The sequence below is a fragment of the Leguminivora glycinivorella genome, chromosome 19 (assembly GCF_023078275.1).
Source record: "Leguminivora glycinivorella isolate SPB_JAAS2020 chromosome 19, LegGlyc_1.1, whole genome shotgun sequence".
Taxonomy (NCBI): domain Eukaryota; kingdom Metazoa; phylum Arthropoda; class Insecta; order Lepidoptera; family Tortricidae; genus Leguminivora; species Leguminivora glycinivorella.
Genome location: NC_062989.1, coordinates 17297285 through 17585642, shown reverse-complemented (window position 1 = coordinate 17585642; position 288358 = coordinate 17297285). Strand labels below are relative to the sequence as shown.

At 37.1% G+C, this 288358-nt stretch overlaps 5 protein-coding genes, 1 long non-coding RNA gene and 2 other non-coding genes across 10 annotated transcripts; 3 read left to right on the top strand and 5 right to left on the bottom strand.

Annotated features, from left to right (window-relative positions):
• Positions 1–4859: 4859 nt before the first annotated feature.
• LOC125236336 lies at positions 4860–31330 on the bottom strand. Its single transcript, XM_048143096.1, has 3 exons — positions 31166–31330; positions 8008–8156; positions 4860–5792 (listed from the first exon to the last, which is right to left on the bottom strand). The coding sequence occupies exons 1-3, from the start codon at positions 31190–31192 to the stop codon at positions 5366–5368; spliced, it is 603 nt and encodes a 200-aa protein (XP_047999053.1). The 5' UTR covers positions 31193–31330; the 3' UTR covers positions 4860–5365.
• On the top strand, positions 9939–16121 carry LOC125236333. 3 transcript variants are annotated; one of them, XM_048143092.1, is made up of 2 exons: positions 9939–10430; positions 14671–16121. In XM_048143092.1, the coding sequence occupies exon 2, from the start codon at positions 14800–14802 to the stop codon at positions 15811–15813; it is 1014 nt and encodes a 337-aa protein (XP_047999049.1). In that variant the 5' UTR covers positions 9939–10430; positions 14671–14799; the 3' UTR covers positions 15814–16121. The 3 variants fall into 3 exon arrangements, with proteins under 3 accessions (XP_047999049.1, XP_047999047.1, XP_047999048.1); XM_048143090.1 differs by lacking the exon at positions 9939–10430 and adding an exon at positions 12987–13795; XM_048143091.1 differs by lacking the exon at positions 9939–10430 and adding an exon at positions 13802–14070.
• A 20277-nt stretch (positions 31331–51607) lies between the features above and the next one.
• On the top strand, positions 51608–74627 carry LOC125236580 (protein takeout). The gene is made up of 6 exons (XM_048143434.1): positions 51608–51707; positions 67620–67712; positions 69370–69517; positions 70510–70643; positions 71747–71912; positions 74388–74627. The coding sequence occupies exons 1-6, from the start codon at positions 51653–51655 to the stop codon at positions 74524–74526; spliced, it is 735 nt and encodes a 244-aa protein (XP_047999391.1). The 5' UTR covers positions 51608–51652; the 3' UTR covers positions 74527–74627.
• A 7066-nt stretch (positions 74628–81693) lies between these two features.
• On the bottom strand, positions 81694–283262 carry LOC125236602 (GAS2-like protein pickled eggs). Its single transcript, XM_048143465.1, has 5 exons — positions 283133–283262; positions 252153–252353; positions 107623–108186; positions 99802–100477; positions 81694–86249 (listed from the first exon to the last, which is right to left on the bottom strand). The coding sequence occupies exons 2-5, from the start codon at positions 252333–252335 to the stop codon at positions 85357–85359; spliced, it is 2316 nt and encodes a 771-aa protein (XP_047999422.1). The 5' UTR covers positions 252336–252353; positions 283133–283262; the 3' UTR covers positions 81694–85356.
• Positions 87863–87934, bottom strand: Trnat-cgu. Its single transcript has one exon. It is a non-coding gene; the product is annotated as a tRNA-Thr (tRNA).
• On the top strand, positions 100739–101939 carry LOC125236604. Its single transcript, XR_007178219.1, has 2 exons — positions 100739–101175; positions 101653–101939. It is a non-coding gene; the product is annotated as an uncharacterized LOC125236604 (long non-coding RNA).
• On the bottom strand, positions 130309–130380 carry Trnag-ucc. Its single transcript has one exon. It is a non-coding gene; the product is annotated as a tRNA-Gly (tRNA).
• Positions 224718–228157, bottom strand: LOC125236603. Its single transcript, XM_048143466.1, has 2 exons — positions 227605–228157; positions 224718–224783 (listed from the first exon to the last, which is right to left on the bottom strand). Exons 1-2 carry the CDS (start codon positions 227976–227978, stop codon positions 224777–224779), a joined length of 381 nt encoding a protein of 126 aa, XP_047999423.1. The 5' UTR covers positions 227979–228157; the 3' UTR covers positions 224718–224776.
• Positions 283263–288358: the final 5096 nt, after the last annotated feature.

Sequence of the window (288358 nt, the reverse complement as noted above, 5' to 3'; positions counted from 1 at the left end):
TTTATAAGTTTAAATATATATTTTATACTTAATATTGATTGTGACAGATAAATACCTATGACTCATGTCTTTGATTAAATCATCGTCAAACCTAGGAAGGTACTAAGTGTATTTAACGGGATACCCCCATTTGCCAGAATTTCATTTGCCATAATTTTATTTGCCATCCTATTCAACAATCATAATATTGTTTCTCATAACATCTTATGCCATAATCATTGTTTACTATATTAATCTAGTGCCAGAAACTTTGTTTCCCATAAAGTCAGTTTCCATAATGTCATTTGTCAGAATCATCGAAATCCGTAATTACCACATTCCATACCATCATTTGTCATACAAATTAGCGTCCAGAAAAGTCAATTTCCATAATGTGCTTTGGCAGAATCGAAAACTACTATAATAGGTACTAGAAGGACTAGAGAATGAAACTGCTATTAGAAAGTAGGTTAGGTTAGGTTAGAACTGTGACCCCCTGGAAAATGAAACTGCTATCAGAAAGTAGGTTAGGTTAGGTTAGAACTGTGAACCTCTGGAAAAGGAAACTGCTTGAAAAGTAGGTTAGGTTAGGTTAGAACTGTGACCCCCGGAAAATGAAAATACTATCAGACAGTAGGTTAGGTTAGGTTAGAACTGCGACCCCTGGAAAATGAAACTGCTATCAGAAAGTAGGTTAGGTTAGGTTAGAACTGTGACCCCTGGAGAATGAAACTGCTGGAAAAGTAGGTTAGGTTAGGTTAGAACTGTGACCCCTGGAAAATGAAACTGCTATCAGAAAGTAGGTTAGGTTAGGTAATAATATGGGCAACAATTAATATGGCAATAATTGCTTATGGCGTTTGAATATTCTATGAAACCATATTATTGCACTTAATAATATGGCTAACAAATAGTATGGCATTGTATGATTATGGAAGATAATATTCGGATAAACAACGAGTATGTCATATGATTTTTATGGTAAACAAATCATTCGGGCAAATGAAATTCAGGCAAGTTAGATTCGGGCAAATGAATATTATGTTAAATGACTGTCGGGCAAACAATAGACAACCGTATTTAACAAACATAAAAGCATAATGAATTGTATAAGTATTTTGTGCATCATTTAACGTTTAGCGAAACGTATCATGAAGTAATACGTTGAATAATTGACTTTCTACTATTGTTACAAAATGTTACCTTACCCGATCTATAGTACATTACTACAGAGGCCGGGACAAATGGGGTTGCCGGCCGAAGACATATAGACCTGAGGCGGATAGGTCTGAGGCGGGCAACCCCATTTCCCGCCGAGGTATGTATAGTGTTTTTCTCAAACATGGTATGAAATAAATAAAGTCTACTGAAAATAGTAACTTTGGATGGCTGTATCTCCTAAACGGTGCGTCGTAGCGCAAAAATAATCGAATTTTCGTTCCCCTTTGATACCCCGTATACGCTTATAAAAAAAACAAAAAGTTAAAAAAAAATTCAAAAAAAAACGAAAAAATTGTTTTTTGTATGAAAACGCACCCAAAATCAAATATTGTCTAGGGCCCGTACCAGTTGCAGTTGGCACGTCTATAAAGCCCCTTATAGTTTTTTTTTTAATTGGCTAAATACCTGGATGTTATGTCACAATTTTATTATCTGTGTTTGGAAATTAAAAAAGAAGACTTTGCCGGCCTTGGCCTGCAAGGTTTGAATGAAATTCCATTATCTATCAATCGTCCTAGCCGCACCTGCAACGTCATACTTCGCTGCCAATTATAAGGCACATAACATCAATATTTCATACCATGTTTGAGAAAAATATATTTCCGATTACTGAAAGTACATGTACACAATAAGTGGGTCTTATATAATATGTAAACAAATACAATCATATTAAAGAAAGTGTCATAACAGAACATACAACAAATATTTTTAGGCAAATAAGAATCTGTGGCATCAAAAAAGATTTGGATTTGACAAAGACCTGGATTGAGTATTTTTTTGTAGGTGATAGAAATGGTTCGACCAGGGTACCCTAATACATTTACGTAGAATTATTGAAAATTTTGAATTGTTTATTACGAAATCGTGAATATATTTTAATAAAAGTAGTTTAGATTTATAATAAAACAGAATGCATTTAAGAGTTAACACTTCTATTTATAGTTAAGTAAATATTATTATAATTATATTAAGTTATTTTTAGCACTCGTTAAATAGACACAGATTTTATGACGATATTGTTATTAAGTTCTATCGGATACTAAAGTCACAAATAAAACATTTTTAATTTACCCACTTTTCACCAGTAAAATAAACGTTTAAAAAATTGTGATTTTTTTATTTTTTTTTATTTCATGGTATATGTATAACATACAAACGGTCTCGAAAATTACTCGTAAACGTTTATAGAAAATTGTAAATACCTATAGGTAGGTACTAATAGGTACTAAGATTAAAAATATAGGGGGAGTCCGGGAGATATGACCAGGTGGGAGACTTGAACCACAATCAAAATTTTAATTCAAATTTCGCGCCACCGCCGCCGTTGGTAGGTCGCAAGATAGACTAACCAATGGCGCAACATTAGGCGATGCCACTTTGTCCACCATTGGTCTGATTTAGATCTCACTGCAACGAACGTGTTTTTGTGGCAGGCGAGTGAAAAAAATAATAACATTAGATTTACAAATTATTTGGACTATTAAGCAGGTGAGTGGTATTCTTTACTATTGTTGTATTTGTTGGTTATTGTGCTTTTATTAACAATGAACATTTGGAATGTATTTTGTAAGACTTTTAAGAAAACATGACCTAAATAAAGTAAAGGAGGGTGCGGGAGAGTTGAACCGCAAGGTGGTAGGGAGACTTGACCAGTGGTTCAATTCTCCCACACTATGCTCAGGTAAGGGTGTGCTTTGTTTTATGTTGTTTTTATATTTTTTTATAGATGATACTGACGTTTAAATACAAGCATAAGATGGAGTCAAACCGTAAGACAAAAATAAACGTCAGAAGAAAACGAGCAAAGCCCAAACTGGGAAAAGAAAAATTGTTCAGATAAGTGACAGTGATTTCGAAGATGAAAAGGTTATTTCCTATGCTGGTACATCGGATGAAGAAAACCCTAGCCTAGATAATCGTTGGTATTATTCTATATGTGAAACTGAAGCAGTCATGGTTATGAGACTATGTAGTTCCTGCAAATAATATGTTCACAAACTTTGCGTTGGATTAACTGAAACAGATTTGGACAAATTTGTTTGTCACAAATATTAATTATATTTAAGACTATTATTTTGTGTAAAATGAAAATTGGTCTTGCATGTGCCTTTTATTTTTCAACACACCAACTGGTAAAGGCTCTCTTGATTCTTCGAAGCCGGATAGCAAAATTGCATTTTATCCACAAGAGTGCAAGATAATTTCATACAAATTTTTATTTGATGTCATAGGCTGGCTGGTAGATTTTAGCTTTTTAATAATAATTTTTCATTGTAAATATTTTATATATTTAATAAAATGTGATATATTTGATTTCGTTTCATTTTTTGGCTAGTATTTTATTGGTGTCAGTGCGTCGAAAATTATTGCGTTTCATTCGGGGGCAAATTTGTTTAACCTACGTGCCTTGAAGCCCTTGCAACGCTCATGATTCCTTATTTTGAACCACTCGGTACGCTTGCGGTTCAATATTGGAATGTTCGCTTTCTCGGGTATCAATATTGGCACGTGCAGTTAAACAACAATTTTTCCCCCTTGTAAAACAAACAAGTACCAATGTAAAGTTTCTGATCTTTAGAAAATGTTCATGTTGTCAATTTTAAAAGTTTAACAAGTGTTTTGATGGCTATAAATACGTTGTTAGAGGAACTAAGTTGGTTTTCTATTAAAATGTATTAAATATGATTACATTTTTCACTGCTTTTCCCAAATAACATATATATGATCAAGTCTCCCTCACCCCTTGGTCATGTCTCCCATAGGTTGGGGAGACTTGAGCCATATTTCTGTTTTAGAAAAAAAAATTGCAAAATGCACAATTTGTATTTTATCAGCACTTTACTACGATCTAAAGATAGCTATTTAGGCATGCCATCTATACGCAAAACATCGAGTTGCTGACAGTGACAGATAAAATTCTAGGGGCTTAAAAGTAAAAAGAGGTTCAAGTCTCCCGGACTCCCCCTACAACCAAAAATATTCTTAATATTCTATTGCACACGTAGGTATAATTAACTCCGTCAAAAATATTTTATTTAAATAAATATAACCGAATGTCTTTAACATAATTTAAAGCAATTAGATAATTTTCCGGGAACATAACGAATTAATTAGGTCTACTTTACATTCAACGAATCCCAATTTGATGATTTGAATTATATTAGAGATTCCTCAATGGCGGGTAACTAAACATATTTTACATTAATTTACTCGGAAAGGCAAATCGGTCTTTTTCTTTTCTGTTTATTTATGATAATTTAAAACAGTAGGTATTTAGCATATGGCTGTTTCGTGAATCAATGAATTATTGAAACCATTAAGTAAAGATACATTTTGTTAAATTAAATCCAACAACTTTTAGATTTTTTATTATTTTATAATAAAAGGGGACTCATGAGTCAGAAGTCAAACCTATTATTCTGGATTATAAAACATCAGCCTGTTTAGTGTTAGCCAAGTCTTAACAATGATTTTATATCATGCAGAAATATCTTCAGCTATAATACATATTCAAAAAAAAGACAAAAAAACACACCTCCGGCACGACTCAAACCTGCGACCTACTGCATTGCCAGTGCAGCCAATTTTGATACTACAAACAATGACGTAGACTATGATAAATATAGAGAAGGATTTTTGAAGAAAGATATTAAACAAAATAGATATTTAACATTTATTAAATATTAGTGTATGATTAAACATTTGAAAATATGGACACAAGATAAATTTGCTTATAGTTATTTGTGGTGATGATGATGGCACTGGCACTAAATCATTAGGTATATTCATTATTGACTTTTATGAATTAGAAATAAATAAATCAACAAATTTCGGGAACAACAAAAACGGGGATTCAAATATGAAAATAACCTTATACCCATCATAAAAACTGTCACAATAGATAATAAAAATAAAATAAAAATAAACTTTAACAATACAAAAATCATAAATAATAAAACGATGAAGAAAAATTGTACTTGTAACACTAACATTTGGACAGTCACAAATAAAATGTTTGGTAACCTGTAAACACTAGGAAAGTACTTGTGTGCTTACGTTATTATAAGTTTGTAAAATATGACACTTAATATTGATTATTACACTGGTAAAATCTTTAAAAATACTGACTTACAAGCGACTAGAACTTCTAATAATATGTTCTTTCCTAATTTGAACCAGACGACGATTTAAATATCGCCAGCACAGCACCTAAAGCCAACTGGAAAAAGCTTCCTAAAAGCTCTAAATAATACACAAATCCTCCTTCCCTAGGTTTAGTTTCAAAATCATCATCATCATCATCGTCGAATTCAAACGGATCATCAACTTCATTTACCGTGTCATTTTCTTTGTTATCAACTATTTCTAATTTAGCAGGTAGATAACTGGAATATAGTGTGTATTTTTCAGGTTTCTTATCATTTTTCTTCAAAGCTTCTACTGATAGTTCTTCGACGTCGCGATCTTCGAGCCCGTTGCCGAGTGGTTTGAGGTCGGTTTTAGCGACATCTTCCGGCTCGTCGAGTGATTCAATGTTGGTCCACGGCTTCTTGGTCGTTGGTTCAGTTTTGTTTGTACCAATGCCCAGGAACCTGGAAAGATTGGGGTTTTTTGTTAGGTACTAAGTGACAACTCAATTCCTCAAATGCCTTAAAAAGATCACCTAATGGGATATAATTATGTTCTTGGGATTAGTTGTCAAAGCGGACCCCAGGCTACCGCGAGCCGTGGCAAATGCCGGGATAACGCAAGAAGGATGAATGAGTAGGTATAATCCTCTATATAGATCCTCTGTCAGTACTTTAATTTATTATGTCCCAGTACAACAGCAAATATATCCCCCGCATTATGTATTACATAAATCTGGTACAAGTGCTAATATCGAGGAAGATTAACAAGAATGGCTCCAGGCTGTTTGTCGAAGCGTATTAGCCTTGTCTGATTCTCCGAGCATATTTTCACGTTTCGGAGGAAGGGGTGCAAATATTATTACAGAATGAAAGGAGTCGTATAATTTTCTTGGTAAAAATATTATTTTTCGTTTGGCGAAGTTGAGTTAACTATGGCTGGATAATTTTGACACGTTTTTAATAGACTGACTGGATGTTCCCAAGGTTAAGCTAGTATAATGCCTAAAAATGGAGAAGTATTGTTTGCTACTTGTTGAATTGATCATACCAGACCAGACTTTAGTACAACTTGCCTTGTCGCGCGTGACTTCAAGTATGGACTCGCGCAACAAGGCAAGTTGTGCTAGAGGGACAGAAGAGCATAAGGAGATTATGGTTGGTTTCTTAGAGATTTAATATAATATTCTGGTACAAGTATCACAACCAATTTGCCAATTGAAAAGGGGAAGAAGTTAAAAACCTATGCTAGAAGGAACTAGGGAACAAAATCATGAATATAATTTTTGATTGTTTTTTTTTTAAGTAGTTGTGTGTACATATATAAATTATAAACCAAAGACGAAGCTACCAAGCCCACTAGTGGCGACGCGAAATAATTTGATTTGTTCCCTCGACCTATTCCCTGTAGTCTTACCAGTTCAACAATTGGTAATTCTCTTCCCAATAGACTGATTGTAAAACATCGCTTTTTTGCGCGAAACCAGACAAGCCAACTATTTCTACACTGTTTGCCCTTCGGGCCTCTATAGGTATCTAACAAACCTAACCTACCTATCGCCTGGCCCTTACTATCAGTAAGTCTATTGGGAAGAAAATTCCCTTTGGTTCAACTGGTAAAACTACGAGGTACGACAAGAGGGAATAGTCTCTAGACAGAGTGGTAGCAGTTGGACTAAAATGTTAACGAAGTCGTGGCCACTTTCTGTTAAAAGAGACGCCAAGCATTCGGTGGTTGGTTCATTAGGTGGACTGCCGGCCTGTCCGGAAGATTGCAGTTCATTATAAGGGGAGTCTGCTCAGCGGTGATCGATAAAGGACTGGTATGATAAACGGATGATCTGGTAACGTCATAATTATGCACGGGTAGTACAAACAAACTTGGCTATGCGAGTCACATCAGGGGTGGCTCACTCCGCGATTCCATCGCCGCGCTACAAGTACATGCGGGCGGCCGCGAGTTCGCGGCCTAATCAGGGGTGGCTCGCATTCTCACGGAACACTTGTTCGCACTTTCTATTGTTGCTATAGGTCGCGAGTTTTTTTAAATGTTCATACTCGATATCCACTTGTGGAATGGCTAATAACGCTTAGTTAAACAAGCACAATCTTACACAGATCTACTATTGATTATGTCATTTATGTCCCACGGAAACGTTTAATCAGGCTTGTGACGTTGGGATTTAAACAAAAATATATAAATACTGTATATACCTAGAAAGTACCCAAGACTTAAATATAATAGCATAACAGTTTATATGAGTAGCGTCCGACGCTGCGCACATGCGGCTCGTTTCTTTGTAATCATTTTGTAGGTATTTAAAAAGGCGGCATTTCGTGAACTTCAAAGCAGTGGGCCTTCTGTACTTGTACTATTATATATTCTGTGGTCACATGCGATCGCGCCAACGAAACTGAACTGAAACAGTCGCCGTGGTGGAAATCGGCCGGGAGAGTAGATACTTATAATTATAAGGGTCTGGATTCAAGCTGCATCATAAATCTATGTGGCTTTCTCTGGAGAAAACTTCTAGAAGTGGACGTATTTTGGCATTGATGATGATAAGTTAAGTCTGGCACAGAACCGCAACATATAGAACGGAATGGAAATCCATGAAAGAGGCATATGTTCAGCAGTGGACGCAAATATGCTGAGAAGAAGAAGAAGATGATATGTTACCTATAAATCGGGGAGGTGATCCTCTCAGCGATGTTGTTCGCTATCTGACGGTACACATCTCCTCGACCAATGGTGGTGTTAGAAGTGTAGACGCTGATGTTCTCTTCTGGAAACGCTCGACTGCTGCAATGCCAGGAGAGCTGCAGCAGCTGAAACAAATAAGTAAAAGTTAAGCATTATATTAATAGATATTTGAAACGTAGCCTAGCGGTAAGTACGTGCGACTTTCGTTCCGGAGGTCGCGGGTTCGAACCCCGGCTCGCACCAATGAGTTTTTCGGAATTTATGTGCGTAATGTAAGAAAACATCGCGAGGAAACCGGACTAATTCCAATAAGGTCTAGTTTACCCTTCGGGTTGGAAGGCCAGATGGCAGTCGTTTTCGTAAAAACTAGTGCCTACGCCAAATCTTGGGATTAGTTGTCAAAGCGGACCCCAGGCTCCCATAAGCGGTGGCAAATGCCGGGATATCGCAAGGAGGATAGGATGATGACTTTCTTATATTCATATTCATATTTGTTTATTTAATAACAATATTACATTGTGTTACATTAATAGATATTTGAATCTTCTAATAAAGCAAGGGTCTCCAAACATCAGTTCGTCAAGGCTTCCAATCTCCTCCTTGCGTGACGTAAAAAATATATAGTGGCCCTCGCAAAATTTTCTGAAGGCTAAGGAAAAACATTGAAGACCTAAAACCCAGCAATTCCAACCAGCCTACAAGGAAAAATCCAGGCAGAGAAAAATTATGAACCAGAGTTATTTTATGTTAGGTTTATAATAATAGGCTTTTAACTTTATTACTTTTTTCTCAAACATGGTATGAAATATTGATGTTATGTGCCTTATAATTGGCAGCGAAGTATGACGTTGCAGGTGCGGCTAGGACGATTGATAGATAATGGAATTTCGTACAAACCTTGCAGGCCAAGGCCGGCAAAGTCTTCTTTTTTAATTTCCAAACACAGATAATTGTGACATAACATCCAGGTATTTAGCCAATTAAAAAAAAACTATAAGGGGCTTTATAGACGTGCCGACTGCAACTGGTACGGGCCCTAGACAATATTTGATTTTGGGGTGCGTTTTCATACAATTTTAATTTTTTGTTTTTTTATAGGTGTATACGGGGTATTAAAGGGGAACGAAAATTCGATTATTTTTGCGCTACGATGCACCGTTTAGGAGATACAGCCATCCAAAGTTACTATTTTCAGTAGACTTTATTTATTTCATACCATGTTTGAGAAAAGCACTATACATGCCTCGGCCTCGGCCGCCTCAGACCTATCTGGCCTCGCTTCGCTCGACCGTCTATATGTCTTCAGCCGGCAACCCCATTTGTCCCGGCCTCTGTAGTAATGTACTATTAACCTTTTTAGCCTTTTTGCCTCTAACGGCACACATGACCCTTTAGCACAACTTTCCTTGTCGCGTGCGAGTCCATACATCAAGCGCGACTTCAAAGTATGGACTCGCGCGCGACAAGGCAAGTTGTGCTAGAGGGGATGGTAATATTTTGTGTCTTCGAGTAACATCTCGGTAGCTTAGTTGGCAGAACATATTCTAGTAAGTACTAATACAGTGTCACTCGAAAGTTTAAAACTAAAAGTCACCACCGCAAATAGAGGGTTAACCTCGGGTTAACCCACCATTTTTTATGGAATTTGACAGCCCACTAATCTTGAGTAAAGCGGGTGGTGCAATTGGCCCTAAATAGTAAAAGTATTTTTTAACTTTCAATTTATTCCTAAGCTTTGTATTCAGTCCAGTATAACGTAAGTATTATGCATAACCAATAGCTCTCTATTTACAAAAACCTCAGCATAATTTAGCGAGTCTGTTTGTCAAACCCGACTCGGGTAAAGGTGAGGTCACACTGACGAGGGTAGCGTTAACGTCAGATCGGTTAAAATAACGCTCTGTTCGCGAGCACAGCGCCATCTAGCGGACCTCCCAAGAAGAGGACGAGTTCCACAAACGGCCGCGCGGGGGCGCGGCGACAGCCTCTCCCACTTTACCATCCTCTACGACACGGCACACGAGCCGCTCTCGCGATTTTTTGCAATTTTATATAGAATCGCCATATATTCAAATAATTGTAATATTTCATTTAATTAACTAAAAATAAAATCAATTATAAAATCAAAAATAAAGAAGAAGTCATTGAAGAGTACCTGCCTGCTGTTCCTGCGATACCTATTAGTCGCCAACGCCCCAACATTTGGACCTACGAGCCGGAAGCCATCAACCAGCGCCAGGATCAGCACAGCAAGAAACGGTCAGGTCATCCATTCCTCATCTTCTTCCCTTCATTCGGCATTGTGCTAAAACCGTGTCCATTTTGTAACCTTCCAGTTCGACACCGCGTGGCGCGCATGGCCGCCATTACGTGCCAGTAGCGAGTTTCGGGATTAAACTGTAAGTGCTTTACATTCTTTCACACACACACCATGGCTACTCCTAAAACATCAGTTACTCCAATTTCTTTAACTGTAGATTTGAACGATGCGCGAGTCTTAACGCAAAGACGTGGCACACTCAAGGGTAAACTCACGTTGTTCGCTAAATATGTCTCTACGCTTAATAAGGCTACTTTAACGAATATTCAAAAAGTCGAGTTACAATTACGCATAAATAACGCCGCGAGTTATTATCAAGATTTCGATGTCGTTCAAACTAGATTAGAGGACTTAGCAGAGTCGAGTGCTGACCTTCCTAAGCATCTAGAATACCGCGAAGAGTTCGAGACGCAATATTATCAGACAGTGGCCGCAGCGACCGAATTAGCTGACGTCGGCAACAGCCCCGCTGTTGCTAACGGCAGCGCCGCTGCCCCTGCCAGCACAGATACCGTGGGATATAAGGTGAAATTACCTACGATAGCGCTTCCTACCTTCGACGGTTCGTACGAGCATTGGTTAGGTTTTAGGGACACGTATACTTCTCTAATACACGATTCTAAGGACCTAGGTGCCATACAAAAGTTCCATTACCTACGCGCAGCATTAACCGGTACCGCGTTGCAAGTTATCAAGTCCTTAGAGTTCTCCGCAGAGAACTATACGATCGCGTGGGAGCTTCTCGAAAATCGTTTCAATAACCATAGGTTACTCACACACAATTACGTAAAGTCACTATTTAACACACAATCATTAAATAAAGAATCTGCTACACAGATTAGAAAGCTGATTGACTCTGTGCTACGTTCCCTTCGTGCCCTGAAGACCCTAGGCGAGCCTACGGACTCCTGGGACACGCTAGTTATTTATTTAATCGTCACAAAGCTAGACGCGGCTACGGAACGCGAGTGGGAAGAACACAAGGGCTCAGTCAACATTAATCGGCATGATTCTACCTCTCACATTAAACTAACTGATTTGATAACCTTTTTACAAAACCGTGCAGATATGTTGGAGTCTATTGCTGCCAATCATTCTAAAAACACGCACACAAACACGCATGAAAATAAAAAGTCATCAAATCAGTCACAATCACAATCACACGCAACACATAGCTATGCTTCTAGCTCAGCTATTTCACACACAAACAAATCCAGTTCCAAACGCACTTTGCCTCGCATTTGTCAAATGTGCAACGCTAATCATCCGCTTTATTCGTGTAATAGCTTTCTTGATTTAACTGTTCCTGACAGAATTAAATTAATTGAAGATAAGAAACTATGTCACAATTGTCTTCGCGTTGGTCACACAGTTGACAACTGCTTTTATGGCCCGTGTAGGATCTGCCAGAAAAAACATAATAGCTTGATTCATAGCCTGAGTAGTGACAGTGACCGCGCATCAACACCGGCTGGCGATGTAAACAACAAGCCATCGGTGAGCGCTGTCCCCGCCACCTCAACATATCACACACTCACACTTAATTCGCACACACACTCACCGCCATTGAGACCGACGCTGTTATGTACTGCATTGGCAGATGTTGTTGATAGCAACAACAAGTTACATAGGGCTAGGGTATTTCTCGATAATGGCTCAGAGCACAGTTATGTCGCGCAATCCTTTATAGATAAAATAAATACGCCTTTGGTACAGTCCACTTATAATATTTCCGGGTTAGGTAAATTAGTCACGCAAACCACGCAATCGTGCGAACTTAACCTGCAGTCTATCACAGGTGACTACCATACACGCATTAATTGTATGGTACTCCCTACTTTAACGGAACCGCTGCCGTCAGCAGCAATTAGCACGCATTCCATTCGCATTCCAGACAACATTCATCTCTCGGACCCTAATTATTTCAAATCGTCAGATATTGATATATTGTTAGGCGGTGACTATTTCTGGGGTTTGTTAAATAAGGATCGCATCCCTCTCGCAGAAGGGCCTTATTTACAAGATACTAAACTTGGTTGGATCGTCGCGGGTCCACTAAATAATACACGCAATAAAATAAATAAGACTACTTGTCATTTCACGCAAACTTTAGACACGCAATTAAAACAGTTTTGGGAGCTCGAGGAGGTGCCTAAGATAGGAGACGGACTGACAGACAACGAACGCGCCTGCGAACAGCTGTTCGTTTCAACCACGCAACGCGATAAGGATGGTCGTTTTCTGGTACGTTTACCCTTAAAGGAATCAGCTGACGCGCTCGGCGATACCTACGATATCGCTAGGAGTAGGTTTTTATCATTAGAACGCAAATTCGAGCGACTCCCAGAATACAAAAAGATGTACTGTGATAACATGCGTGAGTACATTGAGCTAGGGCACATGTCACTCATACACACATACACTAAGCCTTACTGCTTTCTGATACACCACGCTGTTTTTAAGGACAGTCTCACTACACGATTGAGAGTTGTTTACAACTGCTCAATGCCTACTAGTTCAGGTAAATCCTTGAACGATTTACTGCTAGTCGGCGCAACCATACAAAACGACATTTTTTCTATATTGCTGCGATTTCGTGAACATAAATACGTAGCCTGCGCCGATGTAGAAAAAATGTACAGGCAAGTCCTTATTCAACCTGACCAACGGAACCTTCAACTAATTTTGTGGCGAGAGAACCCTTCCGAGCCGCTAAATATTTACCAGCTTAATACGGTAACTTTCGGTACGTCGTCGGGGGCATTTTTAGCCATCCGCTGTCTCAATCAGCTGGCAAAAGAATGTGCTGACGAAGAGGTCTCTCGCACTATATTAGAGGACTGTTACGTAGATGACCTAATTACGGGAAATAATGATAAACACGCCTTAATTGATATCTGTGAAAAGGTCACCGACGTACTCCAGTCAGGCTGTTTCCCGCTGCGAAAATGGGTGTTTAACTTTGACGTTTCGCAATTTTCCTCTTCTAAAATAACGTCACGCGAATTATGTTTGGGCGATAACTGTCAAAGTAAAACACTCGGTTTAGGATGGACTAACAACACTGACGAGTTTCATTACACGGCAAAGATACAACAGGATAATGCTAATGATCCGATAACAAAACGCAAAATATTATCTGTTATATCACAAATGTATGACCCTCTCGGGCTACTTTCGCCAGCCATAATTATTGCCAAAATACTACTTCAAAAATTGTGGCTTTGCCGTTTAGATTGGGACTCGGAAGTACCTAATGACGTCGCATCAGCTTGGCGTAAATACATACTCACACATACACAACACATACATAATGTCCGTATTCCTCGTTATGTAATGAATGCGTCTGCGCATAGCACACAGCTGCACTTTTTTTGCGATGCAAGTCAAGCGGCCTACGGGACTTGTGCATATGTGCGTACGGTTTCGGGAGATAATAACGAGGTAATTACAGTACATCTGTTGTGTGCGAAGAGTAAGGTCGCGCCCTTAAAATCTGTTAGTATAGCTAAACTTGAATTACTAGGCGCGTTGTTAGCCGCTAGATTATACTCAAAGGTAGTTAAATCGCTTAAAGTGAAGTTTGATTCTGTTTACTTTTGGTGTGATAGTACAATCGTGCTTGGGTGGATTCGTATGTCCCCCACACACTCAAAACATTCGTTCAAAACAGGGTGTCGGAGATAAACGAGTTAACCGGGAGTGCACAGTGGTTACATGTAAGTAGCAAAAATAACGCAGCTGATTTAGTTAGCCGCGGCCTTGAACTGGACGCGCTTATCAATAGCTCGTTCTGGTTTAATGGACCGCCCTTTTTGCGTGAACCAGAATCGAACTGGTTACCTAGCACTTTGTCGCGCACTTCTGAAATAATACCGGCCGATTTACCTGAATTAAAAACACACACAATTAGTATGGCAAGCCAAATTGATACCGATACATTCCAATTCGACAAGTTTTCATCTTTTAACCGCTTACGGCGCGCGGGTGCCTATGTTTTAAGATTTATAAATAACACACGCATTAAAAATAAATTAAATCGTAAAACTGGCCCGCTGACTGTTGACGAATTGAATGCATCGATACAACATCTGGCGCGCCTTTCGCAAATAAAATCTTTTCCTGTTGAGTACGATAAGATGATAAACAATATACCTATTAAACACGCGCGTGGAATAAATAAATTAAATATTTTTCTAGGCGCCGATAAATTGATAAGGGTCGGTGGTCGTATTAGTAACGCATCTCATTTTACATACGACAAAAAACATCCGATTTTGATTTGTTCGAAACATCGTTTCACACAACTTTTGTTTCAGAGTGAACATATACGCTTACTGCATGCTCCGCCTAGTCTCCTGTTGTCTACTGTCAAAGACTGCTGGTGGCCGCTCGGAGGCACTAATTTAGCCAAGCGAGTGGTACGCACCTGTGTGACCTGCATTCGCATGAAGGCACAGACGTTCGCGCCTATTATGGGTAACTTACCTTCGCTACGTTTAGACCCAGGGTTCGCCTTTATGAGTTGCGGAGTAGACTACGCGGGGCCAGTATATGTACTTAACCGTAGGGGCAGGGGTGCTAAACCTCAGAAAGCATACATCTGTCTGATAGTTTGCTTCACGACGCGCGCGGTTTATCTAGACTTAGTTACTAATCTTAGTACTGAAGGATACCTACTCGCACTTAAACGTTTTATTTCGCGCCGCGGTAAGCCCAACGTCATATATTCGGACAATGGCCGCAACTTTGTAGGGGCAATGAAAGAACTTTCATCGTTCCTTCAAGGCCACGCTGATAATATCATTGAGTGTGCCTCTAATGAAAATATTAATTTACATTTTAACCCCCCATATGCTCCCCATATGTCTGGATTGTGTGAAAGAGCTGTACAGTCTTGCAAATACCACTTGAAACGCGTTATAGGTAACGCGAATTTAACGTTCGAGGAATTTAGCACGGTTTTAGCACAGGCGGAGGCCCTGCTAAATTCCCGACCCATGCATCCTCTTTCCACAGATCCTAACGACCTCTCCGCATTAACTCCAGCTCATTTCCTTATTGGCCGACCGCTGACAGCACCCCCCTGCAAGGACCTGACGGCAGAAACGGGCCGGCTCCCACGCTACGAGATGCTGGAGAAAATGCGACAACACTTTTGGCAGCGATGGTCGAAACAATATATTTCTGAGCTGCAGACCAGAACTAAATGGCAGACGCAAGGCCAGGACATTGTTCTAAACGCTTTAGTTCTGGTGAAAGAAGATAATCTACCACCCCTCAAATGGCGTTTGGGCCGGGTGGTAGCTTTGTTCACAGGCAACGACGGAGTGTCTCGCGTCGCTGACGTAAAAACAGCGAACGGGACCATACGAAGGGCTTTCACCAAACTTTGCCCTCTCTTGATGCCGCCAGAGGGCGACACTGCGCCTACCTCATCCGCATCACCACTACCACATTGAAAGCGGGTGCTTTCAAGGCCGGGGGCATGTTCGCGAGCACAGCGCCATCTAGCGGACCTCCCAAGAAGAGGACGAGTTCCACAAACGGCCGCGCGGGGGCGCGGCGACAGCCTCTCCCACTTTACCATCCTCTACGACACGGCACACGAGCCGCTCTCGCGATTTTTTGCAATTTTATATAGAATCGCCATATATTCAAATAATTGTAATATTTCATTTAATTAACTAAAAATAAAATCAATTATAAAATCAAAAATAAAGAAGAAGTCATTGAAGAGTACCTGCCTGCTGTTCCTGCGATACCTATTAGTCGCCAACGCCCCAACACGCTCCATTTTTATAATACACAGAAGGTGGATAACAGAAGTTTGACTTGTAAGTATCACCATAATTATTTTTGATGCAGGTAATGGAAGACTGGAATCCGCTTGGAAATCAATCCCAAGAGCCTGTAATCTTGTCACTAGTTTTTGCGTCGGCTCCAGAAGTGGGTTTTTGAAATTTAGGACAAAATATGTGTAATGAAAGCTAATCTTTAGAAGCCACGATGTATGATTACTATGTAATTTTGTATATTAGGTACTATTTTATGATCTATTTAAAAACTGCAAACGGGACTTAATCGCGTATTGCATTTTGCAATTTTAAATATGTGTAAAAATCGTGAAAGTTTAAATCAGTGTTTATATTATGATCTATTGTTAGTCAAAATTGTCAGCTGTGTCTACCAAGTAAAACAAGCCTTAAAAAGTAATATTTACGAGTCAGCCATGTTCATGTCTTTGCAGCACACGTATTTGAAGATAATAATTATTACCTATCCATAAAAAAACGGGAGTTTTGGATTAACAAATTTCTATAAATAGGCTAGATGCGAACATAGTTTCGGGTTTGACCAAAAACTAGAAAAAAATTCACAGTGAGAATATTTATTGTTTTTTTTTTTAAGGGTAAAAACGTTTGTTGGCGATGAAGATAAGATAGATAGAAGGAAGTTTCCTTAATTTATCACCTTAAAATCTAACTACGTCCAAAACCCTAAAGGCAAGGCTCTGCTCTGCCCTCAGTGGCAGTGAAATTCAAGTTGTGTATCGTAGAATTTCGAAGTTGTATCTATAGTTTTAGTTTTTTTTTTATGATTATAAATAACACGGATATGTTGTTAAAATAAAATATTATAAGTTGATAATTAAACTGCACAGTCGACTTGTTTCTGCAAATTCTCATGACATAAACATTTTTTTCCTTATATACTATGAATATGCTGAATCAGGAATTTTCTAATTTTTCGCCACAATATACAACCGCTTTAAAAACCTAATGTCAAGGCTCTGCTCTGACTCACCTGTGGCAGTGAGCTTCAAGTTGTGTAACCTAGAATTAGTAGTTACATAGGTATTGTCTTTTTTATGATTTTAACATAGAATTATTATTTGAAAGTATTTTTATCCCATGATATAGACTGCACAGCAATTTCTACAATTGTCATTAAAAAAATAAGTTTGTTCCTCAAAATTAAAAAAAATTAAAATATCAGATCAGGCCCCGTAGCCGAATAGCATTTCTGCAACTCGAAACGCCACCGAAACGCCGCAGAAATGTAGTCTGGCTCTGTCGCGCCAATACGCAATAGCTATAGTGATAGATGCCTACAAAAGAGATATTATCGTGAGCGTTTCGTGAGCGTTTGTGCATTCGGCTACGCACACAGAAAACTTTTTTCTTTTATAACCTTACAATCTAAATCCATCTAAATCTCTAAAGTCAAGGCTCTGCTCTGACTCATCTGTGGCAGTGAAATTCGGGCGGGGCTCAAAGAAACATGTTTCAGTACGTGAGCTTTTTGTAAATTGCCCGCAAGTGTCGGCAACTGACAACTTTTACAATGTGCTATCACTGGTTTTTTTTTACTCTTTTTAATCCGCTATAGGGTTCTGCGGGGTGTGAAACGAAAAAGTAAAAACTGCGGGCCGATTTTTGAGTCTCACGCGTTCGAATTCAGAAGATTGTCACTGAAAATAATAGGCAAGTCACCGTTTTCAACCGGTATTTTAGTGACAGTGAGACTCAAAAAGGACCAAAACTCAGCGCATTAAATTCCAAAATGGCTTATAACCAGGTATTTGTTATGAAATTCTACAAAATTTGAATTAATTATTAATTATATTATATTATATATAATATTATAAATGGGAAAGTGTGTGTGTTAATGTGTTTGTTTGTTTGTCCGTCTTTCACGGCAAAACGGAGCGACGAATTGGCGTGATTTTTTAAGTGGAGATAGTTGAAGGGATAGAGAGTGACGTAGGCTACTTTTTGTCTCTTTCTAACGCGAGAAAACCCGTGGGCAAAAGCTAGTAGATAATATATGTTGAACAAAATGGTGTCTACAGAATCATTTAGTCACCCTATTGTTAAAGATAATTAGGTAATAACAAATATTTAAATGTACGGATGTGCTCACGTTATTATATCGCGTTGTTTCAAGTCAAATCGTCTTCTAACAGTTTTTTTAATCACAATAAAGCCTCCGCCACACAAAGCATTTTGATAGCGGAGCGTCAGCGGAGCGCAATGATAGCGGTGCGCCGGCGGAGCGCTCGCAATCCGCGCGCATTCCACTGGCAATCCGCGCTCGTTAGTTCCCACCGGCGGCCGCTGGGCGCAACGCCAGCGTTCGACCGGCGCACCGCTATCGTTGCGCTCCGCTACCGCTCAGCCTACGCTATCAAAACGCGCATGTGCGGCCGAGCTTTAAGATTGACAAAAACTGAATTATTTCAGTAGGTATTTGTATAGATTATTTATTATCAGTTAATAGAATCCTTCCAGGCAAAGGAACAGCCAGATAACACTTTAATTTATTAAATAATTTTTTTTATCACGTTCAACACGAATGTGACCAAAAATGCAAAGACATATCTCCGTATAGACAGATAAAGTGTAAGAAAAAAACGTACCTCGAAACCGTACGTTCTCGGCTAGATGTCGCTTATATGAATATTCGCCAATTTTAACACATGTCAAGTTAAGAATATTGGCCAAGTTGTCAAAACTGAGGGGCAAAAATTTTAATCTTGTGTCGACAGATGGCAGTTTATGCACTGTGACTTCACATCTCACTTTGACAGTAATTCTCTAACTCGATCCTCTTTTGTTACCGATGACTAACACAATTAGTGCCTAATTTAGTATAACAGTCACTGACTTCCCAATGTAAGGTCACCTAGGCCCTACATGCCAGTGATTTTCCTTCTTGATCCTTGACCACTGACATGTATTCGAGTCACGTCTTGATACTTGAGCGAAAAACAAAAACAAAACACTAGAAAAGTCACTATTGTGACGATTTTGAAGATCGGGTATCATTTGAAGATGACATGTATATATAGGACACCATCGCGTGCGCAGACTTTTGGCCGAAGGGTGTGGTATTTCGGCGGTTCCGGGGGAACCTGCCGAATCCTACGCCGAGTCAGACGACGCAACGGAGCCACGCTGTTACGTCGTCGCCCAAATCTAATGTTTAATTTGTTTATTTTTTTGTATGTCTTTTGTATTTTTTTTTGTAAGTCTTGTTTTGTATTTTGTAGTTTCACAGTGCCTTGGTGTAAACTGTAATGCTGTGTTACTTTTTGATTAAATAAATAATAAATAAATGTACATTTTACATACTAATGAGTCCAATGACTCAATTGGGATTCTACAATATGTCAAATATTAGCTCTTAGATGCGACACGAATCGAATATGTCAATCTCAAAAATGACGTTGGATTTGGACACTCAGATCACGATCAGTATATTATTTTAATTACATCTTATTGCAAATATACATAACTCTTGACGATCATAATATTAATTCTTATATATTAACATACGAATGTATAAAGCTATGTAATTTTATGAAAAATAAATAGTGTTTTTGAATAACCAAAAATTTTAAATTAAAAAACACCCGACATAGTAGACCGATTACCATCAAACATGACTAAAAACACTCCAGACTATGTAATTCAGCTTTCAAACAAAAAAAAAACTTTTTTTTTTTGAAAAAAAAAACAACTTAAACTAATTTTGTTAAATTAAAAACTTGCCAAACTTTTACGTTTAACAGCATTAACTAAATCTAAATCGGTCCGTCCGTTCGGGAGCTACTGTGCAAATAAACAGACACGCACACAGACAAACAGACAGACCCGTCAAACTTATAAAACCCCGTAGATTTTGCGTCGGGGATTTAAAAATACGATAGTAAAGGTCTGGGACCAATTTATAAGAAAACTGCACACTGACTGCACGCTAAATGTACCTACTATATTTCATACGAAATGCAGTCGGTTTGCAGTCATATGCCGGACCACGTCGCTAGGCCGTATGCCAATGATTTTCCTTCTTGATCCTTGACGCCAATGCCTACCATCATCATTCGAGTCACGTTTTGATACTTGAGCTGCGCGTCACTGTGCCTATTGTTTGTAGGTATCAAATTATTATGTTTTGAAGGGATATTTATTAGTTACATGTCTCATCCGTCTAGTTTACTAACTTGAAATGGTGGTAGTATCACAACATCATCATCATCCTCCTTGCGTTGTCCCGGCATTCGCCGCGGCTCATGGGAGCCTGGGGTCCGCTTTGACAACTAATTCCAAGATTTATCATAGGCACTAGTTTTACGAAAGCGACTGCCATCTGACCTTCCAAACAGAAGGGTAACTAGGCCTTATTGCAATTAGTCCGGTTTCCTCACGATGTTTTCCTTCAACGAAAAGCGACTGGCAAATATCAAATGACATTTCGCACATAAGTCCCGAAAAACTCATTGGTACGAGCATGCCGTGCAAAGTTGAGAAATGGGCAAAATGTTTAAAAGTTTTAAAACTGAGGTTCACAAGTTTTAAGCCTGTGTCGAGAGACTGTGACTACACATTTTACTTTGACAGTTACTGCGTTTTCACATTATCCGATCCGATATCGGATGTAGGACCGATAACCCATACATTTAAGCCGCCATATTTTTGCCTTTAAAATCCCTACATCCAACATCGGATCGGATAGTGTGAAAACGCACTTACTCTCTATTTATACTCGATCATCTTTGCTATAAGTGTAATTAATTTTATTTTAATTTACGAATTATTTAAATATTTATAGTCCAGGAGCGAAAGATAAAAATAGATACGAAAAATACAATTTTCGACGCGGGAAAGTAATCTTTTAGCAAGAACAAGAGACATATATTATGTTTGAACATAGACCTCCTACAAACTTCGCTTGAAAAACTGAGCTTGATCGACATTGTATTCTTGCTGGACACCAACGGCAGCTTATAGTACTTATAAAAAATGAGCTGCAGCAGTTGCAGTATGAGTGTCAAAAACAGGCCAAGAGCGTGTCGGGCCACGCTCAGTGTATGGTTCCGTAGTTTCCCGTATTTTTTTCAAAAACTGTTCAACCTATCAAGTTCAAAATAATAAGTCTAGAAAGTCTTTTAAAGTTCTACTTTTGTGATTTTTTTCATATTTTTTAAACTTATGGTTGAAAAGTTAGAGCGGGGGATACATTTTTTTTACTCTTGGAGCGATTATTTCCAAAAATATTTACAATATAATAATTTTTTATTTCCTATGCAACAATATATCACACGTTAAGGTTGATATGAAAAAAAAAACTCCCCACTTTACGTGTAGGGGGGTGGGGTGTGTATAAAAAAAATTGGCACTTTTTATTTTACCACTTTGTTGGCGTGATTGTTATACCTACATATTGGTACCAAATTTCAGCTTTCTAGTGCTACGGTCACTGAGATTATCCGCGGACGGACGGACGGACGTAATTTATAATTAATAAGTCAAAGAGAAAGATATAAAGTAAATGAGTTGACCGTGACGTCACTCCTCAGTATTTCATAGTAATTCCATATTAGAAAATCGTTTTGACAGTTCTTAAAAAGAAGCTGATTTGACTAGGAGGAAACTAGCCTATTATATGTCTATGACACAAAGAGCTTCATCTATTATTCGATAACTGTAAAAGGAAACGAGTTTCTCGCTAAAATCTGGATTTGAGCTTAAAATGGCGGACTTATTTATAGGTACAACACGATTTTATTTAACAGTGATTTTATGACACATATATGTTGATGTTTTTTTAATTACTTTTGTAGCGATTGAATATTATCCGAACGGTTATTATTATTAATCATATTTTGTGGTACCGTAAATAAATATACTAAAATTGCTTTATTGACAAAAACATACATACCTACATTCATGCCTGTTTACCATAAAAGGGTAGGCAGAGCACATGAAACTACTCAAATTGCAGTGACAGTCTTGGAAAAATAAGAGGTAGGTATCAGTAGTAGGTACAAATCAAGTTTTAATTAATTTTAATTTAAGTAGGTATTTAAAAAAATAAAAAATGATATGGAGGAGGGTAGATCGCGCGTTGTCTAAGCAATTTTGACATCCACCCGCCGTCTTCAGTTTCCCGTGATCATGATGCATTTAATTTAACTGCGTCGAAATATCGGGGCTTCAATAAAAATAAAAAAGGTAATCACGGTTTATATCCCGGTTATTATAAGTCTTATTAAACTAACCGTTAATCATTTAAAACTCTTAAAAAATTATATTTAAGTACTTGTATTACTTGATTTTCATTTAATATTTGCATTAAAACTTAAGTACATTACTTATCTTAATGCCGTTTTCACTCGATCTACTGTCAACAGAAAAAAATAACATATCCTAGACATTTTTATTTTATGTCAAAAATGTACACTATATCCATTGTATTATCTCTCGACATACTTAACTTAAGCCCTTCACAAATAAATTAATATAAAAAAATATTGACTCAAATGAACTTCGCAGTCATATCAACTTTAAACATTCCAGCATTAAAAAAATAATATAATTGTAAGGAATGCTGCTTATCTGACGCTGCCATTAAAATAAAATAATTATAAGTTCCTTTAGTATGTTTTTTACCCTAATTTTTATCGAAATCGAGACTTGTATTGGAAAGTTTTTAAGAGAAAGGTTTGTCAGTGATACCTTAATGATGTGTGATTACAGTGATTGCAATGCAAGGAGTTTTACTTGAGCTTGCTTATTCTGAAAGTAAATTTGTACTTATGGCCTTTTCTAGTAGTAAATAAACGAAAAGCACGAAAGTTATTTATTTTTGACGAGATAATTATGGGAATAGGTGCTGTAAGGTTCCTCCTCGAGTGTCCTAATATGTGTATAACTTGGTACCTACTCTCGTATTCATTGCGCGATTCGAACATAAACTTAATAGTGTTAATGTTAAAACAAGTAGTCCCCGTGTCTCTTTTATTTGCACGGGAGTGCTTATCTTTTGTTCGTTTTTATAGCCGATAGCTCATAGCTTACTAGCTCGCGCTGGGACCAGTGCCTTTATCAAGAAATATTTGTTATAGCTATCCACAGAACTATATTTAGATAGAATAAACAAGTTCATCTATTTGTATAGGGGCCGAGCGTGTCAAATTTTGTACTGAAGTTGTTTCTTCCCTGTAATTTTAAATATGTCTCAGGCTCTTGATTGTTCATAATTTTTGTGTTGTTGCAATTGAATATCACGTAACGAGGCATTTTTTATGTTTTGATTGACTTCAACTTACAAAAATTGACGCCCGAAAGCTGCAAGCTGCGAGTAAAGACGGACAACTCAGTGGATTTCACTGAGTTCATTTGACACGCTAAGTAGATACGTTTGCTTGATCTATGGTATATATATATGACATCTGTGTAGCTATCATATATAGTAGACACAATATTTGTCGAAAGCAAAAAAGTTAGTTTTACATTGTTTTTATACGATCCATTTCCACTTCAAAATAACAAAAATAATGTACAGTCAGCAGCAGAAGTTCCGCAGCGGGCAAGGTGTTCAAAATGAACTTGACACGATCTTATTTTTAAGACAATAAGAGCATGTTAGGATCTGCTGCTGACTGTACTATAAATAATTTAATATAACGTTAAAAATTATACCTATTCTCGTGAATTTTCTCAGATATATTCCAGTAATACTATTTATTCCGAAAAATATGTTACCTTGAAACAAAATCAGAATGAAGGTCAGGAGAAATTATTTCCTTTTCTGTTCATTCCAGTTTCATTAGAACATTCCTGTGATGTTACTTACTCTTATTTATTTAGGGAGTCTTTACATTGATAAATGTTTAAAGAAAAGTACTATAAATAAAACAGAATTAAGTGATAAATTAGCCTATAACATAAGTTTTTGACGTTTTATAATATAATAATTAAGATCATGAATAAGATACTCGGTTGCTTAAATGTTATGGATTTATCTTTTAGTTCTAGTAAAGTAACCAATTATTAGTAGCGCTGTTCAAGAGTTTATTCTTTTCATACCTATGTGACATGTCTTTTCCATCAAGGAACAATGGTGTTCCGGACCTTTGCCAACCCGTAGAGGCCCTTTTGACACTTTAATGAAATGTAAGGGGTACCACCGAGCGGATGTTGCCCTTGCCCGCATCATGGGACACACGGAGAGGCAGCACCCGCCAGGGTGTCATAATGACGGTACTATTTGACAGTTAATGGAATCTAAAATGAACTGGGCTATTGGATGAAAGTGTTGGACTAAATACTGGGCTATGGGATAAAAAACTGGACGCCTGCCTAATAAAACGGTATCCAAATTTATTTCCGACAGACGGTGACTCGTCACAATATGGGTCCACACAAAAAGCAACATCCAAGATGGCTCAATACCTACCATTATTATTATGCCAGAAGCGAACCCTTAGATTTTTCTTACACATTATGAGATCACCAATGCATAATATGGAATAGTGTATCATCTTTGGACGACTTAATGGTAAACGTGCTTGGGGTGGGGCACGTAAGAGATAGTGTAGTTAATTGAATGAAGAAGTCGAATGTCGGCAGCCTATACCGTGCAGTCCACACGAACAGCCGAAACCGCTGGTCCTAGAGATTCTAAACTTGGCACGTAGGTTCCTTATAAAGTGTAGAGGAGCACTAAGAAGGACTTTTCAAAATTCACCTCCAAAGGGGTGAAATGGGGGTCCAAAGTTTGAATTACTTTAGTACGCGGGAAAGTAAAAGAAATAAACCGACTGACTGATCAACGCACAGCCGAAACCGCAGGTTCTAGAGATTCCAAACTTGGCACGTAGGTTCCTTATAAAGTGTAGAGGAGCACTAAGAAAAGATTTTTCAAAATTCACCTCCTAAGGGGCGAAGAGAAAGCTAGTTAAATTAGATACATAGCTGTTCTATTACCGCAAAGACTCAAAAAATGGCTGCAATGGCACTGAGTGGCTTATGAGTCTTATAACCGCGTTCAGTGGAGACACGCTACTTGTGGTCGCGATCCTCAGCATTGAGGGAACGACTAAGAAGAAGATTATTATTATTTAAAAAAATTTATTTATCTTCTTTATATACTTAAGTTCTAACTAAAGTTTTATACAATAATGAGTATAAAAGTAAAATAAAAATAACACTTACAAAACAATATAAAACATATAAACACATTATAAAAAACCTAACCTAAAATTACTGCCGGTGGTTAGAGCTGCAGAGAGACTCTAAATGTCGGACTATCCGCGCTAAATCACCGCCTTCTGCATCTGGCCCTTGATCCATTCTCTCTTAAGATGGTGGTCGAGACTCTTCGCTATGAGACCGTTCGCTGAAACGACTATCGGAAATGATCGTTGAATCAACATCCCACATGGCGGTTATCTCGTGAGCCAAGTGGTACTTACTGGACTTGTCCTTCTCGGCTTTCACGAGATTCTCATCATGGGGGATGGTGATGTCAACGAGCATGGCCCGGCGTTAGATTATTATTATTTTTACTTCATCAACTGACATATTCAAAACGCCTAAAACTCATAGTACCTATAGACTGCACAACGTTATATGAAACACACGAAAATTAACCTTTTGCAACTCGTGTCGAATCAGAACACTGCTATAGTTCCTTCGACAAGTGGCGATAAATTACAACACGACAAAAGAGAGTGTTTCAAATCAACACGAGTTTCGAATCATATTCACACTCGTAATGTACAAGATTTTACAGTATGTATAACCGTAAAATTCTATCCGAAGCGCTGGGCCTAGCGGCAGAGAGGATCGAGTTTCTAGAGAGTTACTGCCAAAGAAAAATGTGTAGTCACAGTGCATAGACTGCCATCTCTCGACACAGGCTCGAAATGTTTGAACCGTTTTTTTCTTAGACTTTATCTGTCTATACGGAGTTACATATGTCTTTGCCTAGCGGTAAGAGCGTGCGACTTACGATCCGGAGGTCGCTGGTTCGAACCCCGGCTCGTACCAATAAGTTTTTCGAAACTTTTGTGCGAAATGTCATTTGATATTTGGCAGTCGCTTTTTGGTGAAGGAAAACATCGTGAGGAAACCGGACTAATTCCAATAAGGCCTAGTTACCCTTCGGGTTGGAAGGTCAGATGGCAATCGCTTTTGTAAAACTAGTGCCTACGCCAAATCTTGGGATTAGTTGTCAAAGCGGACCCCAGGCTCCCATGAGCCGTGGCAAATGCCGAGATAAACGCAAGGAGGATGATACACCGTGAAATTATAGTGGTTGTCTTCCCGCAATGAAATGATTTTGCCATGGATGTACAATCGATGTGTAATCTTTCTTTTAAAACAGATGGTGCTATTATCGCAAGTGCGAGAAGAGGTTCCTTTCTTGTCAGGTCGAAACTTCAGAAGGCCACCTGTACTGAAAAACGTCGTACGATACACGTGCGAAAAGGATCCATAACTCGTGCCGATTTAAAAAAACTCCCTTCGGTTATGTTTTAATATATCGCCACTCGTTTCGAACTACCTTTTTCTGCACTTGTATCGCAATGTACTATTTAAGTTTCTATTATAATTCGAAAGTACTACCGATAGCAAATCACCCTGCCAAGGGAGAACAACCACTTTCAAGGTGTATAGTAGGGAGGAAAAGTGCCACTTTGCTCCCTCCTAGCAGGAAATTGTACATTTCGATACAAGTGCGAAAAATAGGAAGTCCGAAACGAGTGGTGATAAATTAAAACACGACCGAAGGGAATGTTTTAAATCGACACGAGTTACGAATTTCCTTTTCGCACGTGTATCGAACGACGTTTTTCAGTACAGATGGACCTCCGAAGTTTCGACCTGACATATTATAATGAACCACTTCTCGAACTAGTGCGTAAAAAAGCGACCATCTGTACTGAAAAAGAAGATTATGTCATAAGGGACCATAATAAATAGCCTAACCAAAAAAATTAAATTTTGAAAAAAAGCCACGACCGCGACATAGAAGACCGATTTTCAAAAACACTCCCGACTAACTCAGCTTTCCGACAAAAAAAACTATACTAAATCGGTTCATGCGTTCGGGAGCTACGATGCCACAGACAGACATGCAGACAGACAGACACGTCAAACTTATAACACCCTGTCGTTTTTGCGTCGGGTCGTTTATTTAATCTTGAACGAAGCTACAGGTTCTGTGATTAAATATCGAGCATAGCGGGGGCATTGTAGGGGGTAGGGCATAGCGAATGATATTCCGCTTTGTGTGGTATGGCACAGCACAGCGGATATCATCTCGCTCGAATCTATAGCAGAGCCCAACTGGGGTAGTACCTCCGCCTTACAGAAGACCGCAGCCAAATAGACCCTACTCATAGTGTTGTGTTCCTGCCGGTGAGTAAGGCTGCCAGAGCTCAACGAGGGTGCGGTGTGCTGATGACGGGAGGACTTACGGAACTGACTTATTCCGTCTATTGTCCTTTGAGTCGTCGGTAACCCGAACCCTTCTTGGAACTTGTGCACTCCTTTTTGCTGTGTATTTAACACAGCAAAAGGGAATATACAAGTTTCTAATGGGGTGGCAACGCGCATGTGACACTCTTTGAGTTGCAGGCGTCCATAGGTTACGGTGACCGTTTGCCACCGACGTAGTAAAAAAAAATAGCGAGAGATTTTAGAAAAGACACCCTTAGGGTATTGAAAAATTCAAGTATTAGTTCAACGTAGAAATCATTTTGATATTAAAATACAAGACAGTAGACGCAAGGGAGGACGCTTGTGTGGGACGCCACCTGTGTTGACACGCTCGCGCCGTCCCACCTTCAGGTGACCTCCGTCAAGGCGGGAGCTGCGGCTACAACGGCAGAAAAAAATAAAAGGCGCAAATATGCTGTCCTCGGCGAGGGCTACAATTTGCGCCGTTCGGCGTAGAAACTCTGGGACCGTGGAGGCCCAGCGCAGCGCCTCGTAGACGCCTCTGGTGACCAGAGGGCTGGCAGCTACTTCGGCCAGAGATTAAGTCTGGCTATCCAAAGAGGTAACGCTGCCAGCCTTCTGCCAGCGTATCATGCTGCCGATTTTATCACTTATCCACGTGGATAAAGCATCCGTCACGCTTTAGCAAGTATGTCAGTCTGAGAGTGACAGATGTCTTATCCACGTGGATAAGTGATAAAATTGGCAGCATGATACGCCGGCTGGGCACCATAACATATAGTGACGACTTAGGGAGTATTTTTTATTTGTAAGTTAATTTTAAGTTAGTACATAGTTTAGTTTAGTTAATGTATTTTCTTTATTGTATATATTTCTTACCTTTTAGTATTTTATAATTTTATGTTATTATGTTTGAGGTTGAATATGTGTATATTTAGGTATTTTATGAATAAATCTTTTACTTTTATAGACAGTAGATGATTTCAACAGTCAGTATTATGTAATTGATATCTACACTAACATATTATAGCAATTATCTGTTTGTCTGTCTTTCATCACCTTAAGACCCTAAAGTAGTTAAATTATTTATGCTGTCACGCTTGGAATCGAAGAATTTCTTACACCAATAATTGACAATTTTCACGCATTTTTTCACACGGGAAGAATAAAACAAAGAGGACCATAAAAATATTAAAAAATAAGTCTCACATAATATAATATGATTTTCGTTTACGATTTTGTTCCTTTCATTCGCAAATATTTTAGGCAATTAGGTTTTGGGAAAGAACGGCTATAAAGAAACGAAAAAAAAATTTTTTTAACACAAAACGATAAGGTGCATCGGGACAATTTCGACTTTCAACTAATTGAAATATTATCCACGAGAGTGTCCACTGAAACACATGTCATCTGGGCACATGTCAAGTGTGTTTAGTGGACACATAATTATGGAACCTAGCATTGAACAGTTTTAGATTAGTTGAAATTGTCTCCCAGGCGAAATTGTCCCGATATATCTATAAACTATTTTCATAATAAACTTATGTTTTATTTCTAACATACTATAATCTGAACGCTCCGTGAGTCCGATCAGGGATAGTTTTTAGGGTTCCGTAGTCAACTAGGAACCCTTATAGTTTCGCCATGTCTGTCTGGCCGTCCGTCCGCGGATAATCTCAGTGACCGTTACGCGTTAGCACTAGAAAGCTGAAATTTAGTACCAATATGTCAATTCCGCCAACAAAGTGGTAAAATAAAAAAGTGGGAAAAAATGTTTTGTTAGGGCATGTAAAGTGGGGACTGTTTTTTTTTTCATTCCAACCCCAACGTGAGATATATTGTTGGATAGATATTTAAAAATGAATACGGGTTTACTAAAATCGTTTTTTGATAATATTAATATTTTCGAAAATACCTAATCGCTCCTAAATGAAAAAAAGTGTGTTCCGCACCTCTAACTTTTGAACCATATGTTTAAAAAATATGAAAAAATTCACAAAAGTAGAACGTTATAAATACTTTCTAAGAAAATTGTTTTGAACTTGATAGGTTCAGTAGTTTTTGAGAAAAATACGGAAAACTACGGAACCCTACACTGAGCGTGGTCCGAGACGCTCTTGGCCGGTTTTTTTTAATTTGTCCGTCTATCGGGGCCCTACTGTACTATGCTTATTAATGAGCCTAACAACTTTTCTAATTTAACGAACAATAAAAAAACAATAAAATAATACATTGTTTTTCTCTATTAATAAATTAAAACACTCAAGTCATTCATAGACAAAATAAGAATCATCAATAACAGTGAGTCCAGTGACCTGAATAATCATCTGTCGTGACGCTTTTTTGCGGTCGCAGGTTCAATCCGACAAGTTATGGTTTTATTAATGATTAACAGGTTTTATTGACTAGTTAATTAATATGTTTGATTAGAAACATTTTGGAGATAACTTTCTATGCCGTATTTTTAGTTGAATAACCGTTTTTTTTCTTGTTATATGCCTATCATGCCCTGAATATGAAATAGTACATTACGATACAAGTTCGAAACTAGAGGCGATAAATCGACACGAGTTACGAATTTCCTTTTCGCACGTGTATCGTACGACGTTTTTCAGTACAGATGAGCCCTCTCCTGGCATGAAATGACACACTTCTCGAAGTTTCTGACCTGGCAATAATGAACGACACTTCTTTCGCACGTGTATCACTAGTGCGATAAAAAATGAACCACTTCTCGCACTAGTGCGTAAAAAAAACACCATCTGTACTGAAAAATAAGTAAATTATTGCTCTAGAGCAGAAGAAATATAGTATTAGATAGATCTGATGTCAGTGTCAAAAATGACGTTTCTACAAATAAACGTTGCTATACAAAAGAAACACTTTTCAAACTATCTACCTAGTACCTAGTATTTATAGGTCTATTGTTTTTGTTTGAAAGGTTGACTGGTAGAGATTTTAGGCAGTACGGTTCAAATCTTGGATGTGAACAAGTACATCAGCCGTGTATTCGTCTATTTGTATCTAAACTCAAGTCATTTCCGTCACTAGAAAAAAGTGGCAAATAAAAAAACATGCGGGACTATTCATCGTCCCATAGAAAATTTCGCGCGTTTTTTAGTAACTAACTTGTTTGACCGTCTGTTTGCAAGTGGATTAGTTACCGCCTAAAATCACAAAAAAAAACTAATAAATAATAAAAATACGGTTTTTAATACAATTTCACGACCTGCGTACATAAAATCATCGCCAAAAAATGTAGACAAAATTAAAATTTTGAAAAAACCCCCAACATAGTGGAATTAGTGGACCGATGTTCATGAAACATGGCTAAAAACACATCCGACTAACTCAGCTTTCAACAAAAAAAAACTAAATCTAAATCGGTTCATCCGTTCGGGAGACACAGAGATAGACAGAGACAAACAGACAGACACGTCAAGCTTACAACAACCCGTCGTTTTTGTGTCGGGGTTTAAAAATATTCTACATTCCAAAATCAAAACATTTTCACCCCATATTTTTTTCTTAAAAAATTCTATAATAAATTACATACCAAGACCGTGCTAGCGAGCCACTTCATGTTCCAAAAAACTTCCGGAACCTCTGGAACACTTTGAACTTTTTGCTGCGCCTGATTCTCCACAGACGGTATAGGCGACCGGCGCTTGCGCACATTCGAGCACTTGTGCGTAAGGCTTGTGCTAGCCAAGGAGCTAAAATGCGGACGAACGTAGGGTGACCAAACCCACGGTGTTTTCAGTGAAAAGAAATAGTAAATCCCTCCCTATCCCTCCCTCCTATCCCTCTATGGGATAAGTTCGCCTTTGTACTTCGCATCTCAATGTATGTTATTTTTAATGTGTTTTGTACAATAAAGAGTTACTACTACTACTACTACTACTAAATCCGATGTACTTAGGATATGTTTAGGAAACTCAACGATAGAGGGCTTGAAAACAATTATAGTAGTGCAAGTTGTTCGCTAGATGTCACTGTTACCCCCAAACTGGCTAATGACTTGTTGTCGTAAAATGTATAAGTATTTTTTGATGTCCAAATTTTTCGCTAGATATCGCTGTACCACCTGAAAACTAGCGAACAACATTATATGGTTAATTAATTACATTTTGTCAAACATGCAATGAAATATTGTCTTTACGTTCCTTAAAATGGGCTATTCTTTTTGGGCGCATCAGAGGACTCATTTTTTTTTAGGCCTAGGCAAAAGTATAAAATATTGTCCGTTAGAGCATTTTTTTTTATTTCATTGTAGTTTGAAATAGTTATTTATGTGACTGGTTGACGAATGATTAAATCCTCATTTTCCCGAAATGTACATAATTCATAAAATCCATCTTTTTTGGCAAGCCAGAAATAGTTATTTATATGTGGAATGATTACGTTCCATAAATATGTGGCGTTCCATATTTAAAGGGTCCACATCCTTTATGTGCTATAAGGTACCTTTAGGCATGGAAAGTCACATGAAAAGTTGTCATAGCTTAACCCTTAAATGCATAGTGATGTATATATGCATCATGCATTTTTGACTCTATTGACAGCATGTCAAAGTTAAAATTTGAATAAATCTTTGTCAAGGTCATGCATTTAAGGGTTAATTATAGATGGCGCTGCATTCGAAAATCTCGACTGATAACCTATACCATACTATTCAATATACTCTTTGACCAAACCAGCGGGCGTAGTACACTAGTCGGATAAAGTTTATCACATCGGTGCGTCCCTATCACACTTACAAATAGCGCGAAAATCCAGCCACCTGTTTTTAACCTTTTTAATCCCCGACGCAAAAACACGGGGTCTTATAAGATTGACGTGTCTGTCTGTCTGTCTGTCTGTCTGTCTGTCTATCTGTCTATCTGTCTATCTGTCTATCTGTCAATTTGTCTATCTGTCTGTCTGTCTGTCTGTCTGTCTGCATTTCTGTCTGTCTGTATGTGTGTCTATCTGTGGCATCGTAGCTCCCGAACGGATTAACCGATTTAGATTTTTTTTGTCGCTGAAGCTGAGTTAGTCGGGAGTGTTCTTAGCGATGTTTTATGAAAATCTGTTCTCTATGTCGTGGTCGGGTTATTTTTTTAATTTTTAACCTTTTTAACTATTTGGTAGTGTAATATTTTAATTCACCCTCAACTGGCGAGGTAAGGACCCTTATGAGGGTAGATTTTGCTTACTTTTATTTAAAACATACCTAAAGATACAGACTAGGTACTCGTATAGCCTGTCACCACATGGGTTATTGAAACCCATCCCAAAAAGACTGTCCGTCGTTTTCCTACAATTTAGTCACCCTAGTGACCGTGGCGCGTGCGCACAGTCCGTGATATGTTTTATCAATGGCTACCATTTGGCCGATGAGCCTCGCGATTTGACTCTAAGGTTAAATATAAATTATGTTTTTTCGGGTTCCGTCGGATATTAAACTATATTATTTACCCCGTATTATTATTTATAATTTTGCCTGTGTGGGACGGATTAAGAATTTCACCACCTCCTTTCTTCCCGTTGGTGTCGTAGAAGTCGACTATGGGATTTGGGTTAAATTATGGCCTAGTTGAGAAGCTCGCAAACTGTCACTGCAATGTCAAAAATTATCGTTTTCTTGCAACCCCTTGTTTGCCAAGAGGGATACTGGAACTTGTACTCTACTACTAGTTTCATGTACTCTGCCTACCCTTTTATAGAAAAAAGGCGTGGTTTTACGTATGTCTAGATGGCTGGCAGTCCTCAACTGTGCGTTTCTCCAGAAACTTCCTGCCCCGCACAGCTAAACTGTGGAATGAATTGTCGCCTGCGGTATTTCCGGACCGATACGACCTTCAAATCTTCAAGAAAAGAACGTACACCCATCTTGAAGACCGGCAACAAACCTTCAACACCTCTGGTGTTTCGGGTGTCCATGGGCGGCGGTGATCGCTTACCATCAGGCGACCTGTCTGCTCGTTTGCCTCCTATCCCATAAAAAAAATGTATGTTTTATTTATTAAGCTGCATTATACATTTTTAGCCTTGTTTTTATAAAAGAGTTGTGCCAAATCTCGTATCTAATGAGACAAAATAAATAGATAAATGTCTTTATTTGTATGTAAGAGAAACTATTTCGTGTCACACTTGAGATTTCAAGATGGTTCAAAGGTTCTTCAATCTCCAAATCTTGCATTCAAGCAAAGAGCTTAAAATATAAATATTAAGCGTTCGCTCGGTCACCGGTACATTATTTGTAAAACTTTTAAATGATAATCACTATAAATCGTGGACCGATTTTCAAAATTTTTTTTTTGATCGAACGGGTATAACCCCGAGATGGTCCCATTGGCACCAAGTCGGGGTCTGATGATGGGATCTTGGAGAAATCGAGGGAACTCTTCAAATGTTATAGGCACATGTAATGTTTTTAATGTATTTTTCAAAGGTACACCAGTATTTACGCCTGATGGTAATAATTTTATGTGGCTGAGCTGATGATGGAAGGTCAACTCCTCAATGGTTAGGAGTTAAAGGATAATTCTTTCACTACTGTACATATATTCGGATTGATACATATAATATCAATAGGAACCACTAAAAATCAACAAATAAATTAACTTTTTAACAAAAAATAAAACCGCCTTCAAAAAAAAGCGCGTTACAAAACACGTAGAAACTAAAAAGCAAAAAATAATAAACCTTTGAATTCAGATTTCTTATCGTATTGCAATAATCTAAACATCCAAATTATAAACAAATCAATTATTTTTGGAGTCGGGGCCAGCCTGAGTATGGTTGGGTGGGGCCAAACAGGCAATATAGCAAGGCGACGAACAGGTCTGGCACCGACTACAAAAATAATTGATTTGTTTATAATTTGGATGTTTAGATTATTGCAATACGATAAGAAATCTGAATTCAAAGGTTTATTATTTTTTGCTTTTTAGTTTCCACGTGTTTTGTAACGCGCTTTTTTTTGAAGGCGGTTTTATTTTTACGCCTTACGAATTAACGCTATATACTCACCGGTGACACCCGTATCAAACTAAAGCGCGGTTGCGATTAACGCGGTTGGAAGTAACTCACCGCTTTAAGGTTTATTATTTATTTATATAGAAAAACCGAAAGGTTCTGTTTAACTTGTACTTTTTTTCAACCTGTTTACTGAGAATTTGTTATAGTTACAGAAGTAGTGCAATAACTTGTGATTTAACTGATAGGGTAAATTCTCCAGTGGATGGACGCCCCCAATGAATTAACAAAATCACGGTGTTTGGCAGAAATCAAGAATTCTAGGCATTTGTACAAAAAGTTTTTTTTTATTAGCAAGTTATATTTAAAAAGCTATAGCAATACATAATAGGGTGTTTCATATTTGTATGGGAAAAATAAAATTGTGATATTTTTTCTGACTTCGCTCGGCTTTCGGTTCTAGCTTATCTTAAACGCATATATACCAAATTTCAAGTGATTTGGACGTTGTTTAGAGGTCGCGCTTGATGAACAGTTTGAAAGAAAGTCACTAAAAAGTAATGTTATTCAATTTTATTACTAAATAAAACAATAGAGTAGTTGTAAATTATTTTAAAGTAAAAGTAAACTTATTAAACTTAAAATACAACAGTTGTAACACCCATTCTTGATAAAAGAAAGTCATCATCATCATAATTTAGCTTACAAATGTAAGCCGCAACCTTATCTTCTGTTCGCTTAAGTAGTAACGTATTTTCTGTGATGTTCGACGCCTTTCAGCAAGAACTGTTTTGCTCTTCATCTTTGACTGGAGCGTTAATTTTTATTATTAAATATATTCTCCTCTTTGCGGTATCATAGACTTTGTCAGACTATCGACCAAGTCTCTGGTGTTAGGGCTACAATAATCGCTAACATCCTGGACATTAAATGGTTCGAAAACAAAAATCAAAAAGGTAAGTACAGTCTATATCCCGGTAAATGTACTTAAGTCAAAGAACGATCTTGTTTCCTTCTTTGTCTTTACACTCTTGGCAGAGTGGTAGTCGTCACATCAGGGGTGGTAGCAAGCTTAACAATGCATGGCCACTCCTTACGCATTCGTAGAGTGGGCCACTGAATGCAGCCTTGACTTGGCCGGTCCATCGCATCTGAACCTTGTCCAGGATACTCTTAGCTTTCTTCTGCAGCACCTGATTTCTAGAACATCTATCTTCTTTTCCCTTGAAGTCCGTGTCTCAGCACCGTAAAGAAGTATGGGAAAATTGGGAGATACTAATGCCCTGACAAGTCGCATTTTAGTGGCATTTGTGATGTTTCTTTTGTGGTGGTGGTGATAGCCATGTGCCGCTTGATTTCTTCCACCTATCCTGTTATTAGTGCCCTCAGAGGGCCGAGAGACCACTGCTTCATGCCAAAAATAGGACAAAAAATCAACAACTCTTGTTCCTTAGAAGGAAGTCGAGCGTCCAAAAAATGACCATAAGGAAACTATGCCTAGAAACTAAATGTCACGACTACTACTCATTTTTAAAAAAGAACTTGCTTCAATATAAAAAACTACTCATTAAATCACTTTTAAACCACCTCCTACAAAAAGTTACATAAGTTTTGTTTCTAGACTTTCTAGCCTCTCCTGCGCCCATACTAACTTCTTCAGACAAAAGTTGCCACAGACAGAGCGCGACCTCTAAATATTGTCCGATTTCCTTGATTTTTGGTATATGGGCTCTGTATAGGTGTAGAACAAAGAAGAAAAGCGAAGTCAAAGATAGATCAAAATTTTGGAAAAATGAAACACCCTAATACATCTTATACTTTTAAACAAGCAATTCTTGTATATTTATTTATTTATTTATTTATTTATATATATATTTATTTACACTGACGATCTCGGAAACCGCTCTAACGATTTCGCAGAAATTTGTTATGTGGGGGTTTTTGGGGGTGAAAAATCGGTCTAACTTATCCTTAGGTCCCGGAAAACGCGAATTTTCGAGTTTTCATGCGTTTTTCTTCGCGCGCCATCTCGTGTGCAGTAGTTGTACTGTTAAGACAGAATTCTTTCGGTTGATGTAAGTACTATTTATTGCAAACACTAGATAGCGACACAGGTCAAGGCTAAAACGAATAGAAAAATAAACTATTTGAGTTTTTGTGGCGAAATGCGCGCCATCTCGTGTGGAGTAGTTGTGTTGTTAAGGCTGAATAAATTTTTTGAACTATTAACAACCCGGTTGCCCAGTTTCAATGTGACTGGCGTTTGATGTTCACGTGTTTCTGTGTTTTAAAGTTTATATAGTTAAAGAAGATTCCAGGCGTAGCCGAATGCACTCAACGCTCACGATATATATCTCTTTCGTAGCTATCTATCTCTATTGCTCTTGCGTATTGGCGCGACAGAGCTACTACATTTCTGAGGTGTTTCGGTGGCGTTTGGCGTCGCAGAAATGCCATTCGGTTACGGGGCCATGCGTGCGTATGTCGAATGGCACAAACGCTCACGAAACACTCACGAAACGAAACGCTCGTAGATATCTATCGCTCGTGCGTATTGGTGCGATAGAGCCAGACTACCTTTCGCGGCGTTTCGTTTTCGTTTCGCGTCGCAGAAATGCCATTGGGCTACGGCACCTGGTACAGATGTATGTTTCGTGAGCGTTTCGTGATATTCGGCTAGCCACCCTGGTACAGATGTATGTTTGGCGATATACAGGGTGCCCGGTAATTAATGGACAACCTTTTAACCACCAAGAGGCCACCAGAAAATCTCGAAAACCAGGCGACTTTTACTAAACCTTAATATCGATTTTCTGGACCAGTATAAGGTGCCCTCTTGGTGGTTAAAAGGTTGTCCATTAATTACCGGGCACCCGGTATGAAGTGCTTATATCTTCTATACAAATAAAAGACTATTTGATTAGATTAAGAGTTGAACGTTGTATAAATTTACAATTTGGCGGCTTATTCTGCGATAAAGTACTTATTTATTTTAATTATTTTGAAATAAAAAAATGTTCATGCACTGGAGCATTTACCGTAGTTTCCTTATTCAACGGCAAAAACCGAAATGTCACAACAGAATGTAGTACCCCGGAATACTCTTCATTGCCGTCATCGTATCAATACAACAACAATAAAAAACAAAGTCCCGCGCCACACCTGTGTGTCTGTTTGTTTGTTGCTTAATAAACTGTTATTATGATATAATATTCATAGATTTAATTTTATAGGAATCATTATGTACTATCAGGTGCAAAACTGCATGGCGAATTTATCAATGAATTCATTAATAATTTCTCCATGCACTTTTGCAGCTGATAGTACATTGTATACCATAAAACGATTGTGACATCTGCCATTACTTTGTTAATTCTGTAAAAAAATATTCGTTTAGATAAAAAAAAAACCATATTATCTTATCAATTATCATATCTACCTACACCAAAATTATTTTGCACGTTTCGACATTAAAAATTAAAAAAACAATTATTACATAATTATACTGTATCATAATTATGTAAATTTATAAGTACAATTAGACAATAAATGATTACTTACTTAATAATTGTTTACTAATCTAAGAAAACCTACTGAACGGATTTTCATGAGGTTTTCACTTGTGAATAATAGAAGTATTCTTTAGGCAGGTTAAACTTGTTAAGGTTTTATGTAAATTTGTCGAAGAATAACGATATTCACTTATTAAGTCCGAAATAAATCACCCTAGCGGCAGCTTAAGACGCTACAGGAGCGAAAATGCTAAAATGGAAAGGAGTCCCCGTTTCAATTTAGTGATTTTAGTTAAATATACTCGTGTTATTAACTAGATTTATCGAAAAAAATCAACTCAGTTAAAAGATATTGCAAAAAATCTTTAAAATCGAGGTTCCGCTCTCGACTGTTTCCTCCTCCAAAACTTGATCAATCGGAACGAAATTTGAGAATCTGAATAACAATGATATAATCTGTGTCGGACCGTTTAGTTTTTTTGGCTAATTGTTACCAATTTTGAATTTGCGCCATAATGAAAAAGGCCGTTTTTGGAATTTTTTTATGGGCTCTTGCGTCTTTAAAAATCAAAATTTAAAAAATCAATACGGTCCGACACAGATAAAAATAATAATAATCTGTATTGAAAACGTTATTGCTCTAGCTTCAAAAACCAGGAGGAAATAGTCGTGAGCGTTTGTATTGAGAATTGACCCCTCCTGTATCGTCTTAAATCATAAACGCTGAAACAGGAGTAGGAATTAAAAACTGGCAACATTGTAGTGTCATCCCTTTCTAATAAATATGAGTGAGAAAACGGGACGACCCGTCGTCCGCTACGATGTAGTCATTTTTTAACTTCTATTACACGTGTCGTTGAAGGTTGAATACATATATTTTTATCAAAAATATTAGTTTGGATCAACAATGTCAAAATAAGTTATTTATATATTACTAGTATTACCCTTTAGTACGTTGCTCCTGGAAAGTGATGTATGAAAATTTTGGCATAATTAACCCTTAAAGCTTTCCTGTCACTTTTTTAGTACAGTCACATAATGTGACCTAGAGTTTAAACACTAAGTGCTAGCTAGAAAAGGCTATACGTTCATGAAAGTGGAAGAAAAACACTACGTGTTTGAGCTTATAGCATGACTCGGCAACATTCGGTTTATGCGCAAGCGACAGTTGAAATTTCGAATTTTCGGAATATGCGGCGAAGTGCATTTGTGACGTCATAAAATATGAACTAATTCATTCAGGTGTACTGTTTATGTTGATTTTGTTACTAGACGAGTTAAACTTTAGTTTCGTGTATAAAGTTGATACAATAATTTATTTTTTCATATTCAGAAATTGTGAAATATTTCGTGTCACAATTTTGTGACATTGCCGATATTACTGGTAACCAAGTAACCATCTAGCATGTCCTAAAAAACGGACAGTGCCGACTTATGGGCAATCAAAATAGGGACAGAAAACGGACATTGCCATAAATGGGTTAAATAAGTTTTTTATTAAATTCTTAATTGTTTTTATAATTACTGGGCCTAAATACAAACTATGCTTTAATACTAAATTTACATAACGTGGGTTTTCATTAGCAAATGCAAAATCCGCCTTTAATTAGCAGTATAAACAATTTTCACTCATGAAACCTCTTCAAGCTGATGAAAAAGATATTATGATCCTTTAGGTCTTTAAAATGCTGGATGACTCACCACAAAATTCAGAACAGACTTAAAAAAGTAAAGTTGCTCATGTGTAGAGACAAAGGAAATCATTTATATTCTGGAAAATTTTTCCATACCTAATGTCAAACACCAAGGACCAAGAGTCTGCAGTCATGGAGTATGTTATGGAGATACGCAATAAAATTATATATCAGCTTCTATTTTTGGCTAAGGATAATCAATATGATCCCACTATGTTGCCAGATGCCAATATGATCAAGAAATATGTAATTTTTAATGTGAAAGTTAACTTTTCCTGTGCTCAGAATTCAGTCGTCAATCTAATAAAGAAACAAGAAAGACAAGACTGTGAGACCACAATTAATGGTTTGAATATTTACGTATTTAGTCTTAATACTTACAATAATTGTAATTTATAACTAGCCGTAGCTTAGAAACTTACAGATTTATTAAATATTTTTGAATGTGGGTAGTTTTACACGTTACAATTGGGACAGACGTGAAAACATAATTTCTTGTTCAGACAGATGTTGTACAGAGTTCGAAACGAGATTATTTTTAATTCCGTATACCTACCGATATACATAATATGTCTTAAATGTTAATTACTATATTACTATCGGCATAACAGCGTAAAAATAATTATGTTTTAGTTAACATTTTCATAAAAGGTGTCATTTTGAATCACCAAATAAAAAACGTGTATTTCAGGAAGGGAAGGAATGTATTGACTACCTAGTACCTACCTTACTTTTTCAATAGTTATAATATTGAAACTCATTTGTAAGTAAACTAAACGAGAAGAATTATGCTCTGGTCCGTAGAAATTATAAATTAGATAAGAATATTGGGGTTTAGGCTAAGGGATGAATATGTTTTGATTGTATACCATAATAACATTCATATACTTAATAGTTTTTTGGATTGTCATGTGTCTTTTTTAATCTTCTGTTGATTGTTTAAGTGTTTTTAATTATTTAGTAGTGTGTTATTTTAATAATTCAAGGTTTTTTCACTTTATAATACGTAATTTAATTTTTGTTCTTGGACACCTTATGACGGCGTTGTCCGTTTTTTAGGACTACCTTTGGGGCCATCACTCAGTGAGATTCCTGGCAATGTCCGTTTTAACGGACGTCCTGAAAATCCTACTTTCAAAATACTTTCATTTATTTTTTCTGAAAAATGGTTCGTTTTGACCCATAACTATACCTAAAAACATGCAAAGAGATACATGGTTACATTACTTCATGTCTTGCCGTGTTAAGGGTTAATGGAAGATTTTTTTTAAATTGGGATATGTAGATTATAGGCCGAAATTATTTTTCATCAACCCTCCCCACCCCTCCCCCCTCTGCGTCACCCCTCTACCCCCCTTAAAGAGCCGAAAATGCGATTTTTCTCGATTTCTGACAAAACCGATGAAGATACAGAAAAAGCGTGTAGGAACGAAGTAATCCTTAATAAATTTACTACAAATCTCTCATAAACACTTTAGTGCTAGCACTTATAGTTTTCGCGCAATCCGTCACGAAAGTTGCTCCTTTCTGCAATTTTCTTTAATGAATGATAAGTTTTCTCCTTAAATGCTTACGAAATCGTCGGTTTGATAGTACTAAAATATTATAAACTCAGAATGAATTTCAGGGGAAAAAAATCACTACCATGGGCGGGACTTGAACTCACGGCCTCTAGATTGATAGATAAATGACGCTAGGGGTACCATTGATTCATATAGTAGAAAGCTGAAAGATTCGCTAGAAACTAGGGATGAGCTTTTGGTGGCTCAGTTGGTAGAGCCCTCGAGTTTCTATCCGGAAGCCGTGAGTTCAAGTTCCAACCATGGTAGTGATTTATCCCCTTAATTTTATTATAGTCATGAGTTTACAATATTTTAGTCGTATCAAACAAATTTCGTAAGCATTTTGGGACAACACTTTAATATTCTTTAAAGAAAATTGCAGAAAGGAGCAACTTTCGTGACGGATTGCACGAAAACTATAAGTGCTAGCACTAAAGTGTTTATGAGAGATTTGTAGTAAATTCATTAAGGATTACTTCGTTCCTACACGCTTTTTCTGTATCTTCATCGGTTTTGTCAGAAATCGAGAAAAATCGCATTTTCGGCTCTTTAAGGGGGGTAGAGGGGTGACGCAGAGGGGGGAGGGGTGGGGAGGGTTGATGAAAAATAACTTCATTTTTGATAAAAATATATGTAATAGAGTATAAAAAAAAAAAAAACTTCTACTCTGTTTGGTCAAACTGTACCTATATCTACTCATCATATACCAAAATTAAGCTAGTTTTAAATGAAAACGCTGAAACAGTTTGAGACATACTCGTAGCAAAGAGGAATAAGTAAAGGAAGAGTTGTAACACCATACATCAATAAATATAAGTAAATGCGGGTTATTTGTACCTACAGGCATTGTATAATAAAGAGTACTATCGTACAGTATGGCCACTCCCGCTCCCCGCTGAAAGTGCCGCTCACCCCCTCTCGGTTACCTCACAGTTACCGCCTGTCAAAAACGCGAACAGTCAACCTGTCATATTTCACTCATACAAGCATAGTACACGTCACCTACACGAACTTAGACTGTGTGCTAGGAACGCGCCTCTTTCATATATTTGATCGCCAGTGTCCGAGATGTGCTATAGGCATAGTTAAGTGACATCTAGCGACAATCACGCGTCAATCACGCGTCAACTAGCATAAATTATCAGTACTGCTACTTGTCAATAGATGTCGCGACGAACGAAAAGTCTAATGCTCACCAATTTTTAGTTAATATTACAATAGTATTAATCATTATTCTGTTTTCAATTCCTTCTGCTTTTTAAGTTGTAAACTGTTCTAATATTATTTTTTTGGCAGACGCGGTACTGATAATTCACGCTATTTGTGATTGACGCGTGATTGTCGCTAAACGTAACTTAACTATGCCTATACAAATAACTATGCCTATATACAAATAACCCGCATTTACTGATGTATGGAGTAACAACAACTCTACCCTTACTTATTCCTCTATGCTCGTAGGTAATATATTATGTTCAGAAAGTCTCTCATTCATAAATCTACACAAAAGTTGGCTATGCCATTATAAGTATTTCTCTGTAATTTAAGGACAACTTATTTTTCTTTTTAAATATATTTTACTTCCCGATGTGAAGTCGGGGCGAGTTGCCAGTTTACCTTACTTGAACATTAACAGGTTTCGTTTAATTGACATACGTATACTGCAGTTATAAATATAACTGGTAAAACCTACTTGTATTAATTTATTTCGTCACCGGAGATGTAAACAACACAAAACTACCCGATATAAATTTATATAAATTAATATCGGGTAGTTTTGTGTTGTTTACATCTCCGGTGAAATAAAAAAGGTGATATTTAATTTAATTTAATTTATTGTAGTTATAAATAACATAAACACGTGTAGTTGTAAGTTTACCTATGTTTATAAATAAATTAGGCAACGGAACTTATGGAACTCACATTCCGAAGTTCCAAGGTTCCTGTAAAAGGAATGTTCCCAATGTTGCCATCGAGTTCGATATGAAACAACTTTGCAAAGAAACTTAGCACGTTATATGAAACTGGAAGAAATAAACGATATAATATGACAACATATTAACCGTTAGAATGTAACTATTCATTAGACTTAGTTTACTTACACATCACTTACTTGCAAATTTTATTCGTTTAGATATATTATGTACCTAACCTTGATTATTCATTTTCTTTCTTGGTTTTACACGAGACAATACCTCCAAAAAATCGTCTTTGAAGAAATAAAACCTGTTATTTCTGTACCGACACGTGTTTTTAAAATACCTATGATTCATTTATGTTAACTACACAAGTACATTACAATAAAATTAAGCTTAGGCACTTACCTACATAATTTATTAATTTGTTATCCGATGCTTCAAATAATAGGCTACTTGAAGTCTAGTAGTAGCTAGTCTTTTTTTTTTCAAACCCTCTAATATTTATATTTTCGTCTTAAAGGGAAAAAAAAGTATGATTACAAAAGTAGAACTTTATAAAGTTTCTAGGAAAATTGTTTTGAACTTTATAGGTTCAGTAGTTTTTGAGAAAAATACGGAAAACTACGGAACCCTACACTGAGCGTGGCCCGACACGCTCTTGGCCGGTTTTTAAAGTCTGTCTTATATGATTAAGTACTGTCCAATTAACCGAAATAAAATATTACCATATTTTATTATGACTTCAAAGCAGCAAAATAGTACATTTCGATACAAGTGCGAAAAAGAGGAACTTTGAAACGAGTGGCGGTAAATTAAAACACGACCGAAGGGAGTGTTTTAAATCGACACGAGTTACGAATTCCCTTTTCGCACGTGTATCGAACGACGCTTTTCAGTACTGATGAGCCTTCGAAGTTTCGACCTGGCATATAATGAACCACTTCTCGCACTAGTGCGTAAAAAAAACACCATCTGTACTGAAAAATATTTTTAAAGTATATTTTTACGTAATCAGGCGAAAACAACACAGTCATGTTAATCTATAGATTATCTGTGCATCAGGTCATTCTACTCGAAAACAACATTTTCAGACTTTTTAAGTATGAAGACATAAAGTTCAATGTGTCAGTGATTGTTTTGACATGCAGTAAGGTTCGAATCCGATGACGTCACTAGGTCGCTGACAGCGTTTTCGGTAATAAACATCACTTTTAATACCCAAAATCTATAAATCTTATTTTTTTTTATGTCAAATACTACAGAAGAAAATCATTTTCCCCTCACTAGCTCGGAAACACGTGTTTTGTCCTTTAATACCAGCGGGTAAAAACGCATTTTATCCACTAGTGGGTAAAGTAATTTGACCTTGAATAAAGTCAAATTAACTGCTTTAAAATTGATAAAAGTAGGTGAATCTAGTAATAAAGATGATTTACCACCTGTGGAACTACTGGAAGCAGTGATAAACGCATTTTTAGCGTTGTAGTTTCCTCGCTATAGTAAGGGGAAAAGTTTTGTGTTACACTCGGGTGCAAATGTATTTTACTTCTCGTGTGTTAAAAAACTCGCAAGTTCAGGATTCTATTCTCGAACCACTCGCTTCGCTCGTGGTTCAACTATAGAATCCTTTCACATGCTCGTTTTTCAATTCCACACTCGGCGTTAAAATACAACTTTGCCCCCTTGTAAAACAAATAACTATTATTGTGCCAAGTTCTATATGAGTCTAGTAGCCTATTATCAATTCTTATCATTAAATTACTTATTAATAATCATAATAGCTTTGTACTTTGTATAATTTCTTGTGTTAATATTTTTTTTTTTATGAATACTTTTGCTTATTAAATTGTATCTTGTTTTTTTTAATGCATGTTAAATATAAGATGTAATGTTTTGAAAAGAAGTGGCCCGCCGAGTTTCTTGCCGGTCCCATAGTGGATACCCTCCTCCAACTGAGGGGGGACTGAAATCTTCTCGAGGCTGAGGCGTAGGGTTAGAGCCGGCGTAGTTTTATTTGACGTTCATAAGCGCATTGTAATATGCCTACTTGGAAAATAAATATTTCATTTCATTTCATTTCATTTCATTTCATTTCATTTCATTATTGCCTACCACACACACCTATCACTCAGATAATTCAAAAATGCATTCGATTTTTAACCGTTTCCTCCCACAATAAAATGCAAATTCAAATCAATTTTCCTATAGATAATATATCGGTATAAAAATCGGCTTTGAGAATTTAAGGAAAATTACTGTTTTAAAAAAACCTTATGTAGCAAAAAAATGGCCGTCGGGCTGACATACCTAATATGCAGACATGAAATTTCGATACAAACTGTACATTATCCCAAATTTTCATGCTTATTAAAATTAGGAAGGTATGGCGGCTCTAGCTAGAGATTAGAGAGATTTAACCTGTAAGTTACTAACGTATAAAATGTGACTGAATCCTACCCACGATTTCATAGAGATGTCTTTATTCAATATAAAACATGATTTTACTTACAGTATTCTTCAATATTATGTCACTTGATCTCCGCACCACAAAATATAGCGAACTAAAACGCAATTAACAATGTGTTCAAATGAATAGACACATTAACGACTCTTGAATAACAATTGGTTTGGCGACAGCGACTGCAGCGCCCCTATTAACATAATGAGGAAACGTTAGTAGCAAAGTTGTGTTGCGTTAGTTTTGCTACTCGACACTAGATGGCAGTTTAACTGTGTGGTTATGTTTAACTTAGTTTTACTCGTCGCACATAACTGTGTATGAAATCAGAATATTTTGAATCCGTGTATTTTTTTTAGTTTAAATTGTATAATAATGATTGATATGTAAATAAAATAACAATAACTTCGCTTTGAACTAGAGTGAGCGATTACAGCGCCTCTTTTAGCGAATTGTGAAAACATTTGACAGCAGAATACACTCACAGTGTTTGTACTACTCTCCACTAGATGGCAGTTAAGTAGGAAGCTATAAATTATAAAAATTATTAATTTTGCTACTATGCGATTTCAATTTATACTTTTCAAAACCAGAAATTTTTTTTTAAATACAAATGTATAAAAAAAATGTATGGTTACTCTGGTTACCCCGTACCTGTCAAACTTTGTTTATGCACTTGATTACCATAGCAACGGTTTATTTACGATTCTGTTGAATGACAGTTGTTGTCGATTTTAACATTTTTTTTTTCCAAAATGCCTTTAAAACCTAATAAACCGCAGCTAAAAAGCTCGTGTGAGAAACATACATGCAACAAGCCTTCTAAAGAAAAGGTAAAAATGCCAAAGAAGGTGTTGATATCTAAAAAGTGGCACACTGACTGTTCCCATGACGTGAAAACTAAGTCTGCCGGTAAGATCACCTCTAAACAGGCAAACGAGTCGAATAAAACATCAAATTCCTTACCTGCTGTGCCAAAACAGAGTAAAGTTCTAGATTTCTGCAAAAATTGTGGTGACACTGACGATATTGAAACAGCCGTAGCCGCATTTTCCAATACTTTAACAAATTTTACAAGCAAAACTAGCGGTGTATCTTCTAAAAATAGTAAACATGCTGTCTCCCATCAAAAAAGTCAAAAGGAATTAAAAACGGAGACGCTCAAAAAGTAAAAATGGAAACTAAAGTTGTAAAACAGTATTACATAAATAAAAAGTATGATTCAAAATCAACAATAGATTATACGAAAACGTCTAGCAAAAGTAAAATTAAAAAGAATAATTATAATGAACCTTCAAAATGTGATAAAAATATTGAAACCGAAGAAATTGTACAAGAACATTACTTAAATGAAAAGTTTGCTGATTTATACGATTCTGCGCATGATTTTGACACTATCATTAGAGAGCCAGTATTAGATACTATTACTGAAGTAAATGAAAAATTTTCATCTGATAATAAATCAACATCATCTCTTAAAAAATCAATCCAATCAAATATATTTGCTTTACCTTCAGATGAAGAACTTAGTTTAAAGAAGCTAAAAGAATTCAGACAAAAGAATTATTTTGAATGTCATTCGTCAAAAAACAGACTTGAAAGTAAGGGAAGCGTTATATCCCTTCAGGATCATAAATGTAGTTACAGATTATACTTAAATGACAGACTATTTCCTGTAGCTATGGATAAGGACCACACTGACAATATTCGATGCGTTGACTGTCATTTACCATTAGAAATGGCTAAAGAAGAAGATAAAGTTAACGGCACAATACAAGCTAAAGGTGAAACTAGGTTCAGAAACCCAAGATATGGTCTTACTTCTTCCGATAAAAGAACCTTTGATCATTAAACAGAAGATGAAAGAACCGAATGATGATGATGTAGTGTACTTCGGGTTAGTGAAAATGGATCAGTATGGGAATTCTATGTTTAATCCTACTTTACCGAGTGATTCTTTGGCATTGAGGTATCAGAAGGGATATAGACAATTTGACGATCTTCAAAGCTACAGGTATGATAAGATCGAAGATTCTGATGTAATCTATATTTAGTAATAATGAATAAATACTTTTCTATGTTCGTATCAATGCGTATTATTGTGCAGATTATTATTTTTAAAATCGGGACTTAATCGCGTATGACTACAATTCGAGGGTAAGGGTGAAACCCGATAAATCGAGATAATTTGTCCTTGAAATAACAACATTGTGGAATTTGCACATATTTCGAATTTCAAAAACCAGTTTGCTCCACTTATCGGGTTTCACCAGTAAACCCTCGACCACTCGACATATTCCTGTCTTCTCCTTGATCACGGGGACAACGCTGTCCCTGAAACGTTGGAGGTCAGTTTAATATGTAGTCATACGCGAATAAGTCCCGATTTAAAAAAAATATTATTTGTAAACATCGTGAAAGTTTAAATCATTGTGCAGATAAATACAACCAAAGGCGATGTACAGGCAGACTGCATCTCGACTGTAATTTCTATATGAGCCGCTCGCTGACTGCAAGCCAAATGCAGTTTTCAGACGAATTGCATTCCGGTTGCAGTCCATTTACTATCGGCTCTAAACAAAACAAGTAAGTAAAACATCACGTGGTCAGTTTGTATGGCTAACTATGCTCCATGGTTCCCATTCCATATAAAATGGTGGGTTAACCCTCGGGTTAACTCTGTTTTTCGTTGGTGCAATTGACCCTTAAAGTCTTACCTACCTGTATATAATTATTCATAATATATATGTACATCATTTCATTACCATACCGGTAATAAATTCCTCATTTTATAGTAATGCGTACGTAAACCCAAGATGCAAACATTTATGTAAGAATAATGGAACTTACACAGATATATTTTATTACAAATAATCGCATATTTTTCCAGCATTAATTGAAAATCTAAATTATTATATATAACCACAAAATTTAGAATTTTTGAAAAAACCCTCGACGGCGACATAGTAGACCGATTTTCATGAAACATAGCTAAGAACACTCCCGACTAACTCAGCTTTCAGACAAAAAAAACTAAATCTAAATCGGTTCATCTGTTCGGGAGCTACGATGCCACAGACAGACACACACACAGAGAGACAGACTACCACGTCAAACTTATAACACCCCGTCGTTTTTGCGTGGGGGTTAAAAAAAGACCATCTGTACTGAAAAAGTCCTTATAGAGTTTGTATGGATTTCTTAATAATGATTGATTATTTAGATGGAAAGGTCATTCAGGGCAAACTAATATTATAACTATAAAACTCCCGTGAGACACATACATATTTAAAAATATTTTAAGCGGGTTACTCACGTATTAAGTCGATATAGCGTTCGACATGTTTCGGTTCAATTTCGAGAACCTTTCTCAAGAGTAGCGACACCCCGCCTTTACATGTCGAGAGCGCGACGCATACTGCGGGCGCTTGCTCGGTGCGCGCGGCTGCTGAGGACAGGCTATATCGACTTAATACGTGAGTAACCCGCTTAAAATATTTTTAAACTAATATTATAGTAATAAGTATGTATGTAATTTTATTATAATGGGAAATTTTTCTATGTTTTATAGGCTAAAGAATAATAATTGACATCTTGTGACGCAGGTTAATTATATAAATAAGGATAATTATATCCTCATGTCAAGAATTCTAGAAGCTAGGTAAGAAAGACGAGTTTGCAATGTTATTACCCCCCGGGTAAGTGCGTTTTCACATTCTCCGATCCGATATCGGATGTCGGACCGATATCCCATACATTACAGGCGCCATTTTGATTTTGTACATTGAAATCCTCCCGATATCCGTATCGGATCGGATAATGTGAAAACGGTTACCACACCGTGTTATATTTCATAGGTACCTTATTATTATTTTACTAGAGGTCAAAGTTGTTATTTAACCGCACGTGCGAATATTGATACCCGAGCAAGCAAAAGATTTCAATTCCTATTTAACTGTGAGCGTAGCGAATGGCTGATGTTTCATAATGTGGAATCTTGAACGTTGTGAGGGTTTCAAGGCACGTAGGTTAAACAGACTTTGCCACCGAGTGAAACACAACATTTTCTGCATTAGGTGAAGAGTGGGGGTTTACGGTATTGCTCCTATTACAGGAAACACCCATTAGAGTGCCTTTCCACAAGAGATGTGCTATACGCTACGTGACTATGGATGCGTCTGTGATATCCATAATAATATCTGCTTCTTACTATAATATCAGCTTAGTAGAACACGTTGCCTGTCTGGTGACGGGTTAAGAATTTCACCACCCCCTTTCTTCCCGTGGGTGTCGTAGAAGGCGACTATGGAATATGGGTTAAATTGTGGCGTAGGCGAGAGGCTGGCAACCTGTCACTGCAATGTCACAGTTTCGTTTTCTTTCGACCCTTATTTGCCAAGAGTGGCACTGAAGCTTTAGGCGTTTATTGTGCTCTGCCTACCCCTTTATGGGATACAGGCGTGATTGTATGTATGTATGTATGTAGAACACGTTCCCACTAGCGCTATACTTTGTGGATCAATGATCATGATTGGTGGATATCAAACCTATCCACGTAGCGCATCTCTGGTCACACACACACTCGACGAGCGGCGTGGGAAGTAGGCAGAGGCATAGTGTGGCCGCGCTATGCCGCTCGTTATGCCCACCGCTCCCTATTTTGTCGGTTTTTGGCGCGAGTCAAAGGGCCGACAACAACCTAGTGCGATTAATCGGGCGAGTAGGGCAGCTTTTACCTTACAACCTAAATGGTCGCGCACCGTGCGGTTTCAGAGGAATTTCCTCCCACGAACGCTCCGGCTGTGGAATGAGCTATGTCGAGGTATTCCCGATGAACTACAGTATGGGGTTCTTAAAAAAAAACCGGCCAAGAGCGTGTCGGGCCCTGAGCCTGCTCAGTGTAGGGTTCCGTAGTTTTCCGTATTTTTCTCAAAAACTACTGAACCTATCAAGTTCAAATATGGTTCAAAAGTTAGAGTTAGGGGGGGGGACGCACTTTTTTTTCCTTTAGGAGCGATAATTTCCGAAAATATTAATATTATCAAAAAATGATCTTAGCAAACCCTTATTCATTTTTAAATACCTATCCAACAATATATCACACGTTGGGGTTGGAATGAAAAAAAATATCAGCCCCCACTTTACATGTAGGGGGGGTACCCTAATAAAACATTTTTTTCCATTTTTTATTTTTGCACTTTGTTGGCGTGATTGATATACATATTGGTACCAAATTTCAGCTTTCTAGTGCTAACGGTTACTGAGATTATCCGCGGACGGACGGACGGACGGACGGACGGACAGACAGACAGACATGGCGAAACTATAAGGGTTCCTAGTTGACTACGGAACCCTAAAAAGGAGTGTACAAGTTTCTAATGGGTCGCCAACGCGCACGTGACACCCCTTGAGTTGCAGGCGTCCATAGGTTACGGTGACCGCTTTCCATCAGGCGGGCCGTATACCTGTTTGCCACCGACGTGGTATAAAAAAAAGTGTGGGCAGGGCAACATCGCGGCAGCGCGAGTAACATAGTGTGGCAGAGGTAAAATACGCGGCAGCGCGAGGAGCATTGTTAGTGTCACAGTATAATAAAGAGTACTATCGTACAGTATGGCCACTCCCGTTCCCCGCTGAAAGTACCGCCCACCACATCTCGGTTACCTTACAGTTACCGCCTGTCAAAAACGCGAACAGTCGACTTGTCATATTTCACTTACACAAGCATAGTACGCGTTCACCTACACGAGCTTAGATTGTGTGCTAGGAACGCGCCTCTTTCATATTTGATCGCCAGTGTCCGAGGTGATAGTGTGGCAGAGGTAAGGGTTGAAACACATTCTGTAGTCGCCCCCCTCCTCCCTACTTTTCTCAAGAGCACATAAGGCTGCGCGTGCGCCGCGGCGCGCATTTCGTGCGCGTGAGTGACAGTGCCATGTGGAGAGTGCTGGCTGTTGTATTCGTGGCGGGGGCGGTAGGGAGCGAGCTGCGTAAGTTTTTATATTAACTTAAGTTTTAAATTAAACCTATAGTTTTAACTTAATAACTACAAAATTAATATTTTAAAAAAAATCCCGACCGCGTCATAGTGGACCGATTTTCATGAAACATGGCTAAGAACACTCCCGACTAACTCAGCTTTCACACAGATAAAACTAAATCTAAATCGGTCCATCCGTTCGGGAGCTACGATGCCACAGACAGACACACAGACAAACAGACAGACACGTCAAACTTATAACATCCCAAAAAGCAATTGCAAAATAATGTACGAATTAACTGAAATTACCAATAATTTGGGTAGCAAAAAATTACAAAAGAAAAATACAGGCTGTTTGGCACATGAACCGACAAAATTTTTGGGGGTTTGTGCTGTCATTTCCTTCCGTCCTTGGAACGTTGGTCCTAGGAGCCGCGGTTCTGGAGATACGATTTTTTTTTTCTTCTTAGATCATCCAAAATGTGACATTCAAAGCCCCATAACTTTTTTAGGGTTCCGTAGTCAACTAGGAACCCTTATAGTTTCGCCATGTCTGTCTGTCCGTCCGTCCGTCCGTCCGTCCGTCCGTCCGTCCGTCCGTCCGTCCGTCCGTCCGTCCGTCCGTCCGTCCGTCCGTCCGTCCGTCCGTCCGTCCGCGGATAATCTCAGTAACCGTTAGCACTAGTAAAGCTGAAATTTGGTACCAATATCTATATCAATCACGCCAACAAAGTGCAAAATAAAAAATGGAAAAAAATGTTTTATTAGGGTACCCCCCTACATGTAAAGTGGGGGCTGATTTTTTTTTCATTCCAACCCCAACGTGTGATATATTGTTGGATAGGTATTCAAAAATGAATAAGGGTTTGCTAAGATCGTTTTTTGATAATATTAATATTTTCGAAATAATCGCTCCTAAAGGAAAAAAAGTGCGTCCCCCCTCTAACTTTTGAACCATATGTTTAAAAATATGAAAAAAATCACAAAAGTAGAACTTTATAAGGACTTTCTAGGAAAATTGTTTTGAACTTGATAGGTTCAGTAGTTTTTGAGAAAAATACGAAAAACTACGGAACCCTACACTGAGCGTGGCCCGACACGCTCTTGGCCGGTTTTTTGTAGTCTGTTAAATGCACAATTTTACAAAGTACAGCATAAAACGAACACGTGGGCCTTTTTATTATTTACAAATAAACTGAATTTAAATTTAACTTAATTATAATTGAGAATTTTTGTACGAGTAAGGAAAAAAAAATACAAAATCGTATCTCCAAAAATCCCCAAAAACTGTTGTCGGTTAATGCTCCAATCAAGCCTAGGCATATATTTGAAAATAAAGTCGAACATATTGAAAAAAAAAGTGACTTCCGGTTTTAAAATATGAAAGTCGCTGGGAAGTGAGTTGCAATAATGATTTTTTCATCTCACTCGCACACTAAATAAGCTATTGCATTCAGGCGGAGCGTGAGTTATAGAAAAATCGTTCTCCCAAGGGAGTTAAGAAATTTCTAGTACTGTATTGAAATTTTTTTTTTACCTTTTGGCATATTTTTAACCGACTTCAAAAAAGGAGGAGGTTCTCAATTCGACTGAATGTTTTTTTTTTTTTTGTATGTATGTTACTCGATATCTCCGAGAATTGTGGACCAATTTTCAAAATTTTTTTTTTGATCGTACGGGTATAACCCCGAGATGGTCCCATTGGCACCAAGTCGGGGTCTGATGATGGGATCCTGGAGAAATCGAGGGAACTCTTCAAATATTATAGACACATGTAATGTTTTTAGTGTATTTTTCAAAGGTACACCAGTATTTACGCCTGATGGTAATAATTTTATGTGGCTGAGCTGATGATGGAAGGTCAACTCCTCAATGGTTAGGAGTTAAAGGATAATTCTTTCACTAGTGTGCATATATTCGGACTGATACATATAATATCAATAGGAACCACTAAAAATCAACAAATAAATAAACTTTTTAACAAAAAATAAAACCGCCTTCAAAAATAAGCGCGTTACAAAACACGGAGAAACTAAAAAGCAAAAAATAATAAACCTTTGAATTCAGATTTCTTATCGTATGCAATCTAAACATCCAAATTATAAACAAATCAATTATTTTTGGAGTCGGTACCAGCCTGCGTATGGTTGGGTGGGGCAAACAGGCAATAGCAAGGCGACGAACAGGTCTGGTACCGACTACAAAAATAATTGATTTGTTTATAATTTGGATGTTTAGATTATTGCAATACGATAAGAAATCTGAATTCAAAGGTTTATTATTTTTTGCTTTTTAGTTTCTCCGTGTTTTTTTATAATGCAAGTGTGATGAAAAACATTGTGTAACTCGGGGAGTCTTTAAATCGCGACGGCTTACTTACTCTCGTTAGTAATATTCAACTTCCTCCCATTGTTGCACAATGTAGGTACCTACTATTGTTTATTTATTTACAAAGTAATACAGATTACAATTATGTTTATTTACTAAGTAATATGTAAATACGATGTGTGACAAAACAACAGAAAACAGCTTTACACTTAGTCAGCAAAAATCATGAACGTTGATTTCATGTCCATTGTTTTGTTTCATACCTAGCTGATACCTACTAATATTATTTACTAATCCATAATAATATTATAAATAGAAAAGTGTGTGTGTCTGTTTGTTTGTCCGTCTTTCACGGCAAAACGGAGCGACGAATTGACGGGATTTTTGAAGTTGAAAGGATGGAGAGTGACATAGGCTACTTTTTGTCTCTTTCTAACGCGAGCGAAACTGCGGGCAGAAGCTAGTTAAATCATATCTCTTCTGAGAGCATAGTCTCCGTTTAATTTGCGCCAACGCACTTCTTCAACGTCTTACAACCACTCTCAACTTGTCATTATAGGCGACTAGCTTTTTCCCGCGGCTTCGCTCGCGTTAGAAAGAGACAAAAAGTAGTCTATGTCACTTTCCATGAATCTGAAATTCTCAAATATCGTTATGATTGATTAAGTTTTGAAGGAGGAAACAGTCGAGAGCGGAATCCCGATTTGAAAGTTTTTTTCGCAATATCTTTTAACCCTTAAATGCATGAATTTTTCTTTTAACGAGATATTAATATATGTGATAGACAATGGTTTTCTGACTCTGGGAAAAATAATAAAAAAAAAATTTAAGATCGATTTTTATACTAAATCAGTGTTAGAAGTTAAATAGGCCAAATCTTATTTATATAAATATATCGTATATTTAAAAAAATACTACTATTAAAAAGGTACACTATTTGTGAAACCTTTATGATAAAATGTTTAAACATAAACTAATTACTAACTCCGAAAAAATCAGCCTCAATCACATACTAAAAATCGCCATTGTTCTGTTTTTTCACACTTTTCCGCCATTTCATCTTAATCCTTAAATAATAAATAGTAAATCATTATATTATTTAATTTATTTAATTTTATATTAAATAATAATAAATAATGAATGATAATTAAGCAATAAATGTGATTTTGGATAGCTACATATCGAGCCACGGGCCGTCAAATACATGATGCATATATACATCACCATGCATTTAAGGGTTAACTGAGTTGTTTTTAATGGACAATATTTTTTTCGATAAATCTAGTTAATAACACTAGTATATTAAACTAGAAATCCCAAATTGAAAGGAGGGTTTTTTTATACTACGTCGGTGGCAAACAAGCATACGGCCCGCCTGATGTAAAGCGGTCATCGTAACCTATGGACGCCTGCAACTCAAACAGTGTCACATGCGCGTTGCCACCCCATTAGAAACTTGTACATTCCCTTTTGCTGTGTTAAGTCTTCGTCCCATTTTCACTCCTGCAGTGTTGTTCAAGAGGTTAATAACCTAACCACAAAATTAAAATTTTGAAAAAACCCCCGACCACGACATAGTAGACCAATTTTCATGAAACATGGCTAAGAACACTCCCGACTGACTCAGCTTTCAGACAAAAAAAACTAAATCTAAATCGGTTCATCCGTTCGGGAGCTACAATGCCACAGACAGACACACACACAGACAGACAGACAAACAGACAGACAGACAGACAGACAGACGGACAGACAGACAGACAGTTTTAGCGTCGGGGGTTAAAAATACAGCATGTATATTTATACCATTATGAATGCTAATATGTAGATACATTCTAACACTAATTATTCATAGATACTAAGATTATCGACAAACAACCTTGACGAAGATGATTTAAACACGTACACTGTAAGGGAATCATTATCTACATAGTATATCAGAAATCAGCACGTACTATCAATTTAAAATGCAATATCGCAAATTACTTTACTCAGCAATTATGTAGAATCTCAATAACAAACATACACACTTTCTTAACGTATTCATGACAACCTAACAAGCTTAAAATTTTGAAAATACCCCGACATAGTGGGCCGATTTTCATGAAACACGGTTAAGAACACACCCGACTAATACAGCTTTCAAACAAAAAAAAACGAAATCTAAATCGGTTCATCCATTCGGGAGCTACGACACACACACAGACAGACAAACAGACAGACACGTGAAACTTATAACACCCGGGCGTCGTTTTTGCGCCGGGGGTTAAAAATAGGTACAAATTAGCGTATAAAATAAACTAAATTAAATCTTAAAACCTAAATAACTCCAAAATTATACAACTTACATTTAGGTACGAGTATATAGTAGTACATTACGATACAAGTGCGTAAAAAAGTAAGTTCGAAACGAGTGGCGATAAATTAAAACACGACCGAAGGGAGTGTTTTAAATCGACATGAGTTACGAATTTCCTTTTCGCACGTGTATCGTACGACGTTTTTCAGTACAGATGAGCCTCCGAAGTTCCGACGGCATATAATGAACCACTTCTCGCACTAGTGTGTAAAAAAACACCATCTGTACTGAAAAATACATAATTATTAGGATCTTGAAACAATATTTCCGATTCTGATTTCCAAATGCCTTCATCTCAAAATCCTTCTCAATAATGACAACCATTTATTCCATTCAAAAACATCCTTGGCATACTAATGTACCTTTTGTTGTTTGATTGGCATTCCTGTAGCCTTTCGGAAGTTAGTATTGACCACCGATGGGTTCAAGGTCTTGTGACCACAGTAATAATGTAAGATTTATCTTGTTAGTTCTAGAAAAGAACCGAGGATGTTACTAGTTCCATAGAGGAATAAGTAAGGGAAGAGTCCATACACACTCCATACATCAGTAAATGCGAGTTATTTGTATAGGCATAGTTAAGTGACATCTATCGACAATCACGCGTCAACTAGCGTAAATTATCAGTACTGCTACTTGTCAATAGATGTCGCGACGAACGAAGAGCTCACCAATTTTTAGCAAATATTACAATAGTATTTTAAAAGCTAGTTAGTTTTGTAGTACAGTGAAGTGATACAGTTCATTGATGAAATATAATGTATATGTCACATTTATTAGTAAACAATGACAGCTTGTAACCAAATATACGCGCAAAGTTACTATAAATTACAAGTAATTTGTAGGTAATAGTTATTTGTTATAAAAGAGTGCAAAGTTGTATTTTAACGCCAAGTGTGGAATTGAAAAACGAGCAAACGAAAGGATCCTATACTTGAACCACGAGCGAAGCGAGTGGTTTGAGAATAGAATCCTGAGCTTGCGAGTTTTTCAACACACGAGAATTAAAATACATTTGCACTCGTGTGTAACACAAAACTTTTCCCCTCACTATAGCGAGGAAAGTACAACGCAAAAAACGCGTTTGTCACTACTTCCAGTAGTTCCACAGGTGGTAAAACATCTTCATCACTAGATTAACCCTCTTTTATTAATTTTAAAGCAGAAAATTTGCCTCTACTCAAGGTCAAATTACTTTATCCACTAGTGGATAAAATGCGTTTTTACCCGCTCGTAGTAAAGGACAAAACACGTGTTTCCGGGCCAGGGGGCCGATTTTTGAATCTCACGGCGTTCGAATTCAGAAAATTGTCACTGAAAATAGTATTCACCGTTTTCAATCGGTATTTTAGTGACAGTGAGACTCAAAAATCGGCCCCCAGTAAGGGGAAAAAGATATGAATTCAAAGTTCCTATAAATTACAAGTAATTTGTAGGTAAACAATATTACACAAGAGCTTGTGTTGGGTGAGGTTAGGCACATTACGTGGGTCTTAAATAACTTCCTAGTTACGCCCTGCGGCTCTGCTCGTCGATGTTTACATAATTTGCTTTCCTGGGGTCGTGAGTTCGATAACTAGCTAATAAATACTACCTATAGGTTTACGATGAAATATTGAGTTAAATTTATTAACAAAACTAGCGACCCGCCCCGGCTTCGCACGGGTACTATACCTACATGTAAACCTTCCTCTACAATCACTCTATCTATTTAAAAAAACCGCATCAAAATCCGTTGCGTAGTTTTAAAGATTTAAGCATACATAGGGACATAGGGACAGAAAAAGTGACTTTGTTTTATACTATGTAGTGATGTAGTGATAGTGATATGTATTGTGACCGAAGCGCCACCAGAAGCGCTGGTGGCCTAGTGGTAAGAGCGTGCGACTTTCGATCCGGAGGTCGCGGGTTCGAACCCCGGCTCGTACCAATGAGTTTTTTGGAACTTATGTGCAAAACGTCATTTGATATTTGCCAGTCGCTTTTCGGTGAAGGAAAACATCGTGAGGAAACCGGACTAATTCTAATAAGGCCTAGTTGCCCTTCGGGTTGGAAGGTCAGATGGCAGCCGCTTTCGTAAAACTACAGCCTACGCCAAATCTTGGGATTAGTTGTCAAAGCGGACCCCAGGCTCCCATGAGCCGTGGCAAATGCCGGGATAACGCAAGGAGGAAGGTGATGATGATGATGATGATATTGTGACCGACGTCCTGCGGTTTTTGAAAACTTTATGTGCGCCATCGCGCTGTCCCTGTCACACTGTGCTATATAACACTAGCTTTTTCCCGCGGCTTCGCTCGCATTAGAAAGAGACAAAATGTAGCCTATGTCACTCCATCTCTTCAATTATCTCCACTTAAAAAATCACGTCAATGCGTCGCTCCGTTTTGCCGTGAAAGACGGACAAACAAACAGACACACACTTTCCCATTTATAATATTAGTATGGATTTAAAACTGCCCAGTGTGGAAACACCATCAGATCACTGCGATATAAAACCGATCTCCGATCTATAAGTGACACAACAAAAAAAAAATTGAAAAAAGAAAACCCCGACATAGTACCTAGACCGATTTCTACTAAACATAGTTAAGAACACAATTCAGTTTTCCAACAAAAAAAAATCTAAATAAGTTCATCCCTTCGGGAGATATGAGACACACACAGACGAAAAGACAAACACGTTAAACTTATAACACCACATCGTTTTTAATCCCCGACGCAAAAACGACGGGGTGTAATAAGTTTGTCGTGTCTGTCTGTCTGTTTGTCTGTCTGTGTGTCTGTGGCATCGTATCTCCCGAAGGGATGAACCGATTTAGATTTAGTTTTTTTGTTTGAAAGCTGAATTAGTCGGGAGTGTTTTTAGCCATTTTTCACGGAAATCGGTCTAACATGTCGGTTTTTTTTTTCAAAATTTCAATTCTGTGGTTAGGTTATTGCGTCTGGGGTTAAAAATACATTAGTCTCAAACATACAGTTCTCCTAATTTTACATCAGGTGATAAACTAACCTAACCACAAAATTAAAATTTTGAAAAAACCCCCGACCACGACCTAGTGGACCGATTTTCATGAAACATGGCTAATAACACTCCCGAATAACTCAGCTTTCAGACAAAAAAAACTAAATCAAAATCGGTTCATCCAGTCTCGAGAGCTCACTCCATCGTAGGCCACGTCTTTGCTACGAAGAGTGCCACAGACAGACACACAAAAAAAAAATCCGACAGACAGACAGAGAAACAGACAGACAGACAGACAGACAGACAGACAGACAGACAGACAGACATACAGTACACAGACAGACACGTCAAACTTATAACACCCCTTCGTTTTTGCGTCGGGGGTTAAAAAATAGGGAAATGCCTTAAAATTGCAAGCAACGTCAATCTACGTCTACGTCAATCAGCATCAATGAGCCAGCCTTACGTTTCATTATCAAAAGAAGACATAACGTTCATTTCACGCAATCAACGTAATCGAAACAAAGAGGTACGTAACTCTTAGCGCACGTTACAGACGCAAGAGTACGTAACTCTGAAGTAAGGATGGAGCCAGAGCGTCAGCGGAACGAGAAGTGCAGTGATATGCGTTAGGCACTGGTCCCACCGCGAGCTAGTAAGCTATGAGCTATCGGCTATAAAAACGAACAAAAGATAGTCGCTCCCGTGCAAATAAAAGAGACACGGCGATATTGATAGTTACTCGCCCAGCGGTGAGCTATCAAAATCGCCGTGTCTCTTTTATTTGCACAGGAGTGCTTATCTTTTGTTCGTTTTTATAGCCAATAGCTCATAGCTTACTAGCTCGCGATGGGACCAGTGCCTTATGCTGCGGCGACTCCTTTAGTTTTCATAAATAGCGAGAGATGGCACTACGAATGATTGCCGAATGTTTATATTTTATGATGCAGCTTTGGAACATCTACGAGAGGGCCAGATGCGGTTGTGGGCCACATTGACATTATAGCTAATACTTGTGTCAAGTGTGATATTGGTTATAAATGAAATGAAATGAAAATGAAATGAAATGAAATTGTTTATTTCGAGTAACTAATGACTCATACAATTTGTTAGTAAACTTACGTTTAAAATGTTAGTACTTTAATAATAATTACAATGTAATAATGTATGTATACCAAAACACGTTAAATTCATGAAGTTCTCACACCCTAAGTGCGTTTTCACATTATCCGATCCGATATCGGATGTCGGAACGATATCCCATACATTACAGGCGCCATCTTGGATTATTTCTATTGAAATCCTTCCGACATCCGATATCGGATCGGATAATGTGAAAACGGTCTAAGCCGTATGAGGTCAACAACCTTGTCCCCTTGACCGAAATATATAAAGTAAATGTAAAGAACTTGATACAAAGAACTCCTAACACAACATAAATTAGTACATAACGATACAAGTGCTTAAAAAAGGAAGTTCGAAACGAGTGGCGACAAATTAAAACACGACCGAAGGGAGTGTTTTAAATCGACACGAGTTACGAATTTTCTTTTCGCACGTGTATCGTACGACGTTTTTCAGTACAGATAGCCCTTCGAAGTTTCGACCTGACATATAATGAACGACTTCTCGCACTAGTGCGTAAAAAAATACAACTGTTTGTATTATGTTCCATCCGCTCTCGATTCCACTCCCGCTCGCTCACTGGCGACAGCCTTACCCGGCGCCGGCGCACGTAACGTCGAAAGCGGTTGCGCAAGCGATAAGCGAGAAATGTGGCGAGCTCGGTCAAGTTCGGCGGAAGTGGAACGCTTACTCGCTTAGCCGACTTATAAAAAAGGGGGTACGCGTATCTATAGGTCACATTGGAGACACAGTAAGATTTAAAGAAGAAGAAAAACATAATATACTCGTAATTATGTTTTTTTTTTCCAAATTCACACTTATGTGTATGTTAGAAACAATTGGTTGGGATGGGAAATCGAAATATTTATTAAGGTAATCTTAAATGTAATTTAGTAAGTTTTAAGAAAGCTGTGTGCCCTAGCAAGGCGCATTTAAAAAAAATCAGTAACTTTATGACTAAAGTTACTGATTTTTTTGACAGTAAATACTGTAAGTACTTAAATTATGCTGGCGCCTCTTTGTAAATATTCAAAATATTAGTATTGCGAGTAAGAAGTCAATGACTTTCTAGGGTGAGCCACTATTTTATACAGGGTGTAAACCTAATACGGGCGAACCTCTTAACGGTGGTGAGTATAGGACATAAAAAATGGAATTAGATAACATTTACTTAAAATTGAAATATTTTTTTATCCATACAAATTAATTCGGCCCGGAACGTAATGCAAACACACTCGCGTTAAACGCTCGTTGACAGTTGTCATTGATTGTCATCGCAACCACGTTTACAGTACGTTGCTGCTGGGAAAATTTTCAAAAATTAATTATCGGCTGAAAATGAAGAGTAACTCAAAAACACCTCTTAATTGATGATAACAATATTGAATTATATGCCTGGTTTCATTTATCGCCCTTATTAGGTTTACGCGCTGTATTTTAAAAGAACTAAAAGCGATCAAGTCCAAACACTGTACAAAGTCAACTGATTGACTGGTGCTACCCTCATTTTGTAGGCTTTTATAGGTTAAATATTTTGAAGACAATTAGTGGGATATGCTCATAAGATTATGCCTATTAATTTGTGACAATCACAAACTAAATTTTGCTGTGTTGAATTTGAAACTTTGTAGTTCAAAATTCGAATTCATTTTGTTATTTTCAAAGGAACTCAGGACTTACGAGGTTATATAGTCTATCTACTAGCTTATTCCAATTACAAATTAGAGCCATGGCGTTGCTTCATACCAATTCACAGTCCGCTCAGATCTTGAGCTAAAGTTGAGCCATCACCTCCCAAGGCCTAGAACAAACCTTGTCACAAATTCCCCCCGTTTTATAATTATATGGGTTCAGTTGCAACACCGCGGTCACTCAACCCGAACGGTGTTGTAAACCTTATTTAAATAAGCTGGAGATAATGTTGTATGTTTAAAGTAGTTCTAAAATATGGGAATGTCGAAATGGTACCTACAGTCACCGGCATAAATATGTGATGATTTCTATACCTTGTCACATTAACGTCTTGTTTGAAATGTCATACGAAATTGTCAAATGTTTAAAAGCGACAAGGTACAGAAATCATCACTTATGTACGCCGGTGACTGTGTTTTTAGAATGTTTCCAAGATGTTTAAAATTAGACTTGCTATCCTTGAGTGTTGAGGTTGTTTTTATTATGCGAATTCCAATACGATTTATTAACAAATTTCCACTTGACCTTAGGTGGGAACGAAAGTTAATTCCTAATGTGTGGGAACTAGTCTTTCAACCTTCTAACGCTCCGTTTAGGTGCATTTTTTTGTGCTTATTTAAAAATGTATTTTGATCTAGTCTCACTGAGAGTTCCAAATTCAAAAACAAAACAAATGCTACTAGGATTATTTAAAGAATATGCCTCCTTTTTAACCCCCGACGCAAAAACGACGGGGTGTTATAAGTTTGACGTGTCTGTTTGTCTCTCTGTCTGTCTTTCTGTCTGTGTGTTTTTGTCTGTGGCATCGTAGCTCCCGAACGGATGAACTGATTTAGATTTAGTTTTTTTTTGTTTGAAAACTGAGTTAGTCGGGAGTGTTCTTAGCCATGTTTCATGAAAATCAGTCCACTACGAGTATGTCGCGGTCGGGGTTTTTTTTTTATTTTTTTTTTTTGGTGGTTAGGTTAATACGAATATATTAATTTTGGATCCGAGTTTTAGGATAAAGTCAAGTTGGTACAAAATGTATGCTCCTTTAAATGACAGGGTCAGGGGACCGATTTTTGAATCTCGAACGCATGAATTCGCCGTTCGAAAGTCTGTGGAAAACGACGTAATGCTACGACTTTCGAACGGTGAATTCATGCGTTCGAGATTCATTTCATTTCATTTCATTTCATTTCATTTCATTTCATTTCATTTCATTTCATTTCATTTCATTTCATTTCATTTCATTTCATTTCATTTCATTTCATTTCATTTCATTTCATTTCATTTCATTTCATTTCATTTCATTACATTTCATTTCATTTCATTTCATTTCATTTCATTTCATTTCATTTCATTTCATTTCATTTCATTTCATTTCATTTCATTTCATTTCATTTCATTTCATTTCATTTCATTTCATTTCATTTCATTTCATTTCATTTCATTTCATTTCATTTCATTTCATTTCATTTCATTTCATTTCATTTCATTTCATTTCATTTCATTTCATTTCATTTCATTTCATTTCATTTCATTTCATTTCATTTCATTTCATTTCATTCCATTCCATTCCATTCCATTCCATTCCATTCCATTCCATTTCATTTCATTTCATTTCATTTCATTTCATTTCATTTCATTTCATTTCATTTCATTTCATTTCATTTATTCATTGTAAAGTCATGTACATACATTAAAATGCAGGTGTAATGCAGTAGGTAGGTCAGTTCATGACGCCCTGTGAGGGCATACAACAAGCTTATCTTAACTAATCTAGGCTAAAAAATAAAAAATATACAATGTTTTCTCTAAGTCTAGTACAATAAATTGGTCAGTTATAATAAATTTCATTTTATAAAAGTTATAGTAAGGCGGCGGAATTGAAAAAAGTCGTCTAGTTTTGAAGTTGACGTGACTGGAAAGTATACTGCTGACAAGTGGTATCGTTGTGATCGGTAGACTTTACTGAGTACGAAATAATGACTTGTCGCATTCTCAGACTGTGGGGGGGGTTAACTATGACGTCACAAAAACCGCGGTCCCGGGTTTAAGTTTTTTGCCAATTTGTCTAGAACCCCTTATTCAAATTTGAAAAATGAGGTGTCGATTGAAAGCGTATGACATGCTTATTAAGATTTCTTATATGTGAAAAATATATTTTTGTTAGTTATTTTTTTATTAACAATAATGCAAAAAAATACTTTTTTTTGACTCTCTTTTTTGACCTTTGTGACTAAAAAAGGCAATGAAAACGGCCACTTAACTAAAAAATATGTTATATAAATCATTTAGCTACATTATTAAGCTATCCGTTACTTTTTAAATTTCTTCAATCGGATAATAAATAATCAAACTACAAGCATATTAACCGCATTCGAGGCACACCGTTTGACACGCGTTCACATTCGGCGTCAAACAAATACACCTCGAGCAAATATTCGTTTCAAGCAAATACAGCTCTAGTCATATTCATAGTAGCCTATCAATATTGGTATCATTTCAAAGTACATTTAAAGTCCTTTAAGAAACAATATCTACCATTTTCTTAAAATCAATAATCGCCAGTCTACGGTGGTTACAAAGAAAAAAAGCGGGAATGCGATTTGAGTGGTTCCCTAGGTTTGATACCCTAGACGAGTTTAAAAGGGGAGGTAAAGGTGACATATGGGTTGTTCTCTGGCCTGAAAACTACACAGAGGGCCAGGGGAGGAAAAACTAGGGTTTGAGTTTAGTTTTAAGTTATTATTTCTTTTATTTGTTGATTTTATTTCGTTTAATTTTTTTGTAATTTTATCAAGAATACACGTTGGTTTCTTTTGCTGAAAATTCCCTTTTTTATGAGAAATGTGATGAATTCCATGGCATTTTCGGATAAACATAATAGGTAACTTCATTTTAGTAATTTAATGTGTATAACGACCGAAGTCAAATCGTTTTGATTTTACGATTACTTTTTAATACTGGGTCAAAAAACCGCACCTCTTAGTCGTTTGAGTTCAAGCGGTATTACCCTTAATACTATATAAGTAAAAGTATGACTATATGGCCTTATTTGAAAGTTAATTTTAGTCTCTATCAGAAAATGCCATAAAATTTGTCACATTTTTCATAAAAAAGGGAATTTTCAGCAAAAGAAACCCACGTGTATTCTGGGTAAAATTACAAAATAATTAAAAACAATAAAATCAACAAATAAAGGAAAAAATAACTTAAAACTAAACTAAAACCCTAGTTTTTCCTCCTCTAACCATCCGTGTAGCTTTCAGATGAGAGAACGAGCCCTATGTCACCTTTGCCTCCCCTTTTAAACTCGTCTAGGGTTGAACCACCTAAGGAAGCACTCAAATCGCATCCCCACTTTTTTCTTTGTAACTACCGTAGATTGGCCATTATTGATTTTAAGCAAATGGTAGACATTGTTCCTTAAAGAACTTTAATTGTACTTTTCAATGATACTAATATTGATAGGTTACGATGAATAAGATTAGAGGTATATCTGCTTGAAACGAATTTTGCGCTAGGTGTAATTTGTTTGACGCCGAATGTATGGGAACGCGTGTCAAGCGGTACTTGCCGCCTACGGGTATGTGCTTGTCGTTTGCTTGTTTATTATCCGATCGAAGAAATTTAAAAAGTAACAGATAGCTTAATAATGTGGCTATATGATTTATTTAACATATTTTTTATCTAAGAGTCCTTTTTATTGCCTTTTTTGTGTGACAAAAGTAAAAAAAGATAGCCAAAAAAAAAATATTTTTGCATTATTATTAATAAAAAATTAACTACAAAACTATACTTTTAATGTGATACCAAATCTTAAAGGGCACTGTATTAGCTTTCAAATGACACCTCATTTGACAAAATCTGATAAGGGGTTCTTAGTCAAATTTAAACCCGGGACCGCGATCTTTGTGACGTCATAGTTAACCCCCCCACAGTCTGAGAATGCGACAAGTCATTTTTTCGTACTCAGTAAAGTCTACCGATCACAACGATACCACTTGTCAGCAGTATACTCTCCAGTCACATCAACTTTTTCCGAGACCCTCTGGCCGCTCTACTAGTTAGAAAATAAATCATGTTTTCATCATGTATATTTTTTCTTTTTTTTTTGATGTACTTTAACACTTAGAGACTATACATCTCTAAAATCTCTTATTAATCGTAGTAGCTTTGTACTTTGTATAATTTATTGAAATTAATTTCCATAGAGTAGGTACCTAGTCTGTTAATTTAATATTTCTTTTTATTGATGAATACTTTTGCTGATTAAATTGTATCTCGTTTTTTAATGCATGTTAATTATAAGATGAAATATTTTGAAAAGAAGTGGCCCGCCGAGTTTCTTGCCGGTCCCATAGTAGATCTGGATACCCCCCTCCAACTGAGGGGGGACTGAAATCTTCTCGAGGCTGAGGCGTAGGGTTAGAGCCGGCGTAGCTTTATTTGACGTTCATAAGCGCATTGTAATATGCCTACTTGGGAAATAAATATTTCATTTCATTTCATTTCATTTCATAGTCAGAAATCGGTCCCCAGGTTTAGATTGGCTACGAATCTTGTCCGCGTACCATGAAGGTTGAAGTGCTCATAAAGCGAGATGGCGCGAAATAAACGCGGCACTTTATGGGCCTGGCACGTTGGCTACGTGACGCTACTCTTTCTATGGACGGGTCATGGATTATTAGTGTTATCAACCTCCAATGAAATGTGCGTGGAAACGAAATATCAGAGTCGATCATTTCAGTCGTCAATACATATCTCTTTCTTTAGGAAATTTTGAAAACTTAAAGATGGACGACTTGAACATTTTACGAGGCACAACAGTGAATTGAATAACATATTAAAATTTTGAAAAACCCCCGACCGCGACATAGTGTACCGATTTTCATGAAAATCGGTCTATAAGTTTGACGTCTCTGTCTGTCTGCCTGTCTGTGTGTGTGTCAATGTTTTAATTTTGTGGTTAGGTTGACTGTACAATGTTTTAATTTTGTGGTTAGGTTGACTGTACCGTCTACTCTAGCAATTCTGCAATATCCTAATAACACAATTTTGATTTTAACTTTACTAAAAATTACTTCATTTTTGTCTGTCTGTCTGTCTGTGTGTGTGTCTGTCTGTGGCATCGTAGCTCCCGAACGGATGAACCGATTTAGATTTAGTTTTTTTTGTCTGAAAGCTGAGTTAGTCGGGAGTGTTCTTAGCCATGTTTCATGAAAATCGGTCTACTATGTCGCGGTCGGGGGTTTTTTCAAAATTTTAATTTTTTATTGAACTCGTAAAATTAAATCGTTAACTTTTTTTTTCTTATGAATGGGCTTACTCTTGACCACAGACTAGCCAAAGGCAAAGACGTGGCCCTAGTGAGTATTATATTCTTTGGACGTGGCCTACGATGGAGTGAACTCGCTCAGATTTCTTGGACATTCGAGTTTAACGTAAATATATTTTATTATTTCCAGCGGAGAACTTCGTGCGATGCCGACAGAAGGACCCGAAGCTGAATGATTGCCTGAAGTCGGCTGTCCCTGATGCCCTCAGGAAAATGAGAAAAGGTGACCCATTTTGTGACGAGTGTAACACGAGTTTCATCATGCACCATCATCCTCCTTGCGTTAACCCGGCATTTTCCACGGCTCATGGGAGCCTGGGGTCCGCTTTGACAACTAATCCCAAGATTTGGCGTACGCACTAGTTTTTACGAAAGCGACTGCCATTTAACCTTCCAATCCGAAGGGTAAACTAGACCTTGTTGGAATCAATCCGGTTTCCTCGCGATGTTTTCCTTCACCGAAAAGCGACTGGCAAAAAATATCCAATGAATTTCGCATATAAATTCCGAAATACTCATTGGTGCGAGCCGGGGTTCGAACCCGCGACCTCCGGAAAGAAAGTCGAACGTGCATGAGTTTCATCATCCATCAGAGTCCATATTTGAAGTCGCTCTGCACTCGAGAATGCAACTCATGCCAGCAAGATGGTCGGATTTGGGCCATTTTTTTTTTCAAACTTGTCCACCTCACTTTTTTTTAGGGTTTGAAAATTTTGATGTGGCTTCCACTCAGAATCGCGAGCTCTTTCAGTCCTAATACAGTGTCCCAAGGTTTTTTCATACATTTTGTATGGCGGTAAACGAAATTGAAGGTTTGGAAAATGTATGGAAATCTTGGTACATTTTTTTCCTATCAGGATCTTCAATCATCAGACTTCACGATTCTGAGTATGGATCGCGTAAAAAATACCCATGTTACAAAAAAAGTGAGGTGACAACTTTGAAAAAAAAAAATGATCCATTTACCCATAGGTTATTACCAAAGATCGTTATCAGGGTGCACTTTTCGTGGCAAGTGGTACGGTTGGCAAAAAAAAAACAAATACATTTAAATATTCACTTTGTTCTTAACTACAAAATAAATACTTACCTTCTTAGGATTACACCTATATTTTTAAAACAATATACGCCAAATGACATTAATTATGTATGCCATAAAAATACATTACGCGAAGTGTAATTATATTATTTAAATCCAAATAATCAAATGCACTCTAGATACGACAAATTATCTAGAATTGTTATTCAAGTAGTTCAAGTCAAAAGTAGTGCACGAAGTAAGACGAGCACGGAGAAGTGTAATAAAGTGCACGAATAATCCCAGTATCTTCATTCACAGTATGGATATGACACAATACCTAGATTTTATAACAACCTTCTTGTAACTTCTGTTAACGTAGAAAGGTCATTTAGTTATTTAAAATGGATTTTTTCTAATCAACGTGAACGACTGACAGCCCAATATGTTGAACAAATTTTAGTTATTTATTCAATGTAATTTGGCTAAGTAATTATAAATATGTAAATATTTCATAATTAGTTAAGTATATGTAGTGTTTTAAATACTTGTGTATTTGTTTTTTTGTCAACCATACTCTGCCACCAATACAGCACGCTGATAACGATCTTTAGTTATTACAAAACTATTTATTTTATAGGAATACTCTTTCATAAACTCATCACTGCTCGATTTTTGACTGCCTAATCTGCCTATGTACTAATTTACCCTTTTAGGGCCACTTGCACCAACGAAAATGGTGGGCTAACCCGAGGGTTAACCCACCATTTTATATGGAATTTGACAGTTGACAGCCCACTAACCCTGAGTTAAATGGTTGGTGCAAGTGGGCCTTATATAAAAGGAAAAGTTACAATTTCAGGCATCCCCGATCTCGGCGTGCCGTCAATCGAGCCTCTATACGTATCGGCCATCAACATACAATCTGGAGTCGGCCCAGTGGTCCTAGCTCAAAACTACAGGAAGATACAGCTACATGGACTGGCGGAGACTATATTGACTACTTACAAGTACGTAAACTAAATATTAATTCTTCTATACCTTACACTACTGTGAGCGTCAGAATGGCGGGTGTACATCAAGCAATCCTGGTGTGGTATACGTCAGGAGTTAGTGCTAGCAATGTGCCAAATGTGCGCCAAAATTCGAGCAATGTGCTCTTTAAACTCCAGAGATATTTAAGAAATTAATGATACCCGCCATTCTGACGTCAGGTTGGCGGGTGCACTTCCAGTTCTAGCTAATGGCTGCCTACTCAAGGGTGAAAGTACTGCCTAAATCATAAGTTATTTTTGCAAAAATTTCATTTTTGGCACAAGCTTTTATCGCCGACTGTACCTTTCTTTCAACAATCATCTACTGCTCTCCGAGACGTTTCTAAAAAGCCCTTACTCGATGGGGATACGACGTTTCATGACGGAGTTCCTATGACCACCTTTCTGCTCCATCATCAAATCAGCTCCATGACACCATAATATGGCATTGTCACGTGATTTACATATGTGTGCAAAATTTCAGCTCAATATGAAACCGGGAAGTGGGTCAAATTTAGCTTCTACGTTTTGACGCACACTAACATATTAACAAGGCAAGTTGAATAAATGCTTGTAAAAAGGGGTTAAGTAAACACTGTTCCCCATGGATAAAAAATACTCAAACCAAGAGTATTTTTAGTAGACCGGTCTAATCTAGTCGATACTGATCCTACCTTTGAAGCAGATGGGCCATAAACAAATATCAATGTTCATGACATAAATCAATTTAATGCCCGTGCCAGGATTTGAGCCCGGAACGGTACCCCGAAACTATGAACTGGGGGCCGATTTTTGAGTCTCAATGTCACTAAAATACCGGTTGTAAACGGTGACTTGCCTATTATTTTCAGTGACAATTTTCTGAATTCGAACGCGTGAGACTCAAAACTCGGCCCGCTGATCGTTGTCTTATTCATTGATCACTTTTATCAGTACGCTTCAAAATACTTACTCGTTTTTGTTCACAGAGCTGACCTGAAACACTACCGTCTGGTGACCAACTCCTTAACTCCAAAGATGGAGTTCATAGCCGACTACGTTATGAAAGGAAGGATCTTAGTTCTACCTATCCAAGGGAAAGGTGTCGCTAATGTTACTATGGGTAAGTCATCAAAATACTACTTAATATGCTGGTGCGGGAATACAACATGAGTTTATCTTCCATCAGTTCGTTCACTCCTCGATTTTTTGGGTTCCGTAGTCAACTAGGAACCCTTATAGTTTCGCCATGTCTGTCTGTCTGTCCGTCCGTCCGTCCGCGGATAATCTCAGTGACCGTTAGCACTAGAAAGCTGAAATTTGGTACCAATATGTGTATCAATCACGCCGATAAAGAAGTAAAATAAAAAGTAAAAAAAAATGTTTTATTAGGGTACCCCCTCCCCCTACATGTAAAGTGGGGACTGTTTTTTTTTTTCATTCCAACCTCAACGTGTGATATATTGTTGGATAGGTATTTAAAAATTAATAAGGGTTTACTAAAATCATTTTTTGATAATATTAATATTTTCGGAAAAAATAGCTCCTAAAGGAAAAGAAAGTGTGTCCCCCCCCTCTAACTTTTGAACCATAAGTTTAAAAAATAAAAAAAAAATCACAAAAGTAGAACTTTATAAAGACTTTCTAGGAAAATTGTTTTGAACTTGATAGGTTCAGTAGTTTTTGAGAAAAATACGGAAAACTACGGAACCCTACACTGAGCGTGGCCCGACACGCTCTTGGCCGGTTTTGTATATTTGTATCACAACACTACGTCCATTTGCTCGACCTTGAGCGGTATCGCGCCATGCAGCTATCACCGATGCCAAGCTCCGATAGGTCCTCCACTCCATCTCCATATTTTCCATCCTTAAATCCTAACGATATTGATTTCGGATGAGGATGACCAACAGGACGGCGTCCATTTGGTCGACCTAAGTGGGCCCTTTTGACTGCTAATCTTTACTCATCCTTTCGAAATATCCTCGCTTACGGAGAAAACTATCCTAGTTTGCTAGGCCGATCAGGGGCGTTAGTTACCATGACGTACTAAAGACGTTCAGTTTAGGTTGAGAGAAAGGGACACAGCTATAGCAGTTACATAGCTCCGTCCCTCTCTCTCAACCTAAACTGAACGGCTTTAGCACATCATGGTAACCCCCAGTACGGTTCCCAAGTATCCTCATTCTATTACAATGATCTAATTTGTATTTTATACCATTTCAGTGAACCTAGTAGTGAAGCACGACTTAATAGGCGAGCCAGTAGAACGAGACGGAGAGACCTACATGCACATCAAGGACTATAAGGTCCGCTTCTTCCCGAAGAGGGTCTTCCTGCATTTTACCAACCTCTTTAATGGGGACAAACGGCTGGGCGATCAGATGAACTTGTAAGTATACATGTATACAATAATAATAAATCCGTTTATTGCAGACAACATATAATAGTCCAATTAAAATAATTAGGTACTATATATATATAATCCGTGGGTGTCGTAGAAGGCGACTATGGGATATGGGTTAAATTGTGGCGTAGGCGAGAGGCTGGCAACCTGTCACTGCAATGTCACAGTTTCGTTTTCGTTTTCTTTCAACCCCTTATTTGCCAAGAGTGGCACTGAAGCTTTAGTAATTTCATGTGTTCTGCCTACCCCTTATGGGATACAGGCGTGATTGTATGTATGTATGTATATATAATCAGCACATCAAGGACTATAAGGTCCGCTTCTTCCCGAAGAGGGTCTTCCTGCATTTTACCAACCTCTTTAATGGGGACAAACGGCTGGGCGATCAGATGAACTTGTAAGTACATGTATATATAAGGTCCTAATTTATTAGATGCAGATATTTTTACAGCTGATAGTACTCGGTCTCTGGAGTATATTAAACCGTGAAACATTATAGCTTTTATGATGTTTTTTTGGAGAAAACGGAAAAACAAATTTGCTACGTAAAACACCCTGTTTATGTGATTATTAAATGAAAACTCATTGAACAGATTCTAGTACCTCTTTTTACGTACCACTTAACTGTAACTGGCCACTTCAATGACATGTGCAGTTTTCCCGCCGAACCTTTACGACATTTACAACAAACAATTGTTGACATGACAGACAGTGTTATTGTGACATGTGATAATGCACATGATGATTTTTTTTAGACGAAATTATAATTAATTTTTTTGTTAGGAAAATGAAATCAAAAAAGTTACATGAAAAGATTTCTTAATTTATATTTAAAGTTAATTATTTTAATGTAAAGTATCATGTGTTAAAATATCTGCAACTAATAAATTAGGACCTTATATATCATGGACCTGAATAAGGTACAGCGGGGCAAATCTCGACTGGAAGACAATAAAGGCTAATTTCCTACTAGTCAAATGTCAGAAGTCTACTGTCAGAACGATTTGCGAATATGAAATTACTATGAAATACTGAGGAGTGACGTCACGGTCAATTCATTTACTTTATACCTTTTTCTTTGACTTATTAAATATAAATTATGTTAAAACATAACTACTGTCTATATTTTACTTCTAATTAGGTGGTGCTTTATTTCGTGCACTGCATAAAATATTTTATTTTAAGTATAGGAAGTTACTGATCCGTTTTTTCCATTATTACATTATTAAGTTGAGTTGCACATGTATCGACTAAACACGCGTGCCAAATATAACCGATGGACACTCTATTTAATAATGCAAACTTTGTAAAACATGGAAAAACATGGATCAGCAATGCCGAAAGATTTTAAGTGTACCTAATCCGCACACACACACACACACACACACACACACACACACACACACACACACACACACACACACACACACACACACACACACACACACGCACGCACGCACGCACGCACGCACGCACGCACGCACGCACGCACGCACGCACACACGCATGCACGCACGTACGCACACACACGCACAATAGATGGGGAAGATACGGGGTTCTGTCCTATGCATCCCGAAACTGAACGACCGACCCGTAGGAAAAGGGGCCCATCTGAAAACCAGCGCTGGATATATGTACCTATATATCTGGCAACAAGCTGAGACGGGTACCCATTGCCTAAGCCTACCAAATGTTTATCTGTAAATATAGTTTAAGATGTAGTTAATGTTAATTTTAGGTTTTTTTTTTTTTTTATTATTCTTATTTCTACTGCTACATTGTTTAAGTTTTTTTTATCCATTTTGTTTCTAATTTTTTCTTATGTATTTGTGTTGGTAGTTATGGCAATAAAAATATTTTTATTTTTATTTATTTTTATTTTATTTGCATGAAACTGTTTTTCGTGACAACTCGGGAATAACTGCATTTTTGACTGTAGTTTACATCACTATGTGAATTCTAGTCTCGTCATACTAATGGACTTATATGTATTAGAAAAAAAAAGAAAAAATTTACTAAAAAACCTCTTACTCAAGAACATAATAAATGACAAAAACTCCGAAGCTTTTTTTTAACCCCCGACGCAAAAACGACGGGGTGTTATAGTTGGACGCGTCTGTCTGTCTGTATGTTTGTATGTCCGTCTGTGTGTGTCTGTCTGTGGCATCGTAGCTCCCGAACGGATGAACCGATTTAAATTTAGCTTTTTTGAAAGCTGAATTAGTCGGGGAGTGTTCGTAGCCGTGTTTCATGAAAATCGGTCCACTATGACGGAGGTTTTTTCAAAATTTTAATTGTTATGACTTATTAAAGGACTTATAAAAGCTATTTAAAAAAAAAGTACAATTTTCTTTCCAAAAATTGCATCAGTCATGTTTTGCTTGTTTTTATATCAAAAATGCTTGATTCAAACCAGCAGGATCGCAGTATATTTCATGTACTTTTCGTTTTTTTTTCTAGATTCCTAAACGAGAACTCAGACCTAGTTTTCAACGAGCTCAAGGAATCCTACGAGAAGAGTCTCAGCTCCGTGTTCCAAAATGTCACCAACACCATCTTCGACAAAGTGCCTATGAACAAGATCTTTCTAGAAGACTGAATTAGACTTAAGTACCTACATAGAGGAAATAAGTAAGGGAATTGTAACTCCATACATCAGTAAATGCGGGTTATTTGTAGTGACATCTAGCGACAATCACGCGTCAATCACGCGTCATATAGCCTCAATTACCACTACTCGACACCCGGTATTGTATTGTAGACGGGCGATTTTCCGCAACTCGACGTCTTGCGCCTATTTTGCGTGATGAAAACCGGTGTCAACAGTGTCTCGTCTGCCAAAAATTTAATATTTAAACAGTTTACAACTTATATTACAAGCAGAAGGAATTGAAAATAGAATACTGATTAATACATTTGTAATATTAGCTACAAATTGGTGAGCATTAGACTCTACGTTTGTCGCGACATCTATTGCCAAGTAACAGTACTGATAATTTACGCTATTTGACGCGTGATTGTCGCTAGATGTCACTACAAATAACTCGCATTTACTGATGTATGGAGTTACACATTTCTTCCCTTACTTATTCCTCTGTGATTAGACTTAAATACCTACTATTTTTAAGATTTGACAAAAGAAAATGCAACAAATAGAAATCCTACGAACAATTTGATACTATTTATTTATTGAGAATAAACCAAAGTCTTTAAATGTATTAATTGAAGCCTTTTGACGACCGGTCTGGCTCAGTCGGTAGTGACCCTGCCTGCTGAGCCGCGGTCCTGGGTTCGAATCCCGGTAAGGGCATTTATTTGTGTGATGAGCACAGATATTTGTTCCTGAGTCATGGATGTTTTCTATGTATATAAGTATGTATTTATCTATTTAAGTATGTATATCGTCGCCTAGCACCCATAGTACAAGCTTTGCTTAGTTTGGGGCTAAGTTGATCTGTGTAAGGTGTCCCCCAATATTTATTTTATTTATTTATTTTATTTATTTTAACCTTAATTTGGCAGAAAATGGGTTTCAAGCCTCTTCGGCGCTCGATAGTTCTAATGATTATTCGGGAAAAATACAAAAAGAGGATCAAAGGTCACGTTATTCAGGGCGAACCTTGTCCAATTAAAGGATCTTAAAATCTCTGCACACATCACTAAATTAGAATTTAACTATAAGCAATTGAAATTGTAAAATATTTTTATGTAATTTTATTATTTAAATTAGGACAAATAAGCGTAGAACTATTATTTAAGTGGGCTTAGTATTAATAAGAAACGTCTGATTTTTCATATTTATTTAATTGGTAATTGTAAGGTCGATAATAAAATAAACTTTTCTACGAACTAACCATTTGTTTGTTATTAACCGCGCCACCTATTGGTGAGTAGCTGAACTAATAGTTACAACGCCATCTATTGAAATTCGTTCAAACTATTTAGACGACATACATGCAATTGTTGTTCTGGTAGCTATGTTTAGGTACGTCGCCGCGGTCATATCGCGAAGGGGACCTTGTGATGATTTTCGAGCCGTTGTTGACTTTGGAGGGTCTCCTCTCGTTGGTTTCTATGTCTTGGAGGTGTCCGTTGGCTACATGGCGGGCGTACTTCATGCAGAATGCTTTGCAGAACGCTTCGTTGATGATGAGTACTGTGGAAGAAGTTCGTCCTTTAGCGCATAGATGGCGCTAATCTCAAAAACTTTATGCATACACTATTTTTGCTGAAGATTCTTAAAATAATTAGGTATTAGAATAATAAATACTTACGTAGCGTTATTAGAATGAAATAAATCACGAAGCCGAGTATAATCGCTTCCTTTGTCTCACTCATGATAAAGAGATACCTACCCTGAAATAAAATGTACAAATTATTTGCTATGAATCTCACTGGGGACACTGAGAAAAGAACTAGCCTTGAAAGAACATAACTTCAAATTAACCCCCGACGCAAAAACGACGTTTGTCTGTCTGTCTATGAGTGTGTCTGTCTGTGGCACCGTAGCTTTCGAACAGCTGAACGGATTGATTTCCTTTTTTTTTGTTTGATAGCTGAATTAGTCGGGAGTGTTCTAAGCCATGTTTAATGAAAATCAGTCGACTATGTCGGGGGTTTTACAAAATTTGAATTTTGCGTCGTGGTTATTACGGCCTGCTTTTTATACGATGTTATTACCAGTGACTGTACTAAGGAATATCATCATTACAAGCTCGAGTTGACAAACTGTCGGAGACTTTGGATTTCAGTTCTTAGCGACCGATAAGGCAATTTCATTCAAGTGTTGTTATTAAAAGTATGATGTTTGAAGAAGTGACAGAAAACCATAATAATGCCATTTATTTATAGACGGTCAACCAAATCTTAGCACTAAAACGCGGCAAATATGAAAAATGTAGGTCTCACCGGTCAATGAGGAGGCACACTCAAAGATTATGACAGATGGCGCCACCTTATTAGTCCATTGCACAGATAAAAAACTTCATACGTGAGAGTGAGAAGATTTTTTTCTCTCTCACATATGAATGAGTGACATGCACATGACAGACACTTGCACAGGCGCCGCCTGGCGGGATAAAATGTCAGTGTGCTTCTTCACAATCTCCATAAAGCGCTTGCCTTCCCAAACCTTTACGTTGGCGGAATATTTGACGAGCCATTACATATTAATAGTTATTTGTTATACAAGGGGGCAAAGTTGTATTTTAACGCCGAGTGTGGAATTGAAAAACGAGCAAGTGAAAGGATTCTATAGTTGAACACAAAACTTTTCCCCTCACTATAGCGAGGAAACTACAACGCAAAAACCGGCCAAGAGCGTGTCGGGCCACGCTCAGTGTAGGGTTCCGTAGTTTTCCGTATTTTTCTCAAAAACTACTAAACCTATCAAGTTCAAAACAATTTTCCTAGAAAGTTTTTATAAAATTCTACTTTTGTGATTTTTTTCATATTTTTTAAACATATGGTTCAAAAGTTAGAGGGGGGGGGGGGGGGGGACGCACTTTTTTTCCTTTAGGAGCGATTATTTCCGAAAATATCAATATTATCAAAAAACGATCTTAGTAAACCCTTATTCATTTTTAAATACCTATCCAACAATATATCACACGTTGGGGTTGGAATGAAAAAAAATATCAGCCCCCACTTTACATGTAAGGGGGGTACCCTAATAAAACATTTTTTTCCACTTTTTATTTTTGCACTTTGTTGGCATGATTGATATACATATTGGTACCAAATTTCAGCTTTCTAGTGCTAACGGTTACTGAGATTATCCGCGGACGGACGGACGGACGGACGGACGGACGGACGGACGGACAGACAGACATGGCGAAACTATAAGGGTTCCTAGTTGACTACGGAACCCTAAAAAATGCGTTTATCACTGCTTCCAGTAGTTCCACAGGTGGTAAATCATCTTTATTACTAGATTCACCTACTTTTATCAATTTTAAAGGAGTTAATTTGACTTTATTCAAGGTCAAATTACTTTACCCACTAGTGGATAAAATACGTTTTTACCCGCTAGTATTAAAGGACAAAACACGTGTTTCCGAGCTAGTGAGGGGAAAAAGATATTAAAAATGTTGGGGCATAGCTAGGATTATCGTCTATAGAAAAATTGAATTTCCCGCCTTTTTTTGACAAGATTTGGTTGACAGTATCTTCTACATATTATAATTTTAACTATTGCTGCCTCTTCCTTTTCAAAGAATGGGCCTCCTGGGAAAACCTCATTCGTATGAGCCGGGGTTTGAACCCGCGACCAGAGATTTATTTTATTTTATAAATATTGTGGGACACCGTACACAGATCAAACTAGCCCCGAACTAAGCAAAGCTTATGTGTGTACTCATAAATAGAAAACATCCATGACTCAGAAACCTGTGTTCATCACACAAATAAGTGCCCTTACCGGGATTCGAACCCAGGATCGGCTTAGACCAGGTCGTCAGTGGGTTAGAAAGCACGTCCTTACCACTGGGCTAACAGTCTCTTGAAGATCGAGAAGTCCTAGAAGGCCTTGGTCCCTCTTGGCACCGAAACGTCATGCAAGCCAGGCGACGAACAGAAAGAACTACCGCATAGAACAGTATAAAAAAGCAGATGGCCTGAAAAAAACTCCACGTTCCTGCTTTGGAGTGGGATTTCGACATTTCCGGTATCTCAACACTGCATTTTGATATAAGACAGTATTGAGCTTAATACTTATATGAAATAAATGTAAATATTGTAGTCTACATACTTTGGGATTTCGTTTGACTGCGTCAGACAGTTTTCTTTGGTGACAGTTGATATGTTTGTGACTGGCAGTTCAAGTCAAAGAGGATTTAGTACTTTCAGTAGTAGTATTAGTATCCTGTATATATAGTATAGTAGCCTGTCAACCAAATTTTGGCAGTAGCAATGTACATCAAACTAAAGTATGGTATCCCTATGAAAGGAACAAAAACCAGCAATGTACGTCGAACAGCCACAGATATATTTTTTTCAAGGGGCTCGCTCCTTCCTTACGAATTAGATAATGTATTAAAAAGGGACGGATATGTGCTAGTTATTTCTCTTTTTGGTAGGGTGGAGATTTCCACAGATAAGATACAAATGACACGCGAATTTCCACCGATTTTCAAAACTAGTGTTGCTAGCCCGCGATTTTTCAAATTTGCCGCATTTTTCTAGTGACAAGATTTGGTTGACGGTCTATAGTAGAGTAGTAGCAGCCCGTCGTCACCAAAGAGCATTGAATCCCTACGTTTTAAGAGTCGGCACTCTCGAACAACCCTCGAACCGATTTATGCAGGCGTTTTTTCGACGGTCGTGAGGTCATGTCACTGCTATCAACACAAAGAAAAAATCGCTAGGGCTCGACCAACCCAGTCCCTAATATTTATCGATATCGATAAATTTGCGATATTTTGCAGTATGGCGACTTAACAGTAAATTTATAGTATTTATACATATGTTTAAAAAAATGTCTGGGATGGCTGTCAGAGGCGTATTTCAAGGATTTGGCGTTGGCATCCTGAGCCAGTCAGGATTACCGCCCCGTTAAGTGACGATAAAGTATGAAATTTAAGAAAAAACGCTGCTTCGCTAATATAATACGACGGGCTGGTCGTCACTCCATAGTATGATAATATCATCAAGCAATGATTCCCAACATTACGACACAAAAAAAATTAATAGTACTAAAGTCCATTATATTTTGGTAGCAAAAATACATAGATAATAGAGTTTCATATTTCCTTAGTCTATGGCCTGACCTACGTGTTTTTTTTTTTCAAAACGTCAAGTCGTCAACGTCAAATCTGTCGTAACTTGTTTGAATTTTGTAAGTTAAGTAAATAATAAAATAACTAAAGTTATTATTGAAATTTCGGGCAAACCAATAAGAAAGTGTGAAATTTGTGATGGTGGCTTGTTTTTGCCTAGCTTTGCACTGGATATATGCAATGCAGGTCGGTAACTAGTATTTTATTATATTTTCGTTTCGAGTTGCTAACAATTACCTACTCATTTAATCAATTTAAAGTAGTACTTATCATGTACAGTCTACGATTTTAGCGAATAAATTCTGTAAATAAGTTTTTTCGTAAACAAACAAATAACCTAAAATACCAATAGAGTGTGACCAACTTATCGATAATCTCTTTATTTCAGATGACGATTATGGGTAATTTTAACAGGTAACGAAGAATCGGCATATTTATCCATCTCCTGTATGAAGATAATATTGGGCAAAAGTTTTCAAGGCTTTTTGCAGTAAATATTAACTTTCCCTGGTAAACATGCAAGAAACACGAATATTGAAGCAACAAATACTGGCTTATAACAAAACTCTTAATTAGGAGGCAGTGCCAAATATGAACGTCAGGCACAGTAAATCATAGGAATTTTCTGCAAAGGCCTCAAAATTAGTTCAACTGAGAAGTGCTGTAAAGTAGTTGAAAAATTACTTCATGTAAAAGAAAAGTGATAGTATTTATTTTGCTTTTGTTTTATTCATTTTATACAGGGGCGTATTAAAGGCGGCAGGCACTTTTTAGAATAGCGAAGCAGCGTTTTTTCTTAAATTTCATACTTTATCGTCACTTAACGGGGCGGTAATCCTGACTGGCTCAGGATGCCAACGCCAAATCCTTGAAATACGCCTCTGACAGCCATCCCAGACATTTTTTTAAACATATGTATAAATACTATAAATTTACTGTTAAGTCGCCATACTGCAAAATATCGCAAATTTATCGATATCGATAAATATTAGGGACTGGGTTGGTCGAGCCCTAGCGATTTTTTCTTTGTGTTGATAGCAGTGACATGACCTCACGACCGTCGAAAAAACGCCTGCATAAATCGGTTCGAGGGTTGTTCGAGAGTGCCGACTCTTAAAACGTAGTGATTCAATGCTCTTTGGCAAGGATTAGGTACTATTTGACACCCGTCGTCAAATGTCATTGATGTAAACAAGAAGTAAATATTTTAGATTTTGTAACGATTTCATCGCAATATGCCCAAAATAAATAATAAAATAATTATACTGAACATGATAAAATACTTACATTAAAAAAAAAGGTTAAGGATTTCACAGCATTTCGATAACAATGTTCTGAAATCTGTTGTTGACATGTTACGCCGTGTCTCGTGTCTTGCGACGATAAGGTTTGATTTCGTATGCGTCGCATCGCCGTCGCGCGACCATCGCGCGACCGTCGCCCACGCAAGCCACGGCGTTATGTACTGACAATTTATAGTGTGGTTCTCCTGCATTGCTTAGTTCGTTTCGATTTAGCTTAATATATTTTTTGTTCTTATGTAAGGTGTCTGTAGCTCTGCTCTGAAAAATATTTATATTTAGAAATAAGGAGGTTGTTCCACCATTGCAACCAGTACAAAACAAGGTTCCAAGCAAAAATAAAATAAATATCGACTACATTCGATAAAGGCACAAGATTCGTGGATTTTTGGCCGCGTGAAAACAAGTAGCAAGTCTTAAAACCTTGTTTATTAAATGTTGATTCTCTAAAACCATGTTTTAATTTTCTACAAATATTAACGCGAATGCAGTACACGCTGTCCCCATTATATATGACGTCGGCACATTATTGCCATTAAATGAAAGCGGACTATAGCGTCACTCATTCGGGGTCAAATAAAAACTTGCCAGGCTTTAGTTCTCTAATTGTTTACATTTTATGCCATTGATTAAGTTAACTGGAGCATTATAGGGGTACGTTCGACGAATAATAAAATAAAAAACACATTGTAATCTTGTATCAAGTTTATTCTGTGAAATAGAGTAACAAATGTCTATGGCATTGTAAGTGGTAACGACCATGAAGCAACTAAGTCTCACTTAGCCTCTAGCACGAAACTAACCAAAATCAGAGTCTATAGAGTTATATTGAAATTGTATCTTGATAAATCACTAGATGGCGTTAGCAAATGAAAGAACATCACGATAAAAACACTAGATGGCGCCTGATGGCGTGTTATGCAAAACTATGTTAAGTTCGTTACAAACTCTGTGGGCGCCATCTAGTGAGTTATTGTTTATTAATTTCAGATTTATGTGAATACAAGCTTCAGTTATAACTCTATTTTCTCAACCATAACTAAGTTATACCAAGTTATATCTAAAGAATTTGTAGGTCCGCTCACAAAGATTATTTAATTTACAAAAAATTTGTAAATACTGAGAATTTGAGAATACTGTATCATTATACTAAACAAAATGTTTGAATGAAACAGGCTACTTATATTACTACATACAATTCATAGATTCAAATGTGGAAAATAGCTCGACTTTATCTTCACGGACATATAATTTTGACTTATATGTTAATACATCAAATACTTATGAGAACATCTTATACATAAGACAGAAAAACAGAAATTTCTTTCATTGGTAAGTCAATGTGAGCGAATTCCACTAAGCACAAAATGTAGTATTCAGTAGAAGCATAGAATAGCCTGGTGGTTTATATAAATATAATGTACGGTCAATTTGAACTCTAGGCCAACCTAGAACCCTGTCTCAAGTCACATTTGACGTTTACCGTGAAAAGGTTTTAGTGTCTTAGGATTCAAGTATTGATTTTATCTATAGTCGCAGTTCCGATTCTAACTTATTCTATATACTATATAAGCATAATTTGGGAAAGCTTCTGTCTCTATCGCACGTTAAGCAATGCCTATAAATTGGACAGAGAGAAGCGATCTTGATCAGGCTATTAGAAGCATGATTTTTAAAAGTAATTGCACAGATTAAAAATAGTGACCGGTACCAAATTTTTTTGGTTGAAGACACTTTTAGATTGTACAATTATTTTTAATATTTTCTACAAGTTAGAATGAAACTTACACAAGAAGCATCAGAAAAGTGAATTACGTATACGAGATTAAAACGTTTCGTCCCTTTGGTAAAACAGACTCTTAATTAGAACCCAAGTCTCAGTTTTACCAAAAAGCGATTTCAGATAAGTATTATTTTCCAAAAATATTTATTTTTTGGACGGTCTATGGCATGGCTATATTTTGTGACAAATATAAAGGTTCTTCATTACATATTAATTTCTCAATTTAAACTTTTTATTTAAGTCTTTTTTTACTCCTGAGTGTCTATTGTTTTTTGAGAATAAAAACATAGACACTTATTTTTAAACATACATTACTTTAGAATGGATTAGTTATAAAGTAACGTCATGGTTATTGAGCGTATTATTGTTTTGAATCGACATTGTTGTAGTTTGATTTTAAATTCTGTTCAGATTTCAATGAAATGAGAACCTTTATACTCTCAAGTCTCTAAGCTGTCTACACTACAAGCGAGTGAAAAAATACTCTTTTATTGGTACACTAGATGAGGTATGATTTTGGATGTTTTAGTTCAATGCCATATAATCTAACCACCAACTGCTACACTTCAGAGTCTATGTACAATCGGACTGTAGTTCTCATAAACGATAAAAATCCATACTAATATTATAAATGGGAAAGTGTGTGTGTCCGTTTGTCTGTCTTTCACGACCATACGGAGCGACGAATTGACGCGTGATTTTTTAAGTGGAGATAGTTGGAGGGATGGAGAGTGACATAGGCTACTTTTTGTCTCTTTCTAAAACCCCACTTCCATAAAATGGAGGTTGGAAATTTGTACGAAGCATTCTACAATTTTCGAATTTAACACGAGCGAAGCCGCGGGCAAAACCTAGTATCTAAACTTTTTTCCGACCATTTTTTGACTTGTATTTTTTTGTATGTCATCAGTCATTACCAACACAGCTCACAAATGAGAGAATATCTTTCCTTGGCATTTAAGGTATAAGGAAATCAATATATCTTGTGATCGAAAAAACTGTTAAATATTTTATATTTTTATCGCTTAGAAAAACTACAGTTACAGAAAAAACATGAGATTACTTTTTGAAAAAATCTAAATTTCCCGGCAAATTGGAATGATCACCGATAAATGCTCTCCAAATGCTTATTTCTCAATAAATACTATGTTAATTTTGTTAATCAACCGGGATCGTTTTAGTCTCAAATAAAAAAACTGTAATTTCTAACTAGAAACCTATTTAAACTTGTCTTTTACAACTAATTTTATTAGGCGACGATTATCGTATACTTAGAACTAAAATAAAATCTCTGTTGAATAATTTTCTACTTGAAAATAAAATGTTAACTTATTTCCATCTTGGAGCGTCTCCGACAAAAACGGTGCAATCAATTTCAGTGTCACAAAGCATGATTTTAACGCCTGTATAAAATGTTCAAGCCATAATATCTCAAGATGTGTATTATATGTATTGCTACTACAGACTTGTCTATGACTATTATATTGTCTATGACGTCACTGATATAAGTTACACGTGTCAAAAAAAATGTTTTTGTCCTTAAAAATACGTTTGGACGTACAAGATGGAATTTACTGGGACATGCCATTATACCTAAAATTAAAATTAGCACCATCTTTTGTCGCTATTTGTGAATCAACCCGCGTAACGTTATATTAGACCATTTCAACACCAGAGGGCGCCAATATCCAGATTGCAACATGAAGAGCACCCTTTTTGGAAGATGGTTTGGTTTACTCTGGTGTTTTTATAGTCAGCAAAAGTATTAGGTATATTATCTAACATTAATAACTCTAATGCCTCTAAACTTTAGTTTGTTAAGTTATATCTAGTGTTATTTAAAATGTCTTTATAATATGTCATAGATTTCTTTATAAAGATAAACCAAAAGTAGCTTGAATCGTGGCAATTTCCAAAAAACTACAACTCACAGCTGAAATATCATCAGTTTACCTCACAAGGAAAATTACAAGTCGATAATTATAACGATGACCAACTCAAACTGAAAAGTAGTGCTCTAATACATTGTCAATCATAATTCTCACACAATGCTTTTTTTGACGATGCAGGACTTTCATGTGTCAAAAGAGAAAAATAGGTCACCTTAATACAAAGTTTACACGATCTTAGGCCCCATAAGAACCAGTGTCAATCAAGAAGTCCTTACTTCTTTCAATAAACTATGGTGTTACTTGTTAGTGTAAATTTACTACATTTTAATTGTAAAGATGAACACCGATTAGACGACATTAGAAAATTTCTAAAACACTACAATATCTAAACATTACTGATACAACTAATACACATAAAAGATATGGATAGATAAGTATAACTGATAGACTAAGCTATATTCGATAAATAGAAAAGATATATCATATACATAAAAAGGCATGAGCCTCGGATTATATCTACTATGCCAGGCCGTTCAAAAACCTTCAAAATCGTCTTCCAAATACACTCTAATTATTGCCAAAAACGGAACTTTTTCTATCACTTGACATGAACCATCACAACCCTTCTCCGGCATTCAGTCTTTATTTGTCACTGAGCTCACTATCCTGGGACTCCTGTCATTGAAACTGGGAAGTGGATGTGGACCTCCGGCATCCTATTGACACGGGAGCTGGGATCCTTGAAGCTCCATTCCTTGGATCTTTCCTCGGGGCAGCCAACTGCCTTGTACTAGTCGACCTTTCAAGCTTCCCATCGGACATCACCCACGCTGAGGTGAAGTCAGCATAATCGGAGTCTTTAGAACTCGTTCTGGATAAAGAATCTTCTCCTTTTGAATACGTTCGAATAATCTCCTTCATCTTTTCCAAAACTGCAGCATCGTCTTTAGCAGTTTCTGTAGACCTTAAGATGTGTTCTAATAGAGGGCTTAGAGGTTTTTGATTCGGTGGAGACCTAAGGGTGACACTGCTGGCTCTAAGAGGGGAGTTCCTCTTGAAAGCTTCATTCTGAGGAGCGGTTTTAGGTCTAGCTTTGGGTGATTTGTTAGGGTTATCGAAAGTATCAGCGCCGATGGTCGGTCTGGCTTTAGATTTGGCTTGATTAGGAGCTGTTCTGCCGCTCCAAGTGTTTCTAGCTGTGGGTGGGAGCTTTGGGGTGAGTTTAGGTGAAGTCTGCACATTGGCTGTGTGTTTAGGGCTTGGGGTGTTGCCACGGCTGGGTGTCCTAGCGCGGACAGGTGAGTGCGGGATTCTGCTGGGGGGTCTACTACGTAGTGCCTTCTTAGGTTCTAGCTCCCTGCTGGCTCTAAGGCTCATGCTGGGTGAATTGTTGCTCTCAACGACGACGATGCGTTCAGGGCTGTTCCTGTTGGACTTATCCTCGATGGAGGAGGGTTTCTTGCCTCCGTAGAAAGTGTCTGCGTAGCCGGTCTTGCGCAGACCGGTGTTGAGGCTCACGTAATCGTCGCGATCGCGGTCCATATGACAGCCGTCGTCTTGGTCGAGACGCTCTGGAATAAGAGGATATTGAGTTAGTCTTTTTATTGGAAGCTATATACCTAGTATGAAGAAAAGAGATTGTAATCATATTATTTGCATGGCATAATCATCATATGCGCGGTGTCAATTTTGTGGTATTATGCAGTAAATCTTGGAATACGTATTTAAAACTAAAGTCAAGAAAGTTGTTTTGGTTGGGTAGGAATAAGCACAAATGATGTTTTGGAACCAGGAAATATTTGGAATTTAAATGAAGTAAGCTTTGGAAGAACTTTGGATATAGTATTGTATCTCGTTATTACATATTATGATTATGACCACGGCTAATCCTAATGCAGATTGAATAACTACAGTCAGACGGTCACAGTATACAGATAACAAAAGGTTACGCATATTACACAATGAAATTAGGACATAACTAGTCCATTGACCTCTGTGTTTTGGCACAATCGTGTGTCGTGTTTATATTAATTCATTAGCGGGATCACTGACCTCATTAGGATGTAAATTAGTTTAATTGCTTACCTACACATTGTTTTAGATGAGTAATTGTATAACGATTATATGATTTTTCGTGTCACTGGGTTGAGAAATAAGATGAATATGAAATAATACTGTAATTCATTGTCGAGGTGATTTTTTGGTTTGTTTATATTTTTCATTACATTTACAAAATTTGTTTTCTTTGACTGCATAAACGGAGTGCCTAAATATCAACTTTTTTATAATTTTTGTAAAAAAACTAATCAAATTAAAATACGTCTGCATGTCTATTTAACACTTTCGCTACCAAGAACCCGACTGTCGGGCACACCGCTCGTAGAAGCGTAGCCGATTACATGGGTTTCCCCGTATGTAGCGAAAATGTCGTAGCGCCGCGTAGAGCCCGGTTTCGAAAGTGTTATATTCTGGTTTCTGTTTGTTTTTTGAATAAATAACATCTCACCTCAAGTTCATGAGTCATATGTAAAATGTCAATTCAGATTGACATCACTTCAAATTAAGCCCGAATAATAAATATTCCCACCACTTCAAACATTATAAACATACAAATCGCTTCTCAATCAATACAAAATCATACTCGAAATGTCACAAGTAACTTCAACGAGGCACCTTGAAACACTTCAATAAATCGCTGTACAGTTAGCATTAGCAACAAAGCTATGAATAAATAAATAAATAAATAAATATTACAGGGTGGCTAGCCGAATGGCACAATCGCTCACGAAACGCTCACGAAACGAAGCGCTAGTAGATATCTAATTATCTATCTCTATCGCGCTTGCGTATTGGCGCGACAGAGCCAGCGGCGTATCGCTTTCGTTTGGCGTCGGAGAAATGCCATTCGGCTACGGGGCCAGGACATTCTTACACAGATTGACTGAGGCCCACGGTAAGCTCAAGAAGGCTGTGTTGTGGGTACACAGACAATGATATATATAATATACAAATACTTATATACATAGAAATACAATACAACGAAATACAGCGAATACAGCGAATACAGAGAATACAGCGAAAGTGCCAAAAAATATGTAAAAAGTACACGGAACTTCATTGCCTGTAAGTAAATTTAAATAGATATCATACACGAAAGAAAAAACGACAGGGCCCACTGCACTGGTGGCCGAGCCGGGAATCGAACCCGGGTCTTCAGCTTACGCGGCTAACGTCCTCACCACTAGACCACCCGCCCGCCAGTGGGCCCTGACGTTTTTTCCTTTCGTGTATGATATCTATTTAAATTTATAATTTATATATAGTAGTGTGACTTCTTGAAAAAAAGAACAAATCGAAAAATATTCAATAAAATAATTTGATTTGTTCCCTAGTTGTTTATTGCCTGTATTAAGGCATGTATACATATTTCTGGCAGCCTTAGAGCCACCAAAGTTGAAAGCACGAGACCTCAGGCTCCTCCCCCTAGAGGGTGTGCTCAAATTACTGCACCCATGCGATTAAAACTGCACGAGGCCATGCGCTTGGCGAGGAACAGACGCCTATGGAGGGACCTAGTCTTCAACAGAATCACATGATGTCACGATCCTCAGCATTGAGGGAACGACTAAAGAAGAAGAGCCAGCAGGCGCCATCTATGTGTGGTGTAGTGCGCTTCTTAGGCGGTCGCATTTTAATGTATGTGAATGATCTTCTTATATTTAATCTATGATATACCACCCTCCCTCTACCGCGGGGCTCCTATTTTTTTAATACTACGTCGGTGGCAAACAAGCGTACGGCCCGCCTGATGGAAAGCGGTCACCGTAAGCTATGGACGCCTGCAACTTAAAGAGACCTACCTATACAGAGTGGGGCCTGTAACAAAGGCGAAGAATTGAACTCTAGGCTATTCTCCTTATACTGAAAAATCAAAATACAAGTTATTTTTAAAAGTCGCCGAACAAATGTTGATCGGTATAACTTGTATTTTGATTTTTATCACCCTTGAAAGTTTTTTCTAAGAGGTAATGTATTGCGAATTCTGTTAATTCTAAAGTGTGACAGACAACGTCAATGACAACAATAATGGCGTACATTGAAGCTAATATTTATTTTGTATAAAAAATTAAAAATTTAAAGACTTCATAATTTTTAAAAGTCACTGAACAAATGTTGATCAGTATAAGGAGAATAGCCTATAGTTCAATTCTTCGCCTTTGTTACAGGCCCCACTCTGTATAACTAAATGCGTTTTAGACCGTTTGCGATGTAGACTAATATAGCGATATAGACTTAATATTACACTAGTGATTTTGCATGTTACAATTTTGTTACAATTTTTGTTTTCTTTCAACCCCTTAATTGCCAAGTGGCACTGACACTTTAGTAGTTTCACGTGCTTTGGACAGGATAGGTACAGGCATGATTGTATGTATGTAGTCTAGAGTTTCTAGACCATTTAAGATCGACCGCGATATTAGTGAGAGCTTGCAGCTCCGATATAGTTACAGTCAACCAATTGGAACCCTAGGCCACTGTAGAACTATGTCATACTGACGTTATTAATCAAATTGTAAGAGATCTCTTACTGCTTGTCATTTTGGTATGGTTGTCGAGTGGCCTAGGGTTCCAATTAGTTGACTGTACCTACCTACATATCCGATAGCGACTGTACAAAATATAGTATACAAAATATAGCATACAAAATATAGCATACTTAAACAGTTCAATGACTCATCTATTTAAAATAATCTCACGTTCTGACCATACAAGAACCCTTTACATCTGTAAATAAACGATTTTAAACACTATTTCGTTGCTGATAAGAAATCTTATACAGTTACTAGTGCGTAATTTGCAAGCTGAAAAAACAAACTTATAAAGTCAGTCCTCAAACTCAATGCTAATCAATTTTCATCGTTATTTCTTATTACAAAAGGGATGTAATGCAGTTGTGTAAGTGAAAGTTTAGGTGGGTAAAGTAAAGTACACTTCAAACGGTGCGATTTTCTTTTTTGCATGTCGACTTGTGTTTGTTTTCTTTGCTAAGGGCTGAGACAAACACCAATTGGTTGCAAAATCAGTGAGAAAGTTTCTTGAGTATGTTTTGAATGCTTTGTTGTTTTTGAATATAACTACTCAAACTTTTCAATCGTTTTAAGAAATTGTGCGTTTATTTGAATTTGGAATTAGTCGTAAAACTTTTTGCATAGAAATAATGAGCCTAGTCAATTTAAGATAACATTAATATGTAAATATTATGTTTGAGATACCTTGTTTGTGAGAGATAGATAGATGGAGTTATAGTTGTCGCGTGTTTTAGATGCCTGTTGCAAATACTTTACCTATATCAACACTGAGAGAAAATACAACCAGTTTTCATGTTCGTTCAACAAGTTTTTTGGTTAAAATAGCGCCTACGTGCTCTTTGGTTCAAACAACAAGCTACTTGTCATTTTAATCGGCAATATATTTGAATCAACAAGTCGATTTTATAAAAACAACCTGACACATATTGTTTTAAACATACGTTTGGCTGATTCAAATGGATAAACCGCAACAAGTCGAACTTGTTAAATTCACAATGCAAATTTCTCTCAGTGAAGGATTATTTATATAGGATTTACATACTTCATACTAAGAATCGTACCTCGATGTTTTAGCGCCACCTATTAAATACTATCATAACTACACTGATGATGCCTACAAATTTATTTTTTCAAAATGTGTATTGACGTTGATATCATGATTTTAAAATAAATAAATATGTCATTTGTTCTTATAAAAAATAAAACCCAAACATATTTGGGGAAAATATTATTTTGGCCACATTCAGGCTGCGAAACAGCGCCATCTAGTTTAGAGTCCATTCATTTCAGGTTTACGCTTTTTTGTATGGGCTTTGTCAGTCCAGTATTAAATTGTTCTTACCTATGTTTATCATAGTAATTTTGTGCAGTAGTCAGTGACTCTGCCTGCTAAGCTGCGGTCCCGGTTTCGAATCCCGGTAAGGCTCTTTATTTGTACAATGAGTACAATATCTGTATATTATAATTGTCTGGGTGTCCACAACCCACAACCTAAGCCTTCTTGAGCTTACCGTGGGGCTTACTCAATTTATTCTGCGTCAGAATGTCCTATAATTTTTTTATTTATGTTTTCTACAAAATCCTCCGTAAATTTCTACTACGAACCGTCACGATCATTTTAAAAGTATTTGAAATCTCAAATTTAACTTCCGATCAATAGATGGCGCTCAAAAGTTCCGATCCTTGTACAACAGTCTTCATAACAGTCCATGTCTTGAATCTACTTTTACCAAAAACAAACAGATAACCTCAAAACCCTAACCTTCATAATTTCCCAACATCGCCATATAAAATCCGCCATTATACCAACACTAATATTATTAAATGGGAAAGCGCGTGTCTGTGTGTTTGTCCGTCTTTCACGGCAAAACGGAGCGACGTACTGACGTGTTTTTTTTCAGCGAATATAGTTAAAGGGATGGAGAGTGACATAGGCTACTTTGGTCTCTTTCTAACTCCCCACTTCCCTAAACTGGGGGGGTGGAATTTTCGAATTTAACGCGAGCGAAACCGCGGGCAAAAGGTATTACCAACATAATAAACGCAACTGTCAATCACGGCTTAATAACACAGTTGTTACCATTTACCGCCCACGACACCGTTTGATTTTATCAACAACAGTGGAATATGAACTTTATAACGAAGGTGTAAGGTCCAAGGATTTGTGCGACGCTGAGTTGCCTTTTACGATCGAGGAATGTGGTCTTTCTGATATGGATTGAGACGGAGATGTTTAGGTGGGCACCAGAGTGCAGTAAATAAAGAAGACTGACATACTATATAAGGCCGCGAGAATCGTAATAAGTTGTAGAGGTCGTAGATGATATTAAATATTATTTTTACACTGACAGTGGTCTACTCATTTTCCGAAAACTATTCCCAGCACTCCACTGTACCTACACACTGTAGGTATAAACATAGTATAGCACAATCAACGAAGCCTACCTCATCGGAAATAATTCGTGTATAAGCGATATTTCGCCTCCATATTTCATGAACTATTGATCCCAGATAAAAAGTGTATATTATTTTTTTGTAGAGAATTTTATGAAGATTACTAAACTTGTGTCTTAGAACATTTTTTGCTACGTGACACAGTTTAAGAGGTATTCACGAAAAACTAAAAAGAGGGACCTTTACACCCCCCTCCACCCGTTATCTCCACCCCCACCCCGAGTACTTTGAGTATGTGAATTAAGACACCGTTCTCTACAACTATGCCAAAATTCGCTTATACACGAATTATTTCCCCCGACAGGCAGTTAAAAGTGTTCGTTGGGCGTGCTAAGTAGGTGAGATTGTGCCTTGTGCTCCAATGCTATGTTTCTATCATAAAAAAAACAGGCTTAATATGCATAAATATTGTCAATATAAGAATAACAACTTAAGATGCTAAAAACCAGATGGCGCCATTCAAAAGTAATGCTTAGGTAATTTTATTATTATAATAGGACTTTTCTATTTATTTTAACCGCTTGGGAAGAATCCATATTGGTTTAGAAACCAAAATGAAAGGTGACTGATTGTCTTAAAGTCTTAACATTATTTAAAAAATGCAAGCTTGCTCGTCTTCAATATTTACTAGTCTCTAGTCACCACAAACAACTAACTACGTACCAATATACCTTATACATTCGCAATAGCGATCATAAACGTAACATCGCGAATGTTACGGATCATTTTTAGAGCAGGTGTTGGTCATCAAATGTCAAAAGAACAAGGTTAAAGTTTTTGAGTCTTTGTTGTTATGATCTTTATGTAAACTTGACCTGGATCTGGTAAGGGAATGCGTGTGCAGATTATTATAGACAGTCAGATCAAATATTAACTATGCTATCAAAATTGCTGCAAAATTAGCATGGTCTGACTTAAGACAATCTTGATAGATACTGCGTAAGTAGGTAGTAACCATAATACTTTATACCTAGTGTATGTATACCTAATAATGACGTGACGATATTGACGATGAAAAAACATATGTTAACAACGACAAACACAAAAATAAATAAAAAATCAGGATGCTAATACGAAGAGACGTGAAGAGATCTATTATATGTCACAGGGAAATGGCCAAAACAGAGATTTCATCAAATCACTAAGGGATATGATCAAATCACGCAGGATGTCAAAATGGCGAATACATTTTATCATTTCTCTAGAAAATTTCAGTCATTTGACTAAATCCCTTACTCTGTTTAGTGAAATCACAAAATCGACCAACAGAAACGCCACGTTTTGTCATTTCACTAGATTTGTTTAGGGATTTGATAAAATCCCTGAACCACGTCAGTAAGTTGACGAAACGAGCTTATAAAGTCAACTAGTTTTATCATTTCGCTAAACAAGTTCAGTGAAAATACAAAATGTTTTAATAAACATGAAAATAATGGAGGGATGATGGAGAGTGGCATAGGATACTTTTTGTCTCTTTATAACCCCCCTCTTCCCTAAAATGGGGGGGGGGAAGTTTGTATGGAGCATTCCGCAATTTTAGAATTTAACACGAGCGAAGCCGCGGGCAAAAGCTAGTAGAATATACACTCAACTAAGCTGATTGGGTACTTGGGTAAGCCGAATTTATTTCGATTTATGTTAAACGGGCAAATAAAGTTGTCACATTTGAGAGATTATGTCTGAAAATCTAATAGTTATTTGTTATACAAGAGTGTAAAGTTGTATTTTAACGCCGAGTGTGGAATTGAAAAACGAGCAAGCGAAAGGATTATATTTTATTTTATTTTTATTTTTATTTCAAATACGTTACACAGTATGACAGTAAAAACCAAAGCACTGAGTAACTAAAATACATAAAAGCATAACAAATAAACACATCAAAGTGAGAAAAAATCAACACATCACAAATTATCTAGATTTAGGTGACAACGTCGTCTGTCCGGGCGTAGACTTCGGCAGGTTGCCCCGGAACCGTCTAAAGACTACACCCTTCGGCCAGAAGTCTAGATATAGTTGAACCACGAGCGAAGCGAGTGGTTCGAGAATAGAATCCTGAACTTGCGAGTTTTTTAACACACGAGAAGTAAAATACATTTGCACCCGTGTGTAACACAAAACTTTTCCCCTCACTATAGCGAGGAAACTACAACGCAAAACATTCGTTTATCACTGCTTCCAGTAGTTCCACAGGTGGTAAATCATCTTTATTACTAGATTCACCTACTTTTATTAATTTTAAAGCAGTTAATTTGACTTTATTCAAGGTCAAATTACTTTAGTAGTAGTAGTTGTAGTAATACACTTTATTGTACAAAGATAAGAACACACACAGTACTTAAAGAAAAAAAGAACACACACATCATTTGTACAAAGGCGAACTTATCCCATTAAGGGATTAACCCACCACTACCCACTTTACCCACTTTTTTGTGGGGACTTTACCCACTAGTGGATAAAATGCGTTTTTACCCGCTGATATTAAACGACAAAACACGTGTTTCCGAGCTAGTGAGGGGAAAAAGATATTAACTATAGTTATCTTTTCTTACACAACCAACAAGGGACCTCGGAAAAGGAAGTCCGCTTAAGGTAAAAAGCCATACTCGAGCCAAGTAAGTCGACCCAGGAAGCATAGACAAATTATTCTATGATAGACTGTCTATGGCACGAGGTATTTGTCTATGGGTATAATAGCTTTTTAATTGGCGTTTTATATAAGGTATGTCATGGCAATTAGTGCTTATGAAGGTGACGGAATAAATAAAATGGTGGTGTGTACATTTACCGATTGTCACGCAAATCACGCAATAAAACATTTTTTTCCATTTTTTATTTTTGCACTTTGTTGGCGTGATTGATATACATATTGGTACCAAATTTCAGCTTTCTAGTGCTAACGGTTACTGAGATTATCCGCGGACAGACGGACGGACGGACGGACGGACAGACAGACATGGCGAAACTATAAGGGTTCCTAGTTTACTACGGAACCCTTAAAATGACCCACTTCTCGCACTAGTGGGATAAAATAAGTAGGTTCGATAAACGTGCGGAACGCACGTGTAAAGAAAAAATTCGTAACTCGTGTCGATTTACTTGGAAAAATTTAAATACCGATAAGTATTATTTTAGGACTATTTTTAACCCCCGACGCAAAAACGACGGGGTGTTATAAGTTTGACGTGTCTGTCTGCCTGTCCGTCTGTCTGTCTATCTGTCTGTTTGTCTGTCTGTCTGTGTGTGTGTCTGTCTGTGGCATTGTAGCTCCCGAACGGATGAACCGATTGGATTTAGTTTTTTTGTCTGAAAGCTGAGTTAGTCGGAAGTGTTCTTAGCCATGTTTCATGAAAATTGGTCTACTATGTCGCAGTCGGAGTTTTTTCAAAATTTTAATTTTGTGGTTAGGTTATTGCATTATGTACGTAAAATTGCAATATAAGTACTAGGTACGTACTCAGTTAGCAACTAGGTACATTCATATCCATCAGGTATTCAATTACCCAGCGCACAACACTACCGGACAATTACACGCAACGGCGCACGCGCCGATGCGCCGGAGTTGCGAAAACGTGCACGCGGCATAAGCGGCAGCGAGAGCGGAAACGGGTTATTTAGCGGATTCAGTAATTGTTAGATGTCACACCAATTTCATATTAATCTGGCAGTGTCATAATGACGTTTCTAACACTCATTTAACAGTTTTGATATTTTCGAACATTCAACATGTGAAAAAAAATCTAAAATATAATGTTAATGCAGATTGCAAAAAGATGTCACAAGGTGTGTTTACAAGTGAACAAAAACTAGGTAGATTACTTTTTGTTCACTTGTAAAAAAATGAAGAATATTTCTTAAATACTAGGTATTCTAAAACATGTTACTTTTTTAAACCTGGTTTAAACCATAACAGAGCAGTAGATATCACTGAAAATAAACTAAGACTAGAGGTAGTAGCCTGTTATCTAAATAGCAATAAATCCTTTAAAAAATACACATGTGGATATTGTGGATGTGATGACGATTACACAAATAAAGGTAGTTACTACCATTGCAATAAAATAATCATCGATATTGCTACAACAAATCGCTGTATCCTTCCTCTTGCACCACGCGCTGTTCGTTGCTACTGTGTATCGCAACTACTCTATGATTTAGAAGCTACGCATCAATGGACAGATGGACACGCATGTTTATGCAAAACTCTGTTTTGTCGGGTATGGTAATTTTATTACAGTCTTATTTGGTATTAAGTAAAGACGCTAATAATATTATCTTCAACTTTATGTTAAGTGCAGGCTAGATAAGCGCAGGCGACTTTCATTCTGGAAGTCAAAAATATTTTTCCCCTCACTAGCTCAGAAACACGTGTTTGGTCCTTTAATACCAGCGGGTAAAAACGCATTTTATCCACTAGTGGGTAAAGTAATTTGACCTTGAATAAAGTCAAATTAACTGCTTTAAAATTGATAAAAGTAGGTGAATCTAGTAATAAAGATGATTTACCACCTGTGAAACTACTAGAAGCACTGATTTAAACGCATTTTTTGCGTTGTAGGCGTTGTAGTTTCCTCGCTATAGTGAGGGGAAAAGTTTTGTGTTACACTCGGGTGCAAATGTATTTTACTTCTCGTGTGTTAAAAAACTCGCAAGTTCAGGATTCTATTCTCGAACCACTCGCTTCGCTCGTGGTTCAACTATAGAATCCTTTCACTTGCTCGTTTTTCAATTCCACACTCGGCGTTAAAATACAACTTTGCCCCCTTGTATAACAAATAACTATAAAAAGAATCAAACAACCAGACAGGTGCGGGCAGAACTGAAAATTGGTAGAGAATTAATAATAAAATAATAAATAAATATTGGGGGACCTTACACAGATCAACTTAACCCCAAACTAAGCAAAGCTTATACTATGGGTGCTAAGCGACGATATACATACTTAAATAGATAAATACATACTTATATACATAGAAAACATCCATGACTCAGGAACAAATATCTGTGCTCATCACACTAATAAATGCCCTTACCGGGATTCGAACCTGGGACCGCGGCTCAGCAGGCAGGGTCACTACCGACTGAGCCAGACCGGTCATCAAAGAAAGAATGCCTTTAGGCATTAAGTCCGCGATTTGTACATTTTTGTCTATATTTGGTGCAATAAAGTTTAAAGAAATAAAAAATAAATTAGCACATTACGCCCCAGAGCAAAAAAAAAATACTTTTGTCACTTGGAATAGATACTATTATTTTTATCATTGATGCCAAAGTTTCAAATATGTTTTTGTTAAGATTTGATTTTTATCTGTGACTGTATTTTACCAGGGGCGGCTGCGTTTCTTGGATACATTCCGGTGGCCGCAAGTTCGCAGCCCATAAATTTTGACTACCTTCTCGCTGCGCAATAGAATTACTCTTTCACATACACACAATAAATACCGATTTGAAAATTAGTAGTTAAACCGTCTTAAGCGAATGTAATTATTTTTTCTTATTTAATATCTGTAATCAGTCGCAAGACTATACTCAGATTCGTTGAGTGGCAATAATGGCATTTCCAGAATGATAGGACCATTGCCCCACCTTCCCTCAAATATCCAGCACATCGGCTCTTTTAAGCACTTGCTTCGGCAGTACATATACTAAAATTGGAACGAATGTAATATTGATTGCAAAAATTGACTTGAGCAAACGGACATTGTAAGTTAAATAAAATCTTGGAAATACGTTTACCGCTTATGACTTGGACCAAACCCCGTCCATTGGCATGTACGTACGAATGCGTTTCAACTCTATTCAATAAGTGCATATGCTAACAATGTCCCGTATGTCGCCATGCTTGTCATTTGACAATGTCATTTGTGTTGCGTAAATGACAATTTTGCCCAATTGGTGCGACATTGCCAAACTTTTATGATTTTGAAAGGTAATTGACATCGGAGTGCAATAGGGCTTGGTCATGTAGGTTAATCTTTTCAAGGTTGACATTTTAATGATATTAAAAGTTAAAAATGTGTCAGTAGGTATATTATGTGTTTTGGTTTCTTGTAAGCTTAGGAATTTTAGATCTACTTCGCTAAAAGAGACTGACAAATATGTACTTACTTAAAAATACTGCCTTTGAGTAATTTCATAAATCAAATTATCTCAAAAATCTGATGGAAATTAGCCATAGCCTCTGTGGTGACGGGTTAAGAATTTTACCATCCCCTTTCTTTCCGTGGGTGTCGTAGAAGGCGACTTTGGGATATGGGTTAAATTGTGGCGTAGGCGAGAGGCTGGCAACCTGTCACTGCAATGTCACAGTTTCGTTTTCTTTCAACCCCTTATTTGCCAAGAGTGGCACTGAAGTTTTAATAGTTTCATGTGTTCTGCCTACCCCTTTATGAGATACAGGCAGGTATGTTGTATCTATGTAATTAGCCATATTAGGTACTTTTCTTAAAAAACTTTTTAAATTAACAATATACTAACTTGCATAATCGAAATATAACTATCTCATAATTTTATTTAAAAAATACAAGGATTTTCTATTACTTTTGCAAAATAATTAGACAGTGATATTTTGTGTCCCTCCGATATTTTTTATATTTATTGGATTTGATGATATTTTCAAAAACATTTGCACGTAATTTACATTTTTAAAATCTTTTTGAAAAGGCGCTTAGCATATACCGCATCTATTAAAAACATATCAAACCAACTAACGTACGTTTATTTCCATAAAATTACTTGACATTTCTTCAAGAAGAATCGATAAATATCAACTTAACGATTGCCATTTTATTCCGATATCAAAAACATCGCCGTCATGAATGTTATTAACATTAAATTACCAAGTAACGTTGTCTAAAATTCATTTTGTTTTCATCGTCGACATATTAATATTTTACAACCCTTTTACAAGCGATATTTTTTACGATAATGACCTGATTAACATTGACTCTTCCATTTCGTAAGTGTTTTAACATTTTTTAAAATCTTATCGTTACATTTATGGAAAGCACTAAGTGAGACATTTACATCTTATTTGCATGTCTGGGGAAATATATTAATATATTTTATGGTGCTTTTAAGCTTCCTTGTACAAAAGTTAAGATCCTTTAACTTTAATGAGATACGATTTGTATTGAAAATAAAACACAGAATCAAGGAACTGATAGGTCACTGGTACGGCAAGACAGTCTAATTAAAAGTAAAACCTAAAAGATGATAAAGGTTAATAGATTAAAAAGTAGAAGATGAAAAAATGGAGATAAATTTAAAGAAAGAAATTAGAAGAAATTAAGATTCTTTCAAGAAGTAATGTAATACGAGAAGTAAAAATAACTTGCATTATGGGGATAAGAAAAGAAATAACTAAATTCCGGATTAAACAAAGAAATGATATAATAATATAGTGAGTGCTACTAACATTATTAAAGTAACACAATTATTTCCTGAAATTGATGAGTTATTTACTTTTAACAAACTGCGTAAATACTAGCAATCAATCGTTCGTTTGTATTTACATTTTTGAAACCTAATCTAAATTCACAAACCCCGAAAATAATTCAAATAAAGCAAAGGATAATATTGTATTCGGTTATAGTTACTCATGAACTAAAACTATGGAAACGGATTATACAGAGTGGGGCCTGTAACAAAGGCGAATAATTGAACTCTAGGCTATTCTCCTTATACTGATCAACATTTGTTCGGCGACTTTTAAAAATAACTTGTATTTTGATTTTTATCACCCTTGAAAGTTTTTTCTAAGAGGTAATGTATTGCGAATTCTGTTAAGTCTAAAGTGTGACAGACAACGTCAATGACAACAATAATGGCGTACATTGAAGCTAATATTTATTTTGTATGAAAAATTAAAAATTTAAAGACTTCATAATTTTTAAAAGTCACTGAACAAATGTTGATCAGTATAAGGAGAATAGCCTACAGTTCAATTCTTCGCCTTTGTTACAGGCCCCACTCTGTATAGCGTATAATGAAAACGTCGAAACGTCGGGATGAATTTGAAATTGTTTCCATAGTTTTATTTCAAAAGCAAAGGATGTTAAAAAGTAATTAAAGATAAACTCACCACTATATTCAGCGTCATCATAAGAATTCTGGCTGTGCATGGAATATCTATTCGTTGTCTTAGTCGAAGGTGACCCTTGGGTCGACCCAGCCACCACACCCAAACTCCTGTACCCTTCATCAGACACTTCTGACCCATTATCAGAAGCACTTTCAGCAGCAGGCGCTGGAGACACTGGCCTTGGACTCTTATTTCTCACAGCATGAGGAGTTGGTACTAAATGATTAGATACAACGACTTTTGTTCTTCTATCTGGTGATGAGGATTTTCGTCCAGGGCTGTTCGCGCGTGGATTTAAGTGTTTTCGGCTTGGTGACGCTGCTCTTTCCAATTCTCCTAAATAAGGCAGGCTTGTTGGAGCATCAAGTCTGCTGTTACTCTGATAGTGAGGTCTTTCTTCGTTGTAGAACTTAGAGTATTGCAGGGATGTAGGTTCTTTTTGGTAGGGTAGTGAGACGGGTTCGTGTCGTGGTTCTTTCTGGTAGGGCAGTGAGACAGGGTCTGGTCGTTCGTAGGTGACGGTGGCGCCGGCCAGGTCTTGCTTGGGACGCGCCAGGCGAGCAGAGAGGGAAGTGCGGTGCTGCGCGCGACAGCGGCAAGGGTCATGCTTGTCCAGGTAGTGGGCCAACGTGTCCCAACCTCCGCCAACGCGGACCATCACGTGCGAGCGAAGAATCTGGAAAGAGGGAGTGTTTAGAGTATTTTGTTGACAAGTATCTTGTGGGGATCGGAGTCATGCAATACTTATGCCCACTACAATTGTAACGTTGCACGTACATGTTTTAATTATAAGCTTTAATTTTATTATTTTACAATTTTAATTATACAAATTTTAACCAAATAACTTATTTATAAATTAATTTTAATTATAGCTGCATGAATTATTTTAATCAATTATTATTTTTATTATTTATTTTAATCAACTAACTATTTATTTTTACAAATTTAACAATCAATTTTAAATTTACATTAATTATCTTATTCTACTTTTCTATTTTAAAGTACGACTAAGAATAAAATAAAATAATTATGTTTTAAAAAACCTCTGTAATAGACATCGCAAGGTTAATCCGACCGTCCATGCGCTATTCGTATCAACTGTACTACGACCGGTCTGAGCTGACGTCACGGAATAATCTGGAACTGGCGCGAGCGCTGCCCCGCCGCGCCGCCCAGTCATCAGTCCGCGCCAGCCGCCAAACGTTACGCACGTACGTACCGTCGCGCACACGGGCCAGCCCGTGTCGTCTCGCGCGCTGTACGAATTATAATTTTAATTATTTTCTGGTGGGCGCGGACACCTGCAAATTTATTTAGTTTAAATATATTCGGCGACGTAATCACGAAATAACGAGTTCCCGCACCCACGTACTGGTAAGTGCAAAGTGTTGAACGTTATTTTAAAAAATAGTACATAGTGTAATTTTAATCCTAATGTGAGCTCACTTGTAATTATTATTTTGTTAACTGTGTTAGATCCTTAATTTAAATTACTCATTCCCATTTTATGCTAAACGCTTTTAGAGAGAATGACTTTGCAATTTCCTTTGTTCTGTTAGTGCTAAGTAATGTAATGGCGGGTACGAATAAGTATGTGTGCGTACCTCCTTCTTAATTTAGTCACTTTCTTTGTTCTTTCTTCCTTACTTCTGTGCTTTTCCTTGCTGTGCTTGTAACTCCGCTCTGATTTGTGAACACAAACACGCTATCTGCTTATGCACTTATGCTGCTGGTGCACCGGCTTATTCTTGGTCCCACCTTCATCATCATCATCATCGTCACAGGGTGTTCACCTATCAGAGCGAGCAAGAACAAGGTCTCATCACTAAGACTATGCGTGGAAATTTACAGGGTGCGCCGTTATTTTTAAAAAAGAAGACCGTTCGGCCGACGTGTCACACCGTCACCAGCATCCACACACACAACATCCAGACGGCTGGGTTGGAGCCTGAGTCGTTCGCCCGCCGTCGCCCCTGCTCCTCTTCAGCGCTGGCCCCCACACCTGCTGCGGACCACCGTCATAACCACCAGCCAGGGCAGTACCGCTCCGCGGTGGCAAATTATAGACCGGGCCTTGACCACCCACGACCCTATTTCAAATTTTAGTTGTTTTTAAATAAATTATTTTTGTTAACGTACTGGTAGAATTTTTATTTATGCCCTACCAGTCCTAGACGTCACATTATGCATGGTAACTTATTTTCTAGAGGAAATCAAAAAATCATACTGCTGATGGTGAAAAATGTATATTTAGTATTATTTTCGAACAGCTGTCAGCTTATCCATACTAATATTATAAATGGGAAAGTGTGTGTGTCTGTTTGTTTGCCCGTCTTTCACGGCAAAACGGAGCGACAAATTGACGTGATTTTTTAGTGGAGATAGTGGAAGGGATGAAGAGTGACATAGGCTACTTTTTGTCTCTTTCTAACGCGAGCGAGGCCGCTGGCAAAGGCTAGTAATATATAAGTTTATTGGGAATAACCATTATCATTCCTCAGGTGTGAAAGCAGATGGTACATTCCATTAAAATATCCTACCATATATTATTTTCAAAATTTGGGACCCAAAGTTAGCGAATGTTCTTAACAAAAATTAACTCGCTGTCAGTTTTGTGACGACAATTAAGAATAAAATCTGTCTAAAACTTAACTTTTTTCACGCCCTAGGCAATACCTTTACGAAAGTAAGATTTTAACCGACCCTGACACCAGTCTTAAGCTACTTGTTTTCTTTCCATTAGTTTATTTATTTCTCCATAATAAACTACAGGCGAAATCAACACACAGATCTCGCCACTTTCAATTTACCGCGCCGCAAAGGATGCCGCGTAAAAAAAACTAGTAATCTATAAAGATAAATTACCAACTACATTGTACGTAAAAGCATTTAACCGTCGAGTTAAAAATAACTGGCCATGTGTTTAATTAATACGACATACCGGTCAGACCAAAACACAGAGGTGAGTCATGATGTGTCCTTTTTTGGTCAAATCAAATGCTCACAAGATATTTGCAGAAAAACGTTTGTTGGGCGACCTTTACTCGGCCATTTTAAAGTGATCTTTGGGGGGAGACCATCTGGTGATCATTCTACACTTTTCTACAGCGTGTAAGTTTTATACGAGCAATAAATTAAACCAGACAGAACTCATTTGTATTGTCATTACCTAATTAAAGAGTGACTTTGAGTTGCTGTTAATTTTCATACCATCATTAATTTTTGGAAATTTTCTCATCAGCAATGCCACACCTCGGACACTGGCGATCAAATATATTGAAAGAGGCGCATTCCTAGCACAGAGTCTAAGCTCGTGTAGGTGAACGCGTACTATGCTTGTATGAGTGAAATATGACAGGTCGACTGTTCGCGTTTTTGACAGGCGGTAACTGTGAGAAGCGGGAGTGGCCATACTGTACGATAGTACTCTTTAGTATACTGTGGCAATGCACTTTAAACATAGCGGCGATGACAGTCAATGACAACTGTCAGAGAGCGTTTAACGCGGGTGTGTTTACATTACGTTGTGGGCCGGATTATTCTGTACTTGTCTTCTGTGTGTGTGTGTGTATGGAAAAATTCTTATTCTTAATAATTACTTTCTATTGAAAGTGCAGAATTCAATGTTAATTTTTATTGTAATTTTTTTTTGTAGGTACTCATTCTTTGACTAATTTTTTATTTGATATGCTTACGATGTAAGGACTATTATTATTATTAATGTTTTCTTTTTATTGTATCATTGACTGACATGTAAATTAGCTTTACGAATAAAATGATTATGATTATGATTATTTCAATTTCAAGTAAAAGTTATCTAATTACATTTCTTATGTCCTATACTAAAGATAAAAGCGAATCGTCTGGCATGACACATGCGAAGGTATGAAAATCATTTGACGAAAAGAGTATTACGAGATGAATGTGGAAGGAAGTAACGGAGAGCAAAACCGTAGAAAAGGTGGATGAGCTGTGTGAGAGATGATATGAAGCGAAAGCAAGTGAATGATGAGATGAGAGACGATAGAGATGGAATAGGAAAACATGTTGCGCCGACCCCAAATGATGATGATGTCTATACGCACCACCGTTAAGATATTCGTCCGTAATAGCTTCACACACTGTATATAAACTTTTATTTATTAACTGTATTGACGAATGTGAGGGTCTGGTTGTGTTGGTGGTCAGTTGGTCCATATAGAGGAGCAAGGTTGGACCTAACGAGGCCGGTTAGATCTAGACGAGTTTGGGAAAACTATAGACTTCAGTAAGACTAAAGGGAGAGACTATAGAAAATACACGAATGAATTAAAAAAATCATACTAAGAGGTATCATCATCATCCCTTGCCCTTTTCCCATTATTTGGGGTCGGCACAGCAGATCATCTCCCTCCATTCCTCTCTATCAGCCGTGATTTCCATACTAATACCTTTCACTCTCATATCGTTGTTCACACATTCCATACTAAGAGGTATACAGAGTGAAATATAGAAGGACTTACTTTCCATAGTGACTTTTGAAGTCATAATGAACAACTTTTATTCTGGGATCAATGCTGAAATCGCAAAAAAATGGTTGTTCCTTACATTCAGATCTGACTGACGCGATGCCGCTCAATTCTATGTAACAGCCAAATTTTTTTGCGATCTCATCATTGGTCCTATAATAAAAGTCGTTTATTAAGGATATACTTCTTCAATCATTCTTTTACTTTTCAAGCTGTGCGACTTTGGAATTTCCTACCTTCTGACATAAGACGTGCTTAGTCTCCTGACTCTTTCAAGAGACTACTTAAACTCATTTTTTATCTCTTCCGTAATATTTTTTGTCTGATTACTCCTTCTAAATACCTGGTACTGTTTTATGTGTATTTATTTATATATATTTTATTTGTAAGTTTATGCATATAGTTATTTATCTTTATGTATATATGTTTATGTATTTTATATTATTTTTTTAGTCTGTATTGTGCGATAAGTTTATTTCTTCGAATTTGTTGACACCTACTGATATAATGTAAATTTATCAATTTCCGCTACCTTTAGGTTGTCTGGAAGAAATCGCTCTTTAGCGATAATACCGCCTGTTGTTTACCTTTTTTCGTGTTGCTTCCTTGTTTGTATTGTTGTAGGTATTTTATTAAGGTGTGGAATAAAGAGTATTTGTATTGTATTGATATCAGAAGTCACTATGCCCAGCACTGGTCCTTTTTCTTTTACCCAGTATAACAAAATTTCGATCATTCAATTTCATACCTATAATGTACCTACCTACATTCTGATGCTATTTTTACAAACAATAGATTTCACATATTTATTTTAGTATAGTGGTAGTAATATAGTAAGTTCCCACAGAACCGATTTCAATCACTAAATTCTAGTGATGTGCCGACGGAAAGTTTCCAAAATTCTGAAATTGTCACATAGGAAAACTTCAGAAACTTTCCATACTTTGTATGGACATTTGTATGGATGGAAACTTTCCATTTCATAAATCTAAATTCCCTTTATTTTTCGTGAAAGTTTCGTGAATTTTTCAAGAAATTTAAGATTTTTTTGGAAAGTTTCCGCAACTTGCACATCACTATTAAATTCTACATTATTAGACCTTCATGTGTATGTTTTGCCAGCTTTACTGGGTAAGGTGGGATTCAATTGGTACTTCATTGAAATTTAATTCGATTATCGTGAATACGCACATACTTAACATGCAAATTTTCAATGTATATTCAACATCTTATTATGCACCGGATAATGCAAAAATGTTCGTCCTGTATATAGTCGGTATATAAATTATATACTTATCTACAATGCCGACTCAGACATTACAACTTGTTATTGTTTTTATTTGGTTTTGATGCGACTTTAAGAATGGCACACGGGCATTTACAAAATTTGGGACCCCCTAATTAGCGTAAGTTGTTAACAAAAATTAACTCGCTGTCAGTTTTAAGCATAAAATCTGTCTAAAAATTTATTTTTTTCACATTCTGAATGTAGATTATCGCTTAAAGTTTTATGTAATAAACACAAAAACAATATTTTTATAGAAATTTCATGCTTAATTATCGTCACAAAACTGACAGTGAGTTAACTTTTGTTAACAATTTACGCTAATTGGGGGGTCCCAAATTCTGAAAATGCTCACATACGTGAAGTGAAATTCACGCGTTACATACGCCAATCACCAATGCGATCATCTAGGTACTTCCTCATCCTCCTTGCATTATCCCAGCATTGGTCACGGCTCATGAGAGCCTGGGGTCCGCTTTGACAATTAATTCCAAGATTTGGCGCAGACCCTATTTTTTTTTTCGAAAGCGAATGCCATCTGACCTTCCAACCCGAAGGGTAACTAGGCCTTATTGAGATTAGTCCGGTTTCCTCACGATGTTTTCCTTCACCGAAAAGCGACGAGAAAATATCAAATGACATTTCGCACATGAGTTCCAAAATTAATTGGTAGGTACTAGTTTGAACCCGTGACCTCTGGTCGCACGCTCTTACCGCTAATGCCCCTAGCAAACATCTACTTCCTATCAAGACCAATTTAAAATGATAAGTTGTAAGAAAACAACATAATATTGAATTTTAGAAATAAATTAGCACTTCAACTGCATCATAAATTAAAGAGCCATAAAAGTAGTCACTACACTATTCAATTCCATCAATGTTTACATTTTATGAAGTGGTATATTTATAAGCAAATACTAACATGTTTATGTACCTAGATCAAAGCGCACATACCAAGCTTAAATCAGGAAACAAAGCGCTTACATAAACAGAAACGCAAGAAGCAAGGAATGTTGCAACTTAAGTGTAACATAAATAAAACAGTAAGCACCTAATATATTATGCTTGTAATTACAATATCAGGACACTAGTCCCATCAAAAGCAAGCGATGAACTAGAATTATTTTGATGTTATATTAGACGTTATTTAAATAATAGCGTTTTCACAGAAAAAAATAATTTTTGGTTCTAGAATGTAGCCGTTTGGGTGCGCTGTTCTGTTTTTTCACACAATGAATGTCATTTCCCATGAAGTTTTCGCAATCGAGTTATATTTAAAACACATGGTAGCCACTTATGTTCTAACAGTTCTGTTAGAACATAATTTTTTTTTCTGTGAAAGCGCTATTAAATAACGTGTTCTAATATAACATCAAAATCTCTTGGTAAAGGTATAGCGTGATGTTGCTCAAGTGTTTATGTGTCTTTAGTAATATCGTACTACTACATAAAATAGCAAAATTTATTAGAAATTGGATTTTAATGGAATTCACCATTGGATTTTACGCAAGAATTGCTATGAAGTAAATTTTAATTAACATACATACGAATACGATTGCAGGTGTTCTTTAGCACCGTTCGTTAGTGTCTTCGATCATTTTATGTTTTATTCAATTGATATATCTTGACTGCTGTAGCTTGCTATCCAGGGATTCATAAGGCAAAAAATTCACCTCAACTTGAATTTACCCGACAAAATTTTTATCTGATGTATATCATTTCATTACAAAAATAACAAAGCTGCAGGGAGATAGACTACCCGTCCTTATGTCATTAATACAGTTAGAAGAAGACGTGTCATCTATCTCGCGGCGACATACTCTCGCGGCAATCATCTGCTAGGCCTACTGTATTCTCTAAATAAATTCATCTCATCTCATCTGCATGCAAAAATGATCCGTAATAATTTAGTAGGTACTAACAGCAACACTCTTAGCTATAACCATCGCTAGACGTTATGCCCTTCTAATAAGGATTAAAAATGTACAGCTAATAGTGTTGCCAATGGTAATAAACCAGTAAACTCACCCTGACAAAGATCAGCAGCCTCGTATCTCCAATCCTATACTTCCCCTCCGAAACCCTCACCATCGGGAACTGCGTTGGGCACGAGCACCTCTCTACCAGATCCCTGACCCTCTCATCCAAACTCCTCAAGTCATTCGTCACCAACTGCGGCTGCGGACCCACAGGTACCAACCCTAGTGCATTATCATCAGGTCTTAATTCTTCTCCTGCTAGTTCTCTTTCTATCTGCTTCTCCATTTGAACTAGGAGTGGTGCTGGCATTCCTAATACAGCCCCTTTTCTTGCTACTTCCAAAAGGCATAACACTACATGCTTTTCATTTTTTCTTAAGCATAAATCATCAGTTTCAAAGAGAAGGCATTCCAAAATCCCAAGCGCTCGTCGACACCAGTCGATGAAATTGGATAGGTTGTCTCTGGCGAAGAAGGTACCAGCTTTGGCAGCTGGTAGCATGTTCACTGGGGGTCTGGATCGGAGTGCTTTGGCCAGGGTGAGGGCATCTTCGGATTCTGGGGCTAGTGAGTCGAGGATCAGGCGGGCAGAGTCGCGGACTGCGTTGGCGTGCTGTAACAAGAGAGATGCTACTGTTAGTTTTAAAGTTTTATACATTTTTAGGAACAAATATAGTTAAACAAGATTCAGATGTGATTGGGCTTCAAGATGATAACAAAATATTAATTCTTGAAGGTTTTTAGCTTGGTTAACAACGGCAAATTTTGCCACAATCTCTTCCACAGACCAGGATCACATTTTGTTACAATTTTTTTTAATATTGAGTATGAAAGAAATACACCTGTGTGGTGACGGGTTAAGAATTTCACCACCCCTTTTCTTTCCGTGGGTGTCGTAGAAGGCGACTGAGGGATATGGGTTAAATTGTGGCGTAGGCGAGAGGCTGGCAACCTGTCACTGCAATGTCACAGTTTCGTTTTCTTTCAACCCCTTATTTGCCAAGAGTGGCACTGAAGCTTTAGTGGTTTCATGTGCTCTGCCTGTATCCCATAAAGGGGTAACCTTTATGGGATACAGGCATGATTGTATGTATGTATGTATGTATGAAAGAAATAATTGTAGGATTACTTTCTGAGCACTCTTTTGTCAGACTTGTCAAAATTGTAGCAAACTGAGATGAGTAGAAAAATATAGTGAGAAGCCTTTATCCTGCAGAAAGACACAGGTCTTTCTAGTGAAATATTTTATTAATTATTACCTAATAAAACGTATAAAACATGAAGGTATCTATGGAAAATGGACATCATACAAAAACGTAAGTACTAAGGACTTCCATTATCAAGATATCTCTTCATACGTAATTATAAAACACTATTCACTACATTTGCAACCACACAATTAACAATTTCGCCGTAAAATGATTATGCATTGATCACTTTCCACCGGGAAACATGAGATATCGATTAATATGATCTGATATCTCTGCCAGCACGCATCTATTCATTTCCCAAGTAACATGACCAATATATCTTGACCCCTGCTTTTATACAGTATTCTAAGAACTTAAGTCCAAATGTAGACTGGATTTTGAAGGAATTTCCAATAATCAGGGTATGATTGTTGGTCATCAGACTGGAAAGAATGTCGGTGACAAGCGATCGTCTAATAATAGAGAAAAATGTATAGTCTATTAAGTCAATTTATCGACGACCGGCCTGGCGTAGTCGGTAGTGACCTGGCCTGCTACGCCCGGGTTCGAATCCCAGAAAAGAGTTATTTGTGTGACGAGCACAGATATTTGTTCCTGAGTCATTGATGTTGTTCTATGTATGTATTTTATATTATATATATCGTTGTCTGAGTACCCACAATAAGCCTTCTTGAGCTTACCGTGGGGTTCAGTCAATAATGTAAGAATTTCCAAAAAAAATAATTTGAAGTACGATATACATCCGCAAGGGTGGGTAAATTAAAAGTAAAAATTTGAAAAGTTTTTTGTGAATTAAAAAAAAAGTTTTAAAATACAAACACAATTATATTTTTCCTGTAATGTTTGGCATAAAACCAATGTTTTTTAAAATTTTCATAATTTTTTGTTGGTAAACTTCGGAGATAAGGCCCCCTTATCTCCGGAACGGTATTTTTTTTACATTATCCTTCAAAATTCTTTTTTTTTCCACAACAAAAAAAATATAAAAAATAGTTTATTTACGTTCAATTGGCGCTCTTTCTAACGATACCCCACTTGACCTAGTAACTTGAAATTTACAGTTTGGCCCCCTTTCATTTTGGCCATTTTCTACAATTAAAATTAATATATTAAAAAAAATCTACGTTCTATTTGTAGAGGTTTACAATGTTCATCAATTAAAATTAATATATTTAAAAAAAATCCACGTTCTATTTGTAGAGGTTTACAATGTTCATAACTATTCCAAATTTCAAGTTGATAGCGTTAGTAGTTCTCGAGATATTTAGGAATGTGACAGACGGACAGACAGACGGACAGAGTCGCACCATAAGTGCGTTTTCACACTATCCGATCCGATATCGGATGTCGGACCGATATCCCATACATTACAGGCGCCATCTTGGATTTTTTCTATTGAAATCCTTCCGACATCCGATATCGGATCGGATAATGTGAAAACGGCCTAATAAGGGTTCCTGTTTTACCTTTTTGGTACGGAACCCTAAAAATCAATTTCGTTTGTTCATAAATTGATTCGTTAGAGTGCAACATTGCTACAGTTAAGAGGACATTCAACGAAAACGTCGTAATAATGTAAAATTGATAGTTTTAGTCGGCAAAATGCTACACTTTCCGTCATCTAAAAGACTTATTAACTTCAGGGTTCGATTAGGACATCTTCTTAACTTACATGTTGTGAGACTGGATTTTTAAAAACTAACTCACTTAATTAATTATGACTTTTTTTCTGGTGCATGTTTAGGAAAACCCGCGAAAAGTGCTGACTTAGTCCGTCTAATTTGTAAAATTTGGATAGTTTTGAATGCTTCAAGTGGTAAATTTGTATTATGTATATCCTGTACTACAATCTTCTGAGACTACTTCTTTGTTATAAGGCTTTAGAATAGAGTAAATGAGGATATGATGAATCCAATTTGTTTCAGAAATCACCTCAGAATAAGTGTCAATTTCTTCGAAAACTTACGTGTTTTTGAAGTAGTTTTAATATAAAAATAATCTGCAACGCTTACTCAAACAGATTTTATGCAAAAGTTTTCTATTAATTGCAATTTAATATTTTTGACGATTTTTTAAAAATGCCTCCTTATTACCGGTTACGCGCCCTTGCGATGTCAGTACCGCGGCAGAGCTTGTAGAGGCAGGACGTATGTTAGTCCGCTCCGCACGCGGCTCGACGATCGCGAAGTTATTTTGTCATTGTGTGCGGCACCCGCCGTGTCCAAAACCGCACTTGTGTGCGTGTTTGGCTGTACTGTTGCATGTATACTGCGACCGAAAACTTTGATCCTTGGGTTGACGACTTTGGTAACTAACTAATTAACTTGACTAATATTTTTAGTAAGTATTATTTATTATTGAATATCATTTTAGGTTACTGACTCGTCTCAACAAAATCGTTGACAATAGATGGTACTCAGGATCTGATGATGAAGTCAGATGGTAGTCATGAGTTCTCATCAACCAGGTCTTGAAACCATTTCGTGTTTGGGCTCGTTTGATTCACCTCAACAAGATCTTTGACAAGAGGTGATGGTACCCAGGATCTGATGATGAAGCCGGAAGGTAGTCATGAGTTCTCATCAACCAGGTCTTGAAACCATTTCGTGTTTGGGCTCGTTTGGTTCGTCTCAACAAGATCTTTGACAAGAGATGGTACCCAGGATCTGATGGTGAAGCCGGAAGGTAGTCAAGAGTATTCAACAACCAGGTCTTGAAACTCTTCTGTGGTTGGGCTCGTTTGATTCGTCTCAACAAGATCTTTGACAAGAGATGGTACCCAGGATCTGATGATGAAGCTGGAAGGTAGTCAAGAGTATTCCACGACCAGGTCTTGAAACCACTTCGTGTTTGGGTTCGTTTGATTCGTCTCAACAAGATCTTTGACAAGAGATGGTAATCACTCTTTTATACTCTGGCGCATCCACTGTCTCAGTGTGTCAACAGTCAACTAAAGCAGGTAGGCGTAGCGTAGAGTTGTATTTCCTTACAAAAAACTAATACCTATATGTGGACCTTCCTGTGCTCCATGCAATTAAAACAACATAATATTTAAAAACCGGCCGAGAGCGTGTCGGCTCACGCTCAGTGCCTACACTGAGCGTGGCCCGACACGCTCTCGGCCGGTTTTTAAAGCCGCGTTGGTAAATAGCCGCTCGGCTCTTCCGTAGTTTTCCATATTTTTCAAAAACTACAGAACCTATCAAGTTCAAAACAGTTTTCCTAGAAAGTTTATAAAGTTCTACTTTTGTGATTTTTAAATATTTTTTAAATATATGGTTAAAAAGTTAGAGGGGGGGACACACTTTTTTTTCCTTTAGGAGCGATTATTCCCGAAAATATTAATATTATCAAAAAACGATTTCAGTAATTCATTTTTAAATACCTATCCAACAATAAATCATACGTTAGGGTTGAAATGAAAAAAAAAATCACTCCCTACTTTACCCTAATAAAACATTTTTTTCACTTTTTATTTTTGCACTTTGTCGGCGTGACTGATATACATATTGGTACCAAATTTCAGCTCTCTAGTTCTAACGGTCACTGAGATTATTCGCGGACGGACGGACGGACGGAGGGACAGACAGACAGACATGGCGAAACTATAAGGGTTCCTAGTTGACTACGAAACCCTAAAAACACATTTTAAATATAAAAAAAAACTACTTAAAATTAAAGAAAACCGATCTTAGTTCCATTATATATATGTACCTAGAAAACATCATCATCTTCCTTGCGTTATCCCGGCATTTGCCACGGCTCATGGGAGCCTGCGGTCCACTTTGACAACTAATCCCAAGATTTGGCGTAGGCACTAGTTTTTACGAAAGCGACTGCCATCTGACCTTTCAACCCAAAGGGTAAACTAGACCTTATTGGAATAAGTCCGGTTTCCTCACGATGTTTTCCTTCACCGAAAAGAACCTAGAAAACATATCATATACAAAATGAAATAAAACTAAGAAAACGGATTATATTCATTATACGCGATAGAATCTGATTCCATAAATTTATTTCATGAGTAACTATCGCGGTGACAGAAGACAGTATTATATACACAATTTATTATATTATAAAAGTTTTTTAATTTATTTCTTCCAAGGCTACACACGTTTTAATAAAAAAAACTGTGATAAGTTTAATAATTAAACTAAAAGGTCAAGTATTTATGCACGAAATCATGTATGCAAATATGTAATATATATGGTGGTGTTTTTACGCAAGTATCAATAATGGTTAGTCCGCAACGCTACTGACGGCGTGGCGGTACCGACCATGAATGCTATCCCTTTCGCTCTAGCCGCACGTAAGGTTGGTTCGAAGAGGATCGCACGCTATGTCTGTACCGCAGGCTACAATCGTTATGCTTCTGGTTATAGTGTGCGTCTGCACACAGGCGCACGCCAGCGCCGCCGGCGTCGAAATGCGAGCAAGCAGATTTTTTGAAAGCGCTCTTAAATAGTTAGGGCAGAGAGCAATTGAATTTTGTATTATAATTAATTGCCCATATTGTCCCACTGCTGGGCAAATGCCATCCTCTTTTTTTTAATACCACGTCGGTGGCAAACAGGTATACGGCCCGCCTGATGGAAAGCGGTCACCGTAACCTACGGACGCCTGAAACTCAAGGGGTGTCACATGCGCGTTGCCCTCCCTCTTATTCATCTTTCCTTATAATCATAAGGAAACTATGTTTCAGTCTTATTATAATATTTATAATCATGTAAGTAATATACAGTATGAGTCATAAAAATATGAACCAACGTTCGCAGATGAATCAATCGATCAGTTCTGATCGCGAGTTCAGTGTCGCAAGCGCAGCGGCGTTACTACTGGAACTCGATTGATACTCACCAGTACAGTTACTAATAAAAAATTACTTGACTAAAAATTATTTAAAAAAATATTTTTGAAATAGTTACCAGTAAATATAGCATATCTCTGGTAGAAAGGCACCCTTATTCTGTAACGTAGCAGATTTTTTGATAGTCATAATAAAATATTTTGGCTAACTTTAATTTGTGAATGAAACACTTCCTTCTCGTTCATTGAATTGTCTGTTGCACTTCAATGCTCATATTTTTATTTTATTATGACTATCAAAAATCTGCTACGTTACAATACACCGTAGGTAAACTTAGTAAGTGACGAGATACACAGAGGCAATTTCATAGATATTACGACAACTACTAAAAGCTACGTATCTAAAAACAGGAAACTAGAAGGAGAAAAACAATAGCGCCGCGAATGACTTGCGACGGAAGAGAAAAAAACATAACATGAATTTTACTTACTGTCTTGATATTAAAAAAAAATGGTGCAAAATATTAGTTTTCTTTGGAGTTTGCCCTTGCAAATATCTACGTTATGATATGCTACCTTTTGAATTTTTTAAAGTTAAACTGCATGGAAAAGTCTGTGATTATTCGTTCATTATTCGGATTCTTTATTCAGTATTGATTATGGATTGTCAGGTTTTACATTCACATTGAAATATACTATCTACAAAAATATTTATCCATCCAGTTTAAGTATAATTTAATTAATTAAATACTTGGTAAATTACGTAATTGATTGAGACGTGATATAATTGATTACTTACGTAAATTTGCTAAAAAAACTGCAATTTTGCGTTAGCCATCGAGTTACAGTAGTAACCCACCGGCGCATGAGCATAATGATTCATCTCGACGGGATTAGTGTTTTAACAGTTATTAATGGCTTCATACGCGATGTGGGCCCAACGGTGGGCGTGTGGGCCTGGGTACAGTCAACGCAAGTTCAGCTTTCAAATAATGTATGTGTTTTTGTGGGGTTGGGTACAGTCAGTGTAAGTAGCTAGTGAAATAATGTACAGTGAGCTGAAAAAGTGGATGGCCAAATTTGTAAATTAAATAATTCCAAATTTCTCCATGCTATTTCGCAGCTCACCGCACAAGATAAATTTCAATCCATACTAATATTATAAATAGGAAAGTGTGTGTGTCAGTTTGTTTTTCCGTCCTTCAGGGCAAAACGAGCGAGCTAATTGTCGTATTTTTTATGTGGAGATAGTTGAAGGGATGGGGATTGACATAGGCTACTTTTTGTCTCTTTCTAAAGCGAGCGAAGCCGCGGGCAAAAGCTAGTATTTTATAAGTAGAACTTTTGTGTCAAGCAGAGACGTCACCTCACCTCGGTAGCTCAGTTGGTAGCGCCATGGACTACAGTTTCAAAGCCACAACTTCAATCGCATAAACTAAACTAAGTTATTTTTCATTGAAGTGAAGATTTTTTTTATATCGATACTATAATTATTTCAATGACCTGACCTGAAGAATTGAGAATTGAGGTAACAGGAGGATAGTAAAAAAAAAGAAACGAATTTTTTATTTAGAAAAAATATCTTTAAACTGCGGCTTTTACTTAGGTACGTTACAAAATATATATTGCAGCAGTCAAAAAATATTAAGTAAGAATATTTTAATAGTACTTAATAGCCTTGGTCACTATTACACATTTTATAACGATAAAATATTGTACAATATCAATTAAAATACATATTTATTACGTCCATTGCAAGACGCTAGGCGTCAGACGTAAATATGCACACAAAGGTACTAATGAGGTAATGGTATCTAATACATATGTAATCTACGTGTATAAGATAAGGGCTAAGATATACAAATGGAATCCGATTTAGATTTATCGATTTGAAAAAACATTGAAATGGTTTTGATACGACTCTTTTACAGAATACAGAATCATTTATTTGTCCAACATAGGTGTACATAAGTTGTTACATTACATTTCAGTTCAGTTTCACTATGTGGCGCCTTACGGCATACAAATTTGAGAGCATGCATGTCAAACTATAAATTAATAATTACCTACATAATTATATTCTAAATATTCAGAAGTCTTTATCATCTAAGAATTCTTTTATAGAGTAGTAACTCCTTTGAGCTAACAACAATTTTAAGGCATTTTAAGACTCTCATGATCATTTTCGTTTTTTTTTTTACTTTATTTTGCAAATGTCAAAATGAAGTGTGATCTGCATTCAATGACATTTTTTCTTAATATTATTTAATAAAAATTGAAATTTTGAAAAAACCCCGACCGCGACATAGTAGACCGATTTTCATGAAACATGGCTAAGAACACCAACTTTCAGACAAAAAAAATCCAAAACGGTTCATCCGTTCGGGAGCTACAACGCTACAGACAGACACACGCACACAGACAGACAGACAGACAGACAAACAGACAGAAAGACATACAGACAAACAGACAGATAGACACACACACAGACAGACACGTCGTTTTTGCGTCGGGGGTTAAAAATTGATACGCGACAACGGAATGATACTGGCTTCAGACCGATAGTCCTGGGGGTTTCGATCCCTGTTCCGAAGTCATAGGTGTTTGTTTTTAAATACCTATTTAATATTTAGTGCGCAGGCTTCTGGCCGAAGGGTGTGGTATTTCGGCGGTTCCGGGGCAACCTGCTGAATCCTACGCCGAGTCAGACGACGCAACGGAGCCACGCTGTTCGTCGTCGCCCAAATCTAATGTTTAATTTTTTTATGTCTTTTGTATTTCTTTTTTGTAAGTCTTGTTTTGTATTTTGTAGTTTCACAGTGCCTTGGTGTAAACTGTAATGCTGTGTTACTTTTTGATTAAATAAATAAATAATTATTTATTTATTAGAGGCAGAAGCTCTTAAGATGAAGCATTCTTGAGCTTATCGCTGGTCTTAGTCAATATTTATTTATTTATACTTTATTGCACATAAATAAAAAAAATGTACAAATGGCGGACTTAATGCCTAATGGCATTCTCTACCAGTCAACCATCGGGCTAAACAATATTATGCAATATTATGTATGAATGCCCAATAAATATTTATAAACTGTATTAATACTGATTTATTATAATTACCAACCTTCTTTACATATAAATGCAAGGTAATTTCGCATCAAACAGTACATAACTTTATGGCTAAGTTATGTAAATAGTTTATAATAAGGCGGCATTTGTACTTTGAATCAGAGGAATAAGTGAGGAAAGAGCTGTAACTTCATACATCAGTAAATTCGAGTTCTTTGTAGTGACATCTATCGTCAAACACGCGTCAATAACACGTCGAATAGCGTAATTATCAGTACCACTACTCGACACTAGGTGTCAACAGTGTCGCGTCTGCCAAAACTGTAATATTAAAACAGTTTACAACTTATATTACAAGCGGGAGGAATTGAAAACAGAATACTGATTAATAGTATTGTAATTTAGCTAAAAATTGTTGAGCATTAGACTTTTCGTTCGTCGCGACATCTATTGCTAGGAGAGTGACACTGAAACTTGAGTATTTAGTTTTCCCTTTATAGGATACAGGCGTGATTGTATGTAACATGTATGCACAATTGTACATCGCGAGAACGTCCAAAACACAAACATTTCACGTAAACAACTTCAAGTGTTCATAAACGCAGTGCCTTCAAATTAGCAGTACCATAAAATACTTTAACAGGCACTTCATGACAGTGCCAAGTTCAGTACTGGCGCCACGGCACTATTCGACATTGAAACAAGCGATCTTCGGCCATTTCCGACTTTTTGACATCATTAAAGGTCGTACTTTTTGAACAAAAAATTGACACTCTTTTGATGCCTAAATAATCTAATTGTGAATATTTAAACTATCATCAAAATTATTTTATCGTATTAGTCAACTTTTGAGCTAGAAGAAATTACTATCTCTCTTTTTGTTAACCTAAAACTCAATGTTACATCAACGACTGTGACAGTTACTATAACCGAGTAGATATCACTTCGAATTTCTGCAACTGAACAAACAAATACTCAGTGTAGGTATAATAAGATTAATAAATTCAAGGTTTTCATTTTAACGCCAAAATTATAAGACACCAAGGTAGCATATCTGTTTCATTTCAATCTGCTCTTTACAATCTATTTCAATGTAATTTCATCTATTCTACTACCCAAATTGTCAAACGAAGGTTCACTACATGATTAATCATAGATCACTGACCATACAGACCTTCACGCCCTTTTGGAGATGTCCAACTTATCTCACAACTTGTCATATGAAGGCCAAGTTCAACCATGAACCAAATCCCATTTGGCCATATCTATACGAACCAAGATCACAATACTATTGTTGGACGGGCATGTAATCTTGTACTGATGAATGAATGGAAACTTGTTTGGTCATGTCCGGACTATAATAGCATTGCCGATTGATGTCCAAGTTCATAATCAAATAAACTTGTTAAATTTATATGGACACGGGATAAATGCACAACCATATTACATAATGAAGATATTATTATTAAAATACAAATACACCGTCGATCAAGGGTAATTATTCAGTATTATTAGTCGAACGTGCCCAAACGCAACATAAAATCGCTTTTAACACTATTGAATGTGGCCATGCGCCGGCGCCGATATCAAAACCGGAAGAGCGCTCAAGGCCGACTCTCGTTTTCGATCGGCCCGGCCTGATCCGAGCGATCCCCGTTAGCACCTGTTTGCAGTCTTTGCAAGAGTATGGTTTGTTTTGTTTTTGGGCGGGTCAGTGACATTTTATACAACAATGTAGTCGCTTTAAAGCTAAATTGATTGATATTAAGGTTTAGCAAATAACAAATACATACCTATGTCTATATTTCTGTCATATCTTTTACCCTCCCACAAATGGAGACCCAGATTTTCAAAATATGTTACGCCAATGACCAAATTGCGTTGCAAGAATACTTCAGACGTCTACCTTTTGACCCTCACCAAGCACTATTGAAAAAAAAAAAACCTTGTTATGACTCCAGTCATCCAGTGACCTATGTATTTCACATACAGTGACAATTGCCGCCCGACAGTGTCAATTCGCCGTTCATTGCCTGGGTGGCTAGCCGAATGGCACAATCGCTCACGAAACGCTCACGAAACGAAGCGCTAGTAGATATCTATCTCTATCGCGCTTGCGTATTGGCGCGACAGAGCCAGCGGCGTATCGCTTTCGTTTGGCGTCGGAGAAATGCCATTCGGCTACGGGGCCTGGACTACAAGGAAATATTGACGCACCTTTCAACTCAGAAATAAGCACAGAATTGTCATTGCAAGTGTTGTCACTGTGGTGAAGTGAAGTAGCCCACAGCATTACAGAGTTCATTCATAAATTGGTCAACCACTTTTAATTTTTCGTTTTGTAAACTCAGCAACGCTCATGTGATCACTGAACGCTTGTATACTTTTGGTATATATTTATAGGCTTCTATTATTACTTAATCGCTGATTATGATTCATAATTTTCTAAACCTATTGTCAGCTAAATTAACAATGTCGACCTTAGCACAGACACACAAACAATTGTTATAATAATTTTCATAACGCTATAATTATTCTCAACAATGTCAAAACTGGATTTTTGGCGCACTGGGTTACTATTATGTGTTCGTTCTCAGCATACTATGTGGGTGAGAAATCAATGAGAACTTCGTTACCATAGTAATATGTATACAGAGTGTAACAAAAATGGTGGTGATCCGTTTAAGGGCGTACTCAGTATCGTATTCTTATCAGGAAAAAGTAGAAGAAAATTTTTTTTTCGCTAAAAAAATTTTCACTTTAGTATGAGCCGGCCCGCGCGAATCGGTCGAATCTCCATACAAAGAAAAAAAAATTTTTTGCGAAAAAAAATTTTAATTTTTGCGAAAAAAAATTTTTATCCTACTTTTTCCTGATGAGAATACGATACTGAATACGCCCTTAAACGGATCACCACCATTTTTGTTACACCCTGTAGGTACAATTATACTTGAATTTCATAGCAAATAAATTAGGTACAAATGAATATAATATATGGACTATTATATTATACTAGTTGTTTCTTTCGTCACCTTCAATAATTTACGGGTTAACTTTTTACACATTCCTACTCGTATAGGTCATATTACCTTAGTATTTTTTTACTATGTATAGTAGGAATTAAGATCAATACCAAAGCCTGACTGTAAACATTTTATATGAGAAAGTGTTCTTTTTTTAGGGTTCCGTAGTCAACTAGGAACCCTTATAGTTTCGCCATGTCTGTCTGTCCGTCCGTCCGTCCGTCCGCGGATAATCTCAGTAACCGTTAGCACTAGAAAGCTGAAATTTGGTACCAATATATGTGTATCAATCACGCCGACAAAGAGCAAAAATAAAAAATGGAAAAAAATGTTTTATTAGGGTACCCCCCCTACATGTAAAGTGGGGGCTGATTTTTTTTCATTCTAACCCCAACGTGTGATATATTGCTGGATAGGTATTTAAAAATGAATAAGGGTTTACTAAGATCGTTTTTTGATAATATTAAAATTTTCGGAAATAATCGCTCCTAAAGGAAAAAAAAGTGCTCCCCCCCTCTAACTTTTGAACCATATGGTTAAAAAATATGAAAAAAATCACAAAAGTAGAACTTTATAAAGACTTTCTAGGAAAATTGTTTTGAACTTGATAGGTTCAGTGGTTTTTGAGTAAAATACGGAAAACTACGGAACCCTACACTGAGCGTGGCCCGACACGCTCTTGGCCGGTTTTTTTCTCATGTATGACTTATACAATAATTAAATTAAATTAGTGTATACTTATACTTATCAGTATTGAGATACAGCGAGAAGTAATAAGCAAAAAATATACCTATAGTAGTTATTTTTTATACAAGGGGGCAAAGTTGTATTTTAACGCCGTGTGGAATTGAAAAACGAAAAAGTGAAAGGATTCTATAGTAGAATCACAAGCAAAGCGAGTGGTTCGAGAATAGAATCCTGAACTTGCGAGTTTTTTAACACACGAGAAGTAAAATACATTTGCACCCGAGTGTAACCCAAAACTTTTCCCCTCACTATATTAGCGAGGAAGCTACAACGCAAAAAATGCGTTTATCACTGCTTCCAGAAGTTCCACGGGTAAATCATCTTTATTACTAGATTCACCTACTTTTATCAATTTTAAAGCAGTTTTTTTTGCTTATTCTTAGTTTCTATATATTATGTACATTTAATTTTGTTCATGTTAATATAATGATTTGTTTGTATACTTTATAGTTTAGTTTTATGCTTTGACTCATAAGTTCAGTCATAACATCATAACCTAGATATGTTGGTCTACTACGAAGGCGTGGAAATTATATGTCAGATTAATTCTCACACAGAATAATAGACATAAACATAGCTATGTACAGTGATCAATAACTATTACAGTATTTATAATCGATTGTCAAGCAACAAGGCTATACTGACATTACAAATGATAGTTCTTATCAGAGATCTAGAATTAGTATTAATAGTAATAATAGTGATAAATGAAGTTGTATCAATACTGGTGCAGACGGACATTGATTTGCTGGCAAATTGTTATCTGTAATATAGAAGGATATCTATCTATATCTGATAAATGCGAAGGTTTGTTAAACATGTAATTTGCGACTTACCTCAACAAAATGAATAAAATCTCTTTTTCAGCATTTGAATACAAGGTATAAAAGGATATACTACAGTACATTGTTCGAATCAATATTACCTATTCGTACTTGTTTTCACGATTGACAACATTCCCATAACATTCACCACCTTAAGACGCTACAGGAGCGAAAATGCTAAAATAGAAAGGCGCCCCCTTTCAATTTGGAAATTTTAGTTAAATATACTAGTGTTATTAGCTAAATTTATTGAACAAAAAATGTCCATTCAGAACAACTCGTTAATAGTTATTTGTTATACAAGGGGGCAAAGTTGTATTTTAACGCCGAGTGTGGAATTGAAAAACGAGCAAGTGAAAGGATTCTATAGTTGAACCACGAGCGAAGCGAGTGGTTCGAGAATAGAATCCTGAACTTGCGAGTTTTTTAACACACGAGAAGTAAAATACATTTGCACCCGAGTGTAACACAAAACTTTTCCCCTCACTATAGCGAGGAAACTACAACGCAAAAAATGCGTTTATCACTGCTTCCAGTAGTTCTACATGTGGTAAATCATCTTAATTACTAGATTCACCTACTTTTATCAATTTTAAAGCAGTTAATTTGACTTTATTCAAGGTCAAATTACTTTACCCACTAGTGGATAAAATGCGTTTTTACCCGCTGGTATTAAAGGACAAAACACGTGTTTCCGAGCTAGTGAGGGGAAAAAGATATTGCGAAAAAATCTTTAAAATCGAGGTTCTGCTCTCGACTGTTTCCTCCTTCAAAACTTAGTCAATCGTAACGAAATTTGAAAATCTGAATAACATTGAAATAATCTGTGTTGCACCGTTTAGTTTTTTTGGCTAATTGTTACCAATTTTGAATACCACACCTTTTTTTGCGCCATTGTCAATAAGGCCGTTTTTTGGCTCTAGTGTCTTTAAAAATAAGAATATAAAAAAAAATCAGAACTGTCCAACACAGGTAAAGATAATAAATATCTGTGTTGAAAAAATCATTGCTCTGTCTTCTGAAACAAGGAAGGAAATAGTCGAGAGCGTTTGTATGGAGAATTGACCCCTCCTGTATCGTCTTAAATCGTTGACAGTTTTCAACTGTGCATTTCTCCAAAAAATGTTACCTCACACAACTAAACGGCGGGATGAACTATCGCTAGTAGTAATTCTGGATTTATTAGAATATTAACTCTTCAGTAAATGAGAGTAATCTCATGGTAAAGGCTGGCAAAGAAAATTACCCCTTACAGTTCCACGTCCTCCTATCCCTTTTGGAGATACAGGTATGAGTATGTGAATATATATAAGCTTGACCCTAAGAAAATAGGTATATTTAAAGGGGTAAAACGAGCAGATACTTTCTTTAGTCGTTCCCTCAATGCTGAGGATCGTGACTTCATGTTTTTCTGTTAAAGACTAGGTCCCTTCATAGGCGTAACGTAGGGATAGGGGGAGCGGATACTACCATAATGCCATTGCCCGATTTGCCCTTGTCATGGGACGCACGCACAGAAAGAGAGAGAGAAAGAGAGAGAGTTAATGAACTCTACAATGAAGTCAATGAACTAGGCTAACTAACCAACTATTTTGGCTCAGTGATCCAAAGTGAATCTTGGCCTCCGAAACGAGAGATCGCCACCTGTCCCGATCCTGCGCAACCTCTTGCCAGTCACTGACCGGAAACCGAGCAAATAGCCAATGGCTATTTGATGAAAATGATGGACTAAATACTTGGCTATGGGATGAAAAACCAGACGTAAATGTATGTAATATATTACAATTTCACAGCAGTTAGAAGGCCCACGTGACGGGAAGCACCGCGTGCCCCATATAAGGGCCTGCGCCGACCGGCCTCGGCGCGCGCGCAAGGCCGCAGGGTGACTGACTCACGCGCAACTTAGTAGACGGGCGTATGTCTTTTACTGTGGAACATACGTGGCAAGAAGTCAGCGTAGCCTATGAACACCAGGGCCTTGCAAAGCCACAACTAAATAGACGAGTGTATAAACTTACCCTAACAAACCCTAACTTTTTATGTTACCACTTTGTCGGCGTGGTTGATATACATATTGGTACCAAATTTCAGCTTTATAGTGCTAACAGTTACTGAGATTATCCGCGGACGGACAGACGGACGGACAGACATGGCGAAACTATAAGGGTTCCTAGTTGACTACGGAACCCTAAATAGGGCGCTGTTATTCTGATGTATGGGGTGACGGTTCAGTTTAGTATGAGGAAAATAGTTCTAATAAAATTCCGCAAGATGGCGCGTAATCATATATTTCTGGTCAGGTCAGGCTTTAAGTAAATATCGTAATTAAGATTTTTTTGCACTCCCGAATTCTTATTCGTCATTTACAGGGTCGTGCATAGATCTTTAACACCCTACACAAAAGTCTATTCCCAAAGCCAGCGTCCGCTGGCTTTCAGCGCATGCGCGCAGTATCGAAAAAAATGAAAACGCATTGTTTGGCTCTGTAACCATGGCAACGCATTGTTATAACGATACCGCGCGCCTGCGCGGGAAGACTTTGGGCAGCTGAGCTGACAGTGCAAACCATTGCGTCAAAATAAAGGAAACAGTGTGAACTTCACAAAAGTTATTCAAGAAAACTATTAAAAACTAAGTGCATGGTCGTAGAAAAAGTATTGTTTGCAATGCAACGGTGTTTAACCTAGTCAAAATATACCTACTCGTGGCGTCTTAATAACAATTTTTACCCACCTCAAATTGTTACACACGCCACTCGTCTTTTTTGACCCCCTTTAAACGCCTGTTGCATAAAATACTATTATTACTGGTGTGTTTTGGTCTTTACAACCATTTTGCTTTAAGTATAAATTCACACTCAAAGCAGATTTATTACCAAGATACCCGTAAAGGGGAGAATACGGAAGAAAAAAGGCTTTTATTGTTAATTTGCTGATGTTTAAAGTTTTAAAGCACTGTTACATATTCAGGTTTTGACTGTTTTGATGGAGCGAGGTGGCGAAAAATATAAGTGTGTATCCATCATTGCAAACAGAGATAATTGTAAACATTAATTTTAACAGTCATCAATTTATCATATTATACGAACAGATTTTTTATCGTTTACAATAAATGGAATACGAATACAGAAAAAATAGGCGTTGCAAAAATTAGTTTTTGGCAAGATAAACATGTCTTGGACTATTTGACTGACACTTACCTACTAGCTTTTTTTCCACAGTAACTACCTAATAGTCAGGTAGGTATTTTTATGTTTTATTGCTCAATACAACATATTTAGCTCAATCTGAAACAAGTGTGTTTATCTACAAACGAGTTATTTGTAGTGACATCTAGCGACAATCACGCTTCAATTACGCATCAGATAGCGTAAATTATCAGTACCACTACGCGATACCAGGTGTCAACAGTGTCTCGTCTGGCAAAAATTTAATATTAGAACAGTTCACAACTTATATTATAAGATTAGAAGGAATTGAAAACAGAATACTGATTAATACTATTGTAAAATTAGCTAAAAATTGGTGAGCATTAAACTCTTCGTTCGTCGCGACATCGATTGACAAGTAGCAGTACTGATAATTTACGCAATTTGATGCGTGATTGAAGCGATGATTTGTAGCTAGATCACAGTATAATAAAGAGTACTATCGTACAGTATGGCCACTTCCGCTCCCCGCTGAAAGTGCCGCCCACCCCCGCTCGGTTACCTCACAGTTACCGCCTGTCAAAACAGCGAACAGTCGACCTGTCATATCTCACTCATACAAGCATGGTACGCGTCCACCTACACGAGATTAGAATGTGTGCTAGGAACGCGCCTCTTTCATATATTTGATCGCCAGTGTCCGAGATGTGGCTAGATGTCACCACAAATAACTCGCATTTACTGATGTATGGAGTTACAATTCTTCCCTTACTTATTCTTCTATGCCTACAAATGTGATAATATGTCAGGTGTTGTACATGCGCGTTGGTGATTCTAACACATTCGTTGCGCTCTGGCAACCTTCCTCACCGGAAATCACATTTATCTAGTACAAAATACTGAAAATACTTCAAACTAACTTTAATTGACTATGATTTCTATTTGCAATACAAACGCACATACTCATTACAGGATGTTATTGACAACGCCGCCAGCTACCGTTAACGAGTGGCTTTTACTTTCTCACGTAGTTTTAACGGTCCGTTAATTGGCACGTAATCCATCACGCTTCACAGCTCAATCTGTGTATTGGTAGGAAGAGAAACTGACACTTTGACACACGGTTATAAGAAGCAGTACTTTAACTTGGTATTAAATGTAATAAGGTGCATTACTTAACGTGTAAAACGAAACGTATTGAATGAAAGAGACAGCATGTTTGAATACACATTAGGAAGAAAGGGATGAATGAATGACTGAACGAAAGAGATAGAAATAGGTTTAGGTTAGCGTAAGCTGAAAGAGAAATATATTCATTATGGCCGAAAACGTTGTTTCAATACTTACATAAATAACGTATCTTCTTCTTCATCATCCTAACCTTATCCCATGTTAAGGCTGCTTTCAAAAAAAACGTCAAAAGAATGTAAAATTGATAGTTTTAGTCGGTGAAATACTACACTTTCCGTTATCCAATAGATTTATTTAATTCAAGTTCCAGTTAGAGCATCTTATTATCTTGATTTTTATAAGACTGGATTTTTGAAAACTATCTCACTAAATTAATTATGATTTTTTCTCTAATGCACGTTTAGAAAAACGCACGTATAGAGCTTAATCAGTCGATCTTATTTGTAAAATTTGGACAATTTTGAATATTAAAACGGGTAAATTTATAATTCGTATATCCTGTACCACAATCATTTCAGACTAGATTTTTATTTTAAGTTTTTGAAAAAGAGTAAACTAGCCTAAGGCGAATTCAATTTTTTCAGAAATTACCTAAAATTAAGTGACAATTTCTTTGAAAATCTACATCACATCGAAGTAAGTTTTGTACTAAATTAATCTGCAACGTTTACTTAAATTGCTGTTATGCCTTAGTGATTATAAATTGCTATTATTGATTTTTGCCAATTTTTTGAAAACGAGCCTTCACCGGTACAATTATAACCACTTTTGGACATTTTCTCATATTTTGTTAGACCAAGTAGAAAAAGTCCTATAATGTGATATATATTTATACACTACTCGCAAAGCCCTTTAATTTGATACCACACACGGTATGATCGAGCGCTCGGTTGCGATTTCACTATTTTTAACACGAAAGCCCTCTTAAGTGGGGTCGGTGCAACTTGTCTTCCTCTTCCATTATTCTCTATCTCAGCACTCACTTCTTTCTTTCTCGTATTCTCTTTCACACGATACATCCATCGTTATTTGGGTTTACCCCTCCCTCTCTATCCCTCAACACTCATCTCTAACATTATTTTTCTTATATGAGACTAGCTTTGCCGCGGCTTCGCTCGCGTTAGAAAAAGACAAAAAGTAGCCTATGACACTCTCCATCCTTTCAACTATGTCCACTTAAAAAATCACGACAATTCGTCGCTCAGTTTTGCCGTGAAGGACGAGCAAACAAACAGACACACACACACTTTCCCATTTATAATATTAGCATGGATTCATACTTCCTCGTATCGATATCGTTTATTGTACGATATAGGTGGCAAACGAGCCGGTGGAGTGCCTGATAGTAGAAGCATTTTCACATTATCCGATCCAATCTCGGATGTAGGAATGATATCAAAGGCAGATGTCAAAGATGGCGCCTCTAATATATAGGATATGGGTACTACGACATTGGATAGAATGTGAAAACACACTAAGAAATAATCAATTGTTCTCGTTCCGCCGTAGACTATTGTTATTTCTCTCTTTATCGCTCTTCTGTAAGGTAAAGGTAAAATGACAAAGATAGAATTACGTGCCGAGTAGGCTAAAGTAAAAGTAAAATAAGTTGAAATACTGTTTATAATATTTTTATATGTTGCCGTTCATTTTATTAATAACAGGAAATTATGACAGATCTAATATTTTAATTACTTTTCTATTTGTTCACACGATGTTTGTATTAATTGTTATTACATAATTGAATGTTGTTTTGTGATTTTATTTAGCCATATAATTAAAGTTAAATAATTGCAAATCGTCACTATTATCTCACACTGCTCCTCAAAGTTAAAACGCAGTAAGTTAGTAAGCATTCCATACATACTTATTACATTTTTCTTTTCATTGACAGAAGAAGATACAAGTTTTTTTTCAAAGTAGTGACGAAATGTTGATTTAAATCTATGCGATAGATCCGATATAAATGCATATTACTCAGTAGACATGTATTATTATTTTTTCCCAGTTCCTGCAAATAATTATTAATACGATAAGCCCCCATATGTCATGTGACATATCCCTTTTTTACTTTTTGGAGCTGAGCTTTTCGGAGCTTTTTAGGAGCCAAAAGCATATTGCAGTATAGTGAGTCATATAAATCATTGTTCTATCATCTGTAGTGCATTTATCACATAATTTATTAAAAATGGTCACACTAAGGTCACCACCTTAGACCAATCACATCGTTACCAATCACCGTTAACCTTGTAAACATGCCATTTTAGACTTTAACTATTTGTAATAAGTACCTCATTATTTAACAATATGATATAATGACGGGTCTGGGTTCGAACCTGCACCTTGGCCTTGCCTTGAAAGTCTTATAGTGTACCGTGTCATTTAAAACGTATAATCACGCCTGTATCCCATAAAGGGGTAGGCAGAGCACATGAACTACTAAGTTTCAGTGCCACTCTTGGCAAAAAGGGGTTGAAAGAAATCCAAATTGTGACATTGCAGTGACAGGTTGCCAGCCTCTCGCCCACGCCACAATTCAACCCATATCCCACAGTCGATTCATATATTTGTCAAATTTAACCTTAATTGTATGTCAATACGCGCCAATGCATTATATTCGTCAATGGAAGATATTTTGCAGCAGTCGCGAGGTTTTTTGATACCTACTTTGTCCATATTAGATGTATTAGTTTATGGGTCATATCACTCATGTGACTTTGCTTATTTTGATAATGTTCCGTAAAAAGCAACCAATTTTTTTTTACAAAATGTGACTTTTTCGATCACACCTGATGGTAAGTGATGATGCGGTCTACGGTGGAGCACGCTTACCTATACCTATTTACTCTTGCTTTTAAGACCAGGCAGGCAATTACGGTCGCGCGATAAATGATAAAACAGCAGGCCGTCCCTATCGCACTATTTGTAAGAGCGATAGGGACGGCCCGATGTTTTATCATTTATCGCGCGACCATGATTGCCCTACAGGATTGTACTCATGCGGAAACATAATAAACCCCACCTTATCAGTAGGTAGTTTTGATTTATTTTTGCAATGATAGATAAGTTTGGAATCAGTGATTTCCTAACACAACGGCTATCAAATATGTCAAATTTAATAGGAAAAAGGCTTAGGTACCTTTTAAAAACGTTTTGTTGAATTTGAACATGACCGCACTTAACCCTTACCACATAACCCTACTAGCGCCGAAGTCGAGTAAAAGCCACGTAATTGAGCCAACAGAACGGCGCCCGCGCATCCGCGGTCGCGATTGTTGATGCAGCGAATGGATAGACAAGTAGACTACATAGGCATTTTGCTGATGATACGATTTACGAAAAGAAAATATTAGAAAAAATAGAAGCTCGTCATTTTAAAAAGCTGCCATTATAAAAAGAAATGTATTAATGTAAAGTTTAAAGAAATAAAGATATAATATTATTTAAAAAAAACCTGAGCGGAATAAATGCAAAAAAAATACAAAATAAATGTACCTATGTAATTTTCTGGTAATAATATATTTAATATGATTTACAATTAAGTGACGAAGATTGCGTATAATAATAGTAATTAGAAGATTTTTTTTTAAATGAATAACTCTGACAATTCTTAATATTTGATTGCAATATAAACAATCTAGTGATGCTGGTTTTCCACTAACAATATTTATTTAAAAAAGTTTTTTGCTCCGCTTACCTACATTTTTATACTATTTTAACTGCCTATTTCTCGTGTTGAAATCTACATAAATGTTATGAATCATGACATGCAATCTGTGCTGGGATAAATCCATTTTTGGTTCACTCTTACTTTTACTTATAAGTCCATAGCATGCTGAAGCTTTTTTTAAGATTACCGTATCTAAAACGAAATGCATCTAAGTGGACAGTCTTAAGGATTATAAACGCTATTGTCTCAGGGGTGACGACCTCCATAGTTAGAGTCATGACACGGCAAAATTATGGGAAAATGGTCTCCTTTGGAAAATTGGATATTGTTTATATAAAGTAGGAATTAGGAGAAAATCGCTGAGATTCTCATAATTTTGTAGACATCTTTGTTTGTAGTCCCGAGGTTGACTTCAAAGAACGTAAAGTTTCTTTTTTTTTTTTAATTTTTAACCCCCGACGCAAAAACGAAGGGGTGTTATAAGTTTGACGTGTCTGTCTGTCTGTCCGTCTGTCTGTCTGTCTGTCTGTCTGTCTGTCTGTCTGTCTGTCTGTCTGTCTGTCTGTCTGTTTGTCTGTGTGTGTGTCTGTCTGTGGCATCGTAGCTCCCGAACGGATGAACAGATTTAGATTTAGTTTTTTTTGTCTGAAAGCTGAGTTAGTCGGGAGTGTTCTTAGCCATGTTTCATGAAAATCGGTCTACTATGTCGGGGTCGGGGGTTTTTTCAAAATTTTAATTTTGTGGTTAGGTTATTAATGAGTCGAAATTACTTATCACGTTCATGTATTTTGTTGAAAAACTTTTTTTAAATTTTAAACAGTTAAGAAAAACTTTTTTTTTTAAATTTTAAACAGTTAAATCGTAAAGTAAAGAAATAGATAAATTAAAAAATATGTGAAAATGTTTTAATTTTATTTATCGATGAAATTTTTAAGTATTGTTTTAAAAGTTTCCCAAATAATTTGTAGGACTAAATAAATTTAAAAATAACAAAAGAAAATCACAATCGTGTACTACAAAAAAGAAATTAAAAAAATCAAAAAGAGTGCGATGGCCGGGAATCGAACCCGGATCAACTGCTTGGAAGGCAACTATGCTGACCATTACACCACCATCGCAGCTGAGCGGCGGGGCGAAATACCTAATCAGCTGGCGCGCACAGTTCATTGACTTCTAAATCGTGACGAAATTGAAATATTAACTTGATAAGAAAATCATGAAATTACGAAATGTGTTTGTACATGTACATGATTCAATTTAATGAGACTGTTGACATGACAACATAATTATTAATTTTATTATCTTTCAATTTGTTACCTTGCAATTTAATCAAGCACCGAGAAAAATATTGTTTCGTCTTACCAAAACAAAAGCTATCTTATCTTACTTTCTAGAGACCCACTCACAAATTAGAAATCATTTTTACCTTATATTTATATACAAAATAAAGTTACTTACGCTTACAAAAGTTTATATTTAACCATTATATTACATATTTTTACCAAAATATATATTTTTTTAGTATGAATCCAAACGTTTACGTGTAAATAATTAATACGTCGTTGTTGTTTTTACGTGTAAATAATTAATGTAGGAGGATTTTTTGGTAATAAGTGAAACTGTTTGTACATAAGTTACTTACGCTTACAAACGTTTAATGTAGGTACAAACAGTTTCACTTATTACCACAAAATCCTCCTACATTAATTATTTACACGTATATTCATACTAAAAAAAAATATATTTTGGTAAACAAAATTCTAATACAAAACCCACGCCTCGTCATCATGAAAATGATGATCTTTAAGATATATGCTTAAAGATATCACGTACGCAAATATAAAGATATCCATGCTCAGTTTTGATCTACTTTTTTATTTTAATCCTTACTTTTTTATATATTACGTCGGTGGCAAACAAGCATACGGTCCGCCTGATGGAAAGCGGTCACCGTAACCTATGGACGCATGCGCGTTGCCAACCCAATACAAACTTGTACACTCCTTTTTGCTGTGATAAGTACACCCTACTGCTTGCTACACAGCATACATATTTTTATATTGATATTTTCAGTTAAAGCACAATATCAAAATGATTGAAAACAGAATAATGATTAATACTATTGTTATATTAGCTAAAAATTGGTGAGCATTAGACTCTTCGTTCGTCGCGACATCTATTGACAAGTAGCAGTACTGATAATTTACGGTAGTTGACGCGCGATTGTCGCTAGATGTCACTTAGCTGTGCCTATATAAATAACTCGCATTTACTGATGTATAGAGTTAGAAATTTTCCCTTACTTATTCCTCTATGCTCTCTGTATACTAGATTATCTTGTGTTGTACTCACAGATTTCTATATAAAGTAAGAACATAATATAATATTACTTCATTAAGCACAAAAGCATATCTCTCATCTGGCGCACCCTTAGCTGTAAACACGACATCTATATGGAATCATTATCAACTTGTTTATGTTTGTTCGTAGTTTATTAACCGACTTTGTAAAAGGAGAAGGTGGGAGGTTGTGAGCAAATGGACATGTGACCTTAAGTAGGTACCTAAGTTGTGGTATCGTTGAACATAACGATATACGCAGAATAATATTTTTCCCTGCACTAGCTCGGAAACGCGTGTTTTGTCCTTTAATACCAGCGGGTAAAAACGCATTTTATCCACTAGTGGGTAAAGTAATTTGACCTTGAATAAAGTCTAATTAACTTCTTTAAAATTGATAAAAGTAGGTGAATCTAGTAATAAAGATGATTTACCACCTGTGGAACTACTGGAAGCAGTGATAAACGCATTTTTCGCGTTGTAGTTTCCTCGCTATAGTGAGGGGAAAAGTTTTGTGTTACACTCGGGTGCAAAAGTATTTTACTTCTCGTGTGTTAAAAAACTCGCAAGTTCAGGATTCTATTTTCGAACCACTCGCTTCGCTCGTGGTTCAACTATAGAATCCTTTCACTTGCTCGTTTTTCAATTCCACACTCGGCGTTAAAATACAACTTTGCCCCCTTGTATAACAAATAACTATTTCCCTGCACTAGCTCGGAAACGCGTGTTTTGTCCTTTAATACCAGCGGGTAAAAACGCATTTTATCCACTAGTGGGTAAAGTAATTTGACCTTGAATAAAGTCAAATTAACTGCTTTACAATTGATAAAAGTAGGTGAATCGGGTAATAAAGATGATTTACCACCTGTGGAACTACTGGAAGCGGTGATAAACGCATTTTTTGCGTTGTAGTTTCCTCGCTATAGTGAGGGGAAAAGTTTTGTGTTACACTCGGGTGCAAATGTATTTTACTTCTCGTGTGTTAAAATACAACTTTGCCCGCTTGTATATAACAAATAACTATTTCTGCGCTCCTCGGCGGAAAGCATCAAATTTCAGGCCGCTGTGCTAAACGAAATTACCGCTTCCCGGCTCCTTCAAACAGAAAAACAGTTATAAGTTTCGGATGTCCGTGTTCAGATGTTTCGCAGGGGCAGTGCAGCCTATTTCTCAAAACTAAAAGTTACAAGTTACAATTGGAAGTCACTTTTCAACTTGTCATATCATATTAGACATTGAATACCGCTTGTAAAGTAACTTGTAGTTTCGAGAAATGGGTCGCACCTACAGCTGCGTTAGTCGCCCACAAACTGGTCTCACCAGAAGATCAGCGCTGACCCCTGGACAATTTATGCTGAGGCTATTCATAGTAAAACAGACATACTTTCTTAAATAAGCCTGTTGTGTCCCGCTGCTGGGCAAAGGCCTCCTTCTCATTTTTCCAAGCGTCTCAGTCTAAGGCAATGTTTGGCCAATTTCAAATATTATTTTTGAAATTATAACATACTTATGTAGACAATTATTATGTGATAGATAATCTGAATCTATAAATTACGCAACATAACCTATAATTGGCTATAATGTGAACGAGCTTAGCGGACCTATAGTCCTACGATGGCAGACAAAGGACGAGGCAATTAATGAAGTAAACAATGTGCTGCGCGGGCGCCGTCGTGACGCGAATTGTAGGGTGACCATGGTACAAAGTTCTATAGGACTGTCCTAGAAAGTTTAAAAAGTTTGTACGAAATGCAGTGGTTGGACGGCAAACGTTTCTTTTACATTACCCAGAGTTTTTTTTTTGGTACTAATGATGCAGAGATCTATTGGACAGCCCATGAATTTTTCAGAACTTTTCACTTACATCTCTATATTAAAATTAAATGCCAAAAGGAATTACCAAATCATGTCTCATCATCAAACAATCACCAAATCATAAAAAAAACTATCAAGCATCGAGGCCGCTGTGAGTGAAATATTGAAGACGATACAGGAGGCTTTTTTAATTATGGCGTAAAAATAAGTGTGATACTCAAGATTGGTAACAATTAGCCAAAAAACTAAACGGTCCGACACAGACCATTTCATTGCTATTCAGATTCTCAAATTTCGTTCCGATTGACTAAGTTTTGAAGGAGGAGTCAGTCGAGAGCGGAACCTCGGTTTTAAAGATTTTTTCGCAATATATTTTAACTGAGTTGTTCATAACATAACGGACAATTTTTTTTGAAAAATCTAGCTAATAACACTAGTTTATTTAACTAAAATTCCAAAATTGAAAGGAGCCCTTTCCATTTTAGCATTTTCGCTCCTGTATCGTCTTAAATCTCCATCAAAAATATGAATCGTGGTCACCCCAACCGTTTGTCGCTGCGATGGCCGCAGGCGCAATCGGCCGCGGCACGACCCGCACGCTCCAGCGACAAATTAGCGTGAGGTCCTGCCAGTATGATGCACTAGCAACCGCCATCATACCTACACAGGTCAACTTCGTTTATGATGTTCTACTAAAGGAGGTCCTTCCAGCATGATGCACTAGCAATACTGCCATCATACCTATCAATTATATAATAAAATAACCTAACCACAAAATTAAAATTTTGAAAAACCCCCGACCGCGACCTAGTGGACCGATTTTCATGAAACATGGCGAAGAACACTCCCGAGTCCCGACTAACACAGCTTTCAAATAAAAAAAACTAAATCGAAATCGGTTCATCCGTTCGGGAGCTACGATGCCACAGACAGACACATACACAGACAGACAAACAGACAGACACGTCAAACTTATAACACCCCGTCGTTTTTGCGTCGGGGGTTAAAAAAGAGGCGCGTTTCTAGCACACATTCTACGCTCGTGTAGGTGAATGCATACCTACTCATGCTTGTATTAGTGAGATATGACAGGTCGACTGTTCGCGTTTTTGACAGGCGGTAACTGTGAGGTAACCGAGAGGGTATGGGCGGCATTTTCAGCGGGGAGCGGGAGTGGCCATACTGTACGATAGTACTCTTTATTATACTGTGTTTAGTTGTTTACAGGTCAACTAGGTGTACACGGTGTAATAAAAAAGGCTGTTCAAACTTTGCATAGCGACTTTTGAGGTCATAATGAAAAAGCAAACTCAAATGGAATTGGGTGGGGCATGTTGCCAGGCAGAGTGATGGCAGGTGGACCAAAATGTTGACCGAGTGGTGGCCGCTATCGGATGTAAGAAGCGCCTGGCATCCGTTGGCTCGTTGGGTGGACGACATTCGAAAAACTGCGGGGCACTTCTGGATGACATTAGCCCAGGACCGGGATAAGTGGCGTACACGGAGGCCTATGCTCAGCAGTGGGCGATTAATGGCTGAAATGATGAATGATGATGATGAATGAACAAGATTTTTTATGGGACAAACGCTGAAATCGTAAAAAAATGAGCAGTTTCATACATTTCGACCGTCATGACGCCGCTCATTTCTATGGAACAGCCACATTTTTTTCGCGATTTTATCATTGGTCCCATAATAAAAGTTGTTCATTATTATTTCCTCAAAAGTTTTTACAAAATTTGAACGGTCCTTTTTATTCCACCCTGTACAGGGTGCATGCAGTTTTCATAGATTTTTGACAAGTTTTGAATCTCCTTGAACAACAGATAGAATCATAAAACAAACGGCCATCGGATTCTGATGAATTTTTTATCTCTAAGTATTCGTAAGAACCATACCTACTAATTTGAGGCCATGAAACAAAGGCATAAGACACTGAACAAGCCAATTAATTATTCTATGCCTATAGTGGCATCAATGTAGACGTTTCTGCTAATCAAAAGTTTAAATAAAGCCAATTTGTATTCATTAATTTCAAAGTTGATATTGTAATTCTGAACTAAACATGTTAATATTAACAACAAAGAGGATCGAGTATTATAGAGAGGTACTGTCAAAGTAAAATGTGTAATCACAGTGCATAGACTGCCATCTCTCGACACAAGATTAACTTTTGAACACAACTTTTGAACCTCAGTTTTGACAATTTGGCCCATATCGTTAGCTTGATATGTGTTGAAATGTCAAATATTCATATTAGCGCAATCTAGCCGATCGTTCCCCAAAGGTGTAACGCCGTCTAGGCCACCGTACCTGTTTCTCTATGGCTTTGAGGTAAGTTTTTATCTTAGACCTTATCCGTCTATACGGAGTTACATATGTCTTTGCTATTTATAATATCTTGAACCACTAAACTATTCATATTATAAATAAACAACAAGATCGCAATCTATCGCGCATATTTGTCTGCATTGCCAACATTGCAGCCTGCGGCCATTTGTAATGTTGCAATATTGTTGCAACATCGAGATCCTTATATTGTAGATTTGGATCTGGATGCTATTTGCGCTTCGTAAGATTGAAATATGTGACATCTCTATTTTACTTTGTAATTATTATATTAAAATAATGTATTTTATGTGTCTCTCGAATACAGAAGTATTAGGATAGGTTGATAATAAATTAAGACGCTACAGAGCGAAAATGCTAAGATTGAAAGGAGCCCTCCTTTCAATTTGGAAATTTGGTTAAATATAATAGTGTCTTAACAAGATTTTGCGAAAAAAAAATCCATTCAGAACAACGCAGTTAAAAGATATTGCCAAAAAATTTTAAAATCGAGGTTCCGCTCTGTTTCCTCCTTCAAAACTTAATCAATCGTAACGAAATTTGAGAATCTGAATAACAATGAAACAATCTGTGTCGGACCGTTTAGTTTTTTTGGCTAATTGTTACCAATTTTGAATACCACACCTTTTTTGCGCCATAATCAATAAGGCCGATTTTGGAAATTTTTGATGTTCTCTATTAGCGTCTTTGACACAGATGAAAATAATAATAATCTGCGTTGAAAAAATTATTGCTCTAAAACCAGGAAGGAAATAGTCGAGAGCGTTTGTATGGAAAATTGACTCCTCCTGTATCTTCTTAAGACATATGCTATTGGAATTTTTGATTAAGCTTTTATGTATTTTATATTGTATTAATATTTAGAGTAGGGATGTATACCTATTATGCGTAAAGGTAATATGTTGATAGGTACTTTGCATAGAAATATGCCGATGCACTTTTAGCTGTGTTTGTCTACCATTTCCCATTTCTCCATCTCAGTTGTTCTAAGGTTAGCTGGAAGAGATCCCTTAAAGAGATAAGCTCGCCTTTGTACTATCAGCTGCAAAAGTGCATGGCGAATATGGATTACCATTATCTTGCATAATTTTTTTTGTCATATTTTATCTTCGCATAACAACGCTTGGCAGAATCCTCTTTTCGCAGAATGACTTTTTGCATAAATTTCTTGGCATACTGTCATTTTGCAGAATTATTTAAAGCAGAGTAATACAATGGCATAATGGTAAATTGTATAATAGTCGTATAATCGATTAATTGTTTTGTCGAAAATAGTGTCGCATTGTAATGTATACTATATAAAATTCTGCCATATTAAAATCGACAATATTAGTATTCTGCTATCCAGAATTCAGCCAAATGAATGATATGCGATGTGACAGTTGCTGCTATTTGTACAATTATGCAAAAGTATCATTCAAAAGTATCAATGAATTCATTTGTAATTTCTCCATGCACTCTTGCAGCTAATATTGTAATTATTCACTGCACTTCGTATAATTTGTTCTGTGAAATAGATTGTTTACTACTACTATTACTACTATATCTTAGAAACGGAATACAGGTGGGACACTACAACTTAAGACGATACAGGAGGGGTCAATTCTCCATACAAACGCTCTCGACTATTTCCTCCCTGGTTTTTGAAGACAGAGCAATGATTTTTTCAACACAGATTTTTATTATTTTTATGTGTCGGGCCGTTTTGATTTTTTTGATATTTTGTTTTTTAAAGACTCTAGAGCCAATCAAAAATTTCCAAAAACGGCCTTTTTCATTGCGGCGCAAAAAAGGTGTGATACTCAAGATTAGTAATAATTAACCAAAAAAGCTAAACGGTCCGACATAGATTATTTCATTGTTATTCAAATTCTCAAATTTCGTTCCGATTGATTAAGTTTTGAAGGAGGAAAGAGTCGAGAGCGGAACCTCGATTTTAAAGATTTTTTTGAAATATCTTTTGACTGAGTTGTTTTTAATGGACAATTTTTTTCGATAAATCTAGTTAATAACACTTGTATATTTAACTATAATTCCCAAGTTGAAAGGGGAGCTCCTTTCCATTTTAGCATTTTCGCTACCGTATCCTCTTAAGATGGTCACTTCTTTACAATCATCAATCTAGTAGGAGGTAGGGCATAGCGAATGATATTCCGCTTTGTGTGGTAGGGCACAGCACAGCGGATATCGTCTCGCTCGAATCTAGAGCAGAGCCCAACCTGGGATAGTACCTCCGCCTTACAGAAGACCGCAGCCAAATAGCACTAGACCCTACTCATAGTGTTGTGTTCCTGCCGGTGAGTAAGGCTGCCAGAGCTCAACGAGGGTGCGGTGTGCTGATGACGGGAGGACTTACGGAACTAAACTTGTTCCGTCTATAGTCCTTTGAGTAGTCGGCAACCCGAACCCTCCTTAGAGCTTGTACACTCCTTTTTGCTGTGTACTTAACAGAGCAAAAGGGAATGTACAAGTTTCTAATGGGGTGGCAACGCGCATGTGACACTGTTTGAGTTGCAGGCGTCCATAGGTTACGGTGACCGCTTTACATCAGGCGGGCCGTATGCTTGTTTGCCATCGACGTAGTATAAAAAAAATCATTACTTACAACTAATGTTGCAACACCAGGGTAGGTACCTTTATAAAGCCGTCGCTCTAGGCTGACCAAGACGGCTTGCTTCAAACACGACCTCCTGACACGTTGCTTCACTGTAGGTATACCGTTTATCTCCATGTGTGTCTTAGATTCGATCATTGTGGTTAAGAAATATGATAACACTAGATTTTTCCCACGGCTTCGCTCGTGTTAGAAAGAGACAAAAAGTAGCCTATGTCACTCTCCATCCCTTCAATTATCTCCACTTAAAAAATCACGTCAATTCATCGCTCCGTTTTGCCGTGAAAGACGGACAAACAGACACACACTTTCCCATTTATAATATTTAGTAGTGTGGATAGGATCAATCATCATATCAATTCATCGCTAAATTATATATCGTCACTACTTTAAAATAAACTTGTATCTTCGTCTGTCAATGAAAAGAAAATTGTAGTAAGTATGTATGGAATGCATATAGACTTACTGCGTTTTAACTTTGCGGAGCAGCGTGAGATACGAGATTTTTACAAAATAGTGACGATATATTGAAATAATATAAAATCATAGGGTCAAATAAATATTGGGGACACCTTACTCAGATCCACTTAGCACCACACTAAGCAAAGCTTGTACTATGCTAAGAAACGATATACATACAATATATAATTAATACATAATTATATACATAGAAAACATCTATGACTCAGGAACAAATATCTGTGCTCATCACACAAATAAATAAATGCCCTTGCCGGGATTCAAACCCAGGACCGCGGCTTAGCAGGCAGGGTCACTACCGACTGAGCCAGACCGGTCGTCACATAAGGTCCCTTTACCCAGATAGCGCCACATATTTCAACCAAACGAGCCTTTGAATAAATTATTAATTGTCAACTTATTCTTTCGGTTATCTACTAGTCATTATTTTGCTTTAACCCCTTATTTGCCAAGAGTGGCACTGAAGCTTTAGTAGTTTCATGTGTTCTGCCTACCCCTTTATGGGATACAGGCGTGATTGTATGTATGTATGTATGCATTATTTTGCAATGTTTTATGTTTTGCAAAGTCGCCCTAGGCAGCTGATCAAGATCATCTCGCCAAGATGGCTGAGAACGACCTCTTGACATGTTTCTTCACATAGTTATATGTATGTATTCATCTTCATGCGTGTCTCAGATATTATCAGAAGATTGTGTAGGTAATAATGTATGTTTATAAATGTAATTTGTATGTACACAATTCATATTTGGTACCAAGAATTTGGAATAAAATTATAATTGTAGTATGTATCATGTCAGAAAATTTTAAAAATCCATATTAATATTATGAATGGGAAAGTGTGTGTGTGTCTGTTTGTTTGTCCGTCTTTCACGGCAAAACGGAGCGACGAATTGACGTGATTTTTTAACTGGAGATAGTTGAAGGAATGGAGAGTGACATAGGCTACTTTTTGTCCAAAATAATTCACAAGTGATTGGCATATGACAGCCGAAGTGGGGCTCTTAATTCGCAATCTGCCTGACCCCATTCTGCATCCTGAGTTATCAGTAGCAATTGGGCTACAATTGCGATGTAGCTGATAGCGATATAATTATGACAAAGCAGTAATTTAGGGCGGTGGAATTTTTGCAGAGATTTTAAACATGAAAACGAAAAGTGAGGATTTTTATTTTGAACATCATCATTCCCTTGCCCTTTTCCCATTATTTGGGCTTGGCGCAGCAGATCATCTTACTCCATTCCTCTCTATCAGCCATCATTTCCATACTAGTACCTTTCACTCTCATATCATTGTTCACACATTCCATCCATCTTTTCTTAGGTCTTCCACTACCGTTGTATCCACCTTCATATTTACTACTCGTTTTATAACATCGCTTTCATCCCTCCGCATTACATGCCCATACCATGCTAATCTACTTCATGAGTACATAGTAATATACCATGAGAATTTTTATTTTGAACATAATTATTTTATTGAAATAAAATTATCTTTAGATAGCCTTTACAGTCCCACTGCTGGAAAAAGGCATCTCCGCGCTTTTTCGATTCCCCTCCATTTTGATTAATCTTCGGTCATTCTTTTAAAAACTAAAATTAAATATATTATTGACTGCTATAAAAAAACGTGAGTAAAACTGTATTTTCTTGAATATTATATTTCACAACTATTCAAAAATTTTCAGTGAAAATTCTAAATGAAGATCCTATTATTTTAAACCACTATCAAGAGTCCCGGCTGTCCTTGTTAAGTGACAGTAGGTAACTAGAGTATAATTTATACTGCAAAGTGCTCTTAGCGAGATATTTGACCATTTATGGTTAATTTCCGTGAGCCCTGTTACAGTTCAGTATAATTTATGGCTCACGCTATATTGTTAAATTAACTGGTAAACTCTTTGTCATTTATTCCAAATAATATATTAAGAATACTGTCCTTAGCGCTTTACTTCAGACGATCTATGATGCAATGTCCATCGACATCGTTTTCAGATGTTGTTTTTTTACGCACTAGTGCGAGAAGTGGTTCATTATACCTATGTCAGGTCGAAACTTCAGATGGCCATCTGTAGGTACTGAAAAACGTCGTACGATACACATGCAAAAATGAAATTCATAACTCGTGTCGATTTAAAACACTCTCTTCGGTCGTGTATTAATTTATTCTTTTCGCACTTGTATCGACCACGACGACTTGCGCCATTGGTGCTTGACAATGGTGCTTTTTGTACCGTAAAGTGGTAAATTTCATTTCTTGTCGAAACGAAACTTCTTTACTGAAAAACGTCGTACGATACACGCCAGAGAGGAATTTCGTAACTCGTATCGATTTAAAAACCACCTTCGATAATATTTCAATTTATCGCCACTAGTTTCGAACATTTCCCCACTTGTAACCTATCTGGCAGATTGGTTATTGTTTATGGCAATAGTTTTTAGCTTTATTCTTTTAGTGACCTTTTAAATTTAGTTTTTTGCTGTATTATCTATATACTTGGATGCTTCAAACATATATCGAACCTCTATTACCATAATTTACAATTGCAACATGCCACATACAATTTGAATCTTGAGCATGCCAAATACTCTGCCCTGGAACCAATGTACGACTTTGTGCCAGTCGCAGTCGAAACTGCGGGACCTTGGGCTCTGGAGGCGAAGGAGTTCATAAGGGATTTGGGCCGGCGGCTAAGGGACAAGGGATGTGACCCTCAGTCCGGATCGTACCTGGTCCAACAGATCTCATTGGCTATTCAGCGTGGTAACGCTGCCGGTGTGATGGGGACATTTGAACCGGGTACGATTCGGGACGGTTTCATTTAGCTTAAAGTTATTATTTTATGTGTGACGAAGCCTGTTGCGGATATCATCATTGGTTTGTTTGACGAAGCATATTGTTGATTTGGATTTCTGGCCACATGACGAAGCCTGCGTTGCGGATGAATTTTCGCATGGGAGTAGTGTTAAGTACTGTTTTATTTTAAGGTTGGAAGTGTAATTTTTGTACATGTATTCTTGTTTTAACTAAATAAATGTGTTTTTATTTGAATCTGGTAGACGATCATTTGTCAAACGAACATTGATTTCCTTGCAATGATGCATAAACATTTTGAAGATACGAGTAGGTTCAGTATTTGAGAGGTTATAAAGATAATAAAATCAAAGTTAAGAAAGTGATATTATACGGAAAGAATTGGCAGCAAATTGTGTTTTTTTTTGGTATAATTTTATTATAGAGGTCTCCTTCCTTCTATTCCCATTCTTCTCTGTTTAATATCCTAAAAAAGGGTCCTTCAAAAAATAATCCAAAATATCCTGCCTTCGCGCCGACGCGGTCTGCCGGCTAAGCTAGCTCCTCAGTTTAACTCATTTTTATGATGGAGGTAAGTAGCAATGGAGCCGACAAATCGCCTGATGATAAGCAACTATGGCACCAATGGACACTTACATTACTAGAAGACTTATTGGTGCGTTGCCAGCCTTTCAGGAAGTAGAGAAAACAATGCTTTATTCGTGAAAGTCTTCTCCCTAATTCTTTGTATTAACTAGTAGTGCCTTACTAATAGTTTTAAACCTAACCTAAGAAACCCTTCAGACACCACACTGACAGTTATAATAAATAATAAATAAATAAATAAATAAATATTATAGGACATTCTTACACAGATTGACTGAGGCCCACGGTAAGCTCAAGAAGGCTTGTGTTGTGGGTACTCAGGCAACGATATATATAATATATAAATACTTATATACGTAGAAAACATCCATGACTCAGGAACAAATATCAGTGCTCATCACACAAATAAACGCCCTTACCGGGATTCGAACCCGGGACCGCCAGACCGGTCGTCAAAACAACAAGTTGAACAAGTTGACGCATCATTTGTCAAAACAGCAAGGTTTGTTGCTGTCGATCTATCACAGGGCCACTATAAGTCAATGGACGTGCCTACATTAATAATGGACAATGATTTCGCAAGAGCCCGAAGGGACAATTCAAGAAGCTCCCAAATAGAGGTAGAACCAATGGAATTCTGGTTTTGGTTATAACGCTTGTAATCATTATCAAATTCAAATGACATTTGTACTTCTCCTGCAAAGTGAAACTTTTAGTTTCGATTCGACAGTATAGATAATATAAAATTTTATGCAGATTATATAAATAGCAGCCACACATTTTACGTATTTACTAATAAAGCTCGACGAAGACCTTTTTTATGTCAAACTTTAACTCAATTATCGTGTGGTAGTAGAGATATCAAACTAAACTATGGCCGCCTTTCCTTCCTTTCCTAAGATAATGAAAAGATGGGATTTGAGATGAGATGTGAGGAAATAAACCAACTATTGATAAGTCACATTTTTTATTCGATTTCGAATTCGTTAGAATACAACCAATGAAGTCTACTTGTTGATTCTTGTAGTACAACCGATCGGCCCTGCTCAGACGGTAGTGACCCTGCCTGCTAAGCCGCGGTCCTGGGTTCGAATCCCGGTAAAGGGCATTTATTTGTGTGATGAGCACAGATATTTGTTCCTGAGTCATGGATGTTTTCTATGTATATACGTATGTATTTAAGTATGTATCGCTCCTTGAAAAACATAGTGTCATTAAATGAAAAACGTCTTTTTTGGGTACAATGGTTTAAAGTTTTGAAATTTTTGAATTGTCAAAAATTGCCATTTTTACAACAAACTTGTAATTTTTTTGGCAGTTCTTGTTAGTTTTGTGACTAAACCTGATAGCTATAATAGTAAATTGTATTTTTTTTATTTTGTTTCTAAGATAATTAAGCTTAAACAAAATGGTAGTGACACTTTTCCATTTATTTTTGTTTAAGGACACATGACAATTTTATATCTTCGTTTTACTTTGTGGAAAAATGACACTATAGCCATTTTTTTATGAAATATACCTTTTATTTCAATGAATAATTAGCAATCAAACCACCTTTTATGTATATACATTAAAATTTATTGAATTAAATGACATTCGGTCTCAAACCCTGTATCTATTTAGCATTCCTCCCCTAAAAACTAGAAACACTCCTGGCTTGCCCTCTGAAACAATAAAATATAACTAAAAAAATATTAGAAACAAAAATCACTTTCAATCTTGACATTTGCGTTAGTAATACAACATTCATTTTAATATCCATAAAATTCGTGACATTTTATACTTACAAAAAATTTAAATTGTCAGAAAAAAGTAGCCAAAGTGCATTCAGGTTAAAATTAAAAAAAAATCAAACGCAATAAAATCAACAAATATCGAAAAAAATGACTTAAAACTAACCTTAAAACCCAGTGTTCCTCCCTCTGGCCCTTCGTGTAGCTTCCATGCGATCAGTTATGGACCAGACCTTTTAGCACAACTTGCCTTGTCGCGCGCGAGTCCATACATCAAGCACGACTTCAAGTATGGACTCGCGTGCGACAAGACAAGTTGTGCTAGAGGGGCTGATCAGTGTTACGATCAGTTTTTGAGGAATATTTTCCCATTCCTCAATAACTACGGCTTCCAGCTCGTTGAGGGTGGCTGGAGCAGGATCCCGTGACCAAACAAGCCGTTTTAACTCATCCCAGATATGTTCGATGGGGTTCAGGTCGGGGCTCGCTGCTGCCACTCCATTACGGTGCATTCCGACCTCATGCAGGGAGTCCCGCACTATCAAGGCAGTATGGCAACGGGCGTAGACGTGCATGAATTGGAAATCAGGTCCAAAAAACTCAGCGTACGAGACCATACGTTCTTCTAAGATCTCCATAATGTAACTGCCTGCAGTTAAGGACCCTCAAACCGACCACAGCCAGTGCGGGAAACACAGACGAGATCCGTTTTGCCGTCGATGGAAATGCCGCCCCAGAACATGCACGTAACTGACTGTTTCTTCGGTGAAGACTGGTGTAAACTGCTCTCCTTGACTCCTGTACACCCTTTTGCGCCTATACTTGGTATAAATGATCTCCTTCGTCTCGTTGGGGAACAAACTTTCCTCTTTTGCTGCAACGTCCAATCCTTAAGCCTTATGGCAATTCGATTGGGGTATTGGCTCTGGCTTCAATTGGTAGCCCCTGTCAGCTCTTCGGGGTAACATTTTCTTCTCCCTCAATCTTCTTCTGATCATGAAGACACTCACTACAGTTCTTCGAGCTGTTCTAAGCAGTATCTGCAGCTCAGGAGCGATAAGACAGCGGTTCCGCAAAGAGGCCGATACAATGTACCGGTCGTCTCTAGCGGTGGTGCAGCGTCTTCTCTCAGATCTAGGCCTCCTGATGTAGTTACTGGTCTCCAGAAACCCCAACAAGACTCGTCGCACCCAAAAACGGATTATGCTTAGGCGTTCAGCAACTTGCTACTGCCGTAATCCGTTTAGGAGCCCCTTATTGCCTTCAAGGCTTTTTTTTCTGCAGGCGTTCGTCCTCGGTGACCTTTGGAATGCAAAAGATCCACATATGACACCTTTACAGCTCTTTTAAAAACCGCCTGGGGTAGCACACCTAGAGTCCCATTAAAATCGCATCAATACCTTTTTTTTAAACCACGGCAGATTGGCGATTATTGTTTTTAAGAAAGTTGTACACATTTTCTCTTAAAGGGCTTTAATTGTACTTTGAAATGATACAAATATTGATACATTACAGTCAATAAGATTAGAGATATTTTTGCTTGAAACGATTTTGCGCGAGGTGCGATTTTTTTTTGAACGTAGTATACCCTAACTTATGCGAAGTTTAGTCGGCCGCTTGAAATGTGCATGCTCGTGGCGATGTAGCAAATAGGTGATCTGTAGATGCTGGTGTGTTTATACTATTGATGATTGCTTTGAATTTTTGAGCCTTGAATATCGTTGAGCCATTTTTTACTGTAACAAACAAATATACTTATTTATGGCTAATGATTGAATTATATTATTGCACAAAAAATTTATCCACTAGCAATCATAGTTTTTATATTGTATCTTAAATTAATAATTGTGTCTTGTAGATCACAAAAATAGCAATTACTTCGTAAAAAATGATTATACAAAAAATAACCTTCATTTTTATTAGCGCTGTTTATAGGTATTTTACAAAAAAATAGAGTAAAATGTCTTTTTCATAGGATTTTATCAAAATTGTGTAGGTTTATGTGCTAAACTTAAATGGAACAATGGTATTAAACGTAATATGTCTTCTAGAAGGTAATTAATCATTAACTGTTTTGTAATTTTAATTACCGCAAAGCATGACATAAAACTTAAAGTGACAATAATCAGTCAACGCGTTTAAAGCTACCATTACCAGTTAAAGTGGCTTTAAACTCATAACAGCGGTATTCCATTTCTTTGCAAGCGTAATTATGGTAATTCATACAATCAAAAATGACACTAAACAGATAATGACGATTCATTCATGCAAATTCTTTTTAGCGAGTTAAGACCATAACGTCATTTTAAGTAAAAGTACAGTACAACTTTATTTTTAACCTGCATTAAGCCTAATAGTTTAAAGCCAAACCGTCATTACGTGCACAGTGTCACTATACCTATCTCAAAACGTTTAGAATCGTTAAAGTACTAGTGTCATTATAGCAAAAATGACACTGTTACTTTAAAATGAAACTCAATATTGAATAGTTATTACAAGTTCAAAGTGACACTTTAAGGATTGATACAATGTTCCATAAGAAAATTGTCATACTTACCATTCAATCTCACGGAACACCGTCACTAAACACAAAATGACAATTTTCGTCTTAGAGTTCACTACATTTTGATCGGCGTCCAGGTCATTATTGCAAACATGACATTGTTCCCGTCCCCCACGCGTCTATTCCCACTATTCGCCATAGTGACATTAGCGCCCCCTGTCGCCTCTAAGCGAGCTAAATTGATAGGTGTCTTTGCATTGCGTTCGTTATGAACGCGCGACCTAGATGGCGTTGTTAACTAAAAACCTATTGTTTTTGGATAGTGTCACTATGTTTCTCAAGGAGCGGTATATCGTCGCTTAGCACCCATAGTACAAGCTTTGCTTAGTTTGGGGCTAAGTTGACCTGTGTAAGGTGTCCCCAATATATTAAATAAAAAAGACATCTCTCCTCATTTCTCTTACTTTTAAAGTTGGTCTAAGGTTCAGGTTCAGAGCTCAGGGTGTTATGGATGGGGTCGGAGGAGGTTACCCAAGTTGCTTAAGACCGGAATCAATGGAGAAATATGGTTTGCGCCCTACACCCCAGCAGAGAGTAACATCATTTAAAGAAGAAGAAGTCTAAGGTTCAAGATTTGTTGGTCATCTCACAAATGCAGTTTAATGCACTTATGAATAGGACCTAAGGCGTCTGATAGATTGTCCGTAGGAATGTAAGATTTGTGGGATAATTTTAAAGACCCCGCGTCGTGAGCGTTTAATGTCATATCAATTTGCAAAATGTGATATTGCATTAAACCGGTCTGTAATATCTGTAATCTTCCCATTATGAAGTTTGCTGTAAATGGGTGTGTCATTTTGAAGTTACACAGTCTTAGCTCAGTAACACTGTTTGCTTTTAGGATATTTTTATGTTCCATGAAGAGAAGATTTATATTGTAAATTAAGAAATCAATTTTAAACAAAGAGTAAGTATTTTATATCCTCTGCATGGTTAGCACTTGATTGCCGCGAGATAGATCTTCTTCTGATTGTGTTAATATAACATAAGGACGGGTACTTAGTCTATCTCTACTATACTGATAGATGATCTTTTTAGACAGCTACAATTTTTTCTTAAAAAAATCTGATCGTTTTCTAAAGTCTTCAAAATTACTCGACCACTTCGGTTGATCACAGCAGTTGTCTAGTAAGTGTTCAAAAATATTTTGAAAAATTGTTAAAATTTGATGCAGGCCTTATATTATTAAAGTATTTCATACAGCTGTTGATAAAAGTAGTCTCCTAGATATACAATCTTTTTTTATGCGAAGATGCTTCGCCAAATTAGTATTGCTGGCTATATATGTGTTATTTATACTGTTCAACAATCCAAAATTACCAATAGGCTCGTACGAGTTTTTTGGAACTTATGTGCGAAATATCATTTGATATTTGCCAGTCACTTTTCGGTGAAGGAAAACATCATGAGGAAACCGGACTAATCCCAACCAGGCTTAGTTACCCTTCGGGTTGAAAGGTCAGATGGCAATCGCTTTCGTAAAACTAGTGCATTCGTCAAATCTTGGGGATAATTGACAAAGGGGACCCCAGGCTCCCATGAGCCGTGGCAAATGCCGGGATAACGCAAGGAGGATGATAAAGAATCCAAAATTAACAGTCAACACAACAGGGTGCGTAGTCGAATGTCACAAACGCTCACGAAATGAAACGCTCATAGATACATACATACATACAATCACGCCTGTATCCCATAAAGGGGTAGGCAGAACACATGAAACTACTAAAGCTTCAGTGCCACCCTTGGCAAATAAGGGGTTGAAAAAAAAACAAAACTGTGACATTGCAGTGACAGGTTGCCAGCCTCTCGCCTACGCCACAATTTAACCCATATCCCACAGACGCCTTCTACGACACCCACGGGAAGAAAGGGGGTGGTGAAATTCTTAACCCGTCACCACACAGGTCACGCTCATAGATATCTACCTCTATCGCTCTTGCGTATTAGCGCGACAGAGCCAGACTACCTTTCGCGGCGTTCCATTTTCGTTTCGCGTCGCAGAAATGCCATTCGGCTACGGGGCCAGTACTATTCCACCTTTTCACCAGCGAAACACACCTGTCGTTCGAAAACAAATTTGTCCCGGTTTGTTGTATAAATTAGCCGCTGTGACAGACAGACGTTACGCAAATAGTGCATATTAAACTAAATAGGCTGCCCACGCGGACTGGTTCAGCCTTATTGGATATTTAATGGACTGGTTGAAGGACTTGGGCAAAAATTGGCCAATCGGAAGTTTTGATACAGCTGCAAAATTGATGGAGCCAGCGTGCGTAGCCGAATGCACAAACGCTCACGAAACGCTTACGAAACGAAACGCTCGTAGATATCTATCTCTATCGCTCTTGCGTATTGGCGCGACAGAGCGGCGTTTCGTTCTCGTTTCGCGTCGTAGAAATGCCATTCGGCTACGGGGCCAGGTCGGCCTATATAAGCGGCGTGGTTCGAATCCCGGTAAGGACATTTATTTGTGTGATGAGCACTGCTATTCGTTCCTGAGTCATGGACGTTTTTCTATGTATAAGTATTTGTATGTTAAGTATATATATATCGCTATCTTGGTCACACAATCCTTTTTGCCATGAGCTTACCGTGGGACTCTGTCAATCTGTGTAAGAATTAATATTTATCTAAACGTTTTACATTTCCTGTTGCAATGTGTATAATATAGACATAAACCATTTTCTTAAATTGATAGTTGGTAAGGTTCAACTTATGAAGATAATATTGATTATGGTTTTCCCGTTCCACAAACAAGCCGTCAATCATATATAATTTAGAATACATACTAATTGTCAGTTTGTAAACTTGTTCATAGATTTTTTGTGATGGTGTCCTTCGTATCATATACACCGTGTCCAATAAGTTTGAATACAGCACAAATAGCCAATAAAACAAAATGAACAAATAGTTACTACATTATTATTATATTTTATGAATGGCACTCTTATTTACTACATTCACAACAAATGTTTTGTAATAACTCCAGCATTAACTTGTTTACCAGCCTCAAACGCTTCTCAAACGGATCACACGCGGCACGCACAGTTTTCTTCACATTTCATCCCAAATACTCTCGATAACCTTTTTGAAATGATCTAGGTTTATGATTTTATAAAAATTTAGTCTTCAAAGCATGTATGACCATACAAAATAGTCTAATACGCCTAAACCTGGAGGCCTGGGTGGCCACTCATGTTTCGGATAAAAAACTGCCAAATTAGTCTGAAACTACGCTAGAATACCATTTGCCGAATGTGCTGGAGGTGCCTCTTGTTGGGACACATGATACTCATTCCCAAGCATCCTTTTTAACTTTAAGGCATTTTTTTCTCCAAAACCTTGGTTTTAAAGAAAAAAACGTTGATTTTAACGCTTTTATCTGTAAGTACTGAAGGTAGTTTACCTCGCTTACATACTGCATCCCACACCTGGGCCGATGGTGAGCTCTGGAGCCTAGGCACATTTTTCTAGTTGCCCGGAACGTTATCTATCCTCGGTACCCATAATAGTTTATTTTGTACACGTGGCGTCTGTTTTATCACATACAGATTCTCCTTATAAAAAATAACTCGTCACCTGCGTGCCGAGCAAGTATTTTGTTAGCACTTTACCTCTTTGTTTTTCTTAGACACTTCGGAAATTTCATGTACTTTGTGCTTGTATTTTATTAAGAGGAATATACTCTTTAGTTTAAATAAGAATTTGATGGCCTGTGATCCCTATATCTTTAGAACTGAGGTAAAATGTGAGTATTCGGACTTATTGGACACGGTGTAGTATTAAAAACCCTTTAACGTTTTATTTAAATATTATTCGTAATAAGTGCATTTCAAGTTCAAATGAAAAATGTGATGTGAACATACATGGCGATATTGGCGATGCTTTTTCTTTTATTGTAGGGGAGACCGAGGTCAGTTGTGACAGAGGAGAGTTGTGACTTCTATGTTTGGGTATCAACTACTAGCAAGCTCGCAACGCTTTCAGTTCAAGTCTCGGGCTAGCAAACGCGCGCTATTGTAAACTTGCTGATTGTTAATAACTTTAATAAGCCTAAAAATCGTCTTTGCCACAACTCGCCTCTGTAAAAACTTACCTCGGTCTCCCTATTCTTTTTTATTATGATAACTTCCTAAAAATATTTAAACAAGTCAACGCAAAGATACAAAATTTAACATTATGGTTAATTCGAAGCTCATACCTTTTTAACATTATTTTAAGATCTTTATGGAAATTATAAAGTATTAGTTAATAAACTCCTTGACCCGCGACCCAGTTGGCAGACCGGCTGTGACAGACAGACGGACAAACGAAGGAAGTACTATTGTCAACAGTTGCGTCACAGAAGATACTTATAGGCCTACTATTGCTAACAAACTATAATCTACTTATATTTAAACATTAGGTAAAGTAAGTAATTTTTTTTTTATTATAAATGGGCTTACTCTTGACCACAGACTAGCCAAAGGCAAAGACGTGGCCTACGATGGAGTGAGCTCGCCCAGAAGATGCCTGTTCACTCTTGATTTCGTCATGACAGATAACATTTCTGTTTAGTCCGTCAGTTATATTAGATCACCCAAAAATACTGAACAAATATTTTTCGCTTTATCTAATTAATCAAAAAATACAAAGACATAGAGCATCAAAGTTACGGCTTGTGGCGTCACGTTTAAGTAATAATATTGTGCCTAGGCGTGACGTCATGCGACACGTCAATGCACTGGTACCGTCGTCGTTTTTTCGTTTACGAAAAAAAAGAACATACTTCTCATAAAATCAGTATTTTTCTTCACGATAGTTGGGACAGCCAAGTTCAGCAAAGCGCCTGTTAAATTAAATGACGAAATTCAAAACACATACTTCAAAATAAGTGTGTTAAGTGTTGTGATTCATAAAAAATAATGAATGATTTTAAAAGAAGCTTATATGTAGGCAGGGGGCCGATTTTTGAGTCTCACGCGTTCGAATTCAGAAAATTGACACTGAAAATAATAAGTCACCGTTTTCAACCGGTATTTTAGTGACAAAATCGCTCCCCAGGTCAATTGTCTTCAGCTGACTGTACTTAATTGTACTGTAATTAACATGTAACTATATCATCCGCTGTCAAAATATGGCTACCTCGATGCTCCGTAATTATCGCCATTTTTTCATTCTAACTGTGCTTTAGAAAGAATTTGTTTTATACAATTTATTTATTATCGGAAATAGGCATTATACTCAAAGTATGTTATAATAAATGTTATTCGAAAAAATGATCATTATATTAAATAAGAATTATACAATTTGTTAGAATATTATTTGTTGTTATATGATTCAATAATTATATCAAATGATCGTTATAACGACTAAAGATATATCAAAAAAAGTTATATCGATCGATATGCACCCATTTTCGCCCACCGTATTGATTGTAGATCAACTAAGACAAGGGCAGTGTGGGTGGTCACAGTTATTTGTCTGTCAGGTTGGAGAATCAGAGCGGGTGAGTTGCTCAAAAATATTGGAACATGCATTGACTGCTTTAGAATGAGGAGTTTCGATTTGACTGTTCCAATTTATACTAAATTGTTTTTTTTTTTCTAAACTGTATCTTTGTGCAAAATCGCAGATATCCTCAATAGATAATTAAAGTCACAGTGAAAGAAAAAATCCTAACCGTGGCCCAAAACAAAATCACTGTCATCCGTTGGATATAATCCGTTTCCATAGTTTTATTTCATGAGTAACTATCGCGGTAACCGAAGACAATATTATAACAAAATCACTGTCAAATTGTAAGCTGACGTTTTCAAATAACTTGTGCCAGATATTTCTGTAATAAGAGAGGGAAAACTTTAAAAGGAAGATAATTATAGACTTTCTTGCGGGGACTTTTATGTGCGTCTGTTTTTAACTTTGAGCTTTTTTAACCCCACACTACAGACGCAAAAACGAAAAACAGGGCTTTCGGGTGTTATAAGTTTGACGTGTCTGTCTGTCTGTCCGTCTGTCTGTCTGTCTGTCTGTCTGTCTGTCCGTCTGTCTGTCTGTCTGTCTGTCTGTCTGTCTGTTTGTCTGTCTGTCTGTGTGTGTGTCTGTCTGTGGCATCGTAGCTCCCGAACGGATGAACCGATTTATATTTAGTTTTTTTTGTCAGAAAGCTGAGTTAGTCGGGAGTGTTCTTAGCCATGTTTCATGAAAATCGGTCTACTATGTCGCAGTCGGGGGTTTTTTCAAAATTTTAATTTTGTGGTTAGGTTATGTATGTTAAACCTGTCTAGGTATGAGTACCTATGGTTTGACACTTAGAGACTCTATACATATCTAACATCTCTTATTAATCATAGTAGCTTTTTACTTTGTATAATTTATTGAAATTAATTTCCAGTCTGTTAATATATTTTTGATGAATTGTTTTGCATGTTAAATTGTATCTTGTAATAATGCATGTTAATTATAAGATGTAATGTTTTGAAAAGAAGTGGTCCGCCGAGTTTCTTGCCGGTCCCATAGTGGATACCCCCCTCCAAATGAGGGGGGACTGAAATCTTCTCGAGGCTGAGGCGTAGGGTTAGAGCCGGCGTAGCTTTATTTGACGTTCATATGCGCATTGTAATATGCCTGCTTGGAAAATAAATATTTCATTTCATTTCAACGTGGAAACCATTCTGTACCGAAGTACAAAACCCCAGATTAGAAGCTTCGGAAACGAGATCAAATGATTATTTTTTAATCAGACGAAGTCATGGGGAAAAGCTAGCACATCTCTCTAATACATGGGCAGCGTGGGCAGTAAAGCAACGGTTATCTGTCTGTCAGCAGTTTTAGGACGAGCTAACTGTCAATGGCCTTTTATGTCAGATATGGAGAAAACATGAGCGCGATCATATCTTGGTAAAACGTTGAACGTCAGACACTTCCGTCCCTTTATAATTTTCATAAGCCAAGTTTTTTTATTTTGATCACCAATCGCCATGGAAAAGTGAAGTTTTATATTTTTTTTAAATAGTAATGTTGAGCTAGATTTTTTCCTATTTTTTTCTTAGATATCAGAAAACTTAATTAGACAAAGTTATTATAAAATAATTAGATATTTAAGTAAATAGAAGACAAACATACAATATGAATACGTGTTACTTTCTTGAAAACACGGAACATTTATACTTTTAAAATGGATAAGTCCAAAACGAATTCAAAACAAAATAATGACATGTAAAGTACGACCAGATTACGCGTATAATATTTTTTTATACGATAGGAGGCAAACAAGTACACAGGTCGCCTGATCTTATGGTGAGCGATCACTGCCACCCATGGACACCAGACACACTGGAAAGTGGAAGGGTTGGATGTTCGTTGAAGCCCTTTAATATGGGTATGGGTATACGCAGTTTGAATATTCAACAAAATGATTTGTTTCGTTGCCTGGCCATAATATTTGTTAGAATCCAAACTTTGTTTAATTGTAATCATTTGGCAGCATAACTTTAGTTAATTACCTACTCGTATAGTACTGTTATTAGTACGGATTGAATGGTCGGTTACCATATTAAGTAATAATAAGGTTCAGCTGACGTAAGCCAATCGGCGCCGGCGCATATACCTCCGTGTTTTCCTGCTTCTTATTTACTTTATATGTATTTTGTATGTAAAATTAACCTTTCATTATGAGTGTGGTAAAAACGTGGGATGAAACCTCGGAACTTTAGCAAATAGTGATAAAAATATAGCACAAATGTTTTTAAAATAAATTATGAGTAATGCGCTACAATTCCTTGTGACAATGAGTTAGTTATGGGAATCAAATAAATAACAAAGTGAATTCACAAAAAATAGCCATAACTCCCGGAAGAAATCGGAATGCATTAAGTCCACTATTTGTACTTTTTTGTGCAATAAAGTATAAATAAATAAATAAATAAGACATCAAGAAAATATTCGCTTAAAGTAACTACGACTCTGAGTACAGTCATTTATTAAAAAAAAACAACATACCTACTAATACCTGAATTTAAAATATCAGTACCACCGTAAGCCTCTAACCCAGAAGGACGTATCCCGTGCCCTAGACGAGCTTCTCGGGGCCACAAAGATCGTGTTCCCAGCCGGTCTTCCCCCACACGACCCTGTTCGCATGGAGCTTGAGAATGTTAAATATCAGTCACGATTAGAGTTTTTTAATTAGTTTAGTTCAAATACGAGTTGCGCAATAACCTTCAAAATAATGACTTGCATAACATAACCTTAAACTTGACATTAAGCTCTTAATTTTATAACATTGCGTTATTTATAGTGGCAGCAATATAGAAAAATTCCACGAATTTGCTACTGAACTTGGCTTTAGTTAGTTTTTTATAATTCTCAAATAATTCAGGGAATAAATATTCAGGATATACGCAATAAATTTTACTACACACTAAAGTCAAAATTACTAAACAAAAGTAAACTGCCCTGTTGTTATGGGCCCATATCAAAAGTTACTCTTATGACCTATATTCACTTGGTAATCGTTTAATTTCAATTCAAAATATTTTTTATTCAAATAGGCTTACAATAAGCACTTTTAAATCGGCTTCTCATTCAGTCGTTCCTTTAAAGCTGAGGATCCCATGGGCATCTGTTCCTCTCCAAGCACATGGCCTCGTGCAGTTGTAATTGCATGGGTGCAGTAATTTGAAAACACCAACTAAATCATCTACAATACTACTACACTGAGAGAAATTTGCATTGTGAATTTAACAAGTTCGACTTGTTGCGGTTTATCCGTTTGAATCAGCCAAACGTACGTATGAAATAAAACTATGGAAACGGATTAAATCGCGTATAATGAATTTAAAATACATCCCGATGTTTCGAACTCTTTACAGCGTTCGTGGTCAACGGGTGACTGAGGAAAAATTAAAATGTGCAAAAACTACCCACTTACAAGAAATATTAACGAACCATGACCACAAATAATATAGATTTCTAAGGCAGGTTCACACACTATTAATAAAGCTAGTTATACAATATTCAAAAAATTTTACCATTACTCTGTTAAAAAATAATTAACCAATTAATCTACACAAAATTGACAAAGAAACAAACTGCAAATGTCCAACACCATACAACACAAATGCCTCACAGCCTTCGTCGTGCTTGTTCCATTATCAGATGTACTACTGGATCCCAAGCCGGTGGTAAAGTAAAGCCATCCTCTCTATTAAAGTTTGGATATTTCTTGATCTCAATGGCCTCTCGCAACATTCTGGGTATATATCGCTTCTCCTTAGCGAGAACCAGAGGCTTGTCAAACTTTATAGCATGATTGACTTTATCCATGACATGTTCAGAGACTGCAGACCTTTCATGAGTAACTATCGCGGTAACCGAAGACAATATTACAAACGTACGTATGTTTAAAACAATATGTGTCAGGTTGTTTTTATAAAATCGACTTGTTGATTCAAATATATTGCCGATTCAAATGACAAGTAGCTTGTTGTTTGAACCAAGGAGCACGTAGGCGCTATTTTAACCAAAAAACTTGTCGAACGAACATGCAAACTTGTTGTATTTTCTCTCAGTGTATACACGTTAAACATTCTACATGATACATAACAAAGAAACTATGATTGTAGGTTCATAATTATTATCTTAACAATCAATGAATCATAACAGTCGCACAACAGTTAAACTCATTATGAGTTGTTTGTTTTTTGCTCGCCTTTCACACGGTCAAGCAAATTAGATCACATTACGATACAAACATCCCGTTTATTCGGCTACTGTTTGTTTTTTCAAATTGATTGAATTATTTATCAAACAATTAACAGGCATTTACTTTTATTGGCTGTATTATGTTTGAGTTAAGGTTGAAAATAGTCAGTAAACAGGCTAGTTTCCTACTAGTCAAATCAGCTTCTTTTTATGAACTGTCAAAACGATTTGCTAATATGGAATTACTATGAAATACTGAGGAGTGACGTCACGGTCAATTCATTTACTTTATATCTTTCTCTTTGACTTATTAAATAGAAATTATGTTTAAACATAACTACTGTCATATTTTTCTTCTAATTATGTGGTGCTTTATTTCGTGCACTGCATAAAATATTTTATTTTAAGTATAGGAAACTAGCCTATTATGAGTACGATGGAACTGAATTCAAACGTGCGGTTTTTATCATATTTTGACGCCAGCTTTAAGATAGCTAATGCTTATTATTCGACGGAAATGAAGTATACGTAATGCGTAATGCTTACTAACAGGCGAGCCGTATCCTTGTTTGCCACCGTGTGATATGACGAAAAAGTGCGGCTATACTAAGATGATCGACAAAGTCATATCAAAACCAAAAGCCTTAACAAGTTTATTGAATCCGAATCGGGCTGGACGTATGGAACGTATAGTCGAGTTCATAAATACATGTACATTTTTTCGCCTTATTGCTTCGAGTTAAGGTGAAGTAATGTACAGATATTTATGAACTCGACTGTACACGTCAAATTAAGGTCGGATTAATTTAAAGCCCAAAAGGTAGTAAGAGAATTCGATAGACAATCGTTCTGTAGCTTTTTTGGGTTTATATGGTAAGTTACTTAAAAAGATAAATAACAAAAAAAGACTGACAGTCTTCACAAACTAATAAATAAATAAAATAAAAAAATATTGGGGACACCTTACACAGATCAGCTTAGCCCCAAACTATGCAAAGCTTGTACTATGGGTGCTAAGCGACGATATACATACTTAAATAGATAAATACATACTTATATACATAGAAAAACATCCATGACTCAGGAACAAATATCTGTGCTCATCACACAAATAAATGCCCTTACCGGGATTACAATCCAGGACCGCGGCTTAGCAGGCAGGGTCACTACCGGCTGAGCCAGGCCGGTCGTCAAACTAAGATTTCTCATTACTGTTAATAGTTTTCGACGATTACTGTTGATAGTTTTATTTCATGAGTTTTCGACGAATTATTATAACGAATTATAATGACGAATTATAATAAAACACATTGTATGTGTAGGTGCAGATGTAGTGCGGAAAGATTTGCCTTCGTACTGTTTCGGAAACGTACGAACGTCTCATGCTATTTCTGTCAGTCTCATTGCATGACAAATACGAAGGTTTCCGGAAAAATACGAAGGAGACCCTTTTCGCACTGTACGCCTATGTATTGATAGTCTTTACCACACACTCGTCTGTGGCAGGTGAACAATTAAAGTAATTGCAAGCGATGGCAACAATGGTGTCCGCGGGAGGCCGCGGTGACTCACACGACGCGTCCACACTAGTAGACAAATGGCATTGGAAGCATTCCATGGGCAATCCTACAGAAAAATCGTGTAGTACAACATTTAATTGGAATAAAATTTAAAAAAATGTAAGTTTTTGACATTCACTTTACGCATATTAACAAAATGATCAGTTCGCATTTAACGATTTAGTTGTAAACTCCGATGGCAATGATTAACCTCTGGTTAACCTCGGAGGCAAATCATCGAAACGCAGGTAAAACGGTCGAAACCAATGCCTCTGACATCCTTATTAAGTTCGGTCGTTGACAGTAAGGCCAGTGCCTAGCCAACGTCGCCATCGCTTACACTTCGCAAGCGTATCGTACGGTCTATGTAACCAAATCTTGGCACTAAAACTAGGCAGCTTGGCAGTAAATGTAAGCGATCTATTCGCCGGGTTAGCTAGTAAGGTAGTAAGCTAGTTATTTAGCTGAAAATCAGCGGTCTCGTTGAGTCTCATCAATTTCAAGCACGCACCCATGCTCTGTCGAACTCACCACTGCACCACGCTTTAACCCTTCTCAATAACATACTGGCCAGCGACAGCAAACTGGATATGTTTCACAGCACGGAGCCGCAATTCCTTGCGATCAGCGCCCGTCACTTGGAGTCTATAACTACTCCAAGTTCGATCCACGTGTGAGTATCTACTATATTATGTACTTTATGTTCCGCCACACTGTTTTATATAAGTGTACCAGGATTATTCATGTTTATACCCTCCTGTACGATTGACATGTTTAGCTAGACTGTTAATGTTAATTTAAGGAATAAATAAATAAAGAATAAATAAAGAATTTGTAATTTTACTTACTAAGTTTTTATATTTCCATTTCGTGCTGTGTTGGCAAATAAATATCTTTTTATTTTTATTTATTTAAATTTAAAAATTTTGGGCTTGTCTGTATAAAATGAGCGCATTCCTAAACTTTAAGTCTAAATACTTAAAAAAATATTAAAATGTAGGGAGGAAGGTTTATTTCTCATAGAAATTTTGAATTTCGCGCCATTTTTATGACAAGATATGGTTTACGTAGCTCGATATTACGCTCTTCTGTTAAGCCAGCGGCCGCGCACATCAACAAGGGAATCATGGGGATCGCAAAAACAAACAATCAGTTGAATCAGTCGAAAATAGATGCTCAAAACAGCCAAATAGCGTGCGTAGCCGAACGGCATTTCTCCAACGACAAACGAAAACGAAACGCCGCGCAAGTTAGTCTATCTCTGTCGCGCCAAAGATATCTACGAGCGTTTCGTTTCGTGAGCGTTTCGTGAGCGTTTGTGCCATTCGGCTACGCACCCAGAAACGTTTACGATAATATCTTTATCGTAGCTAGCTACGAGTATATGTCGCTCTTTCGTATTGGCGCGACAGAAAATTGCGTTTCGATCGGCGTTTAGCGTCAAGGTAGTGGCGCGACAGAGCCAGGCCCCGTAGCCGAATGGCATTTCTGCGACGCCAAACGAAAGCGATACGCCGCTGGCTCTGTCGCGCCAATACGCAAGCGCGATAGAGATAGATATCTACTCTATCGCGCTTCGTTTCGTGGCGCGAGCGATTGTGCCATTCGGCTAGCCACCCAGGGTACGTAGCCAAATGCACAAACGCTCACGATAATATCTGTATTGTAGCTAAGTATCCATCTCTATCGATCTTGCTATTGGCGCGACAGAGCCAGACAGCATCTCAGTCGCCATCTGGCGTCGACGATAGCCATTCAATCGACGCGTCAACAATTGTCCACTCTGCTAGGCCGACAGGCATTTCGCCAATCTGTGCGATTGTTATTTTTAAAATTTCGGTGATATCACACAAGTTATGTATTGTGAATCACGAGGAAAGGCTGTATTGCATATTTGTCGGTCATTTTTAGAGGTCAGTATGAAAACACAATGCTGTTTCGTACGTAAAATTTAATGTGAAAATAAAAATCGAGTCACGTATTTGAATTGCAAGTGTACGAGGTTTGATTTTATTAAAACTCGTAAAACTGTTGCAAAAGTACTTCGGTCTGAATAAAAAATTAACCAATCTTGGCCTTCAACTCTACCGCGTAACCTAAATAACCAAAACTAATTTGGTTCCATAAGTATTCGACCGCAACTTCATTGTACAATAGCAAAAAATATGTAAGTTTTCAAATACATATGTGTTATGACCATGACTATACAGCTATGATGCAACGATTATTAATTAGTACAATGACATTATTGGCAAAATTTAATATAAGCAGAAAATTTCTGTCTTATCTAACTAAGTACCTAAGGTACAGCGGGACAAATCTCGACTGGGCCCAATTATAATTGTAACTGATCCATTATTACACTATGATGTTGAGTTCTACAACTACATGTACACTGTATTTGCCACTGAATTTAACTCGACTTGTTGCGGTTTATCCGTTTGATCATAACGTATGTTTAAAACAACATGTGCAGGTTGTTTTTATAAAATCTTGTTGATTCAAATATATTGCCGAAAATGACAAGTGCTTGTTGTTTGAACCAAAGAGCACGTAGGCGCTATTTTAACCAAAAGACTTGTTGAACGAACATGAAAACTGGTTGTATTTTCTCTCAGTGTATATATCCACTGAACACGCCTATCGTATTTAATCTATTTAATGTGGACACTCTATTTAATGATGCAAACACTGTAAAACATGAAAAAAATGGACCAATTACATTTGCCCCCCAGTCGAGACTTGACCCGCTGTACCTTATTTATTTATTTATACAGGGTGCCCGGTAATTAATGGACAGCCTTTTAACCACCTTATATACTGGTCCAGAAAATCGACTTTAAGGTTTAGCAAAAGTCGCCTGGTTTTCGAGATTTTCACACTCTTTAAAATTTTAATACTACCTACAATTTTAAAAAGTGTGAAAATCTCGAAAACCAGGCGACTTTTACTAAAGCTTAAAGTCGATTTTCTGGACCAGTATAAGGTGCCCTCTTGGTGGTTAAAAGGTTGTCCATTAACTACCGGTATACTGGCGATCTCGGAAACAGCTCTAACGATTTCGCTCAAATTTGTTATGTGGGGTTTTTGGGAGTGAGGAATATTTTTAGCTTAGCCTCCTATAGATTATTGTAATTCTGTTACTTTTAAATCTGTTACATTTGTAGTGCAAATAAATAATATTTACTTACATACTTAGGTCCCGAAAACGCAAATTAACAAGTTTTTTTTTTTAGTATGAAAAGGTAGACGTTTGACCACGATCACACCTGATGGTAAGTGATGATGCGGTCTACGGTGGAGCACGCTTACCTATGAGATACCTATTTACTCTTGCATTAAGCGTTTTTCTTTGTAATAAAATAGAACTCCGAGCGAAGCTCGGTCGCCCAGGTACTTTTTGTAAAAAGGTAATATTATATCACTAATATCCACATCGGTCAATATATCTTTGTTGTATAATGACCAATACAATTGTGCAACATCAATCCACAGATCCACGCCCATATCCAATGTCACACTCTCGCGAGCAGATACGCCAAAACATTGACTTTTTTTAAAGCGTGCGTGCTCGGATGCTGCGGAATGGCCACTTGTCACGCATCCGTCGTGATTAAAAAATAAAAAAGCGGTTAAGTGCGAGTCGGACTTGCGGTTGCATAGTTCCGTATATTTTACAGAGTTTTATAGTTAGTTTTTTTAGATTTACGCTTTTTTTTTCATTTTGATGTTGATCTTTATGCAATGTAACTTTAATTATTATCATAGATAGCTTTACTAAGGTCCAACAAGGTCATTGAAAGCCTAACGTCGATTTAAATCTAAAACAAAATTCCCTTCTACCTAAATTTTATTTTTATTATACCTATCTCTCTGCATAAAGCCTATCTCTGAAAAAGAAGACTTGTATACAATCTTTTTTTTTTTTTTTTTTTAACTGCATAAAGCCAATATAAAAATGTTTAGAGTTAGCAGACAGTCTTAAAATTCAGACTAATCTGAAAAACCCCAAGACGTGTGTACATAAGAAAGGCTTTTGATACTCAATTGGTGAGCCTCCGATTGCAATGATGCTTCAAGAAAATTTTTTCATTTTTTCCTTTAATATAAAAATTGTATACTCTAAAACCTGAAAATTCATAATTTAAAAAAAAACAACAGTGTGTGTGGACAGTCGCGAAATTGTATGGAACTCCGTGCACTCGATCTGATTATTGCAAGATTATGATTCTTTCAGATTATGAATTTTAAGACTGTCTGTTGCAGGCCTTAGTATTATAGTTCTTGACATATAAGTTTGTCACCCTCCACGTACGGAATCACGGAACCCTAAAAAACAATGACTGTTTTATGGGAATTTACTCTATAAGGCCCGTGACCTGAATTATGTGTTTTTGTAATTAACCGATTTTGACCATGGGTTAATTTCGTTTTATACGTAACATTTACCTGATGTCTTATTTAACCCTTTCAATACCCATCGTATGTTCCTCACTGTGAACCTTGTTAGTATGTATGAAGGTTGATATTCGGATAAGGTGTCAGTTGACGTCTGAGGCAGTTAAAGGGTTAACGATATTTTATAGGTTATATTTACCTGATGTCTTATTTAATGGTTTCGATATTCAGTCCATCAGAGAAATGTCAACTTACCTGTAAAAAAAAAGATAATTAATATAGGATACATAAAATATTAAGCATATACTTTAATAACATAATTTGGGCTTTTGACAAAAAACAAATTTAAAAAAGCTTTCATTCCAGCTTTATATTTGATTCTTATAGGTATACTAGCTTTTACCCTCGGCTTCGCTCGCTTTAGAAAGTGACAAAAAGTAGCCTATGTCAATCTCCATCCCTTCGGTTATCTCCACTTAAAAAATCACGATAATTCGTCGCTCCGTTTTGCCGTGAAGGACGGACAAACAAACATACACACACACTTTTCCATTTATAATTATTAACTATTAAGTATACGAAAATTCGTCGCTCCGTTTTGCCATGAAAGACGGGCAAACAAACAGACACACACACTTTCCCATTTATAACATTAGTATGGATATTGCACAAACAAATAAAAACATTTAAGACTTGAAATCGTGAAATCCAGTTCTATTTTTACAAACCTACGTATTGTTCGTATTATGTTGTAATCGTTGTATTAGTTTCTGTCCAGCTCTAGTTTTCGTCTACTTGATGAAGTTTGAAAATAAACCAACTTTGATACATTAATAGTATTAATTATAGAATTTTAGCTATCTTTTAAACATTATCTAATAGGTATATGAATTGCCACGTGCTTATATTGAAGTGTCACAAGTAAAATAAAAAATTTAATAAATTATATATGTACTATAAACGTTATGGATCCCACTGTGTATAACAACTTACCATCGGTAATGACAGATGTACCTACTATGACAATTTTTAAAAACAAACTCAAAACTTGGCTTGTTGAGCAGTCGTTCTATAGCCTTGATGAATTCCTGACTAGGAAATATTAATTATATATAACTTATATAAGCCAATTGTAATAACAATTATTTGTATAGTAGATACGTAAGATGACTTGTAATTATATATTATCAATAAATTATGAGTACGAGTATGAGTATGAGTATGTATGTACTTACATAATAAATTAAATACTAGTTTTGACATACCTAACGGCGGTCTGTAATTTTATTTTTCCGACTGCTGCGATCTGATGTATTGCATACAGGTTTACCATTTTAATTAAGAAGTCGTTTATTTATAGCCACATAATTTATGCGTATTTTAGAAAAGGTATTACTTTCGAAAAATTACGACTCTTAATTATAAACGCCAGAAATTCAACAACAAGTTACCTATTCAAGTTTTCAGAAAAAAATTGCTACAAAATTGAATATGGTTGATGAGTGTAATAATTAATTTTGAATATTTCAAATTTATTAATAAAGAGAAGATTATATATGTACCTATCATCAGAATTTTGGCTATGAATAAGATATATGCAAGTGACTTAGTTGGCAGAACAGTGCACTGAGAGAAATTTGCATTGTGAATTTAACAAGTTCGACTTGTTGCGGTTTATCCGTTTGAATCAGCCAAACGCATGTTTAAAACAATATGACTGTGGTTGTTTTTATAAAATCGACTTGTTGATTCAAATATATTGACGATTCAAATGACAAGTAGCTTGTTGTTTGAACCAAAGAGCACGTAGGCGCTATTTAAACCAAAAAACTTGTTGAACGAACATGAAAACTGGTTGTATTTTCTCTCAGTGTGGAGTATTCATCCAAAAGCTGTGAGTTCAAGCAGATACTTCGAAACAGACTTGGAGAAGATAATGTCTGCTTTGGGATCACTTTAACATTTTATTCAAAGCATTATCAAGATTTATTCCTCTAATTTTAAAAACACGGTGAAATAAAAAGGAAAATATATGAAAGAGGCGCGTTCCTAAGCACATAGTTTAAGCTCGTGTAGGTCTGTCTGTCTGTGTGTGTGTGTGTCTGTGGCATCGTAGCTCACGAACGAATGAACCGATTTAGATTAAGTTTTTTTTTGTCTGAAAGCTGAGTTAGTCGGGAGTGTTCTTAGCCATGTTTCATGAAAATCGGTCTACTATGTCACAGTGGTTGTTTTCAAAAGTTTGATTTTGTGGTTAGGTTATTATTTCACCGTATTTATAAACATACGAGTAAATAGTGTGCATTCGCAGACGTATAGGTTAAATCAAAATTAAAATTCAATATCTTTTACATATCATCAAATCACCTTTTCCAAAATGACTTGCGTTCAGTTCAATAAAACTCATTTGCCCACAAATAAGTGTAGCCATATAAGCGCATATAAAAATCATAAGCGGTCCCAAGGCTGACCGTGGGCCGGCGTGGGTGGTTGTCGCAACAGCTGATATAGTTTGGCGAGCGAAATATATTACAATTATGTTAGTCTGTTAGTGCTTGAATCACCTCCTAAGTCTTAAAACCTTAGTAACTATGCACAGAGTAAATTTGCAAATCATCATCCCTCCTTGCGTTATCCGCGGCATTTGCTACGGCTCATGAAACCTGGGGTCCGCTTTGACAACTAATCCCAAGATTTGGCGTAGGCTAGCTTTTACAAAAACGACTGACACCTGACCTTCCAACCCGAATTAGTCCGGTTTCCTCACGACGTTTTCCTTCACCGAAAAGCGACTGGCAAATATCAAATGACATTTCGCACATAAGTTCCGAAAAACTCATTGACAGACACGTTCAAACCTCCGTATAACACCCACACGTTTTTGCTAGTCGGGCGCTTAAAAACATAAAAGTGGAAAACTACTATAATAAATAATTACACACACAGTGTTCTCACTTTCACCGTCTAAACTAATCGTTTATCGCTTCTTTATTAATATTGGGTTAACGAGCAGGCCCTACACTGTACACCAATAAAAACGGGTTTATTGACATGGTAAACATGATACAAAATGACCCTTTTTGTAGCTCTTGTGTGTACATGATGTAATTTGGGCAATTGGAGGTTTAGTCGACTGGCCAATTAAGTTTAAATGGTGTCTAAACGATTAGCCTTCTTAGTTACTTCTTAGATAGTACTTCTTATTCTCACCAAAAGCAAGTAAATCTCGCCTTAATAACCGACAAAGTGGGACGTTTTACTAAACACACTCACAAATTATGATTTTGAAATAGTTATGTAAAAAGTTTAAATAGGAAATAGATACACTGTTCCAGTCATGATTGTCATGAAAGTGGTCAGAATTGTTTTTTTAAACAATCACCAAAACTTGCTGATGTCACATAGGGAACTAGTAGTAGCACCAATGTTTTTTTTTTATTATTTTTATTTATTGGAGACACCTTACACAGATCAACTTAGCCCCAAACTAAGCAAGGCTTGTACTATGAGTGCTAAGTGACGATATACATACTTAAATAGATAAATACATACTTATATACATAGAAAACATCCATGACTCAGGAACAAAATATCTGTGCTCATCACACAAATAAATGCCCTTACCGGGATTGTTATATATACCCAATTATGAGCGCAAATGTACCTACATCCTTTGTAATTTTCTCCGACCGTCCTTAGTCTGGGATCGGCCTCAAAACCAGTGCCGGGCATCCTGTCCCGGCACACGCTGAGGCCGAAACCCTTTGCCCAATACAAAAAAAATATCCCGTTACTCACTATCATAATAATAAGCATAACTCATCGGTAATAGTTTTTTCTGTACTGAAAAACGTCGATACACGTGCGAAAAGGAAATTCGTAACGTGTCGATTTAAAACATTTCCTTCGGTCGTGTTTTAATTTATCGCCACTCGTTTCGGACTTCCTTTTTTACGCACTTGTATCGTAATGTACTATTAATAATTGCATGTATTTTGTTGTAACTGTATGTATATGACAATAAAAATTTTTTATTCTTATTCAAAACATTCAATTCTTAAACCTACAGCAGTAGTACTAATATTATAAAATCGTTACAACCGTAATTACAAAATCCCTGACATAATCTAATCCATGGATTTATAGATCAATGATCTACGCACGCGTATCTAATACCGTAGGATCGATCCGACGCGCAGGCTATGACCCGCTTAAAATGTACTTTTTGCGATCTATATAGATTTTTTTTGGCTACTTCATTAGTGATTTAGAGTTTTTGAGGTTATGTTGGTAATAACAACAATGTTTATTTGATTAATAGAATAGACGAGGTCGCACACAATCAATTATTTGTTTTTGAATTTGGAGAAAAAAAAACAACCAAACTGTGTAAAATTTTGAAAAAACCCCCGACCGCGATATAGTAGAACGATTTTCATGAAACATGGCTAAGAACACTCCCGACTAACTCAGCTTTCAAACAAAAGAAACTAAATCGAAATCGGTTCATCCGTTCGGAAGCTACGATGCCACAGGTCGCGGTCGGGGGTTTGTTCAAAATTTTAATCTTGTGGTTATTAATTTAATTAATAAAGAATTTTCAGAAAAATAACATGAAATTTTATTCATTATTCACATACAACAGGAAAATAACATGAAATTTTATTCATTATTCATCAACATAATCTCTTTCATATTTAGTATTAATAACCTCAAAATAATCGCCCGAAGCCAAACTTTCCTAGCATCGATACCATCGGTTGCATCCATCGATACCAATCGATTATCCGCGACGAATCGAATCGATTCAGCTGTCCACACTTTCTCGATTGCGTATACGTAATTAGTCAGTGTCATTTGTGGATTAAATTTAGTTTGTAATTGTAAGTAATTGGTGAAGCTTTCATTTAATTGAAGATAGAATAGAATAGAATAGAATAAACATTTATTCGTGAACACAGACAAGATAAAGAACTTTAATGAAGTGGCCTTATTTGCTGGTGACTTCCAGCGCTGATCTTCCGATGAGACCATCAAGTGAGAAATAGGTGTTTTTATAAACTTTTAAGTTTATTATTTTATTTTGAAGACCAGTGTCGCCTACACTTGAGAGTAAAACAACCAGTTTCCATGTTCGTTCAACAAGTTTTCTGGTTAAAATAGCGCCTACGTGCTCTTTGGTTCAAACAACAACTCAGATTTTGTCAAGTGTAACTAGTACATTCTACAAGACAAGTTACTTGTCATTTGAATCAACAATATATTTGAATCAACAAGTCGATTTTATAAAAGCAACATGATACATATTGTTTTAAACATATGTTTGACTGATTCAATCAAATATCTGTTAACAAGTTTGACCTCGTTCGAACATTTTTTTTTTAACATTTTTTTTCTCTTTATTTACATGAACATATTTACATAATTATATAAGAAACTAAGACTAAACTTAAAAGCTAGCTAATGTCTAAAATAGGCCCTCGATGTCTAAAATGGTTTTGTTTCAAAACGGATAAACCCGCAACAAGTCGAACTTGTTAAATTCACAATGCAAATTTCTCTCAGTGTAGTGGGTAGTGTATCCTGCCTGTTAAGTCGATGGTCGTGGCTTCAAATCCCTGTAAGGGCAATCATTTGTGTGATGGACAAAAGTATTTGTTTCAGTATTTTATATTTGTCTAAGTAAGTGGGGCTTAATAATCTACGACATTAGTCCTTTAATATTGAGTTATTTAATTTGTCCTGTTATTTTATGATTATTCGTATTAAACTAATCTTCGATGCCAAATTGAACCCACTTCAGTCCCTAAAACACAATTATTAGGTTTGCCCTTTTTAACTTCCGACGCAAAAACGACGGTGTTATAAGTTTGACGTGTCTGTCTGTCTGTCTGCCTGTTTGTCTGTTTGTCTGTCTGTCTGTGTGTGTGTCTGTCTGTGGCATCGTAGCTCCCGAACGGATCAACCGATTTAGATTTAGTTTATTTTGTCTGAAAGCTGAGTTAGTAGTTCTTAACCATGTTTCATGAAAATCGGTCTACTATGTCGCGGTCGGGGGTTTTTCAAAATTTTAATTTTGTAGTTATCCTATACTTAACCTATTTCAACCATAGGTCATTTCAGCAGAACACATTTTAATGTATAATTATTTATTTTCTTTGCTTCTATGTTAGTGACAAGCTGTCCAATTTCGAATTTTTTAGAATTCGAATTTTAGTTTTTCGATCTGTTTGCTGGCGTTGGTAGCCTAGCGGTAAGTACGTGCGACTTTCGTTCCGGAGGTCGCGGGTTCGAACCTCGTCTCCAATGAGTTTTTCGGAATTTATGTGCGAAATGTCATTTGATATTTTGCCAGTCGCTTTTCGGCGAAGGAAAACATCGTGAAGAAACCGGACTAATTCCAATAAGGTCTAGTTTACCCTTCGGGTTGGAAGGTCATTAGTTGTCAAAGCGGACCCCAGGCTCCTATGAGCCTTGGCAAATGACGGGATAACGCAAGGAGGATGATGATGAGTTTTTCGATCTGTTTCCGACCGCTGATTTGTCTCTCCAAAGTTCCGTACCTATTGCTCAAACTTATGGCGCTGATTTTAAGTTGGTTATTAAACTAATTACACCTATTCATAAGTACAATCTACATGGTCCAGTAACTTTATTCGATTAGTTTTGGTTTTCAATTAATGGAACGTCAGCAAGTCATTAGGCGCGGTGAGGCAACGAGACCTTGACTTGATGCATACACTTTTTCTAGAGATCCGTGGATGATCTTATCTATATTTTTATATTTTTTATAACTTTTTTTGCATCTTTTTATAATTTTACAATGTTTTCATAACACTCCCATAGTTAAGGTGTGCGCAGGCAGAGCGGGAGTTATAGATAAATTGTTCTCTCTAGGGAGTTATGAAACTCATGGTACTTACCGTATTTAACTATTTTTATCCTTTTAAAAACTAATGCCAATATCTATCATTGATTATAAACCAGCGCTGCAGCCCCAGCGCTGGAGTGCAATGCTGAGCTTGAGCCTTTTTGCTGACACACAAACATGGTCGGTTTTTTATTTTCTTTTATTTGTTTCGAATTGCTTGATGTGTGTTTGCAAATTATTTTTCTTTCTTTCTTTACTTATATTATATATACAGCATTCCGGAATTATCGAACTTAACGCGAGGGAGGCGTATAGGCCAAAGCTAGTATTCGTAATAATACTTAAGATTTTTGATAAAAGTATAGGTACTTAGTTTGATCGCTGTGTTTGATTTTTTTTAGGACATTGCTTTAAACTTACAATGATATAGCTTCATTGTAGGTATGAAGGCGGCTAAAAATCCATACTAATCCATACTAATATTATCAATGGGAAAGTGTAAATGTCTGTTTGTTTGTCCGTCTTTCACGGCAAAACGGAGGGAATAATTATCGTGACATGTGAGGTGGAGATAGTTGAAGGGGTGGAGAACGACATAGGCTACTTTTTGTTTTTTTCTAACCCCCCAATTTCCTATAATGGGGGTGAAAATTTGTATAGAGCATTCCGGAATTATTGAACTTAACGCGAGGGTGGCGTGGGCAAAAGCTAGTATTCTTAATAATTCTTAAGATTCTTGATAAAAGTAGTGTTCATTACAAAAATTACTGACAGAACCCTTGACATTCCCTAATTGTTTTAATTTCCAGCCAAAGCAAAGAACCCTAAAGGCCACCGGCAATTTTATTATTAAGAAATAATGTCAAAATGGACAAAACGGTTTAACCTTACCAGACATCCGCTCGTTAACTTTTTCTACTTATTTTTAACCAAAAGACATGTTACCATGTTAGACATACTTTGTAGTCTAATCAACAAGGACCCACTCAAGATTGAAATGTACCTGAATTTAAATAAACGTTTTTCTATCAGTCATTGCCATGGTTACGGTTACATGATTCACTGTCAAAAGCTTGTTTTGAGCATGGTACCCACTAAATAAATGAATAAACATTATAGGATATTCTTAGTTCTTACACAGATTGTACAAGTCCCATGGTAAGCTCAAGAACTTGGCTGGTGTTGTGGGTACTCGGACAACAATATATATAAATTATATAACTATACAAATACTCAGGAACTAATTATCTCTGCTCATTACACAAATTAATGCCCTTACGGCATCCGAACTCAAGATCGCAGCTTAGCAGACAGGGTCACTATCGACTAGGCCAGACCGGTCGTCAAACTTAGATAAAATTGTATCTTGTTGATCGGACTACAAGTACTTTGCTCTAAATGCATGTTTAATTGCCTTAATTTCGTCCTAATGAGTCATAATAGCCCTTCAATTAAGACGCGGGAAGGACACAAGGGAACAAATACAATACAATGTAATGCAGTTTAAACCGTGTCTACAATTCGTTGCATTTTAAAGTTGGACTGTTTTGGTACGTTTTGGGGGATTTTATTTAGCTCTTCAGTCAAGAATTACGCAAAATTATTCTTTATTAATTGACTTATCAAGGCGATTGCACCTCTATGAAATACATGTTGTAATAATAAAGATAAGATTTTTTGTTTTTGTACAAGATATTTTTATGTCACAAGTACGTAATTTTTTTTTTCCCCTCACTAGCTCGGAAACACGTGTTTTGTCCTTTAATACCAGCGGGTAAAACGCATTTTATCCACTAGTGGGTAGGTAAAGTAATTTGACCTTGAATAAAGTCAAAATAACTGCTTTAAAATTGATAAAAGTAGGTGAATCTACTAATAAAGATGATTTACCACCTGTGAAACTGCTGGAAGCTGTGATAAACGCATTTTTAGGGTTCCGTACCAAAAAGGTACAACAGGAACCCTTATGGTGCGACTCTGTCCGTCTGTCTGTCCGTCTGTCACATTCCTAAATATCTCGAGGACTACTAATACTATCAACTTGAAATTTGGAATAGTTGTGAACATTGTAAACCTCTACAAATAGAAAGTATAATTTTTTTTAATATATTAATATTAATTGTAGAAAATGGCCAAAATGAAAGGGGGGCAAACTGTAAATTTCAAGTTACTAGGTCAAGTGGGGTATCGTTGGAAAGAGCTCAAATTGAACGTAAATAAGCTATTTTTTATAATTTTTTTGTTGTGGAAAAAAAAGAATTTTGAAGGAAAATGTAAAAAAAAATACCGTTCCCCCCCCTTATCTCCGAAGTTTACCAACGAAAAATTATGAAAATTTTAGTAAATATTGGTTTTATGCTATATATTACAGGAAAAATATAATCGTGTTTGTATTTTGAATACTTTTTTTTTTAATTCACAAAAAACTTTTCAGATTTTTACTTTCAATTTACCCACCCTTGCGGATGTATATCGTACTTCAAATTAATACGAGGTATTACGTAAACCATCTTCTGTCCAATAAAGTAAAAACTGTTTAAATCGGTTAACATTATAAAGAATTATCCCTGAAAAACCAGGTCGCGCAAATTAGTTAGCAAATTGACCGGGAGATGGCGCTATACACAATAATACTCATTAATGCCTATACTTTTGTCTTCTAGTCAAGTCATTAGAGTTATATGAAAATATGAGATTATTTTTACTAGGTTGTTTGAAAGAAAGTTTGTACGGAACCCTCGGTGGGCGAGTCCGACTCGCACTTGGCCGGTTTTTTTTGCGTTGTAGTTTCCTCGCTATAGTGAGGGGAAAAGTTTTGTGTTACACTCGGGTGCAAATTAAATTAAATAAATAAACTTCTCATGTGTTAAAAAACTCGCAAGTTCAGGATTCTATTCTCGAACCACTCGCTTCGCTCGTGGTTCAACTATAGAATCCTTTCACTTGCTCGTTTTTCAATTCCACACTCGGCGTTAAAATACAACTTTGCCCCCTTGTATAACAAATAGCTATTATATTACACAAGGCATTAAGCTAGTTTATTTATTTGTTTTTCCGTAAATCACAAAGAACATCGAAAGTTGCCCTATATGAGTAGTTCTTTTGTAAATTAATTGACCATTGTTTAAAATGTTATATTAATAGATTGCGCTAGGACCACTTAAACCAATAATATATTATTGAACATTATTTTGACTAAATTTTGCTTATTTTTTTTTTTAATTCAACCATTTATTTCCCACGCATTTGTTTCGACATCTTTTTTTGTTTCATCTATATTACAATACACAATACAATATCTCTGCTTAACCTAAAGGTTGACTGGTAGAGAATGCTGTCTGGCATTAAGTCCGCCTTTTGTACTATAAGTTTTTCTTTCTTTGTGTACAATAACGATTAAATAAATATTACAAGTACACTGAGAGAAATTTGCATTGTGAATTTAATAAGTTCGACTTGTTGCGGTTTATCCGTTTGAATCAGCCAAACGTATGTTTAAAACAATATGTGTCAGGTTGTTTTTATAAAATCGACTTGTTGATTCAAATATATATTGCCGATTCAAATGACAAGTAGCTTGTTGTTTGAACCAAAGAGCACGTAGGCGCTATTTTAACCAAAAAACTTGTTGAACGAACATGAAACTGGTTGTATTTTCTCTCAGTGTAGGTATGTTTTGCCCATCAAAATATTTAATCCAAATTAATCACATTATCTTTAATCTATTCTACCAACAAAACAGTTACTTATTATCCAACAGTCCACAAAGGAAGTGTGTCGTGTATTCCTCGCACGAAGTTAGCTTCCGCAGGGGACCCGGTGAAATGACCTCAGGGACCCCAACGTCAAACGGAATGGATGTCACCATTTCATTTGTCTAGTCAGACCAATATACATTGTACATAGGTAGATAAAAAACCGGCCAAGAGCGTGTCGGGCCACGCTCAGTGTAGGGTTCCGTAGTTTTCCGTATTTTTCTCAAAAACTACTAAACGTATCAAGTTCAAAATCATTTTCCTAGAAAGTCCTTGTCAAGTTCTACTTTTGAGATTTTTTTCATATTTTTTAAACATATGGTTCAAAAGTTAGAGGGGGGGGGACGCACTTTTTTTTCCTTTAGGAGCGATTATTTTCGAAAATATTGATATTATCAAAAAACGATCTGAGTAAACCCTTATTCATTTTTAAATACCTATCCAACAATATATCACACGTTGGGGTTGGAATGAAAAAAATATCAGCCCCCACTTTACATGTAGGGGGGGGGGTACCCTAATAAAACATTTTTTTCCATTTTTTAGTTTTGCACTTTGTTGGCGTGATTGATATACATATTGGTACTAAATTTCAGCTTTCTAGTGCTAACGGTTACAGAGATTATCCGCGGACGGACGGACAGACGGACAGGCAGACATGGCGAAACTATAAGGGTTCCTAGTTGACTACGGAACCCTAAAAATGGCTGTATTCACAAAAGAGTCAGGCAGAGCACGTGGAACTACTCAAGTTTGAGTGCCCATTTTTGGCAAATAAGGGGTTGAAAGAAAACGAAATTGTGACATTGCAGTGACAGATTGCCATCCTCTCGCCTACGCTACAATTTAACCCATATCCCACAGTCGACTTCTACGACACCCACGGGAAGAAATAGGATGGTGAAATTCAAAAAAATATTACCAAGTTCAGCTTTCTAGGATTACATTAACATTATCATTATCAGTTAAGTTTTGGAGGAGGAAACAGTCAATATGAGTATAACTATAGTAATCGTTGACTATAATATGCGGAAAATCAGCACAGCTCAGGAAAAGAGAATAGATGGGTAAGTATACTCTCATCTTAAATACCGGCAATGCACGTATTTAGTGTCAGGGGGCCGATTTTTGAATCGTTCGAATTCAGAAAATTTTCACTGAAAATAATAGGCAATTCACCGTTTTCAACGGTATTTTAGTGACAGTGAGACTCAAAAATCGGCCCCTGATATGTAACTTCTTCCCTAACTTACTTAACACTTCGTAACAAAAACCAAAATAAAAAATACAGAGATTTAATTTATTTTACTTATCATTGGACTCAGCCTAGAGTTGACTATCAATAAAAACTGTCAGTACGCCAATTATGATATCAATCCGTGCCTTATTGAAACAGATCGATCGCAACATCATCAATCAATCTACGCGGCAACATCAAAACAAAAACTAGTAATCAAGTATGTATGAAGTACCTACTAATATCAACACTATTAAGAGGAGGCGCAAAGCTATTAAGGAAGCATAGTGTATACCTACAACTGAAAATTTATGAAAATGAGACACATTTCATCCACTTATTTATACTTATACGCGGTCCCAGGTTCGAATCCCGGTAAGGGCATTTATTTGTGTGATGAGCACAGATATTTGTTCCTGAGTCATGGATGTTTTCTATGTATATAAGTATGTATTTATCTATTTAAGTATGTATATCGTCGCTTAGCACCCATAGTACAAGCTTTGCTTAGTTTGGGGCTAAGTTGATCTGTGTTAGGTGTCCCCCAATATTTATTTATTTATTTTATATACTTACTAGCTTTTGCCCGCGGCTTCGCTCGCGTTAGAAACAGACAAAAAGTAGCCTATGTCACTCTCCATCCCTTCAACTATCTCTACTTAAAAAATCACGTCAATTCGTCGCTCCGTTTTGCCGTGAATGACGGACAAACAAACAAATACACACACTTTCCCATTTATAATATTATAGTATGGATTTGCAGATTATTAGCTGATTATCAGGCTGATTTTAATTCGAATATACTAACGTCAAAATTTAGGTTATAATACGGTATGTACGAATCGGACTTGGCAGTGTCAAAAGTGAGCATGTTAGAACAAAAACGTCTTCTTACATTGTGCACTACCGAATCCGATCCATATTGTACGTATTTTTTTGCGTAGTACCTACCTATGTATATTGATATTTAAATCAAGGTGTTGGTTGTTGTGTGGTTACAACTGTTTGTTAAGCCTTGCCTATTTAACACTTCAATATAAAAACTAAAACTTTGCTAGCTCCCTCTTAAGTACCAAGACAGTTCATTTCATACAAAAGGTTAGCATCCTTGACCCTTGGGTTGAAACAAACGATCAAGATAATTATTACTTTTTGCTATATTCATTACGTTATGATTGAAAAACTAGATGTTGATTTGAAAACTACAGCTTTGAGTAGTTTTCGTAAGTTTTTTAGCGAACTGGATTAAAAAAGAACATAGTGACACATTTCGTATTATGTCCGTATAGAGGTAAGGTTCTTTTAAACAGTACAGTTAGTAGCAGAATTATTTAAGCGGTATTTATAATAATAGTTTCCTATACTTAAAATAAAATATTTTATGTAGTGCACGAAATAAAGCACCACATAATTAGTTATTTTTAAATATAATTTCTATTTAATAAGTCAAATAGAAAGATATAAAGTAAATTAATTGACCGTGACGTCACTCCTCAGTATTTCATAGTAATGCCATATTAGCAAATCGGTTTGACAGTTCATAAAAAGAAGCTGATTTGACTAGTAGAAAACTAGCCTATTATTGAAACACCTAGATTTTGTGACAAGGCTATAGAACTAAGATAACAATTAGTTCATGGACAACCCCCTAAGGAAAATTCCAAAAAAAATTGCATCATTACAATTTTTTTTTTTTAATTTTTCTTAGGGGGTTGTCCAAGTGCTAAAAAAGGTCATTCGATTAATGATTAACGTCTTGACTAGGTCTCCCGTTTTGCTATTATTATTTGGTTAATCATACTTAGTTTTTTTTTAATGACAAACCAATGAAGCGAAGTCCAGAAAGACCTGCGTGACCTTCAAGTGACTGAGTGGCATCAGATTGCACAGGATAGGAGCGAATGGCGGAATCTAGTGTCGGAGGCCAAGATCCACTTCGGGTCGCTGAGCCATCGCAGTAAGTAGTAGTAATGAAGCGAAGTCCGAGTCACAGAGCCTGGTAGAGTAAAATATTTATCAACAATGGAGCAACACAATTTTATACTTAAAGTTGTAATCTCTTTCAAATCCCAACTTTAATTACTACGTAGAATATGAAAAATCAGACACTTCACTAATTAAAGTGGCACTAAAAAGTTGTGAGAATCAACAACAATGGCAACATTGGCCATTAAACCGATCAGAGCGGGGTAATGTGTTTCATTAATCATTCTAGATCATCTAAGTGCTAAAATATTAAAAAGTGTGCAGGATTCCGTGGGTTAACTTGGTTACTTGAGAATGATTAATAAAAAAAAACATATTTGGGTATAATATTGTCTTCGGTTTAAAAAAAAAAAAGTAAAGAAGAAAGACAAAAATGTGGAAAAAAGGCTAAATAAATAAATAAATAAATTGTCTTCGGTTACCGCGATAGTTACTCATGAAATAAAACTATGAAAACGGATTAAATCGCGTATAATGAATTTGCAATTCATCCCGACGTTTAGCCGCTGTAGGGTGACGAAACCCCTGCAGCGGCTAAACGTCGGGATGAATTGTTAATTCATTATACACGATTTAATCCGTTTCCATAGTTTTATTTCATATTTGGGTATATTAAGTACAGTGAGATTCAAAATTGCATAAAGATTGCGAATGAATGAATTGATTTATTCGCCTTGCACTTTTAAAGCTCACTGTACGGTCAATCAATCAATCTGAATCCTAGGCCACTCTAGAACCACACTCGGACCACAGTATAATAAAGAGTACTATCGTACAGTATGGCCACTCCCGCCCCCCGCTGAAAGTGCCGCCCACCCCCTCTCGGTTACCTCACAGTTACCGCCTGTCAAGGTGTCCGAGCTCACCTACACACTGACGATCAAATATATGAAAGAGGCGCGTTCCTAGCACACAGTCTAAGCTCGTGTAGGTGAACGCGTACTATATGAGTCAAATATAGGTCGACTGTTCGCGTTTTTGACAGGCGGTAACTGTGAGGTAACCGAGAAGTGGTGGGCGGCACTTTCAGCGGGGAGCGGAAGTGGCCATACTGTACGATAGTACTCTTTATTATACTGTGTTAGAACCCTGTCTTATTGACATCGTGTTCTATTTGCCATATCACTCACATTGACGTTTACTGTGCAAAGGTTCTACAGTGGCCTAGGGTTCAAAGGGTAGGGATTAAAGTACTTAAATACGTAATTTTCTCGAAATGGAAAAGATGATGGATTTCTGTGATATTTATAAGATCAAATACAAACAGTTTGCAACAAAGGTCAGCAAAAAAATAGGTGCAAATACCAAAAATAGGTATTAAGGTACAGCGTGGAAAATCTCGACTTGGTCTAAACTCAGCTTTACACAGTACCCTAAAACCGCCGAGTGACTCAAATAATTTAAAAATTGACGCAATGATCACGCAAAATCAAGTCATTGTACGGAGATAACATCAAAGGAGGGAAAGCAAAGCTTTTTAGAGACTGAGTCATCGTTAATTTACGAATTATTAGATTATCTAGATATCTTATCAATCTTTAGTCTAGACCAGAATATGGAATAATTTATTTGACGACCAGTCAGCCTTTTGATCTGGCTTCCTTCAATGAAATCTTTCCTTCACTCTTTTTTCTATCGTCCGTTTGACAACCGTTCTGGCGCAGTCGGTAGTGACCCTGCCTGCTAAGCCGCGGTCCCGGGTTCGAATCCCGGTAAGGGCATTTATTTGTGTAATGAGCACAGATATTTGCTCCTGAGTCATGGATGTTTTCTATGTATATAAGTATTTGTATATTATATTTTTCAAGTTTTACGAGTATTTTTGCATTCGTTTTTATATTCCGAGCGTATTAGGTTAAGGACATACCGGGATCTATGTATATTTTCCTTATTTGCCAAGAGTGGCACTGAAGCTTTAGTAGTTCCATGTGCTCTGCCTACCCCTTTATGGGATACAGGCGTGATTGTATGTATTGTATGTATGTATGTACATAGTGACTAAGCCCATACTTTCTCGTCCTGCAAAAGAAAGCTTACTAAATTCGTTTTGTTTATGGCATTGCCCGGGGCTAGGCCTTCTACAGTTTATACCTCATTGTCTTTGCCGTACCTACTGCCATTACTAAACACTTTCTTCTACCTTTTTGGAAGCTTTCATATTTAATATTGTCTTCTACTGAACTTATAATAAGTTTAGTCGGACTTACTCATAAGTATAAATAAAGAAAAAGCTTAAAAACTACACCGTGTTTCACTTAACACTAAAAACCTGAAAACCGTTGTTTCAGAATCGAGAGTCGAATCGATTGAGCTATATCTTCATGGGGGTAATATTTTTATTTAAATTAGTATGATTAGTTGTTATTTTTTACGTGCCTATTCTATTGTATTCGTAATACAACATTGTGTATATCGCATTGCTAGAGGTTGTTTACCTTTTTCAGTATTTAGGGGTATTAATACTGGCTGGTTACTTGGGCGATTATTTTTTCCGCTACGAGTTTGACGTTGTTTGTCAGTTTAATCTTAATGTTTATCATGTCATAACAAATTGAACTCGTACCTAATTACAACCTTGTCATTCTGATTATTGGGTATAAATTTGCTTACTGTGATTATCTGTCCAACTTGAAGTATACTGTGACAATGCTTTAAAGTGTTTTACAATGACATCTTAGCTGTCTATTGGTAAACCTTATGTCGTTGCAGTAACGTACTCAAATAAATGGTTTTATGGTTTATGATGGTAGTTAGCAATTATTTTATCTACAGTACAGAAATCTAAAAATTCAATTTAAAAAAAAAGTAACCATCAGATTAAAAGATGAATACTCTAGATGAGTTTAAAAAAATAAAAATCTGTTGGGGTGTCTGAGGTTTTGAGTGATACCGGAAACACGTTGTATATGAAGGCGAGGCGAGCGCGTAACGAATTTCGAAAAAGCTTACTTACCTAAATTTGTGGAAAAAAATAAACTTAGCATAATATATTAGACATTCTACATTTTAGTTTTTTTTTTTTATAATTACTTTACATGTATAATCCATAATTAGGAGACAAGTAGGTATAACGGATGAATGTCGAATGGTCGAGGAAGAGGTGGACGGACTACGTGAAAGATGATACTTAGTATATAACCTAACCACAAAATTAAAATTTTGAAAAACCCCGACATGTGGACCGATTTTTTGAAACATGGTTAAGAACACTCCCTAGTAACTCAGCTTTCAAACAAAAAAACTAAATCTAAATCAGTTCATCCGTTCGGAAGCTACGATGCCACAGACAGACAGACACGTCAAACTTATAACACCCCGTCGTTTTTGCGTCGGGGGTCAAAAAGAAAGCAAGTGAATGATGAGAGGACGTCCGATAGAGAGGTGTGGAAGAAAAAGACAAGTTGCGTCGACCCCAAGCAAGTAATTTGGATAAGGGCAAGCTAATGATGATGATGCATTAATAATCCATAAAGCTAGAAACATACTACGCGGACGTCCGCCGTCGAACGACCGCGACCGCGACCGATCAGTGTGCACGGTCTTCGGGACGTGGCTTCGGCTGACCAAAACATCCAGCGAGCCAGATTTCGATCGGACGTCCATGCGCTCAAGGCCACGTCCACGACCGTCGACCGATAGTTTGCACGGTTAAGTGTATATTCATTGTCCAGATCAGCGACGACGACGGACGTCCGCGTAGTGTTCTTAGCTTAATACTTGAAACCCTACGCCACAAATTTCATCGATTATCGACATAACCTATCAAAGCCACGATGACAGATAAACTCCAGTTACGCGCATGCGCCAACAGGATGCGCGCGACGCGCCACGAATCATTAAACAGATAGATTACCATGGATTTGTTTAGTAGATTTGGTGTGGGATTACCTACGGCCTAGATGCCTCGGAGAGTGCAACGGTATTGCTTGCTTTAAAATAGCACATATGTATGTTTTTAGTTAAGTATATTTTTTCAATACCCTAAAAGGATCTCATATTGGGCCATAAGTAAGATTCACTTGTATCACATGAACGCTTATTATGTAGGTAGCGTACGTAGTACGTACTCCAGAATGATTGTTTTTCTTTGCATGTAAATCTACGAGTCATCCTATCGTTACACGTCATTTCGTCTGGGGAGAAAAGCCAATTTTATTTCTGATTAGCCACTGTATACTCGTACCTATCCGATTCACGTCGATCGCAATTTAGAATACGCCTGGCTGCATAACATACTCTTTATACTTGCTCGCACTGCACTTCGTCTAGTTGAAATCAACGTTACCTCTCTTGATAACATTTCCACGCTCGGGAAACTTCGTCAATGTAACCAATAGTAGACTTACCTGCAAAGAAAAGGAAAACATATTAGTATTTTTATAGGTAACTGTTAAAGATAAGGACATAAAAGTTATTTCAATAATTATTATGAACCATCCCATGGGCTGTCACAAAGACCCTATTCGATTTTTTCAATCATTTAAGCTCCCCATCACAGAAAAAAGATTATACGCTATGCGACAACTTTATACGAGTGGTTCTCAACTTTTTTGACAATGCAACCATTGACAGATGACATGATCTCATTCATTACTTATTAATTTATTCCATGTCAAATCTACATCACTAATCTATGCCACGAAGCGTGTGTGACATAATGCCACCCATACATACGATTACGGCGCGGCGCGGGCCATACACGAATCTGTATTTGTATTGTTTTATTGTCTATCATACATATGCGTAAGCACTGCAAGCAGGATTTGGATGCAGTTGGTATTCCTAATTCGAGTTTATCTATCTTATACCTTTAAACGAGCAATTCTTGTATATTTATTTATTTATATGTGGAAATGTCTGAAATTTGTTATGTGGGTGTTTTCGGGGGTGAAAAACTGATCTAGCTTGGCCTTATATCCCGGGTAGTAAACGCAAGATATGGTCGTTCATTTCGCCGACCGCGCATCGGCTGGGCGTAGCTCAGTCGTAAGAGGTCCGTCTAATGTTCGCAAGTACATCGCAGGTGTCAGGGTTTCGAATCCCGGCCAGATTTTTTTGACGTGAAACGTTAGGTGAATGTCTTTAAAAACCCGTAGTAGAGTGACCGGACCGAAAACCAGGTGTAACGAAAAGTGTTATGGCGCGGTGGCTTATATCTCTGTAACTATAATACCTACATAAATAATTTTAATATGACCGTATAGGGGAAAGTAGCCATTACTCGGACATATATAATTTGCTGATACAGATGGCGCCACTTTTGGGGTAAAAGCGTTCAATTCGGGCCAAAAATGACGTTTTTTGTAGTGTTTGTTCAGCAATTACTTACAAAATATGTATTGTGCTGTACCATAAAATGGTATTGTTAGATAGATCTAGTGCTGAACTATCGAAATATCATAAAAAACTTACATATTTATTTATGACCAGCTGGAAAAATTCAATAATGTGGTAATTTTTACAAAAAAATGGCGATTGTTCATATTTGAGGACATCGTATGCAAAAATTAAAACATAAAACTGTCAAAAACTACTTAAAACACTAAGATTAACTAATAAGGATTAAAATAAATATACATTATCTATAGTAAAACTTATTCATCTTATCAAATGATGCATTAGAAACTATGGTGGCGGCAACGGCTGCCAATGTACTGAAACTTGTTGGCAATCGTGACTCTTTCGATTCGTTTGAGGCAATCGTATGGGAAAATTAAAGCATAAAACAATCAAAAATTATTAAAAATACTAAGATTAACTAATAAAGATCACAATAAATATACATTTTCTATAGTAAAACATATTCATCTCCTCAAATATGCATTAGAATGTATGGCGCCGCCGTCGCATATAACATACCGAAGCAATCTTGTTTCTTCCGATTCTGTAAGCATCCGATACCATTGTCGATAAATGGCCTTAAATCTGGCAGCCATGCTTGTGCACTTGGCTTAAGAATTGCTATATTATTTTTGGTTTATGTTCTTTTTTGTCTATGGTCTCTCTCTCGATATTTTTATGCAACACAAGTTTGTAGCGTTGAGGAAAAACTGGGCTGTAAAATTACTTTCTTTTGGTTAAACCATAATACAAGTGTTATAAAACATAGTTGTTTCATTAACTCAGAAGTGGATATATGACACACGCTTCAGAAATCGCTCGAACAACTGGCGTTTTAGTTTGTGATATTCGTGACGGACGCCATTGATGACGCCGGTACGCAAATTATTTAAAGACAACAACAACATGGATCATAACTTAAATAACGATGATATCGCTTCGGAAAGGAAGTCACGAGCGCGTAAGAGAAAACGCAATGATCGGAGTAAGGAAAATCGTTCAAGGCGCCACAGAAAGTCTGAGAAAAGAAGTCGCCGCCATAGTAGTGTACGCACGCCGAGCTTGCCGCGGCGGCAAAGTGACAAAGACGGTGCACTCCGACGTGATGATGAAAACGCTGAAGAAAGGCAGAGCAGGTCACGCAGTCGTCAAACGCATCGTTCTCGTCGCAGGCTTGCGAGGACCCGGAGCCATCGTCGACGCGTATCTTCGAGTGAGGGTGGACGTAGCAGCAGATCCTGCGAACGTCGACGACAGCATTCGCGTCGTAGCCGTAGAAGGAGCCGTAGTTATCGACGGGACTATTCTAGTGAAAGTGAATTTAGTAGTTTGTTAGGAAACCGCGGCGATCGCCGGCACTATCGCAAGAAGTCGACGCAAACGGAACGGTATTCGGACACTACAAGGAGGAGCCTAGGAGTTGGGAGCAGTGAGGTGTCTCAACAAGTGCATACAAGTGAAGGTGATGAAGCTAACATGGTTAAAATGTTGACGGACTTAGTGAAAACATTAGCGAAGAAGCGGCCCGAAGGTAACAAATTTCCAGTATTAGGTAATGTTATTCCTGAGTTTGATCCGATGATAAAAAAACAAACAATCCATACTTGGATAAAGAAAGTTGAGGAATGTGCAAAACTGTACCAATGGGGGGATGATCAAATAGTTCATTATGCATTACCAAAATTAGCAGGGGTTGCCCGAACGTGGTATCAGGCTCTCCCTACAATGTCGTTTTCATGGGACGAATGGAAAAAAGGCTTACACAGTCTTTTCCTAGTAGTGATGACTATGCAGAGCTCTTGACAGAAATGTTGGCAAAAAGGGTTAAATACAATGAGTCTATAGAACTTTATTACTATGAAAAGATTAACTTACTCCGTCGTTGTGAAATCACTGGTAAGCGAGCTGTTGCCTGTTTGTTGCATGGGATAGAAGACCGTTCAATTAGACTTGGAGCAAAAGCTCTAAAATGTAAAGAACCGGAGAAACTTTTACAATATTTCCAGTCAATAAGACAGCAGTCGCGTGAGCAAAATAAAGGTGTTCAGGAAAAACGGTCTAACTTCTCAGGCACCAATCAGACAACAAATAACAAAATAACTAGACCACAATCTAGTGGAACTACAGTAAAGTCATGTTACAATTGCAAAGAGCAAGGCCATTTCAGCTATAATTGTACTAAACCATTATTGAAATGCACACAATGCAATCTCTTGGGACATGTTTATACCAATTGTCCTAAACAAAATAAAGACTCCGCTACTAAAAATAACACTACTGAAAAGACTATTTTACAAATAAATTTAGGTAGTATGAATGATGATAAATATAAAATACAATTAAAAATTAACGGAAATATTACAAACGCCTATGTGGACTTAGGAAGCCAAGGTACACTTTTACGCTATAGTGATGCAGTAAAATTAGGAATAAAATGGAAAATAGATAATTTGCCCATTTTAAGAGGTGTAGATGAACATATAATTTTTCCGATTGGGATAGTAAATTTAACGCTAGAAATACAAGGAATTTCAGAGTGCACAGAGGTTATTATAGTCGAAGATAGTGTTATCAAGCATCCCATGCTGGTTGGGCATACGTTTACCGAGAAACCAGGTATCACAATTATTAAGACATCTGACTCATTGATTTTTACACGGGACTTTCAAACAAAATTAAATTTAACTTTAGTAAATGACATTGTGATACAACCAAATAACACAATATTGGCACCAGTTGCATGTGATTAAAGGTATTCTGGTAAGGTTTATGTACATGGTTCGCTACGGGGTTGCCTAACTATAAGTTTTGTTTGATGGCTGGCGAGTACAGCATGGATGCGGGTCATGGTGGGTTATTGTTATTAAATGTTTCTGAAAATAGCATTACACTTCCAGCAGGATCATTGATTACTCGTGCCATATGTGTGAATAATGCTTTATATGTTAACTTATTAAATATAGAGGGAACTGATTTCAATAACAATTTTAACCATGGTAAGCAATTAACTAAAGATCAAGTGACTCAACTTAAACATACTTTAAAAAAATATGAATTCTGTTTTTCAGATAATCTAAAGGATCTTGGGTTAACTAATGTCGCACAAATGGAAATAGAGTTAACAGATGATAAACCGGTCGTGTATCGTCCTTACAGACTGTCGTATATGGAAAGGGAGCGAGTACGATCAATGGTACAGGAAATGCTCGACGCGGGAATAATTTGCGAATCTAACTCCTCTTACGCGAGCCCTATTCTTCTTGTAAAGAAGAAAACAGGCGAACACAGATTATGCGTGGATTACCGCGCGTTGAATAGAATAACAAAAAAAGAGCATTACCCGTTGCCATTGATCGACGATCAGCTGGACAGGTTGTCAGGACATTCGTTGTTTATAACGCTGGACTTAGCGTCCGGTTATTATCAGATACCTATCGCAGAGTCCTCGCAAGATAAAAGTTCTTTTGTGACACCTGATGGGCAGTATAATTTTAAGCGCATGCCTTTCGGTTTAGCTAACGCGCCGTCCGTGTTTCAGAGAACAATGAACAAAATACTTACCAAATCACAACTTAAGTACGCGTTAGTTTATATGGACGACGTTTTGATCCCGGCAAATTCCTTTGAAGAAGGTATAAGTCGTTTAGAAGAAGTCCTCGCTCTTTTACAAGATGCTGGTCTGACTCTTAAGTTAAAAAAGTGCCATTTCTTTTACACGGAAATAGATTTTCTAGGATTTCAAGTTAATAGTAGGGGTATTCGTCCTGGTACAAAGAAGACTGACGCTATAGCTATGTTCCCTACACCTAAGAATGTGCATGATGTGAGACGTTTCCTTGGTCTGGCAAGTTTTTTTAGACGATTCGTGAAGGGTTTCGCACTTATCGCCTGTCCACTTACCGATCTACTAAAAGGAAAATTCGAGTGGAGATGGGGCGATGAACAGGCGAAGGCGTTCGAAACTCTAAAGCAGAAATTGGTAGAGCGACCTATACTTGCTTTGTATGACAGTACATTAGAGACAGAATTACATACGGATGCATCTAAATATGGAGTGGCGGGAATTTTAATGCAACGTGGAACTGACGGATTACTTAGACCTGTAGCATACTATAGTCGTAAGACGACAGCAGATGAGCAGAAAATGCATTCTTTTGAACTTGAGACCTTGGCTGTCATAAGTTCATTGAGTAGGTTCCGTGTATATCTTTTAGGCATACGATTTAAAATAGTTACTGATTGTGGAGCACTTCGAACTACGCTGACGAAGAGAGACCTTATTCCTCGAATCTCCCGGTGGTGGGTGCAGTTCCAGGAATACGACTGTGAAATAGAGTATAGAGCGGGTACCCAAATGGCGCATGTAGATGCTCTCAGTCGTGGTCCTGTGACTGAGCCTACCTCCGAGGATGATAATCATGTAATAGATGTACTGCAAGTTGATGTAAAAGATTGGATATCTACAGTTCAAAATAACGATGACGAGATAAGTAGGATTAGAGAAGTATTACAGGATAAAGATTCTAAAAGTGCCGCTGACATTCACAAGAACTACCAGCTCAAAGGGAATTATGTATACAGGGTGCTTGAAGACGGAGTACGTTGGGTAGTCCCAAAATCTGTGAGGTGGCAAGTCCTACGTATGAACCATGATGATGTGGGTCATTTTGGGTACGAAAAAACTCTAAGTAGAATTCGTGGTATATTCTGGTTCCCAAAAATGCGACGTTTCGTCAAAAAGTACGTAGAGGCTTGCCTACAGTGTGCTCATCATAAGAGACCTGGCGGATGCAAGGAAGGTATGCTTCACCCAATACCAAAAGTGGAAATACCCTTCCACACTTTACACGCAGACCATCTTGGACCGTTTGTTCGCTCAAGGAGAGGCAATATGTATCTTTTAGTAATAATAGACGCATTTACGAAATATATTAACATCAAAGCTGTCCGCGATACAAAGACGACAACCGCCATTCGAGTATTCAAAGAACATGTAAGTTATTTTGGTACACCCACCCGTTTGATTACTGATAGAGGGTCTTGCTTTACAAGTAGTAAATTCAAATCTTTCACAGAAAGTTTGGGTATAAAACATATAATGAATGCTGTTGCAACACCTAGAGCGAACGGACAGGTCGAGCGTTATAACCGCACAATCACAGACGCATTAAGCACAAAATGTCATGGCCAGAGTGATAGTTCTTGGGATGAACACGTAGGTAGTATTCAACTAGGAATGAATACCACTTGGAACAAAGCAACGGGAAAAAGCCCTTCAGAACTATTATTTGGCTTTAAATTGGTTACTTCCTCAGAAAATATACTAGGAGACATAATTAACGAGACAATTGAACCCGTGACAGACGACAGATTACAATTTCTGAGGTCGGAAGCAAGTGATTCAATACAAAAGCAACAAGAATCCACCAAAAAGGCTTTTGATAAGAATAGGAAGACCGGTGCAGAATATAAAGTAGGTGACTTAGTTAGGGTCGAGAGGAATGTGTTTGATAAAGATCTCGTAGGAAAATCCAAAAAGTTAACACCCAAGTTTCATGGACCATATCGTATAGTAAAGATATTACCTAATGACAGATTTGTTGTGGAAGATACTCCACTTACAAAAAAAGGAAAGAGACATTACGAAAATATTGTTGCTCTGGATAAAATTTATCCTTGGCTGCATTTCAAAGACCTAGATAGTGAGGCCAGTGAAAACGACATAAGTGAAGGTGAGACGCCTAATGATAATGATGAGTAATTTTTGCACATTCTCTGACGTAGTAATTGCTAAAACAAATTTGATTGTTATGTTTTACGGTTACCAAAGGTTGTGAATCTGATTAAGAGTTGTGATATTAAAAAAAAAAAAAATGTGATTTTTTTGTAAAAGTAGTGTGATTAGAGTCAATGTTATGGTTAATATGATTAGATGTGAATGATGGCAGACTGTCTAGCTTTGACTAGAGCAGGCCATAACAAAATATATCATTAAATTGATTAGGTTGAATGTTGGCAGACTGTCCGGAGCAGACTTGAGATAAGTCTGACATTCTGGAGCAGGCCATATTAAATTAAATCATTAAATTGATTAGGTTGAATGTTGGCAGACTGTCCGGAACAGACTTTGAGATAAGTCTGACATTCTGGAGCAGGCCGGTGGCAGACTGTTTGAACTAGTTTAGTCTAGGGCAGGCCAAATTATTAAATAATAAAAGTTATGAATCTGAATGAATAAATCTGTCTAGAACAGGCCATATTAATTTTCATGATGATGATTAGACAAACATTTTGGCAGACTGTCTAGATCAGACCCCACTTATAATAAACAGGTTAAACCATAACATAAGACATACCACACCTATGTAACTTAGTGATGTATGATATTTGATATTGTGATAATAGTTCTAACTCATTGTGTTAAAATTGATCTCTTGCTAAAAATAATATTTTGTTTTTGATATGTGCTATTTGATTTATAAAAGAGTTACAGACTGTACTGTATGTTTAAGCTAAACATAGATTGTTATTGTTCAAGTGATAAATGCCTCATATTGGCAAGACTAAATGTGCCTGTGATACATTACTAATAAGTTAAGGCTTAAACTGAATACAATCGCTTAGTTTTGAATAGGTGAATGTAAACATTAAATAAACATACACACATACATTATATACATTAGGTGAATGTAGCTAAAAGCAAGAAAAAAATAATTGCTATTCCTTGTTTAATATATTTAATAAACTTACTGGAAAGGGTGACTGTGCCAATGATACATTACTGCCATAAAGGTTAAAATTTGCAATTTTTTATAGATTTATGTAACTCAAAGTGAGGGCTCACTTGTATTTGTAAGAATGACTTCAAATTAATAAATGTTATACATATAGGTATTGATAAGGGTAAATGTGCCTATGACAGACTGTAGCTTAAGTTCAAATTTGATACCTCGATTGCTGAATACCTAGTCTATTGAATTTAATAACTCAAAGTTAGAGATCTCACTTGCTTTTATAAAGATAGCTTCTTTAAAATTATAAATGTTAAATATAATTATAGGTATTGATAAGGGTAAATGTTCCTGTAATAAGTTACATAAATATTTTTGTTAAGTTAAAATTTCATACTTTAATTGCTGATTTGTTTATAGATTTATATAATTCAAAGTGAGAGGGCTCACTTTCATTAAAAAGGACGGCCGAAGTTGTAAGCATCCGATACCATTGTCGATAAATGGCCTTAAATCTGGCAGCCATGCTTGTGCACTTGGCTTAAGAATTGCTATATTATTTTTGGTTTATGTTCTTTTTTGTCTATGGTCTCTCTCTCGATATTTTTATGCAACACAAGTTTGTAGCGTTGAGGAAAAACTGGGCTGTAAAATTACTTTCTTTTGGTTAAACCATAATACAAGTGTTATAAAACATAGTTGTTTCATTACCTGAGTCATGGATGTTTTCTGTATAATAAGTATGTATATCGTCGCCTAGCACCCATGGTGCAGCTTTGCTTAGTTTGGGGCTAGGTTGATCTGTGTAAGGTATTTATTTATATGTACCTAGGTCTTGTCTTTTGTTTACCTTTTGTGTTTTCACGCGAGGCTGCAGGCCGAGCTGTAGATAGATAGTGCTCCCACGCGGAATACATTTTACACACTTCAATTATTGTTCTGCCTGAGAGCACTGTCTGTCCGCAGCTCGGCCTGCGCCCTCGCGTGCTTGAGGGGACTCCGGGCCTTCGGCCCTACGCAGAGCTCGGCCTTCGGCCTTCGCTGGGTTTCGAAGCTCAGCGTCGGGCCTCCGGCCCGCCGCTTCGCTTTTTAGACACTTTCATTATTGCTCTGTGTGGGAGCACTATCTGTCCGCAGCTCAGCCTGCGGCCTCGCGTGCTTGGGAGCGACTTGGGGACGCTCCGGACCTTTGGCCCTACGCGGAGCTCGGCCTTCGGCCTTCGCTGAGTTTCTAAGCTTAGTGTTGGGCCTCTGGCCCGCCGCTTCGCTTTTTAGACACTTTTATGATTGCTCTGTGTGGGGGCACTATCTGTCCGCAGCTCGGCCTGCGGCCTCGCGTGCTTGGGAGCGCTTCGGGGATGCTCCGGGCCTTCGGCCTTCGCTGGGTTTCGAAGCTCAGCGTCGGGCCTCCGGCCCGCCGCTTCGCTTTTTAGACACTTTCATTATTGCTCTGTGTGGGAGCACTATCAGTCCGCAGCTCAGCCTGCGGCCTCGCGTGCTTGGGAGCGACTTGGGGACGCTCCGGACCTTTGGCCCTACGCGGAGCTCGGCCTTCGGCCTTCGCTGAGTTTCTAAGCTTAGCGTTGGGCCTCTGGCCCGCCGCTTCGCTTTTTAGACACTTTTATCATTGCTCTGTGTGGGGGCACTATCTGTCCGCAGCTCGGCCTGCGGCCTCGCGCGCTTGGGAGCGCCTCGGGGACGCTGCGGGCCTTCGGCCCTACGCGGAGCTTGGCCTTCGGCCTTCGCTGAGTTTCAATGCTCAGCGTTGGGCCTCCGGCCCGTCGCTTCGCTTTTTAGACACTTTTATTATTGCTCTGTGTGGGAGCGCTATCTGTCGGCAGCTCGGCCTGCGGCCTCGCGTGCTTGGGAGCGCTTCGGGGACGCTCCGGGCCTTCGGCCCTACGTGGAGCTCGGCCTTCGGCCTTCGCTGGGTTTCGAAGCTCAGTGTTGGGCCTCCGGCCCGCCACTTCGCTTTTTAGACACTTTTGTTATTGATCTGTGTGGGAGCGCTATCTGTCCGCAGCTCGGCCTGCGGCCTCGCGTGCTTGGGAGCGCTTCAGGAACGCTCCGTGCCTTCGGCCCTACGCGGAGCTCGTCCTCCGGCCTTCGCTGGGTTTCAAAGCTCAGCGTTGGGCCTCCGGCCCGCCGCTTCGCTTTCTAGACACTTTTATTATTGCTCTGTGTGGGAGCGCTATCTGTCGGCAGCTCGGCCTGCGGCCTCGCGTGCTTGGGAGCGCTTCGGAGACGCTCCGGGCCTTCGGCCTTCGCTGGGTTTCAAAGCTCAGCGTTGGGCCTCCGGCCCGCCGCTTCGCTTTTTAGACACTTTTATTATTGCTCTGTGTGGGAGCGCTATCTGTCGGCAGCTCGGCCTGCGGCCTCGCGTGCTTGGGAGCGCTTCGGGGACGCTCCGGGCCTTCGGCCCTACGCGGAGCTCAGCCTTCGGCCTTCGCTGGGTTTCGAAGCTCAGCGTTGGGCCTCCGGCCCGCCGCTTCGCTTTTTAGACACTTTTATTATTGCTCTGTGTGGGAGCGCTATTTGTCCGCAGCTCGGCCTGCGGCCTCGCGTGCTTGGGAGCGCTTCTGGGACGCTCCGGGCCTTCGGCCCTACGCGGAGCTCGGCCTTCGGCCTTCGCTGGGTTTCGAAGCTCAGCGTTGGGCCTCCGGCCCGCCGCTTCGCTTTTTACACACATTTTTTATTGCTCTGTGCGGGAGCACTGTCTGTCCGCAGCTCGGCCTGCGGCCTTCGCTAGTTACTTACGTCCCCTCCTCAACAGCGGTGGTCCACACCAACGTTTCACGTTATCCATTGCGGCTGTGTCCCTGACGTAGCCTACCTTAATTTTTTTGTATTTATAAGAGTTTATCTAAAGAGTCTAAAGACGTGATAAATAGAAGAATAGGTCGCCCGGATATTGTATATTTAAACGCAGTATAACATCGAAGGTGTACGTTTTAACTCCATTTACTTTTTGTACGTCTGGATAATCTCCTCTACAGGTCGCAATTCTCAACCGATTCTCGTAAAAATTTGTTATCTGTGACGACCCAAACAGCCTTCATAGAACTAATGTCATTTTTATGATACTTTTTAGCGCGATTAAACTTCTGATGAATAAGGTTTTTTTCGTTTAAAACAATAGCCTTCTCTAAAAACGATTCATGTTAACAGAAGCACATGACTGTTGAAACTTTACTATAATCCTTTTTAATGTGAAACAGTCACGTTGTCAAAGCGGACCCCAGGCTCCTATGAGCCGTGGCAAATGCCAGGATAACGCAAGGAGGATGATGATGAGTCACGCTAAAATAGCTTTTAATACAGTTTCTTGAAAAATCACAAAAAGCACTTAAAGAAGACTAGTTACTGAGTAACACAGATACCTTTTGTAGCTTAAAGGAACAATTTGCCATTTATTTATTCTCTATCCGTAACATTTTAAATCAATTACAAGTATTTTTAAATCTACATAACCCTAAAAAGCACTTAAAGTGAACAAAGCTATTGGCTATTGTACGCGACTGTCCTGTCACCCGAGTGACAGGTACACGCGCGGAAACGACGCTTTTCACCTTAAGGGCCTGGCCACATGGGCGCGTTGCGGCGACGCACCGCAAAAATTCTGCGTTGCGTTGCCGCGCCGCCAGTTTTTGCGGCAGGAAATCTGCGGCGCGGCACCGCGACGCAGAATTTTTGCGGCGCGTCGCGACGCGCCGCCAAAACTGGCGGTGCGTCGCCGCGCCTCGATAACTATACACAGTGCAGAACTTCACGATCAGTCTTTATCCAGAGTCCAGACATGGATCCCATTACGCGCATTCTGCTCTTGCTCGTATTACGGAGGCGCTTAAAAAAAAGGAGACGAAAAGAAGATGCTGGGTCAACCCATATATATATATAAAATGAATAATGACGGAACTCATTTTGAAAGTAAATATGCGGCATTAAAAACAAGTGAAGTGAAGTTCAAAGAATATTTCAGAATGACAATAGCAAGTTTCGAAGAACTGGTCTTTAACATAATTATTTTTAAAAACCGGGACTTAATCGCGTATATCTACATATCAAACTGACCTCCAACGTTTCAAGGACGGCGTTGTCCCCGTCCCGTGGTCTCGGAGAAGACTGGCTTGAAATTACATCAACACCTTCTGACAGCCGCGCGAGTTTTTCGAACTACCCGCACTTGGTTTTGATTATCAACTTGAACTGTTTGCGCACTAGGGATGTTACTCTGTCGACATACAACACTGACGATATTCGATTTAACGACTGTCGATATTATTTTCGGCTTACACTTATTAATGACAGGATTCCATGTGGATGAGATCCTAAAACCTTCGTCCCGATTGAAATTGCGATGTTTTTTGATTTTAATGGCTTCACGCACTTTTCTACTGTACTGTAGAAAAGTACTCTATAAAGACGGTGTACACGCCATTATCCAAAGTTGCAGGAAGCCTAAGATCACCTAAGGACGTTATACCGTTTCAATCACCTGGCGTTTATAAAATTGATTGCAGTTGTGGTAGCTCCTACATTGGAGAAACTAAGCGCACCATAGAAGAAAGGGTAAAGGAGCACATCGTGGCTGTGAAAAATCGTCAGGTCAACAAGTCTGCCGTGGCTGAACATTTGTTAGAGTCAGGGCCAAACCACTGGATCGAACTACATGACCCTAAAGTCCTTTCCACGGAACGCCATTTCTACAGTAGAAAAGTGCGTGAAGCCATTGAAATCAAAAAACATCGCAATTTCAATCGGGACGAAGGTTTTAGGATCTCATCCACATGGAATCCTGTCATTAATAAGTGTAAGCCGAAAATAATATCGACAGTCGTTAAATCGAATATCGTCAGTGTCGTATGTCGACAGAGTAACATCCCTAGTGCGCAAACAGTTCAAGTTGATAATCAAAGCCAAGTGCGGGTAGTTCGAAAAACTCGCGCGGCTGTCAGAAGGTGTTGATGTCATTTCAAGCCAGTCTTCTCCGAGACCACGGGGACAACGCCGTCCTTGAAACGTTGGAGGTCAGTTTAATATGTAGTTATACGCGATTAAGTCCCGGTTTTTAAAAATAATTATGTGTAATAATCGTGAAAGTTTAAAACTGGTCTTTAAAATCTCACCTCGAATAAAAAAACAATATATATTTAGAAAACCTGTCGGACCTCTGGAGATGCTGAGATTAACTAAATATGCCGAATACCGAATATTTACCGAATATTCGGCCCATCTCTAATGTGAACGAAGGACGAAAGGACAGCCTTATAGACAGCAGGCAGGCAATTATGGTCGCGCGATAAATGATAAAAATATCAGGCCGTCCCTATCGCACTATTTGTAAGTGCGATAGGGACGGCCCGATGTTTTATCATTTATCGCGCGACCATGATTGCCCTGCAGCTTCTTATTGCTATCGGTGTCGAGTACTTATCTAAGTTAGGTATCTATTTTAAATATGACGGTGTAATTGTGTGCAGTACAGTACCTACAAAAAAAATCGTACAGAAATTAAAAATAATTACAGTACGCTGAACCAAAATAATATATTACTTACAATACTATGTATCATATCATTTTCCTCAGAGCATTTTTCCTGTCTTTGTGTATACTATGTACCTACGGTTGGCAACCCTACACCGCTCAATGTGGCATTTGCACGATACGGCAACGTGCCGCGGCGGCCGGCCGTGTCGCAGTTGTTAGCTAAGCTACCCTTGTGTGCGTGCGTGATGACACAATTCGCTGGTTGTTCTTTTAGGTATTTAAGTACGTTTAGGTGTTTAAGTACTTTTAGGTATTTAAGACGCTACAGGAGCGAAAATGGAAAGGAAAGGGAGCCCTTTCAATTTGGGAATTTTAGTTAAATATACTAGTGTTATTAATAATAATAATCTGTGTCGAAAAAATCATTGCTCTATCTTCAAAAACCAAGGAGGAAATAGTCGAGAGCGTTTGTATGGAGAACTGACCTGTATCGTGTCGTCTTAAGAAATCTGATTTCAAAGGTTTAGGTAGGAAATCTAATCATCAATATTATTGCTGCAATGTAAAATTATTATTTTTTCTTTTTTCTCCGTGTTTTCTAACGCGCTTATTTTTAGGAGGCGGTTTTTTTTTCATGGTTTGTTTAAGGTACACACCGACATGCTGTAAACATTTTTTAGTTTTTCGTAAGTTAGTCGTTAACGGTGGTCTACAGCTAAAATTGATCAACGACAGAAATGATCTGTACATATTAAAGTAAGTAGGGAAGAAAACCGCCATGCTGAAGTGTATTTCGCTCCTTGAAAAACATAGTGTCATTAAATGAAAAACGTCTTTTTTGGGTACAACGGTTTAAAGTTTTGAAATTTTTAAATTGTCAAAAATTGCCATTTTTACAACAAACTTGTAATTTTTTGGCAGATCTTGTTAGTTTTGTGACTAAACCTGATAGATATAATAGTAAATTGTATTTTTTTTATTTTGTTTCTAAGATAATTAAGCTTAAACAAAATGGTAGTGACACTTTTCCATTTATTTTTGTTTAGGGACACATGACAACTTTATATCTTCGTTTTACTTTGTGGAAAAATGACACTATAGCCATTTTTTTATGAAATTTACCTTTTATTTCAATTAATAATTAGCAATCAAACCACCTTTTATGTATATACATTAAAATTTATTGAATTAAATGACATTCGGTCTCAAACCCTGTATCTATTTAGCATTACTGCACTTAAAAACTAGTGTAAACACTCCTGGCTTGCCCTCTTAAACAATAAAATATAACTAAAAAAATATTAGAAAAAAAAATCACTTTCAGTCTTGACATTTGCGTTAGTAATACAACATTTATTTTAATATTCATAAAGTTCATGACATTTTATACAAAAAATTAAAATTGTCAGGAAAAAGAAACCAAAGTGCATTCAGGTTAAAATTTAAAAAAAATCAAACGCAATAAAATCAACAAATATCGAAAAAAATTACTTAAAATTAACCTTAAAACCCAGTGTTCCTCCCTCTGGCCCTTCCTGTAGCTTCCATGCGATCAGTTATGGACCTGATCAGTGTTACGATCAGTTTTTGAGGAATATTTTCCCATTCCTCAATAACTACGGCTTCCAGCTCTTTGAGGGTGGCTGGAGCAGGATCCCGTGACCAAACAAGCCGTTTTAACTCATCCCAGAGATGTTCGATGGGGTTCAGGTCGGGGCTCGTTGCTGCCACTCTATTACGGTGCATTCCGACCTCATGCATCAAGGAGTCCCGCACTATCAAGGCAGTAGGGCAACGGGCGTAGACGTGCATGAATTGGAAATCAGGTCCAAAAAACTCAGCGTACGAGACCATACGTTCTTCTAAGATCTCCATAATGTAACTGCTTGCAGTTAAGGATCCGTTTTGCCGTCGATAGAAATGCCGCCCCAGAACATGCACGAGCCGCTCCCGTAACTGACTGTTTCTTCGGTGAAGACTGGTGTAAACTGCTCTCCTTGACTCCTGTACACCCTTTTGCGTCTATAGTTGGTGTAAATGATCTCCTTCGTCTCGTTGGGGAACAAAACTTTCCTCTATTGCTGCAACGTCCAATCCTTAAGCCTTATAGCAATTCGATTGGGGTATTGGCTCTGGCTTCAATTGGTAGCCTCTGTCAGCTCTTCGGGGTAACATTTTCTTCTCCCTCAATCTTCTTCTGATCATGGAGACACTCACTACAGTTCTTCGAGCTGTTCTAAGCAGTATCTGCAGCTCAGGAGCGATAAGAAAGCGGTTCCGCAAAGAGGCCGATACAATGTACCGGTCGTCTCTAGCGGTGGTGCAGCGTCTTCTCTCAGATTCTGGCCTCCTGATGTAGCTACTGGTCTCCAGAAACCGCAACAAGACTCGTCGCACCCGGAAACGGATTATGCTTAGGCGTTCAGCAACTTGCTACTGCCGTAGTCCGTTTAGGAGCAGTACCACCACTTAAGCTGCTTTTTCTCGTGTTTTACCCCTATTGCCTTCAAGGTTTTTTTTTCTGCAGGCGTTCGTCCTCGGTGACTTTTGGGGTGCAAAAGATCCACATGACACCTTTACAGCTCCTTCTCAAACCGTCTGGGGTAGCACACCTAGAGTCCCATTAAAATCGCATCAATACCTTTTTTTTTAAACCACGGCAGATTGGCGATTATTGTTTTTAAGAAAGTTGTACACCTTTTCTCTTAAAGGGCTTTAATTGTACTTTGAAATGATACAAATGTTGATAGATTACAGTCAATAAGATTAGAGATATTTTTACCTGAAACGATTTTGCGCGAGGTGCGATTTGGTATACCACGTCGTCAAAAAAAAAATCGCACCTCCAGGGCGCAGGGTATACCCTAACTTATGCGAAGTTTAGTCGGCCGCTTGAAATGTGCACGCTCGTGGCGATGTAGCAAATAGGTGATCTGTAGATGCTGGTGTGTTTATACTATTGATGATTGCTTTGAATTTTTGAGCCTTGAATATCGTTGAGCCATTTTTTACTGTAACAAACAAATATACTTATTTATGGCTTATAATTTAGTTATTTATATTAATGCACAAGAAATTTATCCACTAGCAATCATAGTTTTTATATTGTATCTTAAATTAGTAATTGTGTCTCGTAGATCACAAAAATAGCAATTTTACTTCGTAAAAAATAATTATACAAAAAATAACCTTAATTTTTATTAGCGCTGTTTATAGGTATTTTACAAAAAAATAGAGTAAAATGTCTTTTTCATAGAATTTCATCAAAATTATGTGCTAAACTTAAATGGAATAATGGTATTAAAAGTAATATGTCTAGAAGGTAATTAATCATTAACTGTTTTGTAATTTTAATTACCGCAAAGCATGACATAAAACTTAAAGTGACAATAATCAGTCAACGCGCTTAAAGCTACCATTACCAGTTAAAGTGGCTTTAAACTCATAACAGCGGTATTCCATTTCTTTGCAAGCGTAATTATGGTAATTCATACAATCAAAAATGACACTAAACAGATAATGACGATTCATTCATGCAAATTCTTTTTAGCGAGGTAAGACCATAACGTCATTTTAATTAAAAGTACAGTACAACTTTATTTTTAACCTGCATTAAGCCTAATAGTTTAAAGCCAAACCGTCATTACGTGCACAGTGTCACTATACCTATCTCAACACGTTTAGAATTTTTAAAGTACTAGTGTCATTATAGCAAAAATGACACTCTTACTTTAAAATGAAACTCAATATTGAATAGTTATTACAAGTTCAAAGTGACACTTTAAGGATTGATACAATGTTCCATAAGAAAATTGTCATACTTACCATTCAATCTCGCGGAACACCGTCACTAAACACAAAATGACAACTTTCGTCTTAGAGTTCACTACATTTTGATCGGCGTCCAGGTCATTAATGCAAACATGACTGTTCAGAATTAAAAAAAAATATATGTATATATTTCGTAATGGCAACACCAATAGAACACTGGTTCAAAATTAGCGTCAAGTCACTCTCTCTTGCTCGTAAAAGCTCCGCGCGGTAAGCTGCATTTTGTAGCCCGTTTTCGTCGAATATTTAATTTTCGTATTAGCTGTGTTTAAACTAGTCAAAAGTTGCTAGAAATAGATTCTGTGCCTTGAGATCAGAAGAAGAAGACACTGGAGCTGTGGTATATCAGGCGTGCAGGTAACCTTGGAGTATTGGTGAGTACGATCTGGTCTCTGAGGACCTCGCCGCCTGACACAGGAGCTTCTACATCCTACAAGCCCAGGTTAGTTGCCTTCCCTCTGAATTTCAAGGTGTTTTTTCGAAGTAATCTCATAACTGTTTTTTCGTGTTCATAACCTTGTGTCGATCAAAATTAAAAAACCCAAAATTTACAGTCCGCTTAAACATTATCGCACATTTATTATTTGGTCCTACGACCCGGAGCTTGGAAAGAGCCTGTGGAGCTTTAGTTTTGTCGTGTTTTAAGCTATTCTTCATTAATTTGGTGTAAAATATTTCGTTTCGTGTTCCCACCAAAAATAGAGGGTAAGCTTATAAAATTATAAATTCTTTCGTGTGTGACTCCACAGATACGTGAAATTGTATAGGTCTGTGGAAATTGTGTGAAACGGAACGCAACTTTACCATAGACATTAGTGACAGTGACATTGACGTTAGACTTGTCTTGTGTCATATTATCGTAAACAACTTGGTATTTTCGAAGTTTTCAAACCTTTTCGTAGTGTAGTGCCTAGTTTTATATTCATCAACAATGAGTGACGATGAACCGGGATGTGCTGACAATTCGCGGGTAGCGCGTGACTATGCTGTGTTTAGATTAGAACACATAGAAGCCTCCAATCTTCTTGGTTATGTTGAACAAGACTTGATTGATTTAAGTAATCAGTTTCATAAAGCTCAAATCAAAGTATTAGCAAGTTTAAGCGCTGTACAGAGGCAGTCGGAGTGTGCGTTAACAAGAGAATTTGAGACTAAATTGAAAGCTGTCCAAGCTAGATTGCGCGCTCAGTTACTGAGTGATATCAAACCAGTAGAGGTCGCGACCCCGTTGAACCTGGCTCATTTGCCCAAAATTTCGATAAAAGCCTTCGATGGAGAACTTGAGTCGTGGGTTGCATTTCGTGATTTGTTTGACTCCCTGATTCATCGGCGGAACATACCTAAGGTAGAAAAACTGCATTATTTAGTAACCAGCTGTCAGGGTCATGCTTATGATTTGATAAAAGGATTTCCGTTGTCTGATGACAACTATGATGTTGCATATCAAACATTAGTAAAGTATTACAATAAAAAGCGACAAATTGCTATAGTATATTATGAAAAATTATTAAATTGCGAGTCGATGAAAAATAAGCATGATATTGACAGAGTAAGCCGTCTTTTCTGTGAAAATCTTGACATTTTGTCTAAATTTCAATTGCCTGACAAGAATTTTATGCTGTTTTATCTTTTGTGGTCCAAATTGGATGTTAGTACACGCGAGGCCTTCGAGTTACAGTTGGAATCTAATGTGGATATTCCCAAATTTGAAGACTTACAGTCATTTATAGAAAAAAGAGGTCAAGCCTTGGAAAACTCCAATAGTAAAATAAAAGTACCTGCGGTAAATAATAAATCAAATAAACCCGTTACTCATATAGTTAAAAATAAAACTTCACTGATGGTGCCCTCAGCGCCTATTCTAAACTGCCCAGTGTGTGCTTCCACTGGTCATGAGTTGGAAAAATGTCCCAGTTTTTTAAACTTATCTCCCATTGATAGATTTTCGAAAGTGAAAGAGAAGAGGCTGTGTATTGTATGCCTAAAGCCCTCTCATAGTATGAGACATTGTAGATCAGCTGTTCGCTGCAATAAATGTAGTTTTCGACATAATTCCCTGCTTCATTTCGAAAAGGAAAAGGTGGTTGAGGATGGTCAAGAGTCCAAACCCACTACACAGTTGACTGCATTGTCCGTGCACACTCATGACACACCAGTAGTTTTTGCTACTGCTCTCGCCCGCATTAAAGATGGTATGGGTCGTCTGGTGCCTGTACGGATTCTTTTCGACAACGCTTCGGCTTGTAATTTTATAACTAAGCCGTTTGCAGAGAGACTTGGGCTACCAATAACTAAGTGTCACCGATCTATCAACGGTATCGAGTATATATCAACAGCACCACTGGGGTCCACAGTTTGTGAAATATTTCCCACTAAGGGAAATAACAAATTTTCTTTCGAAGCCTTCGTTCTGTCGACAATTTGTCCGAATATGCCTTATAGTGAATTGGATTCTTCGGCATGGACACATCTGAAGGATCTTGATCTTGCTGATCCTCAGTATTATAACCCAGGGCCTGTTGACATTCTAATGAATGTGGGTCTTTTGGTGTCAGCCCTTCAACCTGGACTAGTGAAGGGTGAGGAAGGTCAACCCGCAGCGATCAACACTGTCTTTGGTTGGTTAGTCATGGGTGACTGTGGCGTAGATATTGAGTCCTCTCGTTATCGTTCTCGTTCTCGAACAACTCCTGAAAACAAAAAGGATTGTTATCATGTTTCGTCGCTCTCTTTAAGAGAAAATAATAATCAGACTCGGGAAATTAAAAATGTCGTAAGTCCTAGTACTGATTTATTTAAAACCAATTTATCGTGTCGTAGTGGCGATGGCCTCTTGAGTGATCCCAAGATGTGTCTTCTCGTTTCGTCGGTGTCTTTGGACAATAGTATCAAAAGGTTTTGGGAAATAGAAAGTGTCGTTAGCCCAAACTCTGTTACTTTGAGCAAAGATGATTTGTCGTGTGAAAACCTTATGGGTGCGAAATATTGTCGGAATCCTGAAGGAAGAATGGTGGTCCCATTGACTTTCAATAACCTTCAGGATCGCCCCCGGTTTTCCAACTCTCGTGAAATCGCACTTAGGCGACTTCTAAATTTAGAAAAGAAGTTTGATATTAACTCTGAATTTCGGACAGCATATGTCAATTTTATGAATGACTATTTGGAGTGTGGTCACATGGAGGAGGTCAAGGCTCCTTCGTCGGCTGAAGGTCCTTTTTATTATATACCTCATCATGGAATTTTACGCCCCGATTCGGTTTCTACCCCTTTGAGGACGGTCTTTAATGCTAGCGCCAAGGATAGTCAGGGAAAGTCTCTTAATGACAATCTGCTGCCAGGGCCAAAATTACAAAAGAATATTTTCGATTTATTAATTCGGTTTCGTTGGCATGCTGTCGTGTTCACTGGGGACATTAAACAAATGTATCGCCAATTTTTGGTGGATAAGCATCAAGACTGTGATTATCAACGCATACTTTGGCGTCCGTCTCCTTCTGAACCTGTTAAGGACTTTCGCCTGCTTACGGTAACTTACGGCGTCTCCTGTGCACCCTACCAAGCATTGTGGTGTATCTCGAAGCTGGCGCAGGAGTTTAGCGATACTGCTCCCCTGGGTGCCGCCGTTCTCAACAGGGACACGTATGTTGATGACATCGTATCAGGCGCAGATTCGGTAGAAAATGCCATACTTATTCGTGATGAGTTAATAGAAATCTTAACTTCTGCTCGGTTACATTTAAGGAAATGGACTTCCAACGATCAAGGGTTCCTCGCTAATTTGTCAGATTCCGATTTATATTCGGAACATTTTCGTAATTTCGAAGACGTTCACGACGTCTCCTTAAAGATTTTAGGTTTGTTATGGCAACCTAAATCTGACACATTTTCGTTTAAAACCTCCAACGTTGAGTGCCGTTGCACAAAACGGTCGATACTTTCAGAGATCGCTAGGATCTTTGATCCCTTGGGGTTCCTTTCGCCAGTGGTCTTCCTGGCAAAATATTTTATGCAGTTGTTGTGGGCCTCCGGACTCCACTGGGATGCGGATGCTCCAGCACCCATCGCTGCACAGTGGCTCAAGTTAAAATCTCAACTGTCGTGTTTGAGCGCATTGTCAATACCTCGTCGCATGGTTTTGTCCCATGACATTCAGATTCATGGCTTTTGTGATGCTTCGGAGCGAGGGTATTGCGCAATAGTGTTTTTTCGTATGGTTAATGATGACGAAGACATTATCATTCGTCTTTGTTGCGCCAAAAGTAAAATTTCCCCACTTAAACGGTTGTCCATTGCGCGTTTGGAATTGTTGGCTGCTGTGCTTTTAGCTGATCTTGTAACGTCAGTTCGTCATGCATTAAAGGACTTCCATTTTGACGTCAAAACTTATGCTTGGTCTGATTCCACCGTGGCCTTGACATGGATTCGGTCATGTCCGTCGCGATGGAAAACGTTTGTCGCAAATCGGACCGCGGCGATTCAAGAGCAAATTGCTCCTGATTGCTGGCACCATGTATCGAGTGGTGATAATCCAGCGGATCACGGATCTCGGGGGTTGCTTCCCGCTGACTTATTGCAGTGCCAGTCATGGTGGGCGGGGCCTACGTGGTTGTCTTGTCCTGAAAAGGATTGGCCAAAGTCCCTCGTGCAAAGTGACGGAGCGGCATTCGAGGAAGAAAAAGTTTTAACATTGTTTAGCGCAATGAACTCGAGTTTTATCGAGCAAATCCTTTCGAAATATTCGTCATTTCGTCGTATCGTAAATATTTTGGCGTATTGCTTTCGTTTTCTTCATAATTTCATGAACCCTTCGTTGAAAGCCTCGGTTCTGACCCTGTCGACGTGTGAAACCAACTCGGTGATACGATTTCTCGTAAGGCATGTCCAGGAGCATGTCTTTTCGACCGAAATTCGTCTCATCAAAAAGGGTTTAACTAACTCCCTGCACAAACCTCTTCGGAAATTAAATCTGTTTATCGATGAAGAGGATTTGTTGAGGGTGGGCGGAAGGTTGACCCATAATCACACGCTCGACTACGATAAGAAACACCCCATGCTGTTGCCGCGTGAACATCGGCTGACGGCTTTGGTGATAGAAGAATATCATCGTAGGTTTTCCCATCCGGGGTTACAAACCCTGCACAACCTTATTGTTCAGGATTTCTGGATTCTCTCGCCTAAGCGGGCGATCCATTCTGTCGTTTCGTCATGCATCAGATGCTTTCGCGTGCGCCCACAAGTGGCCCCACCTCCTCTCATGGGAGACTTACCGTCATTTCGTATTAGCCAGTTGAAACCATTTTCTTCTGCTGCAGTGGATTATGCAGGGCCTTTCACAATTTCGTTGGGTAGGGCAAGAGGCAGCAAATCCTACAAAGCATATATTTGTGTCTTCGTTTGCACTGCTACCAAGGCAGTCCATTTTGAACTCGTTTCTGAGCTCACTTCAGAAGCCTACTTGGCAGCCCTGCGCCGCTTCATCTCGCGTCGCGGCCGCTGCTCAAGAATTATATCGGACCAAGGCCTAAATTTTATTGGCGCCAGCAATATACTTAAAGATTTAATGGCGAATGCTTCCCAGAAGGAGCAAATTGAATTCGTTTTCAACCCGCCGGGTAGTCCACATTTCTCGGGCTTGGCCGAAGCTGGGGTCAAATCAGTTAAAACTCATCTGTCACGGGTAATAGGTTTACAACGTTTGACTTATGAAGAATTTTATTCTGTCCTGACCCAATTAGAGTCTATGCTGAACTCACGGCCTTTATCGCCCGTCAGTTCAGACCCTAACGACCTATCGGTACTAACTCCTGGTCATTTCCTCACACTCGAACCTTTAACGATATTACCAGAAAGCAATTTCACTGATGTTAAGATTAGTCCACTTCAAAGGTGGAAACTACTTCAAAAAATACACCAAGATTTTTGGCGCAAATGGCACTTGGAATACTTGCACACCTTGCACCAACGCCAAAAATGGTTCAACAAACACCCTGACTTAAAAGTTGGGACTCTTGTTCTCATTGTTAATGAGCAATGCAGCCCACTTAATTGGCCTTTAGGCCGTATCGTGCAATTGCATCCTGGGAACGACGGGATTTGTCGCGTCGCCACCATTCGCACAGCCTCTGGACAGTATAAACGCCCAGTTGTAAAACTGTGCCCTTTACCTCTTAACGATAACTAACGTCCCCGTGGTGCGTCACTCATGTAGAGTCTGAATAAAACTCAAGTGTGTGACAAAAATTAGCAATAATTTAGATATAATTACTTTCCATATAGCTTATAAACTTAAAAAAAAAAAATAACTTACTGTATTTTTGGTGGGCGGTAATGTTCAGAATTAAAAAAAAATATATGTATATATTTCGTAATGGCAACACCAATAGAACACTGGTTCAAAATTAGCGTCAAGTCACTCTCTCTTGCTCGTAAAAGCTCCGCGCGGTAAGCTGCATTTTGTAGCCCGTTTTCGTCGAATATTTAATTTTCGTATTAGCTGTGTTTAAACTAGTCAAAAGTTGCTAGAAATAGATTCTGTGCCTTGAGATCAGAAGAAGAAGACACTGGAGCTGTGGTATATCAGGCGTGCAGGTAACCTTGGAGTATTGGTGAGTACGATCTGGTCTCTGAGGACCTCGCCGCCTGACACAGGAGCTTCTACATCCTACAAGCCCAGGTTAGTTGCCTTCCCTCTGAATTTCAAGGTGTTTTTTCGAAGTAATCTCATAACTGTTTTTTCGTGTTCATAACCTTGTGTCGATCAAAATTAAAAAACCCAAAATTTACAGTCCGCTTAAACATTATCGCACAATGACATTGTTCCCGTCCCCCACGCGTCTATTCCCACTATTCGCCATAGTGACATTAGCGCCCCCTGTCGCTTCTAAGCGAGCTAAATCGATAGGTGTCTTTGCATTGCGTTCGTTATGAACGCGCGACCTAGATGGCGTTGTTAACTAAAAACCTATGTTTTTTGGATAGTGTCACTATGTTTTTCAAGGAGCGATTTGTGCATGCCACGTCTGGTCTGTCGCATGCATGGTGAGACGACTTGGACGCCTTTATGAGTGACTGCATGGTCTGCATGGCCTGAAAAATAACACCAGAGGGAGTTGAGGAAATCAAGGGGAGAGGCCTTTGCCCAGCAGTAGGGCACTATAACGGGCTAATTAAAAAAATCTGTACCAGTTTAATTTTAATCTATTTTTAAGAAATGTTCCTACTATTGGGTTGGTAAGAAAGTAATGAGCGAATCATAACCAATATTGTAATTTTTATTTAATTTATTATTTTAATCATTTATCAAAAATATAACGGCCTTCGTTATCTACTACTTGTCTTCATCGTTCTGGTAAAGAATGAATAGCATCGGCGAAGAAGTTCTTAGGTTTAGATTAAAAAAACTCAGCTATGTACTGTCGTAGATGGGCTTGATCATCGAACTTTTTTTCATTCAAGGCATTGCTTAGCGATCTGAACAATGCGTAATCCGTAGGTGCCAAGTCTGGAGAGTACGGTGGATGAGGTATTACTTTCCAACCTAGCTTTAATAGCTTTAGCCGAGTCACTTTTGCAATGTGTGGGCGAGCATTGTCGTGTAAGAAAAAAACTTTAGCATGCTGTGGACGATTCTGACAGATTTTTTGGTTTAAATTTTCAAGCTGATTATAGTATACTGATGCGGTAACAGTCATTCCACTTGGTAGGAGTTCCCAGTGAATAATACCATGAATATCCCACCAAACGGACAGCATAACTTTTTTCGGGTGAGGCTCTGTTTTTGGTGCCTCTATTACTTTTTCGTTTGGAGCTAGCCACTGACGTTTGCGTGTGTGATTTATATATAAGACCCATTTCTCATCTCCAGTGATAAGATGGTCCAACCAGTTGAATGTGCGGCGAAAAGACAGAAGTTGTATGCAGATATCGGCACGGCGGTTTAGTTGATCTCTATCAAGTTCGTGCGGTATCCAAACACTGTATTTGTAGTTTTTTCCCAACTCGTGTAAATGTGTTTCTATGGTGACATGAGAGCAGCCTAACTCGGTAGCAAGAGTACGACTCGTTAGCCTCGGATCTCCTTCAATTAAGGTTTTTAATTTGGCTACATCAATCTTTACCGGTCGACCAGACTTAGGTTGATCTGATAATGAAAAGTCGCCACTACGAAACCGCTGGAACCATCGTTTCGCCGTGGCCTCAGACACAACTTCAGGAGCAACACGCTGACATATATTACGCACTGCTTCGGCGGCTGAATGTCCAGACTGAAATTCATATAGTAAGCAATGCCTTACATGCACTTTTAATTCGTCCATTTTCTTCCTTATATTAGCTCGGCGACAGCTAGTGAATGACTGACGAGAAACTGTGCGACTCGCCCTTTATATACTTTCGACCATAGAAGATTCTAGAACTCTCTCAAAAATTTTATGTGGAATTCAATCGATCGCTCATTACTTTCTTACCAACCCAATAAAATGTAGATTCTAGCGAAAAAACGTACCTAAGTTTTTCCAGTTGAACATTATTTTTTAGCTGCAAGCCACTATTTACGATTTAATCGATTTAAATAAAACCTGCCTACTAAATTATCCATTTGCATATTGATTGTAGCGAAAACACGTACGAAAACGACGTACGTTTTTCTGTTTTACTTTTTAAAGGCACAGGTCACACGTTTTTCATCAAATCTATGTCGTACCGTTTAGGTTTTTTGGCTAATTGTTACCAATCTTGAGTATCACTTTTTTTGCGCCATAATGAAAAAGGCCGTTTTTGGAAATTTTTGATTGACTCGAGCGTCTTTAAAAATAAAAATATCAAAACGTTCCAACACAGATAAGATTAATAATTAATAACAATCTGACTGGGAACAAATCAAATTATTTTATTGAATATTTTTTTGATTTGTTATTTAATAACCTAGCAACAAAATTAAAATTTTGAAAAAACTCCCGACCGCGACATAGTAGACCGATTTTCATGAAACATGGCTAAGAACACTCCCGACTAACTCAGCTTTCAGACAAAAAAACTAAATTTCCATCGGTTCATCCGTTCGGGAACTACACACAGACAGACAGACAGACAAACAGACAGACAGACAGACAGACAGAAAGACAGACAGACACGTCAAACTTATAACACCCCTTCGTTTTTGCGTCGGGGGTTAAAAATGTTATTATTTAAATCTACCCATCGATGTACCCATTGCGGAAATATAAATTAGAGAGGCACTCCATAAATGTCAATAAACCCTTAATTGCATGATTTTACTTTTTTTAACAATTTACAGATATATGACACCATGGTGGTATATATGCTGAGCACTGGAAAAATAATGAAAAAAACCGGCCAAGAGCGTGTCGGGCCACGCTCAGTGTAGGGTTCCGTAGTTTTCCGTATTTTTCTCAAAAACTACTGAACCTATCAAGTTCAAAACAATTTTCCTAGAAAGTCTTTATAAAGTTCTACTTTTGTGATTTTTTTTCATATTTTTTAAACATATGGTTCAAAAGTTAGAGGGAGGGGGACGCACTTTTTTTTCCTTTAGGAGCGATTATTTCCGAAAATATTAATATTATCAAAAAACGATCTTAGTAAACCCTTATTCATTTTTAAATACCTATCCAACAATATATCAAACGTTGAGGTTGGAATGAAAAAAAAATATCAGCCCCCACTTTACATGTAGGGGGGGGGGGGTACCCTAATAAAACATTTTTTTCCATTTTTTATTTTTGCCCTTTGTTGGCGTGATTGATATACATCTTGGTGCCAAATTTCAGCTTTCTAGTGCTAACGGTTACTGAGATTATCCGCGGACGGACGGACGGACAGACAGACATGGCGAAACTATAAGGGTTCCTAGTTGACTACGGAACCCTAAAAATCTATCACCATTTTTTTAATATGAAACAACGTAACTAAAAAAAGATGATTTTTAATAGCATATTGAAAAATTCGAATATTGCTTAGTATTATATCGTGAAAAACTGTACTAAATCTACTATTGATTAAATGTTTGTGATGCTTGTAAAAAAATCCATCACCAAGTAAAGAAGGGTTAAATATAAACGACACGAAGTTTAATTCGAACACAACAGTTCACAATTGCGAGCAGCGGCGACGCACCGCCAGTTTTGGCGGCGCGGCGACGCGCCGCAAAATTCTGCGTTGCGGTGCCGCGCCGCGAGTTTTGCGGTGCGTCGACGCACCGCGAGTTCTTGCGTCGCGGTGCCGCGCCGCAGATTTTTTGCCGCAAAAACTGGCGGCGCGGCAACGCAACGCAGAATTTTTGCGGTGCGTCGCCGCAACGCGCCCATGTGGCCAGGCCCTAACGGGTACATTCGCGATGTAAAGTGCTATTGTTCACTATTTTATGTCGAAATTTTTAAGTGAATAAAGTTTTAAATTACCTTTAAATCAATTAAAGGGTTTTAAATAGTGAAGGGCAAAATATATTAATACTAATTAAAAAGAAAATCATAAAGTTCCTATAAAAAAAATATTTAAAGGGACGAATTTGGTTTTCTTACTATAACACCATTTATCATAAGAGAATTTATGAAAAATCATTAGTGAAATAAATCTTACTACTATTTATATCCATAGTAACACATCAAGTGAGTCATTATCAAACAAATTAGGCAACACCAGAACACAAGTTTTTTTCTAAATCAATGACCTAAAGCTAAACAACATGACATCATGTAGCAAAAACTAGCCAAACTAACGCATTGACAGGTAAATTGATTGTTTTAACAGTGTTGTTTTTCTATGTCGGTGTCTGTGTCTTGCTTTAATCTTAAAAACATTGTATTGTCTGTCAGACATTTTTTATGTTGGCGTAAGTTGACATAACGATGCAAAGGCGTTACTGAGACTCTTTGATACGTACATATACAGGGTGTCCCAAGACTATGGGACATGAACGGAAAGTACCTTAAATATCGTAGATAGGGTATTTTGCTACAAGAAGACTTTATTTTATTTTTAAAACTAAGTAAAACTCCATTCATAGATTTTTAAATAATTACATGGTTAAACCGGGAATCAAACCCGCTACACGAGAAAAAAAAAACATCCTGTAATTTTGTCATACCGATCGATAGGCTTCATCATAAAGATTATCTTTCTCTAAATAACATAGTGTCGGAGATAAAAGGAAGACCATGAATTTTAACATTTTACATGGCAGACTCCTTAGCCTTAAAATTTGTCCATACATTAAAAAAAAAAAAAAAATTTTTTTGAATGCAGTTTTACCAAGTTTTAAAAATAAAATAAAATCTTCTTTCAGCAATATATCCTATCTGTGATATTTTAGGTACTTTCCCTTCATGTCCCATGGTCTTGGGACACCCTGTATAATAAAACACATGGGACGCTACTTGCGTAGATACGTTGGCTTCGTCCCACGTGGAAGGGTCGGCTCGAAAGCCTGGGACTGCCGCGGATCAGGCTCAAATTTTCAAGTGCCGCAAATACGCGTTTCTGTCTAATGAGTATGAGTTTGCGGTTTGTGAGTATGAGTATACTCAGGTTCTTCGGGCATATCATGCGTTCTAAACAGCACACTCTCCAAAGGAGCATTATGCTCGGCAAAGTCGAAGGCCGACGCTCCAGGGGTGGAATACCGCTAAGGTGGGCTGAGACCGTGAAGAAAGCTTGTGGTTCCATGCAGATGGCAGTCCATATGGCCCTAGACCGCGTCAAGTGGAGAGACATCACTGTTGGTCACGATCCTCAGCCATGAGGGAACGACTGGGAAGGAGGATGAATTTGCGGCGCTTGCAATGGAGACTTTCGGTCCGTGGTCGAGCGACACCAAGAAGTTCGTTAAGGAGGTGTCGGTCAGGCTTGTAGGCGTCTCAGGGGACCAGCGAGCGGGCGCTTTCTTTGCCCAAAGGCTGACTCTGGCGGTGCAGAGAGGAAACGCTGCGAGTGTCCTGGCGACCATGCCAAAAAGAGGTTTATTACGAAGTATTTTATATTTATTTTTAATTTTAGGTTAAGTTTTAATTGTATTTATTTATGATGTCTCAGCTTTTTGTTGTATATTTTGTATGTGTTTTTGCTAATAAATGGACTATAAAACACAGACGTATTTCCATAAGAGGCAGAGCACATGAAAGTGCTCAAGTTTCAGTGCCACTCTTAGCAATAAAGATAATGAAAAATAGTATTTTACATACGTAAGCCAGTAAGTTTCAAAGGAATCGCATGTGACACCCCTTGAGTTGCAGGCGTCCATAGGTTAAGGTGACCGCTTTCCATCAGGCGGACCGTATACCTGTTTGCCACCGACGAAGTATAAAAAAAGGTAATGTCTCAGATCACATGTCACAGACAGACTTATACACTTATACAGACATCAAGTGGACGTAGTTATGCAGAAACGTTTCATTCCACATGAAATTGTCATTAAGTTTTAGACCTTGTATGAAAAACAAAAGTCTTTCATTTCAATGACAATTTCAGATGGATTGGAACGTTTCTGCGTAACTATACGTCCAAGTGATCTGGGGCTTTCTTATTTTTACTGGCCAAGGTGTGTATACTATTTTTCTGTTCGACGGAGCCAGGAAGCGGCAACTTCGTTTTGACGCTTTCCGGCCGGATGACAGAAAATCCTCGTTGATACAAACAATCACGCCTGTTTCCCAGAGGGGTAAGCAGAACCCGCCCTCTCCTTGATATAAGCTGTAAATCACAATAAAACTCAAGGGAACATACATTTTCCCTTATATCATCAGTAATTAAGTGTATTTTAAAAAATTTAAAGCATCACACAATCATCGCTTAAAACAGTCTTAATACACTCTAAAAAATGAAGACCAACAAAGAGCAGTTTTCTCTTAGTTGACGTTAAGTTAATTACTACAATTACGATCTTATATAATTCAAATAAAGCTGATTAATAAAAACAACAAGGGAATGTATGATTGAACTAATAACTTAGGTGTTTTGTTATTCCTAACCATTGTACACCTTGAATCAATTATGAACTTGTTAGGCATAACTATGTAACATATATAGGTTGATTCAATCCTTAGTTGAACTTACTAAGGTAATTTAGTTAACATAATTATTTTTCATGGAATTATTGAACAAGATCTTAATCGATTCGGTTACGTTGCAAAAGTAAGAGCAATCAAAATTACCTTATTCGATTTGTCTAAGATCTTATCAGGCTCGTATGGAATCAAGATGCTTGACTATGACTATCAAAATATTGATAGGAGCAACCAAATTTTTTTTAGAGTGTACTTTTAATCGACCAATCACAAGTGTTCATTATCACTAATGGCGGTTAATGAGGCATATAAAAGGGTTAATTGGGATTTAAATATTTTTATTCGCCATTAATTGAGCGAGACAGCGGAAAGAGGAGACATTAAGACGTGTCGAATTAAGAGGAGTAGTCATTGAGAAGATCCGAATGAGTCAGAAACTCAAAAAGTTTAAACTAAAATTTCAAACGAAATATTGGGAAGGATTTTTTGAAACGGTAGTTTTTGTTAAGAGCAATCCGCACTCCGCAGTTGTTCCAACATTTTAAAATACAGGTTTATTTAGGAAAAGTATATTTGGAATGGCTACAAAAAAATTTAATAAACTTTCTGATCATCCTCCTTGCGTTATCCCGGCATTTGCCGCGGCTCATGGGAGCCTGGGGTCCGCTTTGACAACGAATGAATGAAGATTTGAATGAATGAATGATGAATGAAAAAATTATCTATTTTTTTTTGAATTACCAATCGAGATTTCGTGTTAATTCCATCAAAAATGAGAAGGGTTTTCAATAGTAGTAAATATTATGGAAATCTGAAAATGAATATTACCAACACAATTCTACCTAAGTCATGTATATAAATAACACGCTAAAAGAAATAAAATCGTCCCAAATAATCCAAATGTAAATTCTATACTCCGGGAAATATTGAAATAAAACTATGGTAACGGATTAAATTGCTTATAATGAATTTACAATTCATCCCGACGTTCGACGTTCTGTAAAGTGATCGAAACGTCGGGATGAATTGAATTATATGCGACTTCATCCGTTTCCATAGTTTTATTTCATGAGTAACTATCGCGGTAACCGAAGGCAATATTCCGGGAAATATTGTCACCATTTTGTCAGTTTTGCGTGCGGATCCCTAAAGATCCTCCATTGTTGCACATCCTTAAGAGAACGAAAACAAAAAGCATTTTTGATTTATCACGCAATTAAATAAATTAATTGTTATACTTGCGATATGAGCTCTGTCATAATATCAAAAAAACCGGCCAAGCATATTCTTGGGCAAGGGCGTCTTGCGCCATGCTAGGAGTTTTTTAGTTTACTGCCAAAATGGAGGTAATTATGACATGTTTGAAAATGTGAATGTTATAAAAATTATGGTTAATGGGCTGTGAAATGAGGTGGTAAAAACATGATCCACAGAAGCAGACCATGACAATATATAGAAACAACCTGCCAAAAGGTACAGTCACCGGCAAGAATAAGTGATGATTTCAGGTTACGTGAGCATTTCTTTTTTTTTGCCATTTTTTTATTTTGATTTTTTTAGGGAATTTTAGGTCAATTGTACTCAGAATCACGAGTACTTTCAATCTCACTGGGAGATAAAAAGTGTCCCAGAATTTCCATACATTTTTGTTACTTTCCTCTTTTGTTACCCCAGACAACATGTACGGAAAATGGTAACAAAATAAGAAAAAATCGTATGGGACAATTTTTTTAACTACTAGGATTGAAAAAGCTATAGTGATTCTGAGTAGAAATAGCATAAATTGTTTCAAAAATATCACATTTCATAAAAGTGTCAAAAAAAAGAAATGCTCACGTAGCCGAACGGCACAAACGCTCACGAAACGCTCACGAAACGAAACACTCGTATATATCTATCTCTATCGCTCTTGCGTATTGGCGCGACAGAACTAGACTAGATACCTTTCACAGCGTTTCGTTTTCGTTTCGCGTCGCAGAAATGCCATTCGGCTACAGCACCAGAGGCTTTTTAGTTCTTTACCCCGTAGTATTTTTTCACACCCGGTAACTACTTACATTATTTAAAACTTTCCTTTCGATCGCGTTTTTATTTATGACCAATCGTACCGAACTTCTTTTCCGCACTTGTATCGTAATGTACTATTACGCTATCAAGCACCGTATTAAAAACACACCCAGCAGCATTTTTCATACCCTTGTTAAAGTAAATTAACATAATAATTTACTTAAATACCATTTAATCAGATTACTCGAAACGCTGACATTGACAGATGTTCCCCGCTCCTTAATTGCCGAAAACGGCCGCGAGATGGCGTTAATGTCAAGTTCGTGGTAATTGACCATTAAGTTAACAGGTGTCAACTTGAGTGTCAAGGAGTGGGGACGGGGAAGATGGACGGTATGGGAAGTGGATTAAGCGCAAGCGAAGCCGCGGGCAAAAGCTAGAAATATTTTAAATGGGAAAGCGTGTGTGTCTGTTTGTTTGTCCGTTTTTCAGGGCAAAACGGGGCGACGAATTGACGTGATTTTTTAAGTGGAGACAGTTGAAGGGATGGAGAGTGACATAGGCTACTTTTTGTCTCTTTCTAACGCGAGTAAAACCGCGGGCAAAAGCTAGTATTTAATATTCCGAGTAATATGTACAGTCAAGTGTAAAAACATGGGTGTTACGGTGTACACATCTTACTCAAAAATATGTCCCATAGCATCTAAGTCCGGTGTAATAAGAGCGTAGTACCATATATCTATGAGACGATTTTTTCGATACGTATTTTTGCACTTGACTGTACCTACACACGTCTACACGTATTGTACTATTTATCGCTATTTCTTTTCTAATATTTTTTAATGCCCTCATCTTGTGATAATATTTAAGACAATACAGGAGGGCCCAATTCTCCATGCAAACGCTCTCGACTATTTCCTCCCTGGTTTTTGAAGATAGAGCAATGATTTTTTCAACACAGATTATTAATATTTTTATCTGTGTCGGACCGTTTTGATTTTTTTATTTTTAAAAACGCTAGAGCCAATCAAAAATTTCCGAAAACGGCCTTTTTCATTATGGCGCAAAAAAAGGTGTGATACTCAAGATTGGTGACAATTAGCAAAAAAACTAAACGGTCCGACACAGATTATTTCCTTGTTATTCAGATTCTTAAATTTCGTTCCGATCGATTGAGTTTTGAAGGGGAAACAGTCGAGAGAGGAACCTCGATTTAATTTTTTTTACTATATTTAACTAAAATTCCCAATTTAAAAGTGGGGCTCCTTCCCATTTTATAATTTTCCATTTTATAACTTTCGCTCCTGTATCGTCTTAACATGATTAACATTATATTCGATTAATTGAATAAAGCGCCATGATAAACAAGGTTGGCCAACTAAACTGCGCGTGCGCAAAGTTCAAAGGCGACGATAAATGTCACTGCGCTCGAATTATGCCGTTACTCATGGATACTAGTGTACGCATACGGCTGTACTTGCGTATTTTTTAACATCTTGTGATAATTTTTCTTTTGATCAATATTGTCGCAAATATTTGCGATTTTTTTTTCACTTTTTAAAACAACGCGAATCCAGAGAAAGGTAAAATAAATTCAGCTCGTAGTAAGCGTTTTCCGAATTTGGGACATCCCAATGTAGCGAAAATTCTCGCTGTCAGAGCCCGGTTTCGAAAGTGTTAAAACAACGCGAATCTAAAAAGGTACTTTAAATTCACATTCTGAATTTGATTATCGCTCAATTAGTTTAAGTTGTTAACAAAAAATATACTTTTATAGAAATTTCATGGTTTGATTATCGACAAAACTGACAGTAAAATTTTTGTTAAAAACTTATGCTTTTGGGGATCCAAATTCTGAAAATGTTGATTATCGAGCAACAAGGTCCTAGAATAATAAATAATAATAATATTTTTGATATAATTTGATTTCTATGGTTGTAATTAATTTTTTTTGTTAATTTAACTTATGCTAATAATTATGTTGATCCCCTCTCATTCATGAGAAATGCTTAGCCTAAATCGAGCGTGTAACATGAATTGTCCATTGAAGGTTTCAAGAATGTTGTAAAATAGCATTAGCTGAACACTTCGATTTTTTTTTGTTAAAATTAAAATTTTTATGTACTTAGAATAAATTGAAATTATTAACCCAGAAATACTGTGCTGTGAGCGACAGTTCGGTTCACAGTTTAGCAAGTTTGTGTAAGGCAGGAAGTTGTGTCCTAAATAGATTATTTTCACCCGAAACTATTTTCTTTGGTGGGACTTCGCTGGGTTAAATTACAGCTCAAACAGAAGACTAAGGATTTGTATGTATTAATTACATCCAAATTATGTTCAAAACCTAGAAGGTTTTATCATGAATTATCATGGATCAAGAATGAAGATTATAAATTATCTTTCGATTCTGGTAGAGCGAATCGTACACGTCTAAGGCGCGTCCATAGGCTACTGCTTAATAGCAGGTGAACCGTATGATTATCTGCCACCAGCATGATATAAAAAACACATACCTATTCATTACAATCTATGTTTACTTTTACACGTAAATATTTCACACATTGTAATCTCTTTAATATAATAAATTAATGTATGCGCATACGCAAGCACTTATCGTATTATTAGTGAACTCATAAATAACCAGAAGGAAGTGGCCAGTTTATAATTAGCTGCTGAAATGTCAAGTCTCCTGTTATGATCGTAATAAGTCAATGCAATATCTTACCGACACAAAGACATATGTAACTTCGTATAGACTGATAAAGTCTAAGACAAAAACATACCTCAGAACCATATAGAAAAAGGTACGGTGGCCTAGATGGCGTTACACCTTTGGGAAACGCTCAGCTAGATGGCGCTAATATTAATATTTGACATTTTAACACATCTCAAGCTAACAATATGGGCCAAATTGTCAAAACTGAGGTTCAAAAGTTTTAAGCCTGTATCGAGAGATGGCAGTCTTATGCACTGAGATTACACATTTTAGGTTTTAATTTTTAAATTATGTTATAAACTGTGTCTCAATGTGTTTACATGCAATTGCCAACTAAATTCTGACATACGAGGGTGTAAGGCCAGGGGCCCATTTCTCGAAAGGTACAAGCCTTGTATTACAACTATTACAAGTGTGTTTCCATGACAACCCATACGATTTGACAGTTCGCGCACTTGTAATACAAGGCTTGTACCTTTCGAGAACTGGTGACCTGACACACAGGTTTATTCTAGTTCGGGCACCAGACTTCACCACAAATCAAATTTAATTATGTATTTGATTAGTTTTAGGTAATATAAAATTAATGTAAATTACATTTTTTGTGGTGAATGAAATAAATAAATATTTTATTCTATTCTATTTTACTTTGACAGTAACTCTCTATAATACTCGATCCTCTTTGGACATACCAAATCGTTGACATGAAAGACAAATTATCGTAGAATTTGATACTATATGGATAAAGATAATAGATAAGATAATATTTCATAAAATCTGTCTAGAGATAGATCTTACAACAACTAGGTATAGGTATCATAGGTACCTACTACTTAATTATAATCACGCCTGTATCCCATAAAGGGGTAGGCAGAGCACATGAACTACTCCAGTTTCAGTGCCAATCTTGGCAAAAAGGGGTTGAAGGAAAACGAAATTGTGACATTGCAGTGACAGGTTGCCAGCCTACGCCTACGCCACAATTTAACCCATATCCCGCAGTCGACTCCTACGACACCCACGGGAAGAAAGGGGGTGGTGAAATTCTTAACCCGTCACCACACGGGCTACCTACCTACTACTTACACGTTATTATATTATATTAATTTAATTGTTTTTAGTTTCATTGTTTTTGTGTTTCTTGTCTTTGTCGACCGGTCTGGCCTAGGGTGCAGGTGTAATGACCCTGCCTGCTAAGCCGCGGTCCCGGGTTTGAATCCCGGTAAGGGCATTTATTTGTGTGTTGAGAACAGATATTTGTTCCTGAGTCATGGATGTTTTCTATGTATATGTATTTGTATATTATATATATCGTTGTCTGAGTACCCACAACACAAGCCTTCTTGAACTTACCGTGGGACTCGGTCAATCTGTGTAAGAACGTCCTTATAATATTTATTATTTTATAATATTTGTCTTGTCAAGTTTGTGAGGTGAGTTATAAAGAGTATTTATTGTATTGTATTGTCGATACATAAAAAGCACAATGCATTGTTTGTACCTTCATCAAAATATCTAAGATATTCCAAAAAGCATGAAAGTCTTGTAGGTAATAAGGTACAGCGGGGAAAATCTCGACTGGGGGACAAATGTAACTGGTCCTTTTTTTCTCCTTTTGTCCATGTCTTACAATGTTTGCATTATTAAATAGAGTGTCCACCGGTTATATATGGCAGGTGTGTTCAGTGGATACATGTAGAATGTAGAACTCAACAACAGTGTAATAATGGAAAAAATAGATTAATTACAATTGTCCCCCAGTCGCGATTTACCCCGCTGTACCTTACTACATAAATTTCCCATAAAGTGAGTTAACATTGTTGACACGAACTGATTGTAATTCCGTCTGGGCCACAGTCCGCGAATCATAAATAAAACGCGGTTCCCATAACAACTGACACAATGGTGGAAACGCGACAAAATATTTTTAAAACTACGTTATATTATGACTGTAAATACATAATAATCGATGGAATCAGGCGTTACTTTGCGGAAATCCATGTTAATCGTTAAGTAAGTAAGTAAGTAAGTAAGTAAACACTTTATTGTACCGGAAAAGAATACAGCACATACCTAATATTTAAAATAAAAAGTAACTAGGACATTTCTTTGCTAATTAATGCTTGAGTTTTGTGTTTTTGGTGGTGGGTTGTTATATTTATTTGCGTATTTATATTTCTTTTTGCGGTGGGAGGGTGGGAAAATTAATTGCATGTAAAAAATACGCAAGTAAGTATAACGGGTTAACACTGATTAACTTGCACGTTATCAATTCGCGGATTAGCGAAGTAATGTTCTAGTTAACGATTAAAATACATAATACCACCCTTTGACGCGATAGGTTGGACAGGTCTCCACGGAAGACCAGCGTCAAGATACTGGTAAGAAATTTGGCAAAATGCTGGCCGGAGAGACCATTTCAGAGAAGTTTGTGTTAATAGTACCCAATAAAAGTGTAGCAATAGACATAAGAAATCTAAACGTCCGGAATAAATTTATTTTCTTTCTTTACTCTTTCAAAGAGAGAAGGTCAATTCACTATCTAATTTAGATTTAACCATTTATTTATTTAGGGCAATTGGGACGTAATTACGTATAAATTTATAAGAAATTGAATTGAGTGACGTCACGGTCAACTCAGTTACTTTTTATATTTCTACCTGACTTATTAAATAGAAATTGCATTTCTGTACGTGTTTTTCTTATAATTATCTGATGCTTTATTTCGTGCATGGTATTGAATGAATATTTTTATTTCGTGCAACCATGGACACATATGTTATTAGTAGGACTTACAAACTAAGGGGTTAGTGCATACAATATTAAATTTAAAACAACACAACACTCATTGGGGAATGCAATCCCTCGCAGTGCGCTAAATAGGGACAGTCAACCCTGCCCGCTATCATTTGTAGGATGCTGTTGGGGCTGACGCGTACCCTGCGCACCAGGGATGCTGCACGCGCAGGCATGGTTGTATAGAAACAGTCTACGCGCGCCGCTGCGAACATCCCCGATGCGCTACAGAAACGAGGCAGCCCCATCAACACCCGAAACGCATTATTGTACTGGACCTTAAGAGCCTTGTATGCCCGTTGCGTATACGACGCCCACAAATTGCAGGTATAGAGGGAAGTGCAAAACGCTCTAAACAATGTGACCCTCACCTCTTTAGAGCACCTAGCAAATCTGCGGGCGATCATATTCGCCCGGACAGACAGGGCCCTTCGTTCTCGCTCCATGTCCATGTCGTCTTTGAGGTTGGATGCAATCACATGTCCTAAGTACTTAAAATGGTCCACTCTCTCTATAGGGGTACCATTGAGGCAGATAGTAGGAACATCCACTGTCTTCTTGCTACCGCACTCAAACACCATGAACTGGCTTTTGGCAACATTATATTTAAGGCCGTGATTTGTTACATACGTTTCGCAGATATTTAACAGCTTGCGCAGCCCACATACCGACGCGCTCAGCAGCACCATATCGTCTGCATAACTCAGGTTATTGAGACAAACTCCATCCACATGATAGCCGACATGAGTTCTACTGAGCGCCTCGATTAATTCGTTGATATACAGGTTAAATAGCGTAGGTGAGGTCAATCCTCCCTGTCTCACTCCGCACTCCAACCTGTACTCATCAGACAGCGCATTTGCCCATCTTACGCTGTTGACCTGGTTTCCATACCAATATTTAAACATTATTAAATATTTTATTTTAACTACAGTCAAGTTCCTTAATGCTAGTGATTGATTAAATATCGACTAAAGTGCTGCGAGTATCGGTATCCATAACAAACATTTTGCAAGATCATGATAATAAATGTGACACGTCCTATTTTGATATCTATTAATGAGTAGAACATCCCACTATGTACGTAGAATTAATAATTGATATGATAAGTAACAATCTGAAAACAATACTTAGAGCTAAAGATAAAAATCTGCATCAATTATGTTGATCATTAGATTGACTTGTTAACCTGCTCATAATATGGAGGTGTAATTATAATAATAGAATAATACGAACCCGTCACGAAATCGTTCTCATACAAGTAAAGTCATATAAAAGTTACCTACTGTAAGATAACCTAACCACAAAATTAACACACACACATACAATCACGCCTGTATCCCATTAAGGGGTAGGCAGAGCACATGAAACTGCTAAAGCTTCAGTGCCACTCTTGGCAAATAAGGGGTTGAAAGAAAACGAAAACTGTGACATTGCAGTGACAGGTTGCCAGCCTCTCGCCTACGCCACAATTTAACCCATATCCCACAGTCGCCTTCTACGACACCGACGGGAAGAAAGGTCCACAAAATTTAAATTTTGAAAAAACCCCCGACTGCGACATAGTAGACCGATTTTCATGAAACATGGCTAAGAACACTCCCGACTAACTCAGCTTTCAAACAAAAAAAAACTAAATCGAAATCCGTTCATCCGTTCGGGAGCTACGATGCCACAGACAGACACACACACAGACAGACAGACAGACACGTCAAACTTATAACACCCCGTCGTTTTTGCATCGGGGGTTAAAAAGTGTGCAAGAGCATATGAACAGCCACCGGCATAAATATGTGATGATTTTTATACCTTGTCACATTAACGTCTTGTTTGAAATGTCATACGAAATTGTCAAAAAATTTAAAGCGACAAGGTACAGAAATCATCATTTATTTATGCCGGTGACTGAACAATAAAGAAATATATAACCAGTATTAATTTAGATGCTGGAGTGTTATACAGGGGCCTGAGGTTATTTCGCTCAATGAAATATCAAATTGGTATGTGTCAAAATCTGCTTAGTTTCGTCTAGAGGATAGAGTATTATAGAGAGTTACTGTCGAAGTAAAATGTGTAATCACAGTGCATAGAGCTGCCATCTCTCGACACAGGCTTAAAACTTTTGAATCTCAGTTTTGACAATTTGACCCATATTCTTAGCTTGATATGTTTTGAAATGACTAATATGAATAGGTACTAGCGCCATCTAGCTGAGCGTAACCCAAAGGTGTAATGCCATCTAGGCCACCGTACCTTTTTCTGTATGGTACTAAGGTACGTTTTTTCTTACACTTTATCTGTCTATACGGAGTTATATAATAATTATCCTCTTTGCTTCGTCTTCTAGATTATAAATAAACACAATAATCTATTCGACGAAGCAACTCGGATAATTATGATAGAACTTCACTTCAGGTAAGTTCGTTTAATTGGAAATTAAACGAACTTACCTGTAAGTGAAGTTCTATTTCAATTATATTAGCTGCACAAATTCCGAAATGATATATATTAACTTGTAGTACGCCGTAGTACATACAGCCCCTAGCCATGATATTTAGAGTAAATATTAAAATTTTTGAACGAAAATTCAAAAAACGTTGCGTCACATTTCCGAACGGCGCGTCTCCGTCACGCCGTTCGGCGCTACCAACTTCATTTAGTTTAGAGTGATATACCAGGACATATAACTTCACTGCCAGCGACCCGCTAGGCGATCCTCAATCGCAAGATTACAGAGCGGGAAAAATATGCTACATAATAGCTACATAAGTATATGCTTATCTTGTAACGCGTAACTCGCGCTGGCAGTGAATATGCCAACTGATATAAAATAATTTGGCTAACAACTCAGCAAAGCCAGCCTTATCCTAAACTTTGTCAGGGATAGCTCCGGGATCCCTGGTTGTCTAGGACAACGCGGGTCCTGGGCGGGAGGGTTATCATTTCGGAATTTGTGCAGCTAATATAATTGAAATAGAACTTCACTTACAGGTAAGTTCGTTTAATTTCCAATTATTATTACGCTGCACAAATTCCTTCAATGATATATATTAACTTGTAGATGTTTAGAGATATACAAAGTTTATTTCTGGCTTTGTATTAGGTATACAATGTTAGCCTAGCAAAATTATGTTTTATGTCAAGATTATGTGAATTTTTAACACGTGATAATCCTTAATCACTTAAATTTCAAATTTCTAGTGATATCATCATTTACCAAACATTAATAAATGTATTTAAACCAAAAGGAAATCCTTCCTTATTAATATTCATCTAGTACCATCTTATAATACTTATGTTTTATAACTATCACAATCAGCAATGATACATACTATCTTTGTTTTTAAGAATTAACAACTCAACAACTATAGGTACATATAAACAAGTCTTCGTAATATATTACTGCTTACAATTTTACATTCATTGTTAATTGACGGAAACACTTGTTTCCTAACTAACTAGACATCGATCATCGATGCTCTATCAAAATCAATTGTAGACACTAAGGGCCTATTATAAAATTTATCGATAACTTTAGATGTATCAGGCCTGATGTTTTTCTGGTTACATCAATATTGACTCCTAATCGATTTGCGGCTAACACCGACGCATGGTGGGTCAAATGGGAGGTGAAAATGGAGGTGTCAATACCACTATCTTATTTACTTAATCCACCTACTAATCTAAGTGGTTTCTCATAGGCAATAAATAGTCGTTCACACCCACCACATATAACTATGTTGTTATGCACTCGTTGATCCGTACAGCTACCTACTTTAGAAGTTTTAATAAAGTCTGAAATTTTTATAAGGATCTTTTCAGGATAATGGTAAATAGTATTACATAACTTTATCAAGTACAGATTTTGCACTCCGTGTGCTGTGACAATTGCTAATAGGGTGACTAATTTTTTACTCGGATATTTCACACACTTGTTGACAACGTTGACAAATTGTTTAAAACCAATTACGTCTCGATATTTAGGTTATGGTGGGTATATACGAAAAAACGCACCTTCATAAAGCGTATCACGTTATCATCTGATGAGATCTTTTCTCTCAATAAAAGCACCAAAGCAGATGTGCAACAATTGACACTTTCATACCCAGCTAGCTAGCTACCTCGTTACACAATTTGTTAAAACCTAGTATTTGTGGAATAGATGTCTTAAAACAATTAATATTATTTTCCACAAAACATATTACATAATATTTAATATGTAATATGCTGGTATATTAATACCAGCGTGTCAAGTACGTGTGATACTGCTTGACGGTGTTGGGCGCGAGGGACTGCAGCATGACGTCACCGCCGCCCCTTCAGCGCCAGCGCTGCCCGGAGAGCCCCGCGGCAAACAGGATAACACGTCGCTGAAACTGCTGGTTGCTGGAATAACATATATATAAATGAGAGCTGGGGCCCAATTCTTTGCATTTGACTTGACAAGTTTTATAAAATTGAGCTTGCCACTTGGTACAATAACAATACCTCTTGATTTTTGTAGAATACATAGATATACATATATGTTTTAGAAAAATCATTTACTTTAGGTATTAGTGTGAATGGGGGAAATATCGTAGAAAAAATAGGGTGTCCATGAAAAAGTGAATGCATTTAGCATTTGCGCGACTAACAGATAAGTCTATATCCAGATTTCTAAAACACTGCAGGACACCCTCTAAACATTCATCATTTAATTCACATTCAAATTCCGAATAAGCCTTTTTAGATTCCCTATCGGCTATCACATTACGTTCGGATTTAACATATGAGGCAAATATTGTGGTATTCGTAATATGTCTATCTTCACATTCACTCCACTGCCAAATTTTGCCTAGCAATTGAATTAAGGTGCAGGTAACATGTCCCCCCGGGCGATGAATATATATGAGATAACTGTTGAATTATCTATTCTTAAAAGAATCTCACAGTCAGATAGGATCAGATCAGAACAAAATGTCTTTAAAGATAAGAAATGCGCTATAAGCTCTAGATAATTTATGTGATGTTCTCTCTCAACATCATTCCATAACCCGGCAGCTGTCTCCCTACCACAGGAGCCGCCTCAACCTGTCAATGAATTATCACTATAAATTTCTCTATAAGATTTATTACACTAAATTTTGCATTTAGCCTCATTTATAGTTCTTGCCACCATTCTAATTCATTTTTTACACTAAGCATATAAACATAATGAAATCATAATTGTCATTATTTTTTCTTAAATATGTATATTTTTGTCTCTAGTTATTTTGTATACATGTAGCCATATTCAGTGGCAGGACAAATAGAGACAAGCAAGCCAGTTAAACGGGCAACATCCCTAATATAACAATTTGACAAGTTTATAAATAAATTTATTTCTTATTTAACTTTAGATTTATTCTTATCTGGTAAAGAAATATGCAATTTCTTAGAGTCTAATATGAAACCTAGATATTAGACAGCATATCTTTGTTTTAAGCAGTTTTTTCTTCCTTCAATTCCAGATAGGAAATGATATCAAATGTAACTTAGTGTACTATTTAAACATTCGTCGTGAGAACTTCCTAGATAGTTGCTCATTATGCAACCTTTTAGATCTTATATGTTTCATGACAGGTCTGAGTAGTCACTGTACATATAAGGAAACATTTAATTCTAAGGGTAAAACTTGAAACTGAAATATTTCAGTATTGGACAAGAAACAGGTATTTCCTATATTTATGGTGTATATGTATATATATATATATATATATATATATATATATATATGTCAAAAAATAGGGCATCTTGAAAATCTAAAGTGCTCATGAAGCAATTTTTGTGCCATTAGTTTCCTCCTGAGTCCTGACATGTAAATTAATAAATTCAATTAATTTTTTAGATTCTTTAAAAAGTCAAAATAAATCACTAATCTCCGTATGATTCTGCCACAACAATATTTTAGACACATATTACTTTCCAAAAGAATTACAACTCACAAGGTAAATGTTTTACAATACCTTTTATTAACAGTTCAGACATAAGTGTTTAGTAAACACCACACTGTCAAAATCAGAGAAAGATATCAATTTAGGAATAACTGATTGTAATGTCATAAATAAAAATGAGATTTTGTTCCCAGATGGCCAAGACCAGACCCTTGGGTCATTGGTCATATTCTGCCAGTGCGCCAAAAAATATTTAATTTGATCGCAGTAACTTATACCAACCTGATCATTTAACAGCTATTGTAATAGTAATATTGCTGAGTGCGACACCTCCGCTGATGATATGGCTTGGCAGAAGAGGTGGTGTTGTTATGGTTTCCTGTGGTACAGCTTCTGACCTTGGGCTCTGGGTATGTCTCTGTGTTATTGGTTGGGCCCTTGAATTTGTATCTTCTACTAGGTTATATCTTCTTAGGTCTCTTCAGATCTTCCCTAGATTATTCAATGGCATTTAAAAACTTTTTAGCTATGTTTTCTCTAAAAACACTAGTCAACATCACAATATTTTAAGGTCCCACATACAATTTTATTGTAAAGACCCAACGTTATAAACATCCTTTTAAGTTGTAACTCCCTGCGTCTCACAAAAGATGACCAATTCACTCAGCAAATGTTATGAGGGCCAAGCCAGTGGCAAATAATGCGCTTGAGACTTCAGATTATTTCTGTTCTATGGCTTTATACTTTGTAACTTCTGGAGCAGGATGTTTCTTAGTTGACTTGTCCTTTCTTTTCTTTATTTATCTCTTTGTAAGCTGGAAAAAAGGTTTTTGCCAAAAAACAACCTGCTCAAGTGCCTCACCGAGAGGTTAAGACTTCATCGCTTAGATCTTCAATTGCTGAAAAATAGGAATAGCATTTTAGTGCACTTACAAAGCAATGAGACAGCCTAGGTTGGCATACCACTTTTGATTAACTCTAGGATAAAGAGCTGTGCCTAGCCGAGCACGCCACAAAACCCAGTAGATATATCCAACATAATCCAACAAGAAGTTTGGACATCCACAGCAAGTAGCAGTAGGTTTGAGTAAAAACTCAGTGCTGTCGGCAAGGAATGTGTCTAGTATGACAACACCACAATGCCTAAGACTGCTGGCAGCGAACGCACCTAGTATAGTACGCCAAGATTGCCAAATGCAGTTAGCAAGCGGAGATACCTAGTCTAGTATTCCAATTTTGCTCAGCACAACCTTCACACATAGTGCCAGATGCAGTTAGCAAGCAGAGATACCTAGTATAGTATTCCAATCTTGCTCAGCACAAACTTCATACAGTGCCAAATACAGTTAGCAGACAGAGATACCTACCCAAGTAACATTTTAGTGCTATAATTTTGGTTTTCGACGCCAAAAGCTACTATAGATGTCGTATAAAGGTTTTCGGCGTGACCGCCTGTCGTATAAAAGCCTCCAGTAACACCTTTTAGCTCTATAAGCTTATACCGCTAAAAGGTGTTATTAGGAAGTGATGTAAACGTTTATATCACCATTTTATAGAGCCGCTATAGGCCTGGTCTATAACAGGGTCAAATATGACTACTATAGATCTATATTATTGTATAATAGTGTTAGGAATCACTGCTATGCAATCAATTTGCGCTATTAACGTTCCCGACAAGCCGCTATAGTTGTTGCGTTATACAGCTAAAAGGTGTTATTAGGAAGTGATGTAAACGTTTATTTCACCATTTTATAGAGCCGCTATAGGCCTGGTCTATAACAGGATCAAATATGACTACTATAGAACAATATTATTATATAATGGTGTTAGAAATCACTGTTATGCAATCAATTTACGCTATTAAGGTTACCGACAAGCCGCTATAGTTGTTGCGTTATACAGCTAAAAGGTGTAATTAGGAAGTGATGTAAACGTTTATATCACCATTTTATAGAGCCGCTATAGGCCTGGTGTATAACAGGATCAAATATGACTACTATAGAACAATATTATTATATAATGGTGTTAGAAATCACTGTTATGCAATCAATTTGCGCTATTAAGGTTCCCGACAAGCCGCTATAGTTATTGTGTTATACAGCTAAAAGGTGTTATTAGGAAGTGATGTAAACGTTTAAATCACCATTTTATAGAGCCGCTATAGGCCTGGTCTATAACAGGATCAAATAACCTACTAAAGAACAATATTATTGTATAATAGTGTTAGGAATCACTGTTATGCTAACAATTTGCGCTATTAGGGTTCCCAACAAGCCGCTTATAGTATTTTTAGTAGTCGTATTTTAACAGAAATTAAAACCTAACTATACCACTATTTTGGGATATAGTGGCTTTGGAAAACACTGCTACAGTATTTAACACTGTAGTAGTGATATGAATACCATTATAGAGCTATTTTGCTGTATAATGAAGTTTTCAGGATACGTTTATATAGCTTTGAAAAGCGTTAATAGTCGTTTTCTAATGCCTTTTATATCTCATCGCCGTATACGTCACAATGACTCTTTTATATCACAGAACTGTGGAATAATGGTTTCGGTATCTCTTTTAAAACACAATAGCGTTATAGCTGAGTTTACTATATGTTTTATAAAAAAAAACTGTTTAGAAGATCTTTCTATAGTAAAACATTGAAAACAAGTATTGTTTTCTATATAAAGAACTTATAAGTTAAACTGGATCATAGTTGAAGTCTCATGCAACCCTAATTGAATCCACAATGGCGGGCTTATGGCAGTGAATGCGTATGATAAGTGACATAGTCGAACTATAAAAGCGTATGTTTTACTTCTTGGATCCATAGTAGAAAATATGGTGCCAATAATTTTATTGTATTAAATTATATTTATTTATTTTATTCAAAACAGGTATAAATCGAGGGCGCACTTAAAATACTCCATTAAACTAATATTCTTTTAACGGTAAAATTTCCATCGCATACCTTTTTGCAGTAATGATGGAATTATACGAAATCCAAATTATTTTGATTGACACTAAACTTCACAAGTTTACACGCCACTTTTCATAAAGTTCCTCGTTTAGAACAGTTTTTGTTAAATATTACACACATTAAATTATTTTAGAAATTTCATTCATTCGCATGAAAAGGGACGGCAACTGCTATTACAGAACAAAAAACCTGTATAACGGAATCTCAGATGCTACTATAACATAAATTGATACTATAATAGCGTTACTGTGTCCTCTATGTCAACAAATTAGCACAATAGTCATCATCACATCACCATTATAGACCTTAAACGTCACGGATGATACTGCTATAGCCCTATTATATCACTAAATGGCTGCATAATTGCGCCAAATCGGCTCTACAGTACCAATATAGACTATTTATAGGACCATTTAATGTGATTTAATTTGGTGCTCGCGACCACTATAGGACCAGAAATTGTTACTTGGGTAGTATAGTATTCCAATCCTGCTCAGCACAAACTTCAAACACAGCGCCAAATGCAGTAAGCAAACGGAGATACCTAGTCTAGTATTCCAATTTTGCACAGCATAATTGTTGTTCCATGGCAGTATTGGCAGTGCAAGGTGTAAAATTCATGTGCATGACCTTCAAAAACATACAACACCAACATCTCACTAGCGGTCAGAATGCGTTTAACAAAGCACACACCACTGTCACCTCACAAAAATATATTAGAAGTTTGAAATTGTAAATTCTTTTCTTACCATTTGTGCTTCATTATGGAGGTCGTCAGAATCTCAATGACAACCAATGGAGACCTGTTACTACTTCTCGACGCCGCAGGCAGAGATGGTGATCTCGAATATAAGGCAAACCTAGGGCGCGGTTTGGATCTTGTAAGATAACGCAAACAATAAAGTCCGCAATGCCCGCGATCATGGCGGCGAGGGACGCCCGCGTTGATCGGCTTTCTTCTATCTTCCTCTCCTACTCTTCTTATTTTCTCGCCTAATTTATCAAACAGATTACTTTCCACACTGTCTAATTTTCTTCGATACATTATAATTCGCATTTTTTCCACTTTTATACGCAGAAAACACTTTAAAATTAGATGACGCGTAATGGCCGTCGGCTGCATGAAAACGACAATGAAGTTGGTAGCGCCGAACGGCGTGACGGAGACGCGCCGTTCGGAAATGTGACGCAACGTTTTTTGAATTTTCGTTCAAAAATTTTAATATTTACTCTAAATATCATGGCTAGGGGCTGTATGTACTACGGCGTACTACAAGTTAATATATATCATTTCGGAATTTGTGCAGCGTAATAATAATTATTAATTATGTCTTTGATCTAGCTAATGTCGCAATAAAATTCACCTTATTATATTTATCCTACCTAATATATTTTTCGTAAAGCCTGTAAGGAAGGAGTGCCAGGTCAAACCACCTGCGGATATCCCACAACCTACACGGAATGTTAAAACTTTCGTTATTGAATCAATTCGCACAGCTGTGGCACTAGGGATGTCACGAATTTTCGCATTCGAAGAATCGATTCGGAAATAAGTGTCGAATATCCAACTAGTAATACAGGAAGTAAAGAAAGTAATAATCTTTTATATTTGGTATAGAATTAGTTTGAACCCTGAGGAAGCCAGGTATTATTTCACGTATTAAGATAGTACAGTCACCGGCATAAATAAGTGATGACTTCTATACCTTGTCACATTAACGTCTTGTTTGAAATGTCATACGAAATTGTCTAACGATTAAAAGCGACAAGGTACAGAAATCACTTATTTATGCCGGTGACTGAACATACGTCACCTTATTCGATAAACGCGTTAATAAACAATTCTCTTGTCAGTGTCGAAAGTAGATATAAAGAGCATATTCATGTTATTTTCATAAATAATTATCAATAGTCATTTCTTTATAAAAAAAACTAAAACTAACTAAAAACTTTAGTAAAACTAGTGCCTACGCCAAATCTTGGGATTAGTTGTCAAAGCGGACCCCAGGCTCCCATGAGCCGTGGCAAATGCCGGGATAACGCAAGGAGGATGATGATGAGTTAGTTCTGTATAACTAACTATTGGTCATTATTTATGAAAATAACCAGACGTAAGTGATTTCATAACCTGAATTGAGATAGTACTTGTTTAATGTACAAACATACCTACATACATTTGTTCTTACGATTAATATGTATTTAAATAAAAAGTGAATACAATATTTAGCTCCTGATAAGAATATCAATCAGTCAACAATCTGTTAGCAACAAAAATATATTCGCATTAAAATCGCGTTTCGTGCCATCCCTAGTTGTGACCACGGTCACGTATTTGGAATACATATGGAAGTTCCTTTGAAACCATCTGCTTTTCAAATTCTCGCTGTCTGGGAATATGCGAGGTGAGACCTCATTCCAATAGGTGTGGAAAAGTATTTATTTATGTATTAGGGCTGATACTGGCGAACTGTAACCTAGCACTGCAGGCCGAATGCTTGTCACTGCAACGTCATCATTAGGGTTTCCCAAACCTATCGACGAGGAATCTCTAGCCGACCAAAAATCACACGCTGGTAGGGATGTACCGACTAGTGATTTGGCCGACTAGGCCGACTGCGGACTAGTCGGCGCTTGGGTGGCCTAGTCGGCGCTTGGGTTCGACTAAATTCACCTGAATTTTTCAATGACATTTTTGATTCTCTGGCGTTTTCATATTTTTTTCAGGTTCAAAGGTCTATGAGAATAATTATAGACATTTAACATTTTTTAGCTTAAAGTAGATAGTGGTCCTGCCTATGAAACCGATAGTCTTAAGTACAGTACCAGGCGATAAATGTGTGCACATCATTTTTCGTCTTCGTAGAGCGTTGTCTCTTTCTTGCTCATGTGACGTTAATTGTCTCTTTCCAAAGACCGATGCGCATTCTTTATCGCCGTTTACTGTAGGACATTTAGAATACGTACAAAATACGACCCTAAAAGACCCGTTAATTTATTTTTGTACTGTTTTCCTGTCAAATGACAACTGCCGATTAGTCGGCACGATAATCGCCTTTTTTGCCGACTAATCGCCCACTACAAATATGGCCGACTATCCGACCATATATTTTGTAGTCGGCGATTAGTCGGCTTTCCCGACTAGTCGGTACATCCCTACTCGTTAGTATGAATATGCTTAAGCGTCGTCGTTGCTGAACGCAGCCGTACGCATGTTTATACTAACGAGCGAGTTTTGGTCGATTCCTTTTCGTTATGTTTGAGGAGACCTTTAACACCTAAAAAATGTTAATTGAGTAGAATAGAATAGAATAAATTTTATTCGTAAACACACAAAAGAGAAAAATATTACAAATAGGAACACATAAAAACGAGAAGGTGCCACGAAATGGTTTAACCTCAGCATATCGCTGGAGTACATTTTGGACCACATTTAGGTTTAGTATTTTTCGGAAAAATTTTTAAGCAAGGTAGAAAATGAAATGTGGTGGCGAATCTGCGTCAGCTTCAAGTCGGTGACTGGCAAGAGGCTGCGCAGGATCGGGTCAGGTGGTGAATTGGCGATCTAATCGTTTCGGATGCCAAGATTTACTTTGAATCGTTAATTAGAAAATAAAATGACGAATCATCAAAAATATAGTCGAAACTGTTTATGAATAGGTACTATTTCAAATGTAAGTAATGTAACTAAAGCTCCGAGGAATCCACGACCTCGCTTGAGGCTTCATGTTTGAGTTTGTTGCATTTTAATGAGCTGGTCTTTGAGCGAGGCTTTTTATACTTGGCACCGCCAGCACTCGAAAACAGACTCGGGTATTCAGTTTACAACTCTTTTGCGAATCGCGAGCAGAAATGAAACAAAAATTTGACAAAATTTTACATAATTTTTCAAAATTATTTTTCGCAGAATTAAATTTAGGAAGAAACAAGTTCATCGTATTTGTATGGCGGCCGAGCGTGTCATATTTTGTACCTACTGAAGTTGTTACTTGCCTGTGATTTTAAATATGTTTCAGGCCCTTGTGTGTTCATAATTTTTGTCTTGTTTCAATCAAATATCACGTAACGGTAACGAGGCATTTTTAATGTTTTTGTTGACTTCAACTTACAAAAATTGACGCCCCGAAAGCTGCAAGCAGCGATTAAAGACGGACAACTCAGTAGATTTTAATGGGTTCATTTGACACGCTAAGTAGATACGTTTGCTTGATCTATGGTATATAAAATATATGACATCTGTGATTATGCCCTAAGATATTGTTAATTTTATGCATGTAAATACATATTTCTAAACCGATGCGTGCCATCAGAGTTTGAAGTTCTAAGTTCTAACACCACTGTAGTAGGTACTAAATTGTTGGTTTACGTATTTGTTTAACAATATCATAAACTATTATTGTTCAACAGCCGGCAAGTCTATTCGCAATCGGCCTTGATCGGAGGCGATCGGGGGCGTTCGGCGATCTATCGCCTCGTGGGCGGAGGCGCCGGCGCAGGTAACGGGCAAAGGCTGTGGGTTTGAATCCAGACCGAGTCGCATTCTTAAATACTAATTGAGGAGTGTCTTTTCAAATGGACTTTTTTAATAGCACGTCGGTGGCAAACAGGTATACCTACGGTCCGCATGATGGAAAGCGGTCACCGTAACCTATGGACGCCTGCAACTCAAGGGTGTCACTTACAGGGTTCATGTGGAATGTAATAATCGTAAGCACTGTATACTAACATGAGTTCAAGAGTGGATACTTTAAGGGTCTTCCCCCTACTGTACCGACTCAGAATCGTCTCTAGCGGAAGAAAAATCGCTCGTTCGCATGAAGACGCTTACGCCTCGTTGTCGCTGAACGCATCCGAAAAGTGTCTCGGTACATTCTAAAGAACGCAGAACTCTGAAAGTGAACCGCAAAACTCCAGCATTAGAGCAGCAGCTCTAGAGCATTCCTTTTTTTTCGCCAATATTTTTTTTTATTGTTTTAGAGAATTTTAGGTCGATTGTACTTAGAATCACGAGCACTTTCAATCTCACTGGGAGACAAAAAGTGTCCCAGAATTTCCTTACATTTTTGTTACCATATAGGTACAACATAAACGGGCAATGGTAACAAAATAAGAAAAAATCGTATGGGACAATTTTTTTAACTACTAGGATTGAAAAAGCTAGTAATTTTGAGTAGAAATAGCATTTTTTTTTTCAAAAATATCACACTTCATAAAAGTGGCAAAAAAAAAGAAATGCTCTCTAACTGCCTATAAAATACTTAGTAAATCCTAACAAGCTAAATAATATAATGTCGTTTTTAAAAGCCAAGCCCACCAATTATTCACCACATCAAGGCCTAACATAATAGTCGTAAAGTGTGAATATATCATCGGTAATTATTGTTTTTTCAGTAAAATTAATAAATCAAGCGCCGGCGCCTCGCCTGTGACATAGAGCAGATTACAGAAAGCACACATTGCATAAGATTTAGGTACCTACGCTTTATAAAATTGTTGAACTGAATGGTAAGGAATTTGGAAATGGGGTAGTTAATAGAGGTATAATTCTTTATAGCAATAAAATATATATTTTTAATATGAAAAACTTCCATCGCTGAAAAGCTAAAAATCAGATAATTATCAAAAGGCATTTCGCATATAAGTACGGAAAAACTCATTGGTACGAGCCGTGGTCTGGTTTGCAAGGCGTACGCTCTTACCGCTAGGCTACCATCGCTTTCGCGAAACAATTTAAAATGCTTGTTATAAATCTAATTAAATATTTCAAAAAAACATGAGGATCTAGCTAAAATACATCCAATTGCGTAAAAATATTTTCCATAATATCAATATCCAGGGAGAAAGAGTTTGTTCCTAGGAGAATACTCTTAAGTTTTTTTTTAACTTTATTGCAACTCAATTTGTATAAAAAAGTCCTTATAATATTTATTTATTTATTGCATAAAACAAAAACTAAACTTAAGTGTCATAAGGCATTCGCTAGTTACCAGTCGACCTGTGGGCAAATTAGAAAATATTGTAGGAGAAGATTTTTGTAGGTTTAAGTATTGTAAACTTTCTGTTTTGTATTCTGTGTCGGTGCGCCCGCGCAGGGCGCTAAGTCGCTATAATTACAGGGTGTTTAATGATATGCTCAGTTATGCTAATCCGAGACACTCGCTCTGAAGGCTTTCGTCATGCTTAACTGCTCTTACAAAATACCTTAACGAAATGTCTGTATTTGCAAATGTTTTTTGATATGCAAGTACCAATATCGAAGTAAATATGTGTTATCATAGCAACTAATGTATACTATTATACATACATAATTACATATACAAAGTAACTAGGTATATGTTACCATAGAAATTATCATTATACATAAGGGACCATCCACACTCATAAGACGCATGTCTTGCGGCGCGCTACGGACGTCTCCGCCACGCCGCCTGAATGTAATTCAAACAGCGCGGCGCGGCGCGTGCCATCACGCCGCCGCCACGCCGCCTGGGGCGCGTCTTACGTCCTTCCTATACAAAATGTACTGAGGAGACGTTTTTTGAATTACATTCAGGCGGCGTGGCGGAGACGTCCGTTGCGCGCCGCAAGACATGCGTCTCATGAGTGTGGACGCTGGCTAATAGAGACGTAAAAATATCGTATGATTTTCACCGGGTTCATTAACACAAAATTGCTTGTTATCGATTAAAGTATGAAGTGGCAACGAGCAAACCGGAGCAGTTAAATAATCCATACTTAATATTATAAATGCGAAAGTAACTCTGTCTGTCTGTCTGTCTGTCTGTCTGTCTGTTACGCTTTCCCGCTTAAACCACGCAACCGATTTTGATGAAATTTGGAACAGACAATCTTTAGACCCTGAGACAGAACATAGGCTAATTTTTATTTCGAAAAAAAGGGATGAAGGGGTTGAAAAAGAGGTTGAAAGTTTGTATGGTATTTCTTAATTTTAAAAGATAAAACCATGAAACTTTATATTTTAGCACTTGATAAGAAATCATTAAACATATATTTAAAATCACATACAGGTCGAACGCGATTAATTAACATTATTTTTACCTTTAAAATAAACATGGTGGGAAATAAACATTAACTAAAAGCGGGTAGATTATATTTATTTGTCTACCCCGAACATTTATATAAATTAATATCGGGTAGTTTTGTGTTGTTCACATCTCCGGTGACATTTTGCTGGGACGTCAGTCTTCCGCGACCACGGCCAGTGCAACCTGGCCGAAACGTTGGGAAAAAAGGTAAAAATAATGTTAATTAATCGCGTTCGACCTGTATGTGACTTTAAATCGAAACGTTGGGAAAAAAGGTAAAAATAATGTTAATTAATCGCGTTCGACCTGTATGTGACTTTAAATATGTGTACAAAGCGCGAGAACTTAAAGTGTTATATCATTAAACATCTTGATAAGGGATAGGGATAGGGATAGGAATAGGGATAGGGATAGGGATAGCGATAGGGATAGCGATAGGGATAGCGATAGGGAAAGCGATAGGGATAGCTATAGGGATAGCGACAGCGATAGCGATAGCGATAGCGATAGCGATAGGGATACGGATACGGATACGGATATGGGTATCGTTAGAGGGATACGGATAATTGGTCGGCGGTCTCTTACAATCAATGTGCTCTAAGACGATCGTTGTTTGCTTGATTGAAGATTACGTTTGCGATAAGTATAAGCAAAACGTAAAAAATTGTAAGGGATAATAGAAAAAAGTACTTTTTACCCACCGATCATAGTGTCGAAATACGGGCTATGTGGGATGTTTATAAAGGTTTCCCCAGCGTATATAGAATTACCTACGCTGTGGTCGATGTGTAATATTTCTACAATCATTGCAAGCAAAAGTATTACGTGCAATCGAAATAATCGCAGATAAATATACCTACAGAGAAACCTACGGTCCCTACGGATCTAGAAAAAATATTTAAAAAACCTAAAAGTTATGATACCTACTAGACTACATGTTAGAATAACGTACAGTCAACCAATTAAAATCCTAGGCCGCTCTAGAACCCTGTCTCATTGACTCCATGCTTTTTTAAATTAATTATTGGCTTTTTCCAGCGGCTTCGCTCGCGTTAGAAAGAGACAAAAAGTAGCCTACGTCACTCTCCATCCCTTCAACTATTATTATTTATTATTTAAATAAGTTACACAGCATAACAGTAAAACCAAGGCACTGTGAAACTAAAAAATAAAAACAATAGGTATAGCACATAAATAGTAAAAAATGTTTTAAATAATGACACAAATAAAGCCAACATAGTGAATCAGTTCTCATTTCGCCGTTTCAGTGTAACTTGACTCACAGATATGATACTGTATACTTGCAGGAACACTGCGCCTATCCGGTGGAATGTATGTTTGATGTGTGAGACATTTATGAGGACCTAGTACCTACAAGTTCAAGGACGAGGTGTTTTACAGTGAGACGGTATTTTATGGGAGGTCCTCAAACTAAGGTAAATAAGCTATCTCGCAAACTTAATATGGTCAAGATTTCTAATGAAACTGAGGTCCTAATGAAACTAAGGGACCGGTGCCGGTACTAAAGGCCCTAGCAGGATAAACTAAGGAAAAATGCCCTTTGATATTATCGCTTAATTTTTTTTTCTACAGTTACATACGTCTAGTACTGTAACTGTGCCAAGTTTTGATGAAAAATTCTTGGTGGTTCTGCAGGAAAAAAATAAAAACCGAATTCCTTAAATATGACGTTTCTCGAAAATCATTTAAATTTAATATACCATTATTATTTAATTTTGTTAAGCTTAAACAAATACATGTTTTCATAGAAAATGGACTCTATATCTTTAACACTTGTGTAAAAAATATGTATGTCAAAATTTAGATTTTTTATTTTATTTCTTTAGAAGGAGGTACCACCCTAATTGTCATTTCTAAATAGGCTTTACTTAAAAATCTGTCACACATATGGCACAGTTACACTACTAGACGTATGTAACTGTAGAAAATAAAACCAGCACATTATCATAAAAGGGCATTTTTCTGTAAATGTGAACTTTGGTCTGCCTGCCTTTAGTCTGTAAATGTGAACCTTCTAAATTGGGCCCTGAAACTACTTATTGAAGTAACGAAGTGCTTAAATCGCAGAGTAATAAAATAACTTTGGCCCTAATTTCAGGCCCAAAGTTTAGAGAGGCCGAAATAAAAGGGACCTACTGCCACCTACTGCTGAAAAAAGCTCTGTTATGAAAGCAAATAATGTACGCAATCACACATATTATTCGACATTAAAATTATATTGTTTAGAGCCACACTTTGCATAGGTATTTTAAAGGCAATATTTTAAGTCTAATTACTAACTAACACTAGAAATCCTCAGTGGACAGTGTTAATACCGACTTTGACGACCGGTCTGGCGCAGTCGGTAGTGACCCTGCCTGCTGCGCCGCGGTCCCGGGTTCGAATCCCGGTAAGGGCATTTATTTGTGTGCTGAGCACAGATATTTGTTCCTGAGTCATGGATGTTTTCTATATATATAAGTATTTATATGTTATATATATCGTTGTCTGAGTACCCACAATTCAAGCCTTCTTGAGCTTACCGTGGGCCTCAGTCAATCTGTGTAAGAAATATTTTTCCGACCTACTATTCAAAAATCAAAAAAAAATCAAAATAATTTATTCAGCAAATAGGCCACAGGGGCACTTTTACACGTCACATGTACATAGGTATTTAAAAAAATATTTAAAATTGAGTTGAAATTACAATTGATACTATTATATACTAATTCTAAGTTCTAACTAAAGTTAACTCTATACAATTAATTAGAGATGTAGAAGGTCTCTGAATGTCGAATTACAACCAAGAACTACACTAAATTTTAATATAAAAAGTACAAATACAAAAAAAAAAGTCTAAAATTACTTTAGAGGTGCAAATGACTCTAAATGTCACAACTAAAAATAAGATGTATATCTACTTAATCTAATTCTCCTTAGAGATGTATATGGTCTCCATGAGTCAAAATCATATATTTAAAATATTCACTAAAAGAAAGGAAACAAACGACAACCGAACAAAGTGTCCTAATTTAATAAAAATTAGAATTAAAGTTACTAAGTTATAACAGCCCCAGTAAGCTTAAACAGACCGGTCTTCACAGACGGCACCCGTTCACGAGTATGACGCGTATCTCAGCCATCGCCTCCCTCAACCTTTATTCGGGAAGGTGGCGACCCGATCAACGACGCCACCGCAGCAAAGACTTTTAAGTGTGCATGACATGTTCAAGCTGCCAGGCTAAATTAAATATTCAAATAATAAAACATAGCTGTAAGACACTATATTCTGTGCTCGTATGTTACAAAGGAAGGAAATATAGATTTATACAATAAAATTAAAGTAAGATAAACATTAAACATTAAACACATAATCTTGGAGATGTATAAGGTCTCCAAGTGTCCACAACTAAACTTAAATAAAAACAATATAATCAGACGAGAATATGTTTTCATACGTCAATTGAACACTAGTATGCTTAATTACACAATGCAGAGAAAATGAAAAAATATATACGACTTCATTCATCTATTGACAAGCAACCACCTTAAAGGCATCCCTATCATCTATAAAATCCTTCACAGTGTAGTACGCCTTACATAACAACAAACGCTTAATGCGTGCCTTAAATTTGTCAAATGGCAAATCCACTATATCGGTTGGTACTTTGTTATAAAAACGTGTACAGTTCCCGACGAAAGACGTACCAACCTTACGGAGACGGTGGGCGGTCACAGCAAGTTTATGTTTGTTCCTTGTGTTATAGTTATGGATGTCACTGTTAAGCTTGAATTCGTGGATATTTTTCCGAACATACATAATATTTTCGTATATGTATTGAGAGGCAACGGTAAGAATGTTCACCTCTTTGAATTTTTCTCTTAAAGATGCTCGACCGCCCAATCCGTAGATTGAACGGACTGCTCGTTTTTGCAGCACAAAAATAGCCTGAATGTCTGCAGCTTTTCCCCATAACAGGATCCCATATGACATAACACTGTGGAAGTAGCTAAAGTATACCAGCCTGGCCGTCTCTACGTTTGTTAGTTGTCTGATTCGCCTTACTGCGTAAGCTGCAGAACTAAGTTTGCCAGCTAAAGTGGCTATATGTGCATGCCATTGCAGTTTTGAATCCAAAGTGACTCCAAGGAAAACCGTTCGATCTTCAAATTCCAGCGTTTCACCTTTCATTTGGATCTTACTGTTATTTACCTGCTTAACGTTCGGAAGCGCAAATCTGATGCACTTGGTTTTCTTGGCGTTTAGAAGTAAGTTATTCGCCGTAAACCAGTCTGTTATGCTAGACAGTGCATCGTTGATGTTATCGAAGCTGCTTTCCTTTCTGTCAACTTTGAATATAAGAGAAGTGTCGTCAGCAAATAACACTATATCATGTTTATCTTGCACTAGTTTCGGTAGATCATTAATGTATACTAAGAACAGGAAGGGACCGAGAATTGAACCTTGAGGCACTCCAAGTGCTACCGGTGAACCTGCTGATTGAGTCCCATTGATAACAACTCGCTGAGTTCTGTCGGAAAGGTACGATGAAACAAGGTCAAGGGCAGCAGCTTTAACCCCATAGTGGCTCAATTTTCTCTTTAAATTCTCGTGATCAACGCAATCAAAGGCCTTTGATAGATCACAGAAAATTCCAACAGCATCTTGAGCTCTTTCCCAGGCGTCAAAGATGTGTTTTAGAAGTACCACACCGGCATCAGTAGTTGAACGACCTCTGGTAAAACCAAATTGATTATTGTCAAGCAATTTATTTCTGTTAAAGTTATGGGACATGCGTTCGCATCGGCGGCCGGAGACAACTGAAGCGCGCGCTGCTCGTGAATGTCAAGTCTCATCCCCCCTTCTGGGGGATGGAACTGCGCCTTTCCATCTTTTGTGAAGATTTTTGGCGGCTTGGTGTCGCCGCCCGTGACTACGGGCGGGTCATTAGTTGCCATCTAGGCTTGGCTTCTTTCTTCTATGGAGTGTCCGCCTGGTGGTGGAGCGGGTGATCCGCCTCCGGGTGGTGCTCCTTCAACTGTTGTCTTCTTTTTGGTCTTCCTTTATGGTCATCAGTGTTCTTGGTAGCTGTCGGATTCTTCTGCTGCTGCGGTCGTCCGGTGGGCGCGCGTGCAGGGGCGCTATGCCCTGTAGGTGTTGGTGGCACGAGTGGTCGGCGCGGTCGAACATTCGGTCGGTCAGGCTTCCGACGAAGTCGTCCAGTCTTTTCCACTTTAGGCCGGCTTGAATGGAGTCGTTTCGCACGTAGCGTGGGGCTCTGACGATGGTGCGTAGGGCCTGGTTCTCCTGCGCACGCAGTCTCTTTTTGTTGGTTTCGGAGACCATGGAGAACCATGCTGGAGCTGCGTACGTCAGGCGGGACCGGATGTATGTTTTATAGATCCCCAGCTTCGTGCGACGAGGGAGGCTGCTGGCTAGGACTGGACGCAGGAGAGTACGCGCCGTCTTGGCACGTTTCACCACGTCGTCCACATGCGGCTTCATGGTTAACTTCCTGTCGATGGTTATCCCCAGGTACTTGACTTGGGGGCTCCATTGGACTTCTTCTCCCAGGAGGCGGAGAGGTGGTGGTAGCTGAGTGGCACCGGTGATGATAGCTTGGGTCTTCCCCACGTTGACTGACATCCTCCATTTTGCCAGCCAAGGGGGAAGCGCATCTAGGGACCTCTGTAGTTTGACGGCAGCGTGGCGCGGGTTCATGGACGCGGTGTAGAGTGCCGCGTCGTCCGCATACAGTCCCAGTTCTGTGTCGCCTGTGACTGGGAGATCGTCCGTGTATATGGAGTAGCACGTTGGAGAGAGGACACTGCCCTGTGGCACGCCCGCGAGGATCGTGCGCTCTCCTGAGGTGGCTGCTTCGACCTGGACATGGAACCGGCGGTTCGTCAGGAATGATGCCACCACTCTGACGATTTGCCGGGGTACTTGGGTCTTCGACAGCTTGTATAGCAACCCCTCGTGCCATACTCTGTCGAAGGCCTTTTCCACTGCGTAAGCTGCAGAACTAAGTTTGCCAGCTAAAGTGGCTATATGTGCATGCCATTGCAGTTTTGAATCCAAAGTGACACCAAGGAAAACCGTTCGATCTTCAAATTCCAGCGTTTCACCTTTCATTTGGATCTTACTGTTATTTACCTGCTTAACGTTCGGAAGCGCAAATCTGATGCACTTGGTTTTCTTGGCGTTTAGAAGTAAGTTATTCGCCGTAAACCAGTCTGTTATGCTAGACAGTGCATCGTTGATGTTATCGAAGCTGCTTTCCTTTCTGTCAACTTTGAATATAAGAGAAGTGTCGTCAGCAAATAACACTATATCATGTTTATCTTGCACTAGTTTCGGTAGATCATTAATGTATACTAAGAACAGGAAGGGACCGAGAATTGAACCTTGAGGCACTCCAAGTGCTACCGGTGAACCTGCTGATTGAGTCCCATTGATAACAACTCGCTGAGTTCTGTCGGAAAGGTACGATGAAACAAGGTCAAGGGCAGCAGCTTTAACCCCATAGTGGCTCAATTTTCTCTTTAAATTCTCGTGATCAACGCAATCAAAGGCCTTTGATAGATCACAGAAAATTCCAACAGCATCTTGAGCTCTTTCCCAGGCGTCAAAGATGTGTTTTAGAAGTACCACACCGGCATCAGTAGTTGAACGACCTCTGGTAAAACCAAATTGATTATTGTCAAGCAATTTATTTCTGTTAAAGTGAGACAACAGTTGATTAAGAATAAGCTTCTCAAAGACCTTACTTAGCGCTGGTAATATTGAAATAGGTCTAAAGTTGGTCGGGTCTGATTTCGTTCCTGATTTAAACAGCGGGATAATTTTGCTGTGTTTCATAATATCAGGAAAAATGCCAGTTTCAATACATCTGTTGAAAATCTCAGCTAAATAGGGTGCGATTGATTCTACTATTGAGTGTAATACTTTAACTGACAAGCCCCATAGATCTTCAGTTTTCTTTAAATTTAAAGATCTGAACGTTTTAATAACTATGGCCGGAGTAACATAAGAAAATGTGAATATTTCTGAACATTCTTCTACATTAGCTTGCAGCATTTCTTCAGCGACAATTGGCGATGAGTTAAGAGACTTTGTTGTCTCTGCCGGTATATTCGAGAAAAATCGCTCGAAGTGATCTGCCACTTCACGGTCGGAACTTACTAAAGTATCAGCAACTCGTAGGTTGTAGTGCCGTTCTTTTATTTTACGCTTTCCTGTTTCACTGCTGATCACTTGCCATGTAGTTTTAACTTTATCGCTGGAATTTAAGATCTTTTTGGATAAATAATCAGCTACACAGTGTCTTGTGGAATATCCTCTATCTTCCCGCCAAAATTATTTAGGAAACTAAATAAGCCCCCATATATTTAGACTCACAAATTTCTGGTGACACTCACAGTAGCGACCAACGAAGTGACCTTAAAAGTAATATGTTGCAAAACAAAGATGCTATCTACCGTCTTCCATATCGGCCCGGCCTTGTGCACTTCGCAATTGTTGCGAATGATATGTAAATAGTCGTCGGAATGTAGTTTTTTGTAGACGAAATCGACATTAGAGAAGCCAGTGTAGTGTTTTTTGTTGTGTTAAAGAAAGCAAATAATTAAACTGAACGTATAATGATGAATGAAAACCAGGGACCGGCCCGCTATCCCTTATACGGGGTTTTGTATGGGTATTTCGTTAGGCTTAACTTACCCTACCCTTTTGACGCGATACCCTTTCATTTTGCTTTTAAAGCCCTAACGAAAGCGCTTACCTAAAATAGCCCAATACCCTTTCAAAACCCTTATCATCGGCTCAGCCTAACGCCATAAGGGTAAGCCTTATATTGGGTTTTATTTGCTTTCCCTTATAGGGCATATCGTGCGAGTTTAAATCATGTACCTCGCTCATAAAGCACACATTACTCCGAACGAAATAACATACGATCGTTACCTACGGCGGCACTGTGTGTGATATTTGCGCGTTTCTGTTTGATGGAAACGGCTGTAGATAAAATAAGGTTCAATTTTCAATACCAAATAAATACCAACTAAATACGTTAAGTTATGATAGGCAAACGCTATTTTCGTCATCGGACTTGTCTAGATGAGTACTCGAGTGAGCAGTACCCGAAGTCCAGCTGATGCTGAACCCTGGCTGCACCTAGGGGAACTCGGGTTTAGTGTAACACAGGCAAACGCTGTTTTCGTCATCGGACTTTTCTTGATGAGTACTCGAGTGAGCAGTACCCAAAGTCCAGCTGATGCTGAACCCTGGCTGCACCTATGGGAACTCGGGTTTAGTGTAACACAGGCAAACGCTGTTTTCGTCATCGGACTTGTCTTGATGAGTACTCGAGTAAGCAGTACCCGAAGTCCAGTTGATGCTGAACCCTGGCTGCACCTAGGGGAATTCGGGTTTAGTGTAACACAGGCAAACGCTGTTTTCGTCATCGGACTTGTCTTGATGAGTACTCGAGTGAGCAGTACCCGAATTCCAGCTGATGCTGAACCCTGGCTGCACCTAGGGGAACTCGGGTTTATTGTAACATTTGTAACACAGGCAAACGCTGTTTTCGTCATCGGACTTGTCTTGATGAGTACTTGAGTGAGCAGTACCCGAATTCCAGCTGATGCTGAACCCTGGCTGCACCTAGAGGAACTCGGGTTTAGTGTAACCCAGGCAAACGCTGTTTTCGTCATCGGACTTCTCTTGATGAGTACTCGAGTGAGCAGTACCCAAAGTCCAGCTGATGCTGAACCCTGGCTGCACCTAGGGGAACTCGGGTTTAGTGTAACACAGGCAAACGCTGTTTTCGTCATCGGACTTGTCTTGATGAGTACTCGAGTGAGCGTATCCGAAGTCCAGTTGATGCTCAACCCTGGCTGCACCTAGGGGAACTCGGGTTTAGTGTAACACAGGCAAACGCTGTTTTCGTTATCGGACTTGTCTTGATGAGTACTCGAGTGAGCAATACCCAAAGTCCAGCTAATGCTGAACCCTGGCTGCACCTAGGGGAACTCGGGTTTAGTGTAACACAGGCAAACGCTGTTTTCGTCATCGGACTTGTCTAGATGAGTACTCGATTGAGCAGTACCCGAAGTCCAGCTGATGCTGAACCCTGGCTGCATCTAGGGGAACTCGGGTTTAGTGTAACCCAGGCAAACGCTGTTTCCGTCATCGGACTTGTCTTGACGAGGACTTGGGTGCGCAGTAGCCAAGACAGCGCTGTAGCTGAGCCCTGGTGGTACCTAGGGCAACTCTGGTTTCAGTGTATTATAATATAGAAATATTTCTTGCAATGTCAAGTTAGGCATAAAAACATAATATTAACTAAACAAAAATCCTACCAGAAGTGAAAATTAACATCAAGTAGTTAGAACAAATTTATTAATTTGCCATACATGAAACACTTTATTTATGTATAAAAAAAATACGTATGTATATCTATTTGAATATCAAAATTAAGTACAGTCGATTTCACTAATAGTAACACAGGGAATAAAAAGAATACTGGAGTTCCTAGCGTCCATAGACTGCGGTAACTACTTACTATCAGACGGGCTGTATGCTTGATTGCCACCAGAAAAGTATTTCTGTTTCAAACGATCTTTATAGAATTCACAACAATCAACAGAAATAGTTTGACAGATTCTATGGTACTACTCAACTCAACCAAGTACCAGTCATAAAGACAAGTCTAAGATTTATCACACGAAAAATACTATGAACAGAAAACAGCGTTTATTTATATTGCACCGAACCTGAGCTCCCCTAGGTACCACCAGGTCTCAGCTACAGCGCTGGCTTGGGTACTGCGCACCCAAGTCCTTATTAAGGCAGGGCCTATAACGAAAACCGGGTTTGTCTATGTTGCACCAAACCTATGTTCCCCTAGGTACAGCAAGGGTTCAACATCAGCTTTACCAGTACTCATCAAGACAAGTCCGATTACGAAAACAGCGTTTGCCTATGTTGCACGAAACCCGAGTTCCCTTAGGAATAGCCAGGGTTCGGCATCAGCTCTACCTTGGTTACTGCTCACTCAAGTACTCATCAAGACAAGTCCGATGACGAAAATAGCGTTTGCGTATGTTGCACGAAACTCGAGTTCCCCTAGGAATAGTCAGGGTTCAGCATCAGCTCTACCTTGGTTACTGCTCACACAAGTACTCATCAAGACAAGTCCGATGACGAAAACAGCGCTTGCCTATGTTACTCCAAACCCGCGTTCCCCTGGGAAAAGCCAGGGTTCAGCATTAGCTCTACCTTGGTTACTGCTCACACAAGTACTCATCAATACAAGTCCGATGACGAAAACAGCGTTTGCGTATGTTGCACGAAACCCGAGTTCCCCTATGAATAGCCAGGGTTCAGCATCAGCTCTATCTTGTTTACTGCTCACACAAATACTCATCAAGACAAGTCCGATGAGGAAAACAGCGCTTGCCTATGTTACTCCAAACCCGCGTTCCGCTGGGAAAAGCCAGGGTTCAGCATCAGCTCTACCTTGGTTACTGCTCACTCAAGTACTCATCAATACAAGTCCGATGACGAAAACAGCGTTTGTCTATGTTGCACAAAACCCGAGTTCCCCTAGGAATAGCCAGGGTTCAGCATCAGCTCTACCTTGGTTACTGCTCACACAAGTACTCATCAAGACAAGTCCGATGACGAAAACAGCGTTTGCCTATGTTGCACGAAACCCGAGTTCCCTTAGGAGTAGCCAGGGTTCAGCATCAGCTCTACCTTGGTTACTGCTCACATAAGTACTCATCAAAACAAGTCCGATGACGAAAACAGCGCTTGCCTATGTTACTCCAAACCCGCGTTCCCCTGGGAAAAGCCAGGGTTCAGCATCAGCTCTACCTTGGTTACTGCTCACACAAGTACTCATCAATACAAGTCCGATGACGAAAACAGCGTTTGCGTATGTTGCACGAAACCCGAGTTCCCCTATGAATAGCCAGGGTTCAGCATCAGCTCTATCTTGTTTACTGCTCACACAAATACTCATCAAGACAAGTCCGATGAGGAAAACAGCGCTTGCCTATGTTACTCCAAACCCGCGTTCCGCTGGGAAAAGCCAGGGTTCAGCATCAGCTCTACCTTGGTTACTGCTCACTCAAGTACTCATCAATACAAGTCCGATGACGAAAACAGCGTTTGCCTATGTTGCACAAAACCCGAGTTCCCCTAGGAATAGCCAGGGTTCAGCATCAGCTCTACCTTGGTTACTGCTCACACAAGTACTCATCAAGACAAGTCCGATGACGAAAACAGCGTTTGCGTATGTTGCACGAAACCCGAGTTCCCCTATGAATAGCCAGGGTTCAGCATCAGCTCTATCTTGGTTACTGCTCACACAAATACTCATCAAGACAGTTCCGATGACGAAAACAGCGCTTGCCTATGTTATTCCAAACCCGCGTTCCGCTGGGAAAAGCCAGGGTTCAGCATCAGCTCTATCTTGTTTACTGCTCACACAAATACTCATCAAGACAAGTCCGATGAGGAAAACAGCGCTTGCCTATGTTACTCCAAACTCGCGTTCCGCTGGGAAAAGCCAGGGTTCAGCATCAGCTCTACCTTGGTTACTGCTCACTCAAGTACTCATCAATACAAGTCCGATGACGAAAACAGCGTTTGCCTATGTTGCACAAACCCGAGTTCCCTAGGAATAGCCAGGGTTCAGCATCAGCTCTACCTTGGTTACTGCTCACTCAAGTACTCATCAATACAAGTCCGATGACGAAAACAGCGTTTGCCTATGTTGCACAAAACCCGAGTTCCCCTAGGAATAGCCAGGGTTCAGCATCAGCTCTACCTTGGTTACTGCTCACACAAGTACTCATCAAGACAAGTCCGATGACGAAAACAGCGTTTGCGTATGTTGCACGAAACCCGAGTTCCCCTATGAATAGCCAGGGTTCAGCATCAGCTCTATCTTGGTTACTGCTCACACAAATACTCATCAAGACAGTTCCGATGACGAAAACAGCGCTTGCCTATGTTATTCCAAACCCGCGTTCCGCTGGGAAAAGCCAGGGTTCAGCATCAGCTCTATCTTGTTTACTGCTCACACAAATACTCATCAAGACAAGTCCGATGAGGAAAACAGCGCTTGCCTATGTTACTCCAAACTCGCGTTCCGCTGGGAAAAGCCAGGGTTCAGCATCAGCTCTACCTTGGTTACTGCTCACTCAAGTACTCATCAATACAAGTCCGATGACGAAAACAGCGTTTGCCTATGTTGCACAAAACCCGAGTTCCCCTAGGAATAGCCAGGGTTCAGCATCAGCTCTACCTTGGTTACTGCTCACTCAAGTACTCATCAATACAAGTCCGATGACGAAAACAGCGTTTGCCTATGTTGCACAAAACCCGAGTTCCCCTAGGAATAGCCAGGGTTCAGCATCAGCTCTACCTTGGTTACTGCTCACTCAAGTACTCATCAATACAAGTCCGATGACGAAAACAGCGTTTGCCTATGTTGCACAAAACCCGAGTTCCCCTAGGAATAGCCAGGGTTCAGCATCAGCTCTACCTTGGCTACTGCTTACACAAGTACTCATCAATACAAGTCCGATGACGAAAACGGCTTGTTTTTATGTTGGCAATTAACGTTTTCAACGAGTAATGTTAATGGTTAATTGTATTGATTTTCGGCCAACACTGTATATTTACATGCATACATACTTATTTACATAATTATATTCATACATACATACCTACATACATTCATACATACCTACATACATTCATACGTACGAACATACATACTGATCTATGGGCGACGATGATCATTTACCATCATCAGGCGATCCATCAGTCCCTTTGTATCCCAGTTCATTAAAAATAATTTCTAGCCGTGTTCTACTTTTATCCAACGAAAACATGTTTCGTTGCAAAATTAAAAATGGGGCGCATAGTGCGGAGTGGCAACAGCGCATTTTCCTTCCTGTTCTTACACTAGCTTAGATTCATAATCCTGTCTCTTTCACGCAAGGCTCGACTACGCTTTAACAAAAGGGAAAGCCTTATAGATAGCGCTTAAAATAAGGGTAACCCTTATTAAAGGCTTGCAAGCCGTATCGGATAGCGGTAAGCCAATGCACAGGGCTAGCTTTATTGTTTTGCTGAGTTTTTTGTAAGGGCTAGTCAAATGAATGGGCTTGCAGTTGGAAAGGGAGAGTCTCTCGTTTGGGTCGTCCTTACGTTAGGGATTCCCAATGAAAGGCTTGTAGCGCGGAAGGGGTTGTCCGGTCCCTGATGAAAACTGTCAAAAAGGTAAATATTTAAGAGTAAAGAGTAAGTACCTATCTACCTATGCGCTTTTTTAGAATGAAGATCGTACCGGTCTGGAAAATGGGTGACAAGCTAGCATGTTTGGTAAAGTTCTATAACCTAGATATAAATAAATAAATAAATATTATAGGACATTCTTACACAGATTGACTGAGGCCCACGGTAAGCTCAAGAAGGCTTGTGCTGTGGGTACTCAGACAACGATATATATAATATATAAATACTTATATACATAGAAAACATCCATGACTCAGGAACAAATATCTGTGCTCATCACACTAATAAATGCCCTTACCGGGATTCGAACCCGGGACCGCGTGATCGGGATATCATCATCATTATCAGCCCTTTATTGCCGACTGCTGAGCATAGGCCTCTCTTCTAGGATACCACGTCCCAGTCCTGAGTTAGTCTCATCCAGTTAAGACCCACAATTTGTCTCCTTATACCGTCAACTCAACGTAGATATACCAACCTAAAAGCAAATTTTATTAAATAGATCAAGAGTAAATAGGTATCTCATAATAGGTAAGCGTGCTCCACCGTAGACCGCATCATCACTTACCATCAGGTGTGATCGTGGTCAAACGTCTACCTATCCATACTAAAAAAAAAAAAATATTGCTAGCTCGGACAAATAAATGTACTTAACCCTATTTTAGTACCTTTATTTAAGGAGGATTTAGTGTGGTAGATATCTAAAGCTAGAAACACATTTTTCAAAATGTCGTTGGTTCCTCAACATCAAATTATATGGACGTGAAATTTAAATCTATTTCATGCATATCTATCAAATTTCAGGATTATCGAGCTTCTATTAATATGTTCTATTTCATTTCCTAGTTTGAACTTCTGTCAGCAGATATTCCTTCACATTTACGTCTGTCACATCTACTTATGCAAATACAGTTACCCAACTCAGAAGCCTGGTCACCGGTCAGTCAGCTGCATGCTGGCAGGTACATATCTAATTTAAATCCTAGTTTGTAGAACCTTTTCACAGTAAACATCAAAGCCACTTCTATGGCAAATAAAGCACGGCGTCAATGAGACAGGGTTCTGAGATTCGAATTGGTTGACATATCTAATTTAAATAACGTCGAGTTTCGTCACAGTCTTAGTGACATTCTGCTAAACGCCTGCCGGATTATCTTGGATGTTTTAATTTGATTGCCAGTTATTAAAATTGCTTAGTTAGTATTTGATTAACAAAGAGAACCAGTTTTAAAGGGACTAAGAATGTAGAGTATTGGCACACCTCGGACACTGGCGATCAAATATATGAAAGAGGCGCATTCCTAGCACACAGTCTAAAGCTCGCGTACTATGCTTGTATGAGTGAAGTATGACAGGTCGACTGTTCGCGTTTTTGACAGGCGGTAACTGTGAGGTAACCGAGAGGGGGTGGGCGGCATTTTCAGCGGGGAGCGGGAGTGGCCATACTGTACGATACTACTCTTTATTATACTGTGGTATTGGCAACGTGCGTGACAGGGCGGTGCTGTAAATACCTACATAATTATGATCTTATGGGCGCATGTCCAACATTAATGGTAGCGGTGGCTGTTGGAACTATTTCACACCATACAATTTAATATGGAAAAGCCGACTAAATGAGGGCAGCACCAGTCGTGCACGTAGCGCATTGAAATAAGAAAACAGATTACACTGAAATGGCTGAAATGGCCGATAGCGGCCGCTATCGAAGTCAAAAATGGTCCCGAGCACAATTTTAATGGGGCCTTTTTTGAGCTATTGCCATGATTTGATGAAACCATAAATAAATAAACCATAAAGTAAACCAAGAGTGAACAGGCATCTTCTGGGCGAGCTCACTCCATCGTAGGCCACGTATTTTTGCTGTTTATAATATAAAAAAAGTTTTACTACATTGGAGAATTACAATCAAACAATTAAGTGATCATCAACCTTTCTCTCACACATATAAAGGTCGCGCTACACTGGCTCACCTCACCAGCGCCCGCGCGCCTAATGCAACACTCGTCCAGTTTGCCAATCTTTGAACCAGTTTGCGGCCCGTGGGAGTTGTAGAATGGGAAAATTTGCTGGTCATGATCAGTATATAAAATACTATCTGTTATCTACTGTTTGAATGACGATTTCCATGATTTTTTTTTGTCAGCACCTACTTGGTCTGTCAATTTTTTTTGTCGTTTTTGTACTAATTTCAGACAGATAAGGGTTTATGAAAAAAATGTATTAAATTAATAAATTCAACAATTGCAGTAAACATCAACTACTTTGGTTGACTCTCGGCTAGATGGCGCTAATATCATATCTGACAGTTTTACCACATATCAAGCTAACAATATGGGCCAAATTGTCAAAACTGACAACTTTAATTAAAGTTTTAAGCCTGTGTCAAGAGATGGCAGTCTATGCACTGTGACGACAAGTTTTATTTTCAAAGTAATTTTCTATACTGTCGATCCTCTTTGGTTTAAGTTATTGGCCGAAATATAATAATATCATTTTATTTATCACTCTCTAAACGGATAAACGGATGTCAAGTCATTTCCCTGCGCCACTCGAAAAAGGGGCCAAGAAAATATTATCATATTTATATTATTGATAAGATTGCAGGTATGTTTCATTAGGAGATAAGCCGATCGGGCGTCCTTATTGATTGGCCATCGCTTTTATTGATAAAGCGATGATAGTAGTTCGTTGCAATATTTATTTATTTACAAACATATAAGAAATAGGATTTGTGAGACTTTTGGGCTGACTGTGCCTTTGCTTAGAAACCTGATCATTTTGGCGATTGATCTGTCTAGACTTTAGCGAACTGCCATTGAATCCAAGTGTTCTCAGGTTCAACTCTCGGTAAGGATCAGCTTAAATATTCCTCACTGAGTTATGAGTGTTAAACTACGTATTAATATTGAAGTACTTATCCACAAAACATGCCTTGCCATTCTTGCTGTTGAGCTCAGTCAAATGTTTAAGGATATCTCATAATATTTTTGTTATATATTTGTTATTTACCCGACCACTATTTAAACATATATATATTTAAACATGTATAATATTAGACTCGAATTACAATGTAGTGGCTACATAAATTCATTTACTAAATTGGTTTATACCATGGTTTTTCCTTATAAGTCATACTTAAGTACATACACGCCTAACAGACACTGTCAGTCTCAATGTTTATCCGCTATAAATGTCATCATAAAAGCTGTCGACAACAGCTTGTCAGCTTCTTTTCATCCGTGTGATTTACTTGTGTTATTTTGTGTACCTAACAGTATTTTCCCCTTAGATTTACGACGAATGTTAAGATGAACATAAAGACTGTATCGTTAAGTATGAAGACAACTTTGAGTAGCCGTATTTATTTGCTATTATTTTTTTTTTCTTATAACAAGACATGGGCTTAATAAGGCACATAATAAGGTACACATTTTGTCCTAGAAACTCGACGTAAAGCATATGGTTTAGACAGTATTGACTTAATCCTCCCGAGTACCAATTACGATTCCGGACAAATGCTACTAGAAAATTCACAAAGTGCGTAAAAGACGATACGATTGTGAAAAAAAATTGTACGGTGCGAACCTCAACGACACATGATCCACAAAGCAGAATATCTGGACATAGTCTAGCCACTGTTATTTTAAAAATATAAAGTTCAGGATCTGTGTATGGCGGTCATTTAGAGAATGTGGCATGGTGCTTACTCTAACTCCGACTTTGATGTCGAATTTGACTATCATACACTGTTTATATCGATCTGGTTTAGGCACTGTTCAAACACCACGAATATCAATTAGACTTTGGCCTATGGCTAATTTTTTTATCTGTTTCTCTTATCCTGCTCTCATCAAAAATTTACGGCAATCCGGAACGTTGCTCAAAAATGCGTTTTTTTAAATTATATAAATTCACCGCATTCATTCTGCAAGTACTCAATTGAAAAACCACGAAGAGGACTCTTAAAGAATATATTTTAGCAGCATATTAACCTTTGTTTGTTGAAATCGTACAAAGAGTCATTGAAATATTCTCAAATTAAGCCAGATAGGGGTTGTCCGAAATTTATTTGCTAGACCTTAATGAAAGTACCATAAAGTCCCTAAAATAAAAAAAATATCAGACCTTCTTATATTAAATAGTGCTTACCAATACCTTCAGAGCATACTCTCGGAACATAATAATACAAAATTATGCACATGTCAACATTTAGACGAGGTTTGTTTTGTCCTTATACTTAACGATACAGTCCTTAGGTCATTTTATTTAAAATTTAATCAAATTACAGTATTTCTTAATAGTTTAGAATTTGAATGTTATTAATACTCAAAATTACAAGCCCCTTCTATCCACATTTGAGAAAAAAAGAGTCCTTAAGTTTTTTATTTCCATTTCGTTATCGTTATTTTTATACCGGTCATAAGTATTATGGTAAATGAATTTGCTGCAAAGACTTTCTTCACAAAATAAAACTTATACAGGATAATATATAATTGTATAATATGATCCTAAGCAGCCAACCTATGATAGAGTTGATCGTCATTGATCCAAGCTCTAGATTCATCAGCCTGAGCCAAACCAAATACTCTTTCATTGCATAGATATACCTATACTGACTTTAACAGTCTCAAATAACAAAATTAGATTACAAAATCTTTATAAATGCAAGTCACTCACCCGACACAAAGCAACTCCTGTGTCCAGCCTATCCAAGAAGTTGTCAGCATTTATCCTCAACAGGGTAAAGGATGGTCAGCCACTCTGCCAAATCCTCCTTCATGGCGTAGAGATAAGGGTAAGGTCTTGGGAAGACTTTAACGATCTCAAATATACCAAATACCTCTGCATAAAGTGACAGCAGTATCCCGAATATCCAAGTTGTCAGCACTTATACGCCAGTAACAATCAAACTACTTATATCCAGAAAGTCACTCACCCGACACAAAGCAACTCCTGTGTCCAACCTATCCAAGAAGTTGTCAGCATTGATCCTCAACTCAGGGTAGAGGATGGTCAGCCACTCTGCCAAATCCTCTTTCATGGCGTAGAGGTACTCCTCGGAAGACTTGAACGGCCTGAAAGGCCGCGCCTCCAGGAGGACGGCGCCTGCTGACGACATTTTAGATGGACATTGGCTCTGAAACAAAAGAAAAACACTATAAGTCACAGTTTATGGTATATTTCATTAGGCACCGGCAACCTTCAAATCAAGAGTGAACAGGCATCTTCTGGGCGAGCTCACTCCATCGTAGGCCACGTCTTTGCCTTTAGCTAGTTTGTGGAAAAGAGTAAGCCCATTTATAATAAAAAAATAATAATAAAAAACCTATAATTGGCAGTAGATTTAATTATTCAAATCTCAGCAGTGAATGTCAACCATTTTAAGAACCGCCTAGATAACTATTTAACGAATTTAAAGAACACATAGTTGGATACAGGCAACTATCAGTTGTTATAACTGCCTGCCTATAAATAATAAATAAATGATATCTGTCAACCACGTAAGATCTATTATATTCTGTAGCCAAAAAGTGGTTTACCACTTTTCGACTCTATTTTTATTGTTCAAAATAAATAAATACCTACAAATACAAATTACAGTTGCACACTGAACCTGTTTTATTTCACATATTATCTTCCTGAGCATGAAAAACCGCGACACTCGCCACCCGAATGTTGTCCAACAATTACACTGGACAGGAGCAATTGCCACATCCATCACATTCAAGGGTATCTTTTAAAACTTAACGAGCAATTACTGTTAATTAATATCATCGTTGCGGCCCGTGATTCTATTCCACGGACAAATATTCGGTGCAGCAAATATGTAGCATGAAGGCGTGAAACTCAAAAAGTTCTACATGGAAATAAAAAAATGGATTCCGCTTATAGAGGTCCCAAAATTCCACTTATAGAGGTAATTCGTTGCTAAGGGACTGGGACCGAGAACTTGGGTCCACTTAAAGAGGTTTTCCACTTATTTAAAAATCTTATTATTGACAAATCTAAACCTTTGTCTCACGCTCACAAATCAAAACTTATCAAAACATGGATTTAGAATAAGAACAAGGATTTAATAAATATCTATTTAAATTTTATTTCATCATGAAATTATTTAAATATTAAATATATACATTACAATTTATTTATTCCGCAGAATTTTACAACTTTGTGTTTTTTTAACACCTTTCTATAACATCATAATATTCTCTTCGGTTAGCGCGATAGTTACTCATGAAATTAAACTGTAGAAACGCATTAATTAATGTGTACGTACACTTTACAGCGTTTGTAGTCACCCGTTGACCACTATATAGTATAACCCGTTTCAATTAACGGGGATAATATTTATTTACAATTGTTTTATTTCATCTTTCTTTATCCTACGTCAAAATTAGCCCTAGATTCAATATGGATCGTAGGTATACGTCAATGGCAGAAACGACAACGGCACTTTTGAAACCTGTCAAGTGCAAATCAGGCTTAGGCTCTACCTAGTCTACTCAAGTTCAGCGTAGTTTTTGAAAGTTAGTGCAAAGTGTTAAGAGAGCTGGACCGTTTAGTTTTATGCAGTCCATTTAACCGTGCCACCTGAATAAGGAGTCAATTGGCCACGGCCGAAACAGGAGCGTGCGTCAGCCATTGTGGTCAGGAAAGTGCGCACGAGCGGATTTTGGCGCACAATACATTGAGGAGTTATAGGACCTCGCCTCTGTTTCACTGTGGTAAAATTTATTGTCAACTGATATTTTAGTACCTATCCTCATCAGTCCTCATGTACAAATTTTTTCCTGGTGGAAGAATTAATTTTGAACTTTTGTTGACTAACAAAAGGTTTCAAATTAAAAAATAAATGCATCCAGGAATCAGATGGTTCTGTCCGAAAAACGACGTTATCCTATTTTTCGAAATTTGGTTATTTATACAGGCACCGGCACCAGCATTATTATAAGTATTAGGCATTAGTCTTCAAAACCTGCAATTATAAGGCTCTTCTCTAAAAATAAGACCGTGTATTTGTGTCACATAATTTTGCAACTTTCGCAGTCCCAACAAATTTTCACAGGTGACTGTCCAATATTATAATTATCATTATTTGTTGATCTTTTTGTTGATGATGATGAACAATCAAGAAGCAGTACCATATTATTACAGCCTTCACAGAAGTGTTATAAAAGAAGAGACCTGTGCATAACTCAGGCTTACTAATAATAGCAAGAACTTGCACTGTCAATATTATTTCAGTTCGTCGCCCTGAGCCATTTGCCAACTGTCAGAGCAAAGTTATCATGTTACCTGTCTTATCTCTGCTCAAAACATTTAATTCGGAAACGCTTTAAGTCACCATTTTAGAAAGACGGACATGGAACTTGAAAAAAATTTAATATAATTTGTAAAGGTTTTCTTCTAAATGTTCCTTTTTAGATGATGATAGATTTTTTTTATACTACGTTGGTGGGTTCCGTTTCGACGACTCAAAGGACAATAGACGGAAAAAAATAGTTCCGTAGATCCTTCCGTCACCAGCACACCGCACCCTCTTTGAGTTCTGGCAGCCTTACTGGCTGGAACACAACACTATGAGTAGGGTCTAGTGCTATTTGGCTGCGGTCTTCTGTAAGGCGGAGGTACTTCCCCAGTTGGGCTCTGCTCTAGATTCAAGCGAGATGATATCCGCTGTGCTGTGCCCTACCAAAGCGGAATATCATTCGCTAAGCCCTACCTCCTACAAAGAAGAATTGACAACCATGTGGGCTTGATAACCAAATTTTAACAAGAAGGCAGAACTGAACCATTGGTATTAAATGTAATGTAATATGTACAGTCAGCATAGAATATATTGTGACAGCCAAAGTGCCAAATATAGCGTAACACGTAGGTACATATATCATACGTAAAATTTTATACATTTATTCTTTGATTTATAATTTTAATGTTGTTAAATATACTGTGTATCTTGTTTTGATTAAATAATAAAGATGTTTTCTTCTATATTTAGTTCTTTGGCTGCCATAATATTATATTCGATGATAGCTGTTACGAGATAAAGTCCCGTTTTAGTTTAAAGATAAGACTGTTTGAACGCGTGTGTGACTGTTTGTCTAGGCGTGAGTGGTGTGAATGACTAATGGGGAAACTCTATACCTCTGCTTGTTTTACTTTTTGTGATAGCTCAAATGGGGCGGCGGAACGGCGGTTTAAAAGTCAGCTTAAATTTGACTTGTTAAACTGATACGGAATTGAAACTATTGCTTATAACTACTGCATTATATCGGTAGTTTAAACTAATGTTTTTTGTTCATTTAAATAATAAGTTAAAAGAGATCAAATGCGCGTTAAGTTGTTCTCAATTGAAATTTTCAGTACTTTTAGGATAAACGGTAGCGAAATCAGCAGCAGATTTTTGTTACATGGCATCAGTTCATTCGTTTTCTTTCAACTCTTCAATGCACTGAAACTTAAGCAGTTTCACGTGCTCTATCTACCCCATTTGGGAATACAAGCGTGAGTTGTATGTGAGGGTTCACTAATGTTTGACCAAAACAATTTTAGAAAATGTTCATTTTACAAAAAACGTTTCATCAATATAGTAATTGGCTAAATATATGTTATTCCGCATATCGTCACTACTTTTATAAAAACTTGTATCTTCGTCTGTCAATGAAAAGAAAATTGTAGTAAGTATGTATGGAATGCATATAGACTTACTGCGTTTTAACTTTCAGGAACAGCGTGAGATATGAGATTTTTTTAAAGGTAGTGACGATATTTTCATCATTTTACAAAAACTTACTTGACAAATAATCATTAAGTAACTAATACATTAGTACAATGTGTTACTAAATAAACTATCAATTGTACATTTTTTCATGTTACGAGTACCTAATAGTATGTTTGACAAATTGATACATTTACCAAATGTCATGTAATAAATTGTTATAAAGGGGCTGCAGTTCTAGACCTTTGTTCTAGCTTAGGCTAAACTAACCCACTTTTAACCGCCGCACCCAAATCTCAAGGAAGGGGGTTCTCAATTCGTCTGTATTTTTTTTATGTTTGTTCCACGATATCTCCGTCGTTACTGGACCGATTTTGAAATATTTTTTTTGATCGAATGTATATGCATACAGATTGGTCCTATTTTTATCAGAACCCAGTTCTGATGATGGGATCCTGGAGAAATCGAGAGAACTCCTCAAATCTGAAAGGCATACATAAAATAACAGCATGCATTTAAGTTCAGAATAGTGACATTTATTTGTTAGGAGATTTTGTTCTTGTTTCCATCAAATAATGAAAGATTTATATTAAAAGCAGTTTTAAAAATTACCTACACATTTCTACATAATCCAACATTCGCAAGTACCTTTCACCAGAACCCCAAAAGCGTAAGCGGCGGTTTTTTTTTCTTAAAAATTATGATTACTTAGATCAGTTTGGTTTGTGACGGTCACAGTTCTAAACTGACCTGACCAACTTTTCTTGTATCAGTTCGGTTTCGTGAGGATCAAAGTTCTAACCTAATCCACTGTTGTAGTATTACTTCTGTTTTGTGAGGTTCACAGTTCTAACCTAACCTAATCTACTTTGTAGTTGTAGCATTCCAAAAATACAGGGACTAAGTAAAAAAATATTGGAAACATTTTCTATGAAACAATAATATGATTTATTCGCAATTAGGTATGTTTCATTTGACCCATATTATAAATTACTATTACAGATTCATTTGTCAAATAATACATTACAGCAAAAAAATTTAGGCTAATGGTAGGTTTATTAGTTAACTTATTTGTTAGATATTAACTTGTCAAAAATATCTTTTATAAAATTTAATTTTATAGGTTAAATATTTGGTTATGACAATAATTTATCAAAAATGTTTTTGTAAAGTGAAGACTTGCCGAAATATAATTTTGCCAGTAGTTGGTTGTCAAGTGTCAATTTGCTAAACAAGTTTTGGTCAAACGATAGGACACCGAGCCAGATCGGTCGTCAAACTATCACATTAACAAAACCGGCCAAGAGCGTGTCGGGCCACGCTCAGTGTAGGGTTCCGTAGTTTTCCGTATTTTTCTCAAAAACTACTAAACCTATCAAGTTCAAACCAATTTTCCTAGAAAGTCTTTATAAAGTTCTACTTTTGTGTTTTTTTTTAATATTTTTTAAACATATGGTTCAAAAGTTAGAGGGGGGGACGCACTTTTTTTTCCTTTAGGAGCGATTATTTCGAAAATATAAATATTATCAAAAAACGATGTTAGGAAACCCTTATTATTTTTTGAATACCTATCCAACAATATATCACACGTTGGGGTTGGAATGAAAAAAAATATCAGCCCCCACTTTACATGTAGGGGGGACCCTAATAAAACATTTTTTTCCATTTTTTCTTTTTTCACTTTGTTGGCGTGATTGATATACATATTGGTACCAAATTTCAGCTTTCTAGTGCTAACGGTTATTGAGATTATCCGCGGACGGACGGACGGACGGACGGACGGACGGACGGACGGACGGACGGACGGACGGACGGACGGACGGACGGACGGACGGACGGACGGACGGACGGACAGACAGACATGGCGAAACTATAAGGGTTCCAAGTTGACTACGGAACCCTAAAAACAGTGACAAAAAAGTGTATGGGACTATTTGACCACGCTTCACCTTGCACCGTGCGTTGACACGTTAATACAAGTGACCTCGCACATAATCGCATTGTGCCTTAGTAACCTTATTATAGTCATTGTTTAGATTTGGATATACTGTTACTATGTTTTGCAACCAGATTTGCTATTAAACTAGCCTTTAAATAAAGTAACTATTGACCGGTCAACAAAATCTTGGCAGTAAAAAATGACTCGAAATTCATTTTTTTTTTTAATTAAACCTTTGCCCATTTTCATTAAATTTTTAAGTGTTATGGCTCTTCAATGATTTGGCCAACGTCAAGGTTTAGTTTTATGACGCCAATTGGACGGTGAGCCCCACATTTTTCAATATTGCCGCTTTTTTTAGGGTCACGATTTGGTTGGTCTATATGTATAATTATGTATGTTATTCAGAATAAAAAAAACGATACTGAACAAAAACGCAATTTAATTATTAATCAGTTAACATTTTTTGTGTTGTCTGTTTTTAGTGAGCTCTAAAGTCACAACCACAGAACTTTATTTATATAGAAGAAACAAGTTCATATTTGTATATTGCCTGTAATTTTAAATATGTCTCAGGCTCTTGATTGTTCATAATTTTTGTGTTGTTGCAATTGAATATCACGTAACGAGGCATTTTTTATGTTTTGATTGACTTCAACTTACAAAAATTGACGCCCGAAAGCTGCAAGCTGCGATTAAAGACGGACAACTCAGTGGATTTCACTGAGTTCATTTGACACGCCAAGTAGATACGTTTGCTTGATCTATGGTATATATGACATCTGTGGTCACAACTTTATTCTAAATCATACCTGTATCCATGGACAGTGGTACATTATCAAACAATATGTGGACAAAATAATGGATTCCAAAAAAAATTAATTATTTCATAACTATAGTTTAAATATGAATTCTAACACATGGCATCAGTGCGGATATACATAAATAAATTATTTATTAAATACTTAGAATAATATTTCATTTAAAATAAAAATAATTCATGACTTCTTTTACAATAAGAGTGTGGTTTAAATATGTATGAATAATTTTAAAATTTTATTTTTATTTTATATTTAAAAATATTTAATATTTTTCAAACAAGATATGAATCATAAAATGCATGTTATTTAGGTGTGTCAAGTAAATTCCATGTCATATTTTACTGCACACTTCCCGCTAAGTTGACGCAACGCTGAGCTATGCACGGACTCACGGCGCGGCGATGACACTGCACGCAAACATTATTTCAGCGTTATTTGCACTGAAAATATTTAATCAGGTATGTGTTGTTGTTCAGGTATGTGTTGCTGTATATGTAAGTTATTTTATTTCACTAGGGAGTTCATAGTCACGAAAGTAATATTATGTTACTGACGATGTTTGAAAAAAGAACTAAATGGGATCAAATTATTAGCCAAAAATTACTATCTAGGTATTTTTTGGCTAGGTCATTTTTGGCTAATAATTTACTAGCAACCTTTGCGAGTAAGTAGATACATATATTTCTTTGAGTTTATTTATTTTTAATTTATTGCACATAACATAACCGACAACCCAGGACAGACTATCCTGGCGCCTTAGAGTGAGGAGACCCGACCCCAAATAACGGGACCAGGGTTGGACAAAGAAAGAAGAAGAAGAAGAACATAAAAAAAGTAGTAATGACGACAGTTTAGGGTGTCTGATGTTAGTCATATTAAACAAACAATTTTGTTACCCATGTAAAACTACATACATAATCCAAATAATTTAAACAATAACAGGAAAATATTAGTGGACATCAGTAGTATTAATATTGTTACTGGCATTTATTAGGATTTAATTAAAATTTAATGGATACCTACATATATGCGTTTGCGTGAATAATATTTGACATAGGTATTATTTTGAATAGGTAATTCATTATTTCAACTGCTTCATACTGCAGACTGTCTCAAATCAAGAGTGAACAGGCATCTTCTGGGCGTGCTCATTCTATCGTAGGCCACGTTTTTGCCTTTGCCATTTATATTTTTTTTTAAAGTTGACTTGGTAAAATTATAATCTCATTTGTCAAACTTTACATTATTAACTTAATGCCACATTTAGCAACACAGTGTCATAAATATTATATAACGTTACAAGCTAGCATTATGCGTGTGTTGACAGACATTGACATTAAGGTAATGATATCAAAAAATATTATAATTCAAAACTTAAACAGTAATCTCATTCATATTTTTTTTTTTATATATTTTAAGCGGGTTAAATATGTATGAGTCTCACGGGAGTTTTATAGGTAATCTCATTTGTCAAACTTTGCAGTATTTGCACTAATAACCTATTGCCACATTTAGCAACAAAGTGGCATTACGTTCAGTGCTTCACATTATGCGTGTTGACAGACGTAGGGTCAGCAAGACAATGGCCGGTTGCGCAACGACACGGTTGGGTGACTTCCGTTGTCGCCTTAAGGAGCGACAGCAGCATCATTTTGTTTTGACGTGAAAATATGCATAACAATAAATTAAAGATAAATAAAGCTCATCATTGTTAATCTTCTTTTACTTCCAGCATCAACATGTCTAAACTAGGACCGAACTATTTGTTACAGTTTGTCATTAGATTATAATAATTATAATCGAATGACAAACTTATAGGTATCGAGACAAACCTTATTGGTTTAACGATACTATTAAAAAAAAAAACCTCACCAGAAATATATGACGATTGTCAGGAGGGCGCTGTTATTCTGATGTATGGAGTGACAGTTCAGTGTAGTATGAAGAAAATAGTTCTAATAAAATTCCGCAAGATGGCGCGTAGTCATATATTTTAGTCAGGGTGCGTAGCCGAATGGCACAAACGCTCACAAAACGAAACGCTAGTAGATATCTATCCCTATCGCTCTTGCGTATTGGCGCGACAGAGCCGGACTACGTTTCGTTTTCGTTTGGCGTCGGAGAAATGCCATTCGGCTACGAAGCCTGGCTTTAACTGAAAATGTTTATTTGTTTTGCTACAAGACTAATTGGGACTTTGTCTACAAGAATACGCAAGTAATAAAGCTTGCCTAGCTTGTTATCTGTATATTCGCGGATCAGACAAGTAATATTTTGATTTTGATTTATTACAGGACTTAATAGTTTATACATAATTATTATAAGTATTTGTAAGGGTATTACCGGTATTAAATCTTGCTTAGAGACTAAGATGTAATAATTATTTGTTTTACAATGTGGCAAAGTTGTAACCGCACGTGCCAATATTGATACCCGAGCAAGCGAAAGATTCCAATATTGAACCGCGAGCGTAGCGAGTGGTTCAAATAGTGGAATCTTGAGCGTTGCGAGGGTATCAAGGCACGAAGGTTAAATAAACTTTGCCACCGAGTGAAACACAAAATTTTTCACCACACCAACACGAACAAAATACTTACTATAAAACATCAAAAGAAACCAAATCCATCAATGTGTTTATGATTCAAAATCATCATTTATAGGTAAAATCTATCAGTCAGCTTAAGACATCAAGTTAAAATTTGTATGAAATTACTTTGCACTTTGTGGATAAAATGCAATTTTGCTATCTGTTTTCGAATAGCAAAGAAAACCTTTACCAGTTGGTGTGATGAAAAACTTATTGTAAACGTATCAGTTTATAGACGTTTCATGTCCAGCCTAGATGATACTCATTGACATAACTTTGAATTATGACACTCATCTGACCCATTATAGATAAGGCATTGCGTCAAAGGTCATCCACATATCATGTATGAGATGAGACATAGTCGATGCATGTGCTAGACATGACGATATTATTTATCTAAGTATAAAACACAGTTTAATACCTATTATTTTTATTTATTTAATCGTATGGCATGAAAATAGGCAAATAACAAGTTTTATACAATAAAACCAGTCAAAAAGAATACAAATATAAATGCTATAGGTCAACATTTAGACAATTGAGCCACTCTGCAGCGTCTGGTGTGAGTTGCAGTAGGTCTTCTCTGGCCCCGGTGTATGAGTGATGCAGAGGGCAGCGTTCGATGATGTGGTCCATGGTTTGGATCGCGCCGCATACGCACAAGGCTGAATCCTTCCATCCCCACTTGTGCAAGGTATAATTGCAACGACCATGGAAATACCTATTGAATGTATATAAAACGGTTAAGATAGATCCAGGTGTTTGGAAGATAATATTCACAAAAAATATCTTAACGAACGAAATTACGTTGACATTGAATATTGCATACCTACGAATAATATTCCGCATTTTATAAGTAGATAATTCTTATCTTTACAATAACTTATTATTTATTGTGTGTTATTAAAACATATGATATTAAGAAATAAGTCATCTTGGGCATACGGCCAGCCAATATTGTTTTCAAACCGAACGCTTGGCAGTAATTTAAATGAAGAAGTAAACTAGCAGACAAATCGATTACTTTGAGGGTCTTGTACTCCAAAATAACGAATCCAAAGTAAAAATAAAATAAAAATAATAAATAATTTAAGTAAAAATATTCTACAGGATTATTTATAGTGTGTAAAGATTTAAATTATTAAATAAAATGTGTTACTTTTATATTAAGCTAATTGCCACCTGCCATATTTAATAGGTTTTTTCTTCTACTCTAAGAAGCGTACGTTATTAGCGAATATACCCTTTCCTCAAAATGGACTTCCACTCAGCTAATAAGCCGCTTGTTCCACAATAGTGCTGACATCTGGCAAGCGTGCAAAATGGCAACATTTAGGGTAAACAGAATAAATCATAAAAACCACTCGCCTGATAAAAGCAACCCTCGACAACACAAGCCCCCTTAAATATCATAATAAAATATGCCTAATAAAGTACCCAATTTTTTATTTATTTTGAACCATAATTGTAATGACGAATGGTTCAATATTAACTGGAAAAGTTATACACAATGCGTACTCTTTTTACACCAATAGACATTTTGTATTATTTTCATTGAAACGCTGTCCTTTGATACAGGACAAGAATAAGGGAACAAACAGTTATATAAAAAAGTCTTTTATAATTATGTTTGATTTCACCAAATGACAATTTTTTCGTGTACATCATAGTTCATTTTATGGTTTTATCTTAGATTAAAAAAGGTTCAAATGTATGACACCGTCTGCTAAAAAAATATATTTTTATTTTTAAGTTTTATTTACCATTATTTAAACTTAAATATTATACAATAATAACACACTTTTCTGCTAACCCTCTCCTTTACTAGGCTAATCTGTTTACAGCGCATCACCCGCGCAGTCTATTTAAATAAACACCCTGTATAACTCATAAACTCATCCTTACATCCCTCTAATAAACTCTAAAATCCATTGGCAAAATAATTTAAGTCAAAAAATTACAAACCATATGTTAAACAGACCAACACCGATCCTGTCAAAAGAAAATAGGTCTTATGCTATTAAGTTAGGTTCTTGTGTCATGGCATGGCGTCATATTTGTCTTAGAAGTTATTAGAAAACTATATGATAATAAATATAAAATACGTAAGGCTAAAATGTAGGCGTAAAGATAAAATGTCTCATACACATGAGACATTTTATCAAAAGTTAGGTACAGTCGAGTTCATAAATATATGTACATTTTTCTCCTTAATTCGGTGCAATAATGTACACATATTTATGCACTCGACTGTACTTACAAAGTTTTTATTGTTTTATCTCTACACAGAGTTACGAGCTCTTTTCATTTAAGAATAGAAATAAAAAAATGCTTCACATTTCCATTCCTTGTCACAAAAACATCGAAAGAAGGTAAAAAAATTATAAGTCAACAATTTACTACTCAGATGGAAATAGCTTGAATTTTTTATGAATAACTCTATAAAAAATATTCGTATCCAAAAAAAACATGTCCATAGTGTAGTTTAATCAAAACAAAAACACAATGTTCAACCATATCTCCAATTGTACACAATTTGCAGTCATATTTAAATAACTAAGACAACTAACAAAAAATAAACACAAAAGAGTAAGACAAATGTAAACATTGCACAGTGGTTCAAGCGAACGTCAAAACTGTACAAAATAGGCGTAAACAAATTAAAATCACATTTATATGCTAAATCACAATTTAGAGGACTTAAAGGTCCGTAAAGTTAAACATCGCGACCCTTAATGGCACATTAAAGATTTATGCGAAAATTATTTAAATTTTACTAAAGGGTGGTCCCATTTTCTGAGCTCATTATGGAGCGAATTATTATTTGTGGCTTCTATCTCTAAATGGTTCTTATGCTTCATATAAAAAGGTCAACTTGCACTTGAAGCAGGATCCTTCTATATTGGAAAGTCGCATTTTTATTGGAACCAATATCGTTAGTTTCGGTACTAATGGCAGATGGTAGAGTGCATGTCATTGTTAGAAGTAAATGATGCATGGAGGTTGAAAAAACGGGTTTTAGTGCGGTATGTAAAAGTATAAATAAGGGTATAAAAAAACTATACACCGTGTTTCACTTAACACTAAAAACCTGAAAACTGTTTTTTCAGAATCGAGAGTAGAATCGATTGAAGTATATCTTGATGGGGGTAATATTTTTTGTTTTAATTTGTATTATTAGTTATTGTTTACGTGCCCATTCTACAAATTCGTAATACAACATTGTGCATATCATATTGTTAGAGGTTGACGAGGTACCTTACCTACCTTTACCGTATACCTTTTTCAGTATTTAAGGGTATTAATACTGGCTGGTTACTTGGACGATTTTTTTTCTGCTACGAAATAGACGTTGTGCGTCAGTTTAAATTTAAAGTTTATCATAAGTCATAACAAACTGAACTCGTACCTAATTACAACCTTGTCATTTTGAATTTTAGGTTTAAATTTACTTACTGAGTCACCTGTCCAATTTGAAGTTTACCGTGAGACAGGTTAAAGTGCTTTACATTGCCATAGCTGTCTATTGGTAAACCTTGTGTCGTTGCAGTAACGTACACAATTAAACAGTTTGAAGGCTTATGATGGTAGCTAGCAATTATTTTATTGTGTGTAGAGTTAAAAGCCGAGTAGAGCTGCACAGAAATTTAAAAATTCAATTTAAACAAATAATAATCATCAGATTTAAAAATGAACATTCTAGATACGTTTAAAAAAATAAAAATCAGTTGGGGTGTCTGAGGTTTTGAGTGATACCGGAAACACGGTGTAAATAGTCGATAATTCATAGTTTTTCAAGGGTCCAAAACGCGGATCGAAAAGGTAAAAAAGTTCTGGCTTCATACGTTAATGGAATTGATAGTAAATAAATGATAAATAATACTTACTTAAATTAAAAAAAAAATGCGAACATTTTTTTATTTGATTATTTAATCGCACGTTTTATTTAATGATACCCTATTTTGTACATAATCTAACTGTTATAAGCACAGATATAGATATTCAGTAGATGAAGTAAATAGCACCATTTGTATGGGAACCAAGCGTGCCGACTTTTTAGCTGTCACTGAGACGTCACGGTCGGCATTTAGTGATGGGAAAACCTAAACGATTCAAAGACACCAATGCCCCTCCGCCCCGCAACAATGCAGCCGTCTCTCTCGTACACATAGATTTTATATCTGTGGGCTCGCTCGCTCACTCCCCGCTCCCCTGCAAACTATCCCAAAAATCGAGTAGTATGACAAAAAGATTCAAAGAGGGAGGTCACGCTCACGTCACGCCATTTAGCGGTTTCATTCTGTCCACGCTTTTTGATACCTTCGCGTAATATTAATATCAAGTAAGTATTTTAAATATATTTGTTGACATTTTATAGAAACAAGAAAGATTGTTACCATTGAAACGCATAGTAAGAGACATAATCAATTCAGACAACCTAAAAATCGCAAATCGATTAACATGAATGGTATCGATTTTCTGACAGACGAAGGATTTTCAACGGAGTGATTGAATATTTTTTGAATTAAATTTCAGAAATACATTTATTTAGTCGAAAAGCGGTTTTATCTTATAGTTTTCCTATATGTTTACAGTATAGGTTAGGTACCTATACAGTATCAGTTTTAACTTTGTAAGCAAGCAGAATCATATTTAACTTTTTGTAGGCTATGGAAACAGCAAAGTCTCAAAAGAAAACCAGGGAAGACATTTTAGAAGCCAAAAGAAAAGCTAGCCGAATACGTCATGAAAAAATTAAAAAAGATCCGAAACTAAGTGCACTGAGAAAAGAACAACAAAAAGAAAACTACGCAAAAAGAAAGAGAAATAAGCGTGTAGAATCTATAAAAGATAAAAGTGCAAATGAACAACAAAAACAACGAATGAAATGGCGGGAAAATTCAAAAAAATATTACTCCAAAAAAAAGCTAACCAAAGGAGTACTCCTAGAGAGTAATAGGGAAGAAGAAAAACGTGAATTGATCAACTTTTGCGACGGCCTTGAGAGAGATCCCTTACTCGTCGAGCCGCCAGATGTCATTCAAAGCACAATCAAAAAAATAACCGTGATTTCAGACGTGAAAGTAAATTATGACGTCGAAACAATAAAAAATCTTATGTTTGCCAATACCGGGCCCAAAAATACTAAAAAGTTAAAGCATTAACTAAAAATTTTCAATTATGTTATAAGAAAAAGACGGCAAATTTACATTTTATAGATACCACACTAAAAGTACCTATGTCGAATAGGTACATGTAATCGTTATCGATTGATTTGTAAATTATAAACCTAAACATCAAAGCATGTATTCCAAGTTCTGTGTTCAGTGTGAAATCTGCAATTCTTGTAAGATTTTGGAATTTGCTGTCCTTTTCTTATATTAGATATTAATGAGTATACCGCCTTGTTCATATTGATGATAGCAAAGAGCCAAATTATTGAAAAAAAATGTATGTTTATTTTGAATTGTAGATAGTTTTCAAGTTGTTTTTATTAGTAGTTGAAATTGGCTATTTAACTGTTATCTGATTGCGAAGTGCCATATAATTTTAAAAACAATTGAATTATTGATTTGTTTTCAATTTATTTTATTCATAGTTTAGATAGAGGGTTTTCTGCATTGACATTCTCATCACAAAAAGGCAGGCGTGAAGTTTTTTTGACAGCTGCTGTCAAAAAATTCACTAATCATAGTTAATCTTATTTTTAACCGCCTTCCAAATCTCAAGGGAAGGGGTTCTCAATTCGTCTGTATTTTTTTTTTTTTTTTTTTTTTTTTTTTTTTTTAATGTTTGTTCCTCGATATCTCCGTCGTTACTGGACCGATTTTGAATTTTTTTTTTGATTGAATGTATATGCATACAGATTGGTCCCATTTTTCTCAGAACCCAGTTCTGATGATGGGATCCTAGAGAAATCGAAGGAACTCCTCAAATCTGAAAGGCATACATATGGTGATTTTTGTGTTTTTAAAGGAACAGCATGCATTTACGTACGGAACAGTGACATTTGGTGCAGTGGAACTCCTGATGATGGTCAGAATGGAACTCCTTAAATCTGAACGGCACACTTATAGTGAATTTGGTATTTTTATAAGAACAGCATGCACTTACGTCCAGAACAGTGAAATTTGGTGCAGTGGAACTGCTGATGAAGAGTGAGCCGCCCCTGGTTAGAGTTCCGTTCTGATAATCATTCTCATCTGTAAGTACTTCAGAATCATCCAAATTTCAAAATTGGTTCAGAAATGACGGAGATATCGAATAACAAACATTAAAAAATATACAGACGAATTGATAACATAATCCAACATTTGAAAGTATTTATCACCATAACCCCAAAGGAAGGCGGTTTTTTTTTTCTTAAAAATTATATTACATATTTATAACTAACTGCCAAAAAACCTTGCGCCTTAAACTATAATTCGGAAACCCTGAATCATAAATGTTAATTAGTATTAAAGCGAGGGATCGGGATATTCAAGAACGTTGATGATATTGAATAAAAACCTGATATTATATTACAAAGTTATTTTATTATTGCCCTTGAAACAAAACCAGCTTATTGTACAATTGTCTCTTTGTCAACGTAGGTTTCATATATTTAGTCAAATAATGGAAACGCACGTCCATGTATGTGCTGGCGACTACCTTAATTAAGTTAACTAAATGATTTTCCGTTGGAGATTGATCAAACTGATGAACGGAAATGCTATTAAAGATGTTGCTATTTACAAAATAACGCAAAATCTTATTGATAAGAACAGGTTTACTTATTGACGGTTTTATGTTGAATTTTTGTGATTTGTTAATTACATCACGAATTTCTAACTCAGCTACTTTACAAATCTGAATAACATCTTTAGTGGGATAAATAAGACCGCCTTTGTCTTTGAAAGCCACCAGTTCATATGTACGATCGATTTCTGTTTTTTGTAATACCAAGGCACTGTTACATTCATCGCACTTAATTTGTTTTTGTATTGCTCTTACAACATATCCACCAATATATGTGATAATTTGATCACAAAATTCTGTCATTTGTGGCAAAGATTTACAAAAATCATCGAAATCACGGAGACTGCTCATATTGAGTTCTCTGCAGTCTGCATTATCATCATCAGAAAGAGATCCTTGTGTAGTTGCATTAATCGTTTGAATCGCCGAAGAACAATTAAGAATTGAAATTTGCTCTAGTTCCACACTATTACCAGTATCGCAATTTTTTATTTCCACGTGGCTTAACAACTTCTTATAAAATGATTGGAATTGTCGTGAAGTAGGGTTGTTGTTACTTCCACCATGTGCTCGGATGTTGCAAAAAAACAATTCAAGGTGGTCTTGGCTAAATCGATACATTGACATAAATTTTATTCTATCTTCTTCAATTAAATGCCGAAACAGAGCCTTTGTACTTTTTATGCACACCAAAAGACCAAGGAATCCCGTCTTTCTGCCACTTGTATTCAGAAAACCTCCTTCTAAAGTTCGCAGTCCTTTAATGTAATCTTCGGCCTTTTCTAAGAAATCCATAATTTCTTTTTTGTTATTCATGTTAAGTGGCTGCTTATAACCAAAGTTTTTTAGGTTTCTAGAATTTAGTACATCGAACAAATCATTGAAAATTCGCATGAATTCAGTTGTAGCTAATGAATCTTTGAAACTTGAAATTCTCAAGACATCTCTACAAAAATCGATGGAATCGGCAACGCTTTTACTTAGAAGTTGGGTTGCCAATTTAACCTTCATTTTTTGATTGTGAAAATTGATGTGTTGCGCTCTTAATTTGTTAGCTAAATGGAAATTTTCAGTTGTTTGAAGTTTGTGCAGAAGATCAAAATATTTCCAAGAAATAGATTTTCCATTACCATCTACAATTGTTCCGTATGCTTGAAGACAATTTCTAACTAATTTCATCATGTGACAAGCATCTAAAAAAATCGCTACAGGTTGTTTTGTAACAGGGTGTTTAAACGTAGTTTTCATGTCATTCGGATCCAATTTACAACCTAACAGTTTTGCCATCGTTATATTGGAAGGGCATCCGTCGAAAGTAAGGCCCACTATGTGTATATTTGACTCGTTCAAATGTCGCAGGCACTGCAGCACTAAATTGGCTTTTTGTTGACCATTTGCTCCGTCTATTAAAAAATATCCAACAGGAACCTGTCAAAAAAGTGAATTAAAAAATAATTGAAGCAACAAATAAGGTATAATAAAAAGTGAGAATATTAAATACGAGTATACCTTCCAACTAGCATTTATTCCAGTAACTAACATAACTAGTGCTTCTTTTGCTTCTGGAACCTCATCTGTATCTAAACCGCCACCAAAATCTACATATCCATGGAATTTTTTTCCATCCCATTCGATTTTCTTTCTGATTGCCATTTCATCTAACACTAGACAGCAATATAAAGGTTTTTTTGATTTACTTGCAATCAATTTTAAAGCCTTCAGAGATTCAGATGTAAATCCAGGACTCCCATTTATACTTTTATACCACTTATAAATGGTGTGAGGATGTGGTAAGGCTAAATTAAAAACCTTTCTGACATAATTGTATGCTTTCGTGGAATAATAGCACAAAGTCAATGCAAAAGTGCGGAGTGCTGGTGAATACTTCGTAGTAGTGATTTTATTTGTGTTTTTCTGCTGTCTAGAATATAATTCTCGAGTTGTTACGTTGGTTGTCTGTAGTAAATTGGCTTGCTCATTATTAATAAGTGATTTTTGTTTTAAGCAGTTAAGTAAGGTCATCAGCGTCAAAATTTTATTGACTTTGCGACGGTTCTGCTCCTTTAGTCTTCTTATTACCTTGTTTTGTTTATTAATTTTTTCTTGTGCATTGTTTATTTTTATTACTAATTTCTTTTTCGTCACACTTCTCCCTTTGTATGTGGCTACGTCATTAACATCCTGTAAGGTTCTCTTGATAGTTTTATCCACATCATCTGAGTACTCCTGTAAGGTAAAGTTAGTTTTGATTGATTTTAATGCATTTGCCGGTTCCTACTCTCACTCTCGATGTAAGTTCTTTCGTACAAATTTTAATTATATGTGATATTTATATATTTTTAAAGATGTGTGCATATAAAATTTTTAGACTTTTTTTTAATTCGTTATAATGGGATCTAAATGGGAATGAAATATATACCTTTTCTAGTTTTCTCTTCCGTGACAATGAAGGTTGTTGTTGTGGTTGTGGTATATTTTTATTCTGTAAAGCAATGTTGAGTATATAATATATCAGATATTTTATAGGTTAATAATAAATATTAAAAGAGTTACACGTTAAATTATTTTGCTAACTTCATTATCATTCTCAATGACTTTTAGTATATCAATAGTGGGGTATGCCGTTTCTTTCAACAATCGCAACTTTTTTCCTTCTTTGAAATTGGTATCTTCAAAATGTATGGAACAAATGGTACTGTATTTATTTGGGAACCAGTTTTTCCTTCCCGTGGCTGCAATCCATTTTTCTTTTACGACCGGATCATGTGGGAAACTATAAGAAAGAGTGTTTTTAAACGATATACTATGTTGTATATGATTAAAATTATAATATTTTCACCACACCAACTGATGAAAACTCTTGATTATTTAAAAACGGATAGCAAAAATTTCATTTTATCCACAAGAGTGCAAAGTATTTAAAAAAAATGTAACTTGATGTCATAAGCTAGCTGGTAGAATTTCCTAATATGTAAATGATAATTTTGAATCATACATATTGAATAAATTGATGGATTTAATTTAAGTAGTTTGATATTTCATAGTGAGTAATTCGATTCAATTCGTGTGTGAAAAAAAATTGTGTTTTACTCGGTGGCAAAGTTTGTTCAACCTTCGTGCCTTGAAACCCTCACAACGCTCAAGATTCCACTGCTAGAACCACCACTTCGCGGTTTAATATTGGAATGTTTCGCTTGCTCGAGTATCAATATTGGCACGTGCGGTTAAACAACAACTTTGCTCCTTGTAAAACAAATACGTAACTATTTTATTAAAATTAGAACACGAGTATATTTTTATTAATAACTACTAAATTGTGTTTTGTAATAGACAATAGTGTTTATCATTCGTCTGTTCGATTATCGATTACAAACGATTATTGATATTTATTGTAGAACGAACAACACTAGTCGCTAAATTTGACGGACGAATGAGAAATGGGCTGTACTACGAAGTCGAAGCGATACGCGAGAGTATCGCTAGTCTCATATTCATCATCTCTTTAACACACATGGTCGATCAAACGCTTAAAGCAAACGCAGCAATGCAATGTAAATGCCGGTTTGTAACGTAATTCTATAGTTACTTAGGTACATCCTTGGACGCATAAATAAAAATACGGAAAAAATGATTAAAAATGAATTCACGCACAATATTATTTAAAAATTACTTACGTGTGATGGGAAATATGTTTTTGTTTTTGTGCGCTGGAAATATTTGGGCTGGTGCAGTTAATTATCATGCAATGAGGCATTTTGTATTTTTTTTCTTACGTGCGGTTGCAACAGCTGACGTATGTGGACTGTCATTAGAATCTCATGGCCATCTCAGTGGCTGCCACTGAGTTCGGATCATTAACGGCCATGTTCTTTTCGTGTCCTGTAATCTATATTTAGTAGATACATTTGCTTCTTCTAGTGTATATTCATTTCTGTGATGGTAACCCCCTGATGTCTGAACGCTTTTGCAACTGTCCTCCTATTAGAGTTTGTTCTTAACCTTTCGTATGGGCCTGTCGCAACTTTTGTCATTTATAAATTATTTGAACAGTAGTAATAGTAGAAAAGGGGGAGGACCTTGCCCAGCAGTGGGAAACTAAAGCAGGCTGAGTAAAAAATATTTTCTGGTTTTACAAGGAGGCCAAGTTGTTGTTTAGCCGCACGTGCCAAACCGTACGTGTAAAACATAAAACAAAGTCAAATCCATCAATTTGTTTAACATTCATGATTCTAAATCATCATTTACATATCAATCATGAGACAGCTTTTAACTTTATACAATTTGTATGAAATTACAATACAATTCTCTTTATTGCACACCTCACATAGTTTACAAGTAATACACAAGAAACAAAACAAATTAAACAGAGGTAACAACAGGCGGTCTTATCGCTTAAGAGCGATCTCTTCCAAATTACTTTGCACTCTTGTGGATAAAATGCAACTTTCTTTTACTTTTACCCCTTATTCATAAACGTACACTAAAGTTATCAAGCCTTGACTGGTAGATAATGTCTCAATGGACTTAATGTCCGCCATTTGTACTTTTTTTTCCATTGTGCTATAAATTTTAAATAAATAAAATGTTTAAATTGAATATAAGTATATGGAACAAATCTGCTCCTAACCAATCGAAAGGTTAACCTCCATCGATTGCTTACTTTGAAGAATTAAACTCGTCTTCATAACCATTTAAGGCTATCCCAATAGTCAAGGTGCCGCCATTTTTTCCACTCATCATATTCAAATCAGTTTGACACCTCAATGCGATAAGGCACGAAAACGGTCGTTCTATCGATCACTCAACATCTAAAAATAATCGTTTCCGAACGCAAAAACTAACATACATCCGACAAGTGACAGCCAAATTAAATTAGCAGGTTATCCTTCCGCGTAGATTTACTGACTGACCATATATTGACTGTATTCATTTTAGGCTTGTGTCGTTCACGAACTATGAACTGTTAGGAATAAAATCCCATCAATGACCGAAATGAACTGAATCTTTCCGTGCTCTGAGAATCGGTCTTTGCTCATTTAGTTCAGTACAGGATCGGCGAACGCGAGCGGTTTGGATCGAGAACGAATGTGTGATTGCGCCGACCGAGAGTGAGAGCTACTTAGCAGTGCAATAAAAAAGTCAAGTTTTCATATTAAACTTCGGTTACTTACAACCTTTCGGCCCGGAATGTTACTATCTGTGGACTATTCGTATCATTTTGACACTATTCGGTCCCATTCGTTCTGATCTTTCCGACCGCAACGGTCGCTGGTCTGGCTGAACTAAATGAGCAAAAGACCTAAAAGAGCGAACTAGTTCGTGGGAGCGACTGAACGAGATCGGAGCGCTCCGATCAACGAACGAAACGGCACAAGCCTAATTCATTTTAAATAAGGATACTTTATCAATGAGGATAGTAATGTGGGGAATTTAGTATTACTTATAGCTTTAACTCACATAATTTTTAGCCATATGATGTCTTAAATAAATGAATTATAACTTTGAATTAAATTAAAACCTCGGCTCGAGTTTACGACACCTTACGCTGAAAAAAAAAGTAAAACAAAGACTATCACCCGCGGAATTAAGATTTTATCAACCATTTAGTCGTTTTTATCCAAATTAATAGATCATAAAAGTGAGCTTTAAGAAGTAGGACTTGTGTAGATACAGCGCAAAATAAAATTGTATAAAATGAATGAGGGCACCACTATCTACGTAATTGTCACATTTTTTACTTTAAATGTTGAAACATGGAAAAAAATTGTTAGAAAAATGTTTAATTTTCTAATTTTCCACTTTTTAATATTGAACTTTGTAAGTTTTGTTTGTTACATATTTTTTTCATCATTATATAGTTTAGACACACACGTTGAGACTTAACATCGTAGATGACATTATGCAAAACGTAATAACTTTTATAAGCCTATTAAAAGTAAACAGACTTAAAACCTTTGACTGCAGTGTATTATTTACATAAGCAGAGAGCATGTAATGTGCGCGAAGCGTTATTGAATGATGCGCGCGAGTGGCTCTAACAAGATTATTAGGTAAACAGTTTTATAATAGCACAAGTGGATTTACAATGTCGTTTTATGTATGACTATGACACGACCATGAATATTGATTATTTACTGTCGATGGTTATATTTGGTTGTGCAATTTCATTTCTATTTAAATATATTTTTTTGCATTATTTATGCATACAACTAATTTTTGCTCTTAACTCACGGGGAAACGTCCAAATTCTGATACTTTTATAAAACAAATCTAATTTCAAACTTTAAAAATGTATTAAAACAAATACAATATAAAATTGATTGTTCTGGACTTTGAGAGGAATATATAAATAGATTACATAGGTTGTAATAATTTTAAGTTATATCTTTAAGAACGCGATAATAAATACGATATCGCTAAGTAAACAAGTAAATAAAGTAGCCATAGGGATCATCCACATATTACGTCACACCAAATTTCAGGTTTTTGGACCCCTCCCCCCTCCTATGTCACGCTTTTTTGTATCCCTTTAACAGTTGTCAATTTACCCCCCCCCCCCCCCTTACACTGTGACGTAATATATGGATGACGCCCAATACGGGTAAGTAATACGAGATATGTATAAGAACGTATCGTATATTACTTATAACATATACGCTCACTTTGTATAAGCTTGTTCAGCATAATGTTCACTGGACATAATGCTCAGAATCGATAATAGCAAATCATCTAATTTCGAAGTGAATAATGTTTATTCTCTATAATATCAGTGTATAGAATAGAATAGAATAGAATAGAATAGAATTTTATTGTATAACTGTGTACATGCATAGGTGTTTTTTTATACAAGAAGTATCAACAGTTGCCTGCTAGGGCGTACAATTATGGTAGGTAACCTACCCATTTTATAACTAAGCTTATTATCTAACATTACATAGGTGTCTTATTAACTAGCAAAAAATTCTTTTGTGTCATAAAACACTTGCTCAATCAGCCAACTCTTGAGCTTACATTTAAACATAATTCCGTCTAGCGCTTTGATATTGAGAGGAAGATGGTTGAAAATACGGATAGCCATAATAAACGTGCTCTTTTTGTACATAAAGTTGTTAACCCGTGGAAGATATAGGTCATATTTGTATTGGTCTCTAATATTATTTTTTAATGATGACTTTTTAACAAAATATGCAGCTTGACTCTTTATAAATATACATAGCTCTAAGATGTAAATACTTGCTAATGTCAAAATACGTTTTTCTTTAGTGTACATACGATATACAGTTCTTAAGCATTTTTTCTGTAATTTGAATGTCTTATGAACATCTACAGAATTACCCCAGTAGATAACTCCGTATGTAAGTAAGGGATAGACATTTCCATAGTAAGCATTTAGTACAATATTTTCGGAACATGTTTGAGCAAGTAGAGATAAGGCATAGCAACTACTGGATATCTTATTATTTATATGCTCAATATGAGACTTCCAATTTAAGTGAGAGTCTATTTTCATCCCAAGAAAACTAGCACTGGTAATTTCTTCAATAGGAGTTCCTGCATCCGATACATCTAGTGGAATTGCTGGAGTTTTATAGTGCCTAAATTGAATCAGCTTCGTTTTACACAGATTGACTTTTAGATTTAGAGTGTCCAGCCACTCCAGAAGTGATCTAAGGCTGCGCTTAATTATGTCGTTCATATCTGTGTCCCTATTTTCACTTGTGAACAATATAGTTGCGTCATCCGCAAACATCACACATGGTTCTTCCATTTGATTTGGAAGTTCATTCAAATAAATAAGGAAAAGAAGTGGTCCCAACACACTTCCTTGGGGTACCCCCAGAACAACCTTTTGAAAAGTAGATTGGATGTACTCAATCGTTTTGTTTTGCCTGTCATAATTTTCAATAAGCACAGCTTGCTGTCTATTTGTCAAATAACTTTTGATTAGCTGCAATGCATTACCTATATAAAGATTAATGTATATAACGTTCGGGATACCTAATATTTATATCATATATTAATCAATTATTCTAACATCAAAAGGTGTAATGTTGTTAATATCTAAGATCTATGTTTATAACGTTTAGGATATCTAATATTAATAACATATATTTTTCAATTAATCTAACATCAAAAGGCGCAATGTTCATTCTGTGTCTAAGATTTAAAATGCATAATAACTTAACCTGACCCACTTTCTGAGCAACAGTTTTGTGTGGGGGTCGCAGTTCTAACCTAACCTAAACCTACTTTCTTAGCAACAATTTTGTGTGAGGATCACAGTTCTAACCTAACCTAAACCTACTTTCTTAGCAACAGTTTTGTATGGGGGTCGCAGTTCTAACCTAACCAAAACCTACTTTCTTAGCAACAGTTTTGTGTGGGGGTCGCAGTTCTAACCTAACCTAAACCTACTTTCTTAGCAACAGTTTTGTGTGGGGGTCGCAGGAAACAGTCTTCTAACTAACCTAACCTACTTTAACCTTTTGTGTGGGGGTCGCACTTTCTTTTTTAGCAACAGTTAAATGTTATATATGGAGAACGGTATGGTATATAAACTGATATTATTTATGGTGGACGGTATACTTACTGTATGGTATATAAACTGAAATTAGCTAATGTAAACGTTATATTAAGAAATGCTATGCATGGTGAACGGTATACGTAGTGTATGGTATATAAACTGAAATTAAGTAATGTAAACGTTATATTAAAAAGCGTTATGTAAAACTAATATTATTGCAATTCAGCGTTATTTCTTACAAAAGTATTGATGTTGGTGTTATATCTAACGTTCATTATTGCTGCTGAATGTTAGTAACATGAAATAATATATATTACCGTTATATCTCGTGGGACGCACCCAGCCAATACAAATACAAAACACGGTAAAAGTCCTCTTTCATATCTAGTAATTACACCGGTGCATATAAAAAGGAAATAAAACTAGCGTTCGCAATCGTAAAAGCAAGATTGGACGCTATTTACCTCGGTCCATAATTATGGAATTCGCTTATCGTCTGGATTATTTATAGCTTCTGATATCAGGAACCTAGCCAAAGTGACTATCGTTGACGCTTCGTCGATCGAATTGAAACCACAGACTATATACTAAGGTACAGCGGGGCAAATCTCGACTAGGGGGCAATGTTTGCATTATTAAATAGAGTGTCCGCCGGTTATATATGATAGGCGTGTTCAGTGGATACGAAAAATCTTCTGACATCATAGTTTAATTATAAAAAATTTCCTATGGATTAAATTATTTCGCGTTTTGGTGTTGGTCCCAATTTATCCCGTATCACCTGGACATACAACAGTAAATGGTTTTCGTTAATAATACTGATAGTACAACGCAATAGAATAATAGTACAATGCAATAGTAGAACGCAATCTGGTTCTGTCGCGCCACTACAGGGAACCGATTTTTTTGAATTTCAAACGCACGAATTCGCCGTTCAAAAGTCTGTGGAAAACAACGAAATGCAATTTTTGTAAAAAGACGGCTGATCATTTTAAATCTAGTGATAATTACCACTCGCTTTCGATTCTGTTAGTAAACATTAATTCGTTAGTAGTGGAGATATTTTGAACGAATTTCACGAAATTGTAATGTCCACATTCAACAATCGGCTCAACGAAGAGCGGAGAGAACTAGCTACGAAGTGAGAGTGAGCTGAGTGAGTGATTCGATTGGGACGTTGGCTAGGCACCCAGCACAGCAGCCATTGTTGTGATAAGAGAGAAATTCTTGTGAATGGTATGCTTCCGATTCGATTGATATTGGTGACTTGACTTTGAATAATCGATTAATGCATGATTGTGAGGGCATGGTTTGACTTAAAAGTTTTAGATTTCTTTTTAAATGAATTTTGATTATGATCAGTTATTTTATTGTAAGTATAATTATATTTTGTATATATGTATATAATATTGTATTTATAATTTTACATAGTTTATTGTATTTCAACATAAGACATTCGAATGGTTCAGAATATAAAATAAAATGCATTCCCTGGCTAGGATTTTTTTTTTAGATATTTGAGATATTCTTCGCAAAGAAAGACACAAGTAATAAAATAATAACAAAAATAAATTAGTTAATTTCGCTATTTCATTAATTTGGCTTAAAGTAGAGTGAATAAATAAATAAGAATGAGTATACTAAGAGAAATAAAAACAAGTTGAATTCCAACTGATAAAACAATAATACCCAATTAAACACGGTGGTCAAGAAACGACAGTAAAAAGAGAAACAATTTATCCGCAATAACAATCATCTTAATAGTCAACTAAGAGTAAAAAAACTCTTAAATCTTAAATACTCAGGTTATAATAAAGTTTCAATTGATAAGCGAATAACCGTGGTAATCGGTAAACGACATTAAATAGAGAAGTTTGTCCGATACAGCCATATCTCAAATGTCAACGCGAGGCTGCAGTACTTCCGCGCTACGAGGTCAGACAGTAATGTGCGACTATGGGTTTTAATGTACTCGGTCGATAGTATTACGTGTTGAACGAAACATAGAGAAAAAATGAACAAAACGGTGAAATTGTAATCAAACATTTTATAGATTTTATCTCAAATGTCACCACTGTGCTTCCGCGCCAGGAGTGCGCTCAGCGATATGCAACTACAGATTTTAATGTAAACAGATGTCGAAAGATTTGTCGAGAAACTGGAGAATAAAAAGGTTAATATATATGCACGGGTATGTATGGGTAAGAAGAAAAGGAAATATGTATAATAAGTTTTTTTGCAAAAAAAACATTTTTGGCACAATCTTTTATCACTGACTGTACGTTTCTTTCAACAGTCATCTACTGCTCTCCGAAACGTTTCTAAAAACGCCCTACTCGATGGGAATACGACGTTCCATAACAGAGTTCCTATGCCCACCTTTCTGCTCCATCATCAGATCAGCTCCATGATACCATAATATTGCATTGTCACGTGATTTAAATATGTGTGAAAAATTTCAACTCAATCGGAAACCGGGAAGTGGGTCAAATTTAGCTTATTACGTTTTGACGCACACTAACATACTAACAAGGCAAATTGAATAAAGGTTGTAAAAAGCAACCACAAAGAAGCAAGATATCATTTCCAGACATAAAAAAATAACATTATTAATTATATCATTCATATAGTGGCACGATATGCATGTTATATGCAGTTTTAACCTATAAAACTGTTAATTGTAAATTGTAACATCACTGGTAGTAATTATACATAACTTAAAACACATGCAATTTGCAAAGTGAAGGTTAATTTCCTTTCAGTGTCTTCAACAATTGTTTTCGAAGGTCAATGAAAACAATTGTTCATTAATCATTACTATACGAAAATTGCGAGTATTTTAATAAAAACTATATTAATCACAAGGATCACTCAGACTGATGTGGTTCCTAGAAAATTATGAGTAATTCTTATCAGTCCTTGATAGGTAGTTTATTTTTATTTGGAGCACACATGTGTCACATAAAAGTGTCTCACTCTCATTCAGTATAAGACTAGATATTATAAAGTTTTTTTTAAGCAGCTGGTAAGCAAATTACATCTAGTAACGAACGATTTTGATCTTAATAAACGTGTGGCAAAAAAAAACCTTTATATGATTCTAAAAAAAATATACAAGAAATCACTAATTTTATGCCGATAATTCTTAAAACCAGTTGTACTCTTTTTTTTTTGTTTCTCACTGCGCCCACATTTCTGCGCCAACATCTCCATAGTTGACTGGCAGAGAATGCCTAAATGCATTAAGTCCGCCAATTGTATTTTTTTTGTGTGTGCAATAAAGTTATAAATAATGTTACATCAAATATAACCAATAATATTGTCATCAATTTTGTCTGCATGGATTTCTAAAATAAACCACTATTACTCGTAAGCTTTGCTTAGTTTGGGGCTAAGTTGATCTGTGTAGGGTGTCCTCAATATTTATTTTATTTATATATTTTATTCTCTGAATTAAATATTTCCCATAATTTGCGCAGAATAACAAGTAATCATACGCGACAGTGACTCACACGCAGCCATTACCATAATTTTATTTATGGTCTCATTACTGTCCGCTCGATGCCATTATACCATTTTTGATGAACCTTACTTTATAACCTCCAAATTAAATTAGATTTTGGGACCCTTTTTATTGGATTATTTAAATTAATGTTGGTACAACTTTTTATTAAATTAATGCTATGAGATCAATATGAAGTTCTGGGTCAGATTAGAAGGTCAATGTGAACACAAGTTACGTACACGTGTACTTATTTGCGAACACATAAATTTAAAAATGTGTATGATTAATTGTTTAGTTCGCTTTGAACGATAACTAATCAGAATACATGATATATATTATTATTTATTTAGAGCCTAATGTGTCCCACTGCTGGGCAAAGGCCTCCCCCCTCTTTTTCCACTCATCCCTGTTTGGAGCAACATCTGGCCAATCTTTCAAAAAGGAGTCCAAGTTATCCCGCCATCGCCGACGTGAATACATGAATCTGACAAAATTGCACGATTAAGACATTTTTCATTATGTATGACATCTACAGATTTAGGTCGTATTTTGATACAATTAAACGATTATCTTGCTTCGAATCCTTTAGTAATCCTAAAGACGTATTAAATTATGTACAGCATTCGCATGGTATTACAATGTATGGTTATTACTCACATGAATTTTAATACCATACGATTAAAAAAAGATATACTATGTTTATATTGTTTATTCATCACATTACCACATAGTTAGGACCACCGAGTCAGAATATTTAGACGTATTTTTCATAATTCAGACATAAATGCATCATCTCCAACTTTATAATCATCATCAAACTTTTAAACGTCTCCCAAAGTATTTTTACTACCGATGTCTCAACTCAAAGTCTCTTATTGAAATATTATTATATTCAGCTAAACCTCAGCTATGTCCCGGAATAGCAGAAACACTTCCCGTGGGATTCCGGGGTTAATTATAATCTAATGTCCTCTGGTTCAGCTGCAAGACTTGCATTCACACTAATATTATGCATATTTGAGTCGTTTAAGTGCAATTTAGTAGTAAAATTACATAAGCAGAGAATCTTTCCCTAGTCTAGTTGAAAATGTATTTTTGAATGAAATGCTAAGTTTTCCATATCAAGAGTTGTGATATCAATAGTATATATTAATATCGACTATATCGTTCTCTTTCATGTTTAGTTTGTTTAAGTGATGTACCAAAGTATTTATGTACTGCATGACATTATATGTATGACAAGATTAGCTTCTGTGTACATTTTTTTTTATTAATTAAAACCAGAAATTGTTTATCATAATTTAGAATACTTATTATTTTTTTATTGATTGTATAGTACTCTGATGTGCAATAACATGTTTGTGCAATAACATCTTATGTATTTGAAACTTTATCTGTACATGAGAAATACATGTGAATAATTAAGATACCGTATTTTTCAGTACAAATGGTGCTTTTTTTACGCACGAGTCCAAGAAGTGGTTCATTTTATATCAGGTCGAAACTTCGGAGTGCTATCTGTACTGAAAAACGTCGTACGATACACGTGCGAAAAGGAAATTCGTAACTCGTGTCGATTTAAAACACTCCCTTCGGTCGTGTTTGAATTTATCGCCACTCGTTTCGAACTTCCTTTTTTACGCACTTGTATCGTACGTAATGTACTACATATTATGTTAACTATTAGTCTTATTAGGTCATTATAAAGAGTCACTTCAGACACGCTTTTAATGGCTTGAGACACTTTATAAAGATTTATTCATAGTGATATATTAACATGGTATTTTCCTGGTATAAACTACAGTCATTTATTTCCTACAGAAACAGTACATTAATTGACAAGTGATATTTCTTCAAGAATGTAAAAAATAATCTCTTCCTGTGCAATTATATTCCAAATTAATTAAGATCTGCCCAAGAAAGATTTGCAATAAAGGAAATAATGGCTCAATAATTAATTTAATCTTAAGCCTCTATAAATGGCAAATACTATAATTTGCGTATCGGAGTCCAGTGCGGATTACAAAGATTAGTTTTGTGACGTCAAGAAATCGATAAACTGTCGTTTATCAAACCAGATATTTTTGTGTTGTTTAGGAGACTTCTTTTTGTCCAGAGAATCCTGCATCGCAACCATTGGGCATATTTGGAGTTTTTTGCTATTTAAATTTTTAGTAAAAAGTTTTTTGTAATTTATTAAGACTAATGATAATGATACAAATTGTATGTACCTACTTTCAAAACGATGTAAATATGGGTTAAATTGTGGCGAAGGCGAGAGGCTGGCAACCTGTCACTGCAATGCCACAGTTTCGTTTTCTTTCAACCCCTTATTTGCCAAGAGTTGCACTGAAGCTTTAGTAGTTTCATGTGTTCTGCCTACCCCTTTATGGGATACAGGCGTGATTGTATGTATGATTGTATGTATGTATGTAAAGTTTAGATTTTCCATTCTTTATTGATAACGTCACTTTTTAATAAAATAAAACAAAAGGGACTCGTTCTTTTCTTTGAACCTCATGAATTATTTTTTATTATTTTTAACCCAAAATTAGATCACATTGTAAGGCTGCAGTTTTTGGTTCTTTTTCATATGAATAAAACCAGTTCGTTAACTTTTTCTCAAAACAGTTTCAGAGAACTCTAATCTTCAGATCTTGTTTCGCATTTAGTTTTTCTAGTTATGGTGCTAAAAATGTCCCAGTCAAATACGCATTTAATTTTATGCAAAACAACTCTAACAGTTAAGTTCCTAGAAAATTTGGATTAACATGATAATATCTGTAATTTTTCCTAAAATAATTTACTAAATTATGTTTCAAATTTGTAAATGCAATATTTATTTAATTTAGGCTATATTTATAGGTATAGATAAGTTTTCTTATTCACATTGTATCTAAACCATGAATGACGTGAATAAATAAATTATTTGTTTACTGAAAAGCTATCAGGTTATATTAAATTAAATTCAAAATTCAGTAATCAACCAATATCGTACGAATCCATTAAATTAACTTCCTGTAAGTACCAAAATGACGAACTTTTTTATCCCCATAAAACCACAAAATAAAATAAAAATATACCTTAAAAAACAAAAGAGTCCCACCGGTCCCGGTGTCAAATAAAAATCCTTTAAAAGCACTGTCACTCAAATATTTCAAATGTCGAAGTTTCGCGGGTCGGTCGAGCGTGCGTTTAGCGCGGGAGTCGCGGGTGCACTGCCGGCAGCGCCCGCGCAGCGATACTGCTAGGGCTGGCGCTCAAGGGCTGCCAATAATATGGTTAGTTTATATAGTTTTATTTTTAATTTTAAATGAAATGAAACAAAATTCGATATTTACATTAATATTAGATAACATTATGGGCGAAATTGGTACCACAATTGTTGTTTGTAATTAAATATATTGATTGTAATAAAATACGATTTTTTTATTAAGTTATTTATTACAGTACAGTCGTTTACTTTTATTTAATATGGGTTGTTATCTTGTTATTTAGCAAAGTCAAACAAGGAGTGTCGGATCGGTATTTTTAGATATTTGTATTAATAGACAATTGCCATATATTTTATTTGTCTTAATTTCGACGACGACTAATCGACAACTTTACTAAAAACATTTTTTTCTTTAGCTAAACCTAAAACAAATCATATAATATATCATCCTTTTTATGTGATATATAATTACAATTAAAATTTTGAAAAAACCCCCGACCGCGACCTAGTGGACCGATTTTCATGAAACATGGCTAAGAACACTCCCGACTAACACAGCTTTCAAATAAAAAAAACTAAATCGAAATCGGTTCATCCGTTCGGGAGCTACGATGCCACAGACAGACACACACACACAGACAAACAGACAGACAGACAGACAGACAGACAGACAGACAGACAGACAGACAGACAGACAGACAGACAGACAGACAGACAGACGGACAGACAGACAGACACGTCAAACTTATAACACCCCTTCGTTTTTGCGTCGGGGGTTAATAAATAAGTAGGTATGCATATTGTATAAATATGGAATAAATTGAATTATATTCTTCTTCATCTCAATTTAAGTAGTATTTACCTACCTTATTTGGGTTGCAATAAACCAGTTTCTAAATTTAGTAATTGATCTAACTTTTTTGTATAGTATGAATTTTCTGAGATGAACTTTTCGCTTTTGCCCTAATCTGTTAAACAAAGGCTTTTGGCACGTGCTATAGTCTCAGTGTAGTTAAAAAGCAACTATCATGATAGCAATAAGGTTCAAATCCATAAAAAGCCCTTTCGGAGATAACACGTTTTGTCATCTTCAAAAAAAGTTACCTGCACACTGCAAACTGTTTAATAAATTTGAACCTTATTGCTATCATGATAGTTGCTTTTTAACTACACTGAGACTTTAGCACGTGCTGTGGAAACGGGAGCTAACCGCCGCGAATAATAGAAACAAAGGCCTTTGTTTAACAGATTAGGGCAAGACCGAAAAGTTCATCTTAGAAAATTCATACTATAATTCGCACTTGAATTTTCTAGAATTAATATTAAGGCCAAGATCACTGAAGCACAACTATTTATTCACCATATTTCTAATTAATTATGCGAAGGTAACATACCGGTAAACTATAGCGAATAACTATAAATACTAGTTACTTAATTTTCTTGCTAATTTTATTTCCATTATTATGAGTATTATGACCTCATTTTTAAATATTACTTTTTAGTTTTTAAGATTCCAATAGTAACATGCATAACAATGGGTGAAATTATATTTTTATTAAACAATACAAATACCTTTACAATATAAAAAAAATCGGAAAAATCGAAATAATTAGAAAAACCTAATTAGAAGTAGTACTACAATAAAAAATATATCTTTAATATATTTATTTTACTATGATATTAGTGTAAATTCATCAAGAAATTGAGACAAATCATTATTCAACCAGTATTTTTTTTTTTTACAACAACGATTCTTAAAAGAGTTTGTTACTAAAAATAAAAAGTGGCAACAACCCTGCGCCGGCGCTGACCTTGGCGCGCGCAGTTCCGAGATCAATCTTAATGGCGTTTTTGTCGTTTACTTCGTTTGGGCGCATCGCATGGGTTAGCGTCCTTGGGTGTATGCCTATATGGCCGTATCTGTTTTAACATGTTGCCAAATTGCCAAGAAACATTAAATAGTGTAGAGATGGGCCGAATATTCGGTAAATATTCGGTATTCGGCATATTCTGCAAGTTTTTCAATGTTCGTATTCGGCCGAATAGTTCGGTTATATTGCCGAATATTTACCGAATAAACAAAGTAAATAAATAGCGTAAGTTTTTTCGTAATTCATTGGATAATGACATCTTAACTCAGCATTCTAAGAAACCACCAAAGGGAGTTAAAAATGCGTTAAATAAATGTACCTGACAGTAATTAATTAATTATGTTAGAAATTAAAATAACGTAACTTAAGATACAAAACCAAAATTTTCTTATGCACTAAATTATAGGAACATTAAGTATTAGTACCCATTACTTACCAATAATTGAAAAGTTTTTAACTCTAAGCCAGGATTTAAAATATGGCGGAACCAAATATTCGGCCGAATGTTCGGTTCGGTAACAGCTGAACCGAATGTTCGGCCGAATATTCGTATTTTCGGCCAGGTTGCACTGGCCGTGGTCGCGGAAGACTGACGTCCCAGCAAAGTGTCACCGGAGATGTAAACAACACAAAACTACCCGATATTAATTTATATAAATGTTCGGGGTAGACAAATAAATATAATCTACCCGATTTTAGTTATTGTTTATTTCCCACCGCACGACACACAGCACTCACAACATCCGCGCACTGGTCCGAAGATAGATCTTTTGGTTTGAACATTTGAATCACTGGTCCCCATGTTGGCGATAATCTATACCCGTCTTCCCTGTTAAAGTTTTTAGGATATTTTTTAATTTCGATCGCCTCCCTCACAATCCGGGGATAATAGTGTCGCTCGGTGGAAAGAACTTTGGGTTTGTGTAGCTCAATCCAGTGATTCGTTTCCGCAGTAAGCAAGTGCTCGGCGATTGCAGATTTGTGTATATGGCGATTTTTAACTGCCGCTATGTGTTCCTTCACCCTCTCTTGAACGCTGCGCTTTGTTTGGCCAATATACGCACTTCCACAACTGCAATCTATCTTGTAGACACCCGGACTTTGGTACGGAATGACATCCTTAGGACTGCGTAAGAGACTCGCTACTTTAGATAACGGTGTGTATACAGTCTTAATGGAGACTTTTCTTAGTACTGATCCAACTTTATCCGTTATCCCTTTCACATACGGCAAAAAGGCTGGTTGCCTGTCAACCTGCGGATGTCTCTCCCCCTTCTTAGTCTTGCGCGGGATTGTCTGCAAATACCCATTTTTCCTCAGCACCTTCTGAACATGGGCTAACTCCTCGTCTAAGTGTTCAGAGTCACATAAGTCTCGAGCCCTGTTAACCAGGGATGTGACCACCGATTGCAGATGTCTCGGTCACATCCCTGGTTAACAGGGCTCGAGACTTATGTGACTCTGAACACTTAGACGAGGAGTTAGCCCATGTTCAGAAGGTGCTGAGGAAAAAATGGGTATTTGCAGACAATCCCGCGCAAGACTAAGAAGGGGAGAGACATCCGCAGGTTGACAGGCAACCAGCCTTTTTGCCGTATGTGAAAGGGATAACGGATAAAGTTGGATCAGTACTAAGAAAAGTCTCCATTAAGACTGTATACACACCGTTATCTAAAGTAGCGAGTCTCTTACGCAGTCCTAAGGATGTCATTCCGTACCAAAGTCCGGGTGTCTACAAGATAGATTGCAGTTGTGGAAGTGCGTATATTGGCCAAACAAAGCGCAGCGTTCAAGAGAGGGTGAAGGAACACATAGCGGCAGTTAAAAATCGCCATATACACAAATCTGCAATCGCCGAGCACTTGCTTACTGCGGAAACGAATCACTGGATTGAGCTACACAAACCCAAAGTTCTTTCCACCGAGCGACACTATTATCCCCGGATTGTGAGGAGGCGATCGAAATTAAAAAATATCCTAAAAACTTTAACAGGGAAGACGGGTATAGATTATCGCCAACATGGGGACCAGTGATTCAAATGTTCAAACCAAAAGATCTATCTTCGGACCAGTGCGCGGATGTTGTGAGTGCTGTGTGTCGTGCGGTGGGAAATAAACAATAACTAAAATCGGGTAGATTATATTTATTTGTCTACCCCGAACATTTATATAAATTAATATCGGGTAGTTTTGTGTTGTTTACATCTCCGGTGACACTTTGCTGGGACGTCAGTCTTCCGCGACCACGGCCAGTGCAACCTGGCCGAAACGTTGGAAAAAAGGTAAAAATAATGTTAATTAATCGCGTTCGACCTGTGTGTGACTTTAAATATGTGTACAAAGCGCGAGAACTTAAAGTGTTATATTGCAAACCGAATATTCGTATTCGGCAAAGTCCGTATTCGGCCCATCTCTAAAATAGTGTATTACGATACAAGTTCGGAAAAGCGGAAGCTTGGGTGTATGTCATTTTTCAGTTCAGATGGTCCTCGTTTCGACCTCACAAGAAACCACTTTACGCAGTAGTGCGGCAAAAAACACCATCTCTACTAAAAGAAGTTATCAATTAAGCAAACCGCTATATAGTATGCATAAAAGTAACAAGTATTATAAAATATGTGATAATCAAGTTAATTGTGAGGAACTGCAATATTTCACGCAGGCGGTATTTCCCTGTTATGTGTGCACAATATAAATATTACTACCCGTGCTTAAACCGCTTATTTATCGCTAAAGTTGTAAAACAGGGTCCTGTCAGGTCACTGGCTAGATTTTTTATATTATCATTTAAAATGGGCTTACTCTTGGCCACAGACTAGCCAAAGGCATAGACGTGGCCTACGATGGAGCGAGCTCGCCTAGAAGTTGCCGGTTCACTTTGGATTTGAAGGATATTGGTGCTTTTTACAAAAATTAAACAGCTAATTTTTCGTTCAAAATAAATAACTTATACGTATTATACCTATACAATATGTCTCAAAAATTATGATATAGGTATATATTTTAGCTGTAACTAACGCGTACTGTGACTTTGAGGCATGAAAATTATCAACATCAAAAACCCTATATACCAACGTATTATGCCCAAAGATCTTGTATTGTCATTACGTAGTAACTATTTATTAAACACTGATTTAAACTGTCACGATTATTACACATAATTATTTTTTTTAAATCGGGACATCGCGTATGACTACATATTAAAAAAAAACTATTTATTAATTT

Coding starts and splice junctions, on each gene's coding strand:
- LOC125236336 (XM_048143096.1), bottom strand. CDS start 31,192: ATGAAGTGGCTCGCTAGCACGGTCTTG. Junction 8,157..31,165: donor GGCTCGCTAGCACGGTCTTG/GTATGTAATTTA, acceptor TATTTGTTTCAG/CTGCTGCAGCTCTCCTGGCA. Junction 5,793..8,007: donor ATCACCTCCCCGATTTATAG/GTAACATATCAT, acceptor CAATCTTTCCAG/GTTCCTGGGCATTGGTACAA.
- LOC125236580 (XM_048143434.1), top strand. CDS start 51,653: ATGTGGAGAGTGCTGGCTGTTGTATTCGTGGCGGGGGCGGTAGGGAGC. Junction 69,518..70,509: donor ACTATATTGACTACTTACAA/GTACGTAAACTA, acceptor TTTTGTTCACAG/AGCTGACCTGAAACACTACC. Junction 70,644..71,746: donor TGTCGCTAATGTTACTATGG/GTAAGTCATCAA, acceptor ATACCATTTCAG/TGAACCTAGTAGTGAAGCAC.
- LOC125236333 (XM_048143090.1), top strand. CDS start 13,505: ATGTATGACCCTCTCGGGCTACTTTCGCCAGCCATAATTATTGCCAAA. Junction 13,796..14,670: donor TTTCGGGAGATAATAACGAG/GTAATTACAGTA, acceptor CTTTTGTTTCAG/AGTGAACATATACGCTTACT.
- LOC125236603 (XM_048143466.1), bottom strand. CDS start 227,978: ATGCAGCCGACGGCCATTACGCGTCATCTAATTTTAAAGTGTTTTCTG.
- LOC125236602 (XM_048143465.1), bottom strand. CDS start 252,335: ATGTCGTCAGCAGGCGCCGTCCTCCTGGAGGCGCGGCCTTTCAGGCCG. Junction 108,187..252,152: donor CAGGAGTTGCTTTGTGTCGG/GTGAGTGACTTT, acceptor CTCTTGTTACAG/CACGCCAACGCAGTCCGCGA. Junction 100,478..107,622: donor GGCTGCTGATCTTTGTCAGG/GTGAGTTTACTG, acceptor CCCTCTTTCCAG/ATTCTTCGCTCGCACGTGAT.